The sequence below is a fragment of the Megalopta genalis genome, chromosome 13 (genome assembly GCF_051020955.1).
Source record: "Megalopta genalis isolate 19385.01 chromosome 13, iyMegGena1_principal, whole genome shotgun sequence".
Taxonomy (NCBI): domain Eukaryota; kingdom Metazoa; phylum Arthropoda; class Insecta; order Hymenoptera; family Halictidae; genus Megalopta; species Megalopta genalis.
Window position 1 is genome coordinate 2,244,360 of NC_135025.1, and position 257,798 is coordinate 2,502,157.

The 257,798-nt window shown below is 34.9% G+C and overlaps 14 protein-coding genes, 3 long non-coding RNA genes and 2 other non-coding genes across 40 annotated transcripts; 9 read left to right on the forward strand and 10 right to left on the reverse strand.

The window, feature by feature from the left end:
• The first annotated feature begins 3,597 nt into the window (after window positions 1-3,597).
• On the forward strand, window positions 3,598-15,809 carry LOC117228538 (uncharacterized). Its single transcript, XM_033484336.2, has 2 exons — window positions 3,598-5,211; window positions 14,736-15,809. Exons 1-2 carry the CDS (start codon window positions 4,014-4,016, stop codon window positions 14,990-14,992), a joined length of 1,455 nt encoding a protein of 484 aa, XP_033340227.1. The 5' UTR covers window positions 3,598-4,013; the 3' UTR covers window positions 14,993-15,809.
• Window positions 15,810-15,916: 107 nt separating this feature from the next.
• On the reverse strand, window positions 15,917-21,087 carry LOC117228540 (uncharacterized). Of its 9 annotated transcripts, none has more exons than XR_013034711.1 (7): window positions 20,557-21,087; window positions 20,062-20,393; window positions 19,844-19,997; window positions 19,561-19,788; window positions 19,382-19,445; window positions 17,960-19,310; window positions 16,971-17,875 (listed from the first exon to the last, which is right to left on the reverse strand). It is a non-coding gene; the product is annotated as an uncharacterized LOC117228540 (long non-coding RNA). The 9 variants fall into 9 exon arrangements; XR_013034713.1 differs by having other exon boundaries at window positions 19,561-19,799; XR_013034715.1 differs by having other exon boundaries at window positions 17,960-18,542; window positions 19,183-19,310; window positions 19,561-19,997.
• Window positions 20,582-26,378, forward strand: LOC117228537 (importin-4). Its single transcript, XM_033484334.2, has 15 exons — window positions 20,582-20,750; window positions 21,094-21,180; window positions 21,247-21,354; window positions 21,421-21,573; window positions 21,646-21,831; window positions 21,904-22,198; window positions 22,289-22,443; window positions 22,517-23,114; window positions 23,187-23,422; window positions 23,492-23,694; window positions 24,152-24,492; window positions 24,558-24,733; window positions 24,802-25,004; window positions 25,105-25,415; window positions 25,494-26,378. Exons 1-15 carry the CDS (start codon window positions 20,697-20,699, stop codon window positions 25,616-25,618), a joined length of 3,231 nt encoding a protein of 1,076 aa, XP_033340225.2. The 5' UTR covers window positions 20,582-20,696; the 3' UTR covers window positions 25,619-26,378.
• Window positions 26,379-26,532: 154 nt separating this feature from the next.
• Window positions 26,533-27,196, reverse strand: LOC143260494 (uncharacterized). The gene is made up of 2 exons (XR_013034718.1): window positions 26,731-27,196; window positions 26,533-26,660 (listed from the first exon to the last, which is right to left on the reverse strand). It is a non-coding gene; the product is annotated as an uncharacterized LOC143260494 (long non-coding RNA).
• Window positions 27,197-27,570: 374 nt separating this feature from the next.
• ACXD (Adenylyl cyclase X D) lies at window positions 27,571-66,993 on the forward strand. 4 transcript variants are annotated; one of them, XM_076526073.1, is made up of 23 exons: window positions 27,571-27,707; window positions 28,430-28,905; window positions 33,491-33,859; window positions 33,971-34,136; window positions 52,274-52,408; window positions 55,228-55,445; window positions 57,562-57,718; window positions 59,106-59,255; window positions 59,337-59,458; window positions 60,197-60,444; window positions 61,156-61,508; window positions 61,686-61,972; window positions 62,174-62,350; window positions 62,440-62,620; window positions 62,689-62,772; window positions 62,972-63,070; window positions 63,192-63,335; window positions 63,472-63,567; window positions 63,640-63,763; window positions 63,851-64,060; window positions 64,213-64,393; window positions 64,466-64,601; window positions 64,722-66,993. In XM_076526073.1, the coding sequence occupies exons 4-23, from the start codon at window positions 34,026-34,028 to the stop codon at window positions 64,884-64,886; spliced, it is 3,378 nt and encodes a 1,125-aa protein (XP_076382188.1). In that variant the 5' UTR covers window positions 27,571-27,707; window positions 28,430-28,905; window positions 33,491-33,859; window positions 33,971-34,025; the 3' UTR covers window positions 64,887-66,993. The 4 variants fall into 4 exon arrangements, with proteins under 4 accessions (XP_076382188.1, XP_076382186.1, XP_076382187.1 ...); XM_076526071.1 differs by having other exon boundaries at window positions 33,491-34,136; XM_076526072.1 differs by lacking the exon at window positions 27,571-27,707 and adding an exon at window positions 28,000-28,137 and having other exon boundaries at window positions 33,491-34,136.
• Window positions 66,994-67,182: 189 nt separating this feature from the next.
• On the forward strand, window positions 67,183-69,914 carry Syx7 (syntaxin 7). 2 transcript variants are annotated; one of them, XM_033484337.2, is made up of 7 exons: window positions 67,183-67,457; window positions 67,522-67,649; window positions 67,896-68,055; window positions 68,127-68,196; window positions 68,404-68,578; window positions 68,657-68,869; window positions 68,948-69,914. In XM_033484337.2, exons 3-7 carry the CDS (start codon window positions 67,947-67,949, stop codon window positions 69,203-69,205), a joined length of 825 nt encoding a protein of 274 aa, XP_033340228.1. In that variant the 5' UTR covers window positions 67,183-67,457; window positions 67,522-67,649; window positions 67,896-67,946; the 3' UTR covers window positions 69,206-69,914. The 2 variants fall into 2 exon arrangements, with proteins under 2 accessions (XP_033340228.1, XP_076382189.1); XM_076526074.1 differs by lacking the exons at window positions 67,183-67,457; window positions 67,522-67,649 and adding an exon at window positions 67,729-67,746.
• Window positions 69,915-70,396: 482 nt separating this feature from the next.
• On the forward strand, window positions 70,397-71,922 carry LOC117228532 (uncharacterized protein CG1161). Its single transcript, XM_033484327.2, has 5 exons — window positions 70,397-70,645; window positions 70,716-70,834; window positions 70,946-71,060; window positions 71,118-71,258; window positions 71,476-71,922. The coding sequence occupies exons 1-5, from the start codon at window positions 70,586-70,588 to the stop codon at window positions 71,623-71,625; spliced, it is 585 nt and encodes a 194-aa protein (XP_033340218.1). The 5' UTR covers window positions 70,397-70,585; the 3' UTR covers window positions 71,626-71,922.
• Window positions 71,923-72,014: 92 nt separating this feature from the next.
• On the reverse strand, window positions 72,015-73,484 carry LOC117228530 (ADP,ATP carrier protein). Its single transcript, XM_033484324.2, has 4 exons — window positions 73,177-73,484; window positions 72,799-73,057; window positions 72,510-72,741; window positions 72,015-72,449 (listed from the first exon to the last, which is right to left on the reverse strand). Exons 1-4 carry the CDS (start codon window positions 73,328-73,330, stop codon window positions 72,150-72,152), a joined length of 945 nt encoding a protein of 314 aa, XP_033340215.1. The 5' UTR covers window positions 73,331-73,484; the 3' UTR covers window positions 72,015-72,149.
• A 145-nt stretch (window positions 73,485-73,629) lies between these two features.
• On the reverse strand, window positions 73,630-77,602 carry LOC117228529 (flotillin-1). 2 transcript variants are annotated; one of them, XM_033484321.2, is made up of 10 exons: window positions 77,424-77,602; window positions 77,022-77,097; window positions 76,834-76,924; window positions 76,579-76,722; window positions 76,368-76,487; window positions 75,548-75,763; window positions 75,288-75,475; window positions 74,949-75,159; window positions 74,703-74,867; window positions 73,630-74,626 (listed from the first exon to the last, which is right to left on the reverse strand). In XM_033484321.2, exons 1-10 carry the CDS (start codon window positions 77,473-77,475, stop codon window positions 74,609-74,611), a joined length of 1,281 nt encoding a protein of 426 aa, XP_033340212.1. In that variant the 5' UTR covers window positions 77,476-77,602; the 3' UTR covers window positions 73,630-74,608. The 2 variants fall into 2 exon arrangements, with proteins under 2 accessions (XP_033340212.1, XP_076382046.1); XM_076525931.1 differs by lacking the exon at window positions 77,424-77,602 and adding an exon at window positions 77,168-77,361.
• Window positions 77,603-77,934: 332 nt separating this feature from the next.
• LOC117228531 (splicing factor C9orf78) lies at window positions 77,935-79,864 on the reverse strand. Of its 2 annotated transcripts, XM_033484325.2 has the most exons (7): window positions 79,706-79,864; window positions 79,496-79,617; window positions 79,021-79,129; window positions 78,799-78,944; window positions 78,507-78,725; window positions 78,293-78,426; window positions 77,935-78,219 (listed from the first exon to the last, which is right to left on the reverse strand). In XM_033484325.2, the coding sequence occupies exons 2-7, from the start codon at window positions 79,615-79,617 to the stop codon at window positions 78,053-78,055; spliced, it is 897 nt and encodes a 298-aa protein (XP_033340216.2). In that variant the 5' UTR covers window positions 79,706-79,864; the 3' UTR covers window positions 77,935-78,052. The 2 variants fall into 2 exon arrangements, with proteins under 2 accessions (XP_033340216.2, XP_033340217.2); XM_033484326.2 differs by lacking the exon at window positions 79,706-79,864 and having other exon boundaries at window positions 79,496-79,685.
• A 416-nt stretch (window positions 79,865-80,280) lies between these two features.
• LOC117228526 (nucleolar protein 56) lies at window positions 80,281-82,833 on the forward strand. Its single transcript, XM_033484318.2, has 3 exons — window positions 80,281-80,426; window positions 80,913-81,484; window positions 81,583-82,833. The coding sequence occupies exons 1-3, from the start codon at window positions 80,424-80,426 to the stop codon at window positions 82,499-82,501; spliced, it is 1,494 nt and encodes a 497-aa protein (XP_033340209.2). The 5' UTR covers window positions 80,281-80,423; the 3' UTR covers window positions 82,502-82,833.
• A 793-nt stretch (window positions 82,834-83,626) lies between these two features.
• LSm1 (U6 snRNA-associated Sm-like protein LSm1) lies at window positions 83,627-85,028 on the reverse strand. Its single transcript, XM_033484330.2, has 3 exons — window positions 84,738-85,028; window positions 84,243-84,427; window positions 83,627-84,161 (listed from the first exon to the last, which is right to left on the reverse strand). The coding sequence occupies exons 1-3, from the start codon at window positions 84,781-84,783 to the stop codon at window positions 83,988-83,990; spliced, it is 405 nt and encodes a 134-aa protein (XP_033340221.1). The 5' UTR covers window positions 84,784-85,028; the 3' UTR covers window positions 83,627-83,987.
• Window positions 85,029-85,160: 132 nt separating this feature from the next.
• LOC117228534 (protein CutA homolog) lies at window positions 85,161-87,978 on the forward strand. 3 transcript variants are annotated; one of them, XR_013034685.1, is made up of 8 exons: window positions 85,161-85,343; window positions 85,413-85,472; window positions 85,578-85,623; window positions 85,698-85,747; window positions 85,812-85,854; window positions 85,937-86,083; window positions 87,021-87,186; window positions 87,636-87,978. XR_013034685.1 is itself a non-coding variant. In XM_076525932.1 (6 exons), exons 1-6 carry the CDS (start codon window positions 85,267-85,269, stop codon window positions 86,006-86,008), a joined length of 348 nt encoding a protein of 115 aa, XP_076382047.1. In that variant the 5' UTR covers window positions 85,161-85,266; the 3' UTR covers window positions 86,009-86,197. The 3 variants fall into 3 exon arrangements, 1 of the variants encoding a protein (XP_076382047.1); XR_013034684.1 differs by having other exon boundaries at window positions 87,021-87,978; XM_076525932.1 differs by lacking the exons at window positions 87,021-87,186; window positions 87,636-87,978 and having other exon boundaries at window positions 85,937-86,197.
• Window positions 86,073-89,698, reverse strand: LOC117228524 (exonuclease 1). The gene is given in 8 exon segments (XM_033484315.2): window positions 86,073-86,641; window positions 86,644-87,245; window positions 87,321-87,534; window positions 87,622-87,909; window positions 87,973-88,188; window positions 88,321-88,582; window positions 88,865-88,984; window positions 89,056-89,698. Coding segments are annotated over 8 exon segments (2,151 nt in total). The 5' UTR covers window positions 89,217-89,698; the 3' UTR covers window positions 86,073-86,353.
• A 504-nt stretch (window positions 89,699-90,202) lies between these two features.
• Window positions 90,203-99,854, forward strand: Bsg25D (blastoderm-specific gene 25D). 3 transcript variants are annotated; one of them, XR_013034683.1, is made up of 14 exons: window positions 90,203-90,415; window positions 91,363-91,784; window positions 91,886-92,016; window positions 92,213-92,412; window positions 92,498-92,734; window positions 92,815-93,235; window positions 93,307-93,467; window positions 93,551-93,609; window positions 93,693-93,757; window positions 93,853-94,749; window positions 95,293-95,992; window positions 96,275-96,375; window positions 96,548-96,897; window positions 97,003-99,854. XR_013034683.1 is itself a non-coding variant. In XM_076525925.1 (13 exons), the coding sequence occupies exons 2-13, from the start codon at window positions 91,409-91,411 to the stop codon at window positions 96,683-96,685; spliced, it is 3,486 nt and encodes a 1,161-aa protein (XP_076382040.1). In that variant the 5' UTR covers window positions 90,203-90,415; window positions 91,363-91,408; the 3' UTR covers window positions 96,686-99,854. The 3 variants fall into 3 exon arrangements, 2 of the variants coding, with proteins under 2 accessions (XP_076382040.1, XP_076382041.1); XM_076525925.1 differs by having other exon boundaries at window positions 96,548-99,854; XM_076525926.1 differs by having other exon boundaries at window positions 91,381-91,784; window positions 96,548-99,854.
• A 1,188-nt stretch (window positions 99,855-101,042) lies between these two features.
• Window positions 101,043-103,425, reverse strand: LOC117228445 (uncharacterized). Its single transcript, XR_004492303.2, has 3 exons — window positions 103,157-103,425; window positions 101,297-101,391; window positions 101,043-101,206 (listed from the first exon to the last, which is right to left on the reverse strand). It is a non-coding gene; the product is annotated as an uncharacterized LOC117228445 (long non-coding RNA).
• On the forward strand, window positions 102,574-241,322 carry LOC143260463 (uncharacterized). 4 transcript variants are annotated; one of them, XM_076525928.1, is made up of 5 exons: window positions 102,574-103,014; window positions 174,628-174,792; window positions 187,654-187,729; window positions 235,800-236,110; window positions 240,912-241,322. In XM_076525928.1, exons 1-5 carry the CDS (start codon window positions 102,922-102,924, stop codon window positions 241,305-241,307), a joined length of 1,041 nt encoding a protein of 346 aa, XP_076382043.1. In that variant the 5' UTR covers window positions 102,574-102,921; the 3' UTR covers window positions 241,308-241,322. The 4 variants fall into 4 exon arrangements, with proteins under 4 accessions (XP_076382043.1, XP_076382042.1, XP_076382044.1 ...); XM_076525927.1 differs by lacking the exon at window positions 102,574-103,014 and adding an exon at window positions 104,629-106,321; XM_076525929.1 differs by lacking the exon at window positions 102,574-103,014 and adding an exon at window positions 129,042-129,271.
• On the reverse strand, window positions 120,236-120,308 carry TRNAF-GAA (transfer RNA phenylalanine (anticodon GAA)). Its single transcript has one exon. It is a non-coding gene; the product is annotated as a tRNA-Phe (tRNA).
• TRNAF-GAA (transfer RNA phenylalanine (anticodon GAA)) lies at window positions 123,621-123,693 on the reverse strand. Its single transcript has one exon. It is a non-coding gene; the product is annotated as a tRNA-Phe (tRNA).
• Window positions 241,323-257,798: the final 16,476 nt, after the last annotated feature.

Consider the following 257,798-nt stretch of genomic DNA (forward strand, 5'->3'; position numbering starts at 1 on the left):
TGTCTGTTCATAATTCAAGATTGTGTAACACAATGATGCTGCGACATATCAAACTTCAAAATGTTCTATTATTTCTCAGTATACAGTAAAGACACCCCTATCTGAACATTAATTTTTCCAATATTCTGATATGCAAGCTTTCTATTATCTAATCACTATTATTTTAATACGTTATCGCCTAGTAAAGAACTTGAATGAAATTTTTCAATAATACAATGCTTTGGTATCAGAGGATATTACAAACAAATAAATACCTTTAGATAAGTGAAGCTCTACTGTATTTTGAACCAGAATATCAAAATCACCATTGTTTTATTTAGTTTCCGGTGATTAGTTTCAGGATCGATAAATATAAAATTAATACAAATTTAACTTATTAAGAAAATTTAGAAACCATGCTGCAATAAACATCGACAATTGTGTAGTGATAATAACAGTTCACTAAAATTAAATGAAAAACGATCTCTATGCAACCATAACTGGGAGTAATTGCCCGCAATACAGATAATATTCAGAGTAAAATAAATTTTGCAACGTTTACGGTGAAAAGTTGATCACCAGATTCGCGGAAAATTAAATTGTTAATGGGGACTTATGATAATTTCTTCGACGAAGCCTCCGGGGCAGAATCGTCGAGTCCTGGATCGAATCTTTCGGCGATCATAATACATATAGTCTCGGGTCCTACGATAAGCTTTGGTCCCCATTCTTCCAGGCCTGGTAAATCGACACTCTGTCACGTGCTTAGGCGAGTAAACACTTCGCTCCGATCGACTTGTGATCAACGGACCAATTGACGACTGACTTGTTACGAGCTAGCCCCGATGACGGCGGCCACTGCGATAAAGGAACCGAGAAAATTCGTGGAAAAAGATAACGTCATCTTTGACAATTACCTATATAGCATTCAAGGTAAAATGTTCGTAATAATTTGTCCATACGTAAGTATACGTGGAACCGAATTCTCCCTAATTGACGTTGAGATTGTGCACAAAAATAGATAAAATCGTATCTCTTCTTCCCAAATTGTCTACTTTTGTGTACAATCCTAGCATCGATTAGGGAGAATTTATTGTAATTCCGAAGTTGTGTATCGTAGAACCCGATAAATTAATTTACGAAGTGATTCTAAATTCATGAATTGCAGGATCTTCGATTAATCAATTAATTTACGGCATAATCCCTAATTTGTGTATAACCGAATAAATTAATTTATAAAGTATAATGCCAAATTTGATGGATTACAGGACCTAGCCAATTAAGTTATGAAATAAGCTCTAATTTGTGTACAGTGAAACCCAATCCAGAAATTGACAGAGTAATTTTGAATTTGTAGATCGCAAAACCCAATCAATTAATTTATGGAGTAATTCCGAATTTGCATATATTATAGAACAAAATCCACTGCCATTCTACGGCACACAAATTAAAAATTACCATATATATAATTGTGCCGGTATAATATAATAAATAATAATAATATAATATAATTTGTGTGCCGCAGAATCGAATAAATTAATTTATACAGTAATCCCAGTAATTTGTGCATCGCCCAATTATTTGCCAATTCTAAATTGTCACAATATGTTGCTTCCAAGATAGCTGAACGCCCAGTTAAAATTGTGTACAGTAAACAGCCGAATGAAAAATATAAGAAACAAATACTCATCGATGTTACCACGACCGCATGGTGTCGTAGGGTCGAATGTAAAAAAAATACCGTACGCGTAAAATCTTGTTCGTAAAAATAAATGCGCACGAAGAGATTGAAACATTCGAGGAATGCATGATTCATGGAAGTATACTTGATACGAGTGATATTCGGCAAGAGGGGCCGGCACCGTGACTAAAATTTCCCGCAAATTGGGACTAATTTCGGGATAATCGATGACGCTGCAGAAAATCGGGGAGAAGAACGGAAAGGAGGGCGGTTCTATGCACGGGCGGAGCATAAGCTCGAGCGTCTCGTTGGCCGACAGGTGGACCAATCGGTTCGTGGGGGCTTTTTCATAGCGATCGCAGCACAGTAAAGTACACCGAAATTGTGAAATTGATTAGCGATGCACGAGAGTAATCGATTCCGAAGATGTTGCATTCTCGCCGAGCGAATGCGTTCTACAATAAAATCGAGTGGTCTGTGCAGCGGATTTGTTTAAACTGCAACATAGAATGCAGTGTTCTAACTTGTAAATTTGATGGGCAAGGAGGATATTACAATACTCTTCACAGCTGCGGAATAGCCGAGAATTGAGCAGTAAATCTAAAAAGCCGGGTATTCATCTGGTTGCTTTCACAGGTTTATTATAACGCCATTTAAATGTTTTCTTCGGTCTGATTCAACGCTGTCGAAGATATTTTCATCCCAGAATTTCATTGAACCCAAAAATTTCGAGTGCTTTGCAGATGAGAAAAAAGTAAGATCAACCGCATCTTCTTATGCCAAGCTTGAAATATTAATTAATAATAAAAGGACAATGCACCGACTGTCATTATTGGTATGTTTATTTCAAATTGAAAGGAACAATGTTTAGATGGAACAGATAAATTTATTGTTTGGAAACTTCGATGCTGAAGCAACGCTGATACTTCTTATCAATCAATTTAAAAGGCAATTTTTAATTATGTACTTATGGTAAATAAAATGAATATTCCAACGCTGTAATTCCAACTTCATTTTCATTCGTTTGTGCGATTAATCATGCCAAACTCGACGCATAAACCATGAGAAAACAGATTGCAATTGCAGTATCTAGAAATTCGAAATAATCAAGACCATCTGACTGCAGAGCCCACGCTACTAAATAATATAAAATCAACAAGAACAAATAAAATTCTTGGGGCAAAGTGAACTCCAAATTGCTTCAAAGTTCAATTCTGCCTTCTTCGGTGAAATGATTCAAACATTTCTGATCATGCAAACAAAAAAATGAAGTTACAGTTCAATAAAATCATTTTTAAACTAAATGAAAACAAAGCAATGGGAGTTTCACATTTGAAACTCTATAAAGCATACAAAATATGCTAGCTTTGCTTGGAAGCTAAAGAGCACGCGACGTTCGAGATATCTTTAAATATCTTGAAGAGCCTCAAGTTAGTGGCAGCTAAGACATTTTAAATAAGAACAGCGGAATCATCCTTAACGACAAAGCTCGTTACAGAACAACGGGAAATCAAGACTATTATAACGGAAGCTGAAGACACGCCGCCGTAATAAACCAATTCCATCGTCTCGTACATCTCAATCAATTCGGAGCACTCCCAACAATTCGGCGATCACCGTTCGAAAAACAATCCCGAAGATTCCGTAACAATGGGAACGAGAGGAGTTATGCAATCTTTATCATCATCGTTCATCTCGCGTTCTCATTCCGCCGCTGAGCCGGGCGTGACGGTGCCACTGGGGTGGGGTGGGGGGCGGGGGACGACTGCCATTGGCGTTGCCGTAGAATCGGATACTGGTTCACGGCGCGCCGTCCAATCGGGTAACTCGTTACAGCCTACCGGCGTCAGGCCCCGCCCACCTTGTACGAGGCTGCGTGGTGACGGCGGGACGCGCGTCATCGCGACGCGCCAAGCTTCCACCGGTCTCGGAACGGATCCGTGGGTCCAGTCATCCGAAAACACTTAGCGGCGCATCACAGCGCGCCGTCCAGGGCCGAGTGGCAAGTCTAAATAATTGACCCCACCGTGCGGCCCCGTGCAAACAATTTACGCCCGGGCACGCGTAAATAACGACCACCCCCGTCGCATTGTAATCGCAGCGGAAACGCGTGGCCGGCACCACGAGTACTCGGTAAACACACGCGCGGCCGGTGCGCGCGATCGTCTCTTCGTTTCGGAGTGGATATCAGTGAGAAGGAGGCCCTCGCAAACCCGGTGTGAACCCGATTTGCATAGAAGTTTCCGCTATACGGTATCGCTGGGAAAATTGGTGAAGTGGATACGCATTTTGCCCCGAAGGATCCGCGATCCTAGAATGTTCGTGGAGGCGTGACCAGGAGAGAAGACTCCATATGGACCAGACCGTGATCGTCCCGTCGACACCGCGCGGCGCACCGGAGAACGCGAGGATCATCATGAAGAACGAGTCGGACGCGGCGTTGCACCTGCAGGAGCAGTCCGCGGTGGCCCATTCGACCTCGTCCTCGGTGGTACCGAGGAGCAGCTTGTCGATCGGTGGCGGTCTGAGCCAGGACCAGAGCCTGGTGGACTCTCTGATCTGCAATCCGTCGAGCACGGAGCTGCCGAGGAAGCCGGGCGCGCGTCGCCAGGAGAAGCCGCCTTATTCCTACATCGCGCTGATCGTGATGGCGATCCAGTCGAGTCCTGGCAAGAGGCTGACCCTGTCGGAGATCTACTCGTTCCTTCAGCAACGGTTTCCCTTCTTCCGCGGCGCTTACCAGGGCTGGAAGAACTCGGTGCGCCACAATCTCAGCCTGAACGAATGCTTCATCAAGCTGCCGAAGGGCCTGGGCAGACCCGGCAAAGGACACTATTGGACGATCGACCCGTCGACGGAGTACATGTTCGAGGAAGGCGGATTCCGGAGGCGGCCGCGAGGCTTCCGTCGCAAGTGCCAGGCCTTGAAGCCTCAGTACCCGCAGTACTTCTCCGGGAGCGGTCCCGTCAGCGTCCAGGCACCTGGCTACGAGAACCTGGCGTCTGCCGGCATGGACTACGCGAACGGCTACCAGAACCAGTACCAGAACTATCAGGAGTACGCGATGTACGCTCCGGGCGCCGCGGTCTCCGCGGACTGGGCCTACCCGGAGGCCACCTACAAAACGCCGCCCATCGCTGAGGTGACCTACAAGACCACCGAGGTCACCTACAAGACCGGCGAACCGTCGGTTTACAGGAACGGGGAGCTCGTCGCCTTCAAGAGCGAGCCCGGTTACCCTAGGAGCCAGGACCAGCTGGCGTACAGGGCCGCCGAAGGATTCTCGGTGAAGGATCACCAGCAGCATCACTCGGAGTCGGTTTACAAGGACAACGAGGCCATGATGGCCTACAAGTGCCAGTCGAATCCCGTGACCACGTCTCAGACACCTGGACAGGACTATTACGTAGGTTACGGGCTCGGGGTCAATAATGTTGGCGGAAACGTGAACGCTGCTGCCATTCAGGGGATCCCGGAAACCGGGAACAGCAGCCCCGCGGGCAATGTCAGCTCATCGCATAGCGGTTGTCAAACACCTGTGACGGACAATGGTGAGTACCAGTCTCTTTCGATTGTGTCTCGATGTCGCGATGCAATCAACGGTTGCAGATCGGTGACGTTGCCGCCGTGGTTCGAGCAGTTTATTTACAATTTATTTACAATTAATTTACAACAACGCTGTTTGTTCGTTTACTGGGTTTTGCTTCGTTGTAATCGTGTAATCTCCTCGGGACGGAGTGGTTGGTTCGTTCGAATTGGTCGTTGGACTGTGGAGCTTCGTGTAAAATACGAATTGTCTGACAAGGGATGCTTCCTAACCGGAAAATTCAACAATAAATTCTGGAGTTTTCGGAATATATAGAGCAGGGGTGTCAAACTCGCGGCGCGAGATGAACATTTTAGCGATTTCTCCCGAAATAGGAAAGATAGTATCAGAGAAGAGATGTCAAGTATCAGGACGTAAACAATAATTTAACTTTATATATGTTTATTACAATGTACTAGTCAAAATAAAAATATTTGTTTCTATGAACATTGATTTTTGTTTTGCGGCCCACCTAAAGTTAAGCATTGTTTATTTGGCCCAAGTTAGCTTTTGAGTTTGACACCCCTGATATAGAGCGTAAATTGTTTTTTAGCGTAAATTCCCTTTAACCCTTTGCACTCGAGTGGCGACTCTGAGGCACCACTAAAATTTGTTATATCACCTTTTAAGATGATTTTGATATTAACAAAGTTTAGATATAATAAATTGTTAAGAGTGTCACTGTTGCGCGAGTCCCAAGAATCAATTTCGTATGCATAAAATGCACTTTGTCGTATAAAATAGAAATACTATAAGTTAGAAGAATGATCTTATATTTACAGTTAAAATAGCTTCGAGTGCAAAGGGTGGAAATTAACCCCCGAATATGTATTCGGCTGCTTTTTATTCCATTGGTGTAACGTATAAACTGTTCTAAACACAGGTTACTTCTTTTGTCCGAATCTATCATGTGGTATGCGAGAAATGTCGATTATTTGTTTATAACTTTCTCCAATTGTTTATTCACAAATCGTATACCACATGACGAATTTGGACGAAAGAAGTAACTTTCGTTTGGAGACGTTTTTTTTCTATCTTGTACAGTTTGCGAATTATAGCAATGAAATAAAAAATACCCAAATATTTGAAGGTTAAATTTCACCGCTTAACCCCTTAACTTGTACGCTCGAGTTAATTCGAGCGCGCTAAACAGGCCAAACTGTGCACACTCGAGATAATTCGTGCGGCGTGGTATTTTATGCTGCTATAATTTTTCACACTCGAATATAATCGAGAATTGAAAATAACAATGTGAAAGAGCAAAGAAAAAAAAATCGTTTTATTGATATTTATCATTTACATGGGATTGTAAGCTGTAACACTTATTTATTCAAGAATAATATACAGCCTTTTTCCATGGAGCAAAAGCGCAGTATATCAAAATTCTCCACCAAAAATTGACTTTTTTTGGCCGGTTATTTTCAAAAAAACTGTGCGTTAAAGGGTTAAAGCGAATTTAGACAAGAAAGAAAATTTATATAGTACATATATCTACATATCCTCAAAGTTTTAGATCTTTTTGAATTTCTGGATTGGCGAGATCATCCCTTGTAAGTTGATTAGAAGAAACTTAACACGTTCGCAGACAGTAAAAATTGTAATGAGCTGCAAAAATTGACAGGTGATTTATACAAAATTTTGTATATTGTTGGAACAAAAGATGCGCAACGCTGTCCACATCGTACCAGTCCCGTTTCGCGTTGTTTTGGTACGGTGTGACTTGCATGGAACGGGAGCGGCACGCATAGTGTGAGCACTCCGATACAAATCAATGAAAGAATATTTTGTTTATGGTCGAAGCAAGCCCGGACCGGGATTCCACGCTAATGTATACATATTTTTCGGTATTGGACCAGCATTGTATGGAATAGGAGCGACACGCATAATGTGAACACTCTAATACAAATCAAATGGAAGAATACCTGCGCGTGCAAGACCGGACCGTGCCTTGCCTGCAAGTGTGTTTTGGCCCTTGGATGAACAAGAGAGGGTCTGCTATGTTGTTAATGCTGTAGATCTTGCCCCAAAAATACTTATCAGGATTATCGAATTGATCGTGTTTCTTATCTTTAACATCTATCAGTGAGACGTGAGTTCCTTGAAGCGAAAAAGTCGAAGGTTTAGGTAGCACATTAGAAAAAAAAGTGCGATCGAATAAATTAGTTGACTCGGGAACTTGCAATTAAACGATTGAAATCTAGTCGAAAATTAATGGAAATGTATTTTATAATTTTGCTGAAATAATAAATAATTCTTGCGGCTTATGAACGCTAGCTTTTTATGGATCGATCGGTGCGAGAATTATTTAGGGCACGAGAGAAGGATTAAACTCCGAGTCGGAGATCTTATTAGCGATGCCAGACTTCCGAAGAGTTCGCAGACGTTGTTCTGTCGACGCGCGATTCACGAGTCCATTCTCGAGATGCCGAAGGCAACAATGACAATTCATGACGGTCGAGGGCCATCTGGAAAACCGGAGACGGTTTACGAGCACCGAGGCGCCGGATACCGAAACTGTCGGCCGTTCGTTCACAGAGTGTCTCGACGCGTTTTACGTTCACGCGACCGTTTCGAAATTTTTCAAACTTCAGCTCTCATTCTCCGATCTCTAATTGGTGCATTTCTTCTTCGTTAGTCGACGTAGACATCCGCGGTTCCATCGACGCTCAATCTCGCCGAACGTGTTTCTCGTGAAGACTGAAATCGACACGGTTTTATTTGACCGAACTTTTTCCTCGAGCAAACCAATATCGACACCGTTTTATTTCTGATTTCATCGCACTTGTTTTTTGAATAGAGACAATATCGACACCGTTCAATTTTTTGCTCTACCGAACTTGCCCATTCGGTACGTTACAGGTTTGTTAATTCGTTCTTAATCGTGTTTCGCGTAGGTAAATATGGTAGTAGTAACCCTTCCGCCATATCGAGAAAGTACTCGTCGCGCGACAGACACGAAATCACTATGGTCGACAGCACCTATTAGTCGGGGTGACATTCCTGTCGCACCCCACGCGAGAAGTCGTAATTCGTAACTGGTAACCGAACACGTGTAACTCGGCGCGACACGAAACGCCAAGGCGTTCCCCGTAAGATTAATTTAGCGTGGCGACCCCCGTTTCCACGGGGCGACGATTAAACGCTCGTTAACTGTCTCCTTTCGAACATTGTAGCACCACATCATTCCCTTGATCATTTCTCTAAATCCGACGACAAGCTCGATCCTTTCTTCTATGTGTTCCACCGCGCTATTTTTTGCATCTGTTCATAGTTGTATTTCTGTAACAATGTATAACATTTTTTAACCTAGTAAAGCACCGACTTTGCTGGAAGTAATTTTATATTTTAAGAAAGTGTATCTGGTACATAATTTCAAAGTTTGATTTCTTTGAATCTTGAATCGTGACTGTAAAATATTCTTTGATCTAGTGAAATTCTGATTTTGTTGAAATTAAATTTGTATTTTAAGAAAGTCCATTCGGTAAATAATTTCACACGAAGCGTATCTTCTTCGAATCTTATATCACGACTGTGCAATATTCTCGAACCTGGTCAAATTCTGATTTTGTTGAAATTAAATGTACAGTTTAAGAATATTATAATATATTTGATAGAAAATTTCATGATGTACGAATTCCTTTGAATCTTGAATCGTGACTGTAAAACATTCTTTAATCTAGTCAAATTCTGATTTTGTTGAAATTAAATTTGTATTTTAAGAAAGTCCATTTGGTAAATAATTTCACACGAAGCGTATCTTCTTCGAATCTTATATCACGACTGTGCAATATTCTCGAACCTGGTCAAATTCTGATTTTGTTGAAATTAAATGTACAGTTTAAGAATATTATAATATATTTGATAGAAAATTTCATGATGTACAAATTCCTTTGAATCTTGAATCATGACTGTAAAACAAACATTCTTTAACCCAGTCGAATCCAGATTTTGTTGAAAGTGATTTTATCTTATAAAAAAGTATATTTGTTACAAAATTTCAAAGTGTACATTCTTTGAATCTTGACAAGCGTGTGTATAAAAATGAGAAGCACAAACGTTTGCGGACTATTAACCCTTTGCACTCGAAGCTACTTTAACTGTAAATATAAAATCATTTTTCTCACTTATAGTATTTTTTATTTTATACGATAAAATGCATTTTATGCATATGAAATTGATTTTTGCGACTCGCACAACAGTTACATTCTTCACAATCTTTTAAATCTAAACTTTGTTAATATGAAAATTATCTTAAAACGCGATATATATATATATATATATCCCATCGAAGATCGATGGGACCAATTGTTCCTGTTTTTTTTTTCGTGTACGATAGTTAGTATTCCACGTGTGCTTTCGATTACTATTATCCCTAACATATATATATATATATATAACAAATGTTAGCGGTGCCTCTGAGTCGCCACTCGAGTGCAAAGGGTTAATAGTAATCGAAAGCACACGTGGAATACTAATCATCGTACACGAAAAAAAAAACAGGAACAATTGGTCCCATCGATCTTCGATTAGTAGACCGGTAAATGAAGGATCCGGAGCGAAAGCATCAACATCCACAGATCATAACGTGGCGTCATTTATGAATGAACCGGCTCCGTGAATGCAACAACGTAGTACGATCGCCGGGGGCGATAAACAAATGATCGGGAGGAACGAAAATACACGTTTTTTTTTGTATCGGTTACCGGTAGTCGCGTGCTAGTAAGCGAGGTCTCGAATCGCTTATCGCATAAACATTTACAAGTGGCGTAAACAAGTTGGTTCTTTAATCTAAGTACATCGACCGTGCCACCTCAAACATTAGCCGGTTCGTTTATTAAATCTCTCCGCGGACCCAGCCTCGAACCATGGATCTGAGGATCCGGAGAATCTTCGCGGTAACGTAGATCACCCTCCAAATGGTTTATCAGAGCAAATAGAAATTTGTGAAATGTAGATTTTCAAGCCATTGCGGTCTACTTGGATAAAATACGAGTTTAATATTTGAACTCTTGTCGTACTTTGATAAGTTTGACTCGTGATGGGATTTCTAACAATAACCTATTCGACGTAAACGTTATAATAAATATAATATATATATAATAAACGTTATTCTCCGCTTTTTTTTAATTCGGAATAAAACTCCGATCTCTTGTTGCCGATACTCAAGCATTCAAGTAAATATACAGGCACGCAATAAATACAAATTTTGTTTTTCTTTTAAGATATTATAATAATATTATTTTATAATGATATTATTATTATATTATTATATTATATTATAATGATATTATTATTATAATATATAATATATATAATAATAATCATTATAATTGCGAAGATAATGGCAATGCGGTTAACAATTACAACCGTTCCGCAGTTAATATTTATCCAACGGACTCAGTTATTGATCTTAGTCACTGTTGCTCAGTTTAAACAATTATTACTATCGTCTATGTATTTATTTACGTCCAGATTGCGGATCTTTATGCAAAATAAAAATTATCTTTATTAATTAACAACAAACACGAATTACACAGAATTGTTTGTATTCCTTTAATATTTTCAGTGAGTTAAATAGTGAGTTGAATATAATACATACATGCCCTTAAATTTTTTTCATATTTTTGTTATCTTAAATTTCACCTTCCCAATTTTATCGTAAATGCATACGTATCGCTCAACTTTAGAATGAAGAAGACTCTTCTAATGAAATTGATTGAAACTTCTGTTTCACTATTCTCAGTTTTGCTAAGAAAATCGAGAGTTAATAGACCTTTTATCATCGACACTGCTTTCGTACGTCCGCTATAAGATAAAACCACCGTGCACGAATATATACTTATACTACGAAATGCTACAATATAGATTAATGATAGTTGATATAAAGAAAATTATTTTTCAAACCGATTATTTTTCAAACCGCAAAGTCTTCTAGATAACTCTGATAATAACCAGTATCATCACAATTGTAATTTCTAAAAAGCAATTCTAATTGCCACTTTAAAAAGAATCATTACGCAATTTTCCCGATTCACGACAAAGATGTTTGCTAGGCGATCATAGCACCTAACGAAAATGATTTAGACCAGATCGAAGGACAAGTGTGCAACGACTGTTTGAAACCGGCGTCGTGTGTGGCCTGAATGGCAGTGCCGTCAGTCAAAATCTTTCCCCGGCGTGGCGTCTGTGCACCCTCTGCCAACGGATCCAGAGGTTTCCCGACCGTCTCGAGCGATGAGCTCGTGCAAATTTTTTCTCTTCCTCTCTCTCCCTCTCTCTCTCTCTCTCGCACTCTCTCTCCCTCTCTCTCTCTCCCTCTCGCTCTCTCTCTCTCTCTGTCTCTCTCCCTCTCGCTCCCTCTCTCTCGCTCTCTCTCTCTCTCGCTCTCTCCCTCTGTCTCTCGCTCTCTCTCTCTCTCTCTCTCTCTCTCTCCCTTTCTCTCTCCCTTTCTCTCTCCCTTTCTCTCTCTCACACACACACACGCGCGCGCGCGCTCTCTTTCTCCTCTCTCTCGCTCTCCCTCCCCTCAATTCTTCGCTTTTGTTTCTTTTTATTTCGATCCGGCATTGAGAAACCGTCGACGGCGAAAGAGTGAAGAGCGCGGCAACCAGAACGAATATCGTACCCGCCAACAACGGCGTATAGTCGTTCGAGTAGAGCGATCGCTCCAGAAATACATCCCGAGACCTGTATAGAAAAAGAGAAAGAGGAAAATCCGGGGGCCTACCGAGGAGGCGCCTGCAGATTGATCTCGTTTACACTTCACTACTGACTGAACCGGTGAAGAGAGCCGGAAAAAGGGGGTGCGCGAGTGCGCGACCAGGACGGAAAGGGGAGGGTGCGCGGGTGACGGCGTTTATCCCCCCTGTCGAACACACAGTGTATCGAGGCGGAGTTGCTATAGTTTGTACTTCAAACGAGAGCTGCTTCAATGAGAACTTCGTTGATCCCGATAACGGATCGATCCTGAAGCGTTATCGCTGATATTCTAAACCAGGGGTGACAAACTCAAAAGTCAACTCGGGCCAAATAAACAATGCTTAACTTTAGGTGGGCCGCAAATAAAAATCAATGTTCATAGAAACAAATATTTTGAGTTTGACTAGTACATTGTAATAAACATATATAAAGTTAAATTATTGTTTACGTCCTGATGCATAAACTCCGCTGTCCGGTTATGGCACTGCTTCCAATTTACTTACACGTTCTACAACATATTTACAGAAATTAGAATGAGCTCTACCCTTCTGCCAAAAATAATGCTTCTTTAAATAACTGTAATAAGTTGGAATTAATACATCAACATTCTTAGTTTCTTTTAATCTGTTTACTATTTTATGTTTCCATTTTTCCAATAAATGCATAAAATTCGTTGTCCAGTTATGGCACTGCTTCCAATTTACTTATGTGTTCTACAACATATTTATAGAAATTAGAATGAGCTTTACCCTTCTGCCAAAAATAGAGTGAAACTGTATCGAACATTCCTAAATCGTGCATTTCGATCGTTCAGCCTGCGCAGGTCATTTATGATAATTTCACTTTGAGCACGTCTCATGCGAATCGGTACCAAGAACACACGATTCCACAAACTTTGCAATCTATTCACAGTGAGTTCTGGAAAACTCGACGAGCCAGAGAAACGGCAAGCTACGCCAGCTTTTATATTATCTATTGGATTGGCAACTAAGTAATTGCCGATTTGTTCAATGAAATAAAAAATTTTTTTTACTTGGAACGAAGTTCAATCTGTAATGTATTTTCCATTTTGTTCGATGACCTTTTGCCATCTCTCCGACAACTTGAAAATTCCACGCTCGTAGAAAGTCTGATCCTTTTCGGCCGAAAACTGAGTTAAGTGAGATTTTACAGCGTCGTCGTCGTTAAAAGTTTTACCACGAAGGGAGTTGTCCAGGGATCGAAATAAGCGGTAATCCGATGGCGCGAGATCAGAGCTATATGGTGGGTGTAACATCGATTCCCAACCAATATCCATCAATTTTTGCCGAGTGGAGAAAGACGTGTGCGGCCTAGCATTGTCCTGCTGGAAAATGACACCTTCACGATCGACCAATTCCGGTCGCTTTTCCTTGACCGCTGCATTCAATTTGTCCAGTTGCTAACATTCACGGATAATAAAATATAACATAATAATAATAATAATAATTTTACAATATAACATTTACGGATATCATAAAAATGGGAGTGAGAGACGTCTATAACTGAAATCGGCAATTACTTAGCTGCCAACCCAATATTAGCAGAAGTCTTTACGAATCACATTGTGTATTAATACCGAAACGTACAATAGCTCTCTGTGTATCTCGAGTTTTGATTTTCCGTTTCGTTCAATCGAAGCGAGGCAGACAGAGTAGCTATTTAACGTCACCGGAAATATTTATGCTCTACGTGGATCGGAAAGCTCCGACGAGTTCTTCCGATCGTTATAGATTCGCGTGGAACAATGTTCGAACGTCGCTAGGAAACCGAACGGTAGCTGGACAAGAAGCTGCAGAAAAACAAATTGGAATAAGCAGAGGCAGACAGAAATGAGAGAGAGAGAGAGAAAGACGGGGAGACGGCGTCGAGACACGAGTGAAGTGGTCACTTGAGGAAGAACCGCTCGAGAGAGCTGCCGGAGTTTCAGATTTATCGTACCTATACAAGGACCGATTTCGTATCGTCAGATATCATCTACTCCTCTTTGCTTTTTTTCTCGTTTCCCTGGGATCGCATCCGTGCGTGTGGTCCAAGTGAAATTACTGAAAAATTTATCAGTTCAAGGACGACCTACTTGAGCCAGCTACTTCTGGGCTCGACTCGAATCCCCTCGATATTCGCGTTGCGTTTCGGCATCTACGGAGATGCACTCGTGATGGAAACTGAAATAGTTGATCGTTTGACTGCTGATCTTTATGCGAAGTAAAAATGTTGTGTTATTATATGTTTAGTTGCGTTATTGAATGATTTTAATAAATTGCAAATAATATGATCAAGTCGTTGCATTTATCCAGTAGAGAAATAGAATAAAATAAAAATAGAATAAAAATAGAATAAAAATAGAATAGAAAAATAGAATAAAAATAGAGAATAAAACTGTAGCACAGTAAATTCTCCCTAACTTTCCTTCAGCTTGTAAACAAAAATGGACAATTTGGGAAGATGAGATACGATTATTCGAGCCTTGCACCTCGTTTTTACAACTATTGGCAATCGGCAGCTATAAAAATGAGCCTCATCTTCCCAAATCGTCCGTTTCCGTTTACAAACTGAAGGAAAATCGGAGAGAACTTACTGTATCTCTCCTTAAAAAAAAAAGACTAGGAGGAAACAGTCCTCCGTTTAACTTGAAATTCAGATATTTGTCCCTCGGGACTCGAAATGAACATCAATAGCCCCTAAATGAACAATCCTTACCAGATAACAAAGAACAGAATCGTCGAATCTATCCGAAAGAAGTTAACCGAAGGGTGTTTCGTTCTGTTCCAGGGCTGAAAATGCAATGTTCAAATTCAAACTCGACCAGCTCCGGAGGCGGACTGATCGACCGGAAGCCATCCTACTTCAGCCATCCCGCGGGCTCGGTGTCCCTGAGCTCGTTAGGCTCCCTGGGATCGCTGAACCTCAGCAACATCGGCGGTCTGAGCATATCGAACATACCTGGCGCGGTCACCTCGAACATTCACCACGGCACGACGACACCTTCGTCCGCGATGTACTACGATCAAATCAAGTACAGCATGTGAACATTTGTGGAGCAGTGCTATCGAACGCAACGTACTAAAATGCTAGTGTCGCACCTTCGATGAACGGTGCGAAAGCAGATTCGTCGGCTACGAACTCGTATAAAACGTACAAGTGTTCTCGAGGAACAGCGGCGACGAAAAAATAACGTGTTTTTTTTCGCGAGATAAATCACGGTTTCTCGCTGCATGGCTAGCTAAATGAACCGATCTCTATTATACGAAAAGAAAGCGTGTATTATGTTTTAAGTTGTATAAAAGCGAACAGAGATGAGACGATATCTTTTATTTATATTTATAGCGAACTATGAATGTTGTTAACTTAAGATGCCGCGGATTAGATATTGTAGAATTAAAAAGTTCTTTGGTAATGAAACAACTAATGGCCCCTGGTTGCTTTAATAGCGTTCACATTATTCAACCTTTACTTAATCTCTACAGCGATCATTCGACTGCGGATCTTTATGCAAATTCTCATTAAAGTCTAAATAGAGGACTTTCTTACGTCCGATTAGAAGATTCCTTGTGGCTAATATCGAATAGTAATATAACTAATTGTCATTAGCGTGCATGTTCCATACGCATGTACCGTGAATGCGCAAAATGTCCGTGGTCTATTGATCATTCGCGAAGATCTTATTGCTTTCAAAGCTTCATAGATCTTTAGAGGAATAGCTCGATTTGAAATGCACAGAAAATTGGAAAATAACAACGTTTAGCCACTGTTGGTTGCTCTAAAGTGATGTTGCTAAAGTATTTTGTTCTGTTGTTTTCCTTCTACTTCGCACATCGGAATAAATTCAATTTTCTCTTTTTTAAATTGTGAATTTATTGTTCATTTATATCTAAAGATTTAATTATCCCATTTACCATAGAAGGTTAACCCACGAACGGCGGACTTTGTTGATAAAATATGATTCAGTATACTTACACGATCATTTATCTTTTTATTTATCAATTTTTCTCAACACATTTTTTACGGTATTTCTTCTAGATACGTTAGTTTTTCTATAGAATTTGTCGAAACTGAAGTTAGTTGTTAGAAAGTTCACATTCAAGTATCAATTTTTCTAGTATGGTTCCGAACGGAACCCGAGTCCACCGTTCGAATGTGAAAAAACCTCGAGGCAGAGTGCATGACAAAAAGCCAGGTTCCAACAATTTTTTCAATGATGTCACCGCTTTAGAGCTCCGAGAATATCGAACATGGACACCGTCGGCCCTTTCAGACTTGTTTCTCGTGTGAAAAAAAAAAGGAAATTAAAGAGTCCGAGGCTCCAGGATACTAGCAGTTCTAGATCCTCCGACAGGAGGTTGTAGAGAAGATAATACGGTCGTCAACGATGTTAGTGGGGCACAGGTTCCCTATTGAAACAGCTTGTTGCCGGGTGCCTGTCGTAAAAATCTACACGAAGGCTCCTCTAGGTCGGAACACTCTTATTTGAGTAATACATATGGAGTGCCTTCGGACCTTCTACCGATTCACGTGTTCAAATAATGTCCGCTCCCTTTCACAAAAACGTTCCTATGTGAATCACGTGTCGCACCTTCTCGCAGAAACGCCAACCTAATGATTAATCCTATCATGTCTTGAAACAATCGGCGACACTTCATTCGGATCGCATTATCGCGGTTTGTAGCTGGAAAAGCTTCGAAGAGTCATCGGATCACTGCAAAATAAGATACGAAATTACAGGATTCAACGAAAGTACAAATTGACAGAGTTATGTTAAAAAGAATTGCATAATGAAATAAAAATAATCTTGAAGGAAGTAATAACCTTACGTTATCAGGGCTCGTGTAAGGTTGATACGAATTGATTGTTACAGCTACTGAAAAGTTCCCTAACAGGCGTTAGAATGCATTTTTATATATAATATATACATGTAATATAATATATATAAATATATTTATTTAAATATATATAATTATATAAAATATATATATATATATATATATATATATATATATATATATATATATATATAATATAATAATAATGATAATAATTAAGTATGATCATATTTTTATCAACAGTGCACGTTGCACATACGGCGCTTGCACTGTTAAACTGATCGCAAACTACGTTGCGCTACTCTCGAATAAGCGAACCTTTGTTCAACTTTATCGGGATTGCGGTATCTACCGATAATTCCTTTGAATCGATTCACGGAACCAAAAGAGGCAGGATTGCTTATGTAATAAATTAGGGCATGGTACGTGAGGTGGCAGATCGCATGCGGTGTCGACTTACACGAAGCAGATTCATCATCGACATTAATTTCGCGTTCGGATTAAGCGCACCGAGCACACGGCGAAACACATGACCTTATCCCACCCATTGCTATTCACCTCGATTTTAACTTTGACTTCATAAAACTCAAAGTTATCGAATAATAAATGGATAATTTGTTTATATTCGGATAATCTATCAATCTTGCTATGAACTTCCTTGACTTTGTAATTACCATCCCGTAAAGTTGAATTTGCAATGTTCCAATTTATACAATTTTTAGTTTAAAGTTGTCCACAATTGTTGAATGAGAAAATTACTGTACGATAACGCGCAGTAACGTAATTAGAAAAAAAGATGTTATTAGCACATCTAATCTAACTAAAAATTATAATATGTATCCGACCCGTGAACCGATTTTTGGCGAGTTTTATCGGGACCACGTGATCAAGATACTAAATTTGTACGAAAACAGCCACTTCTGACGGGAGTTGTCTGGAGTGCACGTAAGCCAGACGACGAATATGCACGAGGTGCAAGAGGAGTCACTCAATGACGTCGATGACAGGCTATCTGCTGTGCTTCGTCGAGCCTGTTTCTGCGATACTTTTTCAAGCTAGACCATCAGCTTGGCATCGGTCGGGCGATATGTACTACCATATAATTTTATCATTACGCAACGAACTAGCAAAATATTATTCGACAATATAAATATAAAGCTTAATTGATTCGCTTACAGCAGCTGCTGATTCGTTCCTCCACTCGAGGTACATGCGCGTTCAGAAAATCGCAACCATTGTCCTCGTTGTGTCCGTTAACTTGTTATACAGTTGACACCGCGACATCTGATTCGCTGTACGTCTTGAAATCCAAACAACGTTGAAGTTCTACTTCAAGTTACACCGCTAAGTCCTGAAAAGCTACCGATTATTACGCTGTAATATAAGGTGGTTTCTAAACGACAAGTACATAGTTAAATATCGTTAAAATGTAAAAATTACTTTCAGTCTATAATTATTCACATCACTTAATTAGACTTACTACATTACTGGAAGTATATAATTACAGCTTACTAACGCAAGTGCCGGAGTCTACAACAATTATCCCTAATTTCTACATAATATGTGCATTGATTATTATTATTATTACTTCTACACCCTAATTAGACTGATGAGAGTACTAATCTAGTCGAAATGTAAATGATATTATTTTTTTTAAATAAACCAAATGACGAGAACAATTTTTGGGAAAGTTGTAATTGGTTGGAATAACAAATAAAATTTGTAGATTTGGTTTCTCCACTTTTTCGTCTGACTGAGCCTATAACATAAAAAGGTATATATACTCATTTCTGCTCCTCTCTGTACGAGCGATATTTACGATTAAAACATTTAGAAAATTATTTAAACAAAAATTGATGCTTTCTTACTAACGTGAATTTTTTGAGCGGGCATCCAAAGAATTTGGAAGACTGTATTATTCCAAGACATTTTCGTATTAAAGCGTCCGCGAGAAAAGAGGAAACGACAGGGGGGAAGAAGAGAGAACACGTTCCAAAAGAAGGGTGAACAAGATATAGAGAAAGAGAGATACGGGAGGAAGGGGTTCGCTCTAAAATAATAAACTGCTCGACGCGTTGCCGGGACTAGACGTAGTCGGAACAAACGGTTCGCGCGATTTACACTGCGCAGACACGAAGATAAAAAGTCCGGTCTTAAATTACCGTTATGAAAAAGGAAGCGCGGTTGTTTAAAACAAATGAACTTTCATTACCTGTCTAATTACGATCTAGTTATGCATCGTTATACGATGCAGCGTTCGTTATCGACCGAACATACATACACATAATTCAATAGGATCGTTCAGATGGGAATAGGATAACGCGATACCGATTTTCGGCATTATCGTGTTGCCGATCGCGAATCGGATACGTGTAACCTGATTTTTCTTTGTTAAGTACCACTTCTATAATATTCATCACTCCAACGCTAAACAACGGTTCTTGGGAATTATAGTATTGCGATACTGATTTTCGGTATCCTTGGTTGGTCGATCGTCGGCGACTTGTTTCGTATTGCGACGATGCGGCTGAGGAAACATAGAAATAAATGAGAATTTCATACGAGAAGTGCCCAACGATAATAATTTATTATATATACCTTATTATGTATTTTTTCCATTTTAATCTGGGTTTTTATTCCGAAGATATTATTTTAAAATTTTCTATATAAAATGAATACGATGAATATTAATATCATTAATATATTTTGCAACAATTTTTACTGTTTAATATTTAACTCGTTTAATTAATAAAAACAAATATATATTTAATATTTACATGTACATGAATGGCGTCACATTAAATCATTCTTCGCACTCATTGGATTCCGCTCGATGCGAATATTGATCGATACATCCTAATTATGTATTCATTTGTCACATTCATACACCGTCCAATCACGTTCATCTTATTACTATGTATGTACTGCATTTATATGTCTACACACTCATCCTACTTGATGTGTATCGGACGCTGCATCGCATATCGTGACGCACGCATCCTCGTCTGAAACAGCTCTAACGCTCATTCATCGATATAAATCAAATAAAATGGAACTTACATAGTATAACGTGTAATCAAATAACTTTGTATCCATTGCTCTACTTGATCAAATGCTGGATTGTCGAAGCAGTCGTTCAATATGACAAATATCTTGTATATTTATGTATATACCAGCGTTACTCGACGTATAATGGTACAGTGTGGTCATGGCCCTGTATTTTTAATTATAAAACTATTTAAATATAAAATTAATTACATTAAACAAATGTTTCTTACCAATTTAGTCCGATTACACGCTTTTCAAATTTACTTTGCATGGGACTGCTCGTTCTGCACAAGCACAGTATTAGCAACGTCCGAAAACTTTTACGGGGTTATTTTGAATTGTTATGACTTCTTTTCTATAATTAACGACTTGTTGGTTAATCCAATATTACAGAACATGATTGACAAACGGTTATTATAATAGTTGTAGAACGTTGATTCAGATAATAATGTATGAAGCAAACGTAATTAAATAAAATGCGATTTACTCGACCGGTAAAAAGTTGTGCTTCAAATGCCATCTACGTTACTCATAGTACAGTTACATCAAAAATTTTCTCGGTCTGAAACAATTACATTATATTATATGTTGCATACATACATCTTTGGAGAAGGATATGATTAAGGAATATTATATAGTAAATAACTTAAATTGCTGAACTACATTTTTTATATATAACCATTCATAACCATTTCTTAGAAAAAGTAATAAAAAACTGTTTATACCTCGTCGTTTGCTGCGCACGCGCGTTCACGCGTCATACGTACACCAACAGGTCTGATGTCTGATTGTGTCTGATCCTGATTGATCCTGATCAGTGCTGCGGCTACTTTGTGCAAAAATCTTAATACATATTAAATCAATAATGGAGGCAATACTATCAAAGTTGCTTGTAGCTGATAATGCGACGATACAACAGGTATACGTGAAGAAATGACAATTAGTAATAGAAGCAAATTTTTCGATGTTCGAAACACGTGTTCGCCCCAGCTGATAACCTATTTTAAATATATGGATCATTATTTTACTATATCTTCATTACAGATCGTATCAGCTGATGCAATAATTTTCTTCTGTATCAGATTTATAAAATATACAAAATATTTTATTTTTTGCGACCATAACCTCACTCTAGACTAATATATTAGTATGCATGTCACGTAGTCTCTTGATTTAATAAGGACAAGCATCCGTTTCAGTAATTAATATATAGTTCTTCAAGACCTGATGTATAATCAAAGATTTTCATCATTTTTTTTTAGGGTACTGCAGAACTTAGAGAAGCTTTCAAGAAACCAGAGAGTACACCAGCATTGTGTCAGTTGATCGTATCATCACCAAGTGCTGAGGTTCATATCTTTATTATATATTATTTCTGTTATAAACCTTTTGTAATGAGAAACTTGTATACTCAGATACGACAATGTGCAGCTGTATTGCTTAGGAAACGTTATGGCAAAAAAGAACATTGGTTAAAATTACCTCAACCAATACGCAGGGATTTTAAAACAGTGATTTTACAGGTAAGGAGCTATTACTGTAAAACGAACCATTATTTTAATAATAAAATATCTTGTACTATGTTGTAGGCATTAGTTAATGAACCAGAGAAGTTTGTTAAAAATGCTATTGCACAGTTAATAGGTGTGATTGTAAAACACGAATTACCTAAAAATGATTGGCCAGAGGTTTTACAGTTCACTCAACAATTAATTACTAGTGACAATTTAGCTGATAAAGAGGTATACAAACAATGAGGTGTACTTAAAACTATATACCACATTTTATTTCTGTACGATAAAAATTTTTTATAGTTAGGAACCTATACTTTGTCAATTATGACAGAGGTTGCACCTGAGGCGTATCAAACACATGCTGGATCAATTGCAGCTCTTCTGGGCCAAACATTGAACAGTTTACAAGATTTAGGAAACCCAGTTGCATATTATGTATTACGAATAATGCAAAACCTTGTTCCTTTAGTTGAAAATAATCGTATTGTGAGTCTCGTGCAGTTTAAAATTTAGCAAAATGAAAATTTAGTTGCTCTAACAAGGTATTATATGTAACAGATGGTGAATGCTTATCAACAAATGATGCCCCAAGTAATGGCCACAATTCAAGCTCTTACCTCTACACACGAAGACAAAGCTATTGAATGTTTTGAATTAATAGATGAACTATGTGAAAATGCAAATTCTGTAATAGCACCTCATATTAAACTCCTTGTCAGTATGTGCCTTGCTATTGCTGGTAACAAGTCATTAGATAATGCCCTTAGAGTTAAAGCAGTTATTGCTATTGGCTGGCTAGCAAGGACAAAGAAAAAAGCCATAATAAAACATAAACTTGTGGAGCCTATTGTAGGTGAGCTACTTTAACGAATATCATGCTTTTCTTGTTTTTATATGCAAGACAACGTTTAGCTATGACTGTTGTATTTTTCTTCAATTTTAGATATGTTGTTCAATCTTATGTCGACACGGTCGGAAGACGATGAGGATGAGGTTTACTTTACTGATAACGAAGACAATACACCAGTAACTTGTGCTACTCAAGTTTTGGATTTACTTGCGCTTCATTTACCGCCGGAAAAATTAATTCCTCAATTGGTACATCTTATAGTACTTGTACTAATCTTTCCAATACAGGATTACTCCATCATTCTATTCTTTATTTTTATAGCTACGATACATTGAACCTAGTCTACAGGGAACTGATGTATATGCGAAGAAAGCATCATATTTAGCAATGGCTTTATTAGCAGAGGGATGTTCAGAATACATCCGCTCTAAATACCTTGAATCTTTCCTGCGTTGCACTTGTCAAGGAATTACCGATTCTGTTCCCGTTGTCCGTAATGCTGCTCTCTTTGCTCTTGGTCAGTTTTCTGAACATTTGCAGCCAGACATTTCTAAGTATTCCTCAGAGCTATTGCCTGTATTATTTGAATATCTCGGACAAATATGTGCTCATATTAAACAAGAGAAGAAAGCGCCACCATCTGTCGACCGCATGTTTTATGCGTTGGATATGTTTTGTGAAAATTTGAACGAAAGAATTTTACCGTATTTATCAACACTGATGGATAGACTTTTAGAAATTCTGAGCACCGATACTCCGGTTCACGTTAGAGAACTTTCACTGAGCGCTATCGGTTCAGCAGCCCTAGCCAGTAAAGAGCACATGTTGCCATACTTTGAAAGGGTCGTTTCCATTTTGAATAGTTATCTTTCAGAAAAACAAACAGAGGAAACCATGTGTCTTCAAATACCAGCAGTTGGTTCGTATGGTTAAAGGTACTCAAATTTTACGCAGTGTTTAATATTGTTAAGACTCATTAACCACTTTGCAGATACCCTCGGAGTTCTTGCGAGAACAATCGGTGACGAGAATTTTGCACCTCTGGCTGGTAGATCTCTCAATTTTGGAATTAGCCTTCTAAAAGAAACGCAAGATCCAGATTTAAGAAAATCCATCTACGGTTTATTTGCGTCGATTAGTACTGTAATGAAGAAAGAAATGGCATCCGCGTTGCCGGAAATTATTGAAAATATGATATTAAGTATACAGAGTTCGGAAGGCATAGTGGTATGTACATTTTTGAAAAAGGATACGAATGATGATAATCAGTTCATGGGAATATTGTTCTATTTTTAGCCTCACTATAAAGACGACGAGAGTTCAGCTCTTCCGGTTTACGAGGATCTTATTGAAAGTGAAAACGAAAGTGAGGAAGATATTGAACACACCGATAATGAAGACGATAACGATGATGTAGCAGGTTACAGTGTTGAAAATGCATACATCGATGAGAAGGAGGAAGCGATTTTAGCTTTGAAAGAAATTGCTGAAAATACGGCGTAAGACATTAGTTTAATTACTCTTTATTCTACTGGGTGAACAAAATAATTTGGTCATTTTGAATATTTTGCTTATTTTTGATAAAATGAAAAAGTGTCAAATGGAAACTTTATTTTTATTATATAATCGATGTTTTTTTTTAAATGGGTCTATATATTTTTATCATTATGACGTAATACCTATGTAATAAGTTATAATACTGTATCTTCGACGTAACCTTGAATACAGGAAATTTAGACATCGATGATCTTAAAATCGCTTAAAATCGCTTAAAATCGCTTAAAATTTTAAGTGAAAACTTTTTGTTCATCATAAGATTTGTCCGTTCAAAACAAAAAATGTCTCTTTAATAGTCTTTTTCACATTACAAAAACAAGTAAAATATTTGAAGTGATCAAGTTATTCTATTCATTCTGTATATGTTATATAATTTTATATTTGTCATTAATATTCTAGAGAAGCTTTCCTGCCATATCTCGAGACGTCTTTCGAGGAAACGTTCAAATTAATTAATTACCCTCAAGAAGATATTCGTAAAGCTGCCATTGACGGTCTATTACAATTTTGTATTAACTTCTCGAAAATTAATACCAACGAAGGAAAGGAAGCATTATTAAAAGCTCTCTCTGTGTATATACCAAAATTGTCAGAATTAATACGACTAGATGATGAACGAAGTGTTGCGATTAGTGGTTTGGATGCTTGCACCGAACTATTAAAGGAAATAAAAGCAGATGTGTTTGCTGGACCGGGACACAAAGAAGCTATAATGAATTGTATTCTGGATGTTATGCTAGGTAAATCTATCATCTGCTCAAAGATTCAGTGATTGTTTACATATCTAAAAGTTGTATTGTTACAGGCAAAACACAGTGTCAGGATCAAGAGGACGTAGACGAAGATGAGACCGAAGCTGAACAAGATAAATTATTAGTTGAATGTGCGGGCGATGTATTGGTCAATTTAGGAAAAATAACCTCTCCGGAAGAGTTCTCGCTTTTCTTCCAAAGAGTGCAGCCAAAACTTTTAGAGAGACTGGTATGGTCCACTTCCGCTGAGTGAAAACAGCTTAATGTTGCATCTTAGTCGATCAATTAATTTTTCAGAAAAAGAATAAATCAGAAGCGCAGAGATCTTTCGCGGTGGGAACCATTGCCGAATGTTTCGTAGGATTGAAACACACTGCTCCAGTAAATCAACTACTTCCTATACTATTAAGACTCGCCGACGATCCCAGCGACGAAGTTCGTAACAACGCGATTTATGGAATCGGCGAACTCGCGTTCCAAGCTAAAGATGCTGTTTTTCCGTATCCTTTTAACGTTCTGTCCCGAAAATTGTCTCAATTCAGTAAATCGATCTATCAAACAATTCAGTTATTATAATATTTCTTAGCAACAGCTTCATAGACATTATACCGATATTTTGTCAGTCCTCTCCAATGCGCTTGGCAAAGAAACTCACGCTGGTGCTCGTGATAATATTGTCGGCGCGATCGCGCGACTTATCATTACCAATTATTGGAATCTGCCTTTAGACCAAGTATTCCCAGTTTTTGTGAAGCAACTGCCGTTAAAGGAGGATTTCGAGGAGAACAAGGTAGTCTTTGGGAGCATATTGACGTTGTATCAAGCCGGCCATTCCATTTTGAAACCGCACATGCAAATGTTACTAAAGGTGGCGGTAAATGTATTATACGAGGAAAGCGCCACCGATGACGGTACGTTCCATTATACTTTCTATCGTATCGCTAGATGATAATTATCATCCCCTAATGCCATTACGTTTTTCTATACAGAGGCGAAGAATTTAGTCCTAGAATTCATCAAATCAGCCCAACGAGACTTTCCGAATGAATGGAGTTCCATGTACGCCGAGCTCCCGATAGAAATCACGACAAAAGTTCAACAAACATTTTCCTAGGCTTTGTCGCGGCTTAAAATAACGATCGTTAATTGTTCCGAATTAGATGAGACATCCAGACTGATACGTGAAAATATTTCTTGTTGCGAAGATGTATCTCACTTTGTCTATTAAGTTATACGCAACGTACTGGGCTTTCCACGTCAGTTGAGCTAGATCGCAATCTCTTATATGTATATACATATATATTCTCTATTTAATATTGATCACGAATTCATAACATCAAATCTTCAATAAGTGCAATTAGTTAAATAAACAATGAAATGGAACGTAATACTTTGAATCTTTTAGTCGTAAACCGTAGGTAATAAGGTTTCTCGCTACAGAAGTATGCATTTCTTATATGTGTATAGAGATATATACATGTATATACACTGATTAAGCTGTTGATACATATTGAATTCTAGTCTACGATTGGTTTTTTCTTTTCCATTTTCTTTCCCCCATTTCCATTTTTGGAAGAACGCTTGAATACTCATTGTGTAATTAAATTGTTTGAACCAACGTAATTGGTTACGTTAAATTATTCCTAATAAATCACGTAGAACGATAATTTCTGTCATACTAATGATTGCACACGCCTTCACAATAAGGCTCGAAATATATCGTTATTTAAATGGCAGACAACCCAGTGGCCTGTCCCGTGTTTGTTTGTAATTAAAGCCGCTCGGCGTATTATGGAGCTTCTTACGTATGCATTGAACATAAAATGTACTATTTGAAGAAATAAAAGTGTTGCACTATTATCCCTTTTATAAAACTGCTCGTGTATCTTTCTTATCTTCAAAATTGCATCACTAAAAATATCTACGCAAACAAAGTTGCACATAACTTTATCACGACAGAAGTGGATTAGGGTATCATCAAATAACGGTTATCGTCGTTCTGATTCGTCAGCGAAAAATACGAAAATATATTTGTTGTTGTTTAATTAATCTTTCATATGTACTTTAGGAGAACAATAACGTAATCGTGTATAATGATTTCTTTTTCCCGTCCGTTGACAAACACCGAGCCTTGTGCGACACTATCGATATATTATCTGGAAATGTAAGATAACTCATCGATCTCCATCGTGTTTTTGGAGATCCGTTGAATACCGATCGCCTTACCTAAACGTGTCCAATCTCGACGATGATCGACCATTACGCACGTCGGTATCGCAGGTTCATACAAAAATTAAAGAAATCATTTATACAAACAACGGTTCCTACTTATGCGTACTCTTTTCTGTAAAAAAAAACGGAAGCCTACTATAAACAGTGCTCAAATGTTTCAATTTAACCGTGGAAAAAAAAACGGAAAAATCATTTATACAAACAACGGTTCCTACTGGTGCGTACTCTTTTCTGTTAAAAAAACGGAAGCCTACTATAAACAGTGCTCAAATGTTTCAATATAACCGTGGAAAAAGTGACTAAAGATCCAGTAATCGATCCGTGTCGTTATATCAATTGTTTTCGACTGAACGAATCGAGCAGTAAAAATCGACACCGACGCGAGTGCAACAGTTTAGGAATCCATCGGATCCTTAATGCACACATGGTGCACCAAGGTGTTCAAAGATGACGTCACTCCGTGATCGGTCGCAGAAAACCCAGCACATGTCAGTGGTTACAAGTCCAAGGAACAAGGGTCCGACTGTGACATTCATGCCCGGTAACATGAGTTTGATCACGTGGACGGGATTTACGGACGTCGCGCGTTTACGCAGTTATTACATACGCAAAAAACACGGCGTTACGAAGTAAGTTTCAGAAGCGTGCGTGGACAGCGACGGAAGAAGGTTCGACGTGACGAACCGACGCGACTGAAACCGATGAAAAAACGAAAGGACGCCTCTATGCATTCGTGTTGGGGTTCAAATCAACTGACGATGTGTGCATGCCGCCGCGAAGCGTGCAACGCGTTCGGAGAAAGTGTTTCGTGCACGTATACCGCCGCGGTGGCTTCCACGTCCAGCAGATGATCCCGGCCGTTTTCGTGAACCGACGGCTAATGCATACCTGTGTCGATCGACGACCTTCCGATAACGAGACGACGGAAGTCATAAAGCGTCGCCGAGGTTCTTTTCGTGTCATTGAGCCGGGTGAGTTAGTCATCGACGATCCCGACACGTGTGTGTTTACCCACAGCTACACACCGCGTCCACGTACACGGTGTATCGAAATTCCATTACGTTGCTTTTTTCCGACCAGGCTGTATGCCATTTAAGAGCAACAGTATTCGCGATCGTTACCTCGACCGATCGACTTCGCCGCGACCATCATTTTCACGGCTGGAAACAGCAACGAGTTACACAATTGCGAATACTACTTACCGGTACAGCGGTGACGGACGCAGACGAGAATTATCGGGATCGATTGTTTCGATTTCAACGTTTGAGAATTTGAATCGTGCGGGAGCACAGAACCCTGAATCGATAGCCGCATCGATAGATCATTCGATCGAAACTACGTCAAAGAGCAGAGAGAGAGAGACACGAGCAATGAACTAAAGCATTCAAACCATGATATTCGGTATTTCAAAATGTTTGAATTTCCTTTGAACACGTGGCATTCTCATAGTTAATTTTTATAAGTTTACTTAGGAACAATTTTTTAAAAGTAGCAGTTCAGTCTCGGAACTTCCAGAGATTGTACGTTCTGCAACTTTAGAAAGATTTTTAAAGGAAGACCGTAGAGACGTTTGAATTTCGTAATTAGTAATTAATAATTTTAATAATTTATAATTTAGATAATAATAATAAAATAAATAATAATTCAAATAATTTAATAATTAATAATTTCGTAATCGTGCGGTGTTCCGTAGGAATCGATTAACGTTATCGGCCCGTCGAAGTGTATACACCATAGGCACGGGGGAACGTGCCTGGGACGATCGAACAGGTCTCGAAGGACCGGGCAGCGCCCAAATTTTCGGACACCCTGTACGTACAACGCATACCGTGTGCCTGATGCTGGCGCGCGTCCTTGGGATCTCCACCATGACTCGAATCGAAAAGGAGCCGTAGGTGTACGACCCATGTCCGTGGCTCGATTGTGTTACCTGTTGAGCTTACCATGCTTCATGGAGATATCGCTAGTGGAAAGTTTCGTCAGACGAAAGTGGTTTATTGCGCGCGACCATTCACCGCGGTTAAATCGCGCGATCCACCGTCCAATTGTCCGAGCAACGTGGCCGAATAGTGGAAACAGTATACATGCATACCATACCGTGCGCGCTATAGTGGACAGTTTTGGCGGAAAATACAAACCGGACGGATGGTGTCGTCTTTAACGTTTCTGGTGAGTGTTGTTTACCGCATTAAATAAATATATAATATTTTTCAACGTAGCGACAGCTAGTAACGGTTAAACAGGTTGGAAAAGTACACCGGTGTCCGAAAAGATAGTTTAAAATCGACACTTTTCTGTATGCGCGTCGAGTATGCTTTATACACCAGATAATGCTTACAATTATCACGTTCGATTAACCGATTTCTTTGAAGATTCTCTTCACAGTTTACAACAGATATTCGTTAATCGATACAATGATCGAACAAGCCGAGAAAAAGTGTTTTCAGCATTAATGTCAGTGGAGTGTATTAATATACGCTAAATGTGATTTTTTGGGTGCTTCTCTTGTCACAGCAGTAGGCTCCGTTGAAACTTTTGGCGCCGTAATTTTTTTAATAAATATAAAATATAATATATATAAATAATATAATATAATATAATAATATAATATAATAAATAATTAAATATATTATTCCATATTGATTAAACCTTTTTATTCTGCGGTTCGGTCGCAACTATGAATACGACATTAATATATAATAATTATATATATATATAATAATATAATATAATATAATATATAATATATATATAATATAATAAATTTTTCAAGCGAACGTTCGCGAGTCAGATTTTTCACATTAAATATCCAGTTTCTCGTTTATAATCACTTTCTCAATCGAAGATAGTAATGCGAAATTAATGGTTCGCTCGCGTGGTCGGTTTAAATATAATTTGCAAGTCTCGCGTTATTATTGTTCCGTTATTACACCGTCTTGAGAATCGTTTTACAAATGCAACACTTCCGCCGGGTTTTCGCGTTTCGTCATTAAATTAACGATCGGTTCTCGGCTGACCCAGTCACGTTATTAAAAGTACGCAGAGGGATATTTTGCACGTAAATTACTCGCGCTACAGAACCGATTGGGCGCTCGAACCCATCGCTCGATCATTTCATTGTTAATCCAAGGAGGCGATTATCAGGGAACGTACGGTGCTTCTGTCAAAATTTTCATCGAGGTAGACGTAATTAGCGGATCACGTTTCTATATATAATTATAAGTATTATATATTACTATATATAATAGTATTATAGTATTATAGTATATATATTATTATAGTATTATAGTATATATATTATTAGTATTATTATAGTATTATATATTACTATATATAATAATATAATATACAATTTAAAGCAATTTTATTTTATTTACCGGTCAATTAATCGACTCTTACGCAAGGACGTCGCGAAATCATGCCAGCGCCCCTATGCTAAATCATTGTCATGTCGCTGCGAAATAGTGGGGGATGTGGTGGTGACCTTAAACCGATGAGATATCTTCCGTTCGAGTTCAACTCGTGAACTCCCATTTTTATTCTTTCCACACTTCTTCCCATTTTCAAACTCTTATGACATTTGCATGTCTGCAGAATTTGTATCGCGTACAAATAACAGCCTATATCAAAGTATTAAAGTATCATGCAAATATCTACAGGATGTAGATAAAAAATATGGAAAAATAAATTTTAAGATACACAATGAAAAATAAGAGAGCATACCGAGTCGTCGGTTTATACTCGTTAAAATGGTGCGGAAGGGTGAGCGTTGTAAGCGTTCGCGACACAGCTCGCATATGAAGCTGCAAATGCAATGTAATATATGATTAAGATTCGACGATTAAGAGACCGATCGACGACATCATAGTGGGAGGCCACTGCATTTTTATGTCACAGGCAAATCATTATTTCTGTCACGAGCATGGATAGATAGCCTGTATCATCGCGGTCGATTCGGTACGCGCCGCGTCGATCGATTAGTATTTTCATCTCGAATTAATTCGGGTTTATATGAGTGTTTACCGAGCAATCTCACTTCGATAGACAAGAGACAATTCGTGGATCTGCAATGATTGACACGGTTACCCGTAAAACATCACTTTCACGCTTCTTGGGAATACTAATATTATTAATAATAATAAATAATATAATAATATTAATATTATATTAATATAATAATAAATAATAATAATAATAAAATATAATATTATTAATAATAATTAATATAATAATATTATAACGTAACACCTAGTACGAAACCAATTCATTTTCTACTGAACACCGCTAGTGACAACAAACATTCTATTACAATAATGAAACACATTCTTAAATTCTCTCTATTAACCCCTTAAAAGGAAATGAGTCCCGCCCGCAAACATTTTCTGTGCCAAACTCGAATCTGACATATAAATTTCTTTTAATTGTTAAAAAGGATTATTATGTTATTTACACATTCTCCTGCTTCTTTATTGTTTAAGATTGTGTCGTTATAGTCACAACGAATTATTAGAAAATAAACAGTATTAAAAAGGAATTGAAATGGTTCGTAAACCTTGTTCACAATAATTTCAATTATGTTCAGAATTTCTTTCTTCATTTCACTGTAACTCGAATAGGACATTTTTCTATTATTATTTCCTAATTCTGTTATTTAAAAATAGTAATATTTTTAGCGATAACTCTTTGCACAGAGTTGCACTAAATTAAATTGTTACTGACAAATTCCATTCCAATTGCATTAACATTGCACAATAACAACGAAACAGCTGTAAAATACAATCAGTGCAGTTGTGTAAGTTCTAACGAAGAAGAAGAGGATCCTTTCGATCGGCATTTAAGTTCGAGAGCTATCGCCAAGAACTTAGGGTCACTGACCAAATCTCGGTCACGTGCGCCGTCACCGCAGAATTTGTCACGAAAATATCGTGTCTCACGTGGAGAGAAGCGTGTCGAGATTCCTATCAGCCGCTCGCCCCCTGTGTGACAAGACTTGAGTCACACAGTCAGCCGATCGAGATCTCAATGCCAAGAAACGAACAGTGAACGATCCGTGGATCAAGATCGAGCCACCAAGGATGAATCAGAATTCGGTACGGGCATTCTCGATGGAGCTTGACTCGCCCGACTCGTTTCAGGATAGAAAGAAATCATCGTCCGAGACCGGCGAACAGGTTTTCGGACGGTGATGCATCGCGAATCCGGCAGAGAAAGTCATCCGCCATAATGAGGGGGGTTCCGTTAAACCAGCTGTGGTCTACGTTTCCTCGAGCAATTTGTCGTCGTATGCACCATGCTTTTTTACCCGTTTAGTCACGATACCGCGAATCGATACGAAGAATTATAGGGAATTAGGAATTATAGAATTATAATATATTTATATATATATTGGGTTGTCCCCGGAAAGTTCGTGCCGATTATTCGGTAGGTAGCATGAGAGACCTAACTAAATATATCACAACTATTGAAAACAAATGACATGTGTACGTATTCTAAAAGAGATAACTTCAGCCATATTTGGAAAAAAGCTTGGTTACGATTCGTTAATTTTTATCAGTTTTGTACGCCTTAGAATATGGTGGCAAATAAAGTGCATTACAGGCATTTAATGCTTTTCTTTTTCCGAAAGGGCAAAAATGCCACACAAGCGGCAAATAAGATACGCGCTGTTTATGGCGAGGATGCTGTAGCCGAAAGAACTGTGCGGAAGTGGTTTGCTCGGTTTAAAGCTGGAAATTTCGACCTTGAAGATCAAGAACGCCCCAGGTAGGCCGTCCACCACAGACGAAGATATGATTAGAACAGAAATCGAGGATAACCCACGCTCAATATTACGTCAATTAGCAGGAATGCTAAATAAATCAAAATCAACCATCCACGATCATACTGTGAAGCTTGACTCCAATATATAAATAAATGAGCTGCGTTTTAATTTTCCTAAAAAATCGGCACGAACTTTCCGGACACAATCCAATAATATAGAATTATAGAATTATCTCCGCAATATAAGAAGCCAATATTAATATAATATATATAATATATAATATAATTATATTAATATATTATATATTAATATATATTGTATAATATAATTATTATAATTATATATATAATATAGAATTATAGAATTATCTCCGCAATATAAGAAGCGAATTTCGCTTCACTGTCTTACTTCTGGCCTCTCTATCCGTCGGAATATCGCCTCAACTCAAGGACTATTGCACTTCGATACACTGTATCGTTACACTTGTTCTTGGCTCTCTTTATCTCCAGTTTTCAGAATTATGCACGCTGAGTCAGCCGATCTTATCAACTTCCGTTACATCAATATTATTATCTTTAAAACGAAATGGTTTCGACACGAAAATACATGTCCTCCGCTTGGACCAGCAGCGTTTAGGTTCCAGCTACCGCGGAGTCTCGCGTCGGATGGATGATTTAGCAACATCGGTGGAAAAGAAACGTTTCCGCTGTCAATTTACTACTGGCCGCGAATTAAGAAATAGAATAGATGATCGCTGGTTCAAGTTCGGCAGCTCGTCCATTCAATTCCGAGGAGATTGCCGACCTTCCAGATTAGCGCACTCAACGTGCCCGCCGATTAGGTCTCTCCAATTACATTACCGGATCCCCGAACTAATCATACTAACTAATCCTTATCTCTTTATCTGTTGCCGCAGCCACAGTTTCGCGAACGTGCCCACCCCACAACGTGATCCCAGCGGGAAAACTAAGAGCACCTCGCTTATGCTTGCAGTGGTGATCTTCGAGCTTCGGCAGGCTGACCGGTCGTCGTCGTCGGTGCGAAGAGGAGATCCCGTTGGATCACGGATGGATCCTAGATCACTGCGGAGAACCTGAAGCGCAACAGGCGGTGGTTATCGCGATCTGGACGCCGGCCGCCGACGGTGAAAGCCCCGGAAAAGCGGCGCAATTTTCGCGGCCCCGAAGCTTGCTTAGGGTTTCGAGTGCAGCGCGGACGGCCGAAGGAAAAGGGGGACAGCGTGATCTAGAGTGGCCCATTTCCCTTATCACGATAAAGCGGTAGTGTGCCGCTACAGAGGCCGCACTGACGGAGCACGAAGCGTACGCGGCCGGCCGCTTCAGGGTGGTGACTCATTTCCACGTACGATCAGTCTACCCGTGGATCGTAGCAGCGATGTATCGAACGCCGTTTTCGTTTTCGTTTTCGTTCTCGTCCTTCGCCTCCTCCTCGTCCTGCACCCGGCTGATCCAGTGAGTCTTGTCGCCGCCGTTTCCGGATCCCATCCCCGTCGCCGCCTCGAGGAAACATGGACGTCGAGCTGGTCACCCGCGCGTCCTTGAACTCTCTGCAGGTCGTGGACGACGGACGAATCGTCTCGCCGAACAGCTTCGACGAGTGGACCTGGACCAGCTTAAGAGTGAGTCAACACGTCTGTCTTATTTTCTATTCGTTCGACCTGTTTTTAGTGGCTTTAGGGGGTGAGCCGAGTTTCTCCACGGTTGGAGCAGCCTTGTTGAGTAGAATTTAGAGGGTATTTCAAGTGTCTTCTCTTTTTTTAGATTTTGCTAGTTTTGAGAAGTTTTTGGAGGATTTGACCGTGTTGGTCGATGATCCAGGGAGTAGAGCTAAAGATGGAAGAGTTCCAATGGATGGATTTGGTCTCGGTCGAGAGTGAAATCTTATTTTCTGCTGATTTCTGATTCTGATTGGTGTGAGAGACACCGCATGGTGTTATGCGTTTTTGAAGAAAATTAATAGATCCAACGCGAAACAATAAACAAACATTCGAGGAATTTAAGATAATTAAAGAGAGAAAGAGAGAGAAATGTTCACGCAGCTTCTGTGTTTGCAAATAATCTAGATAATTCTTATTCTGCACAATAATCCACGGTCTATTGGTTATTAAATATGTTATATGAGCCGTTTATTTTGAAAGTGGCATAAGTCACTTTGTTTTTAAGTCGATATATTTAAGGGTTTGCGTTTGAACACGTTTCAAAATATGGATGCTAACTTTCGAGAAGATTTATTTAGTATAAATAATTTCCTATAATAATAATAATATAATATTATATGATAATATATATAATATAATAATAATAATATAATATAATAAACAATATATTTAAAAAATCACCACTTTTCATTACGGTAAAGTGACTTATGCCACTTTCAAAATAAACGGCTCATACGGTTAGTGGAACTGGAACTATATCGGATTAATCGATCTGGTCTAGCTTACGAGGAAATCTTATCTTTTCCTTGTGATCTGTTGGCTTTCTATTTTGGCTGGTCTTGGAGGATTCGACTAACTTAGTCTCTGATTGAGCAGCCTCGATGGATACACCTATATTACATTAATTAGATCAAGTTCAAGGATGAATCCTGTCTTCGCCTTATTTTCTGTTAGTTTTCAGTAGTTTCAATGGATTTGACTCTGCTGGTCGTTCACTGAGTATCTGCGACAGTATCTATTTGTCTATGAAAGTGTAAACTTGCATACATTTCCGCAGCCTGCTGATAATGTATCAGTACACACGGACCGTTTGGTCCCTCGGCATGTAGTTCGCGGACAAGACATAACGGACTCGTCAACATTCCGTCAGTAATTTCAAAAAATTCGTTCTCTTTTCCTCTGTGCCTGCGGCTGTTTAATATCCTCTGAAAATCTGCTTAAAATCTTTTGGGAGACGAAAGCTGTAAATCGTTTTCCTGTCGTAGACGTCAGGAAGCCTATTAAGAGACTTCCGGCAGTTAAAGTGTAACAATGAAATGTCCCCAAAATGGCGTGTTGCCTAATTAGGACTGCCCCCGTCAATCGCACCAGTCCTCTGACTGTGTACACAGGCTGGCCAAATCTTGTTCAGGGATTAGAGTTGCAATCCCATAACGAAACGTGATTAAATGGTCTGTTTGCAGGCTCAAGATATTGCTATTTAAAGCTTTAAGTAGATATTAATTCTGGCTTATAGAGCGCCGTTTCGAAGAGAGCACACTTTTTTTACGACCCTTCCGTTTCAAAGCCTGATAAATCTATCGCTTACATTTCAAGGTCGACTTGAACTGAAATTTTTCAGAGATTCGTGAAATTTTCTCGCTAGATCCTTTTTCGAAGTTAGCAATCATCAAGGACGACGCACAATAATGCTTCCTAAAAGATAGGGCTTATAATTACAAAATTTTATTTTAGCGTTATTTGACCCCACTATGTTGATCAACCTGTATACAAGGTGGACTCGAAACGCGGCTATTCGCCTGCACAAATAATCGCTCACGCGGTTCAAGGGTAGAGTTGCTACACTTTTTCACGAACTTTTTTTTCCAAAGATCGGGCCCCAAACCGCCCACATTGTAACACCTGTACGGTAATTGATACAGCAATTAATCGTTACGTCACTCGAGCACGATCTCGACGTTCGGAGAAACGTACCGAGAGACTTGCGACTTCTAGTTCTGTACAGGTGTTTACTTCTAAACTAGTAACAGTAATTTCTCCCTAATTCGCGCTTAGATCGCGCAGAAAAATGGACGATTTGGGAAGAGGAGATACGATTGTTCGAGCCTTGCGAACACCAATACCGATTGTCAACAACTATAAAAAACAGGATGCTAGGCTTGAATAATCGTATGTCCTCTTCCAAAACCTGGAACGGTGGTCTTCGACGAATAGGAAGAATATTTTTCAGCGGTAGCACCGGTAGAACTGGAAATGGAGCTCTCGACGCCGCGGCAATTTCGTTTTAATCGCGACGGCGCACGATTAACATCGGCTAAAGTGGTTTATGGACCGACTTAAGGCTGTGAGCAACTTGTTTATGATCCGCGATGGAATTCACCGGCGGTTTAAATTATTAACTGGTCGCGAGACCGTTTTGGTGGCCGCTGGTTACCTGACGTGTTAGTTGAATCAAATAAACATTAGATCCCTAAACGGCAATGTTTACGACCCGGCAAATGCGATTATTGGACTGCGGATGTTTGCGCGCAACTCACGTTCCTACGAATCATGGCGACAAACATGGATATTGAATCGATGTTTACGCTTCTCGGCGAGCGGTCTAGTTTTCAGTTTAAATAAAAATGAAAGGTAATCGCGTTTGCTTACCCCAGATGGACCAAAGGGGCGGCTCCACGAGGTCGATAGAGCAGCGGTGCTAGTTACTGTGGGATGACCAATTGTTCCTTTCGTTTGATCTCGAGCATAATTGACTTTATATTTGTCGAATATGACGTATTACATTTTTGTATTGAAAAAAATAAACGAAATCGAAAAATACAAGATTTAATATGTCTCATTCGATAACATGCCATTTGCAATAAATGAAAGTAATTGGACAATTTTGAAAGAAGAGATACGATTATTCAAGCCTTGCATCCTGTTTTTTATAGTTGTTGACAATCATCAATAAAGATGAGCCGCAAGGCTCGAATAATCGTATCTCCTCTTTCCAAATTGTCCATTTTTGTGCGCAATCTAAGCGCGAATTAGGGAGAAATTACTGTATTTCCCTAGTTTAGGGTACAGTAAATTCTCCCTAACTAATGCTCAGATTGTACACAAAAATGGACAATTTGGGAAAAGGAGATACGATCATTCGAACCTTGCGGCTCGTCTTTATAGTTACCGATCGTCAACAACTATAAAAGCGAACCGAATAATCGTACCTCCTCATCCCAAATTGTCCATTTTCGTTTCCAAGTTGTGGGTCAATTGCGGAGAATTTACTGTACCTATAAAAAGATTATTCCTAACAAAATTTTTAAAAAATCCTATCGTCAACACAGTTTCGCGCAACTTGAAAATAGAATGAATTCTTCGATTGTTAGGACTATGACATGGTAATCTATGCAGCGAACGTTGAAATGAAAGCAAAAGGCTGTAAAGACAAGACCACTGATGCCATCGAAGTTATGGCTATCATTGGCCAACATAAAAATTGAACAACGCTTCAGCAACTGCACCAGTGTCAAATGTTTTTATTTCATTGATTTCCGGATGATAACACTTCAACTCGAAAATGTTGGAAACATCGATCTGGCGCATGTGCAATTGATAGTGGCGCAGCGTTTGTCGTTCTTGTTTTCTAGCATTTCCTATTTTTAAAATCGCACGAAGACAATCTTATTAGCATTACTTGCAATTTCGAAATCAATGACACCGCAATTTAGTAATCCACCGTCTCCTATCGATATCATTCTCATCGATAGATTGCGGATCTGTATGCATCTCTAATGTAAACTTACGTAATACTCGTTGAAGACCAGTTTATTTGTTAGCAAACTCATTCGTCGAAATGAACGATTCCTTTCGTTGTTATAAAGTGCACGGTGAATTGAAATGTCTGTTGCTATAATTTCCGATGCACTCGAAAAATAAAGCCTATAAAAACTTCGTTCTTTACAAAGATCCGCGGTTTACTGAAACGACCTGCTGCTTTCGTTTAGAGGTGTTTCACACGGTCTGAGAAAACATCGCGGCCAGAATGGTAATTGAATTACAAGTCTAATATTAGCGTGGTCAGGTGAAACGCTGTTTCAAATAGTTAATGGTAAATAGCCTATTTCACATTTGAAACTGTGCTAAGAATGTTTACCATCGGATAAAGCGTTTCGTCTTCTGCGCTTTATTCGTTTGATCGATCGTTCTTGACGTTCCCTTCCTTTTCATCCATTTTTCGCAAAGGGAACTCGCGAAGATGATGAGGGCTATAATGGCCGATGAACATTTCCGTAGATAGTAGTTAATCGTCGATATCTTCGGGATCGCGTCGATTACGCTGAACGCAAACCTGGGCAAAAGTTGGATGAGTTATATCGCATTTTTCGTGCCGGTCGGCTGGATTACAAGGAAAAGTCGATATTTTTACGGTACGCTTTGCCTCAACAAGCCTTTTTGTAACATCGCAGCTTGTATCAATAAAGTAACTCGATAACTGCAATACAACAGGAAAAATGTGTTGTCCAATCTCGAACGTATCGGCCTTCAGCGATATCCGTTCGGCTGGAAGCGCATTGATAGCGAATCGCTCGGATCTTGAAACGCGTGTAGAGCAAATCTTCGAAACTCTGAATGAAAGTCGTGTTAACACTGTGACGGCCGCGTCGGAAACCTCGAAAATGTCGTACAATTAGAATATTTTAGCTAATGAAATTATAATTGCAAAGCGAAGGTATTTGATATACTTACGTAAAATAATCAAAAATTAAAAAACATACGTCTTAGGAATCTCAATAAAATTGAGAAATTATAATGTCTTAGTGTACAAATAGTATACTCATAGTAGCATATATAGTATATAATATTATATTATTATATTATATATATATATATATATATATAATATTATATTATTATATTATTATATTATATATATATATATATATATATATATATAATATTATATTATTATATTATTATATTATATATATATATATATATATATATATAATATTATATTATTATATTATTATATTATATATAATATATTATATTATAATAGTATAAATAGCATACATTTTTTAAATAATATGATTATAATACATTTTTCTTTTTTAAATTGCGCTTAATCGATTTTTATAATTCAGACTTTCGCGGTCGCCGAAGCATTAATAGTTCCTCAGAATTTTGGGAACGAAGCGGAAGGGATTATTTCAGGAAAAAGTATCGAAACGTGAATTAGAGCACATTTTTATTCTTTATTTAGAGGGAACGAAAATAACAAATTAGCGAAAGAATAATAATTATGCATTGGCGAATGCGTATAACAAGTTGGAACCAATGGAGATTTTGTTTCAATTCGCTCGAGCAATTCGAAACAAAATGGTGATCATCGATCGTAAAACTTTCTGAAGATAACAACGAGTTATTCACGCATCTGTGGTTATTTTATTTCGCTTTGAACTTTTATTTCAGAGTATAAGAAAATAGAATTTCGCTAGTAAAACGATTCTAAAGCGAGTCTAAATATTTAACCCTTTGCACTCGACGCTATTTCAACTGTAAATCTGAAATAATTTTTCTAGACTTATAGTATTTTTATTTTACACGACAAAGTGCATTTTATGCATATGAAATTGTGAACTTGTGACTCGCGCAACGGTTACACAGCTCTTAACGATCTTTTTCAATATAAACTTTGCTAATGTAAAAATTATAATATTTTAGAACGTGACATCATAAATTTTAATGGTGCCTCAGAGTCACCACTCGAGTGCAAAGGGTTGAACTGTGGTGTACTCGCAATAAGTAGAAGCGGCAGACAATGATCAGACACGGCTATGCAAATTCAACGACTTCCAGTTTGATATTGCGTCTCCCGCCTTGCTTGGTTTTCATCGGACAATCGTCTTGTTTACCGCCACCGTTTCAACGCGACCCGGTGTAATATGATCGATTCGCTCGAGTTTTTAATGGAAGCGGGAATCTACCAGTTTATCTCTTCGTTTACAGATTGAGCAAAGTCAATTTGTCTGGCGGTAGGAAATGAACTGTCACCGGTTAATTATCGCGAAGCAGCGGATAAACGATTATTTTTTCTAAGCGATGTTATCGCCGCCGTCGAGCTTTGTAACATTTTACAGCGTTACCGATAAAACGCTTTATCGATAGTTCTAATCGCGCGGCGCGGGAATGCTAAATATTTTCAGATACCGGCCTATAGAGTGATACAATAATATCGATCAGGAAGATATTCGATATTCGATTGAATCCAGCTGGCAATAAAATTGTCGCGGATTAAGAAATATTTTTCATCGATGCACGCAAACGTTATTATTCTGTACATTACAACAACAACAAAATGCAAACGTATGTATGTATTCATTTTCATGCTAACATTCTTTTAATGTGGAGAACTCTGAAACCGATCAGCGTAGATCACTGAGATAATCTAAAACTGAATTGGAAAAAGATACCAGTACATACCGAGTATTATTAGGTATTATTATTAGGTTATATTATTAGGTATATTATTAGGTAATATATTATTAGGTAATCCCCTAAGTCCACCAACTAGATATTCTAATAAAAAAGCATTTCTCGATCTGTAACAGTAAAATTGGACCGATGTGTAGACTGCAGATTTTATGAATTTATGGGAAAGAAGTATAGGTGATAAGTAAAGTATGTTAATTACAGCTTATTAAAACTGTTTAACACTTAGCCAACCAAATAGGGAGATCTCCTAATTTTAAATTCAGTCGATTGATGACCGATTGGGTAAATCTTCCATGTCTAATTAAAAATGACTGCTTAATTTTATTAAGATTTGCAAGAAGTACGAATGTTGAAGAAGTAATCGATGCCATATAAGTTTACTTCGTAAGTTTTGTTTAATTGAATGAAATACTTTAATTTTATGAATGCAACAAGATTGCACGTGGCTCCTGTGTCTTTCAATTGATACTGACAATTTTTAATTTGTATAAATTTCCGCGGTCTACTACTAATGGGCCTACAACGAATGGCAAATTCCACTACGAAATTATCTTTCGACAATATCGCACACAAAATCTATAAAAAATTACAAGTGGACTGCGAATTTGATGCGCAGACTGATAGCACAGACAACCATAATCTTTCATTTTACACAAGATTTGAAAAGCCGAGTCTTGGCCAGCTTTTTTGGATCTACCAACTCAAATTCTACACAAAAATGGACAATTTGGGAAAAGGAGATACGATTATTCGAGCCTTGCGGCTCGTTTTTATAGTTACCGATTGTCAACAACTATAAAAACGAACCGAATAATCGTACCTCCTCTTCCCAAATTGTCCATTTTCGTTTCCAAGTTGTGGGTCAATTGCGGAGAATTTACTGTACCTATAAGAAGATTATTCCTAACAAAATTTTTAAAAAATCCTATCGTCAACACAGTTTCGCGCAACTTGAAATTAGAATGAATTCTTCAATTGTTAGGACTATGACATGGTAATCTATGCAGCGTACCTTGAAATGAAAGCAAAAGGCTGTAAAGACAAGACCACTGATGCCATCGAAGTTATGGCTATCATTGGCCAACATAAAAATTGAATAACGCTTCAGCGACTGCACCAGAGTTAAATGTTTTTATTTCATTGATTTCCGGATGATAACACTTCTGCTCGAAAATGTTGGGAACATCGATCAGGTGCATGTGCAATCGATAGCGGCAGGCGTTTGTCGTTCTTGTTTTCCAGCATTTCCTAGTTTTATCTCCCACGAAGACAATCTTATTATTATTACTTGCAATTTCGAAAATATTACTCGCAATTCCGATTGTCAACGACTATAAAAACGAGCCGCAAGGCTCGAATAATCGTGTCCCCTCTTCCCAAATTGTCCATTTTTGTGCAGAATCCGCGAACGTCGATTAGGGAGAATTTACTGTACCCGACTCTTTCTCGCCTTGTTATCGAAAAGAGCTGACGCGCGCGTGCGACCGGCTGTCGAAGCATTATGATAATTCCGAACAGGTGAGACAGGGAGAAGAGGGAGGAGGTGGGTCGGAAAGAGGGTGGAGGAGGTGGGAAGAGGTCGAACCCACGGGTTCGGGATTGAAGATCAATATTCGCCGGACCGAAAGGTTTGCCGCGAGCTCCGGCGGATGCACGAAAACGCACGCGCGAGAGGAGAGGAAAGGAGAGGAGAGAGGAGAGAGAGAGAGAAGGTCTCTCTGTGTGTGTGTGTCCCCCGTTCCGACGAAACTTTCGACTCCGGGTGCTGGCACCGACCGCTTTTCTGCCGTGGAAAGGAGACGCGGGTGCCGGCTGGAGGCGCCGCTTGCGCCCCGCGACGCACACGTATACACGCACACGTGTGCCCACACGCATAGTCCGCCGGTTTTTATCGTGCTTTACCAGCTGCATAATTCACGCGGCCCGCCGAGCACACACGCCGATTTTCCGTCAGACCGCCGGTGACCGCCGGGGATACGGACACGTTGGTCGGTGCGCGCGGATCCGCACGCGGTTTCGCGACAATCGCGGCAATCGCCGCAGGATTTCGGTGACACTGTCAGTTTTTTTTGTGTGAACCATGTGCCTGTGCCCGATGTGATCGTCAGCGAGCTGGAGCAAGCACACCTGCCCCTAGAGAACTCTTGGGCGTGGATTCCGTCTCTGAATTTGCTGGATCGCCACCGAGGTAGGGCCTCCCCAGAGTTTTCGCTTGTATTCCCCTTCTTGTGACGAACGAGACGTGACCGATTGTGAGAAATACACGGTTTTCAATTGTCTAGACTCTTCGAAGATGTCAATTCTTGGAATTGTGGCAACGAGAAGTACAATGTCTATGCTGGTTGATCGTCTTGATCTCTTCGCGAGTTGCAACATATGGCCGATTGTGATGGACACATGTTTCGCAATTATTATTAGGACTCTTTGAAACCCATAATTCTTTGAAAGAGAATAATATATAACTCTCTTTTTTTCTTTTTTTTTTATGTAACTCTTTTTCAAAGAGTCTTAAGAATAAGTACTGGAATCCCTGGGGTCTCTCACTGTCTTGACAGCTTTGCGAGTCGTTGGTTGTGGTGGACGCATGATTTTCAATTATTAGGACTCTTTGAAACCCACGATTCTTCGAATTGTAAGAATAAGTACTGGAATCCCTATGGTCTCTTACTGTCTTGACAGCTTTGCGAGTCGTTGGTTGCGATGGACGCATGATTTTCAATTATTGCGACTCGTTGGAACCGTCAATTCTTAGAATTGTGAGAATTAGAGAGACAATTAGAGTGAGAATTAGGACCTATAGGGTTTTTAACTGTCTTGAGCATTTTTGTGACAAGCGAGATATGGCTGGTTGTGATAGACGCGTCTCGATTTCTAAGATACTTTTTCGAACCCTTAATTCTTAAGTCTTAAAACTGGGAAAACAGAAAGCGAATTGTCTGCGACGTTTAACTGTCTCGACCTTTTCGAGAATCACAAGAGGCGACTGGATGTGATAGACACATGGTGTTCAATTATTAGGACTCTCTCAAACCCTCAATTTTCAGAATTGAAAGAAGAAGAGGTAAGATCTCTACTGTCTTGGCATCTTCGTGATCCCCGAGATATGGCTGGTTGTAATTGGCTGATGGTTTCTGATTCCTAGCATTTTTGGTTGCTTGCCCGAATTTGCTGAATCGTGAAAACAGGAGACCTCTAAAATGTTTTGCCGTCTTAACGTTTATATGTAGAAGTTTTAAAGCGTGGAATAAGAACTAAAGTTCATTCTTTTCTTGACGGTTCTAATAAATTGTAATTTATGCAACCGATATTTTAAAACGTTTTTAATCTTTTATGACACTTTAATATGCAACTAACTGTTTGTCCATAAATGCATAAAATCCGCGGTCTATTTATATGGATCGCGAAACGTGACTGTAGGCTTATTGTGTTAAGGACTCGGTTATCGAACGATTCTTGCAAGGTGATCGGTTGCCTAAAAATGTGAAACAGTATATAAATAGTATATAATTGTGAAATAGAATGTACTGCCTCTGAGCAGTCTTGATGTTCGACCTATTTGCGAGTCGCGTAACGTGATCGCAGGCTTGCACTTGTGAAGTGGTGTACTTCACTTTCTGAATAATTCTGACACGTGGACCGATGCTCTCAATAGCGAACATAAAACATAGGATACGTTTGTAATATCCGTTGTGATCGTGGTCTTGTGATTTCGAGTAAATCTTGGATGCAGAACGAATCGTCGGATTCGCTGAATCGTGGAAAGAGAAGAAGGTCTCTGACTCCTCAACTGTTACTTCTCTGTGAATTGGAAGCAGATTAGAACAATAAGCTATTGTGATCTATGCTTTCTGTGATCGGCGAGTGATCCTTCGATATGCACTGTACAGTTCGATTTGTTGGAAATAGAGATAACGGTTTAATTGTTATCTCATATTTTGAATTCTTTTTATCTAACAGCTGTTACGATCATAGTTTCGCGATTTCTATTGACATTACTAAATCCACGGTTTAAAGTATAATGATTTATTGACATTACTAAACACATGGTTTAAGGTATAACTGTTTATTGACATTACTAAATACGCGGTTTAAAGTATAACAGTTTTCAAGTGGTGATCACTAGATTAAAGCTAAAAGTTCGATTTTTACGGGGTGTTCGCGTTTTGATGCATTTCTAGAAATTAACCGTGGCGATCCCGAGATTAACATAATTCTATTTATAAAGCATCGGATGCGTCCGATTGTGATCGTACGCTTATGTCGCCGTAAGTTGCTTTTGAAGGTAGCTGGAAATGAAACACGAGTACAAACAGAGAAAGCAGAGAAATGCATTGTTTTCTCTGTCGATGCAGTCGTCTTTGTGTGCCATTCGTAGACATCGATTGTGACTTACGCGAGCTCATAAACATGTGCAAAGAACGTAACAGCACATACGTTTCTATTGGCTCGCAATGTTTGCGAAGAAGAATCAGGACAATATTTTTTCGACGCTGTCGGACGCATGGCTCCACTCGTTATCTTTCGTTTTCGTGAACCTTTCTACGATAACGATTTTGGGCGACGAGTGTCAAACAAATCGATGGGTCAGTACTTGCAACTGATCTGCGTCTTCCCACGGAGAATGTTAGCGACACGTGTCGTGCTCTTCACTATTATTCTCTGTTCGGTAGAAACGTTTCGCATCGATGATTTCATCATTTTCTGCGGTTTCGTCGAGACCAACGATCTGTACGGTAATATTCTCCCTAATTCGCGACGAGATTGCGCACAAAAATGGACAATTTGGGAAGAGGGGACACGATTATTCGAGCCTTGCGGCTTGTTTTTATATATATTATTATATAATATATAATATAATAATATAATATAATATATATAATAATATAATATGATATATATAATAATATAAATATAATATATATAATAATATAAATATAATATATTCTATATATTTAATATTTATTATCGGAATTGCAATTAATAATAATAAGATTGTCTTCGTGGGCGATAAAAATAGGAAATGCTATAAAACAAGAATGACAAACGCTGCCGCTATCAATTGCACATGCACCTGATCGATGTTCCCAACATTTTCGAGCAGAAGTGTTATCATCCGGAAATCAATGAAATAAAAACATTTAACTCTGGAGCAGTCGCTGAAGCGTTATTCAATTTTTATGTTGGCCAATGATAGCCATAACTTCGATGGCATCAGTGGTCTTGTCTTTACAGCCTTTTGCTTTCATTTCAAGGTTCGCTGCATAGATTACTATGTCATAGTCCTAACAATCGAAGAATTCATTCTGATTTCAAGTTGCGCGAAACTGTGTTGACAATAGGATTTTTTAAAAATTTTGTTAGGAATAATCTTCTTATAGGTACAGTAAATTCTCCGCAATTGACCCACAACTTGGAAACGAAAATGGACAATTTGGGAAGAGGAGGTACGATTATTCGGTTCGTTTTTATAGCTGTTGACAATCGGTAACTATAAAAACGAGCCACGAGGCTCGAATAATCGTGTCTCCTACTCCCGAATTGTCCATTTTTGTGCGGAATCTGAGCGCGAATTGGGGAGAAATTACTGGTATTACCTAACTGTGTAGCCTCGTTGTTCTGTTAATACCAGCTAATGCCGGTGAATAATGTTGAATGGAAGAGCGCACTGTCGGTGTGCAATAGCCGCAACACGGTATTTTTAGCGCAAACCGTTTCGCAGAAGTCAGGGATTCGGGCTGAACCAAAAACCCGAAGATCTCTCGGTTAACATTGTTCTAATAGAAACACTACGCCTCGTCGAACGTTCGTGCACTTCTCTTGCGCAACATATTTACGAAACGGAAGGCACGAGGTGTGAATCCACAGTGTGCCGTACAACAATGTTCGGCATGCTCGGCATGCTCTTCAAATAAACGATCAGCTCGATTTTTAAACGATCAACTGTCGATTCAGTGGAATGGTTCGCACGCGAAATTCGATTTTTCTGCATTTTAACGTCGATAATCAGCGAGTCAGCCGACCAACGATATTCCGTTATCACTTACGGAATCGCATTCGATTCTGTATCGCAGATCGCGTGGGAAACATCGAAGGTTTTCCTCTGCTTTGATTTGGTCTGGGTTAGATTAATTGGCGTTACACGGTATGCTGATGAACCGGAATTTTACCGTAACTTCCACAACCAGGAATCCTATTATCGTTCCGCGTTACCTTGGAAATCGGATGCACAGCGAGCTCAATTCTTTCATTTTTTGCACCGTTTTCCATTGTCTTCGTGAAAATGGCCCTGATATTCGCAGATAATCGACGATCGTAGATCATGCTTTTATGCGACGTAACATCCTGCACCGCGCCGTGCCTGATAAAGAAACACTAAAATACGTAAAAATGCGATAACAAATAAACCGGCGGAACACATAACGCGTACACGTTATCATTCTCGTCGATTCGAGGAATTTAGATTTTAACGAGCGTAATGAAACGGTTTCAAATTCAATTAGCCTGATGCTCTATGCTTTTCTGTAGATTCCTGCACGCGATAAATGCATAAAGTTCCGTAATTTGCTTGTAAGTGAGCCGTTATGCCCGTCACGATATAGGATAGAATGCGACTGCAGACAGAATTTTAGAAAACGATCAGGAAAGTTGGCAAATGAAATAACGATCGTTGGTAGAGATCAATTAAACAGAGATATACACGGAGAGGGGAACGCGGACTACGAAATCTGTATTATCTGTGCTTGCAGAGTAATTAAATGTGTAAATCACACGCTAAAGGAAGCTAATAATAGCAATAGAAAACGGAGCAGAGCGTTTCCTGCAAGTGGAAGTGGCCAACAGTGGGCAGACACGTGTGTCTAATAAACACGTTACCGGAACTGTGAAGACCGTGTTTATAGTGAAAGTATATTGCACGGTTAATCTGCCGTGCGAGTTCGACGATTAAGTGTTTTGCACGTAGATCTCGGCACGTTTCCCGATCGAAAATTACTTGCTCGCAAGAAGCAAAAGCATCGTTGAACTGTTTACAGCGCCGAAATTTAAACATCCATAAAATCAGCTATTTCCTACCTTCATCTAAGCAGAAACTTCCGCGACGAGTGCATAAACGGCGGAACAACGATTGAACAACAACCAGAACGACGATCTGAAAAATGGGAGAACTTTTTTGAGATCGATAATAATTTGAAAGGTTGGCCGTTTGATGATTGATGCTCGTCGTAAAATGTCACGGGCCGGCTTAAATGGCGCGGGGAAACGGAAGTTACTTATGATTCAAGCCCAATAATTTACGACTTACGCCCGCGAAATAACGTGTATCAGCTACGAATGTGGCCCGACCGCGGCCGCCGTAATAATGGCGCATGCGGAAAGTAGGCGATTCCTGACGGGAAAATAAATCAAAACTGCAGCGAGCACGAGGCTCGGGAAACGTGTCTGTGTACGCTTGCTCGTTGTTTCCACCGATTCTAATCACGAATGCATGCAGCCGCATTTTCGAAATGTACTCTCCCGTGAACCGGCTACCGCCGATGGAACGCGTTTCGACGCTTTCGGTTCGCTTCGCTCGCCAGGAAATGTATTTAATTTATAATATTTAATATATGATATAATAAATAGTATATTTAATATAATATTATCACCCATAATACTGAAAATTTAAGCCTTTAATTATTCTAATTTCGAAATCTAACTTTAAATTCACCTTTAATAAAACATTTATTAACTACCAAATTAAAAGAATATATTAAATTTAAAATTATTTATAAAATTTAAATTTAATATATTAACACCCATGATGCTGACAATTTAAGCTTTTAATTATTCTAATTTCAAAATCTAATTTTAAAGTCACCTTTAATAAAACATTTATTAACTTGATATTTATTACTTAACTTGTAATTTATTAACTTGAAATATCGTCGACGCCTTTACAGGTCCTTCAATTTGTACTTTCTACTAGAAGTCTATTAGCAAGGATCATCGATTACTGCGTGATCGTCGTCCATTTTTACGGCTTACAACGACAGGCATTCCAACGAGACAAAAATTGTACGAGCAACCTGTTAATAACATTCGAATAAAATTGTGACACCGCAGACGTGTAATGAAGTGACACACGTACAATGCCAATCAGTCACTTTTTTCTTCTGACATTGATAGCTGCGGTACTTATCGGCGAGCCGGAGATAGTCATTTTGAACGACGTGTGTAATAATTCCAGTTATCTGTAGTAATAAATAAATACAAGAATTTTCATCGGTAATACGTCCGATAAATTTGAATTGTTTCAATAACATACGATACTAAGTCCTACGAAGTTAGTAGTACAGTAATTTCTCCCGGAAATGCCAAATTTCGGGTTGCTGTGAATTTTCCGCTGCTAGTACTACGTCTATGTAATTTATTGCTGCGTCGATGCTAAGGGTCAACGAGAGTCGGTCAAGCGTGTGATGCGGCACGCGACGCGAATTCCCGGAAGACAATACAAAATGCTCTGTTTGGGTGTGAGTCAGACAAGAAAAATCGTGGAGCTACAAGGTACGTGGTAGGTACTGTCACGTGGCCTCCGAATTGCCTTCGAATCGCCTTCGAATCGCGTCACGTGGCCTCCGAATTGCCTTCGAGTCGCCTTCGAATCGCGTCACGTGGCCTCCGAATTGCCTTCGAGTCGCCTTCGAATCGCGTCACGTGGCCTCCGAATTGCCTTCGAGTCGCCTTCGAATCGTGTCACGTGCCCTTCAAATTGCCTTCGAATCGCCTTCGAATCGCGTCACGTGGCCTCCGAATTGCCTTCGAGTCGCCTTCGAATCGTGTCACGTGCCCTTCAAATTGCCTTCGAATCGCCTTCGAATCGCGTCACGTGGCCTCCGAATTGCCTTCGAGTCGCCTTCGAATCGTGTCACGTGCCCTCCAAATTGCCTTCGAATCGTATCACGTGGCCTCCGAATTGCCTTCGAATCGTGGCAAAAAATCAGAAATAAAAAAGTTAAGTCATCGTTTTTATTCTGGTATGAGTTTCTATAGAAACAAGCCGCGAGGTCCGAAGAGAATCGCGACTAGTATTCTGAGATCTGCCGATTTCAATTCCGACCTCCGAACATTTTTGGGGAAATGACTATCTCTTGACGGACATATTTGACGGACTTATTTGCAAGGGAATCCATACATATTAGGTCTACCGGAAAGTTCTGTCCGTTTTTGAATTGAAATATAACACAATTTTCATACATTTAATAATATTTATCGTAGAATATACTTTCCATCGTTACTTATGACATCTTGCCAGCGCGATGGCAACTTGTAAATGCCATTTTTAAAAAATGATTTATTTTTAGAGGCGAACAACTCGACTAGTGCTCGGTTGACGTCAGCTTCAGTTTTGAATTTCTTTTTCCTGTAAAAAGTTTTGCAAAGAGAGAAACAAGCGATAATCGGAGGGTGCTAGGTCCGGGGAGTATGGTGGATGCGACAATTTCCCAGCCTGGCTCTGCGATTTTCCGACGAGTCGCCAAAGCAGCATGTGGTCCGGCATTATCATCGGTAGCCATGTTTCCACGATCGCGTCTCGCTTAATAATGACACGAGACATCTTTGTTTCAGTTTATTTAGGAGAGTGCATGCGTGTAAATGCAACGATAAAGAGAGATGGTCATATATGTCTCGAATCAACATGTGCATATGGATTGAAACTTGAAGTGACACTATCGGACAGAACCTTTCCGGTAGACCTAATACATAACATTGGAAGAACGACGACAGATAATACAGAACGGGGAAAGTGTGTGCTTTAAGCCGAGTATTCTAACGTTCCGTGGAATGTCGTACGCTCGGTCAGTGGAAAATCTATCTCTACCGCAGTATTTTCGAAAGCGACCGAGCGCGGGTCGGTTGTGAGAAAAGAATGCCGGGCATTCGCGTGGAATCTCATTGAAGAATCTCTCGCGGTATCAACAATCCGGCGTGTTTAAAATCGCTCGGCCGGTATATTTTTTCTGTACGCCCGTGTGTGTGTGTAGCTTCATTCCAGCCGGAACGATCGACGATGATGGAGCGAGCACTCGCGCCCACTTGATGATTCAGTTTTCAAATGGAACGCTATTTCAGTTGGCCCGCGCCTCAAAGACCTTCCTTCCATCCCGAATTCGATTCCCCACGGAGCGCCGCCATGCCATTGTCCGTTATTCGCGGACGTTGTTACGAACATCTATTATTAGGCCACCTTTGACGAGGAGCTTCGATTCCGTTCGGAAGCTAACGAGAGGCGCCCGGCACACCTGGCCGTGTCACCCGTTCAATTTAAACGATCCTCGGGGTGAAAGTCGCACACTCGTGTATTGCTAAATGTTGTTCGATCGCGTTACCTTCTGGCCGATGCGTCGATTGCCGAAGTGCTAATAACCGGGATAGGCGGAAAATCGTGCGAGCGTGGATCGCTCGTGAGTAATGTTTGGTCTGTGAGTCCTCCGGCACTTGCGAAACCCAATGTGACATAAATGACACTGCCGATACGTTCGAGCCTTGATACACTGACCATCGGCACGAGATAAAGAGTTTATTTAAAGGAAATGTTGTTTGCCGGAATTGTACGCAACAGAATAAGTTAGGCGCCGAACAGGGAACAGCACAGAAAATATTTGCTAATACTGTTGCAACTGACCTAGCAACACTTTCGGGTGGCGGAGACATTTTCTGTTGGGTGACCAATTGCTGTGCCTTCGGTAATTCACATTTGAACGGTTTGTTTTTAAAGCGGCATAAGTCACTTTTTTTTTTATAAAATGAAAGATACCGTTCAATTGTAATTAGTGTTACCATTAACTCGATCTTTTGGAAAAAGTGACTTAGGCCACTTTCAAAATAAACGGCTCGTTTATCGAATAAGACATATTAAATTTTCTTTATTAAAAAATAAAGAAAACACGAGACTAGAAATATTTCTCTTCTCTAAAATAAACACAATGGGAGAATAGAAGTTTAATTTGCATTATAATATACAAATGTTATTGCATTATAATATTACAAATCGAAGGCACCCCACAGTAACAGACTCCGCTGCCCTATAGTTCCCAATCTATTAATTGCTGCGTCGATTCTCACGCGATTCGCAAAAGGAGTTTTCCATTTCTGCGAATATGATACGGGTAGAAAATGATCGTATTGCTTTCCGAGTACCATATCGATCGCGAAACTCGAAATGGTAACAGAGCTGGACAGTATTTCATGCGGGTATCAGTGAATCGTTTCACGCGCAATGCTTGCCACGCCATGTTCGCAGCATTTATAAGAGACGCTCGAGTAAAATCGGTATCGAATCGTAATCATGGCCATGTGTTGCAATTAATTTTGGGAATAACGATTCGATTGTCACGCGGATCGATATTCTCGCGTAAGTAGAAACTATCGATCTAATTTGTCCACTTTCTACGAAGTATTTTATTCCACGAGTACTCCAAGATTTGATATATCTAGGAACGTTATCGTACAATGAAAGCTAAAAGAATGAAAATTCACAACTGTCGATTCTACGACGATCTATCGGTATTAACTTAGCGAGAAAGTTCAAACAGCGGTGTCACACCGCGAATACATAATCTCATATGAGCTTTCACTTTCAGGAACAGTTCAAATACAAGGGCTTAGAGAAGCTGTTCACGGTTTACCAAAGGAGACTTCAGTATGGTTATCTGTCGCTCTTCGTTCTGCTACAATTGGTGCTCGGTACAACGTATTGTTTGATCCTGGTTACAATGGTGAGTGAAATCAGATTCGATAGAAACACGCGGCGAAGCTCGAAACGATATGTTCGAAATGAACGAAATGTTTATTTACGTTAATAATTACGAGATACGATATTTCTTGGCGATAAAGCAAATCGAAGAGAAACGCAATAGCATATTTCTAAATATTCGAATGCATTGAAAATGCGTGGGGTGACCAATTACTGTGCCTTTGGCCTTCTTTTGTTTTACATATTTTCGAATAATCTACGATTTCTTTCACAGCCACGACGACCAGCACTTCTTCATTTCCCTGATAAAATGAACGATACCTTTATTTATTGCACGTTTTCATTTACTTTCACTCCTAGATTTTGGTAACAGACAGTGCTTCCCGAGCTCCTTCGAATAATGAACGATATCGGATCTGAATAAATGTACAAATCAAAATTTTATTTCCGATAACGATTAATTTTCCTTCGAATAAAATTAAAAAATTAATTATAAAGCAAATCGAAGCAAATCTAAATATTCGAATGCGTTGAAAATGCCGACGTTGTTAGACAGACACGCAAATAAATGTATGAATCATGCCGAACGACGTCTGGTCGTTAACATTAAACAAATTCGTTTCGCACCGTGAAACAATAACACGGCGTGCACGTGGTACACGAATTAAATGTCGGGCGCACGCGCATAAATTATATTGGACGATCGAAAATTTAAATACGCCTCGGGAGCAATCTTGTCAATTTGAAATTTAAATAACCTCCGCGCGATCCTCGGAGACTAATGAGGCAGGCGAATAAATTTTCGCTTCGAAACATTGACACACAGCCGAGACTAGATATATTACTCCTGGGATTCTAAACACGCTTGAAGTTCAATGAATACTCGACGGTTTGTTTTAACGATTTGCTGCCAATTGGGCGGTTAGTACGGTCAACAAATTCATCGAGTCGACGGATAAAAAGATAACGACCACTTCGACCGTGTGTGTAGCGCTAAAATAGACCAAAAGAACGTTATATTCGGATGCGAGTATAAATGTCTTATGCTCGATGAAAAAAAAAAGAATGTTCCTTTTCTCCGTTCTCGTACTTTAATACGTTACGAACGAGTCGATCAGCGCGCTTCTCGGCTCTATCCACCCCTCGAATCGATAACCTATTACTAAGGAGTGCCGGTAATTTCGCTGGCATCATCAGACCTCCCCGGTGAACCAAAAATGACCACCATTCCCGGCCATTTTGCACGGGCAGAAATAGATCGGAACCGCTCGAACCGTAATCCAACTCGTTTCAATTTCTTATTGGCTCGTTTCTCGTGCTTAATTCGTGCATTCCACAAATATCGTCCCCGATCATAATATGGTCAAACATATATCGATGTTCATGGTTCGATCGTCAACCATTGTGTTCCTCGATTATTTATCACATCTTGTACGATTTATAGATAGTTTCTTCTGCTACGTATGGAATAACCAGATTACACTAATTTCTCCTTAATTCGCGCTCAGATTGCGCACAAAAATGGACAATTGCGGCACGTTTTTATAGTTATTGATTGTTAACAAATATAAAAACGAGACGCAGAGCTCGAATAATCGTATCTCCTCTGTGTATCCGATTATTAAAATATTGCGAACGAAATTACTTATATAATATATATATTATATTATATTATATTATATTATATTATATTATATTATATTATATTATATTATATTATATTATATTATATTATATTATATTATATTATATTATATTATATTATATTATATTATATTATATTATATTATATATATTATATTATATTATATATATATTTCCGATGAACAAGAATCAGGTGACCGATTCAGTTCTTAATGTAGGTTGTGAGCACATCGGTCCGTTCTTGATGTGTTAATTATCTACATGGTCGCACGCATGTAACCGCAGCACCTTCGATGCATTAAACACAAACGTAGAATTGTCTGTTTCTCAATTTTTACACTAAACCTACCAAGCACCAAAGATGCTAATTTAATATGATATATATATATATATATATATAATAATTTAGAGTTTTCGCTATTTTTATTATAGCGTATGCTTGAGTTAAGGTATGCGTTCAATCGTTGCCTGTAAAAGAGTCTTTGCAACTGTGACAGCTTTTGAATACAAGATGTGATGAACTGGTCATTTTGATCGACACGATAGATTTAGCGTAAAGACTCTGTGGCCAACCCAATAGATTTTTCGAAAATATCACAGGGTAATGGAGCCGAATACTATAGGGTGACCAATTGCTATGCTTTTGGCCTTTCGTTTGTTTCGTTCATTTTGCAATAAACAAAATAAAAGAATACAAAAGTTCAGATAAATATAAATTTCATTATGCCCAAAAACATAGCAAAGTCACTCTCTGTGGCCAACCCAATAGCCGAATACTATAGAGTGACCAATTACTATGGCCTTTCTTTTGTTTCGTTCATTTTACAATAAACAAAATCAAAGAACACAAAAATTCAGATAAATATAAATTTCATTATGCCCAAAAACATAGCAAAGTCACACTCTGTGGCCAACCCAATAGCCGGATACTATAGGGTGACCAATTGCTATGCTTTTGGCCTTTCTTTTGTTTCGTTTATTCTGGAATAAACAAAATAAAAGAATACAAAAATTTAACATGTCTTCTTGAATAAATATAAATTTCATTATGCCCAAAAAGCATAGCAAAGTCACAACAATTGGTCACCCGACACAGTGAACCGTCTTCGCTGCTTCAGCTTCGGGACATTTTACAGAAAAGGGCCCGATTTCATCATCGCCAAAACGCGGCCGTTGAACGAATGATTCTTCCTGCAGGTCAGCGTCGAGAACTGCGTGCCAGACGTGGTCGTCTGCATCGTTGGCAGCGCGTTGCTATGCCCGGTGATAGCCCTGTCCTTCCGGTCGAAGATCATCGCTAAGAACAGCTACATGCCGGTGATGTTGTCCTGTCTGATCGTGATACTGCTGGTGGTCGGCGACCTAGCCGTGCCCATTTACTACACCCTCACCTACACGGAGGACAAACCGATAAGGTACCATGATCGAGCAACTCCGACTCTTCGCAATCGCCCGAAGGGGGGCCCCCCATTTAATTAGCAGCCGCGACCTTGCACGGTCCACCATTTTCCTCCGTTCTTTTTCCCACCGCGGTTCCACCGCTCGCTTCCTCGAAACCTCGGTTACGAAAGATCGGCGAACCACTTATCGATATTAATCTCCGTCGCCGGGTTTTGCAACGTTCCCGCGAACCGCGAACACTTCCTAGAACACGCATCTCGTTTCAATTAACGGCGGGCCGGGTGTGCATGCCGTGAACGCGATCCCGATCGCCGCTCTGATAACAACGCGTTGGATAATAATAATCGTTATCTTCGCAACGCGGCGCGTTATTCACGAATGTAAATGAACATTTCCTGTACGGCGAGACCGCGCGCCGCGGTCTGAATTAGCACGGAAACGGGGACGAAATTAATATTTTGGATAGCGCGCGGTTGAAGGTCGATCTGTGGTAGATCGTGGTCTTCTTTCTTTTTTTTTGTTTTTTTTTTTTGAAAATAATGATCATTGCGACAAGGAATTGAACGAGAATGTTCTCGAGAATGTTTAGATGAATGTTTAATTAATGTCTAGAGAAGATTAATGTCTAGATTAATGTCTAGAGAATGTTTAATTCTCTCTAATTTATTAATTTGATTATTATAATTCTCGATAGTTCTTCTTTCAACCCCTTTGCTCTACGATTTCGTTCACAGCGTTCGTTGATCAGCGCTTCTTCGTTTCCCTGATGAGACGAGATTACTTTTGCTCGTTGCACGTTCTCATTTTCTTTCAGTCTTAAGTTTTGGTAACAGATTGCACTTTCCGAGGTCCTTCGAATAATGAACGATATTGGATCTGAATAAATGTACAAATCAAAATTTTATTCCCGATAACGAATAATCTTTCTTCGAATAAAATTATATTCGAGCTATGTTTCGAATGTATCCTACGAGTAAATTAAATAGTAAATAAAAAAAAGTAAAAAAAATAAGTAAATAAAATATGGCCAACTCCGTGTGATCGATTCGCACAAAATCGTATCTGAAAATCTAACCTATTTGTTATTCTGTTCGGTGGCTTTCAGTGAGTTTTATTTGCCGTAAATATTGTACAATAATTGTACAACAATATTATATGTATATAATATGTATAATATGCAGGGTGTCCCAAAAATGTCTCGCAATCCGAGAATGAGAGGTTCTTGAGGTAATTTGAAGTAAGTTTGTCCTTGGCGAAAATGCGATCCACGGCTTTGTTTACGAGTTATCAACGAAAAAGAGTGACCAATGAGAGGTGAGATATGCTGGAGCAAGGCGGCCGAGCCAACGAGCGGAACTGGGCTTCGCGCGCTTATTGGCTCGGCCGACAAACACTAGGCGAGCTCGCCTCTCATTGGTCAGTGTTTTTCTTTAATAATTCGTAAACGAAGCCACGCGTTGCATTTTCGCTAAGGAAAAGGTTACTTCAAATGATCCCAGGAACTTCTCGTTTTCGGCTTGCGAGACATTTTTGGGACAGCCTGTATATAATAATATATTATTAAATAAATTATTATATTATTTATTATATTATATATATATTATATATTATATTATATTTATTATTATTATTATTATATTATGTTATATATTATATTATTATATTATCATAAAATAAATAATATATTATATATATAATATATGTATATAACATAATGATACAAATAATAATAAATAATACCATAAAATAATATTGTATAAACATTGTATAATACAAGAAAATCGAATCTTTTGCAAACGAGAGAAAAGAGATAAAGCAAGAGATCCATCCGGTTCGGATAAATCCCCGGTAAACCTCGCTTTAGGAAGGTAATTCGTTAGCCGTGAATCGCAATTTCGTGAAAAATTATGAAACCACCATACCGTATGTTAATATTACGCGTTAATCCACGGTTTGTTGGCGAACGATCGAGATCGCGAGAATTGCGCAACCGGTGGTATCCGCCGATCGGTCCGCAGATTTTTCTTCCGGGTAGTATTAATCGCGAGCCGTGAACTTCTAATCGTGCGGTGGTCGTCGAAACAATCGTTGCAAGTTTTTAAATGCGTTCCTCTTTTTTTTCTCCCCCAGACCAGCGTACGCGACGCAGGCATTGCTCGCCTGTTACGTCTTTCTGCCGCTCACGGAGAATCTGCACGCTTTCATACTCGGGATCACGGCCACCATATGCTACCTGGCCGCGCTCTCGTTAATCACTTACAGCAACACGTCCGATTACGTTACCAAGGTAAACACCGACACCTTACGCATTTCCTTCACGTGAGTCGCTTGACCGAATAAACATGGATACAGCGGGCGTTAATGCGCCGTTTAAGATAATTAGAGGATCAGCCAGGTTTATCTTCGGTGTTAGGCACTCACGTGGGCCGCCGATTATTATCGCACACCGGCGGAGGTACAGGGCTGTTCCAAACCCGCGACCAGCTAGCACGCTATTTTAACGCTTTTCTAATTGGAAATCTGTTAGCACCGATCTTCTGGAACAACGCGGTGCGACGAAGTATACGGCGACAAATCAATTAGTCGATAGACACGATTTATAATACTTTGCAATTCGTTCGATATTGTTCGTCGTTCGACAGAGAATTTGATAGACTTGTTCTACGATTCCATTCGCTTGGCAGTTCGATTAATTTTAATTTATTTCGAACCCGATAAAGTGTATCAGTTTCAGTTTTAACTTTAACCCCTTGCCGTACTTTGACGAGCCCCACACGTCATGACAATTTCTAGTAATAATTTATTGAGTACAGATGTTATCCTGTCCTTTAAAATTACAATAAAATTCGAATCTCTTGGCATCGATATTTAGGCATTCAGGTTAATTTAGGCACAAATTGATTTTCTTTCTCTTATAAGAAATTATTGCGATTGAAAAATTTCTAATCGCAGTAACTACGGAAAAAGAAATGGTATGTCAAGGGGTTAATCTCGCCGACAAACTAGACAGAGATTTACAATCGATGTTCAGAAAATGTGAGAATCGTATTTATGAAACGTTTAAAAGAACGATATAGAACGTTTGAAACGGTCTAGGCCAACTTTGAGAGTATGTTGTACCGATCACAACGATGAAAGATCTGATAAGCGTAGCACTCGCAAATGTTTTGTCGCCGACTGCAGGAAGTTTGCATGTTGACACTCCATTGAATCACTTCCTGGAAGGCTGTGCCTATTAATTACGGGACCAGTTACAAAACACTGTTTCAAAACCATATTTACACTAAAATAAGATTACGACACACCCGATCGTACGATATCTTATTATTAAGTTACATCCCCTAATTGTAGCGCATGTATCGGGTTGGCAACTAAGTAATTGCCGATTTGTTCGATGAAATAACAAATTTGTGTGATGCGAATAATTACAGATTCAACGTAACTTTAACACCTTTAAACGAAAACTTAACGATATATCAGATTTGTATATTTCTATATTAGAAGTAATAGAAAATAGAAATATACAAATATATGTTATTTTGTTAAGCTTTCGTTTAGATATCGGTAACAATGTAAAAGTTACTTTGAGTTTATAATTATGCACCACACTGTATTTGCCAACCCAATATTTAGCCCAACTCTCGACTGCAGTCTTTCGATCTCTGATTTTCCAGATCATCACAGACACGATCTATTTCATTTGCGTGAACGGCCTAGGATTGTACTTCAGGTTCATGAACGAGGTCGTCATCAGGCGGTCCTTTCTCGATCGCCGGAAGTGCGTTGAGTCGACGCTCAGATTGAACTATGAGAAAGATCAGGAAGTATGTTTGAACTTTTAGATTATTCTTTTCTATCGACAATAAGATGTTAAACGGTATTTTACATCGTGTCTACATTTTTAGGAACAACTCACGCGAAGCATATTGCCGCAACATATAGCCGCTAAAATTAAGAAAGAATTCAGGGACGTGTTCAAGTTCATCGAGGATCACAAGCAGCCTCCACCTAAAGGGCGACCTCACAGGTATACTATTCCTCTCAGAACGTATTCGATCGTACGTATTCGATATACAGAGTGTCTCAAAATTATGGTACTTTCGGGAAATTAGAGATTACTGAGGTCATTCGAAGCAATTTTTTCCTTTACACAAATTCTCTCCGAGGCGTCGTTAACGAATTATCAACGAAAAACATTTGACCAATGAGAGGCGAGCTCGGCTGACGCGCGGCGGCCAAGCCAGTTCCGCTTATTGGCTCGGCCGCCTAGCGCCGAGCGCACTCGCCCCTCATTGGTCAGTGTTTTTCGTTGATAATTCGTTAACGATGCATCGGAGAAAATTTGTGTAAAGAAAAAAATTGCTTGAAATCACCTCAGACACCCCTCATTTCCCGGATTATAACCATTCATATATTTCGTATACGAAATACTTTCATTGGCGACAAATTCTCATTTTTATAATACAGGATGTTTCGTAAATCATGGTACAACCAACAAAGGCTCCATTCACGAGAACTCGCCAGATTACTTGTAAGAAGTAGGAACGGAGAATCATGAACAGACACGAGTCAGTAATGTTCAACAAGATTTGATCAAAAGAGCAGCTTTCCAAACATAAGGATGTTTATATCTTTCTTTTCAATTAATTCTTACATTTATAATTACGTTCTGGTCAGTTGTATCACGATGTACGAAACACTTTGTACACTTCGCTTTTTCTCCGAAGAGGCTTATCGTTGGAATTAAAGAGCGCTTCGTTTTCAGTGATCTGTGCGTCGAAACGCACAACAATGTGAGCATTTTATACGCCGATGTGGTGAACTTCTCTGGACTGACTGTCACCCTGCCGGTTCGCAAGCTAGTGGAAACGCTGAACGATCTATTCGGCAGCTTCGACGAAGCTTCCGAAAGACACAACGTTCTGCGAATCAAATTCCTGGGTGACTGCTATTATTGCGTGAGTGGGGTGCCTACACCGAACTCGCAGCATGCCAAGAGCTGCGTGGACCTGGGTACGTTGGACATCCTCAGATTTTGCAACAGCCTAAAATTTTGGGATGTTCGGTTAAATTCGTTACGATCATTTTGATATCTGGTTGACCACTTGCTGTACCATTTTCTTCATAATTCACAATGATTATAATATTTTTTATTGTTACAATCTCTTAGAAGAGAAAGAAAAATTATGTTATTATTATTTATGTATATATTATTATTATATTATTATATATAATAATATATTATAATATACTATATTATTATTAATTATGTTATTAAAATTATGTATATATTATTATATTATGTTTAACCCTTTAGGATTTTAGGAAGTACTAAGAACTTTTTTTCTCCTCGAAGGACTAGATTACTAGATAATGGAAAAAATGAACAACGCATCCTGATCTTTTCAATTATAAATATAATTGTACATATATTTATAATCAAATTATATGATTATAAATTCTGAGAAAAGATGTACAGTAAATGCTCCCTAATTGACGCTCCGATTGTGCGCAAAAATGGACAATTTTTATTGTCCAATTTATTGTATATATACATCTATCCTGAAAGGATTAAACATAGATAACAATAGAACAAAATTGTATTCTCTATATCACGAGTCAAGCTCGTCAAAGTACAACAAGGAGTTAACGAAGTTTTGCTAAGATAATAGAGCATGCGGGTAGGCATTCTATGACTAGAATAATAAAACGAACTCGTTACAGGACTGGACATGATAAAAATCATAAGAGAGGTGAGAGCAAGGGTGCGCCGAGAAAGCGGCGTGGACGTGAACATGCGGATAGGCGTTCATTCGGGGAACATAATATCTGGGATCCTGGGTGCCAACAAGTGGCAGTACGATGTCTGGTCACGCGATGTGGTTATAGCCAATAAAATGGAGCAAACCGGGAAGCCCGGCAAGGTGCACGTGACGCAACAGACGCTGGATCTGGTGGACGCGACCGAGTACGACTGCGTACCGGTCGAGTCCTTGAACGACGAGATTCTGAAAAAATACGAGATTCGCAGCTACCTGATCACGCCGTCGCTTCCCGACGAGCCGTTGCCTAAGCAGGTGCGTATTTCCCGGTGGCGTAGGAAGCCTGCGGCGATCAGTCGATCGAAGGACAATCGAATCCACCTTGTCGGACAAAGTTCGAGCAACTCCTACGCCACTGATCAACCTCTGTCGACCGTTCGAACGAACTTCCGTTGAGCGTTCCGCATCGTTGACAGACGAACCTTGTTGCAGAACAGCGAGAACACCTTGGGAGTCATGACCCCGGACTCCCCTCCGCCGATGGCCAACAAGCATTACGTGCGGTTCTACAATGTTCGATCGAGCAGCGTCACTGCCGCAACCAAAAACAGCAGACGGCTGACGGCTACTATGGCGAATCACGTCGACGTACTGGCCAGCACTTATAGGCGACGCACCCATTTCATGGACTCGTGCCTGAAAGACTATCACCTGATGCTGAAAGCCGCGGACGCCGAGATGGAGACCGCTATCAAGCAAATGCCTCTCACCAAGTGGGAGTGAGTAATTAATTGACCCCAACTGCGATACCGTTGCGGATCGACGCGTTGTTGATACTATGCCAACCGTCGTGACTTTGCTTATTTAATGTTTCATCGGTAACTTCATCAGTTTTCAAGTAGTGGGGATAGAGAGACATATATAAGTCTATAACGAGTGATGTCAATGAACCTCTAACTTTGTTGATACCTTTGTTTCAGACAATGGTGCAAATGGGAACATATAAACCCGTTACTGCTAACGTTCCGTCAGTGGAGCTGGGAGATACCGTTCCTAAAGGAACCGGATCCCCTTTTCAAGTTTTACGTCAGCTGCACCACCTTCGTATTGATCTTTATGGGACTCATTTATTTGGTACCTACGCTTTCTTTTTCCGAGTATGTTCCCTTCGTAAGGCCGTTTGGTCAGTAACCTACTACGGATCACGAGCAGCACAAAGTCCTAGCAATGATCGATTTACTTTTAGGTGGCACGTAAGCACGGCGATCAGCTATGCAGTAGCGATGTTGTTTCTGATCGTTCTGACGCCTATCGTCTGGATGCATTTCGCGTGGAACCGGTACCAGGACCCGCACGACGAGCACGAAAGTCACGTTCCCCATCCACGCAATAAGATCTTGTGCTTCTTGTATCAGACCAGCGTGAAGGTGATCATTCTATCTTTTACTTCGTTTACTTTTGTGTATTTTAGATTAATTTTAGTATTATGCTTTAGGTTGTCTGGAGCGCGTATCTCAGGATGATACTTTACTTGGTCATAACGATTATGTTAGCTGCGTGTGCCATGTTCGATATGATTGTAAGTGAAATTAATATAATAATAATATATAATAATAATATAATTATTATATATATAATTATATAATAGTATAATTATTATGTATATAATTATATAATAGTATAATTATTATGTATATAATTATTATATATATATAATTATATAATAATATATAATAATAATATAATATAATAATTTGTACATTTGTGCGTATTTTTAGTTCGAATGTAAGGACGAGGACGATCTTGCTAGTAATAATATAACATCGAGCATATCGGAGCCGGGTGCTGCTAAACTCAAATGTACAGCTACACCCTGGGTAAGATTATTTAGTAGGTACTAACTAGACGCTGTAAAACCTGTCCCTAATTGAACGTTTCGCATCCTGTAGGACAAACTTCTTCGCGTTCATTGAACGATTGATATTTTTTTCTTTTCAGCAAATGACACAAACCTGTTCCCTGGCGATTCTAACGAGCTTTTTGTTTCTGAGAGTCCATTATCTCTTAAAGCTAGCGATAGGTATCGCCGTAGTGGGATTTTACTCTGGAAACGTTTGGATGCACCGTTCGAATTTGTTTCAGGTAATGATAATTAATTACAATTTATTTATATTATTTATATTATTTATAAACAAATTTATATTATATTATTTATATTATTTTTTATATTTATAATTACGCGCGCTTTCTTCTTATTCGCCATTTTTGTTCTCCACAGTCGGGTGAAAGATTAAATCCTTACTTGGAACCAAGATTGGCGCACATTTTGAGTGTAGTTTTCCTCACGTTCTCGTTGCATCTCATCGATCGTCAGGTGAGCTATATCGAATCCGATGTTTTCCGACCAATATCAGTCGCGTATTAATTTTCACGGTGATCTGTTTAGGCAGAGTACTTGAGCAGATTGGATTACATTTGGAAACGACAGTTGACGAAGGAACAGGACGAAGCGTTCCACACTAGAAACGCGAACAAACTGCTACTCCGTAATATCTTGCCAGAACACGTTGGTACGTTTACACTTCGACCAGACATTAATTCTCAGAAATATATAATTTAATTAACATTTGTTTTTTATTCGACTTCCTTCTTCGTAGCGGAGTTCTATTTAAACATGAACAGAACCGAAGAAAACGAACCGTACCACGAAGCGCATAATAACGTAGCGGTCATGTTCGCTTCGATCACGGACGTAAGCATCGATGAGAGCAACATTCTGGCGGACCTTAACGCAATAATTTGCGAATTTGATAAATTACTATTCCAATCTGCATTCGTTTGTCAAATCGAAAAGATCAAGATTGCTGGTAAGATGTGTATGAATCAAAAATCATAAGAGCGTTCATAATGATTTATCAGCTTAAACAGTTATTTAAGCATCGATGGAAATCCTGCGAACATTTTCGTAGTCAAATATAATTTGAGGTAATATGTGTTACGTACACTGTTATTTTGACAGGTACTACCTATATGGCAGCTTGCGGATTACAAGCCTCTCGACGTGATTCGATGCACAGCACGGAAAGCGAAGACGTGTTTTATGACAATGTAGTGAAAGTGATGGCTCAGTTCGCAGCTGAAATGATAGCAGTCCTTGACAAGCTGAATGCTAGACTGTTTTATATGTCTAAACCTTACAGGTACCACAACTACATTCACGCGTACCTTATTTATGGAAATGAAGTTTACAATGATAAAATGTTTTTCTACAGGTTAAGAATTGGAATATCTCATGGAGAAGTGACAGCAGGCGTAGTGGGTGCTCAAAAGCCGTTGTATGATATTTGGGGTGATCCTGTGAATATGGCGTCAAGGATGGACACAACAGGTCTTCCGGGACAGATACAAGTTCGTCTTACTTAGAACTATTTATCACAATAGCTGCCCTTGATAAAAAAATTTGCAGCATATACTCTTTTTCTAAACCCCCATTCAATTATTAATCATAAAACAAAAATGTCTTCATAGATAACGGCGGACACCGCTGCGGTCCTCGAGCAACAGGGTGTCAAGTGTCATCTTCGAGGAGCAACGTACGTGAAACCAAAAGGCTTCGTAACAACATACTTCGTAGGCCTCGACGGCCACCGGAATCTCCTGCGAACTGATTCTATCGAAGAAACCAGCCTGTGATTCGATCACTGAATTGACATTTAGATAAAGTCCACCTGTCTTGGTCGTTGTAACCATGGTGGTCCGACGAATCATGTGAGAAGTGGGATATTTTGTGTTTAGGCGAACACAGAGGGATAGTAGATAAACCAAAGAAAAATCCGAGAGACCAAAGAGCGTGGCGAGAAATACAGTTGTCGACTGTAATTCTGTGTTGAATATACCTCAAAGCTTACTCAAGTGATCATCGAGAGTTTGTAATTCAGATGCGTACATCTGAGCTCTGTCAACCAGCAAAACTTTAATAGCGTCTTTTTACACGGAGATCGAAAATGATTTTATCCAACGGTATGTTTTTACGAGGAACGCTGAGCATCAAAGCGGGGAATCTTCCAACAGTGTTTTCCAACGTGCAAAGATATCATTTTCCATGGAAGTGTACTCCTGAGTAAAAAGCCGATATTATAATCACTGGATATCACATACACTATTTAAAACACCAGGATGGATGTAATGTACATAAACGAACGAGCGTTTTGTAGACGATGACACTTGGAAAACGCTGCACTCCAAACGATGCACAATCCAGTTGAAAGTACGATGTAACAATCGGTGATAAAAACATCTGTGTGGGCGGCAGACATTTTCGATGTAAAGATAGGAGAAAAAAATTAGTCGATGTCTAGATATAAAAAATGTAAAAATACTCTGAAAATACAGTCGTCGAGTACTTGGAACTGAATTTACAGTATTTTTAAAATATGGCCAATACATGAAGTATTTGAATGTTTCAAAAGAAACATACCGAATATACGTACTTACATCTTTTTTTTACTATTTGTAGTATTGAGAATTTTGCTTCAATTTGAAGCAGTCATATTTTCGAGCATTCCGTGACAATTTGGAATACATTTTTGAGCATATCATTTCGATAGAAATTACTTAATTCGAATTTTAATACTCTTAATATGCGAGTTTAAAATTATACACTCCGATTCAATTAATCGATAAACGTAAACTAAAAATGCGATCGGCTAATTCCTTTTCTCCTTTTCTCTTTTCTTGCTTTCATTCTCTTCCCCCACCCCCTCACACAAACACACACACACACACACCTCATTCACTCTCCCTATCTCTCTTTCTCTCTCTTCCACTCTGTCCCTCACTTTATCTTTTTCTCTTTTTCGCTCGCATGTGTAATTTTCTGTAGACGAGAATTCGATGCATAGTGATTCAAGAGATAATCAAAACGAATATGATACTTTATTTATATCGGTGCATGCGAACGATAACGACGTTTTTTAACTGTATGTTAAATGTATGTATGTATGTATGTACAATGTACCGTATTCGGTAATGAAATAGTAATTAGTTCGAAATATTTATTAACGTAAACTCCCGCGGGATCATGACAGTAGCTGAATGTTTTAAAAATCCATCCGTAAGGCATTTCCATGATATATGCGAAAGCTTTACTATTAAAGGTGCTGGTAGACCTCAAGCGTAGCCTTGAGAAGCCTGAATGACTCTAAGCTTTCTTTCATTCACGTCGAAGAAAAAGATGCATACGAATACGTTTCATTCAAATTGTGATTATGTTCTTTTTCAAATTCAACATTCAACGATCATAAACCCGCGAATTTCAATTTCAATTTTTTCAAATCGCTCTTTCCGCGCGATAGTCGACGTATGTAGAAATACAATACACATTCGATATCGCTATGTATTTTCGTTTCGCACAATTCTCAAGAATAACACAACAATTTTTTATACAGTAATTAATCATTTTCTTAAACAATTCTCCTTCGTATAGCGTAATTTAGATATGCGTTTTCGTAAACAAAGTTTACCATCCCGCTCATAAATAAAAATTTAATTTTTATTTTTCTATCGATTACGTTATTTAGCGCGAGGAACGCGCATTTTTCCGTGTAAATATTTTTGTACATATATTTTTTAACTATTAGACATAACGACCAATGTGATTTCTCCGACGATTTGAATAAAGTATTTATTACTACGTGCATATAGGATATAAATATCATTTGTAAACAGACATGGGCGAGCCTTGTAAAACAGTTTTCGTCGAAATAATTCTTCGATCGAATAAAAAATCTTATGACATTGATCCTGCTTTTTCATTAATTCCTTTCAACTGATAATACGTTTCTAATAGTTAAACGGATACGTTTCAAAAATGCGTACTTTCAACGTCGCGTGAAATCTGATGGGATGAAGATTACATTATACAAGTATGCCGCAACGTAGCAACACGAGCAATTAGAGATATTTTTAGCGGAACAGTGTAAGGAATTAAAAGGCACAGGCGAAGAAAAATTTCCCAGCATGGGGCGATATTCAATAATCGCGTGCATGCGTGCAGTACAAGTTCACAGTTTCTCCATACGAATTGAAATTTGTTTCCTGATTCTTCTGCAAATGGCAGCGAAGACAGTTTCACATGCGTAGTGGCCCCATTTTTTCCGCCGGAGCACAGTTTATAATCCCGATGTCACCACTCGCGTAGAATTACGTGCAGGCCGTGACGATTGTGACGAACTGTGACGGCTATATTCATTCAAGACCTATCTTGTAACACGTTATCGATTTACGCGAAGTTTTAGTGCTTCGCATAGTGAACTTGGTACATTTTTAGGCGCAACATCGAGGTCGATGCATAACAGCCTTTTCAAACAAAAGTTGATATTCAACCACAATAATCGTATGAGTCATCGCGTGGAACAATCGTCCCATTGCTCATTCCATTGACAGCGTGACATACAGGTACAGAAACAGATAATAATTCTTTCATTTTTGACTTGTCATCGAATACTACGTTACCGTGAATTTTCGTTGTATATTAATTTCACTTGTAAATACGGTGAGGAAAATTGCTAATTACAATTACACCTGTCAGCTGCTCTCTACACCTGAGTTTTGAAAGTCGTGAAAGTGATTTTTATTGCAACTGATCGCTCCAATGTGTTAACAAACAAACAAGTAACCTATATAATGCTTTGTTTCATATAGCGAAGGATAATTCAATAGTTACAACTGAGCTTTAATAAATAATCAGACAATATGGATATTGGATTTTCATCGTACCACAATGGTGGTCCTGCTAGAGAACAAGACTTTGGCAGATTGTCTCAAACGATTGGTACATCAATTCTGAAGATATCTCAAAATGGTATATATTTAAATTCATCGTTCTCCCTTTTAATGCGTATACACGGTATTCATTTGGATTCTGTTCGACAGTATCTTCTATGCAAAAGATGGTCAATCAACTGGGAGGTTCGACGGACTCCCAAGAACTTCGAAATCAGCTGTAAGTATCAAATTATCTGTAATAAACACATAAAAAGCCTTACTTATGAATAAGAGTGGTATGAAGTTTGATATGTACTTATAAAAATATAAGTCAATGTTGAATGTTTATACTTTCAAGATGCCTATTCTATGATAAATACACATTATCAAGGATATATTTTTTAAATACTAAAACATAAGCATTATACATAACGATCTGTTTTAGGCATCAAATACAACATTACACGCAGCAGCTGGCAAAAGATACCAGCGTACATCTTAGGGATTTAGCTATGTTAGCTAATAACTCGGGATCAACTAGTCCTGGTGAACAAAGGCAACGTAAAATGCAGAGAGAACGTTTGCAAGAAGAATTTACAAGTGCATTAAATTCCTTCCAAGTAGGCATATGTTTCTACTATTGGTAAGATAATACGATGTACGTTGGACTAGATAAATTTACCTATATATCATTTTAGGCTGTGCAAAAGCTTGCAGCTTCTAAGGAAAAGGAAATGGTTAGGAGGGCCAAAGCAAGTGCTGGTCTTCCACCGTTTGGAGAGAAAAAGCAGGAGACATTGATAGAATTACAGGACAGTAGAACCCAAAAACAAATGCAACAGCAACAGATGAAAGAAGAACAAAATTTGCGAATGTTAGAGGAACAAGAAGCGAGCATACGACAATTGGAGGTACATAGTGTTATATTAAAATTCGGTACATTTTTTCAAATTTTAATAACGTATTAATTATGCGAATTATTTTTGTAGAATAATATCAGTGATATTAATAAAATCTTCAAAGATCTTGGTACATTGGTCTACGATCAAGGAGAAGTGATCGATTCCATAGAAGCTTCGGTTGAAAGGACGGTTGTATCTGTCACTGAAGGTACGTCGCATGTAAGGCAAGCAAGCATTTACCAGAATAAATTGCGCAAGAAAAAATGTATACTCGTTGTTATTGGAGTGGTTATACTCTCCATATTAATCGGAATCATAGCTTGGCAAAGCTCTCCTTCTTCTTAAACTCGTGGAGGTAGTTGATGTTACTGGCGTAGCTGTATCGTAATTTACAAAGTACCATGCATTCGTGTACTTTTCAAACGTGGCCCTTGATTTATTTACGATTGCTTTAAAACTATCCGGGACAAAGCATAGTACTATCAAAGAGAATGAACGCAAAGAACCTTGCATCGTTCTGTATCTTACTGATAACATTCTTGTAATTGTGATAATAAATGGTGCAAGATCTATTTTGCAAGTAACATGTACAATGGCAAGTCTGAGACTGCCCTGTCCATTTGTACGTTTCATTACTCATTGCATAATACTAGCTCATAAATATAAGTTTAAAAGTATATATACATACACACATAGATCAATGGTATAGCTGTAATTAATATTCCATATTATTTTAAGAGTTTACTCAGAAAGTAAGGAGATTCATTTTAAGTATTGCCTGCGTGCACTTCGAAATGAGAGATTTATGTGATATGTATGAGTCAGTATGATGTGAGCGTGTTGATATAACCATTATATAGTATGTAAGAGCGTTCCGAACGTCCTAAAGTGTTACTAAGTATATTGAGATGAACAATTAATAAGTGTATACCGTACAGCAGAGAATACGAATGAAGTAAGTTTATTTATTATATTTAAGAATGTTGATTTATTTTAATCAAAATGTAATAAACTATATAATACAAAGTTCGATATACGAAATTTGGAAAGGAAATGACTATTGTATGATTTATATTCAATCTCAACATTTATTAAACTATCTAAACAAAAATACGTTTTTAATTTTTACTCTACAGCGTTATCTGTGTTTTTTTCCAGAACATCAACGCAGTACGTTCTCCGGAACAATTCTGTGCCCTTAGTTAATTTTCTTTCACCTTCATTATGTCATAGTCACAGTTTATTAACGATTTTCATTGTGCATATCAGAGAGATTTATTTTGAATTGGTTTGAACTAAGTCTGTAGTTTCTAGTATGTTTGTCTCTAGTAAAACGAAATAATCGTGCAAGTTTGGGAGTGCATCATTGCGATACTGAAAAAAGATATCCATATATCTTCTCTGATATCCATAAAATAAAACTACATAAACACATGATTAAACAGTTACGCGCGTTGTTTCATATCGCGATACACTGCGACCTATCGAAATTATCGTGAGATGTACCACCGCCATCTGTGAGAAATACCAGTAATTAACCCTAGTGTAGTTACCCGTTTGTATCGTTTGACAGTTTAGAAATGCGTTAAGTAAAAGTGGAAGTTCTGTAACTCTGTTTTTGTTCCCATATACGTGTTGGATAATTGTAAAAATTTAAATAAAAAGAGAAGACATAAACACACAATAGAGAGAGAACACGTGTTGGATGAGACGTCTAACGACATAATGTTGAAGCGCATATTTCTTGTAATACTGATCACACTGACATGTTTATCACAATCCGAGGTTAGAACACCATTGTACGAGCGAACGAAATTTAATTATAACAACATATAATCTGCACGAACAATTTCAGGCACAATATGACGACAAACGATGTAAATGCATTTGTCCTAGTTTAGCATCTATGGGAAATACCACACAATTATCATTAGAACGACAACCATACATTATAAATGTTCCACCTTCTCAATGGTAATTAAAATTCCATTCATTTCATTAGAGACCATAATGATACATCTGTTCCACATATTGAACAAATATGATGTAGTACACTTGCATTTGCATTTTAATCCACTATTCCAGTAACTGTGAAGGCGTTGTATTAGTAAAAGTAGGAGACCAATTAAAAGGCAAAGAGGAAATATATTGCTCGAGATGTGACTGCAAATATGAGAATAGGAATACCACTATTATTAAAGTAAGTTCTTCATCCTTCTTAATAAATAGAATTTTTAAATAATTGTTTCGCTTTCAGATCGTTGTAATACTTGTTATTTGGGTTATATCGCTTTTAGTCATCTATATGTTATTCTTAATTTGTTTGGACCCATTACTAAACAAAAGAATTCATAAAACGTCTGCAAATATTGGGTATCATGAACACAACAATGAAGAGGTGAGTTGGAATGATTTTTACATATGATAAAACTCTATTTTTAATGAGTTGATTTAATTAGCTGACCAAGTATTCATTAAAACTGCTTGGGTTATTTTAATGTTGTTGTAATGGATTGTTTTAATGTGCAAAAATTTTAGTTCAGCATTCTATGACAACAAAATTACCACAGAGGCTCGAATCTTTTTAATGTGATAATTATTTTAATTCTAAACAGGATGATACATCAATAACTCCTGGCACATCTCACCCTATGGGTGAGAGAGGTAATGTTTTAAATCGTGTTGGACATCAACAAGATAAGTGGAAACGCCAAGTACGTGAACAAAGACGTAACATTTATGATCGACATACTATGCTTAATTAAGCTGTACAGTTCTGAATCTATGAAGGATTACATATAATATATCAAAATATAGAAGTTGTGACGTTTATTTGAAGGCATTTACAATTCTGTATAGAATAATTTTTATTCAATCTATAATATTTAAATGTATAAATTTAATAATAACCACAAACATATGAATCAATTTATTGATAAATGCCAGCAAATCAAGTCATCGTCAGTGTTAATATTGCATTGAGTATGTAGATATATAGTACTTCTAAGATTCATTTTGTCTAGTGTACAAATCAATAAAGTATTAAAAATGTATTATTCGTATTGGTAAGTGTATATACATTTTTTTATGAAATACTTAACAATAAAATGGAATATTTATTAAGATACTTAATTTAATAGTATAAAAGCATAAATATTTTTAATATATGTAATTATATTTCTTACAATTTCTAACATAATATATTAATTACCAATCAAAATTTTATTTATATGAGAATTTAATGCATCTATAAACTATTTTAATATTACAAGTAACCAATGTAAAAGAATCATTTAGATGCAGGTACTTTTTCACTCCCAGTTGAACCTTTCTCTTTCATTGCTTTTTCAATTGCATCTTGAATTGCGTCATAGAATGTTAAAACTAATGCTCCACCGGTACCTCGAAGTATATTTGAAACTGAGCCTTTAAAAAATGCTCCGATACCTTCAGCTTTAGCTGTTTTTATCCAACAATCCAATGTGTTTTTATACATCATCTCTGCTTTACTACGACCTGATTGCATCATCATACGTCTTCTAACTGTATCAAAAGGATATGACAAAATTCCAGCTACTGTCGTTACCACCTACAAACATTCCATACATATAAATTCCATTTCTCACATATTATTTAAAGTACAATTTACCTGTGCAATTAAAAAGTTAATATACAATGGACTGTTCTTTGGATCGGGTAGCAGGTTTTTCGAAGTGTCATAGAGACCGAAGTATGCTGCCCTGTAAATAATGATTCCTTGAACGCTGACGCTGAAGCCGCGATATAGACCAATAAAGCCATCGGACTTGAAAACCTTAACTAAACAGTCACCCAAACCTTGAAATTCTCTTTTATCTGCCTTACCAATATCTGCAGCCAATCTGTTCAAATAAATTCATAATTGTATTGCTTAAAGTTAAAAATTGTATACATACTACCTTGTACGTGCAAAATCAAGTGGATAAACAAATAATAGGGATGTGGCTCCAGCAGCTCCACCAGATGCCAAATTTCCAGCGAACTGCTTCCAAAATGCATCTTTCGGCACGCCTTCCAAAAATATAGCTTTAAATTTGTCTTTAAATGCAAAATTCAACGCTTGAGTTGGAAAATATCGTATTACATTAGCTAGATTGCCTCTCCAATAACTGAGGAAACCAGTTTCTTTGGGTATGCGGATAAATGCATCGATCATACCTAATAACATAAAATAACTAACACTTTACCAAATCAAAAAAAAAATAATAATCAAGTTTTAAAGATTGCTTTTTAGCGCATAGTACACAGATTATATTAAGTTATAGTTGATGACATACCTTTGTATCTCTCTTCCGGAAGTATTTGTTTCGAAGTAGCTTGTACTTGAAGCAATAATTTCACCCTTTCTATGGGTGCGACTACCGTTTTTGAAACAGCTGCGGACACACCGCCGGCCAAAAAATCTATTAAAAACGCTTTATACGGTTCCATATTTTGCGCTATGCAATAAGCTTTTGGAGTACGTTATTTTTAGGATCAATTTGTAATACACAAACGTAAAACCGTTTCGAATTCGAAATCATGTCTTTTTGTAAACATATTGCTATTTATTTGTCCATATAAGCACAGTTCGAACACGTTTAATGGAATTTGTAAGAATTACAAATAGCTTACGTTTGACACGTGTAAATTACGATGACGATATAGATTATAATTTCTATTGTTTCTGTTTTTATCGTATATATATACATATAATGACGGGGTAGGCAAATTAGTACGCAAGGAACATATTGATTTTAACATTTAATCATTTTACATAAAATCGAATTTTTCTTTCATTCATCAAAGCTCTCAAACATAATTCAAGAACTTATGATTATCAATTTTTGTATAAAGATTTAGATCACAGTAAATTCTAGCTAAAATCGACGCAAAATATATTAGTGCATCTTTGAGTGATGGAAGTATGTTAATTAAAGATTTATGTAAAGATATTTAAATTCCAGGGACTAGACATAGTTACTTAAACATCAAACCACATTCAATAAACGAGTGTCGGATTTCACTTCCTTTTCTAAAGCGGTCATACCCATTAATTATATCAATATAATCGGAAGGTACGCATAGCATAGTTGAAGGAATGTTTCTGCTCTCAGAAAGTGTGTCACAGTTTCTATGAATATGGACAAAACTGGACCATTTTTTTGGTCAATAAAAGATTCAAAAAGATATATTTTTCATACTTTTTTTATCTATTCTCTCCTAAGTGTATAAAATACTGATTTAAAAAAATCTAATAATCCAAAATAAAATCTTTATACGAGTATAACACATATCGAGACATAAAGATAATATTCTAACACAAGTAATATATAATTTAGACTTAAAAAAAAATATACAATCACTGCCTCTGAAACTCGGGTATGTACATATATAATTTACCTATTGCGTTGGAATAAAATATGAACCTTGTGCGAAATGTATTCGAAATCTGTAATCTATTTTCGAAGCTGTATACCAATTCGAATTTACCGACAGTTATAATATTTATTCAAAATTGGCACAAGTCGAAATTGTTATGTTACGTTTAAGTAAATGGCAGTGAAAGTACTGAATTCGTTATTCAACGAAATGTTATTAAGTTGAAACTAATGAATCTAATATGTAACAGCATTTTCAAAATAAATGTATGTATCAAAGACTCATTAAATATTTCGTACAAGTACGGATGTGGTCAGGAAGTATTCAAAAGTTTTTTATAGACCGTGCTTATGCAGCATGAATAGACTGAAATTAAAATAAAAAAATTATAAGTACGTTCCTTTCTGTCAATATAGTATATACATGTCAATTTAAAACATACCTTTGCGATATCCACGCCTGTTAAACTTTTAACTATATCTGGCACACGCGTCACAATGTTAAAAACTTCTTCTGTCAGTTTTTCAGCTCCAACGGTTCCATTGCCACTAGAAACCATTGTTATTTTCTTTGCTTGTGATAAAGGTGCCGCAACTTCAGCAGCAACCTGTAAAACGAACGTGAATCGTATAATGTACATTAAACAATTTTATTTTTATATTACATTAAAATTAAATATTATAATTACCTTTGGCAGAGTGTCAAGCATCATATCTATCATAGCGGCGCTCTTGTATTCATTCCAAGCTGCAGCCTTCTTTGTCATTTGTTCCGCTTCAGCCTTAGCCTTTGCATCGATGGCAAAAGCTTCTGCATCACCTCGAATTTTTATGGCTTCTGCTTCTGCCTCAGCTTCCATAACTAATCGTAGTTTATTAGCTTCGGCCAGTTTTTCCAATCTGTAAATGTACACTCGTTAATAGTTGTTTAAAAACCCTCGTTTGTATAGATTTTAATATCATTTAATTTTGTAGAATTTCTAATTCAAAGATTGATATCTCTAACAACCGTTAGGAATTTAAAGTACCTGTATTTTTCTGCATCAGCTGGACGTCGTACAGTAGCATCTAATTCTCTTTCGCGTCTTAACATTTCTTGCTCTTGTACAGCAATTTCTTGTGCACGTTCTATAACCTGCACTTGCATCTGTTCCTCCATGATCCTTTGCTTCGTTTTCGCTGCTTGCAACTCGAACGCCATTTCTGCTTCCGCTTTCTAAAATGAGTTTATAATATTTAGTGAAAAATTTAATATATCTGTTTTAAGACAGAATGATCTAAAACACACTTTCGTTTGAACTTCGACATCGTAAGCGGCTTTTTTCAATTCAAAATCTCGTTGCGCTTTTGCGATCTCGGTGTCGTTAAGGAAACGTGCGGCCATCCGTTGCTCTTCGGCAATGGCTTCACGAATTTGAGCGTCCCTGCGAGCTTCTGCTTCTCCGATTCTCGCGTCTCGTTTGACCTCGGCAGTTCGCGCCATTCCAAGAGCTTTTAGATATCCCTATGAACAATTGCGAATCATTAAATACTATACAACAAATATCATTTATGCTATTTTACCATTAAGAATTTTTGAATGATAACACTGATGTCAGCATTTAATTTGAATACAGCCTGAATTAAACACAAAGGCTGCGTACAGTGAAAGATGCCACATACATATAAATGACACACGTTGCAAATGTGTATAGTAAATTTGTGCTACCATTAAAGCAAGCACTTGAAATATCATCCTCTAAGTCCCTTATCATTTAAGTATTAACAATATTTGCTAACAGTGTCCAAACAGCAGTGCATTGGCATTACATGTAGTGATAAAACATAATTTGAACGCACCTTTGCCCCCTGCAAGTAGCAAAACAAAAATGTATTCAATATTTACTACATATAAAATTAGACTACATTAACTGATATTAATAGAGGTATCATGTAAGTTTACAATCAGTTAAAGGGGGACTTTCAATAGTATGCAAATTATTGATATTGAATATAGTTTAGAAAAATTTTATTCCAGGATATGATTTTTTTTATATTTTGTTCAAAATTCTTCCTTCATTTCTTCAACATAAAATATTAATTCTTTAAGGAGAATATGGGGAACTTACTTCTTCGTCTCGAATATCTTTTAATGTGTAGGACACAACTGTAATGCCCATATTGACTAGATCGCTGCTGGCTACTTCAAAAACTTCCTTGCTGAATTTTTTACGGTCTTTGTATATTTCCTACGATAGGAGTCAAGTAGAGATGAAACGGTCAGTACATGCTCTCTTATAATAAACCAACGAATATATAATAATATTATTTCCACTGTACCTCTACAGTCATGCTTCCCATAATTGCTCGTTGATGTCCTTCTAATGTAACAAGTGCGATATTATGAATTTCTTCTTCAGATTTTCCTAAAAATTGCTCACAGGCAGTAGAAAGCATTTCTTCATTTTGTCCTTGTATCTTGACCTTCCAACATATTAACAAACATTATTATCGCATTTGAATAATATTTTAATCCAATCAAGTTTTCTTTAATTTAACTTAATAATTTAACTGTACGATGTTTTAACATTTTACCTGTGCTATTCCCGTCACAGATATCGGTACTCCTTGACATGTATATACCGTTGGACTTTCTACTTGTAATGTCATGGTATTCAATGAAATTCTATAAGAAAAACATAATTACATTAATTCATTTTATCAAAATTATTACACATCTTCATAAAAAAAAATTCTGTTCTAAATTAATATAGTAAACTAACTTTTGCACTTGTTGGACAATAGGCCAAACGAACACCCGGCCTCCAGGTACCAATAGAGGTTTGCTGTAGCAGCATCCTTAAAGAAACGAGTCAAAAATTAAAGTTGGAAATGGTGGATAAGTTCAATGCAATAATAATGAATTTACGGTGCATTTTTGCGTCGGCATTTTGTATTTACGTTTGAAAGATAGATTTAATGATACCAACAAAAAATAAAAATACAATTTGTTGATGAGAATATGAAACTGGTAAAACGTAAGTGATGATATAAGCAATTAACTCCTTCTATTCGCGGTCTAAATAGTACAAATCAATTGATACGGCACTCCTTGTACGTCGTCTTGTTTAATGCGTGTATGCCTAGCGTTCAGTTCATTAGAAAAATCATGCATATGTAATTACCTGAAACTACAAGGGCCTCGTTTGGGCCGCAAGTAACGAATCCGCAACTCATGGTCACAGAGGTGTAAAGGAAACTTATCTACAATTTAAAGGAATTGAATTTCTGCGTAATTCCCTACACTCAATTGACGTCGCTGTGTCACTACGATGTCGTCATTCTACGAGATAGTATCCGAGCTTATGCCGAGTTTACAACATCCTGCAATGAATCGTGTTACCGTGAAATCATCCCCACCCACTCTCTCGCCAATTTTGTTCGCACTGCGCACAGCCGCGCTAACTAAATTGAGGATTCTCCCTCTTACATCATAACATTCTGTGGAAAAAACAATACATTATCTATATCTCATCTGTATTAAAAAGGATAATATTTGGAGGCATTTCGAATAAAATTTAATATCCTAATTATTCTGCATACTTCGCTAAAATAAAATATGACAAAGCTTCGATAAAATATGACAAAGAATGAAATTTAAATCATTTTCTAAAACCAATAAAGATTGTACTACAGTTAATGTTTACACATATAATCTTATTAAATTATTTAATGACTATATTAATTATCTATAGTAATTTTAAAAATACAATATACTTATTAGATATTTTACAATTTTATTTTACAAATCACTTTAAAATCTTCTAAATTGTTTCTTAAACCTTTCATAATGATAATCATCAGTCGCCTTCTCTCCGTTATCTTTTCGTTTTCCCTTGGTATCGTCTCTAGGTGCTGTCACTTTCTTTTTATCGTCAGGATCTTGTTTTGATTTTTGAAAATCTGGATCTTCTATATTAACTGAAAAAGTATAAAGTGTATTATAATTTTCTTACACTTTAACGAGCTTTCAAAACAGAAGTAAATAGCATACATCTATTATGTTGTACAAAATTTACAGCCATATTTGTTGGCACAAATTGTGAAGGACCATCTTTTTTTCTATGCCTATCCCAAAGTAACTTCAATTTAGCTTCTTCTGTAGCTTCAATATTGCGTATTTTTGCTCTAAATAATGTAAACAATTTTTACGTAAATATTTACATAAATATTATGATTAGATTAAGAGAATATTTAAATAATCATACTCGATTCCAAGATCTACTTCTGGAATACCAGACAACATTTGATTTGAAAGCATTTCTTCACTCCTATGTGCTGAACTTTGTCTTAAATGTTCAGGTACAGCTTGCAGTGCTGCTTCTTCTGGAGAACAATAAGATCCTTTTTCATTATTCGTTCCATTTTCTGCCTTGCCCTCATTTTTGCTCTTCCTCTTTGTCAATTCTTCCTCTATATATTTAACCCTGTGAATATATAAAAGCATGTTAATATCTTTTAAGCTTATTTAAAATGGATATAAAATATTTCTGAGTATACATCTCTTCATCTTCATCCCGTTTATTGGTCTCCGCATTAAACTGTGTGCCAATTCCTGTTTCATACGCATCGTTCTGTTTTAATTTTGTATTCTTCAATACAGCCATGTTGATCATACCTCCAGATTTGATGTTAAAGGGATCTGACTAAATTCTTTCTTATTAATAATATATTTAAAATTGGTTGAATTTATATAAATATTGATTTTGTTCTAAAACTCACAGTAATTACATCAGGTGTTACATTTTCTCCGAGAGCTAGACCAACAACGTTTACGCCTTTCGGACGTTCCCGAAGCTTCTGTATAATCTTCAAGTCTTCAACTTTTTCTCTAAATAAATATCACAATAAGAGTAATCTGTAATTTTCTCCTGGGAATTTGAAAATCGCCATTTCTGACATACAATGTACAAGACAAGTGACAATACACTTAAACTTGCATGTAGATTTGTAAACAAAATTATCAACGTTTGATTTTGACTAGTAGTATGAACTTTCCATTTTTATTATGGAAATATTTCCTTCAATATTACTGTATCCTCAAATGTAATCTAATTATTAGACATATTTCATTATCTGATACTGCCTCAGTTTCAGGCCTGTCGAATATGTACACAATCCGGATTGTACTGTATCTTATTATCTGTCACGAAATAGCATAACTTTATTTTTCGTATAGTCACAATTTCCCACTTACCTAACAGAAATTTCTTCATTTTCATTATCATCTTCATCTGAAGAAACTTGTCTCTTTCTTAATGCTCTTTTTGATTTCTTCTTAAATTCAATTTTGCTTGTACTTTCTTCTGTACTAGTCATCTGTGTTGAAACGAATAATTTTTTAAATATAATTACTCCTTCATGTGAAAAAACATTTATTATGTATATAAATATAGATGTTAAATACTTTTTATTTTGTAGATATACAATGAATTATTTTATTAACGTCAACAATTTGTACACAAACAAAATTATAGGTTAAGACACTGTCGAGAACTTAGGACACAGAGCAACTCAGAGCGTATTGGAGCACACACAGTCATGCCTCACCATAGTAAGCAATTTTGCCTCACTATAGTACATACTAGGATGGCTGAATGAACAAGATTTTGTAGATTCATAAATTGGAAAGTATTACTAAAATGTAGTTTACGGGTTTTCGAAAATTTTAATAATTGTAGAAATTGTCGCCGTTTCAAAACCATCGCAAATACGCTCGAGTAAAAAGTACAAGTCGAATATCGCGCCAAGTGAGACAAGCTACGTTGGAGTGACTTGTTTCGCTTGTGATTGTTTGATGTCACGGTTAAACTATTTACCATTTCGGCTCTGAAAAATTAGAAAATATTCTTCAAACGTTCTAAAGTAAAGATGAACAGCGTTTTTCTTAAAAATATTAATATTATAATATTCTATCTAGATCTAAGTCCATGATTTATATGCATATGTTGGTGTTGGTGCTCAGAAATTCAAATCGCAGAGGAAACATTAAAGACTCCATCTTTATTTTCCCGCTATGCTATTTCCGGAACACATGATCGTTTCCTAAACACAGTTGTGTAGAGCGTTTTCGCAGTGATGTACCAATTGTTTGAAAATTGAATGGAATATAAAATAAACAAAACATGGTAAAGTAGCACAACAATTAGATCGATATTAATTTTAAATTTAACTTTTCTTCGATATACTGGATATACATAATATGTTTGGCATTAATCTAATGTAACAATTGTTCAATTTTATAAATAATATATTATAATTAGACAAAAACATTATTCATCGATGTTGATATAAATAACTTTATATTTTTGTATCATCGAATCGATAAATGTTTAGTAAATACAAAAATATAAAAAAATGTTTACCAAACTATTTATAAAGACACATGTCAAGACGTTCGAAATACTCAATGAATGATGTTTTTATTCATCAACTCTAACCATTGAGAATTATATTAATGAATCGATTTATACCTGACGTATGTATGTAGTAAAATATAATAATTCAATAAAATAGTAAAAATTTTATTAAATAATATATAAAACAACTGAATACATACACAATGAATTTTCATCTTAACAGTAATCTATATAATTGTTATTTAAATCTTTCAGTCGAAACTATTCGTTCTGTTCGAGCATGCTGCCGGCTATGCTGTCTTTTCCATCAAAGAATTTGAGGAGGTAGGAATGTTACTTCCACAGGTTGAAAAATCTGTCACAGAATTATCACGTTTTAATACAGTCGTGAGACTTGTCGGTTTCTCACCCTTCAAAACTGCTCTAGCAGCTTTAGAAAATGTAAATAGTATTTCTGAAGGAGTTGTTCCCGAAGAATTACTGTTATTTTTGGATTCAACTATACCAAAATCGGGAAAGAAGGACAAGGTTATTCTTGGTGTCTTGGATCCAAAACTTGGAGCTAGCATTAGCGAAGCTTTAAGTATAAAATGCGATCATACTGGTGTCATTCCAGAAATCATTAGAGGTATTAGATTTCACTTCCATAACCTAGTAAAAGGTTTCACTTCAAAAAGTTCCGGCATCGCACAACTTGGTCTTGGACATAGTTATTCTAGAGCTAAAGTCAAGTTCAATGTTCATCGTGTGGATAATATGATTATACAAAGTATAGCTTTGTTAGATCAGTTAGATAAAGATGTAAATACATTCAGTATGCGTATAAGGTAAGAAACCACAATGTATAATAGAAATAATTCTTCGACATATGTAGTCACAGAGCCCCTAACCGATTATTGATATTTATTATAATGTTCCATTACAGGGAATGGTATAGTTACCATTTTCCAGAACTTGTAAAAATAGTTCCTGAAAATTATATGTACGCCAAAGTTACACAGTTAATAAAGAACAGGAAAGAACTCACAGAAGAGAAATTAGAAGCACTGGAAGAAATTGTTATGGATAGTGCTAAAGCTCAAGCAATCATTGATGCTTCAAAATCATCTATGGGAATGGATATTAGCCCCATTGACCTTCTTAATATTGAAATGTTCGCAGGACGTGTAATTGCTTTAGCAGATTACAGAAAGCAATTATCAGAATATTTAAGATCTAAAATGGCTGGAGTAGCACCAAACTTGGCTACATTGATAGGTGATCAAGTAGGAGCTAGGTTAATAGCACATGCTGGATCTCTTACAAATTTGGCAAAATATCCTGCTTCCACTGTACAAATATTGGGTGCTGAAAAAGCTTTGTTTAGAGCATTGAAAACAAGAGGTAACACTCCAAAATATGGATTGCTATTCCATTCAACCTTTATTGGTCGTGCAGGTACAAAGAATAAGGGTAGAATTTCAAGGTATCTTGCAAATAAATGCTCTATAGCGTCAAGAATTGATTGTTTCACCGATATACCAACTAATGTATTTGGTGAAAAATTACGACAACAAGTAGAAGATAGATTAAAATTCTATGAGACTGGTGAAATACCTAAGAAGAATATAGATGTAATGAAAGAAGCGTTAGAAGAAGCTGCGCAAATACTAGCAAGCATGGAGACGGAAACGCCCAAAAAGAAAAAGAAGAAAGACAAGAAAAGGAAAAGTGAAGTTCTAGAAAATGGAACGCAAAATGGAACAGAGAACGGCGCAGAAAATGGACTGGTTGAAAATGGCATGCAAGAACCATTAAGAAAGAAGAAGAAGAGAAAGTCAAAAAGTTTAGGTGAACCTGAATAAAAGATTATACATACATGTATATCAGAGTCTTTCTCCAAATTACATTAATATACTGATTGCAATTAATTTAAGGATTTCGTAAACGATGACAATTGAACATGCGTTGAAATATTGTACATACTATATTCTAATTCCAATTATAACTAAAATCTTTATAGAACTACTGTTTACTTTTCTAATAATTGAAAAAACTACTTGTAAAAGAATCATATAATTTACAAATTTATTTTTCATGTACTTCGTATGCAATTGACTCTCTTGGAAGTTCATTTAAAAAATTTGTATTCTTTTATAAAAGAACTGTAAAATATAATCTTCTATGACGTAAGAAATTATGGTGTACATGTGTATTTATTACGAATTATTCCCTAATTGTATTTTGGTTCATTTCCCGAGAATTTCAATGTTTACAAAATTTGAAATAAATGTTGCAGGAAATCGCAGGAAACATTAAATCGATTCATCAATAGAGTTGATGAATAAAAACATCATTCATTGAGTATTTCAAACGTCTTTACACGTGTCTACTTAATCACCTATCAATGTAGCAAAGTTTGGTGCTACTCCAGCCTCGTCTCATAATCAAAGACAAAGAGAGATGAGTAGATTCAAAATATAACAATTCATTAAAAAACTTATTGTATTTCAAAATAAATTTCATAATTTATTTAATGCACGTGGTCTCAAGTGCTAGCGTATGCATACATATAATCAGACTTGGCGACGTACGACGGTTGGAGACCACGTTGGGTCTTTCGACTATCGGGCGTCTCAGGTTGCTGATTGAGACAATGTATGTTTGAATAAGGCAAGTGGCCCGACGCTGCCTTGCCAAAAAATTGGGACTTCATTCCCGAAGGATCTGGCCACTGAGTGCGGAAGGCGATGCCTTTTGGTAAGAGGACTGTGACTGACCGCTTAGCACTTTTATCCCAGAACCTTCGTTCGACAAAGATCACGCACAACTATCTATGAATACCTATAGCTTTTCTAACATACAATCATATACTAACTGAAGCAGAAAAGTTATCAAGGCATAACTGTACAAAAATATTTAAATGTTATAAATTTATAAGTATTATTAACATATTTACTGCTTAATACAAATGACAGAAAGATCGTGTATCAACTACAATAGATTTCTATTTAAATATAATATTTGTATATAGCAGAAAAGTTACAAGATCGTTAAAAGTATAATACAATTACACTGCAAGTATTTTTTTTTCACACTAGGTACAAGGTTATAATAAAACTAAAACTGTATAAATTCTCATTACTGACATTAACAGCAGTTGTTTTAATGCTATATGCACCATTATATATTTTACTATAATAGTTTTATAACGAAACTAAACGATGTCACTTCATAAGTTGCAATAATCACCTACTTTTAAACAGAAAGCGACGTATAACACATCTCATAGCTTTCGGAACTATGCGAACAAGTAGATGAAGTAGTTGTGATCAAAGACGCAGATGTGGGTCAGAACATGTCATCATGACCCATATCTGGGATATATGATAAACCTCGCTCTTTTAAAGCTTTGTTTACTAGCCGCTTTTGATCTTGTTTCAGTTCTTGTTCGCGTCTTTGTGCATCTAAAATATCATCTACAGATACTTCGGTTAAAGGTAAATCCTTTTCTTTTTCCCTATCCTAAAATACAATAGATTGAATCATTGAAACATGTTAACATATATTTTTTAAAAGGTAAAAGAATACAATTAAAAGCATTACTATTTCTCCCAGTAGTACTACATTTTCTCCTCTTACGATAAAAATTCCTCTTGGAATGTCCCCATACTCCTTACCAACATGAATTCTTTCAATTGTGCGATGAAGTACTATATTGGCAAACTGATCGACGCTTCTAAGATATCCAATTAAAGTTCTGCCATCTCGTAGTAAAACCATCAGTTTTTCTAAAACATGATAACGTATACATGTCATTTACTATATTTAAATAAATAAATTCTATTAAATCTTACATATTTATCTAAAATACAACTAAACTGAAAATACATAAAGTTCATGCCTCCATCTATTTTATTAGAAATAAAACTGTTCTCTATATAACATTCTTATTATTTATTGTTTATTTATTGTTTTAGTTTTATTGTTTATTATCTTACTTATCTTTACTTGATTACGCTAGTAAAGAATTTATATTATAAAAACATAATAACAAACCGGTATAACCTAAACAATGATACGCTCAAAATGGATACGTACTGTCTAATTCTTCTAGGAGAGATGCAGTTCCTGGTAAAATATTCATTTTGCAGGTTTTTTACTTTTTTATAGGAATAGTATTGAAATCAAAAGAAGGAAAAATTTTTACATGAACTTAACCTGCAGTGCAGTTTACATTTCCAATCATCTCGTTTATTCGTCAATTACTTATGCCACTTTAATTTATTAAGTCCCTTAGTAGTTCATTAGTGTGAAAATAATAATCTATAAAATTAAAATAATAAAGCTGTAAATTTTATTATTCTAACATTTTTTTTGCAATGATTTATAGACATTGATGAACTGTTACTAAAATTTTATTGGTATGCATACTCTAAGGTATAACTCACCTTAGAGAGCAAAGCGGAGGAAGCAGATAGAGAAATCTGATTGGTTGATGTCGACTGTACTTGCACAGCGTAAGTGCATGTAGTACCATCCCCTCTCATAAAGTGAATCTCATCCCCCTTGTCAAAAGTCAGAGTATGTATGTTTTGCAAAAAGTATTGGTACGCAAATTTATAGAAATATGAGTAGTTTTGCAGGTATTAATTCTGTGGTTTATGTTACCGTTCCAACGCAAGAAGTTGCGAAGAAATTGTCACAGTAAGCTGAAGTAGAAGAAGTTGTCATAGAATTTTTCTATATATTGATTAATTTTTTATCATCTTATAGTGGTTTGGTGCAAAATAAACTTGCTGCATGTGTTAACATTATACCGGGAATCATATCCGTGTAAGTATTATACAAGTATACAGTCATATACTTGTAAGGTAATAAATGTATATCAATTGCGATAATTTCGATTTGTATAATATATTAATTATCAAATGTTTTTAGATATGAATGGAAGAATGAAATAAATGAGGATAATGAATTACTAATGGTATGAATGTGAAAAATCGTGAATGTTGTGGTAAAAAAAATGCAAACATACTTGTATTATTATTTTTATTGCAGATGATAAAAACAAGAACTGATACTGTGGATGCTTTGACCAAATACATTAAGTACGTTCAAACTTTTCTATATTAGAGTTAAATTAATGTCATAATCTCAAACATTTTTCTACAGGGCTAATCATCCATATGAAGTATGCGAAGTAATTTCTTTACCAGTAAGTAATATTTCAATATAATATGCCTTTTACAATTCATAATTTTTATAAGAATTGTATAACTTCATTAAATATTTTGTAGATACAAAATGGAAACAAAGATTACCTTCAATGGGTCAGTAATATCAATAATAAGAAAAATTCTACTGACTAATTGATAATGGCTAAAAAATTATAATAAAAAAAATATAAAAAAATATAATAAAGAAGAAAAAACGTTATTCTGTTCGTAAGTATATGTATTTATAATAGCATGTGTATATGCTGTACAAAAAGTTGTAATACTTAGAACAATACTGCTTTACATCTTATGTATAATAAAATAAAATTCTCTTGAATTGTATTTGTACTTATATTTCTATCTTATACTATTTTTATAAATAATCTCACATTTGTTATATTAATAAACGTATCACATTTTGTTCTTTAAATAATAATTTCCACGTAATTTTACATGGTTTTAAAAAGTTTAATTTTTTAATACTTAAATAAATTGTGCTTAATAAATTTTTTGAACTTTGAATACTGAACTTAATTGTTGACTTATATATTTGATATAAGATGAATAAATGAATATTATTAGAAAAGATACTATATAACTTGATGTAGTGATAGCACTTTCTCCAAAATTTGAAGAACTACTGTTAGAAAGTTTTATTTTGTTATTTGTATTAGACCATTTGAATAAACTACTTCTTAAAGTATTTATATTTTCTTGCGAAATTAAGTAGTCAGAGTCTACAAGAGATTCTGATGACATAAACGGTTTAGTTATACCAACTGATTGATTGCTGTTTTTACTTAAAACAAATTCTCATTCGTTTGAATACCTAAATATGATTTCTCAACATTATAGTTGGAGAAACTATTTGAGTGATTAATAATATTGGACTGATTCAATGTAAATGACGCATTATATACGTCGCCTACATCCATGGAACTTGATTCTATATCAATTTTGTTAGTTACCATGGGAAGTTAAACATTAGTCACATGAATTTTTTCAGTCGTCGTATTTCTTTCTCCTTGTTAAATTTCATTTAAACTTACACATGAATATAATGTATCATCTTCTATTATAGTATTACTATCACTCTTGACACTTGTGTTAACAAAAAATTTACTTTTTGTAATAACGTTTTCATTTATAATTGTTCTTCTAACAGGCATCATATTTCTTCTCTTCATACGACTCCTACTTGAAAACAAAAGACTCGGAGAAGTTTTATTAGTGGACGTCTGCGCGAAAAAAGGATTAGTTCGTCTAATTAAAATAGGAGATGTTTCTTCTTCACTGAGAGAGGATAAGTTTACTTCTAAATTATTTCCGATGTTAGCATCCTGCGATTCATACTTATTTAAGATCTCATTTTGATTCAATTCTGTACACTCTGTAAAATTTGTATGTAACTATATTTTGTCAAATATCGTATCAATATTTATTTCTAAAAAGTAAACTGTGTTACCGGAATGATCTTTCTGCCGTACTAAAAGAGATTTTCTCAGATGATTTGTTTGGAGAATCATCTGCTTATTGACAGTTTTCTGTTGAGGCATTAGATCTTTATTGCGAGGAGACTTTTTGATTAAATTATCTTTTAATTGGTACTGTTCTGACCAAATACTAGCATGATCATGTTGAATTGATTTTTGATTCCATGCATTAGATTCATTTTGATTCTGAAAAATACCAATCCAAGCAATATTTGGTATTAGAATTAAATCTAGATAAACGTACAATGTATTTCTATAAAAAGTGATAATTACCTCCACCTTATCAGGATCAAAATTGTGAAGCACTTCTAAAGAAAATGGATCACAGTTTCCTAAAGCAAGTTGTAATGCATCGTCTGGATTTGTTTCTACGCCAGCATAATATAATTGCTCCTCTGTTGTGTCAGGTGAAGGTGGATTCAAGCGAACTTGTTTTCTTTGCAAAGGACAAAATACTAATTGATGTTTAAAAGTAATATCCGCCAATATAAATGCATCTCTATATTCTTTAGTTACAACTAGTGATTTCATCTTCAAGTAAGATCCCAAGTGAGTTAAAGCCTATAAAAATAATTGTAATTGATTTATATATATAACATTATGGAGATCAATAAAGCAACATACTCTGTATATATCACAGTCTGTATTTAGCATAATAAACCTTTTTGCTTTATTCAATCCGATACCGGGGAGGGAAGACAAATAATCACAGCCTGACAAAATGCACATATAACGAAAACTGTTCAAACTAAAATGTTCTGCTCGCACACCCATGGAAAGATGCAAACGTTCTTGCTCTACCAAAAGACCGTCACCATTTATATCCATTTTAAAAAACACCTAATAATATAAAGAAACATAAGTAAAAATAAAATTTGCATCATATGTTAATAATTTATACGCAATAAATCTACAAATTGAAATAATGAGTAAAATATGAAGATATTTAAATTATAATAAAATTATATGAACCTTCTTGCAACCAAACAATATTAAGTCACTATCTTCTGTAATAACAACGTCAGCAATTCCACTAATGTTTAAATATGCCAATTGTGCATCTGCTTCATACGGTGCAACAATGCAATCAACATTTATTTTTTGGCATTGTTTAATTAATTCTAAAGCCATTTCATGTGTAATATCTATAGATCTTCTTAATAAATTTCTTCCTTCAGCATCGTGTCCCATTTTTATTAACTCAATAGCTTTTCTACGATTCTTTTGTCTGGCTCTAAATGAAAAGTATAATATAAAATTACCTATTGTCTTGATTTAATAGATAATTTCATGTACTTGGGCTATTGGATCCATTGGGCTCAATGTAATTGGGAGATTAGATATTGCAAATAATTTAAAATAAGTATCGCAAACGTATAATATTATGATATCTGTAGAATTGAATTCATATTATTAATCATTAATTCACAAATTACTTTCTTAAATTCTACTTAAAAATGAAGATACAAAATTGTCCATTTAATAAATACTGGAAAATTAAATTTCTCATACATACTCTCGTCGTTTATTTTCAGTTTGCGCTTTTGCAGGTAAATGTCGTCCGTCGAACACAAGAATTGGTTTAATTTTATGACTAAGTAACATGTATATCAATTTCATACAATAATGAACATATCTAAAAACAAATGACTATTATTCAATACACTGTTTTAATAAATGATAGTCAAACAATAACAGCATTCTTACGCGTCTGTCGGTTGTCCCATAAACAATTTGTCAGCACACGAAAAAACACCTTTATGCAACCAACAATAAGAGTCAATAGCAACAATACCACCAGCGAACTGATCAATATCTGTTCTTTTTGAAGATTTTTCTAAGAAAGGAAGTAATCCGGTAATACCCATATTTAACTTTTAGCAAAAACACCAAACAATCATTGAAATAGTTGAGTTATTGCATTAGACGTGTTCGCATCTTTCGCATTGCCGCCAAATTACATGTATTCAATGACTATGTATATATACATTACTAGTATGCTTAATGTGTGTAACAACACTCATATATGTATACATAGAGCGGACCACATCTTTTTTTCTTTACATACATATTGTGTTACACACGGATTTAAAATAATGTAAATATGTATACATGTATACGAGTATTATGTATACATATGTATACATCTGTATGTATTTTAATTAAATTTTAAGACTTAAAATTACGTTTATATTAGTGCTGCGACAAACGGTAAGACCAAATAAATCCAAAATGATATAATATAATAATAAAATGTATATTTTTATAAGATAGTTTTGTAAGAATAGGATAATGTAAACATTGTAAAATTTAGAATGTAAACCAAAGTTTACATGCATACAAAACGAATAGATATGTACATTTGTATATCGTATATTTTAACAATACATGTATATCCAATTAAAGTAAATTTGCAAGCGTTTCAAAAAAAAGCAGCGCTTAAAAACATAACTAGTTCAACGTAAAACTAACACTATGTTAGGCACAGCGCGGCATTGCGTCAAAATTCGTAGGCCGTACTCTCTCTTTCTCTCTCTCTCTCTCTCTCTCTCTTTCTCTCTGATGAATCATATATTTTATTAATGACTAATTAATAAAGCGTCAACCAACATTTTCACTAAGAAGAAGGTTACTTATAACAATTCAGGAATCACCCTTTCCAAGGGCTTACGACATTTTTGGGACATTATAGTGTACATGTACATACACATACATACACTATACATTATACATTGTATGGATATTGTGTATTAAATCTTTGCAATGCTTTGAATAAAGACCCTTTCGAAGTGCTTTGCACGCCATCTACCGTTATCTATTATGATTTAATACATTTAAATGATGTTTATTTTTTTTATACATCGTATGACACGAGTAAACGTTTGGAACTTTCTGTGAAACGGTTAAGTTGAATCATAATAATCAGTATTTCAATGATACAAACGTGGAAACTATTGTAAGGTGTATTGTAATCTTCGTTTACATGCGGTACAGTCATTGTGATGTGTATATACCATGTAGACGTATATGTACGTTATTCGCGTGAAACGAACTTTATAATTTAAAGGTAGGTTATATTCATTTTAAACGCAAATAGTACATTTTTTTATTTAGGAAAAACTTCTAGCAATGAATTCTATTAGGAAAAACTCATTTTTATTATTTGTGTCAATCTGGCTAGGTGAAACAATGCTTGCGACCAAAATTATTCTAATATAAATAAAAGCTGTTTTACAACATATATAGTTTATTACGCAATCTAAAAATAATGAGTATTTAATATTTAACGTAGTAATTTATTCCTTTTCACAATTATTGACATGAACACATTTATATGTTGTTAACCTCGCTCTACTTTGTTGTCGCATATAATTCTTAGGTTAATATGCAATATCGTTGAATAAAATATATTTGAATATTTTGAATATTATAAATGTTGTATTACAGTTGAAAAATTTACATAACGCTTGTTTCATTTGATGTAATAATTATAACTATTATAAAATGGGTACCAAATTTTATTTGCATAAATTATCCATATTATCTATTGCTAATTACTATTGTATCATACTTCAATAAATGTAGAAATAATTATAAACTTATCAAATACTTCACAGGAACTACATACTAACATGTAAGCATAAATATGAAAATATTTAAGAAAATAATTAATATTGGTATAATAGTTTTAATATATGTTTAACATATATAAAAGTAAAAGGAAGGAATTTTATAAATTTTTGGAAATATATTTTACAATTACAGTTGTGTTTTCATATATTTTTATTAAATAAGATGTATTATTACATACAAATAAAATTATATATTCGAAACCTTTTGTGTCTAATTTCTTGGATTAGTATAAAGATATATAATATGTAGTAACAAAGTCTTCTATATAGTTATATTTATACTTACCATAAAATTAGATGGTTATTTTTAACCTTAAAAATATTGTGTATGTTAAATTGTGATCTTAGTAGATAAAATAAAATAATATTATTGTGTTTCTAGATCTGTTATATTTTATAGCATCTAAAAAAAATAATGAAAGGATGCCATGGATGAACATAATAATGACCCTTATGAACAGCAACTTTACGCTGTGTTTCAAAGTTGCTTAACGAAAGGAGAATCTGAACTACAAGAGGGTAATTGGCTTACTTTATGCCATAAATTACATCTTACAGAACAGAGTGAAGAGTTGAAGTCTTATATTCAGCATCATACGCAAGAAAAACATTCGATAACGTTCCAAGAATTTCGAACAGCTCTATTAACTTTATTAGACAAAACACAGGCATTAGTGGTCCATACGGAGAAAGATTCTGTGGCAGAGTCACAAAGCAACCTAAATTCACCCATTTTAGATAGTAAAATATGTAGTTCATTATCACCCACTAATTCCAGATCTACTGTAGATATCCTAAAAACAGGTAATTAAACATTATAAAAATAAATACGTATTTCTAATTAAAACTGACAAGAAGAAAACATTTATAAAATTCATAAAGTAATATAAAATATTATTTTACAGGTGCAACATTTGATGAAAATAGATTAAAAAGTCTATGGGAGAAAATAGACAACTGCTTAAAGGAAAATGTAGATTGTGCAACAATGTATTTTATATCTGATTGTTTAGGGATCCCAGCTCTTCCAAAACAAGTAATTAAAAACACATAATTCATTTCTTGAAATCAAGTAAATTTTCACTGATTTTATATAAGTTAATAATAGAAATGTATTGTACAAGTTAATAATTAGTACATTTCTATTTTTTTAATTGTTCTCTTTTATTTAGAATAGCTTTGGAAAGCATACTTACAAGCATTTGAAATTAATACAATGATTTCTTATACAGATTATACAATGCATCTTCGAAAAACTTGACCAAAATTGTGATGGATTAATCAGTTTGGATGAATTCTTCATCATATTTCAAAACAGGACGACTATGGAAGAACAATTAATACTAGATAAAAATAATGCATCTATAAAGGAATCAATTAAATCAGATTTTAGAAAACGTAATTTTGACTTACATACTCCTCGCAGAGCTAGGTATAACAATATGAAAACTATACAAGTATTTTGTACTTAATATCTTTGATTATATCACATTTCATTTTTGTTCATGGAACAACAGTTTTACAAGAAATAATACGTACCTGGACACATGGAAACTTTCTGGTCTTACAAACACGTCTTTGTTAACGGATAGAAATATTAAAACTTCAGAAACTTGTCTATCCGATTTAACAACTACCTTGTGTGAAGAATTGAAAAATTTTAATGAATCATTGGATCATTCTTCAATTCGGTCACATATTACGTTGTTGCGGGATGTCTTGATACTGTATCAAGAAGAATTGCACAGTTTGAAGTATACAACAGATTTATTAACTGAATCTTTGTAATGAGGAAAAATGTAAATAATTAATAACAAAAATTTTTAACTTTTAGCCTGTTGATAGAGAGTAAAAACAGTGAAAAGGAAAAATTACGTGCAGACATCATAGAAGCTAATGAACGTGCGAACACTCTTGCTCAAGAAATTGATGAACAACATACACAACAAGAAGTAGTTTTACAAAACCTTCGAAAACAGCTTGACCAACGTCATACTGAAGTCGTACAAGATCTTTCCAGTCAACTTAATTCTGAACGAGAAATAAATGCGCGTGCTCTCAAGGCAAAAGATGATCAACTACAAATATTGCAGAAAGAAAATCATGAAATTCGAAATAAATTTGTAAATACTTTGCAAGAAAATCAGATTTTAGAAGCAGAGAATGAGAATCTTCGTAATAGAATTGAAAAATTAAAGCAATCAAATAACGAGTTACAAAGTTTAACAAAAGAATTGTCATTAGAATATGATGAGGTATTTTATAAAGCTTTTTTAGTATTAATACATAAATCGTTCATTTTTGTAACTATCTATTTTCTATTTAGTCTCAAGATATAGAAGTTAAACATCAAGAAGAAGTTATATTTTTAGTCGATCGTATTAAACATTTACAATCGGAAGTTGTTACTTTACGAGATCAAAATGACGAACTCACTATAGAATTGGAGACATTAAAATTACATCAGATTTATGTTAAAGATACACGGTAATGTATAAAACATTTAAATATTTTATGAATAACATTCTTACTTTAAGCGACGACTTTAACTCTGTATTGTGTTATTACAGACAAAATAATTTAGAAGGTGATTGTACAACTACAAATATACATTTAGATGAGACTGAAGGTAATAGACTAAATTGTCTGTTTAAATTATTCCAATTTACGTTTTTGATTTATGTAATAACAATGTTTCGAAATTGTTATTAGGTAAAGAAGCATTTACATTAGATGTTGAAGATGATTTAGATGTACTTTCTAAACATTCTACATCCGTAAGTGATAATTAGTAAATGTTTCGTTTCTTTATCTTTAGAGTAACAGATGCAATCTTAATATATCTATGTATATATTTTTTCATTACTTATAGACACCTTGTAACCTTAACGAAAGGGACAATACAAGAAACTGTAAAAAGACAGATTTAAAAAGTTTTAAGAATTTGGTTATAAAACAATTGAAGAGTATATTAGCGAATAGTAACGCATGCACCTTAGAGGACTGTATGTTTAGAAGTGAAATCTCAAAGATGGTTGTGAAACTGCAGTCAAATTCGAATATACAAATACTGAATGAAACAGATACTGTAAAAAGTATTGCTTCTGAAATGAAAACTGAATGTGAAGAACGAACAAGTGAATCTTTACGAGATTTTGTTGTTCCGAAACATAAAAATACTCTTTCTGTGAAGCGACTTACAGTAACAAACAATAATGATAATAATTTCAATATCGATGATAATTTTAACAATCAAGACACTAAAAATATATCACAAAATAAAGTTCCAAGTCTCAGAGATTATCCTCCTCGTAAGGAAGAACACACGGCCGTTGATCATTCGAAATCAAATAAGGAAAAAGATTTTTCACCTCATCATTTGAAAATAAGTAACGATGTGAACGTGAAATCTAATCCAAATTTAGTAAAACACGAGTCAATTGAAGACGTTAATTGCCTAAAAATAAGAATGCAAGATCTTGAAGCAACGTATGCTGCAGAGAAAAAACAGTTAACTGATCAGTGCGCAGAATTGGAAAGAAGTCTTGAGTTATTAAAAATTGAATATGAAGAATGCGAAGAATATTGGACTGCTAAATTGGAAGAAGAAAGACAACTTTTTGAACAAGAGCAAAAAGTTAGCGACGAAAAATTTACAGAACTTATAGCAAAAATAGAAGAATATGAGGAATTAATTTGTCCCACGGATAAAGTAAAAAATAATGGTCGCTTGTCTCCGATTGAAGAAAAATTTAATTTAGAACAACAAGTAAGATATTTATTTTACCGTTTTTAATTGTGCTTACAAATAATCTCATTTCACTATATAGTATTATAAAATATTATTCATTTTTTAAAAAATGTTTTGTATTAATTCTTTTTATTTAGGGTATTCCCAATATTGCGAAAAAAATTGCTTTTGAGAAATCAATTTTCTTTATTTTAATGTGATCCTCATTTTATATAGTACTTCAAAATTAAGTATTTAAAAATTGTCATGCGCTATAATGAGTTGAACGCCATGTATATGTATAATAACATATTTTCAATATTTTAATTTAGTATAGGGTGTCCCACTATTATTATAACAGCCGAAAATGGGGGGGTAGCAGAGGTCATTTTCTTTGCGAAAATGCAAACCGCGGCTCCGTTTACGAGTTATTAACGAAAAAGCACTGATCAATGAGAGGCGAGGACACGAATGCTTTGCACCTCTGCTACCCCCCCTCCCCCCATTTTCGACTGTTAAAATAATTGTGGAACACTCACAGTTCACAAATTACGGAAATATTAATTGGTTTATTCGTTACAGTATTTAGATCTTGTAGAAGAATTTGAGAAATGGAAAGCTCAAACAGAGGAAGAAAAGTCCCAGAGAGATAAAGAAATCGATGAATTGCGTGAACTGAAGTCTTTAGCACGATCAACAATGATCGATATCTCTGTCCAAGTGTCAGATGACCTTGTACCGTTTTCTCCATTAATGCAATCAAATTATGTTCCTAATAATTCGTTCAATATTCAACCGTCCACTGAATTTACATCTAAGTTTACTCAATGCAGTGATAATATTAGTAAATTGCCAGAGGAGTTTAAATTCAATCGAATTTTAGATTCTTCAGCCTTAGCTTGTAACTTTAGTCCTCGAATGAAGAAGGAACACATTGACCTTAGTGATTGTAACTCACATCAAATACATACAGAATATTCCGTGACAGGTTTGAATAGTGCATGTAAAATTGAAAAACCTAGATTGCAATATGGAAAGTTGTCGAAAGAAGATTGTATGTGTAATGTAGAATATGACATCATGTCAGATCCAATTAAATCACAAACTTTCAAAGCAGCGAACAGCCAATGTATAAAGCCTGATGCACAATCACAAGTATGTTGTGTAAATATAAATGTACTGCAGAGCTTAACTATGAAACTTCAAGCACAAGAGCACAAAAAGCTTCAGTGGCAAGAGTGTTTCAAACAACAAAAATACCAAATTGAACGTGTATTACAACGTAAGAGAGAAGTTTTTCATAATATTATATAAAAATAACTTGCATATATATATTTACAAAAATTCTTGTTATAATGCTTGAGCAACAAATTCTAATCATTCAATTTGATTAAAAACTGGAACCATAACTGTTATAATCAATATGAAAAAGTCATTGTATAACAATCATTATTTTAATTAAAATGTTTTTATTATAAATAATAGTTATATGTAAGCAAAAAACTAGAATTTTTAATAATGTCAATAATATTTTAAAAATTAATATTTAGCAATATTATTTCAGATATAATATCACAGCATCAATTAGAAGTTATGCAATTGCAATATCTGCTTCGTAGTACCCAAGAACGATTGCAAGTAGAATCACAAACAAATGCAGAACAGGTATGTATGTTTTCTAACTATCACATTATATTTTTACCATATAATATATTTTGTTAAGAAACGAATATATAATTTCTGAATTCATATTATAAAAATGTATTAAGTGCATTAAGATTTTTTAAACACTATATTGATGTTAATATTTTTGATAATTCTGAATACCTTTTTATAGGCTGAACGATTGATACGTACTGATATATTAGTGAAGGATTTGTACGTAGAAAATGCATATTTATCAGCGAATCTGAAACGATTGCAACAGCACAATAACATGTTAAAAGGACTGAATGGTGAATCTACTTCAATATGATACTGCAAACAATCATTTGTAATACCATAACACCAACTTAAATATTATGGAGTCTGCCTACTTTAATATTATGAAATTATGCCTAAAAATTTCTGGAATTGTTCCCTATATAAAGAACGATGCTCTACTAATATTAACAGAATATTAATAACAACGTTCACAACGTATTAATATCAAAGTGTGATTCAGGGACAGATGTAATTTAGATCTATGTATGTTATTCGTCTCAATGAGCATTTTTCCTTTTTGAATATAATAATGTCTTTTAGAATGTTCATTAGTAGTCAGTAAGATTGTTAATTTCAGTTTTTTTTCAGAGCTGATTATGAATACGAATTTAATCTCCATGTATATATACATATAAATCAATGTCGAATAGACTATACTAACGATTTGCTATATTATACAAAGACTATTTATTTATATTGATTTAATATTGGATGCAATTTGTTGTAATGTTATGTATTATGTGATCAATATAGTACAGACTTTTATACAAGTATCGATCTTTATAGATTATAAATATTACAGTAATGAAAAATTGATTTTGCTGATAATACAAGAAACATGATTGATCATTATTAAATATATTATTTCGTCGTTTTATGCATGGATCAGTCACGAAAGCATAAAGATCTGTAATTTAGTGATTACCGACGGATGTTATATTGTAGTTTTGAGTATGGAATTTGAGATTAACTTTTGCACTTAATGTTTACAATATTTATTTATAGCTTTAGATTATTTTCCTTTTTCAAATGAAAAACAATTTTAAAAGTCTAGTATTCATTAGCGAGTTGTTTCATAGCGTTGATGGTTATTAATAGAAATTTATAACCAGTTTTATAATTTGTAAGTTACAACTGCAAATATACTGCGTTTGAGGATCCCAACGAATTTATATTGTCACGTGTGTAATTAAGAAAAGACCAAACAGCTTTCAACCCAATTGCTAATGGTGCAAAACTGTGCATGTTAGCTAGTATAAAAAAATGTATGATTATCATTCTTCAGCTGCAGTTATTTAAGTTATTGTGTACAGTAGAGGACTTTGCAACTTTTCATATAGATTTCTTAGCGTAAATGCCAAAGATGGAAAAAATGTATGAACTATATACACCGATAGTAATGTTTGTTATTTGTTATGCATAAGTGATTGTTTTTTACTTACATCGTTTACTTTACTAATTACTATCGTATTGTTCAAAAATTATATTATATCGAAGTTCTATGTAGCAACAGTAAAAATAATACACTTATGCGGAACAAATTAAGTTTATAGTAGATATAGAAATTGACGAGTCGTCATGTTAGTAGTACAAATTGCTTCCGATTTTTCACTGTCTCCCGAATCTAACAACAACGCTACAGACAAATAATCATAATACCATAAATATAGTTATCGTAATGTAAAATGAAAACGAATTATCACGACAAGAGTGTATAATATTGTTCTAAAATGGTTCAAGATGTTTTTCGAAATTAGCATTTTGTTATAAATTTAATGTCTGCGATTACGTCTAGAGGAAAGAGAAATAATACGTTCGCTACTGTTTAAAAGCTATCTGGAAAAAAATTTATTCCCGTTTATTGCTCCTCCAACATGGCTTTGCGTTGGTAATAAAATAATACAAAAATTAAATACAGCGGAAACTATTAATTATAGAATAATTATGGAATTATTTAACATACCTTTCGTATGTTTTTGATCATAAATTTATAAATAAGAATTTTCTAAATTTCACGCGTCGAAAAGAGAACGTAAAATATATTATACATAGCTTCATTTTTGAAAACTATTTTCACTTTTTGAAGAAGAATAGCAACTGCTGAAAAGGATATATCTGTGTGTTATGTACGCATATAGGATTGGTTGTAAATAAGGACATAAATGAGATCAGGAAGATTTTGTGGGTCAGAACAACAAGTCAGAAATTAAGAACACCGAAATTGCGTTGAAAAATCCGTTAGGTGTACTTGACTAATGATTTCCATTACAGATTCTATTACAGAGACTGCTACTGTGATATGATACTTATCATGAGATATATTGGCGAAAAGTACACCGATATTATTTTTGCATTGGAGGTACATGATGTTTAAATCAAAAACGACGATTTTTCATTTTTGCTTTCAATTTCCCTGACCTCATTTATATCATGATTTACGATTTTATAGTTCATCTTCTATGTATCATTTATCATAATTGGAGGGGACATCTGAATAACGCTGCTTGTGAATGATAGTTACCAGTATGTTGTACAATGTTGTAAGTGAACTATGGATTTTTGTGTAAATTTTCAAAGATAAGAGAAGTACTTCATACAAAAATAAGGACGTTTGCCGAATACGAAATTATAATTATTTCTCATGAAGAAATGAAGAAATATTTCTTTTCCACAATGAGAAAGAGAGAGAGTATACAACACGTAGATATATAAATGTCAATCGAAATTGTAGAAAAAATTTATTTCTGAAAAAAGCAAGATTTTTATTTAATGAATATACATGTTATACATTCAAGAATTCAGAGAGTACGACTTTCTGGATCTAAAAGATCAATGATACTACTTAAGAATTTTATTAATTTTGTAATATCTAGTGGATGTACTTGTAAATTGTTTAATATTGACTATTCAATCGGATGCGCGTGAATGGTTGTATAATACAAAGTAATAATTAACTTCTTTAAGTAACTTTCTGGAAGTAACAGTATGTATGTACATACATGTACACTTATTCACTTTATATATTATGTAAGTGTTTTACTTCGGATGTTTCTGATTTCTAATGTATTACTGGCTATATAGGATATTTTGTACATGATATTTATATAAATATTTGTATACTTCCATGTTGCAGCGAAATATGTTTCTCCATATTTGCCTTAATATTTATTAAGATTATACACTGAACATTCTTCTATGCATTGTCACTAATGAAGTATATTGCCTTCAAACACACTACAGTTATTCAATACAAAGTTCGTAAATGGTAATAATTACAGTAATACAGTACTAAGTGATTCACATACTTCGAGCGGTAATTATTAAAAAATTTAAGAATTATAATATAGTTCTATATACATATAATGGTAATGTTATAATAAAACTGTACAGAATGTATTAATAAGAAAAGGGTATGAAAAAAAGAATAATTTAAAATGAAATACTTATTTTCATTTTCAACAATTACATATATTTTTAATTTCAGAGTAATAAACGATAATAGTTATTAAACGATGCTTTATGATCGATACATTTTAGGGGCGTGTGCGGGTACATGTATTTTTGGTAAGTAATCGAATCGGTAAGATAAGTCAGACCTTGTGACACGAAATTCTGGGTTGTCAACTAAGTAATTGCCGATTTCAGTTATAGATGTCTCTCACTCCCATTTTTATGATATCCGTAAATGTTATATTATAAAATTATTATTATTATTATTATGTTATCTTTTATTATCTGTGAATGTTAGCAACTGGACAAATTGAATGCAGCGGTCAGGGAAAAGCGACCAGAATTGGTCAATCGTAATGGTGTCATTTTCCAGCAGGACAATGCTAGGCCGCACGCGTCTTTGTCCACTCGGCAAAAATTGATGGATATTGGTTGGGAATCGATGTTACACCCGCCTATATAGCCCTGATCTCGCGCCATCGGATCACCACTTATTTCGATCCCTGGACAACTCCCATCGTGGTAAAACTTTTAACGATGATGACGTTGTAAAATCTCACTTAACTCAGTTTTTGACCGAAAAGGATCAGACTTTCTACGAGCGTGGAATTTTCAAGTTGTCGGAGAGATGGCAAAAGGTCATCGAACAAAATGGAAAATACATTACAGATTGAACTTCGTTCCAAGTAAAAAGAATTTTTTATTTCATTGAACAAAGCGGCAATTACTTAGTTGCCAACCCAATATTATAAATTGGGTTGGCAGAGTTAAACAGAATTATCAGAAAAAAGTCCTTGTTTCCTCAATTGGGAGGAGTGAAAGAAATAACGATCTTTTTGGCAACCCAGGTATGAATCCAGCGAGGATATCTATGAATGAACCTGACATATTGTAACTGAAGGCTTTCATGTCCGGTGCTGAAATTTCTTTTATTCTCAAGTCTCGATAAGAGTCATATATCAAAGCGATATACAATGTACGATCCACCGAACTGCTTCACATTTTCAACGATATACATTGTGTATACTTGTGCTTGATAAATATGCAAATATTTAATTTAATCTCAACGCGGGCGACAAACAGATTAATCAAGATAAATGAAAGTCGCCTCCCGTTTACGCCGTCACAAACGGCGACGAATGGAAGAATTTGGCGGGAAAATAAATAACAGCACCATCTTGCCACTATGCGATAACTTAAACATGTTATTGTCGTTGGGTTTTTTTACACGGTATCGATGCAGAAGATTCTTATGCTCAGTCCTGTGCTTGTGGTTGACTTTTCGGTTGATTAAGTTTTGTAGAAAGTTTGTAGGTTACACATTATGCTTGTGGGGTGCCTCCTGAGGACAAAAAGATGGAACGTCAATTGGAGTACATAAAGTACAAAACACTCAAACTCTTAGCCAAAATTTATATGTATATGTATATACCGATTTCGGTTAATAATAAGAGCTTGGACCAGAGTTTCATTATTTCTCCAAGAAAGGCGTCACTGTCGTCCGCATAATGCACAATGTAGAGTCATCTGAAAACATTGTGACAAAATTAGGCAAGCAAATGGTAAACCAAGGGTACAAAACTGTTCAGAAGAATCTGCTGCATCCATGTTGTGCAAAAAAATCAAACTACAGCAACACAAAATATCCATATATAATACTGTTTTCGTATGCTTGCTCGACTGGAAAAATCGGTGTCTAAAAAAGGAAAACAGGTCAAAAATTTGCACGTGTTAACATCTAGCGGAGGATACTGAAAATAAATTTGCCAACAGTTTGAGCGTGTTGCCACTATGTGGAACTGCGCTCTACGGACATTTAAACGAATTAAATATGTTTCGCCGGGATTTGCGTTGCGCCTTATAACAGAAACGGCCAAAATCATTTTTGAGGGCTTAAATTAAAGCGAAACGATCATTCTTTAAGATGAGACCATTTTGGTTTAAAATAAAATTGAAAATCAAATAAAAAAACTGATCAACCATAATCGCAAGCTAAGAAACTAGTGATTCGATTTTCAGAAGTTTCTTCAAATTGATTTTAAAACGAATTGCAGTGGGAATATTCGAACTTTCAAGGCTTAAATTGACACTGAGGATTGTATTTTATGATTAGGTCACTTAGGTTTAAAAGAAAATTCGTAATTATGACAAAGAACTGATAAATTGTGATCACAAGCTTAGAGAGAAATGACTCCATTTTGAGGGGTTCCTTCAAATCGATTTTAAAATATATTCCGGTTGGAATTTTTGAACTTTCGATGTCTTGTTAAATGAAGAACAAAGGTTGAGAATATTTTATGCTAGCGCAACTACTATTTCATTACTGGAAATGGAAAAATTATTATTTTTATCATATTCTCCGTTTCAGCCTTACAACCATAAAATTTGAATTTGACTTACAATTGTAGACTTATAATACATATTTTAAAAATGATTTATTTATGGATAACAATTTATCACATAGTAATTTTAGCGACTGACCACATTATTCTTATCTATTTGAAAAATTGTTCGGTTCGGAAAGCAATTTTACAGCAAGAACGACTTCGCTTTTGAAACGTATATTTTTGAAATTAACGGTAAAATCGAATACGCAGGCGTGTCAGTGATCGGAAACGGAAACATCGATGTGAACGTCGACGTGAACACGTGTTGAGCGAGTCGCGCCACGTTCAAATAGCGCGGCAATCGCGCTCGCAGTGACGTAGCGCAAGAAAAATTCTAATTATCTGATATTGGAACGTCAGACGGTGGCTTTCGCGCTGATTCTAATAACCGCATTATCGCAGGACAGAAAATTCTGTTGCGGATACACTTGTCAAAGTGTTGTTATTGAAATGTGGTATATAGTCACTGAAAAGATAAATCGCAATGTATCTCCACAAAGTGATTCAACAAAGTGAGAGTGTTTCTTTGAGTTCAGTGACGTAATGTATTTCACTTCCATACTTTCAGTCATCAGAACATAATAGTATACAGTCACTTTTCACCGCTAACCAACCGAATCCTTTTGTTTGTCCGATGTACGTTTCGGGATTCGACCATTAAAAGTATAATATGATCGAAACGGAAGATCTGCCGAGAATGACATCATTGTCACCTTACAACGATGCTGGAACGCATTTAAAGTCAACGAAACTGATACACGAGGTAAGCAGATAAAAAGCTCATATACGAAAACTTATAATGTCTATTTATCTCAACGGACACGCGCAGCCGAGTGTACATGTCCGTGCTGCATTTGTAGCGTATTGTTTGATTACCCACGTGCATGTGGTAGTAACCGACAAACCTGGCAACTGCGCAAAGCTCGACAACGTGACTGCGACCGGAATTTTCTTATTGTAATTTTGATTGCGTGCTTCATCGGTACTTTTAAAAATACACCTTATCAACCGACCACTATACGTACGCGTCACGATAAATTGACGCTTCGACGAATTTTTTCCTTCACTTTCACTTCCGCGATATTGTTATCAACAGAGAGAAGGACGATTCTGTCTCTCCTAAAGTCTTGCGCTACTATACCCGTAAACATCGTCGCGCTTCACCTATGAACTTAATTTACATGCCATCATATGTGTATTATGCTATTACGCGCGTATACAGGGTGTCCCATTTTAATCGCTACATGCGATTATCTTCGGTACTATTCGTTATTTGAAGAAATGTTTTATATGAAACTTTTTCCATTTTGAGGGAGACGTAATCCAGTGCCGCTATTTTGTTTGTCACTGTACGCATCTTTATTTTTTTTAGTGGAAAAGAGTTTATTAATCTATTTATGTCGAAAAACTATTACTTTGGAAGATATTTTAATTTCAATATTGTCAATCTTTTTATGGGAAGGAAAAGGTTTTTAGCCGTCTGTCAACAAGTATTAAGATACGAGGAATACCTATAATATTTTTATGTACAAAATATAAATTCAATGTTTACTGCTCGACTATTTTCTTACTTAACTTAAATCTTGCAACAACTTGCAATTATATCATTATGCTAATTATTATATATTTATAATTATTATATATAATCATTATGCTGATTATTATATCTATATCCAAAATACAAAAATGCCACATGTCATAGAATATTACGCAGTGTATACTTATGAACTAATAATAGAATATAGCAATATTTATATTTAATATAGCAATATTAAAAGTCATAGTTTTTCTACATAAATAGATTAATAAATTTTTATTCAGAAAAGATTACCTTCGTGTATTCTTCAAGCGTGCACTTACAAACAAAATAGCGGCACTGTGAATTACGCCCCCCCCCCCCTCGAAATAAAAAAAGTTTCGAACAAAACATTTGTTTAAACAACGACTAATTCTGGAGATAATCGCATGTAGTGAAATCACAGGTTCAGCGCCTCAACAAAAATATTACAATGTATAAATTTCTATACCACATCTTCAACAAGTATGTAAATAAATCAATAAAAGAAACAATTAAAGTTTCTCCCACTACATACACTACCTATCCAGCTATAACAAAATCACAATTAAAAGATTGAAAGTACATTTAAAAACAAATTCAAGCGCGGGTTATAATAAAGAAAATAATAAACGAAAAACTACCGTTACGTAATAAATCGTTTTTCAATTAAAATCCGAGCGAAGATGCAAACGAATGTATCGTTACATAAACGCGTTACACGATCTATTTCAATGCAGCATTATCATTCCTTCAAATCGAATCGAATGGGAATATATGTACGTATATGACTCTAAGCGAAGTATAGCCGGTGTACTATTTGTGTTATCGACGATCAAATATAATAAGAGATAAAAAGGCTTATTCGAATTTCATTATGAAGGTAGAGCAGTATGTTTGAACACTTTCCGTGCCGTTGTTGAATGGCTCAATTGACGACAATATTGCAACCATTAACGTACGTCCAGTGTCGCTCTATCGATACTTTGAAACGGACACTATAAGAAGCTGAAACTCGCGTAGACGATAATACTAAATGTCGAGCGTTAAATAAGAGCGAAGCCGATGAGTTTAAAGCTGATCGAATCGCTTGTCAACAGAAGCAAAAAGGGAGAAACGTACGCTTGCGGCGGCCCTGAGAAACGACATTGTCGGAGTGAGTGCTGAGTCACATATCGCCAGCGATCTCTCTCTCAGCAAGGTGTACTAGTTTGTTCTCCGTGAAATGCACTCTATTGTATTAATTTAACGTTATCATCGTCAGGATTATAACGTCGCCGGAGCAAGATGATTTAACGAAAAAGGTTACTGGCGCTTGCCGCGGGCCTCGAATAGCTATCAGGAAGAAATTGAAAATAGTTCGAGACCCGGTATCACATCAATGGATCTGTCAATTTCAACCAGTTGATCGAATTGTAACGTTCCATAATAACTGGCCTGGCGTGACAACAGGAGAAAAGTGTCGCCACTGATCTAACGGATTACTATCTGGGATTGTCAAATAAAATTTGAGGCGCGCGTGGGTCGTACGCGGGGTGCACCGAAGTTTGACGTGGCTAGTGTGTGTTTTGAGGTTATTTTTATATCCGAGTAACTGACCTATACTTGTTTAAAGAGAACCTCCGAATCTTTATTTTCATTCGGACTGTCTATCGAATAAGTTGCTCCAGCAGCGGCTCCAAGAACTGTGTTTCGTAACTTCATTGAAAATCCATGTTCGTCTCATTAAACGTGAGAAACAAGAAATCGGAAGTGCGAAACTCGGAGGAAAATATATGAACTGAAGAATCGTTTTGGATTCTGTGTGCAAAGTGAAAAATAATATAACATAATCTAGTGTGATTTAAATGATTAAGGCACGCGTAGCTGTACAAATGCTATTCAGTGCTTAATATTAATCGAGCTAAAGCTTCGATATGAACTGCCGTTTTATCATGACATCTGACAAAGTTTTTATACGTAATATCCCTGCCAGGCCTCTGTGACAATACATTAATTTATTATTGGCCGTGAATATATTTAACAGCTATAGGTGATCCAACCGAAAGACGACAAAATGTTATGCTTAAAGAAATTGTACAGCGAAGAACTGTTTCAGCTCGCGCTGTTACTGTCTTTGCTACGAGTAGATCCGGAAGCCTACTTCGGTTTGGATGTACAAACCATCGGCGTAGGCTCTTTGGATTTAAACAATGGCTCCGGATGGCACACCGACGCGCACACAATTGTCCATCGACCTATGTTCGTTCATCCAAAAAATCTAGACTCGGTGTTGCTCAACTATGAAAGAGATTTATTCGAAGATTTGAATTCGCTAGGAAGATACAATAGAATGAATTCTGGATTAAACGACATCCATGCGTATTTGTTGAATGTCGAAGAAACAAGAAGAGATACTGCTGTAGCAGGACCCAGTATTTTGACAGATTCGAATAGAAATGTGACATCACCAGATCCGCCAACCTCTTTGCAAAATCCCGATGAACCAGCTGCTACAGCCGAACTTACCCAAGAGGTACTTCTTTTTATTCATAACATAAATTAAATTTTTGCTTCGTTTCAAATTGTGCATTTACGCTAAAACATAAATCGATTGGTATAAAGTTTACTTCAAATTTATATTGACTTCTTCTTGCCTTATGATTTCTCTTGTTCCATGCTCATCGGAGCTACTTTATCATTGATAATTTACTATAAGAAAAGAAATTTCACTGTGATTTCTAGAAATTGTATGATATTTGGATATGTTAAATTTTGTTTGAAACTTTCATAACTTTAATCTGATATAATATTATAAGGCTAGTAATGTTTAAAAATGATATACATTATTACATTGACAGAAGATCGATTCTAGACAAATATTTAGTATTCTTCACAGAATTTACAAAAGGATCTTAACGCAAATCTTAATTAAATATTATCTAATGTTTCATTTATAACTGATATATGACATACGTACTCATTTGTTTTCATGTTCTACACGAATAGTAGTAACAGCTGAAATCTAAGATTAATCTTCTTTTATAATACCTAGTTTCAAAGAAAATTTTTAATTATACACTAATGTTGACTATATTCGTAAACATTGCACTTAACTATGTTTTTTTCTATTTTCGATTAATTTAAACATCGATGTTACGCGCGATAACTATTTGTTGATCCTTTAATGCTACAATTGAAAAGTTCTAATGAAATTTATTAATCAATCGTCAACCGAGAATATGAAATTATATTTAGTTCCAGTTTCTTTAAATTAGACTTTTATAAACATCAGCATCGCACGTGCAACAAATGATTAAAAAAATGACGCGTATATCATGATGCAACTATTTGCTCGATTCGGTACAGTTTTTGTAACATAGACATTATTTTGCACTGTGCGAGTGACTATTTTTACCTGTTCAAAGTTGGCGCAACGCAAACACCTTCGAAAGACGCGTTTAAAACAAATAGGTGTGGAAAGAGAAAAAAAAGAAGCGCTTCTCCTTTGACTGAACGTCATCGAGTCATGTGTAAATGACCTTATTGTCAAAAATACGTTATTGCCACGAATCCTTGCGGCGACCTACGCAGAAAAAAAGATTCTCGTTATTTTTAATCGAACCGACGAAATTCTTCGGCGTGCTCATTTCTGCGGGCAAACGTGGATTCGTTTTCGCCAGTCTTTTGTCTTCCTTTGTTACGTGCGATGCTGTGTTATACCCATATTTACGTATATTATATATATAATATCTATATATACATAGAAAAGAATCTATTAAAATTTACACGTGATGCGGTTACGTGTTAAGGGAAATTCGAAATGAAAACGAGGCAGTGATCATTCTTCTCTACTTACAAAGAAAAACGTATCGATTTTTATTATTTTTCGATAACAACGATAAACATCTGATAATGAATAATATCGGTTGATTAATGTAAATGGTATTTCTTCGATAACGAATTCTTCAATGCAAAATGTATCACGGCTCGAGTATGTTCTCTATTTGCAAATTTCGCGAGAAATTATTGCACGGGTTTTTTTTTAGAAAAATTCAAATACACGATGGAAACGTTGCTGTATTAAATACACTCATTTTCAGCGTGGATATTACCGAGATACGAAGATCGCGTATTTATATTTTTACAGAAAACGTCAATTTTTGTTAAGATAATGAGTCGCGGGACGAGTTCAGTGCCAGACGATTCCAGATACGGAACGAAAATTTTTAATAGCCAGTGCACACGATCTTTGTGCTTTTTTGTTCGTGATAATTTCATTGTTGAAGAATCGATTTTGGTTTTAGAAGTGTCCTTTTTGCGAGATAAACGTCGAGTAAAACGTTGCAGAGATTTTCATTCAAGCAATGTGAAAATAAAACGTTTAATAAATTGCAGCAAGTTAAAGTAGCACGGAAGTTGAAGTGTAAAACTATAAATAAAATAAAAAAAAAGGAATATCTACTATCAGTTAATTTTGTGCTGTACTTAACAAAATTTGAATACAAAATTAATATTGTGAAGTGAAGAATTTAAAACCGCTGAATTGTCACGTGATGAATTTTCTTGCGGTGCTCTTAACAATATTGCAAATATTTATTTTCGTTCGTAATATAAGATAAAATGTTTCGCAGTGGAAGTTTATACTATTATCTATACTATCTAAGTTTATGCTATTTATATTATTATATTCACGATATTATAATTACATAATTTTTACAGGATTCCTAGCTCACTGAAATGTTTATCCACACAGTTACAAAAATATGAAATTACTTTTGAGACTTTTGATGATTATCCACGTCATGCATATGGGTGACGCAATATTTGTTAATTTCGTGTCAAATCTAGTTAGGATCTGTAAATGAACGGCGTTCTAATCGGAATTCGCAAAATGCAATTGGTTTGAGAGAGCAATCGTTAGACAAATTAAAATGTGTCAATTTTTCATTTCATAAAAATTCATAAGAACTTTCATAGTTGTCGGCTAACGTTCAGTAACAAGCAACAACGACCAAATGTTGAACAAATTATGTATGAATGAACAAATTATTGCATGTACGAACAAATTATCTTCAAAAATGAAAATAATCTGTTGGAATCGATTGATCCAATAATAGAAATTACAAGATCTGTATGGATCGAACGGTCGCAATATGTAATTGCTGAACCACGTCGGTGTTGCTAAAATTGAAAGTCATGGAATATGTTTATAAATGTGAGGTATTAGATTTGTTTCTTCTGGCACTTCATACAATCGAAGTGTTGCTGTAATTCATGCAATCATTGAATTATTTATTATTTATACGTAGCTATCGTGAATTCCGGTATTTCTTTTCTGTATCGTTCAAATTATTCAACTTTTTTAACACATCATCTACCGACGATGATTTAATAATTTCAAGAAGTCCATAATTTACAGTTGAAAACTTCTTGATAAATTGTTTACTCGCTCTATTTACATCGCGTTCCAACAAGTCGTCCTCAGTCACACTATCTAATAATCTCGTTATTATTCGAGATTATTAATTATCTCGTTATTAATTATCATGTACGAGATTGTTCAAATTCTTCTCTTAGTATAGCAGGGTAATCGAAAATATTGTTAGTAGGATTTCGACGGATAAAATGTGAATTTATATGCAACAATCTAAAGAGCTTTCGATAGAACACGAATCGTTAATTTATTCATATTTAGCTTCAACAAAAAGTAGCGAATTTTGTGTTGTCTTTTTTCCGTCGAAATGATGATCTCGGGAGTGATAATCTTAATTTTCAGATTAGGAACACATACTGCATTATAGGGAAATTCGAAGTTCCTATTAATATTAATATTAATATACATAAAATTTATTATAATAATAAAATAAAATTCGATAGATATCGAATCGATAGAGAGCGTTCTTTGTTAATTGTTTTGCCTCGGATCTGCTGATTCGATGTGAATTGCTGCGCACAAGTGTTGCAAAACTTTCGAGCAATATTATTTAAGTTGAAAATGATGTAAGTTGAAAATTCTTTATTTTCTTTTTTTTTACGAGAAGCTTATCTGTTGATGTTGATGACCTTGCAGAACGAAGTTCATTTTCATTAAACGTCTTGTACCACGCGCAAACTCTTGTACAGGACGAACGTTGCTCGTGTGTGTGTGGGTGGTCTCACGAGTCGCAGGGAAAAAATTATTGTATGTTATCAGATATCGCGCTCTATTCTTATTTACTATTAGTATGTTCACAATTGAACAATTCAATAGCAGAGCAATTTAATATAATCAGCGGCAGCGTTGAGCCACCACAGTTGACGTAACGCGACTTGTGAAACTATTACCTTGTTCATTTGAAAATGAAACATGGCTTTGCCGTTTCGGTCAACGCCATTCGTAGATCAGAGGATTGTTTTATTCTACGGTACGATTAGATTTCTTTTGGAGATCTTGGATGCTTTAAATAAATTGCGAGATATTCAGAGAAATTGATTGGAGTTTCGGTGGCCTTTTCACTTTAACTTTCTTTTAACTAGTCAATTAATTAACTAGTAATTATTAACTAGTAGTAATTATTAATTAATTAACTAGTAAAATTAATTAGTAATTATTACCGTTAGAGCACAAGACAATATGCAAAGCTAGGATGAGCTTGTTCTTGAAAATTGGTTTTTCTTCATGCATTTTTGTACATATGTATATATGTATATGTTATTATTATTATTATTATTATTATTATTATTATTATTATTATTATTATTATTATTATTATTATTATTATTATTATTATTGTTATTATTATTAATGTGCATATGTATACTGAGAAATGTAGTGAAACCAAGACACGACATTGCAATTTGTTTTTCTAATTATTGCGGACTACAGAAGGAAAAAAATATCTATTGTCACTATTAGTGTATCTATGCCTTAAAAATGGATCACATTTAGTTTGTCCAAAATTACTAATTTATCTCCATAAAAAATGAAAAAACAAATCTAATTGTTCGCATAAAGGAAATGTACACACAGCTGAGGACAAGTGTGGAGATAGTGAAAAAATCACGCGTTAGAAGATAAGAAATCACACACACACACTCGTAAATCGATGAACCTAATTTATCTTAGGAGAATGTAATCAAAATTCTTGTTGCTTCTTCGATTAAGTGAAATAAATGATCACTAATGTCATAGCCAATCTTTTTTAATGTTATCATATTCAAAGCTTTCGGAATATTATACAGGCTTAATAGCTTGCGTTATTTATCTGCAAAGTTCATTTGTGTTGAGTGTTGACAAATTTGAAAAATAGGCTTTCTAAAATATGAGGAAGAGCATAAAATTATTCTCCTTCGCGAAAACTTCTTCGTTGCTTCTACTTCGTTCATTGCAACGCGATGTAACAATCTAATATTTTTTGCTTTAATAGGATACGAGTTTGATTTTAATTAATTCTTTTGCATGAAAATTTGTATTGTTTTTACAGGTACTTTCCTGTAGTATGTTCGAAGTTCTAAATTTAAAGTTTAATTTTAAAAGGCCAGCAATAAGTAATAATATTTTAGTTAGTTAAACTACAGGAAGATATCAAGCAAGGCTGAAATGTTTATATAATATTCCAGCATTTGTGTTATATTTTTAGACGTTTACATATTATTTTTAGATGCAACCACTCGTTCTCTATGCAAGTGACATTCTTCTTTCGGTTTCATATCGATATATATCCAAAATATATATATATATATATATATATTATATTATAATAAATTATTAATATATCCAAAACATATAATATATATATATATATATATATATATATATATATATATATTATATTATAATAAATTATTAATATATTATAATATATTATATTATAAGTAAATATGACATTTATAGGGGTTACGAATGGTACGAATGGTACAAATTAATTAATGTAAATCTCCAGTGGATGAGACAATCCATTATATCTTCCGTTTTAAATGTGTGGTGCAGTAGCTCCGGATTTTTACATAGTTTTTCGTTTTTATCAATCCCAGATAAGGATCACTGTATGTGTACAGTAAGTATGTATACATATAAGTATGTATATGCATACTTTCTTACTGACAGCCTTGAATATCCAGGTCACCCATATCGGTTCATCTAGGTTAACTAATTGCAAGTCTTATTTTTTAGAACGTCTCTGTTTACGTACATACCGCACGTCCATAGAATACTTTGAAATGTATTTCAGTAGCAGACTCGATCATTCATCGGGCAAATAATTAAAGAACTTATTCGCAAGAAATTATTCGATAATATACACAAACGATGCATCCATCGATCAGTAATACTTCTTGATCAGAGAGTATTATGTTCCCGTTTCATTGGCTATTACGCAAATTCTTATTTTCACACATCATTCTACGATAATTAGAACGAAAGAAAACTGTTCTTCGTCCACTAAAAGATTAGTCATTGTAAACGGAAGATAAAAACGCTTTTTAATGTATTCGGATTCTTGCATATTCAAAAACTGGGACTTGGGACTGGCTACAAGCAGTAATAGAGCAACGTGGCGGAAATACGCTACTGAAATTTACAATTTATTATATTAATAATAATAATATATTAATTATTATATATATTAATGGATTATGTCTTATTATATATATTAATTAATTAATATATTAATATTAATAATAATGATAGTAATAATAATATATTATATTAACGGCATTTTACAAAGCCCGTGCGCATTTTGGTTAGCTTGACAATTTTCAATATCACCAACATGACCTGACATTTAAAAGATTACAGTGGCGAGTGTGCATCAAACTTATAATCCAGAACATTATCTTAAAGTGAAGGTATCAAGTTCTAATTTAAAAAAAAAAAGAATCCATCATCCTACGATGATTTTTCGCTTAGTTATCGTTAGCCAAATATAGAGCAAAATGGAAAATATAGAGTAGAAAATATATGAAGCAAAATAGATGACGCTGCAATTTTTTAAATATTTTATATTATTATTTTATTATTATTATATTATTATTTTATTTTATTATTATTTTTTGGAACAGATACTTTGCTTGGTACATCAGTTTAATGGGATTATGCTATAGATTTACCGTCTTTGTTATAATCTTCACCAATTTAATGTTAAGACTTGACCCAGTTGTCTGAGGCATCATGTATAATGTATAGTCTGTAGAACAAAGTATGGTGTCTTCCATGACCATAGAATGCAAACCACGGGCACTGTTGGAAGTTGCAAGGCTATTTTCAATAATAATTCAAGGTCACACATGATTGATCCTCTTTAGATTCCTCGAATTTGTCTCATTCCTTTCTCCAAAACTGTTAGACGGGCGCAAATTACGATTGTTTTGTTTCTTTAATGTCTGCCTTATAGAATTAATAATATTTTGATTTTTCCTAATTAAACAATTTGCTAGAGTTTAAGGGTTGTTCGCGCATTGTTTGAATTATTTCTTGTTTGTCTTATTTTTTTTGTTGAATACCCTATATTTTTATATGATTATTATTATTATTATTATTATTATTATTACTTCACTTTTTCCATTTATTTTATTTGAACACTCTGTACATAGATGAAGATAACTCTGTTCGATGTACTAGTAACTCTCATATGTAAGATATTATCAATATTATGTAATATTATTTTTATCGCACTATATTGCAAACATATGATATTATAAATAATGCAGTATTATTTTTATCGTACATTATTGTAAAAATATGGTATTTAAATTATGTAGTATTATTTTTATAATACTGCATTATTGTTTCTATAGTATTATGAACATAATACGGTATTATAACGATTCATTGTTGTTAGCATGTGCGCATCGGAAGCCTATAATGTGAAGCTAACTGTGAAAAGCATAATCAGCAGTTTTCACCCGAAAAGGTATCGCTTTCAGTCGCTATGTCTCAATAGTGTGTGCTGACATAATTGCCCACGAAAGCGTTTATATACCAGGAAGAATTCCTTTCTTTATTTTTACGTGATATTCTTAGCGTTCGGATGTAAAATAATTACAGGTAATTCACATAATAATAATAATTAAAGAATTTTAATTAGGTATATTTCAATCATTTCGATGAGATTTCTGTTCTAATTAAAGGACTCGAGTGTAGAATATTTTTCATTTCAATTTCTATACATTACTCCATAAAAATTGATGTTTGCATCCGCAGTCTAATTGTAAGTACAGTAATTTGTCTTTAGCTGGCGCTCAGATTGTGCACAAAAATGGACAATTTGGGAAGAGAAGATACGATTATATTCGAGTGTTGCGCCTCGTTTTTGTAGTTGTCGACAATCGGTAACTATAAAAACGAGCTATAAAAATAAACGAGCTAACTATAAAAACAAGGCTCGAATAATCGTATCTTCTCTTCCCAAATTGTCCATTTTTTTGCTCAATCTTAGCGCTAATCAGGGAGAAATTATTGTACATATTGCTGATTATAATCTTACTTCGAATGAAAATTATTTGTAACAATTGCTTACGCTATTCAACAATTTTTACTTTCTTCTCGAATGTGTAAGATTTAATAAGAGTTACAACAGTTAGGCAACAGCTTCATTTTTCACATATGTCCTTTCGCTGTACATCGTGTTTCATTGAGACTATACTTCCGTATGATTTTCCAGCTTGTAAAAAGTAATTAATTTCAAGTAATAAATACAGAGTTGCAACAAATAATATTGCGCGTTTAATAATCTCTTTTACAATCTCTTTAATGAACAAAAATGAGTCAGCTTCAATCTCTAAATTGTGCTTATTGTGGAACAACAAGAATATGTAACGTAAAAGCTTATTAGCAGAAATTTTTAGTAAAATAAAGTAAATTAATTCATAATTTTTAGTAAAATAATTTTAATTAATTTTTAGTAAAACAGTAAATACACGTGCGATCTCTTTATTATCTTCTTCAGTTTTGGAAAGCAAACAATTCTTTATGTGTAATTTCAATGGTATCGCGTGGTCACTATCCCACAAGGGTTGCTTTCTTAAATATTGCTTTTTTCCGTAGTTTTCAAGATTACTCATACTTTTTTTTAAAGTAACTAGATATATTCTTGTGTCGCACTACTTAGCTCATAAAAAAAAATACATTCAAATATGTGCTGTGATATAACCTTGAATTGACCTCGAACTCCGAGAACGAAGGTCAAACTTGATATTTCGTTTATAAGGCGAATGCAGATTTGGCGAGAAATGTGATCGATACGCGAGAAATATTCGAGGTTCGACCTCCAGATCAATTTGGATCTGAAGATCGTTCGAGGATCATATTACAGAACCTATTTGAATGTATCTTTTTGCGTTGGACTATCGCAGAAGAGTCGGGCCATGTCAAAAACGTGATCCCGTTCGCTGAAATATATTAACCCCTTGACGTACTTTGACGAGTCCGACTCGTCATGAAAATTTCTAATAATAACTTATTGAATATATATGTTATTCTGGCCATTAAAATTTGAATAAAATTCTAATCTCTTATCATCAATATTTAAGCATTCAAGTAAATTTAGGCACACACACACACACAATAAGCATCAATTTTCTTTCCCTTCTATGAAATTATGGTAATCGAAAAATTTCTAATCGCAGTAACTGCGAAGAAATTGGTATGTCAAGGGATTAAAAGTCAATACGAAAACGCGGCGCGCGAGTTGTATTTTTGTCGTAAACTATATTTCGTTCGCGAGGCTTCTGCATGTGCTGCGAGCCTCTTTTTTTTTATCACAAGGCGCTGCATCACCAAAGTTTCCTCTGAATTCCCGTACAACGGCCTCGATAACAAAAATAATTGTATGGAAATACACGGATAAGTGCGTTCCCCGGCGCGACTTTGCGAGAAAAAGAAGGCGGGACCAGCCAGACGTGGCCTCAATTCGCGGAAAATTAATGGGTGAGTTTCGTCAACAAACGTTTCATGTTTTTCGACTGGCGCGGAACAGCGAAGTTTTTTGCGCGGAAAATTCGTCGGGAATTTTTGAGATGCGCCATCTTCTCACGATGTTCGGTACGGTGTCGTCTTGCTAATACGCGTTCATTTTTCAACGAAATGGAAATTGGTAACGAATGCTTTTTAAAGAAATCTGTGTCAGATCGATGCTCATAAAATTTCAAATTATATTATAATAATTATTATTATATTATAATTATATTATAATAATATTATAATAATATTATAATAATAATAATTATATTATTATTATATTATTATTATATTATAATAATTATATTATATTTATATATTATATATTTCAAATTATATCATTAAAGAGATATTCTCTATACTTTTTCACATCTACCGTGACTAAGTAAATGTTCATGAAAGATATTGTAATGATTATTTATACTCTGATGAATGAATACGTAAGTATTTCTTTCTGTTAGTTTATAGTTTATAGCATTGTGTACTCTATTTAAAATAATTAGAGAAACAGATTTTAGATTAAGGCCTCTTCAAATTCTTCTACGGAGATTTTTCAATACATTTTAGGGATATTACATTGTAATATTTATACATATTTATATGCATATAATATTTATACAATATTATACATACGATGTGTGGCATATATTATATTTGACACAGTTAGAAAAACATATTTCGGATTGACGCTCGTGAATAAAATATTTACATTATATTAAATTATTTATGACAAATATTATACCGGTTGCATACATTGCATACATTTGACGTAGCTACAATCGCGCATTTTATATTGGTAGATATATGTATTTCATATTAACCAGTGTATATAGAAGAAGAGTATTATACTTGTTATAATATTATTATTAACTTCCAATTGGAGTTGAATTATTTATCATAAATATGTATATACTGTAACGTGTTCTGAATGATGAACGATTTTTTGTAATCATTGCTAAACGATAATCAAATTACAAAAGTAACAATTACCGTGTTCAGAATAATTGCAATTGAAAATATATAAATTGCATCAATACCGAATGCAGAAGTACGATTACAATTGCGATGTTACTAAGTGCGATTAGGTTGTTTACAAGCGAATCTAATGGCGTTGGTAAGAAAGCGACGATAAATAACATATGCGCATCACAGTCTAGCTTTCCGCCAATATTCCAACTTTCTTTGGCACACGTTTCTCGAGATGATCTACGCATTGTACCTTATTTATGCGGAGTTTGGCATGTAAACAAAGTTATTCAGCGTAATTTATTTTAAGTATTCTGCTTATTGTTAATCATACCGGTGCAGAACTGCAATTACTCTTTTCGCTGATTTGGTAATCTGGCTGATGGTAATCTGATGGTGCCGTATCGGGCGAAAAAGCTGTCAGTCTCCATTCCATCACCATAGACAGCGCAAAAACCGTTTGGACAGTTTTAGTCACGAGTTTCCCAAGTTTCGGTGTAAATAGCGTGCATTGCCGAATATGCGGTTCATTTGGGTGTCACTGTATACAGGGTGATTCACCTAAGGCTAGCCAACGAAATATTTTCTTTAATTGCGACGCGATATAACAGATGTTCTGTGTAATTGAAATGGTATCAATAAAGGAATACGCCGCAAAGAAATTTGTCCACGAGACTCATTGTTTTCGAGGCTTTCAAGGCCGTCCATTTATTTTTGCATGCCATTGCAAATACCTGATTTATTTTGTGTATGCAATAGGGAATTGAATTGTCGGGACCATTTATATAAGTTAGCTAGTTTCTATCAAAATAGTTAATTTTTAAAACTGAATCTTCCGTGCTGGTTAAAATATGCAGTTTTATCTTTTTTATGTTAAATTGACTGAAATTACAAAGCTCTCACAGGAAACGATCGAATGTGATAGTAATAATAATAGCAAAATCTTTATTTTTAGTTATTGCATGTGTAACTGATTTTTTCCCTTATTATTAAAGTTGATCTTTTTTTCTTCAGTTTCTACCATTTTTCAAAGTAATCTCTCCTACCCCTATTTATGAATTTTCTTAACCATCTTATTACCTGCCCCATCTCAGTAAAGAATCGAATAATCTTCCCAATTCCATAAAATATACATTATAATAAAAATAACGAAAAATCTCAATGAGTTTAATCTTGTCATAAATTTATAAAACACAACACATGTCAGCTACTTTTAGAGCTGGTGTTAGGTTTAAAGTTAAAGGAAAATCTAGTTACACTGTGTTCTTATTATTTTTTTATGAAATATTGCTTACACACACAGAGAAAATGTATCTTTTGTCCTGTGTTTCAAATAATTTGATCATCCATTGTTAACGCATATGTATATCTTTTTCCTTGCATATTGTAGATGACATTAAAATACAGCCGATAAAGTTAATCATATGACTGTGAAGTGATCTTTGACGTCCAACGTTGAAGTTAAATATGCAATCTATTTAGAACTGATTATATTATTATATTATCACAATTAAAGAAAATATCTGTGCAATTATTTTTAGGCGCATCACACACACCCTGTATACTTCTGATCTATAAGGTTATCTCGTCATCTCCATAAACTTATATTTTAGTGTATAATTATTACTCTTAAATCAATTATCCGTTGCAGTAATGGTTACAATAAAATATACTCCCTAAATCTTCTCAATGGACATTTACCATTTTTTCTAGTTTATTATTATATATATTATTATTATTATATATATTTATTTATCTAGTCTATTCTTTTTTAATTTTATTCATACTATTTTTTGGATTGCAATATGATTTTAACAAATTATTACAAATGAATACCGATCGATATCGGTTAATCCAGAGTCAAGCTACAAGCTTTTGGTCGATAGCGTCAAAAATCGTGACAAAACTGCGATTTTCGCGATGTTTAATTTGTTGTAACTCGTGCATATAAGTTACCGAGAATCTACGAAAGGTATTTTTCAAGTTTCCGCTGTAGGCTCAGATAAAAGAGTTGAAAAACGAGAGCTTTTTATTTTCTTTGTCATTCCAAGCGACAGTAAAATTGAAAAAGGAAAGAAACATTTCGGCTATTGTCTAATAACTAAACTAGTTTCTTTATCATAAAAAATTCAAGTAATTTAGTCCAGTTTTGAAAAAGTTATTGCGCTTTAAACGGTGTACGAACACTTTTGTGGACCACTGTATGTGGTTACGTTTAAATGCAATCATGATTCCGAGCTGTTACGTATCAGTACAAAGGTTGCACGTATGAGTATATTCCATCCTTCCATGGAAAATGATTTCATTGCCGCAGCTGCATTAGATTGATAATAATAAGTTTCTATCGCTTCATAGTTTCTGCGTTAGTCACTTTCAAAGACGATTGAGACGAATACATGCATTAGAATATGATTGAAAGAGAACATTTTAAATTTCGTACGAACTTTTCAAAATGTTTATACATGTTACGATAAATAATTCTCGGTACCCTGTTTGAGTTTTTCTTAAGTAATTGAAACTGGGGAAAATACTTCAGAAAACATTTTTGAAAAAGAAATTATCAAAAATTTTACTTCGTTAAAAATACCGTGCAAGTGAAGCAGTTTAAATGTGAGCGATATTTTGAAATTAAAAACTATTGAAAAGTATCTTAAAAACAATATCCGAAGCCGAAGGGCATATGTTGTTTCATCATGTCGAGGTAGCTCGTTGAAAAATATAAAATTTAATTAAAAATATTATTACCTTTTTTCACAATATTTCCTGTTCATTAAATAATATGTTAATCTTGAAAAAAAGATATGACAGAGAGTTCCTTAAGAAAAAGAAGTGAAAAAATACGAAATTTTTGACATTTGCATGATAATGATAATTATATAACAAACATATACATTTGCAGAAATTTGTTCTAAGTTCAAAGTGAAATTATGCTCAGAATTTTCCAATCACTCTGCACATCAATGTTTCTTGTTCTTAAACTAATTATTCGACTGTTGAGTTTATTTATTTATGGCAACACTCCGTATATGGAATGCAAAACAGTAAAAATATTTGAAGGATTTATAAATACTATTGTATTATTTATGATATGTTAAAACGAGCGGGAAAGTTATAGATGTGTATGTAGCTTCTTGCAATTAATGCAGACAATTTCTATTATGCATAAAAATTCGCGATCTTGTAATTATATAAAAGTACACTTATATAATTTAATTAGAAGAAACTATCTAGTAACGTTTTTTAGTAACGTTTTTAAGTCATTCTCTTTTTCTTATAAAACATGATTGTTTACTAAAGATACTTATATATCACCTTTTAAACAATGGAAATTTAACTAATATTTCAAGTTGTTTCACTGGAAAATTACCCTTTGACCAAAGTTCAAAGCAGTCTTAAGTTGTTACTTAACTTACGTGAACAGAAAAATAATGGAAAAGCTTCGATTAAAATTCGAAATTAATAGGAAATAGATTCTAACGAAGGTTAACATCGAGGAGATGGCGGTATTGCCAAGAAAAAATGTGAAAAACAAAAAGAAATCAGCACTGCCGAAACCCGGGATTGAACCGGGGACATTTAGATCTTCAGTCTAACGCTCTCCCAACTGAGCTATTTCGGCTGATATCCACTGAGAGTTCAGTATGCTTTTTGAAATGTCCGCCATCGCGCGCGTTATTTATTTGCAAAACCTACGCTTGTAACTTAAGATAATCTTGACACGAATAGTTGTTATTATCTTTTTAAATGGAAATTTGTAGCGAGATGTTGCAAAAACTGTACTCACAGCCGAAGTACGCGTGTTTCTTTCTCCATGTTGAAGTATCTTATTGGAAAACGTAAAATTTAATTAAGAATTAAATTTTATTTTATATTATATATATTTATAATATTATTATTATATATTATTTATATATTATTATATAATTATTATATATTATTTATATATTATTATATAATTATTATATATTATTATATATTATTATATATTATTATATAATTATTATATATTATTTATATATTATTATATAATTATTATATATTATTATTATATTATATATTTATAACATTATTAAATCACTAGATTGTGGATTTTATGCATTTATGGAAAAATTGAGTAGTCGCAATTTAAAGCAGTAGAAAGACTAGAGGACTTTCAATCTATTAAAATGATTAAAGAAAAGGTGATCTTGATATACATATAGTTCCTATTTCTTCCAAACGATGCAGATAATTCCTATTTTGCATATCAATCTACAGTCTAGTAAACAAATCCTTTTAGCAACTTGAAATATTTAGGTCGCTTGGCCCAATTATAATAAAGCTATTATTCTGTTTTAAAAGATGTACGAATATTTTGTACACCGACTGTACATACAATTTAGCATGATCTACCAGATGTCTTTGTTACGAGTCACACTTTACATTATACGACAAGTGATTCAATTATACGTATACATACTTTACGCAATGGCAGTTGAGAGTAAAAAGAGGTCCAGCGACCATGGATGCTTTGATATTTTTTCCATTGATTATTCATAGAAGCATGCTTTCATTGACTGGCATATACCGTCTGCGAGATTCATCGTCGTTAGAGACAAAGACAAGTTACGTTATCGTTTATGTTTGCAATGAAAATTTCCTGGATCGATACATTTGGATCTCTTTGTGTTACGACTGTTTTCTCCACGTTTCTTTTACATTCTGTTTCACATTATCCTTTAACATCTCACAATTTTGTTTCACATTTTCATTTAACATTTTACTTTGTAAATTATATCTTTTCCAAAGCTTTTTATGAGCCATAAATGTACGAATACTGTGTCACATCGCTGATAACTAAAAATATAACAGGATTTACGAATCTTTCGTCTGTTATTGTTTTAACTGTGCCGCGAGTCATTCACGCAAATTTCTGATTCGTCGAATTTCGTCGATTCAGAATTTTAATTAGGTATGACCAATTTCAATAATTTCAATGAAATTTCTGTTTTAGTTCAAGGACTCGAGTGTAGAATATTTTTTCATTTCAATTTCTATACATTACTCCATAAAAATTGATGTTTGCATCCACAGTCTACTTGTAAGTACAGTAATCTCACCCTAACTCGCGCTCAGATTCTGCACAAAAGATGGACAATTTGGGAAGAGAAGATACGATTATTCGAGTGTTGCGCCTCGTTTTTGTAGTCGCCGACAATCGGTAACTATAAAAACGAGCTATAAAAATAAACGAGCTAACTATAAAAACAAGGCTCGAATAATCGTATCTTCTCTTCCCAAATTGTCCACTTTTTTGCTCAATCTTAGCGCTAATCAGGGAGAAATTATTGTACATATTGCTGATCATAATCTTACTTCGAATGAAAATTATTTGTAACAATTGCTTACGCTATTCAACAATTTTTACTTTCTTCTCGAATGTAGAAGATGAAGATGAAGATTTAATAAGAGTTACAACAGTTAGGCAACAGCTTCATTGTTCACATATGTCCTTTCGCTGTACATCGTGTTTCATTGAGACTATACTTCCGTATGATTTTCCAGCTTGTAAAAAGTAATTAATTTCAAGTAATCAATACAGAGTTCTTGCAACAAATAATGTTGCGCGTTTCTTTTACTGCGTTCTCCACGTTACTTTTACATTCTGTTTCACATTATCCTTTAACATTTCACAATTTTGTTTCACATTTTCATTGAACATTTTACTTTGTAAATTATATCTCTTCCAAAGCTTTTTATGAGCCATAAATGTACGAATACTGTGTTACATCGCTGATAACTAAAAATATAACAGGGATTACGAATCTTTCGTCTGTTATTGTTTCAACTGTGCCGCGAGTCATTGTACATATTTGGTGTAAATCATACGATGTATACTTACGAGTATTATTTGATCACAATCGGAGAGACCGTGACTCCGTGTGACGCGTTTTTCGAGTACATTAAATCAAAATTATCCGTATCGGTGTGAAGTGTATGCCTTGATAACGCACACGAGTATATGGCCATAATTGTAGAAACGTAAAAATATTCGAGAACATAACGTTGCGTACACACAGGGATAACTAAAATTGGGAGGTCCGTTGTGCAATGCCGTTTTGCTTGCTTTCTGGTTATATAAGAAAGAAAAAGCACGAGAATGAGATCATTTGACCCGCAAGCTTCCGCTTCCTGTTTCTTCGATGCATTAGCGAACAACGTATTTTATTCCTTAATTTCGTGAATAACATTAGAGGAGCATGGAAACTTGCGATGTCGCTCGATTTGAATAACGCATAAAATACGCATTCATGCATATGCATTCTCGACAAAAATTATTTTCTCTGTTTGTTTCTCTCTCTTGAACTTCTCAATCGCTTTTGGAAATGTGTAAACGTGATTTCTAAAATTACCGAGCTTTACATGCGGCTAATGTATGTAATTTCAATGTCAATAATGAAATTGAATATACTATTAATTCTTTTTCAATTTCTATTATCATATGAGCCGTTTATTTCGAAAGTGGCATAAGTCGCTTTACCGTAACGAAAAGTGGTGATTTTTTCATGTTTATACGAAATTATTTATACTGAGAAAAATATCGGTATCCTGAGATAACGAATACAAGTCAATCTTCTCGAAAGTTAGCATCCATATTTTTAAATATATCGACTTATATATCGACTCGTATATACTCGTCGAACAAAGAAGTTTGTCGTTCTTCATAGAAACATTTCTACAATTTTGATGATTGTAATAGAGAAAATCTCTCTTCAAGAAAGTTCGAAGCCGAGAGCGTCTTAAGTTGTTCAACTTTACGTGAACAGAAAAATAATGGAAAAGCTTCGATTAAAATTCGAAATTCATAGGAAATAGATTCTAAAGAAGGTTAACATCGAGGAGATGGCGGTATTGCGAAGAAAAAATGTGAAAAACAAAAAGAAATCAGCACTGCCGAAACCCGGGATTGAACCGGGGACATTTAGATCTTCAGTCTAACGCTCTCCCAACTGAGCTATTTCGGCTGATATCCACTGAGAGCTCAGTATGCTTTTTGAAATGTCCGCCATCGCGTGCGTTATTTATTTGCAAAACCTACGCTTGTAACTTAAGATAATCTTGACACGAATAGTTGTTACTATCTTTTTAAATGGAAAATTGTAGCGAGATGTTGCAAAAACTGTATTCACAGCCGAAGTACGCGTGTTTCTTTCACCATGTTGAAGTATCTTATTGGAAAACGTAAAATTTAATTAAGAATTAAATTTTATTTTATATTATATATTTATAATATTATTATTGTATATTATTTATATATTATTATATATTATTATATATTATTTATATATTATTATATAATTATTATATATTATTTATATATTATTATTATATTATATATTTATAATATTATTAAATCACTAGACTGCGGATTTTATGCATTTATGGAAAAATTGAGTAGTCGCAATTTAAAGCAGTAGAAAGACTAGAGGGCTTTCAATCTATTAAAATGATTAAAGAAAAGGTGATCTTGATATACATTTGTATAGTTTCTATTTCTTCCAAACGATGCAGATAATTTCTGCACATTTTTATTCCGCATGAGAAACCGCAGTTTACTTATGCATGACAGTCTACGTTATATGTAGTCCTTGAAAATCCAATAAAAGTAGATTGCGCCATTAGAACGTTTAGTTTGAAACACGTCGTTTCGAGGAAATCACGTTAATTCATTAATATTATTATATTAATAATATATATATAATAAAATAAAATAAAATAAAATAAAAAAAAAATATATATTTAACAGGTCAATAGTTAAAGAAAAATGATAAAGTGTTAAACATTTCTTACAAATATAGGACTTCCATTTTACTGAAACATTTTACTATCTAGATGCTCTGTTATCCTTGTAATTACGTTGGCAAATTTATACTATCTAAGGGGTAGGAGATACAGAATCATAAATATTTAAACAAACCGCCAGTATTCGCGATCTATATTTAAATAAATGGGATACATTATCAGAAATGTGATTGACTTGCTTTTTCGAATACTTCTGAGTCCTCAATCACAATAAATAGTTTGCGAGCATAATAAACATTGAGCTTGTATCTCATGCACGAAAAAAGTTCAAGAATATAATGTAAAAATGTGCTGATCTTGATCGGACAATATGATAGGACATTACTAAAAAGAAGCAATTGTTTAAAAAAAAATATTTTATTGAACGCTATATTAACACTATGCCGTCCGGTGGCACCACGCCGGTGCCATGCAAAAACTATCTGTCGTGTGCCGGTGGTACCACTTTGGTGGCATTTTAACCCTTTGCACTCGAGTGGTGACTCCGAGGCACCACGAAAATTGTTACACCACGTTCCAAGATAATTTTTATAATAACAAAGCTTACGTGTAAGGAATTGTTAAAAGTCTAACTGTTGTACGAGTCACAAGACTCAAGTTCATGTGCATAGAATGCACTTTGTCATTAAAATGGAAATACCGTAAGTCGGGAAGGTCAATTTAAATTTACAGTTAATATGGCTTCGAGTGCAAAGGGTTAAAAAGACTGAAATAACATTTGAACTATATTTCTTGGGTGTTAAAAGGCAGCGAACTAACTATAGCATCGTGCTTGTTTAACTAAGTATTCAGTACGAAAATTCTTGGACGACATATCTTAATTTTAGGAATTTATATTACCGCCATCTTCGACATTTCTGTTTTAAATCTAAAATTTCCAAGCTATTATGCCGGCGTCAAACGAAAGAATCATATCTAAGATCTGCGGACGGCATAGCGTTAATATTTACTGAGGTCACCTTTTTTGTGTTGTACAACATCTAATAAACGCTTCTTAGGAATTGACTCAACAGGTTAACAATAATATAATTAATATATAATAATATATTATAATATAATATATATATACAATATAATATAATATATATATAATATAATATATATATATATAATATAATATAATATAATATAATATAATATAATATATTATATATATATATATATATATATATAATTAATATAATTAATAAATTGTTGGTGATCGATGAATTTTTTCTCCAGCTCTGTTCTACGGCCGTTCGAAACTCCAAAAGAAAATGAACGAGTTCCTGCGCGAATACAATGAAAACGAGACTCTTATCGCAATGATAATGATATAGGTGTATCTCGTACGTGTTTTTGTCCAGCAGCGTATGATTTTTTAAATGAAGAGCAGTTGAACAGTGGACGAAACAAACACGAGTTCCGAGTCCGGAGAGGTCGTTGACCCAGATATTTTAGCTGTTCCTAGAAAGTGGTGATCGTTTAGGGGGGGTTGGATGTTCTCACGGACAGTGCGTTTTGTAACCGTAGTGGACGAATAAGGTCACGTCGCGGGGTCAAGGTCTTTCTACGAAGCACAGCAAGAAATCAGCTGATGACAAGTGACGTGTGCCTGGCGTTGCGCGAATCTTCCGTAAAAGTAAATAGGCCGATGCTATTTTTTTCTTTCGAAAATGTATAGCTGACTCAAGGCTCGCGATGAAGCTTTCCTGTAAGTTATGCGTATTTCTAATAAGGCAGGGAGCCAGTCACCGGCCGCGTTTCGAATAAGTGACAGTAAAGTATAACGCACACAATTCTCTCGCGGTTATGCAATCGATGCGTCTACATGCAATGTTAATTCGCTTTGTCAAACGTTTCGACCCTCGCATATTCTGATGAACCTTAGAATAGTCTGATTATCAACCTTTTTTTTTCTTTGTTTTATGACAGAAGCGAGTTAGTAGTATAAGAAAAAGCAAATGCGAGGGATTTTGACAGTGCTGTTGGATTATTTTTAACTTGTTAAGTTAATCATAACAATATTTAATCTTCATAAGTTAACCTATTTATTTTATTATTATTATTTATTCATTTTATATTATTTTATTATTTAATATAACCTATTTAACTTATTAAACGTGTAACAAGGAAACTGAATTTTTATTTAACTGCTGTTTGTTAAGAACGAGGTAGAAAAATGTTTATTTTCTAAGATCTAACATATAATTTGTTGCTTTATTACTTATAATTACTGCTTATAATTTTTACTTACTTCACTACTTTAATACTTACTTTAATAATTGCTACTATAATATTACTTATAATTACATAAATAATTAGTAATGCAATTTTAATGAATTCACTTTCTAATGATACTACGTACTTGTATATATATATATATATATATATACAAGTAATTCAAATGCTGACAGTAAGTCCTGCACGTAAAAAGCAACATTTACAGTGCAATCGTAATGAATTCGATATTATTTTATTCGAGAATATTATCGTTCTCTTAATAAAGAAATAACATGATGTAATATCAATCAATAAAAGTGATCTCTAATGAGAAGCAACAAAAAGAAATTTAAAAAAAAGCAATAGTGTGTAAAGGAAAAAATTTTGTTCGTTTTGCAAATAATCCCATGGATTTTCAACTTGCAAAGTAACAATTTGCGAATATCAACTTATTTCTAAACGAGATAAAAACGGGACATCTATTCAACGAATCTGATTTTCAAGTACGTCGGATTACCGATTTGTTTGATATGACAGTCGATTCGGAAAACAACATATTACAATCTGCAAAGTTGCTAATTTTACGAACTTCGAATATACATGTCGAATATATATGTGAAACTTCTGATTGCGAACATACGACATCAGCCGATAAACATGTTTTAAACGTTACAAATAAAATGTTTTACATTGTTACATTTCTTTCGATTGGGTTTAAGGTCAAGAGGCGGAAATGAGCGGAAATGAAATCTATTAAGAGAGCTGCAACTTTTCCATCAAAAGAAAAATTACGAAAGATCAAGGCATATAACCAATGTACATATGTATAATTCGATGTATTTTACTTACTTTCTATATAATTTCGTCGCATTCTTCAACTGTTTTGAGGTATGAAAAGAGAGTTTCTATTCTTAAAAAATATATCTCAATTTTCGTTAAAAACGTATCATTATCAGCTTATTTTGCACCGATATTTCGACCGACGCGAGTCGAATGTTAAGAAAATATTTTATCTTGTAATCTTGTTTATCATAACGTAATAATATTAATATTATCAATTTTATAATCTACCAAGAGTGATACTTTTTGTTAGTACCTTGTGTAGCAGCCGCATTAGTAAACACATATAGAGAGCACATCAGCGAACTAATTACTTCCCATTATGTATTCCGAAACAAATACATACCTTGAAAGAACAACATCACGCTGTCTATGTAACGGTACAAACAGTTGTCTCTGGAAACCATTTTCTGCAGAAAGCGTCCTGCTTAATAACATGGTCGGTTTTTGTAAATATCTCGGATGAACAATTTTTTTAAAAACTAGAAAACTTCAAACTTCAAACTTCAAACTTAAAACTTTAAACTTTTTAAACTTTAAACTTAAAAAACTATAAACTTTAAACTATAAACTTAAAATTAAACTATAAAAACTATAAATAATAAACTATATAGTTTATTATATATAGTAAATATAGTATATATAGTAATAATATAAATATAGTATAGTAGTATACTATACTATACTATAGTAATATAGTATACTATATACTACTATACTATATTACTATTATTACTATATTTATAGTATAATACTTACTAATAATATAATAGTATAATATAGTATAATACTTAATAATTACTATATTAATAGTAATATAGTATACTATATACTACTATACTATATTACTATTATTACTATATTTATAGTATAATATAGTATAGTAGTATATAGTATATACTACTACTACTATATACTACTATACTATATTACTATTATTACTATATATACTATATTTACTATATACTATAAACTTTAAACTATAAATTTTTAATTATAAACATTAAACTATAAAATTACGAATAAAAGTGTGAAACAAAGTGTGAAACAGAACCACGAAAAAACTATAACAAGATCTTTCGTGCAATATCTTTTCGGCAAGTCGCTTTTCCAAAATGGAGATTACAGCAGAAAAATTTGAAATTAATAAAAACTTTGAAAAGAAACTGAATTGAACGAAAGTTCAGCGTGTTCGAAACTCTGTCATATACATACATCGATTATAGGAATTAATAAAAATCGGTCGCACGTACTTGCCCGATGGCCAGCGACGCGGCCAGCGTCGATCAAGCCCGAGCCGATCATTTATTTTCCTTCGATAAAGGTGAAACATAAAAATACTTTATCGGACGTAATGTTTCTTTGGTCACGTCATGGAAATGGTGATCCATAAATTTTCATAAATCAGCATGGTTAATGTATGTAAACGGTAACCCGGCCGACCTAACGTGGTTTGAGGAACAAAGGCACATACACCTTTTCTCGTATCTGCTCGCCGCGACGCGACGTATTCCCAGTTTAGCGTCTTCTCTCGTCACTCTCGTTGTCCACGAATTTAGGTTAGTTCGTGCTCGCGATATTTTTTTCCTCGTGTAATTTTTACCAGAGTTAGAGTCGCCTTCCGGTCACCTGAAATCAAAGATGGCGCGAAAGAAGAGGAAGCAGCCCCGAATGATCGCCGTTTTCGTACCGGACGACGTACGTCTCTACGCTTCGCTTTCGTTCGCTATACTATCGGTGACACCGCGAAAAAGTGTGCTCAGACCGTTCCTCTGTGCCGTCAAAGATAAAACAGTGTGTCGTGTACACGGTCTTTTTTTCTTTTTTTTTAAACAAAAGCGTCAGAAGTTGGCGCATTAAATGCGTGCGCACACGCGTTTCGTTGGAATTCACACGTCGAGATGGACTTGACGTGCATGATTATTTTGACGTTAATAGAATTGATGCAAAACTGTACGCACGGATTATTAAATATACGAGATATTGTATTAGTATTATTGAATACAACAGATTATTGAAGCTTCTCTGTGGAACCGGTTTCAATTTTTATAGTTTCAATTTGTTTTTGTCGCGTGTTATGTATAGCAATTGATGCTATGGATGTGTACTTATTTTTTGTTGACACTGGAAACATTGAGTATTCAACATTGAATTTCTTGTTTTCGAAGAATTGTCGATGTTTAAGCTGTTGTAATATTATTTGAACGCTTGAAGCCTCTACCGTTGATATTAGCGATTTTTGTGGAAAGTGACAAACAAATTGAGATTTTTGACAATTCTTTTTCAGAGTGAATCTGTCGTATATTTAAAAATTTGTTGTATCTCCTTTAAAACGATCCCTTAAAACTTGATATACGATTTGTTTTCTACTCGATTTGCCAAAATTTGAACGGAAGGTGCAGTGTTAATTTTACAATAATATAAGCGCTCATTTTCATTGTATGAAACAGTACAGAAATTTAATTTTTAAGGAAAAATGCAATTTAAAACTCTATGGCAGTTTCAGTGATGAGACAATTGTTGCAATGTTTTTAGAGTGGATGAGATTTCTAGCATTTTTTCATATCCTATTCATTGTATTGTACTAAAATATCTTAGAAAAAAAACGAACGATGAATTCTGAAAGTGTGGACCCTTAAAATGAGTCCAGGTTTATTAATGTATAATACGATTCTCTTGTATGGAAATATATCAGTTTAAATATTGGAAATTCTGTGTTTGAGTACTTTTTAGAGTCACTGTGTACATAGTTGACATTTTGTCACAGTGACAAAATTGGATTCAACTTTTGTTTCTGTAATAAGTAATTTTTTTATTAGAGTATGAAAGTTTATATGGTTTTACATTTTTACGTGGAAGAATATAGAGGATAAAAAGAAAAGTACAATTTCATCTCTATTCGCCTCATTGTCAGAAAATCCAAAGCAAGATCAAATTACATACAATTTTATTGAACTTTTTTTTCTCTTAGAATCCTTATACAGAAAATAGTATAGAGATGAATATTGCTTCGTATATTCTACATTCTTTAAATATATTGTAATACTAAATTGACAGATTTTCATAATTTATAATACCTGATTTTTTTCTGTTTTAGGTACGTGTGACCAATTCTACATCATTCAACTTTAATACTCCAAATTAACCACTGCTCCACTTGTGAATATTTAAAAACTGCATACACTCATAACTAATTCCGTGTTATTTATATTCTTTCTTTTTATTAGGAGAGTATTTTCTTAATCCTTAAAAATTCTTTTAATTTCTCCGAATTAGTTTACACTTTTTATTACATACAGTAATTTTTTTGAATGCGCATACGGAAGTATAAAGGTAGCATATATAGGGTGTTTACTTTATCCCGCACATCGAAATATCATCCTTACTTTTGCTAATATAAAAATATGTGTCAGGGTTGTGTATTGTAGGTTATTGCTATCGTTTTCACATTGACCCCTATTTTTTTATGACGCGGCACCGTGGTGCACATCAAGGCGAATTCAACGAAATCTGACGCTATGACCTTTAAATGACCTTGAATGGAAAATTACACAATCAAGAAATTCAGAAATTTTGGTTTTTCATAAGTAATAAATTTATTAAATATTTGAAAAAAAATAACTTCGAGAAAAATGAAACATGAATCACAATATTCTTAGCTTCGAACTAAACGTAGTTGTACTCGTACATTTTTTTATATCAGGAAAAATAACGAAGATATTTCAATGTGCAAGATAAAATAAACACCCTATGTAATAATCATATGCTAAGAATATAAAAACATTTTTTTGTCTGTACAATTTCATGTACATTTACACATGTTTGGAAATCTTTAATCAACAGGAATATACATATATACTAGGTGATTCTTGTGTAATAAAATCTTTCTCCAAAAGTGAAAGAAATACAAAAAAAAGTGATCTCAAGGGTCATTTAATATTTGAATGCTCATATCGTCCTAAAATTAAATTTGTTTCCGATACAAATATTTAACTTTTCGCTAATTTCGCAATTCACGTTTTGAAATGGATTTTTATATAACTCTTCTTCATATAAAATAATGTAATTGCAGATTACAATTTTGCAGAAACGATATGACTTTCGATTATGTCATCCAAATCATGTCAATCAAACTCATGTTGAAATTACATGGATCCAAAAACAATTCGCTACACGATTTAGAAAGCAATATTGTTATTAAAGCAGCCGTCTGAAACAAAGTTGTTGCGCCAAGATTATTAATTCTTTATTTTTCAATGATCTGTACGCATTAGAACTGGTAATTCCCGTCAAAAAATAATCCACGTTCTTCACTAATTTTTGGACTGTGGATTTTTATGCAAAATCCAAATTTTATTTGTGAATTGCAATAAACAATAACCAAGTGTAGAAATTTCTTCTTTTTTTTAACAATTTTAGTAAGTCCAAAATAATATCGAAATATTCTTCAATTCTCTTAATCTGTCTACCGTCCTTTTTTACCTACACATTTTTACCATAAATGCATAAAATCCGCGGCATATCGATTACGAATTACTTTTAAAAATAAGGCCCCTTGATGCACGAACAATAATAACGGCTGGCAATAATATCCCACTCTAATAATTCCAGTCTTATTGCATGCGGATAATAGGAGGGAGATGGACAATTATTATGACCGTCAAGAGGTACATACATTCTACTACAAAATTATAAATCGTCTACAATTCTAGCGAATGCCATTATACAAAGCTCTGGAACTGTAATAGTTCCTATGCTAATAATATTATGCTAATATATTATAATATTAATATAATAATATGCTAATATAATAATATTATAATATAATATTATGCTAATATATTATAATATTAATATAATAATAAATATATGCTAATATAATAATATTATAATATAATATTATGCTAATATATTATAATATTAATATAATAATATGCTAATATAATAATATTATAATATAATATTATGCTAATAATATCATTTTTACATATTGTACAATTCTTTCGTTCAGAAGCAAAGTTAGATAACCGTGTAGAATTATCTAAGTAGAATTGAAGTTCTTCAGTGGGACGCATGCACTTTGTTATTAATCGGTATCCCGGTATCTTAACGTAAAGAAAAAAATTACTTAGAATTGCAGATGCCCGGTGAACAGCAGTGTGATAAACTTTTAAGATGGTTTTCATTTAGCTGGAGAAACCGGAAAGCGGTAATAAACAATTCCAGTGATTTCGATTACAAAAGGTAGTTTCACGTTATTTATTCTTTTGTTCGGCGAAAATGATCCTTTTCGATACGGAATATATATAATAAAACGTATCGTGCAAAAAGTTAGGTTTGTACGGGAATAAAACTGACTAAACGTTCAAAAGAACAAATAATGCAATGGAAAAACGAGATAGAAAAATATATAACACTTTCGTTGGAAGAATTGTTCAATTTAAACGGTGCTTGTGGCTTTCGTCGCAACTTTTGTTTCGCGTTAAACATTGTCGGTCTTATAATTTTGTCACAGAGTGTATTTAATCGGTGTAATTAATTAATTTACGCTAAACTTCTACCACTTTGAACGCGAACAGAATAGAAAAATCGAACGTTTAATTAATCGTGCAGACCTTATGGTTTCCATTATTAAACAATAATATTATAATAATATTAAATAATAATTTTATAATAATAATATAATAATAATAATAATTTAATAATATTTAAATATTGTCAGATAATACACCATTATTAAAGAAAATAATGAAACCTACCAAGTACAAAATATCAACAGCAAAGAAACGTTTGTTTTGTAATTTTGTCGCAGAGCGTATCTCAGGTCTTTTTCCAGAAAAACGCACTGTACTTCTTTTTTAGCCCAATTTTTTCATTTATGATAAGCTTCTGCCAATCTATACGAGCAGCAATAACAGAAACATTATTAGTCGTTCGAATTAGTCGGACGAATTAGTCGTTCAAAGATTAGTAAAACGTACAGAATTTCAGGAAAGTGAAATTGTGAAAGTGTGATGTAAAAGTGTAAATGTATAATACCACGAAGGCCACGGTCTGTAGATACAACGCCGATTTTCACTTAGAAAAACACTGACTCAATTTCTATTTATGTTTTCTATTAATAACATAAATGTAACACGCGTGAAATAGGATTAGTTGCATCAATCATCATATTTGCAATCGAATAAGCGAGTAAAGGCTGTAGCAGCGAAGGTTCTTCGTGTGAATTTTCACTTTGAAAGTTCACATTTATAAGTATAAATTCATCGAATAATTTCGAAACGATGAACATTCACAGCGACTTTATGATATTTTTAGAACAGCGCATAAAAACTGTTAAAAGAATCATAGCAAATGACCATCTGGGCGCTTCGTTGCCAACGTGTAGGGGTTAAGTATAGCTGGTTATGTAACGGATACATGGCATAGGATCCATCGATTTTTGATGATTTTTATTTTTACATGTTATTATTACTCCCCGCGAGGAGCGCGAATGATGAAAGATGCTCCACCTTGTTGCAATTACGTTCGTCTGTCAATGACTACGCTCGCGTCATCCAAAGAGCTCGAGATAAGCAATTGAAAGTGTTCGGCTTTCTTGGAAATGATAATGGCAGGAATAAGCTTGGTTTATATTTAACGTATCGACGGTCATCAGCTGTAAATTGTTCATTATGTCCAATTTGGATTTGTCGAGCAGTGGAAGACTATAGTTTCAGTATTTGGCGCGAGAACACTGTTACATGAAACATCGCTGCAAGCAAAGCTTGTTTCGTTCAACAGATTTTCTGCGAAAACTGATTCGTAGACTGTGGATTTTGATGAAAAAACAACAACAAACAAATCTAAGTTAATCGTCAGAAACAGAAATGAAAGAAAAAAGGTATATTTCTTTTAATAATTTTCATAAGTCGAAAGCGGTGTATCAAGATTCATGAAGTTTTATAAAATTTTCACAGTTTTTGTTAGAAACGCATTTTGCAATGTTTACAGATCCGTCTTGCGATAACGTTATCGCTAGACCGCGGATTTTATGTATTCTCCATGTGAAATATCAAACAATGAAGACACATTACAACATTCCTACATTCTCCTTAATTTGCTGAAATTATTAACAGGAGGAATATACATTTTTATCTGACATCTGTTTTTTTTGCAGTTGAATCCGAAAGCTTCTATTTTGCGTAAAAATCTGCGGTCTAATTATCGGTACGAATAATCTGGTTGCTGCATTGTTCAATAATATTAATGAGAAATTTATGTGAAATTTCATGTATCTGAAATTATTTGGAGAATTTCAATGAGTTAAGTTGGTTTTAGTTGACTTTAATGCATGATTTAATTGGTATTAGAAGATACAGTGAATTCTCCCTAATTTTCCTTCAGCTTGCGAACAAAACTGAACAATTTATAATACTATACTACTAACTATATAAATATAAATATAATATAAATAAATATAATAAATATAATATATAATATTACTAACTATAAAAATAAGCCGCTCGAATAATCATATCTCCTCTCTCCCCAAATTGTCCACTTTTGTTTACTGAGTTGAGGGATAATCGGGGAGAATTTACTGTACTATTAGGCTGTAAGGTAGGGAACGCAATAATTAATTCATCTACAACACAGCTATGCATATTGTAAACTTCGATTTTGCTCGAGGGAAACATCTCTTTCATGATCGATTTTTTAAGTCACTTTCAATCTTGATGAATATAGATTGATCTATTGATGAGAATATAATATCTGATATCTTAGTATCTAATATCTAATATCTAATATCTAATATCTAATATCTTAATATAATATATAATATATAATATCTAATATCTTAATATAATATCTAATATCTAATATCTTAATATAATATCTAATATCTAATATCTTAATATAATATATAATATCTAATATCTTAATATAATATATAATATCTAATATCTTAATATAATATATAATATCTCGTATTTTTCGTGTTTGAGATGAAGATTGAAAGCAGTCGAACGATTTGCCACGTGAAACATACAACCATACGGTTTGACAATACAACGAATCATGTAATCATGATAATTACAACTTGACGATACCTGATTACAGGATGATTCACACTTTGCATGATTCTTGGAGAAACGTGTGTTAGAACAATTCCTTTTTTTTCTGCATAGTATGCGACGACTTTTCTTAGACGAAACATCGAACAATTCTGTGCAGCAACTTTAGAAAGTTTTGAAAACAAGGGACATAAGTATTCGCATAAATTAATTTATACTATTAATTACGGTACCTATATCTTGATCGATAAAAAATTAATCGTAGTTATAGGACATGTTTGTGATATAAAATTTGTTTAGACGTACATCAAAATACGCTTACACATTATTTGCCAAACTGGATGGATAGTAGCGGATGGGTCGCGAGTCTTGTGTACCTTAAATATCTGGCTAATCACTGATAAGAGAGAAGTATGTTTGAGGAAAACATGATTAGATCCAGAAAGGCAAATACTATGATAAATAAATGTATTTTTCGCGCGGTCGAAGTTACTCGAGATATCAAGGTCGTCAATGTTTCTTTTTTTTTACTTTAATGAAAGCGTTTTATTTTTTATTACTGTTATGCGGCAGTCAAGGTCAAGAACTCATGACCTTAATGTGACCTTGAACAACAAAATTAGTAGCTCATCACATGTTCACGCGCAGTTCCAGCATCTAATGCGCGAAGGACATGACATGAAACACAGTTTTACCAAAAGAATACAAGCGACTTTGAAGACGCTAAACAAGCGAACTTGAGACAATATTTAGCTTATTGCAATATTTGTCCCTCCAGATTCGATCATGTTTTTCATTGATATTTTTCTCTTAATCAACACACCGCGGATCTTTATGCAAATTTGGAGTTTCTTTATATTTCATTTTACGAAGAATAAAATAGATTTTATTTCGTTGACTGTGAAAGATTTCTTATGATGAAAATAAAATTGAAGTATTGTCAATTTCAATCGATACACGTGATTTCTTTGTATTGTGAAAATTCGGACTAATGATCACTAAATAATAAAAATAAGCAGGAAGCACAAGTTGAAAAGCAAATAATAGGGAAAAACACAGTCGTTTGAGTGAATGTAATTAAAAGCTTTGCTTCATTTCGAACTGATTTGAAATCGTTACACATTTAATACAGATTTAAATCATTTAAATCATTTAAATCATTTAAATCATTTAAATCATTTAAATCATTATTTAAATCATAACTTATTTGTTACCATTATTTTTCAACATGTCTTCTTTTCAAGGGATTTTTAATGAACTTTATGATCACACTTTTTATTACGTGGATAAATTGCCTAATTCTTCCAAGTAATCATTATTAGCTTCATCATTTCTATATTACTGTGAAGTTTTGGTTTTATCGATCTTCTAGCGAATGCACTTCGATGTAGCATTTTCGTAAAATTAAAATTCATCGCCGTCAAAAAATTTCACCGAAATCTGCTCATAAAGCATAACATGGTTCCTTCGCGAAGCTAGATACAGTAATGTTTCTCTAATTCGCGCTTAGATTGCGCACAAAAGTGGACAATATGGGAAGCGAAAATACAATTTGCACAATTTGGGATTGTTCGAGCCTTGCGTCTCGTTTCTTTATAATTGTTAACAATCGGTAACCATAATCGTGTCTCCCCTTTCCAAATTGTCTATCTTTGGACGCGATCTGAGCGCGAATTAGGGAGAAATTACTGTAGTTCCAAGGTATACAACTTGTGTACGTCCTCTGTTTGAAATTCAATAGAGTGCCAATTTAACCATTGTTTTGGTGTTACAATGTGTATAGTGTCGGCTCGAGAAGTCATTAAAAATGATTGAACGCTAATGGCTTTTCGACACACTCGAATTGTTTGGAGAAAGTATTTCGACAAGATCTCAGCCAAGGTTAGCCAGATTAAAACCAGTCACAACAACCTTTGCAAAAATAACTACATTCTTTGCTTTGTAACGTCCGTTTCTGCGAGTGTAATGTTCTTGTAACCTTCACGGGCTAAACCCACGCAGTTTCAGCAATAAACTCGTGCACCCAGCATATTTTTTATTTATTAGATTCTATTCCATTCTATTCTGATATTTATCGAAGCATATCTGAGAAACCGAAAGAACAAGTTTGAAGTGTAATTGCAATCGTAAAATATTGTTCTCATTAAAATTTATATTATATATATAATAATTATTATAAAAATTATATTAATATATTATATTAATTATTATTAATATAATTATATATTATATTAATAATATTAATAATAATTAATATAATATATATTATATAAATTTTAATGAGAACAATATTTTACGATTGCAATATATATATATATATATATATATATATATATATATATATATATATATAATATATTATATATTATATAAATATAATAATAACATATAATAAATAATATATAGTATAATTATATAAATATAATAATAACATATAATAATAATATATAATATAATTATATAAATATAATAAATATAATGTATATAATATATTATATAAATATATTTATATACTATAAGTCCTCATTAAAATGTTATTTTGCTGATGGAATTTTATTTTGTCGATGCATTTTCCGTTTACCGATAAATTAGTGCATTCGCAGTCTCAAGTAGGATACGTTTCTTGAGTCAGTGACTCATTGGATCAGTTGATACAGTGGATATCGCTTTTGCCGTTTACTGATACATTTCGTTTCAGTACCAATCATTGATAAAATTGCACGCTATTTCTTCGAAGGTATGTCACTCTACAAATAATTTCATTCGACATCGTTTTGAACGATAAATAATCGCACACGATGCAATATAATATATTCAGTGTGCGATTCGTGTGTTCCCTGTCATTCATAAAAATCAAGTTCGAAAGCAATTTTACGTTTTATCATCGAGTTGCGTGGATCGTTGAGAAAATTCGAAAATGGCGTGGAAAAATCATTTTATGTTAATATTTGTTGTTTGCTGCGTAAAACAGCTTAAATCATATGCATGTATTACATAAAGAAAGTTTGCTATGCGTATTTCTGAATCGTAAACGTTTAACTGGTTTGTACAGTCACCGTTCGTATATTAATCATAATTATTTGTTCATTAATCAGACACTTCGCGAGGCGTACAACTGAAAAAATGGTAGATAATAATGATGAGGGGAAAATATTTTTATAGGCACCTAATTTGAAGCAAGCGAGCTGACTAAAATTCTTTGAAAAATAGTTTTTATTTAAACAAGTAGATCTCTCGGCAGATTTTCAATTGTATCTTATCGCGGAGGATAATTGTAAATGTGCTGTCTTTTAAATCGTTTCAACAATTGATCATATTGAACGATTCGATTACATGAAAATATTGTCACAATGTTAATTGTGAAATAAGTAAAATATTGTCACAATGTTAATTGTGAAATAAGTAAAATATTGTCACAATGTTAATTGTGAAATAAGTAAAATATTGTCACAATGTTGATTGTGAAATAAGTAAAATATCGTCACAATTGTGACAATTTTAACACCGTACTATAAATGAAATAAATATGCACATAAATATGCAAATAAATATGCTTAAAATATGCACGCGCAGAAGCAACTGGAGTCATTTTCTAGAAATGATTAATATTTAATGTAATTATGCGGTTGTTCAGTATTGCGATAATTATATTTGACGCATGCATGCGGTCGGGAGAACAAACAAAAGCGCATGCTAATAATTAGAAACGGTTCACCACGATCCTACGAGAGGATTTAAATGTATAGTACTAGAAAATGTTAATTGATTTATTTTTGATTATACACACAGTCTATACCTATCTCCTTAACACGATCAACAGCAACATTTTACTTGAAATATATAATAATAATAATATATATATATATATATATTATTATTATTATAATTGAATTATTATATATTATTATTATTAATATAATTGAAGACTTGCACTTTGAAATAACGCTTTGGTACGATTTAAATTACTATATATATTATATATAATAATATACAATAATAATAAATAAAAAATATATATAGTAATTTAAATCATAATAATATATAATAATATATAATAATAATAAATAAAAAAATATATATAGTAATTTAAATCATACCAAAGCGTTATTTCGAAGTGCAAGCCTTCAATTATCAAATAAGGTAGGTTAAAGCGCATTAACGCATGCCCGCGTAATCGTTGCACAAACAAATCTGTGCGACGTTCTCCCATTCGTCCATCATAATCCGATCGAAAAATGTTTCTCCACTTGTCTATGCAAAATTTCTAACGTTTTTGTAATGTTTACGCGATTTTAGTCGCGGCCAGCAAATTCTTTTATTACATAAGTCGCTCTGTTGTTCGTATCTTCGATAAGCACGTGCTAACATACAGTCACCCCAGAAAGTTCAGCGTGTCTCTCTTCGTGTCTCCGGGGAACCGTCCAAACGGTCATCCAAAACATAGCAAATTTTCATCGCAGTCAGTCAGAGCGAGATCAATAAATCGTCGTACGAATCTGTCGATTCGTTGATTCCTCACGAAGCGATACCAAACCGTCCTTATCCACGAATTCTTTTATCGACCAAAAGGGTTATCTAACTTCTCGAGGCGGCTATATGTGCGTATACGGCAATTACATGGCGCCATATGTTATGCCGAACGAGCGCCTAACGGTCGACGAAACGTCCCGGAACGACATCTGCGAACGAGCAACAATATTAAACAATGATTCTTCTACGCGTGACTTTTTCGGGTGTCAAAGTCTGGCCGCGATAAACGGGCCGGCAAAAGCATGCGACGAACGGACAGAAGAACGTGCTTCTAGCTCGCGGCGAAATTCTCCGGTGCCCGGTGGTGTGGGTAACGCGGCTCCGACACCGTCTCTCCTATTCCATGCTGTGTGTCGTTATCTCTCCACACGCACGGAGCAATCTGTCGTAATCGTTGCCTCTGCTCGCTGTGTGCACGCGTATACGTCGCTAAAGTCATTCTTCTTGATTACATCGTTGGACGGCGACGCGCCACTTGTGATCGCCCAGCGCTGTGAATCCGAACGCGTTTTAAATCGACGATCGATGGTGTGATCATCTTCTCCTCGCGTGTAAAAGAGCTTCCTTCCTCCTCGGCGCAAACATTATATATCCTCGTGTGGTTTGCCGCGCTGACCGACCGGACCGACCGACCGACCCTTCTCTACGTTTCAGTTCTGCGGAGTGTGTGTGCCTCTCTCAGTGAAAACTGTGCGCATCGACGAATTTAAATAACGGTGACGTACCGCGGCGTGGAAACGTAGCGTGCTACTAGTGTGCCTTCCGCGAACGTCGATCGATAGTGATACTGCTGCCAGTGCTGGATTTTCAGTTTCGATCCCCGTCGGAAACAAACATGACTTCGGCCGTGATGTCGAAAGCGGTAAGTCACGGAAACGTTCGCGGGCCTCTGTGAATTTTTGATATATATATTATATCTATTATTATATACTGGGGGGGACCGGTATAATAGGTATAATAGGCATAATAATAGGTAAATAATAAAATAAGTATAATATAAAAAAAATATAATAGGTATAATATATATATTATATTATACCTATATTATTATATACCGGGGGGGGGAGGGGCGGTATAATAGGTATAATAGGTATAATAATAGGTGAATAATAAAATAGGTAAAATAATATATAATAAGTATAATATAATATATATATATATATATATATATATATATATATATATATATATATATATATTATTATACCTGTATTATTATACCTATTATACCGGTCCCCCCCGGTATAACGTGTTTACATACGAAAGCGAGGATATCGAATGATCGCAGAAATCCGCTCTCTGTGCTCGATATTTTAGGTTCGAATGTCTGTCTGTCCGTCTGTCTGTTTCCGGTTTATATTCGAATCACGAATGTTGGACGAAGAAGTATCTCGAGAGGGGTTTTCTACTTTTTCAATGGTCGCGGTTATGCGTCACACGTTTTCCAACACGTGTTCCACGCTCGTTTGTTCGCACAATTTTTAATCGGCGATATTACACGGCATGTCACCGCCGCATCCCGACACGAATTTCGATCATTCGGTTGCGCGGTACCGAAGGGATCTGCGTTATCTGCAGGATATTAGAGGAACGAAGTGTAATACAGCTTGTGTGTATTAACACGGGTGACCGTGAACGTTAGCCTGTAAACTGCGGGTAAATGTAAATTGCTTATTTACAGAGAGTGCTGTTCAAAAATCGTGGTGTGTGCATGCCCTGTTCGAGTAACGTAATAAAGAGAAAGAAATTTGTATTTATATCTGTCGAAAATATCGTTTAGGCATACAGTATAATAATATATACTACAATATAATATATATATAATATAATAATAATAATATAATACTATATATAGTATATAGTATAATAATACAATACTATATATATATAGTATTATACATATAATATATTACAATATAATAATATAATAATTATATCGAAACAATAATTGAGAGCGTTGTTGCAACGAGGAGAACAGCTTTGGTTTCAAGCGATTGGGGTAAACTAGCAGAAAGTAATAAAAAATTGGGTACTATTTTGAACGTGCTAAAAAATGTAGGGTCAACTAATACTGAAGTTAATCAAATTTTGCTATGAATCTTATATGTATATCTCTTGATATTCCAATAATGTATTGTTGAAATGGAGTTGCCTCCTTTTTCTGCAGAAGTAGAAAATAGGATTACTAAGTGCTCATTACAGAGATTTGAAAAGAGATATATTTTATTACAGCCATTACGATAATGTATACTGTATTTAAGAGTAATAATATTTTAATGATGAAATGAAGAATGTATATTACACCAAACATATAAAATACAAAATTAAATAATAAAGTAGTAAAGTAATAAATAGTAAATAGTATAAAGTATATAATATAATATATTAGTAATATTATTATATGAGTATATATAGTATAAAGTATATAATATAATATATTAGAGTAATATTATTATATTATTGTATATAGTATAAAGTAATAAATAGTAAATAGTAAAGTAATAAAGTAGTAAAGTATCGATACGGTACAAATTTTTGAATGTAGACAAATATTTTTTATGTTACTCTTATTAGGAGGATATTGTTTCATGTTGATTAGTGATTTATTATATTATTAATAAAAAGATACACTTGTTGAGAAGAAAAATATTCTTAAGTGTTAGGCTGTTTTGAAATAAATCATAAGAGGATCTTTAATCAAGTATTCTCATATTTTTTATTGACTCGAATACGTTTTCTATTTTATTAACTCACAAATATGATTATTTGGATGGAAATTGTATAAAGTAAATTATTCTTTATAAAGAAATTAAATATTTTGCAACCGCTAAAAATATATGTCTTCGATAAATGAGTAAAAATGAACGAGGATTCGCCCATTTTTTATTTTAGATGCAAAATTATTTACATTCTCCTTGGAATAAAACATAATTGATTGAATTATGAAAATTAAAAATATTATGAAATGGATGAAAATTATAGTTTTTGTTTAGCAAAAAGAAAATTTGAATTTTTAACTGCTTTGAACCATTGCGTGCATAAAATTTATGTAAAAGCAGAAATTAAAGCACTGCTTTAAATGGGAAACATTCCCTATTTAGTCTTGTTATAGCAAAACGATACATTTTAACTGCATTAAGACGGTAGAAAATTCGAACGAATTTCTAATAAATACCCTAATTCTATTTTTCCCTATATCTTCATTTTACCCATGGCAAATTCTAAATCTAATGATGTCGATTAAAAAAAATTGGTTTCGAGATCATAAAAATTACTAAAATAATACGTTACAGCATAAGGTAACAAAATTTCATCATCTTTTCATCACAAAAGTTTCATCAACTTTTTTTTACCAATTAATCGCTTTCCACATTTTCACGTAACGTAGCACACCTATCATTTCACGATCGATTAGAAATTTCACATGGCAGAATATTCGATCGTTCAATATGTACGATTGCATAAGCGATGGCAGCAATCTGCAGGTACTTGTCCATGATTTAATTGCGTTCAACGGCAATGCGATTGTGTCCATAAAAACTGTCACATGTCATATGTTGAACATATGATGGATTTGAACGCATATGGTTTGTACTACGAGCAGCATAATGGATTTCTCTGAGATCTCAGTTTAGAAGCAATAATACTTCACCATTCGATACTAAACTTCACAATTTCTTTTCGACGGTACAATGGTTGATCAGGCTTCTAAAGCCTTTTGTTCTACGAATAAAACGAAGTTCCGATTTTGAATATCCCGAGACACTTGGGATTTACGGCTTTACAGTAGCATAGAGGATATACACGTTTGTAAACGATAGAATCATTCTAGAGAAGAAGCTATTCTCTCTTACTAACACGTAAGAAGTTAGCGTACTTACGTAACAAATTAGCTTTTCTGCGAACTGGTCTGTAGGCTACGTGTGAAATGCGAAAATCATGAACGCAAAATCATCGTTAGACTTCATCATTCCTTACAAAGACCTAGATTAATTTTATGCGAACCTCATAATACGTGCATAGATAAGAATTAGGATGGTGTATTGGAGAGAGAGAGAGAAAGAGAGAGAGAGGGAGAGAGAGAGAGAGAGAGAGAGAGAGAGACTGCAATTCTTGTGATCATTTATAAAACTGTAAAGACGTTGACAAAAGTTGGGAAATACATTTGGCGAGTGTCGACAGTTGCAATTTATTTCTACGTAGTGAAAACCAAAATATCCAAAGAGATCTGAGAAATGACGAATATTATTTCCAAATTTGGAAACTTCACAAGAGATACTAATTAGCAGAAATAATTGTAATAATAATGTATATAATATTATATATTATATTAATATAATATATATATATATATATATATATATATAATGTATATAATATTGTAATAATAATATATAAGGTATAAAATGTATAAATTATGCGTTATGGTTTTTGGAACTATGTAGTAAACAGAGATGCCTACAAAGCCACAAATAATTGTTTGTATAGAGAACTGCGTAAAATAGCAGAAATGTGTATAACGGTATAAATAATTGTTCCTATTGGGAAATGCGTGAAGTAATAATTAGCAGAAATACGTATAAGAATGTAAACAGCAACAAGATATAAATTTATAATTCATATAAATATACTTATAAATAATTGTTTGTACCGGAAAATGCACAAGATAATGATTAACAGAAGTGCACACAAACATATAAATTAAATATTATAAATATATATAATATAATAATATACTATAACATATTATAAATATATATAATATAATAATATATTATAACATATTATAAATATATATAATATAATAAACATATAAGAATATTATAAATTTGTACACAAAAATATATAAAATAATAATTAACAGAAATGCGTGTAACGTATTAAATAAATATATAACAACACGCGTAAAAATTTCTACGTTGATGAATGAACAAGGATTATAGTTTGCGCGCTTTTTTCATGAACACTTAACCTACTATAGGATTGAAGATAGTTATAGATATGAAATAAAATAACAATACTAACCAGAGATGAATATATTGAAATCATAAAAAAAGGTAACGTCGTATAATACAAAACTGTTGTGAAAATCGAGATGGATAGACAAGGATGACGTATACGACGATTTTGGTGGGCGCTTTCACTGCCACAGCATTAAGGTCGAGATTCTCAATCATTTTCGAGTAACGGTCCTAAATAAGACACGTTTATTTACACCTATACATTCCTATTGCCAGGGAATTCCGCCGACAATACCTCGGCGAATAGTTTTTCGGCTGACCGTTCTCCATGTAAAGAGGACGCTCTAACTAGCCACCATTTTCCTGGTCGGTATGGCAGTCAACTGTGATCCACGAAAGCTCATAAAAGGCTCGTTAAAGTCTGAAAATATTTATAATATATATAATAATATATAAATAATATATATAATAATAATATAATAATATGTAATATAATAATATAATAATATAATAATATAATAATAATAATATATATAAAGTCTAAAAATATTTTTTTTTATCTACGTTGTTAAATTCTTATATCTTGTTTATAAGAGGTTAGCTTTATTTATTTATAGTCGTATATAATTTCACACGTTCCAAGATTTATCCTGTAATTAAATTTGTTGCTGCGCAAGCAGCGCACTCGTTCTACCAAAAGGTGGCGATGGAAGCATACGTGGTATTGCAGGTTTCTGCCTCCTATTTGATCCTTTTCTGCCATTTTGTTCCAAGAGAACTCGAACGTAGAAAAACTCTTCTCGATCGACGGTTTAACTTTCGTATGTCTCCTCACAAACAATTGTACCGATTATACTTAGACAGTTTCCATCCATTTTCATAGTCCATTAATTTAATTTGATCGACTATGTTTTATTCACAATCTCGTATTTTAAACAAATAAATCAAATCAGAATATAATTGTCGTTCGTAAGAACAAGTATTTCAGTCAAAAAATAGAAATCTGCTTCGAGCGTAATGTTCAATTAGTACAACAATTAACAATTAAACTTGTTAAACAATTGCTCTAACATCTGCGTTCATGTACAGTCGCTAGATCTGTATCCCGTAGAATATCTATGGGATAAATGAAACTAAAGAGTTCGAAAAAAAAATTAAAAAATCAACAATTTATTTCGTATAAGGAGATGCAATTCGGTGATGAAAACAATACGATAGTTTCTTGTTCGAGATACAGTTATAGTACGATTAAACGTTGATGTTAGGAAAGAATTATTTTATATTATTATTTCATATTATATTAATTATATTATAATTATTATTATTTTATATTATATTAATTATATTATAATAATTATTATTTTATTTTATATTTTATATTATATTATTTTATATTATAATTATTATATATTATATATTATTATAAAATCGCAAGAAATGATTTCTATCAAAGAAATTACAAAGACAGCGTTTCGTTTGAATAATTAACGTTAGCCACCGTAAATGCATGTAAATTAACTGATCTCGGTCAACGGTTGAAATATTTCCGAAGATTCTATACATATAGCGTACTTCGTATTTATACTGTAAATATCGTAAATTGCAACGTAAAGGTTGAAATAAAGAAAACATGGAATGATAAGATTACCGCCATGAAAAACCGAGAAACGATCACGCCGCGCGCGGCAAACGTAAAGCTGACTAAAATCGTGCAAATATCAAGCGTTTTCATAGATTTCACCGTTTTGAAAAATACGACAATGTTTGTGGAAGAAATAATCGCTAACACCGTCGCGACCTCACGCTTCCCGTAAATCGAAACGCGTTTGAAACAGAACTTTGATCCACCACTATCTACGACCATGGAACTAGAATTATGGCGCGTATTACATACGAAGCTGATACGTGCTGTTTAGGTTCCCATCCGCCGCGACCATCTTTTTATTACCCATCAATTGCTCCAAACATATTCTTTAAAGCCATAAACAGACAATGCTCTGTGGTATATAGAATTTGCACTTGATTGGCGACTTTCAGGCGCCACTAACAGTTACTGTAACATAATCCTGAACTATCTTTGCGTCGCTAGATTTGTCTGTATTTAATAAAAACGCTGCAAATTTCGATGTAGAGCAAAATTAGTATTAGTATTAGTGGAAGAAAATTATTTCGCATATAAAGGAATAAGATCGATGTATTTTAGCTTTTTTGATTCGTCGTAACAAGTTTATATTGTTAGAAGTTTTATCAAAAGATTAGGATGAAGATTTTTTTGAAGTGATCTCTTTTTGAAAGGTGCTAGGATATATGGTTACATATTAATATATATTACATATTATATATTACATATTACATATATTATTACTTGTATATATATTAATATGTATATATATATGTAATATATATAATATGTATATATATTACATATATTATTACATATTATATACATATATACATATTACATATATTACATATTGATAAATAGAAATATTCATATATCTACTGCTAATCGAATAAACAAAAACAGTGTCCGTCGCTTGTTGAACTTGAAATATCGCAGTCGATATAAATAGATCGATATAACGAACGCTATGTAAAATACGTAATTTATATCCTAAATTCGTTATAAAAATTCACTTTGTATCGAGAAGCTTATTGCGTGAAGTATTCGCATTTAACTTGTTTTAGATGCAAATCAACGGGTAGAACACATTTCTAATGAAAATATTGAAATTAGACAGGCCTTATCTATACCCTAAGGTCGCTACAATCTTATTTGTATAACCAAATAGCACCACTGAAATAGAAGTCATTGAAAACGTTGATAAAATAAAAATACTGCTCGTAGTTAAATAACAATAGATCGACAGACAATAAATGGCAGTAAATTACACGAAGATTGATTGTTTCGTAGCAATACGAGTGGAATTTTTTTATTATCTTTTTACCATCTATCCAAAAACAACAGTTATACTGTACAATTTTCTACGATAAAAATTATTAATAAAAAGTTCATTGTTCTTGAAATCTAAGATAATCACCATAAAATGTAAAGACAAAAATCGAAGAACGAATGATTTATTAATGATTGAAAATGATTGATTTTTACACTTTTTGGTTACAAATATGGATCATAAGCGACTGAAATTTTGTCTTTTGTTGGTAAATGTTATCGTTGAGAGAAATTCATTTCGATCATTCATGACATTTATCAATGAAAGGAATTTATTTCAATTGCTCATATAACAGTTATCGAGGAGAAATTTATTTCGATCGCTCATAACAGTTATCGATGAGAGATCTTTATTTCGATCGCTATTATATTATATTATATCATATTATATTATATTATATTATATTATATATTATATTATATATTATATTATATTATATTATATTATATTATATTATATTATATTATATTATATTATATTATATTATATTATATTATATTATATTATATTATATTATATTATATTATATTATATTATATTATATTATATTATATTATATATATATATATATTTATTTATATTTATTTATTTCGGTCGTCCCTAACAATTATCGTTAACTATCGATAACTATTATGAGCGATCCAAATAAATTTCTGTTATCGTTAACTGTTACGAGCGATCGAAATAACATTCTTACATCGATTACTGTTACGACCGCTCGAAGTAAATTTCTCTCATTGATAAATGTTATGAATGATCGAAATGTGAATTTCTCTCAACGATAACATTTACCAACAAGAGAGAATAATGTCGGTCACTTGTAATCATTATTTGTAACCAATACGACTTTCATCACACATCGTCGATAAAATAATTGTTGCCCCGTGAGTGTTTTTTTTGCTTTTCGATTGTAATAGCTGTGGTCTCTTTTTCTGTCTAATTTTATTCAGCAAAGCTTTTTCTATAGCATTTAAACTTTCCATCTCATGCGGAAATAACAGAGATACAATAATAATTGTCGTAACAAAAAAGATTGTATACAAGATAACAGTAATAAAAAGAGATCGCGCTATAAAGCTGCTTGTAACTATTATTACACCAGAGTATACACTCACGGATTTTGTTACAAGAATATAACCGATTACGCTTAGCATCGTTTGTAATTTTATTTATCAATTTTCTCTATCTACATTTTTAAGAGACGTTAATTTTTATATAGACCTAGCTATTTAATAAATATTATACCTAACTATTGAATAAATATTATACCTTATTATCTAATAAATATTTCATGCGAGCAAATATATTATTATAAACTGTATTTACAAAATATTAATATATTTCTGTTGAAAATAAATTATTCGATGTATTTAATGGTTTTTGTATCGTTTTGTTCCGAGTTGTACGTTAAAACTTTTAACATATGTATTTGATCGAGATCGCGGCTCGACGGAGTCGGCTTCAGTCTGACAAATTGTGGTAGCTTTGAGATAACAGGCAAGATAAACGCCTCGGCTGTAGTAAAGGTGGTCTCGCATCAGATTGTTGTCAATGTGTCAAGCTTCGTTCACTAGTATAACAGTATCTTAGCGGAGCCCCTGTATCATCAATTTGTTGACGACCACCTGTTTATATTAATCTTGTTTTCTATACCGTATTTCGCCCGATCTATTTAACGACGAATTTGTTATTTGGGCTGCGGCCACGCGGTTACTACTCATATGTTTCTTACTTTCGCATCGATTCCTGGCACTCTACTACTCCGCGTTGCCTCGCACCTCTTATCAGTCTACGTATTTGTATTAAATAATATCAGTGAACGCATTTTGACCTTTATCTGCGGCAAGTCAACAACTTGGGAAACTACGGTGGGGGGACAAATATAACGCGTTTTCCTTTGAAACGGTATAAATAATATAAATATAGTAATATAGTAATAATATAAATAAGTCTTTTAATCGGAGAGTAGAGAATTGTTTATGAAATATAAATTCTTGTATTAAAAGAATCGCGTCAGAGAAAGAAAGCGTCATCCTTTAAAACGGCATAAATAATATAAATATAGTAATATAGTAATAATAATATAAATAAGTCTTTTAATTGGAGAGTAGAATTGTTTATGAGATATAAATTCTTATATTAAAAGAATAATTTAAATTTTAAGTAAAAATGCTAAATATAAATATTAAATGACGCGAGGACCCGATAGAATTTTGTAATTTAATTAAAAATAATATGTATATATATAGAAAATATTGATAAAAATGTTCAAAATTTATTAAATTTAAATATTCTCTAATGAAACATATTAATAAAAAATAATATCTAATTTAATTAAATTAGCGTAATTATATATATATTATATATATAATTATTATATATAATTAATTATTATATATGGATATTGTAATATCTAATTTGATTTAATTAATTTAATTGAAGATGAATTATAATATGTATAGATACATAAATATTTTTTTAAATTAATTTATTTTATTCACGGATATTCAAATTTAAAGAACTTAAAAAATTTCTATCAATAATGCTTGCAATTAAGCAGATACTAGTAGAAAATTATTTTAGAGATAACAGCATAATATCCTTGGAGAAACCTTATTAATAATGATGTTTATGACCTCGATGTTGAATTTAGAATTATCTTAAATGCAGGATTTTATACATTAAGTCTGTTCAACTTTCAATATCTTATATGATTTTTTACACGATTTGAGAAGGTTATACTGTTTTAAAGAGCGTCGACGTATATTTGCCCCGCACTACATAACAAGATTAGATAATATAATTGAAAATAATAATATATATCATATATAATAATAATAAAACAATAATAATAATTGAAAATAACAGTAATCGAGTAGGTTTCCATCGAATGAATGCATCGTAATATGAGCGCGCGCGCGCGCTATTCTTTATTATTCGACACAGAGATAGGTCCAAAATGGTTCATTAAAAATCAAACGACCACACGATTTATACGATTTATGGAACTTTTTAATTTGCTGTGCGCATCAACACAGATACATCCGCCGTAAACTCGTGGGGCGCATTAAACACGATTATTGGCTTCAGAATACGTTGAACCCTCCGGTTTTCTTTTCAAATTAGAGTTTCGTTGCGTTCGATGTGACGATCAGCACGAGCATTGTGACGCGACGATTAATTTTTCTTTAGCGAGTGTGACTAAAGATCTTGAAGTAACTGAAAAATGATGGCTACGAGAGAGGAGGACCACCTTCGGATGGCTGACGGAGAATTTTTGTGAGATTACCATAAACACCTTCGCCACCACCCTCTGCCGTGAACGAAATGGGTAGAATAGTTTGGCGTCCCTTCACGAGGGCCGAGGGAATGTTACGATGGTGACTAATGATACTTTTGAGGGAACATCGCTACACAAGGGACGCGTACACGAGAGAAAGCCGAAAGCGTTTCGCGTTTGGCGTAATTGAGCAACTCCATTTCACATTCGGTATTTCTTCGAAATGAAGTAACCCCTTCGCGAAGTGCACAACACATTTTGCGTTCGGGGAAAGAGAATTTCGTGTAAGAGTAGACTGAATTTTATGCATTTATTGTAGAATCCAGAGGACGAAGCTCGAACAGCGATTCAAAGAACGCAAGAATGTTTAAGAATAATTTACTAAATATGAATGGTATGCATTTCTTCTAAGTCGAAACAACGTTTGATTCTTTTGTTATCGAAGTTCACGAGTGGAAGTAAATGAAAACGTGCAATAGATGAAAATTGTTTTGTTTCATCAGAAAATTTGTTAATAACGAAGAAGTATTAATTAACATGGTTGCGAAAGAGATTATAAGGCCAAGAGGATTAAGGACTTTTTATTCGATTTCTGTCTCTTGCGATTGACGCGGAACATCTTTATATTGCATAAAAATCCACGGTGTAGTGATATAAATTCTTAAAACGTACAATTAATTATTAAAAATAGTATAAACATATAAACAATAAGATAACATAAATTCTTAAAACTATAATTATTTAGTTTAATAATGTAATCGAAAATAAACCTAATATCTTTATAATGTAGGTATTGGACATTGTTTCGTTAAACATTTATTGTACAATGAGACGTTATCATTACAAATGGATCACTGGTGTTACTATTTGTCCATAGAAAATAGCATAATATTAGACACTGTTTTATCTTAACAAAAGTCGAGTTGCGTTTTAAAAAATGTTTATATTTTAGCGAGTGATTGCAAATCATGTATAAACAAAGAGAAACGATATTAGAATATTGTTCAGACCTGGGTAATAATATTTGAGAAAATATTATTGGAAATAGTTAATGAAATATTGATCGTATTGTAAAACATGTATTTTAAACATTTATTATGTCTTCGTAAAATACACACGATGTCTTATATGCTTATTATGTATTTATGAAATCAATTAAGCATTTTAACTAGTATTTCCTTTAATGCAGAAATTATTATTATAGAATTTATTATTATAGAATTATCATTTCAGACAAAGCATATGTAACGCAGTTGACAAAAATGGTACAGTAAATTCTCCTTAATTCACGCTCAGATTGTACAGAAAAAATGGGCAATTTGGCAACAGGAGATACGATTATTTTCATAGTTGATGACAATCGGTAATACCTTGACATCAAATACCTTGATTGGTCTCTGATGTTTTGTTTTCAAAATCCTGGTAACGTAAAAATGTTTCTACAATAATTTTTTCGATAATCTCCTTTGTTCGAGCATTAATTCTAGTAGAATTCGTGCGAAGTACAAATAATTCCAACCGTGTCACTGTTATAAAACAATATACAATAAATTCTCCCTAATATATATAATATAATCTAATTGATTCTATAACCTATATAATATAATATCTAATTGATTCTCAGCTTGGAAACAAAAATAGACAATTTTGCAAGATTTAGCAACTAACGATTTAGTTCGAGCCTTGATCGTACCTCTTCTCCACAAATTGTCCATTTTTCTGTAAAATCCGAGCGTCAACCAGAGAGAGAATTCACTGTATTCGCAAATATTTCTATTTCTTAGTAGAAATATCTGAACCCAACTGGAATAGTTGCACAGTCGCCTAACAGGTCAACCCTATCGTATCATCGCATCCCGACATTGTCGGGTCGCGCGGCAGTGTTATCCGTGTTTCGCGGCGAAATAAAATGGAAAAGTCAAACACGAGACAAATTCTGACTCATTAACGGTAAGGGAGTACCGTGAGCGAGTGTCCAGTAATTATGGTGACGTCGGGAGACAGACAGCGGTATAATAAATCGCGGTCTGTCAGTGCACAATAATGCCGGCGTTATATCGTAGATATTATCGGTATGCCGATGTCTCTTTCCGTCAATCGGCTGTCCATCGGATACCACGAACCTGCCACGACCTGTACGAGAGCCCTCGTGTATGAGAGATTCGCGCGATTCGCCTTAACCTCTCCGCCGTCAGCCATATCCGGCTCGTTAACATTTTTTTAATCGCCACCGTACGCCCCGAAACTCGGCAAACGTCTTCACCGTTGCCATACTTGCGGTCGGGTTCGCGTCGAATGCGTTTACGGTCCTTTAGTGCCGGCGGGCTCAAAGGGATGCCGTCTTCTTCATTTGTCAACCGCCTCCCTTGGCCCCTTCTCGATACGCCTTCTATCTATTCTACGATAAGAAAGACCCATCACTCCGCCGCGAGCATCTTCCGTTCATCTCGCCCTCTATCTTCCCTCTCGTTCGTTTCAATAGCATATTTTCGTAATCGTCGATTTCGAATCTCTGTTTGCAGCCGATCGCTAACACAATATAACTTGAACATGCCGGGAGGAGGGGTCTCCCCCTCGGATTTTAACAGGATTTCTTTTTTAATCGATTTATTCTTACGCACGCATGCATGCAACGGCGGGAATAGAAAAAGATTGTTGGTTGAACAGCGACGATCTTGGAAAATATTGTGTTAGTTCGTGATATTAGTTGGTTGGATATTAGCGTGTACTTAATAAGCGTATTATTATATAGCGTATAGTTAATAAGCGTAATATTAGCGTATACTTAAGGTATAATATATGTATGTGTATCTAAGCGATTCGATATATGCAAACGATCGTCGATATTGCTGTATAATCTCTCTTGAAACTTGGCCATATTGTTAAACAAAATTGATTCTTGCGGGTTGGGTGAATCGTCTTTTAAATAAGTATTCCGTAAGATAGGATGACCTAAACTCATGACGATAATACCCTCTTCACAAGTTCTAGCGATATTTTATATTTTTTTCGAGGCCATTGCGTTACGAGCAATTTCTTCTTTTTTATATTTTATTTTCCTTGATTCAAATCTGATTCAGATCTGATTTTTCCTTGATTCAAATCTGAGGTCGATGGAAAGAATGATCAGATCGAATATGCCGAATAATTGGACTATGCCTGCATGTGAAAAAAAACAAGGAATATAATTTATAAAAACAACCGTGGATATAATACACATCGTAAGAAAATACTATTACAATTAATAATTTTCTTTATCACAACGTAAATAACTATCTTCAATACATCTACTCACCTCCATGACGTCAAATAAATCTTGAAATACTATTTCGTACAAACGAGAATATTTATTTAATTATTAGCGAACAGTTCTCCAAATATTTTCACCCAGATCTGGTTTCCAGCTGAAGGTCTAAAAATATAATTTCCAAGAATTGTAACAATTAGACCGCGGATTTTTGTGCAAAATACAGATCGGCTGTATTAATTACAAGATAAAGAAGTAACGCAGATTTCTGTTTCTTCTTCAAATTATTTTATCGACTTGGAAATAATATTTCTATTATTATATTTTAGACTAAAATTAATATTATTATTAGACTAAAATTAATATTATTATTAGACTAAAATTAATATTATTATTTCTATTTTATAAGTATTTTTAAAGCCTTTAAATGTTTATATACTGTTTTGTATTTTATCTATTTATCTTTCTCTTAAGTACAAAGAAATCGCGGTTTAATAACAATAAAGGAAAAATTTGCATAAAGCGTGCAACGAATGAGACGATCTTCTAGTTCACAATTTAGTGCCTAACTTCTTTTGGCTGCGTTTGGAGCGACTTTTTCGCATTGCGTGTTACTCGGTAGTCATTGCTACACTGCAGATATTTAATGAAAATAAAAGTTGTTTGCAGCGAACCGAAGTCAAATAGAAATTAGTATGATTATATAGATATTAGTATGATATTAAATTCTTCTAAATTATTGCTGTAATCAAGTATTATTTCACACGAACAAAAAGTATTTCATTAACATCTTCAATACTTCTACAAATATTTGTAGCCAAATACATGCTTGCAAGTACACACAATATAGACGGGTACGACCAAGAAAATTTCAAAATAAACGTTTCATCCGCATAGCTAAAAGGACACTAGTCCTACCGAACAAGAGTTTCGCTTGGCCTACAAGCTGCGATTCGGCGAACAGAACATTTCTCGAGCCAAGAACGCTTTCTACAAGCGCAATTGCTCGAAGTAGGCCCTTTTGGACCTAGAATCTTGTGTTACAAAGGAACGTTTAATCTTTCCCCAAGGATCGGCTCTGCCCACGTCCGATTCTTTTTTCGCGTGTCGAACATCCGAGAAATAGATTCGAAATTTAACAGGAGCCGAGCCCATCGCTGCTGGATCAAACGGGGCCCCGTGCTCCCGCCGTGCGAAATGTCTCTGGAAATATTTTGACGTCGACCAAGATCCCCGTGTGATCGATGCCCGTTCCCTAGAGATTACATCGTGAATTGCAGTTTCGTTCGCGGGCGGACGCGCGGACTGCATAGACCACACGGTTACTAAAAGTTTCATTCTCACAGAGGCGCGAATCAAAGCGGTGCCTCTCGCATCTGCTTCTTTTTCCCTGCAGTTCCCGAGACTTCGTTTCGTAACATTACGCGATCCTGGAAACGATAGGCATTAGGTGTGTACAAATTAATTCGCAGCCCTCGCAATTAGCTTATTTGTTTTTCGGTAAAAGTGGTTGTTATTTCTGCACATCGTTGCGGCATACGTTGTTTCATTGTTAAACAAGGTATAATGTAAATATAAATATTATAATAAATGTAATATAAATATAAATATTATATAATAAATATAATATAATAATATAATAGTATAATATTATATATATATAATTATATTTATATTATACCTTGTTTAACAATGAAACAACGTATGCCGCAAGGATGTGTAGAAATAACACAACCGCTTTTACCCAACAAATAAGTTAATTGGGAGGGCTGCGAATTAATTATTATATTAATTATTATATTATTATATTATTATATTATAATATATATTATTATATATATAATTATTATATTATTATACTATAATAATTATAGTATATATATATTATAATAATACATTATAGTACTAATATAATTATTATACTATAATTTCTCATTATTGAAGTGCATTCATTTGGATAAACTGCAGGTTGCATTGTTAATGAACAATGTTTTTGAAAACATATTTAAAGGGAATAAAAAAGAAGTATTTGTTTTTTGAAGTAGATGCAACATGAAAGAGAATTATTTTATGATGCAAATGACAACATTTGTCTTACGAAGTACATACTCACGTTATAAATAATAAATCGCATCATTAAATGCAAAATTATCGATCATCTTAAGGACGATGAGAACATATTCTTTAGTCCAAAGCTGTATGATCTTATTTGTCATTGTTATTTACCTGAAAATAATTACCCAATAACAATAATAATATTCAAAAGACAATGGTCTAGACAATCTAATTTTTTAGGATAAATTTTAGGATAAAATAATTAGGATTTCTTAGGATAAATTTTGATTAAAACGGCGTTGTTCATCGATATTTAAGTTGCAAATATAATCCAGCATATTTAATCGTGAAGAACAAATGAAACGAGGGTTGCAATAAATTTGAAACACGAACCATTAAACCTAGCCATTAACCAGCAGCGCGGAATATTAAAGCCAACCGTTGATCATTCGATACGATCAAACATTAATCATAGAATTTTTCCGAATGCGCCATCTATCTATTAACAGCTTATCTTCGATATTAATTCGACTGCTTTTATTTTTCGATATTTCTTGCCCGGGTACGCTTTCATAATTACCGGCTCCAATTAACGGTTATCGACTTATTTTTCCAAGGGTACGGCCGGTTCGATTAGTCTGACAGTCCAGGACCTTATTTGCACTAATGGCGCTTATAACAGAGGGAAGCCGTCCATCGTGAAATCGTCGAGCGCGAGACCGGTTTTTTTTCCGCGCGTAATTACAAGCTTCGAAGCAATCGCGCGCGGCACCGCGCGGAAAAAATTCGTCGGAATCTATAGATCCTGTCGTTTTAATCACAGGCGACATTTTTGCGCGTTTTCGTACGAACCGGGCGCGTTGCGCGACACTGATTATAAAACGATCGTTTAAGGAATGCTGAAATCACCGGTGCACGCAGGAAAAAACGTGGTTCTGGATAAGAAAACCGATGAACAAAAAAAAAACGAAAAAGAAACAACACGAAACTTCCTGCGTTGATATTGTATGTATGTATGTAAGTAACTGACAAACTTGTTCGTCTAGTTTCTGAACTGTGCACACGAAAGAAAATCGTTTCTCAATAATGTAGCTAACGAGCGGGTAATCAACGAAGAAAGCCAATCTATACTTTGGATCTAAAATAAAATTAACACTATGTACGGTTGACGGTGAAAGGTTCATTATTATCCTTCGTGTAATTGCAGGCGGCCGTCGTGATTATGGATTTCGCGTTACAGTAAATTCTCCTTGATTGGCGCTCAGCTTGGGAAACGATAATGGACAATTTCGGGAAGAGGAGACACGATTATTCGAGCCTCGCGGCTCGTTTTTATAATTGAGCCGTTTATTTTGAAAGTGGCATAAGTCACTTCTTTTTTTTCTTTTACATTTTTCTTTTATATCGTTATATATATTTTTATATATATCGTTATATTATTTATTTATATCGTTATATATATATATTTATTTTTATCGTTATATATATATATATATATATATTTTTCTTTTATATCGTTATATATATTTTTATATATATCGTTATATATATATTTATTTTTATCGTTATATATATATATATATTTTTCTTTTATATCGTTATATATATATATATATATATATATATATTTTTTTCTTTTATATCGTTATATATATTTTTCTTTTATATCGTTCAATTGTAATTAGCGTTACCATTAACTCGATTTTTTGGAAAAAGTGACTTATGCCACTTTCAAAATAAACGGCACGATTGTTTTGGCAATCGGTAACTAAATAAGTAAACTCTCCTCTCCCCAAATTGTCCATTTTTTTTGTACACAATCTGAGCGTCAATTAGAGAGAATTTACTGTACTTCGGAGAACTGCATATCGTCGACATAAATGAGAACAGTATAAATGTTGTTACACGAAGCACACAAAGACTTTTCGCTATAGTTCGGTAACGTTTCCGTATTATTTTTAATTGATTACTAGCAGAATAATGCTTCGTCGAATGTAAATGCTTGCGGTTTATGTAACGTACGTAAAACGGCGATGCTTTTTCTTGTGTATCAACGAAAATATGCTTATTACAGCGGTGTTTAAGATATTAACTGTTCAATTTATGGCACTCGAGGAACTTTTTCAATGTATTCCTTCAGGTACGTTTCACATTGTAATGAATCATTATTTACTATCGTTTCCCGCGCGATAAACGATAGCATTTTTCACTTCGAGAACTTGGATTGTTTTGTATTTATACCACTTGAACGATTTTTCAATCGTTTTATCAGCTTACCGGGAAATCTGAAAATATCTATGGATAATACGCTGCTGTGCTGCGTATGTTTAAACAACTGAAATTTTCTTCGAAGCTTATTCAACAATACTACTATTAGTACTATACTACTATATATTATATTACTATTAGTACTATACTACTATATATTATATTACTATTACTACTATTACTACTATACTGCTACTATACTATACTACTACTATTACTACTACACTACTACTATTACTACTATACTACTACTATTACTACTATACTACTACTATACTACTACTATTACTACTACACTACTACTATTACTACTATACTGCTACTATTACTACTATACTACTACTATTACTACTATACTACTACTATTACTACTATATACTTACTATTTCGTACGACGGAACATTTTCAAAACTATTAACTAACTATTAATAGTTTTGAAAATGTTCTTGTAACGTATTTATTACTTATTCTGTTATATTCTTAATGGACCAAGAGTTTACTTCATCTAATTGCCGAAAATTGAATAACTAGTTGACGATTTAAATTCACCGTGTTAAAATGACCCAGTAGCCGCAGTACGAGGATTAATATGCATATACTATCACGTACATTTACTTCGTACATAATATGTACATATTTAAGTTACAACCCTGAAGAAAGTTACATAAGTATTTGCACAGACTTCAATACAGTAAATTCTCTCCAATTCTCCTTCAGTTTGTAAACAAAAGTGGGACAATTTGGAGAAGAAGAGATATGATTATTCGAGCGTCGCGGTTCCTTCTTATACAGACTGTCCCATAATTATGTTACACACTGGGAAAGGGACGATTTTTGAGGTCATTTGAAGTTGTAAGTCGTTTTTATCGTTGTGGAAAATCGTTTTTCTACTTTGCCGAGCAGTTTCGTCGTAACGTACCGCAGATCTTCGTTCATTTGATGTTTTTACTGACCTGTGGCAGAGATCATTGTTTTCCGCAACTTAATCTCAGGATCCTCGTTTTGTACCTTTGAACTTTGTTGTAAATACTTCCTTTGAATATTACAAAGTTTACTGTTGCCTTTATTTCCGATAAAAATGCTTCTCACGGAAAATACAGGGTGTCCCAAAAATGTCTCGCAATCCGGAAATGAGGGGATCCTGAGGTCATTCGAAGTAACTTTTTCCTTAGCGAAAATGCAATCCGCGACTTTGTTTACGAATTATTAACGAAAAACACTGACCAATGAGAGGCGAGCTAAAAACACTGACCAATGAGAGGCGAGCTCGGCTGGCGCAACTAACGAACGGTCGAAGTACAGTCCGCTGCATAGTATGGGCAATCTGATCGGCAATCACGTTGGGAAAAGTGTATTCAAGTCGAAAGAGACTGTTTTGATTAAAGAGATATTTATTAAGTTCGTTAACACGTTTGCGGACATGATTGCAATAGCATTTATTTTCATTGTGACGTAAAATTACATGAATGCTATAGGATACTGATATTTTCCTCAGTATAAATAATTTCGTATAAACCTGAAAAAAATCACCACTTTTCATCACGGTAAAGTGACTTATGCCACTTTCAAAAAATAAACGACTCGTTTCTTCTGTTCGCGTCGCGTGTACCATTTTCGGTATCGTCGGAGCAACGTGCTCGCGCATTTTCGCCTATACGAATAAAACGCGGCGAATACATAATACGTGGGCTTGGCAGTACGCCTCGGATATCGGCGGTTCAGGGGTTCAGGAGGGAGGGAAAGGAACTCTGGCAGAGAGAAACCAAGAGAGCTACGCCCCTGTTGGGGTGAACGATCGTGACGGCACCGTCGGCGTTCCCTTTGTACACGCACCGCCCCTGACTGCTTGCCTCTGATATATCCCACAACATAAATACGCATCGGCCTACCCTCTCCGGCCCCTCTCGCCCCTCTCGCCACTTTGCTCTCCTCTCTCTCTCTCTCTCTCTCTCTCTCTCTCTGCTCGCTCTTATCCTTTTCCTCCTCGCTCCTGCCCAACCCTCTCCTCTCCTCGTCAACTCTCTCTCTCTCCTCGTCCTCTCTCTCTCTCTCTCTCTCTCTGCTCGCTCTTCTCCTTTTCCTCCTCGCTCCTGCCCAACCCTCTCCTCTCCTCGTCAACTCTCTCTCTCTTTCTCTCTCTTTCTCTCTCTCCTGGCTCTTCTCCTTTTCCTCTTCGCTCCTGCCCAACCCTCTCCTCTCCTCGTCAATTCTCTCTCTCTCTCCTCGTCCTCTCTCTCTCCTCGTCCTCTCTCTCTCTCTCTCTCTCTCCTGGCTCTTCTCCTTTTCCTCCTCGCTCCTGCCCAACCCTCTCTTCGCCTCGTCCTCTCCTCATCCTCTTTTTCTTCTTCTTCGTCTTCTACGCTTCTTTCTCTCCCCACGATTATTTCTCCCCTCCACGGTTCTCCTTTCTCCAGTTCGAGTTGCGTGGTTACATTATACGAATTACATTGATGATACGTCGATGGGACACGAGATAGGGGCTGCTTTGGCTCCAGCCGACATCGACAGTGGCGGAACTATTTTTCACGAGTCCTCGGGCACGATCGATCTTCCTACCAACATCCTTTTCCGTTGATAGGGCGCCTCCTTTTTCGCTGCACGCGAGAACGGACTGTTGACAAAACGCGCGTATCGGCCTGCTGCTCCAACGTCGAACGATTGTTAACGGTCATCGGCGATCTTCTCGATTTTTATGCGTGTTTTCTCCGCACTTCTGCGGGAATCGGCGCCGCGCTCCGAAGCGTTCGTTCGCGACGGAACTGTTAAGTTGCTCGATTTCTAAGATCTTTCGATGATAACGTGATCGTCCACTCGTATTGGAAGAATTCGTGTAACGTCAAAAAATTGTACAGAGTTTTCTGTGTCATAGTTTGCGTATTCGTGTTGGTAGATCGGGAAATAACCGATGGAACAACGATATTATCATTCGATCGTAGACCGATGACGATGATCAGCGATGACGCTGTCTAGTGCGTGTGATTGAACTTATTATTTTAACATACATATATGTATTTATATTTTATGTATTCTCTCGCTGTGTATCAGTCGTACGAATCGTACGAGTTAAACGATTTATACGAGTTATACGAGTTATAAGAGTTATGCGAGAATTTCGTTCGAGTCCCTATTCTCATAACTTTTGTCTCAATCTCCGACTCAATCGTCCGAATTCGATCGCGTTGTGTTTCAAATTTTGTTGTACTTAATTCATTCCAAATTCGATTATACCGTATTCGAAATTTAATTGTGTTCTATTCCAAATTCGATTGTACAGTGTCACACGCTTAATTGCGCTGTGATTTCAAATTAGTTGTAACGATTGCAACGTGTTCCAAAGTAGATTGTACTGTATTTCAAATTTAATTGCACAAATAAAAATGTTCAAATTTGATCATTTCATTTTAATTTCAACTGCGCGAACTATGACGCGTCGATGCAGGCGGCACGAGCGAAACGTTTCAACGCGAATCAAACGAATCGCTCGAAACGTTTTCATTTTTTTCGACGCAAGCGTATTTTTCTACGAATGAATTATGTTCTGTAAAAATCTGAAAAATGCGCGCCGCAGAGTGGTGGTATGTTCTGTTAGTGATCTGTGCTCTGCGGCAAGACAGGCGTCCCCAGGATACGCTTTCCCCCCCCTCTCTCTCCTCGCGTCCCAGATCCTGCAGGATCATTAATCAAATTCCCCTTTTAGCTGCGCCCTCCCCCTTTCTCCCTCCTTTATCCCCTCCGCACACTAAGGTTCAGCCGCCATTATTGTACGGTTGCGTGCACGACGCATTAATTAAAATCAGGAAATTAATGCTTTATGCTTTTGAAGCTACTCTCTCGGCCAAGCACACTCGGCCTTTAGAAAGTTCCATAATTTTTTAATTGAACCCGGAGCAATTTATGTTTCAAATCGGCTAACGGGACGGACGGGGCTTTCAAAGGAACCGTCTCCAAGGTGCGTTCGTTGTCTTTCGCAACGAGCGTATCGAAATACGACAAAAGTGACGTAGTGATTACAAAAATGTGATTTTTGGAGGTGTCACTGGACTATGGATCTTTAATACATTTATGGAATTTTTACGTATTTTAATTACCAGGTGACGTTGCATATAAACTCTTTACGCGGAAACGACGAGTCTCGGTCGCGTACAATTTGTGTGCGTCAAATTTGACTAACGACGACGCACAGTAGGGTATTTCGTCGATTTAGGCGAAATCACAGTGATTTCTCCCTAATTCGTGCTCGGACTGCGCGCAAGTATAGACAATTTGGGAAGAGTTATAAGACTTATAAATTATAAGAAGATAAGACTTATAGCTATAATTATAACTATAAGACTATTATATATTATAACTATATATAATAATTATAATATAAACTATATTATAACTATATATAATAATTATAATATAAATTATATTATAACTATATATAATAAGACTTATAAACCGTTTTTATAGTTACCGATTGGCAACAAGTATGAAAACGCGCCGAATACGACGATACGAACAACCGAATCTCCTCTTCCCAAATTGTCCACTTTTGTGCGCGATCTGAGCGCGAATTCGGGAAAAATTACTGTATATAGAAGATTGTACAGGGCAGAGGAATATTTTACGGGCCGAAAGTCCTTGAGACAAAGTTTCACTGTTTTAACAGTGAAGTTGTTATAGTTGTTTACAAAATCGGTAACTACAAGAACGAGCTGCAAGGTTCGAATAATAAAATCTCCTCTCCTCAACTTGTCTATTTTTGTGCGCAAAATTTGAGCGAGAATTAGGGAGAAATTACTGTATTTCTATTATTCGTTTGATCAAATACACGGTTTTATAAGGATTTATGGCAAAATCTAAACGATTCAATGAAAAATATTTTAGTTCTCTTTTGTGACATAGACACTCTACGCACATAGAGTGGCGCTAAATTAAATTGACTGCACACATACGTTTCTTTGAAAATAAATCGTAAGCCAAGGGGTTAAATAAACATCAATGGCAGAACTAGCTTATTTTTGCCATTAGGCATTTTCTGGTTGGTAAATGGAATTTGTTCCTCGTCCTGATTTTTATGAAATGATGTATGAAAATTTTCACGAAGGTCCGCATATATAGTTATGACAAAAGTTATGAAAAAGATATTATTTACGAGAAAAATAACTGGCTGTAACTTGAGACACGATACATAGTAATAGAAATAAGAAACGTCGACACAATACTTATAGATCATTAACACGTTCCGTGCCGAGCTTTTTTTACTCGAATCTTCACACTTTGATATTTGACTAAAACTTGATGTATTACGTGCAATTATTAATTCTCGTACACATAACAACGTAACAAAAACTTATCAACGCCCATTCTTGCGGTGGAAATTGATTCGTCGGTTCTAAATTTCTTGTAAACAATTTGTTCAGTTCACTAAGTAAACATGCAAGCGTGTACCATCGATGGTACACGTGGCACGGAACGTGTTAAAACTATTGAACAAAGAAAGAATGTTCAAAGTTGCTTCTGTTGCCTGCAACAGAACATAATTGCATCGTATAATTCTCTGCTTCCTGAAAAAAGTCACTTTCAATCGCGTCGATGCTGTCGCGTATCGCGCGTATCGAACAATCGAACATCGGAACTGTTTTAGAAGAATATATTTTCGGCACCTTTCTCCAAAGGAAGGTAAGAAAACGAGCAGTCGTGGTCTCGTGGGACCCATTAGCGGTCAGTGTCCATTTCGGTCCACCGCAGAATGGTCCGAAACCACTTGTAACTTCGCGTATACTAAGTAATTTATGAACACAAGGGGGCAGGATTTGCACGGAGCATCGTTCGCCACGGTACCTTCCTTTTATTTGCTGCAGAGTCATTACTTTACAAGCGGCCCGGAAAGATTTTTCGCGAAAGTTTTTCATTTCGAGCACCCCGTTGCTCGTAGTTTCACCGACGTGAGCTGCAGTTCAAATGGAAACGTCGTCGTTTAATTATCTGAAGCGAACTAGTTACAGTATGCAATCTTGATTATCTGAGCCGAGTGACACAAATGTTTGGATAATGGAACAGTTACTCAGTAACGGTGCTATATACATGTAATTTTTATTGAGATATATTGTGAATATGTTTGCACACGGGTTGCTTTAGATTCGACTGATTAATAGAGAATTCTGACATTAGGAGATCGGATAATCGAAATTTTACTGTATCTATCTAAAAATTGATAATGTGTGTGCTTGAATATTTACGCTAAAACTTGGCGCTTTGAACGGAACTTCGAAAATAGAGATCATGAATAATTGAGCACTAGAAATGAAGAAGAAATGTAATCTGTCGATTTTTATGCATTTGTCTTGTGAAATGAAAGAAAACTTATTTAATTAAGAAGGAATAATAGCATGTTCACATTCTCGTTTAATAATGAGTAATCTTCTAGTTGACGAAGAAAAGTTTTCCTTAACTCCTTGAACTATAGAGTTGCGCATATTTTATTCGAACAACGTGTAACATTTTATTTGACTTTATTCGAAATGTTGATCGAATAAAATTTATATCAAATACGAATGTTATTCGTCTCTTCTATATCGAAAAAAAATTGTTTCTACGGCGAGCAAAACGTAAAAATAAAAATAAACGTAGACACGCAAGAAACAAAAATTTTTCTCTGTCAGGAAAATGATCGAAGAATTGCTGATCAACATCGCTGCGAATGAAATCGTAGCGCGATTTTTGTAAATTAACGTACGAAAATAAGAATTTTCATAGAGAACCGCGATAATCAATTATCATATTCTTGTCTTCTAGTTCCTTAGCATCGATGTAAAAAATATGAAAAATCATGAAATACCAATAGGTCTTTCGAACGTATTGTAAAAGGGTGGTTTAGATTTAATAATATAATAATTCTAAATACATAATTGCTGATCAACATCGCTGCGAATGAAATCGTAGCGCGATTTTTGTAAATTAACGTACGAAAAGAAGAATTTTCATAAAGAACCGCGATAATCAATTATCATATTCTTGTCTTCTAGTTCCTTAGCATCGGTGTAAAAAATATGAAAAATCATGGAATACCAATAGGTCTTTCGAACGTATTGTAAAAGTGTGGTTTAGATTTAATAATATAATAATTCTAAATACATAATTGCTGATCAACATCGCTGCGAATGAAATCGTAGCGCGATTTTTGTAAATTAACGTACGAAAATAAGAATTTTCATAAAAAAAGAACCGCGATAATCAATTATCATATTCTTGTCTTCTAGTTCCTTAGCATCGATGTAAAAAATATGAAAAATCATGAAATACCAATAGGTCTTTCGAACGTATTGTAAAAGGGTGGTTTAGAATTAATAATATAATAATTCTAAATACATAATTGCTGATCAACATCGCTGCGAATGAAATCGTAGCGTGATTTTTGTAAATTAACGTACGAAAATAAGAATTTTCATAAAAAGAACCGCGATAATCAATTATCATATTCTTGTCTTCTAGTTCCTTAGCATCGATGTAAAAAATATGAAAAATCATGAAATACCAATAGGTCTTTCGAACGTATTGTAAAAGTGTGGTTTAGATTTAATAATATAATAATTCTAAATACATAATTGCTGATCAACATCGCTGCGAATGAAATCGTAGCGCGATTTTTGTAAATTAACGTACGAAAATAAGAATTTTCACAAAGAACCGCGATAATCAATTATCATATTCTTGTCTTCTAGTTCCTTAGCATCGGTGTAAAAAATATGAAAAATCATGGAATACCAATAGGTCTTTCGAACGTATTGTAAAAGGGTGGTTTAGAATGTCGGTAGATTATTGTCCGGCGCCGAAAGGGGTGGCGTGAAAATCGAGGATAGTACCTGGTGAAACCTAACGGTAGAACCACCATTAGGCCTATTTATCGTTCGTAGTCAGGTAAATACACCCCCTGACAAGTTCACTAGCCGAGAAGTGCGGTGTTCTGTAAAGGATTCGATGCACAACCGCCGCGCGAAGAATGGCAAAGGTGGCGTTATGCCATAATGAGATTACCCACAAATTTGTATGGGTTGCTTATTACTAGTAGGACACCTCTCCTAGTCACTGGACACTGTCCAGTGCGATTAATCTTTCGATGTTACCCCGTATATTACTGCGATGTGCAGGTGCATTCGTTGTGTCAGCATTTTCTCTAACTGTATGTTCATCTTCGGTAAATTGCGTGGATGCAACGATCTTGCATAAAATTATGCGTTGCATACGCAAGATTTAGAATACATGTATACGATGCATGAATGTAGAAGTAATAAAGCAATGTGGAATACTGTATACAATACTTGTGTCATTTTTATAGTTCAACGTTAGGACAACTGAGCCCTAATCGTGACCAGTGTACAGTAAATTCTCCCTAATTGACCCTCAGTTTGTGCATTTTCTCTAACTGTAAGTCCGTCTTCGGTAAATTGCGTGGATGCAACGATCTTGCATAAAATTATGCGTTGCATACGCAAGATTTAGAATACATGTATACGATGCATGAATGTAGAAGTAATAAAGCAATGTGGAATACTGTATACAATACTTGTGTCATTTTTATAGTTCAACGTTAGGACAACCGAGCCCTAATCGTGACCAGTGTACAGTAAATTCTCCCTAATTGACCCTCAGCTTGTGCACAAAACTGGACAATTTGGGAAAAATGAGATACGATTGTTCGAGCGTTGCGGGTCGTTTTTATAGTCGCCGATTGTCATCAACTATAAAAACGAGCCGCCGCAAAGCTCCAATAATCGTGTCGCAAGGCTCGTTTTTATAGTCGCCGATTATCAATAATTAAGAAAACGAACCGTAAGGCTCGATTAATTGCATCTCCACTTCCCAAATTGTTCACTGTACTGTATATTTTGTTTATAACAATGACACGGTTGGAATTATTTGAACTTCGTACGAATTCTACTATCATTAATGCCCGAATAAAGGAGTTCATCTAAAAACTTATTGTAGAAACATTTTGACGATATCTGGAATATGAAAACAATACATCAGAAACTAGTCGTTTTGATTTGTCAGATAGTTCTACTGTTAAGAACGCATTATTAGCTGATATTTTTAAAATATTATTATTAGAAATTTAAAGAACAATTGACGAAGATGTTACTCTGTACATAGATTCGTTATCAGACACAAAACGTTAAATTAATTATCAAGAGAAAAGGATATCTTTCCTTTGAAAGTAATAATTTTGTATTAAGCTTACTTAGCTAGTAAGGTTTCCTCGAATAAATTTTAACCAATACAAAGAAATTAGAACACTCGATTGACACGCTAAAGAAAGACGAATTTGTTTCGTCTGAAGGAAAATTAAAAATATTTTCATTTCGTACACACACGTTCTCTTCAGGAATACAAAAATAAAAGGCAAACATACATTGTTTATTTCACTATAATGAAAAAACAAAATAGAATGATTTCCTATTACAACCATTCATTTCTCTTACTCTAGTTACGCCACACTGATTATTCTTAACATCTTACCAACCAATAGCTTTAACATTAATTCGCAAATATATCTACTTTCAACACGCGAAGCAACGATTTGCGATTTTAACTCGATTTGCTCGAGTTCAAAATCTGTAACGCGCAAGTACTTTATAACTAACGTGCCCATGCAGACGCAAAGATAAAAAATAGTTATCGAGCCATCGTGCTATGAAAGAAAAGAAAAGAAAAGAAAAATTCGTGATAGCCGAAACAATTACGTCCGTTCAGGATGATCGACTCAATATAACCGTCGTCGTGACTTGTTGAAAGAACTCCGCATTATTTTAAATAGCTATTTAAAATAGCTTGTTTTATGTTATGGCATTTTTTTCAGAACTTCCAATTGTTTACGGCTTATAACAACGTTGACCGATTCATCGGTTAATTAGATTAGTTATCGAGCTCTATAAAATGCAATTCTCGAAGTTCAAAGATACGAGCTCTTGATTTTCTTGTCATTCGAACCAATTGTAATTCTTGCAAACAATTGTTTGCCGATCGTTCGGTAAACCAGATCCTCGAACATTTCAAAAACATTTATATCATTTGATCCGGGGTCATAAAATTGTTCCCACGTTTAAAATGTGTGCTCGAGATTTGCTCGAGTTCAAAATCTGTAACGCGCAAGTACTTTATAACTAACGTGCCCATGCAGACGCAAAGATAAAAAATAGTTATCGAGCCATCGTGCTACAAAAGAAAAGAAAAGAAAAGAAAAATTCGTGATAGCCGAAACAATTACGTCCGTTCAGGATGATCGACTCAATAACCGTCGTCGTGACTTGTTGAAAGAACTCCGCATTATTTCGAAAGTGGATCTTATGTATTTATTGTCATCAACGACAATGTAGGCTAATTACATTATCACGGTGTTATGCGATCGACATTCGGCGCAGCGAGCAAACGAATCGTACAGTCATCGGCTCGTGTCCCGCAGAAGCGAAATCGGTTTCTGTTAGGAAGACAGATCGATTCGATACCAACGAGATAGTCGCACCTGTTATTATTATAACGCCGTGCCGGTGAAACAATCGAACGCGAAAATGTTTTCCGAGATCGCCAATCAAGATTACACCGCGGCGATGTTGGTATTGGCATTGTTGTTCCATTTCGAGCTTTCGAAATTTATACGCGACGCGTCGGGAGAGCCTTCGATCTGAGAGAGCCGAGCGATATTAGATAACGTTCATCCGATCATTACGAGCATGTAATTGCTGATTCCCCGATACATCGATCCCGCTTTTTCCATGCTTTTCTCTCGTTTCGGCGTCGATCTCTTCGATCGATAGGGTATCTCCGTGTACGCGTTCGCTCTCCTCGAGAAGTTTAGTACGCGTGGTACCTTGCTTTCTAATCTAACGGTTCAAACGAATTGTGTTTTATTTTTTTAAAATCATCTTGCATCGTTGCATATGTTCGTTACAAAATAGTAGCTATTTTGAAAACGAAATCTAAGCAGTTTCGCATTTTACAACGCGATCGTTGCCAAGCTCCTCGGGCATAGTAATTGGGCGAGGTATGCGCGAAAATATTCGCACACATTTTAAACGTGGGAACAATTTTATGACCCCGGATCAAATGATATAAATGTTTTTGAAATGTTCGAGGATCTGGTTTACCGAACGATCGGCAAACAATTGTTTGCAAGAATTACAATCGGTTCGAATGACAAGAAAATCAAGAGCTCGTATCTTTGAACTTCGAGAATTGCATTTTATAGAGCTCGATAACTAATCTAATTAACCGATGATTCGGTCAACGTTGTTATAAGCCGTAAACAATTGGAAGTTCTGAAAAAAATGCCATAACATAAAACAAGCTATTTTAAATAGCTATTTAAAATAATGCGGAGTTCTTTCAACAAGTCACGACGACGGTTATTGAGTCGATCATCCTGAACGGACGTAATTGTTTCGGCTATCACGAATTTTTCTTTTCTTTTCTTTTCTTTCGTAGCACGATGGCTCGATAACTATTTTTTATCTTTGCATCTGCATGGGCACGTTAGTTATAAAGTACTTGCGCGTTACAGATTTTTAATTCGAGCAAATCGTTGCTTCGCGTGTTAAAAGTAGATATATTTGCGAATTAATGTTAAAGCTATTGATTGGTAAACATAACAAGCTATTTTATGTAAGCCACTTTTAAGCTCCAATGATCACACGTTTCCGCTCTTCTCGCGTACTCAATTTCCTCGTGAACACATGATAAACGTAGTCTAATAAATATTACTAACGAAAGCGTTAAATTACGCGACGATTTATTCGCGCTCTGGTTTCATCAGAAAAGTTTTATCGAACCGACGAGCCAACGAGCGAGAAGTCAGCGAATAACGCGCGGCAGCTGGAAAGCCGGGGCCGTTCGATTCGATTCTCCGAGTCCGTGTTGCCGGGGCTTTATCTCGGCGTGCGGCTAATCGAATAAAAATTAAAGGCGTCGATATCATTGGAGCGAATGCAACGGTGCCAGGTGAGACACACAATCCGTACAGACCGGGAAGAAGCGTGGAGGCCGAGGCTGATTGCGAGAGAAAGAGCGCGGCGGCACACAGCTGTGGGCGCGGCGGGCGCCCCGCTGTGTCTTTTCAATATGGCCGACCCCGTATGCACACCCACGCTGCGTCTCTCCTTCGTCTGCGTCCTCCATTTCTTTCTCGTTCGTTCGTTCCTTCGTTCGCCGCATCAAATTACACGCTCGGTGAAGTAATTTTCAAAGGCGCGTCCCTGATCGAGCGTGATGCAGAAACATATCTGTTACCCCCGGGTTCCGAAGCGTCGTGTTCAAATTTCCGATCGCCGATAACGATGCGCGGAGATTAATCATTTGCGCGGCAATGGGCCCCCCGCCCCCCCTGCGCGCGTTCGACGGATCCATGGAATATTTCTGCTGCATATTTTTCTATCGCGGCGAATCTTTGGAATCTCGGACGCGATTTGTTGAAACAAAGGGGGTGTTTTCTTTGCTCCGGAGACTACCCCTAATACCGGAAGTTGACTGTAATTCCGATTGATTGAAAGAGCATAGGATTATTTCAAACGTGGAACTGGAATAAGGGCGCGTTTATGTTGGAGCGGCGAATCTTTGGAATCTCGGACGCGATTTGTTGAAACAAAGGGGGTGTTTTCTTTGCTCCGGAAACTACCTAATACAGGAGGTTAACTGTAATTCCGATTGATTGAAAGAGCATAGATTGTTTTAAACGTGGCGCCGAAATAAGGGCGCGTTTATGTTGGAGCGGCGAATCTTTGGAATCTCGGACGCGATTTGTTGAAACAAAGGGGGTGTTTTCTTTTCTGCTCCGGAGACTACCCCTAATACCGGAAGTTGACTGTAGTTCCGATTGATTGAAAGAGCATAGAATTGTTTTAAACGTGGCACCGAAATAAGGGCGCGTTTATGTTGTAGCGGCGAATCTTTGGAATCTCGGACGCGATTTGTTTCCGTCGGGGGTGTTTTCTTTTCTGCTCCGGAGACTACCCCTAATACCGGAAGTTGACTGTAATTCCGATTGATTGAAAGAGCTTAGAATTGTTTTAAACGTGGCACCGAAATAAGGGCGCGTTTATGTTGGAGCGGCGAATCTTTGGAATCTCGGGTGCGATTTGTTTCCGTCGGGGGTTGAAAGAGCATAGAATTGTTTTAAACGTGGCACCAAAATAAGGGCGCGTTTATGTTGGAGCGGCGTGCGAAGATTGATGCAACCGTTGAACTTGAGCTGATAATGATTAGACCGCGGAAGTTTGTGCGCGTGCATGTTTTTATTGGAAATAGTTAAAACCGTTTGCACTCTCGAGTGGTGACTCTGAGGCACCACTAAAATTTGTTGCATCGCGTTTTAAGATAATTTTGATATCGACAAAGTTTAGGTTTAAAAAATTGTTAAGAGTGTGTAATTGTTGCGTGACTTCAAAGAGTCAATTTCATCCGCATAAAATGCATTTTGTCGTATGAAATAGAAACATTGTAAGTTAGAAAAATAATTTTATATTTACAGTTGAAATAGCTTCGAGTGCAAAGGGTTAAAACAATGGAGCCTGTAAAAATACAGTTTTTATTTTACGCTATAATATATTGTAGAGCGGCCGTTCTTTGCGTATAACTAAATTTTGACGGACAAACGTCAGCGATTGAGAACATTAAATTTGAGGAAAATGCTCGTGATTTATTGTCCCGCCAATGTATAATGTATCGGAATAATTCTGTAACATACTAATATATTACGACATTATTAGGCTGTGAATTTTATGGATTTATAATAAAATGAGTAGATCAAATTTCAGAACGGAATTGAATACAGATTTATATGGATACAAATTTATCCGAACAATATTATTCGAATAATTTATTAATATTATTAATAAATTAATATTATTATTCCGAATAAAATTTATTCGTATAGGTATTCATACAGAAAATAGATTCGAATAATAAAAAATAATAGAATAGAATAGAATAGAATAGAAAAATTCGAATAATAGAATATAAAGTATTTTTTCCATAGATCATCGATTTATATATATATAATATTTCTTCCATATTGCTCTTATTTTCTCAAATGTTGCATAGGAAAGTTTATTATATTTGAGTAGATCGATCATTGACGCATAACTAAATAATGTTACGACGGATGCGGAGGAATGCATCGGTAACTTTATAATTACATGATTAATAGTTTTACATTTATAACGAGAAATGAATAAATATTATCATATAATGAACAATTGGAGGAGAATAACAGAATATCAGATTCGCCTAATCTTCCGAAACTTCCAAAGTTGCAAGCGCCCAAGAGCCTCCAGTTGTCGATCTATCCGTACTTAGCGAGAAAAAGAAACGGATCTAGTTGCGCCGAAAATTTAGCATACCGCGATCGTTGCACACACCGGCCGACTGCACCGTAGCCGTTAATAATACCAAAGATTTAAATTAGCGAAGAAAATCTGTAGATTAGTTAACGAGACTGAATACGAACTCGGCGAAATTGACTCAATTAAAAGCTACGGGCCAGCTGCCTCGACGATTCTGCCTCGTCATGTGATTGATCCCTTTTCCCAGGTTCTTTCTTCTCCTTTCGATCTCCTCTATTTCGAGATGCATCGATACTCGGCCATCATTAATCATGCACTTTTGTACACACTCGTCGATGAAACTCCCTTAGAGCGACATCCCGGCCGTGTAACAAAAATGTCTCTCGTGGATCGTGATTCTGACTTTGAACAACGATCCAGACCGAAACTTATTAACTCGCAGCAATAAGAAAACGGTGCCAATGAACAAACAAAAGGATCCGTTGGCTGGTTTGTTTTTTCAAGAAATTTGTCCGTCGAACGAATATTAGACTGCAGATTCTGTGCGCTCGCTGTCGGCATGATCTCGCGCGTCGTTCGGTATTTAACGACTCGATCGTTATCGAGCTGTAACGAGCTTTCGAGACGATTTAGCTCGGAATTGAAGTTCGGAAGTTTTCGGTCTCGTCGGAGCAAAAGAGTTCGCGAAGACAAAAATGTCGATTTTAGCGAATTAACTGGCAAGTTAATTGAGTTAACGTTTAAAAAAGAAAAGGATTATTATTATTAAGGATTATTTAGATTATTAGGGGTTTATTATTATTATTAGGATTATTTAGATTATTATAAAGGACTATTATCAAATGTTATTTTACTCCTTTTATCTGCTTTTCCAAGGTACACGCGTAATAAAGGGGATAATCATTCCTCTTCGAGATTAATATAAATATCCTTATCTACTGATAAGTCGCGAGCCGACTGCGGATTCTTTATGCGAAATGAAAAATTACGTAGACGTTCGTTTCTTTCTTTAGTTATTTCGGCGAGTCGAAAATAATGCAACAGTTTGCTTTTAAATTCTGTATAAACGATTCACTGTTTTCCATTCGATCTACTAATTTTTGTCGTAAATGTATCGAATTATTATTATTATTATTATTATTATTATTATTATTATTATTATTATTATTATTATTATATTATTAATTTACTCATACAAATTAAAAGATTCAGATATGATACGATGATAAAGTTGTAACGAAACGAAATTGATCAAGAGTTAAAAAATGACGTCGAAGTAGTTTCGTAGTTTGTCGAACAGCTCGAATTCTGCTATTGTCGGTATAGTTACCCCGAATAATACCTATTTGGAAAAGAATTCTTAGGAGAGTTCTCTATTTTTCAGGACATGGACCTAATCGAGGTGCTCTGGAAGCAAGATGTGGACCTGGGTTTCACGTTGGTGGAACCAACTGCCACCACGAAAAAAGCGTCCACGTCGGAAAAAGGAACCGAGGATGACATTGAAAAACTGAAAGCGCTGGAGGCGATCAATGCGAACGACGAGAAGGTTTGTAAAATTCGATCTATTATTATTATTATTCTTTTCACGATCCTTTTCTAACACAGCAATCCTCCTCAATCAATAGCCTAATCCTTTGCAGATGAAACCGTTTCAGCGGAGACGCCTCGGGAATATCATTCAATCTAGAATCATTTTTGACTCTACGATTTTTTGGGGGATTCGATCGTTTCTACTGTATACAGATTCTTTGTCTTTTTATCATTTTTTATCATTTTGTATACAGTTACTTTTTGCTCTACGAAATTTCCTTGAGCATTAAACGTGGTCCCATGTTCAATTAATTATTTTTCATTGATGCGATAGAAGTGACAGGCGAAATGATTGCATTTGGAATTTTGCATTTGGATAAAATTTGAAATTTTCTTGTCAACTGCCCCTAATTGTTTCAGAACAATGACCATTGGTTTAATTTGAACTCCGTACAATTTCTGTTCTAACATATTCTTGACCGAAAAAGTTTATTTAAAAATTTCTCATAGAAGAATTTTTACATCATCATTAATAGTAAGACGATAAATTCGAGTTTTCAATTCAATCAGTAGTTCTGGTGTTAATTGACATTAAATTCGAGAAATTAGGAGAATGGAAAATTAGTAGTTCTAGTGTTAATTGACATTAAATTCGAGAAATTAGGAGAATGGTAAAATAGTAGTTCTAGTGTTAATTGACATTAAATTCGAGAAATTAGGAGAATGGAAAATTAGTAGTTCAAATGTTAATTGACATTAAATTTGAGAAATTAGGAGAATGGAAAATTAGTAGTTCAAATGTTAATTGACATTAAATTTGAGAAATTAGGAGAATGGAAAATTAGTAGTTCTGGTGTTAATTGACATTAAATTCAAGAAATTAGGAGAATGGAAAATTAGTAGTTCTAGTGTTAATTGACATTAAATTCGAGAAATTAGGAGAATGGAAAATAGTCAATTATTTTAAAATAAGATGACAGTAATGACTCAAGTAATAAAGAATAGTCAAATGCGACTGTGTGTGTGTGTGTCTTTTTTTTAGTATGAATATAAATTAGGAAATAATGGTAAGAATTCAATATTAATTTATTAATTTCACAATGTTAGAATATCAGAGTCACTTAAAACAATTCGTCCTATACAAAAATACTTTTGAAAAAAGAATAAATGCATTTATGTCTAGACGAATGAAATGTATTAATCATGACGGAACATACTCTGATTAGTAAACATTAGTATCTTGGTTGTGCATTTAATGAAAATATAACAGTCGCTCACAGCATCGTTCCAAAAGTTCGGATATCTGATATATGCATCGATCTTAAATTTACAAACAAGGTAAATCGAACGCATTATTTATATGCAGTCACACAATCGATCCAAGTTTTTAACAATTCATTAAGTGGATACAGATAAAAGCGACGTTGAAATTGTTTTCACTTGTGCCTGTAGCAAGCGGTTCGGAGTGGCGCCGTACAACCGGCATTTGAAAACAAAGAGTTGATTCAAATCGCGAAATGACTTCGGTATCTAAGACGCTTTCTTTCGCGCACAGACCACGATTCATAATTAACGACTTATTGTTTATCGAGGCTCGACTGCTGCTTTCTGCTTTCACGTGCCTCTTGGCAAGTGCCACTTAAAATTCTCTTGTTTTGCGTAGATTTCGTAGATTGATCTGATATATATTCAATGTTGCAGTTTTACAATGGATCAATCTTTTAGCTCGATAGAAATTGCTCCGTTAGAGTTCGATTAGACGTTCTTCGACGATATATGTTTCAATGAATAGTCTGCAGATTTTTATGCAAATTCTCATTCTCGTAGGTCATTTTACAGAAATTAGAATTAAAAAAAGAAAAATAGATTAATAAAATAGAAATGCTCGGAAATCTTCGATTCTTGAATCGAGATTATTATTTTCATGCCTTGCGAAACATAAATTGTACTGATTTTGCGTTTATCGTTTCATAGGTATTGAAATTAATTTGACGAGTCATGAATGTATACCAAATTTTTTGCAGAACAATGCGATTGATAACGAGTTTTTTTTTCTTGTAAATAGCGCGTAAAAAGAAGTAAAAGAGGAAACAACCGTACCTATTTTTTACATCTGGTACAATAACATATTTCTGCAATGTTTTCAGGGGAACGAAGTTACTGATTAAAAGTTCATATTGTTCTTCGATTTTCTAACAAGAAAAAGATTTGTTAATACATAAAGTTAACTTTTAATTACTCAAAGGACTTCGATAATTGAATCGCTCAGTTTAATACCACTGGATGTTACTCAATATAGCGTTAATTCATATTACAGTATTTTCTCCCTAATTTTCCTTCAGCTTGTAAACAAAAGTGGACAATTTGGGAAGAGGAGATGCGATTATTCGAGCCTTGCACCTCGTTTTTATAATTGTTCACAATCGGAAGCCATAAAAATAAGGCGCAAGGCTCGAACAATCGTATCTCCTCTTCCCAAATTATGCATTTCTGCTTATAAGCTGAAGGACAATTAGGTACAATTTACTGTATATGTATATCATTTAACTAATTAGAAGTGCTAAGAGCCTTGCTCCTCGTTCTTATAATTGTTCACAATCGGAAACTATAAAAATAAGGTGCGAGGCTCGAACAATCGTATCTCCTCTTCCCAAATTATGCATTTCTGCTTATAAGCTGAAGGACAATTAGGTACAATTTACTGTATATGTATATCATTTAACTCATTAAAAGTGCTAAATGTCGCAGCATACGTATGTACGCGACATAAAGCGACGATAAAGAATAAATTTCGAGAAAATGAAAGAGAAGTCTTTCCAACAATCATTATTCGAATCGCGAGATCGTGCGTCGGAAACAACGAACAAAGAAAAAAGAAAAATCAGTATTTGATCATATTAATACTCTCGGGTAGACATGACCATGAGAAGCAAGCGATCCGTGTCGATAGATCGATATCGATTTGTGAAGTCGACGGTGAGGCATTAAACAAAGGTGACGCCACTCGCTTGGCTAACAGAAGAATTCGGCACTCGGGGTGGCTATCTCTTTACAATCTCTGGGTCGACTGTTCTGTCTCGTATAAAAGTCGTGCGGATTGTGCCCGTGAAATACGCGCGCTTGATCATCCCATTTATAATATCTGCTCGTCCTTTTTGACAATTTCGAGCTCGGAATTATATTTGTTCATGATTAATTGAATAATAAATCTGGAATTTAGAAGACAATTGAGAGAGAGAGAGAGAGAGAGAGAGAGAGAGAGAGAGAGAGAGAGAGAGAGAATGTGTGGAAGAGAAACAATTATTATTAATCTTTTCACACTTTTTCACATAATTTTCCACACTGCGAACAGTTCTATCAGGATTGTCAACTGAGCAACATCTTTCCGGTTTGAAATTGCAAATAATGTGACGATGCAATAAATGAAAATTAAATTATTATGTGTTATTAAAATATTATAATAATACAGACTTGTGAAAGGAGCTAGCTGATATCCAAATCTAACTATTAAACGAGAAGTGACGTTTCTGAATACAAAAACTACTTCACTCCTTCCTAAGGAAAGATGGAGAATGATTAATATAATAATAATTAAAATACAATTAGATTAATATAATAATAATTAAAGTAGAATTAGATTAATATAATAATAATTAAAAAAGAACTCGAATATAAATGGAATCGAAAGAACTGATCTATAATAATCGAATGTGGCGCAAACGTTTCGCGATGCCTACAACGCAGACATTTATGAAAAATAAAAATCATATGCATCGATCGCAACCAATAGAATTCGAATTAAAAGTTATCTCTTCTCTGAATAATATTAATAAATCTGTAACAATGCAATGGCATCCTTGAATTGTTTCTGATGTTTCTGCTATTTTCTAATTCGTCTACAGATTTTCATCAGACACGCATAAAATCCACGGTTTACCAATAATATTTTAAAAATGTATATAAAAATATATATATCATTCCGTGAATCTTTGCGGAGAAGCCGATATTATGATGTTTTTAACTAATTATACCCCCCGCCTTCCCCGGGGAAGCTGTCAGAATCGAAATTGGCTTATTGAACGTGATCATCTTTGAATTCTTATCAAGTCCTCGCATGCGGCTCCCATCGTGGTAATCGGTCAAACGCAGATCAGTCAAAGGTATAATCCCGCAGAACTCGTGGGAGCCATGTTCGGTGGACACCAAAGAGATTAGGCGACTAGAAGGAACCATCCTACGCGCCCTTGGGATAGGATCTCTCGGCCTGGCGCTTTAAACCCCGAACTATCGGCTCTCGATCTTGTCTTTCTCCTAATTCCTCGTACGCGAGGATACTTAAAAATCTTCGATTGTTATCACATTCTCCGGTGCCCGAGCCCTTTCGCTTTCTTTCTCGAACGCTGTGTTCTACACCTTGTAATCAACAGAATTGTTCGCAGAGAAGAAGAATCCTCTAAACATATTCTCTTCAGGGAACCATTCGAGCCGTTTATTTTGTAAGTGGCATAAGTCACTTTACCGTAATGAAAAGTGGTGATTTTTTAACCCCTCGCCGCAATTTTGACGAGTCTCAGTCGTCACGAAAATTTCAAGCAATAACTTATCGAGTATAAATGTTAGTCTGTCCATTAAAATTGGAATAAAAATTAAGAATCCCTTGTCATCGATATTTAAGCATCTCAATAAATTTCAGCACACGATAAGCATCAATTTTCTTTCCCTTCTAAGAGATTATTGCAGTTGAAAAATTTCTGGTCGCGGTAATTGCGAAGAAACTGGTACGTCAAGAGGTTGTTAATGTTCATACGAAATTATCTATACTGAGAAAAATATCAGTATCCAACAAATACAAGTAAATCTTCTCGAAAGTTAGCATCCATATTTTGAAACGTGTTCAAACGCAAACCCTTAAATATATCGACTTGAAAACAAAGCGAGACTTATGCCACTTTCAAGATAAACGGCTCATGTTTGATCTCGCGAAATTCCGCCCGAAATGAACAAATCGTAAAAACGATCATAGCAAACCCATAATAGCCCGTACACTTGAATCGACTATTAGCGAATGAGATTTTCATTACGACGATGGTTTTAAAAAAATGACCTTTTTTCGGAGCAAACACCCACCGTGCGACGCGGAGAGAAAAAGAATCATTGAACGTCGATTTCCTTCGTGCCGCGGCGCGGCGCGGCGCGGCGCGTTTCGGTCGATGGTCACGGAGAGCATTTAAGGATCCAGGAGATTCGAGGCTACGAGAGCTCATCCATACTATGGTCACCGACAATGACGTTGCACCGCCGTTCTGGGCGGGTAGCCCATCAGACTTCTCGACGTTCTTTCTCTCGTCCCTTTTCCCTCCCTCTCTCTCTCTCTCTTTCCTGGCCGTCTCCTCGTCTCTTCGTTCTTCTCACGACCTTCGGTAGTCGGTGTGTTCCTTCCTTCTTTTTCCGCGTCGCTATCTGGCCGCTTCGTCTCTTGGATTCTTCCTCCACGAAGATCGCATTGTTCCAGCGGGTTCCACCTTTGTGAAGGCGCATCCCGATCGAAGCCGAACACGCCGATCCACGGGCCACGGTCGCGAACAGCCGAGAACAAAGGGAACTCTAGTCACCTGTCCTACGTTACCCTAACTTCTTTCGCCGCGTATTGACAACCATTGTTTCCGGAGCGTAATTTCGAAGATAGTCTCGGCCGCCGTCGGCGGATTACTCCGTGAAAGCCCTGCGGAGACCCTTTCTTTTAGGGAGAAGAAAGCCCAAGTTGATTCATCGCGCACCGTTCACGTCGATTTCCGCGCGCACGCATTGTCGAAAAGCTAGTTTCCGCTCCGTATTAACCCTTAAATGCGTATTGGTGCCAATCGTCTACGTTCCAGTTCCACTTGATTTTATTCGAAAACCTGAGTACGCGCGTTTCCGAACACACGTTGATAACGATAGACGATAGACCGTGTGTGAAATAAAAGGCTTGACGTTACTTTCGGCGAGTAAGTTGTATGTTTTTTGACATTCGAATGCGGTGGGTGATAACTTCCAGGTTGCAAAGGATTTTCACGGACCGAGTGCATCGAATGCAAGGTTGCTTCGTGTCGCAACAAAAATTGCAATCGCTTTGCCGCATTTCGTTTATAAATAATGTGAAAATTGCTATACTAATAGATAATATGAATACGTGACTCTTTGTTTACGTCTACGATAATTTTAGTAATAAACGCGTATCGTTGCCAAAAGTCTACGTACAACTTTTTTTCAAAATAAATACTCGATATTATTACCTAGATTTTTTTATTTATTTTCTACGTAACCTATGACTACATTCCTATAAAAAACGATTTTTTAAGATTCAAAACAAAAAATCATGCATTTAAGGGTTAAGCCTCAAGCCTTCCGCGATCGAGCCGAACTCGGCGTTAACTTTTGCCCTAATAGTCTAATAAATGAACTGTCTAATAAACGAACACTCTTCGATGGATGAACGGTTTTCCTGTTATATAAAGAAAATATAACGTTCATCATAACTTTTACGCGTGCGAAGTATACGTTCTTTCGATCAAATAAAATATCTTATCTTCGGAGATACATGTGCGATCTAACATAATGTGAATATAAATAAAAATATTATTTTCCGTTTAAAATACCATTTCGCCCAGCTCTGCAACATCCACGGGATTCTCGACTTTTTCCATTACGGTCGATTATAACTGAAGCACGCCGGAGCCGTTTTCGGACCGATTTCGCAGCGTGAAAAAAGCTTCGATTTGCCCGATCCAGGATCTCGTTAGTCGTCGAATTCGATTGCGACACTCCCGCAATCGGATCACAAGACGATCGTCGACTTTACGTGACTGGCACGAATTTTGAATTCTTGGTGGGGCGTAAGATTTAAACGATCCAGTTTCCATTACGGTGACTGGCTTTCCCGGCCGAGCGAGAAAACAGACTTCTTCGATCGGTTTAATAGAATGTCGACGGCAGAAAAAGAGAGGGAGGGAGAGAGAGAGAGAGAGAGAGAGAGAAAGAGAACAAAAGAGAGAGAGAAAGAGAACAAAAGAGAGAGAGAGAGCAAAAGAGAGAGAGAGAGAGAGAAAGAGAACAAAAGAGAGAGAGAGAGAGAGAGAGAGAGAGAGAGAAAGAGAACAAAAGAGAGAGAGAAAGAGAACAAAAGAGAGAGAGAGCAAAAGTGAGAGAAAGAGAGAGAGAGAGAGAGAGAGAGAGAGAGAGAGGGAGAAAGAGGGAGAGAGGGAGAAACGGAGACAAGGGTGGAGAAATGGAAAAAGAAATATGGGCATCAAGGAGAGGAGACACGATTGCGTAATCCAGCATGCAGTAGGAGGGAACCATCTAAAGTGTATTCATAAAACCATTAAAAACGGCGGCCGTTCATTTGTTCGACGGGACGCGATCACCGCGCGGAGGGTTCGCCGAAATGATAGATGCGTGCGGCGCATCTTCCAGCAGCTCCAGTACGAGGGGCGCCATCGATGGACCAAATTCGAGGGAAGAGGATTAGGGTGAGGGAGAAGAAACCCGGTTGGCCGCGTGACCGTTCGGGAGAGAGAGAGAGAGAGAGTGAGAGAGAGAGGGAGAGAGAGAGAGCGAGAGAGAGAGAGAGGGAGAGGGAGAGGGAGAGAAGACGAATAAAAAGAGAGGGGATCCCAGAGCCGGAGAGATTGGAGCAGCATGGCAGAGGGATTCCGAGGGACGTATTGATGGTCCTGGAAATTGAAAACGCGCCCAGCGAACCGAAGTGGGCTCAGCCTCCGTCTCTTCCCTGATTATTTCTGTTGGATGAAATTTCTGGGCAAAATGGCGGACGCCTCGTGACATCGCGCTCGGAAATTCCGTAACGGGTCGCTCGGTCTTCGCGATCTTTAGCGGCTTTTTTTGTAGTTCTACTCGCATTTGGGAGGCAATTGTTTCTTTCGATCATTTACTTTTTTGACTTTGATAAAATCTCTTTTTATTTGGTCTGTGGAGTTACGTGTAAGAACACGAATCACTTTTGGCGATTTCATGGTAGTCATAATTATAATGATTCAAATGTTTATATAGACGGCTCAGAAGCCGATTAGTGTTAAAAGTGCGTGAACTTTAAAAGTAAGAGGAATAAGGATCTTGCAAATTAGCTGTGAGAAAATAACGCGAACTAATAATGCCATTAAAGTGCAATTTTTATTATAAGACGACAGACGAACGAACTTAAGCAGAAGAAATATGTCAATGTTTTATTTTATATAGACGGCTCAGAAGCCGATTGGTGTTAAAAGTGCGCGAACTTTGACAGTAAGATATAAAATGAGGATATAAATAAATATAAATATAGATATAATAATATATATCTATATTATAGATTATATATTATAGATATATAGATATCTATATATCTATAATATCTATAATATAGATATCTATATATCTATAATATCTATAATATAGATATCTATATATCTATAATATCTATAATATAGATATCTATATATCTATAATATCTATAATATAGATATCTATATATCTATAATATCTATAATATAGATATCTATATATCTATAATATCTATAATATAGATATCTATATATCTATAATATCTATAATATAGATATCTATATATCTATAATATCTATAATATAGATATCTATATATCTATAATATCTATAATATAGATATCTATATATCTATAATATCTATAATATAGATATCTATATATCTATAATATCTATAATATAGATATCTATATATCTATAATAATATAGATATAAATAAGGGTTTTGCAAATTAGCTGCGAGAAAATAACGCAAACTAATAATGCCACTAATAATGCAAAGTGCAATTTTTATTATGAGACGACAGACAAACGAACCTGAGCAAAAGAAATATGTCGACGTTTTATTTTAGGAAATACAATACCGTCTGAACAATTTTGTTCAAATCATTCCGTGGCCGATACGAGTGTGCTATCTATTATTGTCTATGTAAGAAATCGCGACTGTATTGATGCACCGACCGAAAGATCCTGTGATAGAGATGTGCCTGCACCGCGTAACTGCTTTGCAAAGGAGAGTGATTTACACTGATTTGCTTCCGAACCGTTCATGTATTGATCTATTTCTCATTTCTTTCAGCCTGCCTTCTTCAGATCGATGTTAACTTTCTTGTAGGATGTAATACGAATAAGTAACAGTTCGAACTGTCTACTAGGTTTGTCTATTAGAGTACTTGTAACACTCAATCAAAATTTGACCCATCCATCGAAGGAAATGATCGTTATGCAGATATTAGCGAGCATCTTTAGACCGTGTATTTAACATTTAACTATTTAAGAATTCATTGTAACGGCGGTTTGAACACAATTTTTATTTCATCGGGTTCTGCTTTTAAGCTAGATTCTTCTATTACAGCTCACTTCTTGATCGTAAATTATTGATAAATTCGACCATATTTGGTATATCACTATTGTATTATGTATTATTATAGTTAATTATTATAGGTATTATAGCTAACAAATTCTGATCTTATTGAAGTCAGTAGAACTTATTAAATAACGCGAAGTACATCTAACGAAGAATATCTAATTTCGTTAACTTTCAAGCTATTCAAGCAAATTCATCCACTATTTTTTTATTCACTATTCAAGCAGACTACCACTATTTATTTATTTATTCACTATTCAAGCAAATATACTAAACGTTATGGCGTAATTTTTCGCATAGTTGTAATTCTAATGCAAATACGGTTCCCGATTTTGAAGTACAAAAATTTGCTTTAATCGAACGGACTTACGTTGGAGTACTCGTGCCAAGAATTCCTATAGCGATCGTTCAACGGAGAACAAAAATTCGATGAACTTACAAATTTCGAGTTAAGAGGGTCACAATTGTGAAACCAGGTCAAAAGTGCCAGGGATCGGCGCCACGCGAAATCGAAAAGATGACAGGTTACGAATTATTCGCGGAATCGTGACTGGCAGCAACCTGGTGACTTCAATAGAGTATTCGACAGTCACGGTGGCCCATTGATTTCATACTTATTTGCTGGAATTCGTGATGTATTGTTGGCCGTTGAAGTCGTTCCTTAAAATACACGTGCTTACCGAATATCTAGAAAATTTTAATACGATACAAAAAAGTCTCGAGAAAAATGTAGGTATCTATATTTTGAAAAAAAGACTACCTACCATGAAAAATGTTGATCTTCCACTCTCTGTTTCATTAACCTTCCGACGATGACTGGATCTATTTCGATTGAACATCGAAATTGTCATTCGACTGCGCAAGTTCGAACGATTCAATTAAGCGATGCTGTTACCATTGCAAACAACGGACAGATTAATATATTTGCAAGAAGTGTTTATTGGAAATTTCAAATATAAAACAGTAAAGATATTTGAAGAATTTAAAAAGGCTATTGGCATTACTTCTAACTCGATAAAATAATGAAAGAAAGGAAATCTCCGTTTGGTCCAATATTTTATTCGTGGTATCGAATTCTTAAACAATGGTTTCACACAAGAAGAAGTCTCTTTAAACATACATTTAAAAACTTGACGAACTTTCCTATTTATTCCAAAGGAGAAGATACGTTGTCCAAGGGTTGAATAAATTCGGACTTTAACGATATTTTGCAACTAAATGCCTCGATGATTTCTTGACTAATGGATGTATAAGAGATCCCTTTATAAATATACCTACAAAAATGAACGAATAAAATAACGAATTTTCCTAATATCTGCAGAAAAAGTCCGCTAGCTGGGGGCTGAATAAATTACGACGTCGACGTAGCTTCGCAAAGAAATGCTCAATGAATTCTTGACTAATGGGTCTATAAGAAGCCCCTTCAGGAACGTATCTACAAAACTTGATGAACGAATGATCATATAGTAACTGTTCATATAATAACATAATAATAATAGTAATAATAATAGTAGTAATAATAATATAATAATAATAGTAGTAGTAATAATAGTAATAGTAATAATAATAATAGTAGTAATAATAGTAATAGTAATAATAATAATAGTAGTAATAATAGTAATAATAATAATATAATAATAATAGTAGTAGTAATAATAATAACAGTAATAATAGTAATAGTAAAAATAATAATAAATAATAGTAAAATAGTAATAAAAATAATAATAATAAAATAGTAATAGTAATGATAATAATAGTAGTAATAATAGTAATAGTAATAATAATAATAGTAGTAGTAATAATAATAACAGTAATAATAGTAATAGTAAAAATAATAATAAATAATAGTAAAATAGTAATAAAAATAATAATAATAAAATAGTAATAGTAATGATAATAATAGTAGTAATAATAGTAATAGTAATAATAATAATAGTAGTAATAATAGTAATAATAATAATATAATAATAATAGTAGTAGTTATAATAATAACAGTAATAATAGTAATAGTAAAAATAATAATAAATAATAGTAAAATAGTAATAAAAATAATAATAATAAAATAGTAATAGTAATGATAATAATAGTAGTAATAATAATAATAATAGTTATATATAACATAACATTTACGGATATCATAAAAATGGGAGCGAGAGACGTCTATAACTGAAATCGGCAATTACTTAATTACCAACCCAATAAATTCCAACATCGATGCAGTTTTCAAAGTGTTGGCTCCACGGTGAACCTGTTTAGACACGAGAGAGAGAGACATTGGTGCGAATTGTTTTCGGCTTGCTACCGGGCCGCTCTTAATTTCGGTTCGTAGAAGTTGGTTGATCGAAGCGCTCCGGGATTGATCGAACTTTGTATTCATAACCCCGGGTCTTCGGATAACGCACCACTCAACAACGATACATCACGCAGAATGAAAAAGAGACTGAAGCAACGGCGGAAGGGTATGAAAAGCGGCAGGTAGAATGGGTAGAAGAGAGAGAAGCTAGCGGTGGTTGGATAGCCACTATCAGAGAGTCCCTATGATTAATGATCGACTACAATGCTGTTTTCATTAAACTCATTTCACTGCAGCTCGTATATAACACTGACATGGCCGACCTATGGCCTCGAGCGTATCAGCGCCCTTTGCTCCTTTCTCACGTGGCCGTTAGGATCCCTTGATTATGACGTTTCTATGATCGCCAACCTTGACGGGGTCCCTCGAATCCCGTCCAATTAAATTCGATCATTCCCGCGCGAACCACGCGATCATGTTGAATTACGCGCACGCGAGAAAGCGCGTTGGATTTCGAGTCAAAAGCGATCGCCAAATTTCGGGACGGCTTCGTTTCTTCTTCAACAAGCTTTCGAATGCAACGTGTTCATTGTCGATTGTTTTCTGTAGAGCTTATTCAATCTCGTTGATATTTTTCCGGCGAATTTCGAACCCAGCGTTCGTTGCGCTACAAAATGGCCGACACACTTGTTCGTTAAACGTTATAAAATTAACCGTCTGCAGTCAGGAAATTTTCTCAAATCAGATATCCATAATTTGATTCATTCGTGTTTGTATTTATTCGTAAAGTGAATTCTAAATAATTATTACAGTAAAGTGGTATTTGGCGTAAAATTGCATGGATGAAACTCGTATAAAACAACACAGTTTTTAGTTTTGAAAGTGTCGCTTTCTGAATTTTTATAATATACATGTAATAAACTTTTCCTGCAACTAAAGTTATAAACTAGATTTATGAAATTTATTTCTCCATCAAAACTGGATTTTTCATTTTTATATCATTTCTGAAAAAAAGTATTCTGCATTTTTATATTCAAAGTATAAATAGTGGAATATCAGGACGAGGAAATTGTTTTTTGGCTCTACGAGATGCAAGGAGGTTTGAAGAGTAATTGCTGTGATTAGAACGGATTTGTTATGCATTTGTGGTGTGTATGCAATTAATCTTCGCTTCCAGAAAGATACGAAGGAGTTCGATTCACAAGAAAATGATCCGTGGGCAGGTCTTCCTTACACCGTCGATCTTGAAACAGGTATGTATAAGTATCGTTTTAATTATCTTCGAACTACTAGGTGACAAAATTTAACCGAGTTAAATTGTCAAGAAATTATTTTTGAAAACAGAACGGAGCATAGTAATATTGAGAACTCGTAGCTTTATGTGTGTTAACAACACCAAGTTAATTGGTGATAAAGATTGGAGGAAAACGCGTTGAATAATAGACATTTTTCGCGGCAATTACTTCTTTTCAAAAATCTTGTACGATTTACAATATTTACATAGTATCATTCATGTGAATTTGTGGTTTAAATTCTTCGTTTAAATGTTTCTTTATAAAACGTGCTAAATTCGAACTTTGTTAGACGTTTTCATGCAGAACTCAATCCTTGCACAAAAAAAAAAACAATTGCTGTAGCTTCGATAAGATAAAAAGATATGTGAAAAGGAATTTTGAGAGAACTTTCTGTCTTTCTGTTCTTTAGAAGTTTATATGAACTATTAATACACAAATAACTGTAGTTTTTCAGACGATCTTTTAATTAATGTTCCCTCATGTTACATCTAATATTAGGATAAAGCAAATAAATATATCAAAATGACACGAAATTATGGCAGTTTCGTGCAGGATTGATGAAATTTTGAAACTATTCTCTGTGAATTCATGACGGTGGTGACGATGAAAAATCTTCCAAAGCGATCGTATAAAACAGAAATTAATAATAATAATTTTGTTAAGTGAAACAGTAATGTTGTGTTCGCTGCTTAAATCATTAGCATTTAAAATAATTATGGACTGCAAGATTTCGTCATTTTTGACACTGGATTTATAGAGCAATAAAAGCAGCTGTTTTATATTACTCTTTATAAAAGTAACAATAAGATATTTATCCTGATTTTTAACTAGTGTTATTGCAATGTTTGCCGCAAGTAACGCATACATTGAATAAATAGCTCATAAATGTATCTTTACAATCCGAACGATTGTAAATTAACCAATTAATGACCCGTCATTTTGACGGATTTGGTAAACTTAGGTAATACATTAAAATATTTGGTAAACTTGATGAAAATTCGTTCGATGGTACAAACAGTTTCCAAACGTTAAAACAGATTTATGCACCGCGTTCTGCAGTTTCTCTATAAATGCCGTGATTTTTATGGAGTCAATCGAGTGTGATAGTCGCAGTTCACGCAGATTTTTTCGCCGCTTCGACACGGTAATAAAATCGAACAATATCTAAGCAGCAAACAGCTCCTTGTGTTCGAGGCGTATCGAATTAACATTGCAATTTGTAAGAGCCAATTTGAACGTTCACCGCGAGAAAGAGAGAGACTCAACCGCACCTGGCCGCACCTTTCGCGGGTCTAATTATCATAAACGCGCACGGTTAAATGCGCCTGTTGACCACTTTCCCGGACAATGTATTTTCGCGTCAATTAAACGTCGACAGCTACCCGGCAGCAACGGGGAAATGCGCGGAAATTAGAAATCGACTTGCAATTTCGATCAAACCGATCAACCGATCAGCCATTCAGTTGTTCGACATTGACGTGTAGACTGTCGAATATCAACTTAAAAAAATCCTACAGAAATTATTAATGTTCGCTTAGAATAGCTATTTTGTATTCGACTGATAACAATTCTAAAGGAACGTTTAATTTGTAACAGATATCTTAAGGTAAAAATATAAAAGTTCATGCTAATTTTCTATTTACGTAGCATTGTTTAAAGAACTGGACACGGAATAAATATAGATAGTAAACATATTGTGATTTTTAGGTGGATACTTATATTATTAAGTGAGAAATATCGGTGAGAATGCAAACATTATTAGAGGTTTATAGTTATTCGTTATATGATGGCCTCTTTTAACTGAGATTAACCTTGTATATTTAAAAAAAGAACCTTATCTAAATATCGTATATGTATATTTCTATTTTCTATTATTTCTAATACGGAAATGCATAAACATGATATTTTGATAAGAGTTTTCGCTTAGATATCAGTAACAATGTAAAAGTTAGTTTGAATCTATAATTATTAGACCGCGGATATTTATGCAACATAAACGTAGTCTGAGATAACGATGGGAAACGTGAGCTGGATGAAAATGTCTTTTCTGTTTGAATAATTTCAATATAAGTTGCGTATAATAGAAAAATATTGTCAAAAAAATTCTTCTAATATTTTTACAATTTTATTTTATTACATAGTCATTTTTGCCCTAATAAATAAATGCTCATAAATAATTAGACGACTCCCTATGTTATAATATTTCTTTACATTTGTTTCTGTACAAATGTTAAATATAAATTAATGGTACACTTCAAAAATAAGCAGATCTTCTTAGTAGAAATATTAAAGGCTAATAAATAATTAGACGACTCCCTATGTTGTAATATTTCTTTACATTTCTTTCTGTACAAATGTTAAATATAAATTAATCGTACACTTCAAAAATAAGCAGATCTTCCTAGTAAAAATATTAAAGGCTAATAAATAATTAGACGACTCCCTATGTTATAATATTTCCTTACATTTCTTTCTATACAAATGTTAAATATAAATTAATCGTACGCTTCAAAAATAAGCAGATCTTCTTAGTAAAAATATTAAAGGCTAATAAATAATTAGACAACTCCCTATGTTATAATATTTCTTTCCATTTGTTTCTATACAAATGTTAAATATAAATTAATCGTACACTTCAAAAATAAGCAAATCTTAGTAAAAATATTAAAGGCTAACAAATAATTAAACGACTCCCTATTGTTATAATATTTCTTTCTGTATGATATATCCTACGTGCCGATTGTTCTCTCGTAAAACGAAACGTTTGGAAAACAACGATCGGTTCCGTTCTACCAACAATCCAATTACCAAAACGAAGCTCGATATATCAATAAAAATGTAAATTAACGTCTAAATCACTGGGCATGCCCAATCACCGGGACATTATTTACCATACACCAGAACCAATCGAACAAATTTCCACAGCCCTTTCAAGCCCTATTCTAAAGGCAAGATCTTCGCACCGCGTCTTCATAGCCATAGACTCTGAAATTCGCCCGTGAAATCCGTCCGATGAAATTTCGCGTGCAGGTACCATAGAGAACGAAACCGAACCGAACAGACCAGACTCTCCTTGGCCGCAGACCCAGCGGGTTTTACCTGGCTGCCAAGGTGCATTCTGTCCGAGAGCACGCGATCACGAATTTTCAGAGCCAGATTGCCAGTTCCATAAGACTCGGGGAGTGGCCTCAGAAACGCCCTCGCTACCTTCATCCCTCCCTTAGCACCCGAGAGCCCACCATCCCGGCCCGGCCAGCCAGCCCTTCGGGTTCGGTTCCCCTTCTTCTCTGCATTTAATTACTTTGCGTCGCGACGGCGACGGGCAGAGAGTGCGCCTAGCCCGCTCCGCCACCGCTCCGTTCTGCTCTGCTCCGCGCCGCGCCGCGCCGCGATCCACTCTACGTCGTGTTTCGTATCGACGCTTGACGAAGGTTCGCTCGTTAAAACCTTTTTAAAATGTCGGCGTATCCGCGAAGCTGTTCCTTTTTTATTGGCCAGGAAAAGCAAAAAATCTTGTCTTCGCTGATTCTCTTAAAAGCAGCCGCGCGATACCCGACGATCGAGCCGATAGATTGTTTTCGATCGGCCCAGAAATCGATACGGCCCAGAAATCGCGCGGACACACGCTTTTGTATATCACGATTTTTCGAAATAATCTCGAGCTTTTTCTCCGTTCACCCCGCCGCGGAAACGTTCGGACGGCACGGAGCGCGTCGATTCTCTCTCGTTTCAACCCCTAACTTCGTTCGTTCATTTTCTCGAGCGTCCAAGAACTTAGCTTTTCCATCGTAAAATTATATTTGTCGAATTGCAGGCTTCACGAGGAGACAACGATTTTCTCGGCTTTGGTGTAATAAACGGTTTTGTTATCGGTAGTCGGCGGATCCTTATGCAAGATATAAATTGTCGGGGTTATTTGTAACAAATTTACAATACTAAAATAATTGATTGTAACGAGTTGAAAATAATTTATAATGATATTTTGTAATTCTTTTAACGTTTTTACTGTTATGTGTTTTATCTGTTCGTTTTTATCGTAAATGTATAAAATGCTGGGTATATTTGGTAATATTATAATATATATTTGGTATATTTGGTATATATATTTGGTATATTTGGTATAGTTGGTAATATTTATTTGACATCATATTTTAAAGGAAATTTTTAAAAGCAGCGTGTAGGTGTTATTCTACTTTTTTCTATATTTTATTCTGTAACTAGCGATTTTGCAAATAACTGGTACAATGATATCTTTATAAATGTTGCATGGTCGTTAAGAGAAAGTAGTGTTCAATAGATAATTGAACAATTGTAGATTGTTTCTTTTATTCGCGTAAAAAGATACTTGAAAGTATTTTTTAAAAAATGATTTAATATTTTGAAGGATATGTATAAATTAATATTTAATACAGTTGTCACGCGTATAATGGCTAGATTATGGTATTTTCGTGCTAAATAAAAATGTTCTTCGTAAATCGCAAGTAGAAATTGTTTTATATATATATATATATATATATATATATATACATATATATATTTATATTTTACATTTACTTTTTATTTATATATATTATATTTATTTATATATATATATTGTTTCATATATCTCTAATATTTTCACGGTACTGAAATTGTTAAGAAAAGGAAACAATTTCTACTTGCGATTCACGAAGAACATTTTTATTTAGCAGGAAAATACCATAGTCTAGCCATTATACATGTGACAACCGTATAAATATTAATAAATATAAATATATATATATATATTCTTAAATTCCCTTGATTTGTTTATTGTTTGAGCTTTCACTCGTTCATATTTGTCACAAATGAATAAAACGCGCACTGTAGCATTTCGATGTTCTTTTTATACAATGAACAATAATCCTTCGATTAACGAAGATTTTCGCGAATTCTATTTATCGCAAGATCACCTATGAAACCGAACGGCGAAACTGAATGCCGGCCAGAATATTTTTTGTTCGCTGCTGAAAAGGAATTTGTTCAGAACTGTGCTAACAGTAACGGTTTCGGTCACGGTTCCCTGACGAAATATTATTGATCGCGGCGAAATAATTTTCCATGCGTGAAACGCGCGTCCCTGGGCACAATAAAATCGTACGTTGCGGTTTTATTTCTATTACCAGGTTGATTGACTTTTTAATTAGCCACTCCTGCCGACGACGTGGCCGGTTACACGTCGCGGTGTACATAAGCGTACAATCGCTACTGACAAAGCATTGTCCCATGAAAATGCATGCTTTCTATGTGCTCGAAAGAATATAAATGCCGCACGACGTGCGTGACGTTACATCGAGGTGGCAGGAGTACCTGAAGAAACGGATACCGAATTTAAACAACAGAACGAACACTTTTTATTCGTTTCGCGATTTCTGGCCTCTTTTGTTTCGCGAGTAAAATTTGTTGTCTAACGGTTCCGAAGCTCGTAACGAACTGTACAACCAACCGTTTGTTCGTCCGAAGTGTCTGTTTTTCTATCGTTTTGTTGTTTCATTTCGTCGCGTTGAAACCTGCACAGTGCAGCAAGAATTAATCCGCAAAATACCAGAAACATTAATAAGTTATTATTATTAATAAAATATTTTAATAGTAATATTAGAATAGTAATATTAGATAATTCTAATAGTAATATTAGAATATTACTATTAACAAAATATTAGAATTAATATTATTATTTATTTGTGCGAAAAAAGTACAACGCACTAAGTTATCTCAACAACTATGAAAACGAGCCGCAAGGACTCAAATGTTCGTTTAGAAACTGCGAGGCAATTGGAGAGAATTTACTGTACATCTACAGGGTGTCCCATAAATGTCTCGCAATCCGGAAATGGCGGGTTCCTCGGATCATTCGAAGCAACTTCTTCCTTTACAAAAATGTTCTCCGAGGCACCGTTAACGAGTTATTAACGAGAAACAGCGACCAATAAGAATCGAGTACGGCTGACGCGAGGCGGCCCAGCCAACCAGCGCGCGAAGCCCAGTTCCGCTCGTTGGCTCGGTCGCCTCGCGCCAGCCGAGCTCGCCTCTCATTGGTCACCGTTTTTCGTTGATAACTCGTTAACGGTGCCTCGGAGAAAATTTTTGCAAAGGAAAAAGTTGCTTCGAATGACCCGAGGAACCCGCCATTTTCGGATTGCGAGACATTTTTGAGACACCCTGTATATCTACCTATCTATCTTTATTTCAACCACTGTACATATGCGATAGTAAACATTCTGTTCCTACAAGATGATTATCGGGCAGCGACGAAGATTCTGATCAGCGTTGTTGCGAAACGATATTAAATGACAATCGTTAAGACAGTATCTATCGTCTATCAGCCGCTTTGCGTGAAATTCGTTCGTCGCTTACGCGTTCGTGGAATGTTGGATAACGATCGTTAAGAACTTATTATAATTTATAATAGGGCAATCTGTTCTGCCGCATCGGACAGTCGCTTTTATATATATTATACTAAATTAATTCGATTCCACAATAATAAGTTCGTTTTACAAAGGCGGCGCGCGGCCATGCTAACAGGAGTGTACCAGAGCTCATTACGTGGCTATCTCGTTGTCGATCGATCGAGTCTACTCGGCGTACGGCATTGTGTGATTAATGAGTCGCTCGGCAAAAGAAAGCACAAATTCCTTGAGCGTCGCTATTCTTTTGAGCTTAATAAGAGAGCACGGGGAATTACGTTAAAATGGTCCGCAGCCACCGGCCGAGATCTTCGAAATTCTTTCGGTAAAATACGAAATTTAATTAATAAATTTCGAGCGGAATGTAAAAATCTCGAATTATCGAAGTACGAGAAGTGTATTATTGCTCGAGATGTTTCGAAAGAAAATTGCAAAATGGCGTTGTTCGGTTTTTATAGAGGTCAGGACAGAATTTTTGTAATAATTAATGCACCGTGGATGTGTTCGTCGCGGATGTTAACGAATGAAGTCTGATAAAGTGGAAATTTTAAATTTTGAACATAAGTTAATAAATAAATTAAATTGTAGTCTTTGTCGAGAATAGCACGGATAAGAAGAATAAACAATTAGATGTTTATGATGCTCCTGATGCTCCTGCGGAAATTTGGGATTCGCGTGCAGTATTATTATACAGTGTGTTCGAAAAATCCTCACATAAATCTGAGTCGAAAATATACATCGAAATATTTTTAATATTCTATTATATATTATTTTCGAGAAAATCGAGTTTAAAAATTCGTTAGATGTTCAATCACACTGTTACACTCATTTGTAAACAATATCGCTTACAATACGATATAATTTTCATGCAATTAGCAAGTGCGAGTAATTATAGGAAAAGTAAGTAAGCAGTAATCTGTAAATTTCAATGACAGAGATTCATTTTAGTAATTTACAAATGTTGAAAATATCGTCCTCGATGCCCCGAACAAATAAATATCGTTTATAATATAATTTGGTAATTTGATATAAATTCTATTAATAAATTATTAATATATTATATATTACAATAAATTAATTAATATTATTATAAATTATATTAATTTAATATAATTTGATAATTTGAAAATTCGACTTTCTCGAAAACGAAGCCCCGCATAAAAGAATTTCATTCTACATATATTTTCGAATCTGTTTTGCACCCTCTCGCCGGTTGTACCACGATTATACGGACACCCTGTACGTAATGATTTCGGTCGAAGCAACGATGCGCAATTAGCGTTGCGATCTGATTACTGTACGAAGCTATGTACGAGGTAAAAAAGCTAAAGAACCGTGGTATTTACGTATGCGTTCGGCAGGAATGTTCAACGGGGCCCGTTCGCCGCGTGCGAATTGCAAAACGAAATTGTTGTTGCCGACTACAAAGTTGCATTTGAAAGGACGATTTGCAATTATATGTAAATTTATTCCCGACACGTGATTCTAATACTACTACAAATCGTTTCCTGCTGTTACATGGACATGGTTCGGGCGAATCGCGATCTTCACGCACGAGACCTGGGTGCTTTCGTGAAAAGGAACGAGAGGAGCGGAGGGGGGGGGGGAGAGGCAGAGGAGAGTAAAAAGGCACCGTATATTACCGTCGACATACAAGGCGCTTGTACCAATTTGAACGAAGCATGATGGATTACACGGTGGATCTTATAAAAAGTTTACATCCACGGAATAAATTATCATAGCATTGTCTCGCCGCGAATGCCTTGGGCGCGCCGCGCGCTGGACGATTCTTCGTGAAAAATGCCACGCGAAATAGAAAAAAAATAAAGCGTGCTGCTTTATTAATTGCGAGTTTTTGTCGTGGACAAAATATTATCGGCGACAAAATATTAACAAATTTTTGATTATTAATGTTCTTTGCTAGCACAATACCGCACGCTTCGTATCGAAAATATACGTATAATATGATATAATGTATATTATATATAATATTGCAATATTATATAGTATATTGTAATAGTATATAATATATATTATATATAATATTGCAATATTATATAGTATATTGTAATATTATATATAATATTGTAATAGTATATAATATATATTATATATAATATTGCAATATTATATAGTATATTGTAATATTATATATAATATTGTAATAGTATATAATATATATTATATATAATATTGCAATATTATATAGTATATTGTAATATTATATGTAATATTGTAATAGTATATAATATATATTATATATAATATTGCAATATTATATAGTATATTGTAATATTATATATAATATTGTAATAGTATATAATATATATTATATATAATATTGTATAATTTGTAATTAATTATATATAATATTGAAAAAATATGGCTTGCAAGAATTATAATAATTAGGCTACGGACTTTTATGCGAATTGAAACTGTTTTGCACAGAGAACTTTTTTGTACAGATTCAAAATAGCGCAACGATACTATTCAACTATTTCATTATATACTATATTATTATATATACTATTATATATTTATTATTATACTATTCAACTGTTATTATGCACTGTAATGTACTATAATTATTAAAGAGAGACTCGAAGGTATACCTGGCACCTATCTATTGTAATTCATATAGAAAATTTCGCACCTGCGCACCTTAACCTATACAGAACAATTTTGGATGAGCTAGTGCGAACTCGCTTGATCGTGAAATAGCTATACCTAATTTGTAAAGTGTTACAGTGAGAATGATCTTGATCCTAGGAATTGTAGCTGTGTGTGTATATTTAAAAGAAATAGGTTATGTCACCTTGACACGCAATAATCGGGATGTCCGCAGTATTTGACTCGCAGTAATATAATTACATTACGCTTTTTATTGAAATTTGTGCTTTCCGAGATCCAATACCTTGCGAAAAGTAAATATTCGAATTAAATAGTAATAGGTATAGTTCTAGTTGTCAATTCATCGACGTGAAAGGTCTCGTTTCCTCTGTAAAAGTTCGCCCTCGTTGAGAAACCGCAGTAATACCTACACTTACCCTAGTACCTTCCATTATGCACCCTAGTGGGTTCTCCCGTTTCTATATAAATTAACAATTAGTTTAATTAATTTTTCGCACGCATAAACTTCATTCTAAGGCGTAAGTGAAAATGTTCGAAAATGTGATTTACACAATTACCGTTCATACATCGAACTTGGTCCTATCCCTGTCTCTATCGGGCACGCGGGTCTCAGCTGGTCCGAGTTTCGTAGTCCTTTCCCAGTCAGTTATCGAATTGCGCATCCAGTTCGGTCCAGAGATCCAATATTTTGAGAAAAATCAATATTCATGTTAAAGAATAATAGGTATAGTTCAAGTTGTCAATTCATTGACGTAAAAGGTCTGTTTTCTCTGTAAAAGTTCGCCCTCGTTGGGAAACCGCAGTGATACCTACACCTTCCATTATGCACCCTAGTGGGTTCTCCCGTTTCTATATAAATTAACAATTAGTTTAATTAATTTTTCGCACGCATAGACTTCATTCTAAGGCGTAAGTGAAAATGTTCGAAAATGTGATTTACACAATTACCGTTCATACATCGAACTTGGTCCTATCCCTGTCTCTATCGGACACGCGGGTCTCAGCTGGTCCGAGTTTCGTAGTCCTCTTCTAATCAATTATCGAATTGCGCATCCGGTTCGGTTCCTTTTTCGGTTCGTATTCCGGCGAACGCGGATCGAGAGGGCATAAACGGAGCAAGGAAGTAACCGGCGCACTCAATTGGCGGGTACATGGTAACGTTGAATCGGAGGGAGTAACGGAATCGGGCATGGTGGGAGAGAGGATGATACGAAACGCATGCGTGAGCGTGTAAAACGGAACATCTGCCACGTGCGCGGGCGGCGCATAGTGTGTCTCCGCGTGCGTGGATCACAGAAATCGTAAGGGGGAAGATCGTGAAAGTATGGCCGCATCCGCCATGCGTGCGCGCCGGGACACCCGAGCCACGCACGCGTACATTTCCGATGCTTTTCACCCTACTTTCGTATCAAAGTAAACGATGACTTACCTGTTTCGAACTGCTCCCAGAAGTGGGTCACTTCCGTATCCTCGAATAAATGTATAAACAAGATTATTATATAAGTGCATCGAGATCGCATGATTTTTAAGCAGTCACCGCCGAGCGTGTCGTGGCTGATACCATCGGGACGGGGGATGATCTCGCATCGAGCAATAAGCCATAAGGACATAAAGAACAAAATGTGCTCGTGTTTAAGCTTCTCTCCTCCGAAATCCGACTGGAAAATCTCGTTTTATATACAAGGTGTCTCCCAAAAGTGTCTCGCGATCCGAGAACGGGAGGTTCCTGAGGTAATTTGAAGCAAGTTTGTCCTTGGCGAAAATGCGATCCACGGCTTCGTTTACGAGTTATTAACGAAAAACGGTGACCAATGAGAGGCGAGATATGCTCTGGCGCAAGGCGGCCGAGTCAACGAGCGGAACCGGGCTTCGTGCGCTCATTGGCTCGGCCGCCAAGCGCTGGGCGAGCGCTCGCCTCTCATTGGTCACTGTTTTTCGTTGATAATTCGTAAACGAGGCCACGGGTGGCATTTTCGCTGAGGAAAAAGTTACTTCAAATGATCCCAGGAACTTCTCGTTTTCGGTATGCGAGACATTTTTAACAATCTTTTATATCGAAGCTTTGATAATGTAACAATTATTTTGCCACGTGGTGCAACAATTTTAGTGGTGCGTCAGAGTCACCACTCGAGTGCAAAGGGTTAAATTTATCCTATTTTGCGTGAAATCATTGTATTCGGTTGTAACTTTGCTGCATATTTGGTAATAATATATTGATAATATATATATAATATAATATATAATAGTAATATATATATATAATACAATATAATATAATATATAATAGTAATATATATAATATATATATATATAATAATAATAATATATATAAAATATAATATATATATCTAATACAAATTTAAATTAATGTATCCTGTAACGAACGAGGTTCTAGAAGGAATCAGTTCGTTGCAGGATATTTCACTGTACCTGGAAAAAACGAGACTTCGTATGAAAAATGTCGACACCCTGTGCAATATCTACGGTTCACACACAATACTTAGAACAATACCGTAAAACGAGGTGAAGACAAGTTCATAAATACTTCATAAATATAGTAATCGCGAAGGTGGAACGTCGAAGCTGTTCCTTATCTTAACGTGATAACCGAGGTAGGCTTTTTCTCGCTGCAAAAAAAAAAAAGAAAAAACGTGCTGTCGGGAACCATCCAGAGCATCCGAATGCAATTTATTCCCAGTGTTGTATTAATTTCCGCTTCGATTCGTTACGTGCGCTCGCGAGAAGGGAAGGGAAAAAAATGATATCCAACTGGCTGGATGCATAGCAACAACCGTGACTAATTTCGCCTGAAGTGGCTGTGTAGAATCAAGAGAACGGACCCTTCCGAAAGACTTCCTTCCCCGGGAGTTGCGCGAAATCTACAAAACAATCGAGTTTCTTCCCACGAATGGAGGTAACAAGAAAAGGTTACTTCATATATTCGCATTCGACGAATCTAATTTTCCGAAAAGTTTCTCGATAAAACGTTGACCCATCAACAACATTAGCGTCTATAAAACTCGTACGAAATTAGAACGTGGGGGATAGAAAACGTGGATAGAAAATTACAGGATTTGTTACATGTTCATGACTAGATGTAAATAAATACTATGTAAATTCACGTTTTTCTGAACTTTTCTTCATGAAACTCTCTGGAGACGTTTCTTTGTACAGTAATTATGAAATTCCTTGCGACGAACGTAAAATAGCAACATAATTAATTTTTCCGTTGATATCGACGTTTAATTGCACTTTGAAAACTTGCATATACCATAGATGCATAAAAAGATTTTGCAACCTTTTTGCATGTTGTAGTTTACCCTGACAAAATTTTGCTTTACCCAAAGATTGCGGTGTAAATTAATTTTTCCAAGCGTGATAAAAAGTTGTACAGAGTAATTTCTCCCTAATTCGCGTTCAGACTGCGCACAAAAATGGACAATTTGGGAATAGGAAGCACGATTATTCCGATTGTTAGTCCGATAGTTAACCGATTGTCAACAATTATAAAAAAAACGAGATGTAAGGCTCGAGTAATCGTATCTCCACTTCCCACATTGTCCATTTTTATGCGCAATCTCAGCGCGAATTAGAGAGAAATTACTGTACGTGTACAATGATCGATGTGGAAGTTAACCCTTTGACTGGTCACTCGACAGCCTTCGAAAATTCCACAAGATTAAAATATTTTACTTAATGAAATAGAAATTGAACGTTTGAGGAATGATATTCCTCTTTATATTGATATATAAAGATTGTAGATTTAGATATAGATTTATATTATAGATATTTATTATTATAATATTATTATTATTATTATTATTATTATTATTATATATTATATATTTATTATTTAGGTTATAGATATATAAAGATATAGATTTCCTTTATATAGATATATAGATATTATATAGAGATATATTTCCTTTATATAGATATATAGATATTATATAGAGATATATTATATATATAATATGTATATATATATACTTATTATATACTTATTATATATATACTATATACTATATATTATAGATATTATATATAGATATATAGATATTTTATAGATATTTTTAGTAACAGTTGCTATACACTTCGTTGCTTCACAACATAGTTCTTGCTTCGCGCTATTATAAATCCAGTTATATCACTAAAAGCATCGAGAACTGCTGCGGTAGTCAGCTTATTATGCAATAATATGATGTCAAGAATTGAGAACAGAGATTCTTATCTACTTCTTTACACTCAAAATTACTATGCAATATGAAACGATTTTTACTATTAAACTTTACTATTAAACTATTAAACTCTTCCCCCAAATCGTTCATTTTTGTTTACAAGCTGAAGGAAAATTCGGAAGAAATTACTGCACTCTTATTGGCTTATTATTTATTTATTTATTTATCTTATTGTCATATCTTATTGTCAATAATTATAGAGACGAGGTGCGAGATTTTCTTTTTTTGTTTAACCTTGAACCAAATCAGCTTGTAACAAATCTATCGCCATATACCCCTCAATCTTAAATCAAAATCAAGAAGAGAAATTCGTGCAGTGCAGTTTTCATTTTGTCCAAAAAGATCCGCAGTCGAATAATAACGAACAAAAAAATAAGAATTCCAGAAGCACGCGAATTGTTCCGGGTCGCACAAAATGTCCGCCGGTCCAGCGTTAAAATGGCGTCCGGCGGAAGCTAGAGTGAAAGCAGTGGTCCCTTTTGTGCGCCGGAATTCATTGGAAACGAAACAATTCTTTCTGGACGTCGATTCGAGTCGTTGCTAAGTCCCGAGAGGGAATCAATATTTGGAATCGTACATGTTCCGCCATGTTAGTCTGGCTATTTCAGTCGGGGAAGCCCATGGGAGACGCGCTTGGGGGCAGCTGGCCGGCGAGGCGTGCATGGGGGTTATAGGGATACTCGGAGCCATGACTTGCCATATCCACCCCTGTAATACGAGCATGCATCATTACTCATATCGTGGCTCGTTGCGCGCCACGGAATCGAGACGAATTCGGTGGGGTACTTCCAGGAAGCTTAGGGATGAAAATATACGGCAACAATAGAAACAACATTACGTATAGGTTTGCAGCGTCGCGGCCGTATCCCGGAACAATTTTGTTCTCCTTCGTGGTCCCTGCGATACAGTTGCTCTTGAAATTTGTTCATGCAATTTGTTCGGCAAATTAAAACTTCGGATTAAAAATATGCGGCAACAACGGAAACAACGTTACGTATGAGTCTGCAGCGTTGCCATTTCTGCCGGAATAATTTTGTTTATATTTTTCCCTCGTTTTGTTATCTCTGTGCGATACATTTGTTTCTGGAATTTCGGGAGGAAGATCAGAGATACAGATATGCAACAATAGAAACAGAATTATGTGTAGGTTTGCAATTTGTTCGTGGAGTTTGAGTATGTTCGGCAAATTATTCTAGAGAAGCTTAGGTTGGAGCTCGAAACTTCAGATTAAAAATATACGGCAACAAGGGAAACAACGTTACGTATGGGTCTGCAGCGTTGCCATTTCTGCCGGAATAATTTTGTTTATATTTCTCCCTCGTTTTGTTATCTCTGCGATACATTTGTTTTTGGAATTTCGGGAGGAAGATCAGAGATACAGATATGCAACAATGGAAACAGAATTATGTATAGGTTTGCAATTTGTTCGTGGAGTTTGAGTATGTTCGGCAAATTATTCTAGAGAAGCTTAGGTTGGAAGCTCGAAACTTCAGATTAAAAATATACGGCAACAAGGGAAACAACGTTACGTATGAGTCTGCAGCGTTGCCATTTCTGCCGGAATAATTTTGTTTATATTTCTCCCTCGTTTTGTTGTCTCTGCGATACATTTGCGATACAATTTCAGGAAGAAGATCAGAGATAAAGATATGCTATTACTATTTATAAATTTGTTTGTACTATTTATAAATTTTCATATATTGAGATATCGTTTGAAAACTGAAAGCTTTGGATAGTTCTATCTAGGATGAAACGATAAAGGGAAGATTCGTGGATATAACGATGTATACAAATATTAAATTATGCTGTTTTGAATTATTAACAAGTAAAATTCTGTTTTGAATTAGTAACAAGTCAAAGTCGAATGCGATAAATACTTTTACGGTTTTGTGAATTATTCTGTGCTTATCGCGACTTTGCTATCAAGCAGACACTGAATAGCTGAAAATGCCGATAGTTAAAGAGAGGAGGATAAAAAAGAGAAAACATATTTATGTCTGTTCTTATAGCTGCTCTCGAGGTGATCGGTGACGCATGTCGCGACATTTTAATTACAACGCATACTTTTTCTTATCATTTTTCAGAGATTTAATAAACGTTCGCGGGACTCGGTAAAATCGCCATACATTGGCACGAAAATAGGTAGTTAATTATATGTTGTCCACTTTGGAAAATAATCTATCGTTCACAGCTTAAACTATAACATTAACCGATGTTCTTGCCAGTTGTTTTCCGTACGGGTATAGTTGACTCCGTACATGGTTAATATCTCGGCTAATGAAACGCGAGCGCCAATTGTATTTCATAACCGTTTAATTACGTTCTACAAAAAAAGCATCTAGCTTTACGTATTCCATCGCAGCTCTCCCTTTTGACGTCAATCGAATGGAAATTCAAGAAATATTAGTGTTTTATGAATCCTGCCATCAATTGGTATCTGCATTTAAGAAAATGCAAATCGTGTATAAATTAGTTGGGTAATGGAAAATATAAATCATCGATTCATCGATGAAAATCAGTATTTATTGAGAGCTTTAGTTCTTATTAATTTTCTAATCAAGTTAAACTTTCGTAAAATCGATAATTCAGTAATTCGGTCTTACAATTGTTGTCCTGTTATATATTCTACGTAATATTGGCGCAATTGAAGTCTTAATCTTAATTATATTATATTATTTATTTTATATATTATTATATATATAATATAATATAATATAATATAATGTAATATAATATAATATAATATAATATAATATAATATAAAATATATGATATAGTATAATATAATATTATAATATATTATTATATATTTATTATATATATAAATTAAGGATTATTATATCCTTCATTTACCCGATTTGATATATTCATGCATGGCCACAATTACAAATGGCGATTTTCTTACAGTTTCAAAGCAAATAATGGCATAAATGAACGACACATTTTCATTATATCAACGCTACCCTCGATTTCTCGGTTTTTCAATCGCTACGAATGCATTCTGTAATCGTGGCAGGCTGGTTTTTTACTTGTTTGGAAAACGTATGCACGTGCCATACGCTGTAGAAAATGATACTTTCATGGAGTGACTTGCGGTAGCCTTACTGTTACCTTGATGCATCCTTCCATTGGTCACAGCCTATTTTTGTCCGAATCGTCTAGTCAGAGCAGCGCTGCTTGCTCCAAATTTCATACACAGAATCCGGATGTGAAAAGTCCAATAAATTGAAAAAAATTCCAAGGAATTCAACGTTAAAATGATGAAATATATACTATTACTATTACTATTACTATTAGTATTACTATTACTATTACTATAATTATTACTATTATTATTACTATTACTATTACTATTACTATTACTATTAGTATTACTATTACTATTACTATAATTATTACTATTATTATTACTATTACTATTACTATTACTATTACTATTACTATTACTATTACTATTACTATTACTTACTATTTTACTACTAATATTACTACTAATATTACTTACTATTTTACTACTAATACTACTACTAATATTACTATTACTATTACTTACTATTTTACTACTAATATTACTACTAATATTACTATTACTATTACTTACTATTTTACTACTAATATTACTACTAATATTACTATTACTATTACTTACTATTTTACTACTAATATTACTACTAATATTACTATTACTATTACTTACTATTTTACTACTAATATTACTACTAATATTACTATTACTATTACTTACTATTTTACTACTAATATTACTACTAATATTACTATTACTATTACTATACTATATTATTTTTATAATTTTATAATACATTCGTACTACGTGAATACCATTCAGATCATTGTATGTATTACTTGACATTATATTCATATTGTGAATCATACAAACATAATAGTGGATCAAATTTTTCATAAATACCACAAATTGAACAATGTGGCTCTCATCATCACATTCAGACTAAACATTGAAGTGGTTAATAACCATGTTATTCCATTTGTTATATATACCATTCCGTTCAGTTGATTAAATGGTATATGAACTATCAATACAGTAACAAATTAAAAATTGCAAAAAAGTCTAGATGATGTATCTACTGAAGCAGAAACCGAAAAAATTAGCTCCTTGTATCCTCTAGCTTCAATCGTCTTATTTGTTATCAAGAAAATTATGTTCACGCAACATGTTGAACGTGACTGATATTTTATAACAAAATTTCGTAACATTCCACGAACGACGTGTAATTAGGAAGAATGGAAATGGGGAAATGATAATGAAGCAAAATTGTACGGCGCAAGGCACCGCAGCGCGTTTCTGAATGAGAACATTGTTGATTTAGGATAGATATGTATCAGACCAGGTTGGATGAGGTCGACCTGTCACTTCAAGCACCATCGACCCTTTCTAGATACTCTCTTGAGTCGACCTTCAACCTGTCATTATTGCATCAAGTAATCTTCTTTTTTCCTCCTTCCCGGCCAACTTTCGTGAGAAATCCTTTTCAGAAGCGAACCGGAGGCTTAGTCGTTTCGTGAAATTGTTGTTGCCTTCGCCAGAAGCGAAACCGAATGGAAGCTGAGCGCTTGAGAACGTAATTCGGTTCGACGAAGGAATCCGTTCCTGGAAATATTTGGCCGCGGACTTGTATTTTTCGTGTTCGAGAAACAGAGAAAAACGAATCGATGCATATAACAACGCTACAAAAATTCTCCTGGTAACGTACCAGTAGGATAGAACATTGATTTCCGTTGGAATTTTACGTGTTTCGATAAATAGTTTAGTGTTCTGCGGGTAACTTATTTTTATAGATTTAAGTACGTGTAAGTACGGGGACAGGCGTAGATAGTACGGTTTGATCACTTGATTTCTGAATAATCTGCATAAATTATGGCCAAAAATTGTCGCGTGTCTATCGATTTTTCAAAAGCAATGCAAGCCAGTTACGCATCTTTGAACACACCGCGGCGTTAACTTATATTTTTGAGAACTATCGCACAGAAAATATGCTGAAAAGTAACGCTTCCGAGCGTAATTGTTGTAAAAAGTGTTCGAAGAAGGTGTGATTTGCTTTTTTGCGGAATACGTTCCGAAGGACAACGTCCGTCCATCGCGCCGCTTAAACTGGATTTTATTAAATTCTCAAGAGCTAGGTTAGTAGTGCGCGTTGCAAGTTGTCATGATACACGAATTCCATCGACAGACACAGTGGCACAATGACCCACTCCATGACGAAACAAATTCTGATCGCCTTCTACACAGATCAGAAAACCTTCATACGTTCGATGATGCGGTCTCGAGATTACGCTGTTCCCCAGAAGTTTCTCTCATTAACAACGGACGATGAAAATTCTATTGCAGAATTCTCGTTCGAGGAGCGATTCTTTCTCCATCGATCGTTACAAATGAGCCGTTTACTTTGAAAGTGGCATAAGTCACTTTGTTTTGAAGTCGATATATTTAAGGGTTTGCGTTTGAACACGTTTCAAAATATGGATGCTAACTTTCGAGAAGATTTACTTGTATCTGTTATCTCGGGATACTGATATTTTTCACGGTATAAATAATTTCGTGTAAACATGAAAAAAATCACCACTTTTCATCACGGTAAAGTGACTTATGCCACTTTCAAAATAAACGGCTCAAATATCGATTATTTTTCTTTTTATTTAACAGCTTGTAGTTTTGTGTACAATGTTGCATCGGCGTGTTTCGAAATTCTCACTGTTTTATCAATATACTATTGGAAGATCGCTGTCGACCAATAGCGATGGATAGCTGCGGTAGAAGGGCAGTTGGCAGGAGGGGGAAACGTAAACACAGAGATGCCTTCTTGTCGCGCCAGGACTATAGAAAATTCAAGCTTTAAGATTAGTCCAGGTTCACTATCGTGCGACCCGCAATTACGAAATTATATACGAAATATAATATAATATAATAATATAATATAATATGATATAATATAATATAATATAATATAATATAATATAATATAATATAATATAATATAATATAATATAATATAATATAATATAATATAATAATATAATATAATATAATATAATATAATATAATATAATATAATATAATATAATATAATATAATATAATATAATAATATAATAATATAATATAATATAATATAATATAATATAATATAATAATATAATATAATATAATATAGTATAATATAATATAATATAATAATATAATATAATATAATATAATATAATATAATAATATAATATATACGAAATTATAATATTAGACCGTTTGTGAAAAATCGGAAATACAATGTACAAACACTTCTTACGCTGACTGTACAAACTGTTTCTTGTTTACATTCTGACTATTTCATAATACGGGGTTGCCGGCGGAGTTACAAGTGCCGTAATTATTTTCGCCTGTCAGTTTCGCCAATAATACAGCAGAGGAATCCCGACGTCAAAGACAACGTACAGGAAGTTCTAAAACCGTATTATTCGTAACTTCTCGATTAACAACCAAACAGAGGCGGCGTGCTGTTTTCGGAGGAAACGTTAATGTTGAGAACGCGGATTTGATGCATTCGTAGCACAAATGAACGTGAACACGAGCCACAGAGCCAGCGAATTCAAAAATATGGTTGCATTACTCTCACCGCAAAGGCCGTCATTAGAAGAAGCACATTTTTATCTGGTTTCTGTTTTATATAATCGACGAGGAACATGCTCGTTTTGCATAAAGAAATATGCGCCGCGTGGAACAAGCAGGAAAAGTAAGGGAACCTTGAAAGGAAAATCTTTTTTTCTACTCCGGCTATGAATAATGTATTATTCATTAAGCTGATAATCGTCAAATAAATAGCGCGGCGTGTCGACGCAGTTGTAACAGCAAGATTTTTATTTCAAAGTAATCCCCCCCCCCCCTTCGTAATATTCTGCCCCTGTGGGTCGAGACCATATTTCATGCTCCCGTGTTCACTGACTTCAAAAATAATTAATGTTTCCAGAACACGTATCCATCCTGTAATTGCACTTTAAGGAATTCGAGGTGTATCTGATACCCACGTGTAAATACGGTGGCCTGCAAGTGTTCGTACACCTTCTAAAATGTATTATAATAACTTTTTTTCAAGAGTTATATATATATTATTATGTTATATTTCTCCTATGATTTAAGTTAAAATGTTTGTGAAACGTATTCATAAATTTCGCAAGTTTTGGAATAATTCTAGAACAATTTGCCGAGAGAAACTGCACCCAGTGTGATCGCTAAAAACGCATACAAAATTGATCTTAAAAGTAGATCTAACTTTGAGATATTTTAGATATTTTTAGATATTTTTACATATTTTTAGATATTGAGTGGTTAATATGTATTTTTCACTTAATAATATTATAGTATAATATTATATTAATGTTATATTAATATTATAATATACTCGGAACCAACTATAATATTAATATAATATTATACTATATTATAATATTAATATTATATTAATACTATAATATTATAATATAATATTATACTATATTATAATATTAATATAATATAATGCTATATTATAATATAATATTATACTATATTATAATATTAATATTATATTAATACTATAATATTATATATAATATTAAAGTATTATAATATTATACTATAAATATAATATTATACTATATTATAATATTAATATTATATTAATACTATAATATTATAATATAATATTATACTATATTATAATATTAATATTATATTAATACTTTAATATTATATATAATATTATAGTATTAATATAATATTAATATTATAATATAGTATAATATTATATTATAATATAGCATTATATTATATTAATATTATATATAATATTAATATTATAATATAGTATAATATTATATTAATATTACATATAATATTATAGTTGGTTCCGAGTCGAATTCAAATACCGCGACCTTAAACCGTGCAATAACGCTAAAATAATTTTGGTCACGACGAACAGGTTTCCAGCACACTGCGCATTGTCGAGATTTTATCAAGTATTCAATTTGTGTTACTCGAGGCTAGCTTTTTACGAGCCACTTCATTTTCGTGCATGAAAACGTAGAGTGCCTTTGTTTTCTCTTTCAATCTCCGTGAAACTGCTTGTTGATGCTGTTTTCGTAGAGAGGTATTAAACACTGTTTCTAACGCAGTGCAGCCCAGAAATTATGTAAAAACAGAATAAGACATGTCGGCGCAGTTTATACTCGGCAGCACAAAACGACAAAACTCAACAACCTTGTAAACTACATCTTGCTGTGTGACGTTGTGGATCGTTTCATGTATCATTCTAGATCGTATCCGGCCCGCGAAGAGAGATCACGTCACACGTAAGCTCGGCACCGTACATTTTATAGGCCATCCAATAAGCTACATTGTTTACTGTACATTTCCAGTTATAATTAGACTCCAGATTTTCATACAAACTCGCCGTACTGCATGGTCGAGAAAGGGGAAAAGATTTTTATTCGCTAGATTTTCTTGGGTTGTGCGCTTTGCAACTAATTATCTGCGGTCTAATTGAAAGAAACACCCAACACTATATTTATAATCTACATTCTCCAATACGAAGAGTCCATCACGTGAGAATTTGTTGAACCTCTTCGAATTTGTTTAACGAATATACTTTACGAAGCCTTAGTAAAATGATTTTACTAATTACTAAATTTTATACTTTTCATCAACCCGCGTATCAATCGATTGCTTATGTCGCAAATATACTGAATTCATCGTTCGAATATACAAGCAATGAACTTCGGAAAAAATACCCAATTTTGTAAAAACCGAATTTCAACACATTTCTTATTAATTATATTCTGCTACGCGTAGAATTGTTAACACGTTCAACGATACATTTAGAAGTCAAGACATTACAGTATGAAACTATTTTTAACTATTTTTAATATTCAATATATTTATTATATTGAATATTATATATAATATATAATTATTATATTGGATATTATATATAACATATAACTATTATATTGAATATTATATATAATATATAATTATTATATTAAATATTATGTATAATATATTACTATTATAATTATTATATTAAATATTATGTATAATATATTACTATTATAATTATTATATATAATATATTACTATTATAATTATTATATATTATATTATAATTATTTATTTCAATATATTTAAATATTTTTAACTAGAATCTGGTTAACCAAAGATCCAGTTTATTTGTTCCACGAGAGAACGTCAATTTCTCCTAAGTCCACAAGATGATTCTAAACTCGTGCACGACCACATAAGACTTTTCGAGGGCCAGATTTCGTCAAAAATCTGTCTTCAAGCATGACTGGACCACCGTTGCTCCGGGTAGCCGAATACGGTGCCGGCGAAAACTGCAAGCTAAACACAAAGAGCAAACGTCATAGTATGAAGTAGTAATGATGTTCATTGACCGAGCTTGACACCCGGAATGACTCGTACGTGCCAGGTGTTGTTCAGGTTTTTGACCTCGGTTTTTTTTAACAGTCTAGCATGATGCTACTGAAACATGTTCTCGCTGCCAACATGTATAGTAAATCAATTTTCAGCATATTCATCATTTTTGTTACAAGTTTTTATGAACACATAAACTTAGCCACATGAAATATACGTGGAATACGGTCGATAAATTACGATATAAATATGAATTACTAATTCCAAGCAATTCGGTAAATGAACTCACGGTTTACAAATATAATCTGTTGCGATTCATTCGAAAGGCGACCTTTAATCCTTGGTAAAGTATAAAGTATCAATTTGTCCGAGTTTCGAAGAAGTTCGACCAGCAAAACTCAATTACAAACATGCACAGATGAAATTATGGAGAATTTATCGCTTCTTTATTAGACGTATTTTTATGTATTGAAGATCTCACCTTCGCTATTTTCTCAAGCTTCGAATTGCCTAGTTCCTCAATGAATGATCACGTTTAAGGAATATTGGGGCTACTTTTCATTTTATGTATATATAAATACATGTAAATTCTCTTGTCTTACTCAATTCGTTCCTTTGAATCATAGGAAAAAATGGTAATTGCCATTTTGTTTCACAATAGGTAATCATTATAACATTTCTGGTACAGTAGTTGATAATGATCGATCAGTAATAATGATACTATAATTGGCTCAATTAATAATTAGAACGGGGCTGTCACGGTTAAACTACTTACTATTAGTAAGTAGGCCCACTAAAGTGGCGGGTTCTTCAGGTCATTCGAACCAACTTTTTCCTTTACAAAAATGTTCTCCGAGGCGCCGTTAACGAGTTATCAACGAAAAACAGTGACCAATGAGAGGCGAGCTCGGCTGGCCCGTGGCGACCGAGCCAACGAGCGGAACTGGGCTTCGCGCGCTGGTTGGCTGGGCCGCCTTGCGTCGGCCGTACTCGATTCTTATTGGTCACTGTTCGTTCGTTGATAACTCGTTAACGGTGCCTCGGAGAACATTTTTGTAAAGGAAGAAGTTGCTTCGAATGATCCGAGGAACCCGCTCTTTCAAGATTGCGAGATATTTTTAAGACACCCTGAATAATATTTCCCTCTTCCTTTGACCCCACAGATAATAATACATTGAGTACGACAAAGTTATTAGAGTGAAGTCAGATTAATCGTTCTACCTGCGTTCTTAGTCGCCTGTCCGTTGACGACAAAGAAAAATAGACACGTACTTACAACAAGAAAACCATAAACACCAGTTTGTAGTATTACGCAAGTGCAAACGGAATAAAAAGTCGGCAAAAACCGATTATAAGCGTTAGGTTATGCAAGCGTATGGTGCAAAAAAGAATGGGATAGTACATACATACGCTTCGTACGATGCTACGGGAAGATGTTCGTTGAGCGCAAACCAGAGAGTTGAATTTATATCTTTCGACTTTACCAGAAATAATGTAGCTTCTGTGCCGCGTATGCACATGCCGGTCGGTACGTGTGCGATTACAAGGCATTAACAATTGCAAATGATTTCTGAATCGAGTTAACATGTCGTTTATCATATCGCTGCTGAATATATACGACAGTGTCTTCTTTGGAAAAACTCGTTTTATATGAGATAATAACTAGACTGCGAATCTTTATGCAAGATAAGAATCGGCTGCGTCTATTGTGCAAACAACAGCGGTCACTTTTCAATTTCTCTTTCTTTCTTTGACCCTTGAAACGCCGAACGCACGGGGGTTATTTCGATCCGCGAGCGATTAGACAGAACAGTTTCCAACAGAAATTTGATTACGAGTAGCAGCAGAAGTTCTTTTTAATATTTTCAGTATTTAAAATTTCACCTATAGCCAATTTTATTACAAATGCATAAAATTAATTACAAATGCATAAATTATGAATCGAAATGGCCCTGCCATCGAAAATAGTTAATATTAAATATTTAATATATTATATAATATATATTATTAATATTATATTAATAATATAATAATATAATGATATAATAATGATATAATAATATAATAATATATATAATTAATATTATTATATAATATATATAATATTTAATATTTTCTATTAAATAATAATAATAATAATAATAATAATAATAATAATAATAATAATTTATTTCTATATAAATAATAATGCATCACAAAAATTTCGGTTTATTCCTCTTTAATCTTATAATGGTCGCAAAGCAGACAGGTTCGAAATGCTTCGCGTAGATCAATAATATCATAAGCATTAACATAGTACGATCGAACCGAGAAAACATAGACAAGTTAGGTTTCAGATTATGTAACGCTAGAACGCATGATGTAATTCTTATTTATCGGTATTTATTATCAAAACTGCTGCAAGTACGAACATTTGTGTACAGACCGTTACGTTGTTTGCGAGAGATACTTTCCATTTCCATGTTTTCAGTATACTTACCGTTCACGTGGTAAATACCGATGGCTAGTACTGATCGGTCATTATTAGCTGGCTGTGTATCACATAAATAAACATATTAATAGCACCGTTTTACGTAACGAACTTGTACAAGTGGGAGACGTTCCGAAATTCGTTCTATATGCAGGAATAGATAGAAAATAATTATGTGATGAAATAATTAAATAATTACGCGAATATAATGAAAACGACTGAATTCATTTAACAATTAAATGTAATGTAATAATAATTAAATTACATTATTTCTTAACATTATTAACTCTTTCAAAATGTTGATTAAAACAAAAAAGTATAATGGAAGAAATGTGTATTTCATATTATTTTTTTCATATTAGTGTACGAATGCTTTCAGATTATATTATTTGCACTTACGTTATAATGATGTTGTAAATCGTATAAAAATCAAAGTAGATCAAATTTTTCATAAACACCACTAAGTAAGCAATATGGATCTTGCTTGCATCCCATAAAGAAGTAAACAATTGAAAAATTATACACTGAAACCTCTGCAAATTGAACCAGTTACGACGATTTTCTTTAGACTTATAAGAATAATTTCTGTCACTTTATTAGAAACTATTCGCACTCTGGAAATTGCATTTTATCGTTCCGATTTTCATCGAAACTCTGCTAGGTTACAATAAAGAAACGTACAGCTCGGATAAGATTATTCAAATCATATTGTAATAACAATGGCGAACATTTCGATGACTAAGCTCTTGGATGACGCGGCAGTCAAAACGTTCACAGTGCAATCATGATACACGTTTATAACAGTGCAATAATGATATACATCGTTAATAATAGAAAAATAATAGACTTTTTTTTAATAATACAAATATAGCATAAATTTTGTTAATAATACAATTACGGTACATTTTCTTTAGAAAAACTGCGCCGAATCGATTTTTATCATTTTAAATCAATCTAAAATCAGAAAATAAGTATACCGCGTATATTAACCCTTTGCACTCGAAGCTATCTTAACTGTAAATATGAAATCATTTTTCTAACTCATAGTATTTCTATTTTATACGACAAAATGCATTTTATATGTGTATGAAATCGACTTTTGGGATTACAACCGTTACTCTCTCTCAACAATTTCTTAGTAATGCAGAAATAAAATATTAACCCTTTGCACACGAAGCTGTTTCAACTGAAAATATAAAATCATTTTCTAACTCATAATATTTCTACTTTATATGACAAAATGCACAACCGTTACTCTCTCAACAATTTCTTAGTAATGCAGAAATATAAAATATTAACCCTTTGCACTCGAAGCTGTTTTAACTGAAAATATAGAATCATTTTTCTAACTTATAATATTTCTACTTTATATGACAAAATGCACAACCGTTACTCTCTCAACAATTTCTTAGTAATGCAGAAATAAAATATTAACCCTTTGCACACGAAGCTGTTTCAACTGAAAATATAAAATCATTTTTCTAACTTATAATATTTCTACTTTATATGACAAAATGCACAACCGTTACTCTCTCAACAATTTCTTAGTAATGCAGAAATATAAAATATTAACCCTTTGCACTCGAAGCTGTTTCAACTGAATATATAAAATCATTTTCTAACTTATAATATTTCTACTTAGAAAATTTTTGTCATATAAACTTATAATATTTCTACTTTATACGACAAAATGCATTTTATGCATATGAAATTGACTCTTGGGGCTCGCACAACAGTTACACTCTTAGCAATTCTGTTAAATCTAAACTTGTTTTAATAATAAAAATCATCTTGAAAACGAGATATAACAAATTTTAGCGGTGCCTCCGAGTCACCACTCGAGTGCAAACGGTTAATTCCACGAAAACAGATCAACACAGGAAACATGAAACAATGGGAATCCGAAGAGATTCTCCTCAGGATGCCGACAGGAGCTGTTGTAAACTTGTAATTGGGCACATTTGTGCCGCGTAAGGGTTAAACACGCTAATCTACGCGTGTTTCGTTTTCTTTCTCTTTTTTTTTGTTTTCGTGCGAAAGAGATTAGAGAATTCTATTAACAGCGACGAGGAAATATAGATTTGTATCGCGGGCCGACGGTCGTTTGGTCTCTTTGGCCGGCCGCGGTGGAATAAAAGTCGCATTATTCTTTTCGCGAGCGAACGAAGAAAAGTCAAAGACCCGCCGATCGTATCTGTCAGATGGTATTGCGGGACAGGCCGCCGCGACGTCGGAAAAGTACAAGTTCATGCAGCCACTATTATTTATCGCATAGAGAGGGTATATCCTAGACTTCGTACTTCCACGAAGGTTCCAGTAGATCGAGCACGCATTGTTACGTTATACTTTTGTCGGCGATCGTATTTCGCTTCTACATAGTAGGTAGCCCGACAGGGAATACAGTGATTTGCACTTATTGATTAATAAATCAATGCCCCTGGGGATTCTACTTACCATTCAGAGTCGACGGTTTTTCAGAGTCCCGGCCTCCTTCTTTCGGCCGAAGTAGTTTGTAACAGGCTGCGCACACCGAATCGGGAACATCTTCATACCATCCGTCGTCGATTCCAGGAAATTCGACTTTTTTTCTCTCTCTCTCTCTCGGTGCATAGAACTTGTTACGTTGATGCGTTCAACGATCCCGCGAGCACCGTTTCGGATAATAACGTGCTGCGCGAGGAATATGAAATTGAAAGAACATATTGACAGGTAATCTTAAGAAGTAGCAATGGATATAAGAATATAAAAATATAACAGATTAATATGTAATATATAATATAAGAGATAATCTTGACAGATTAATATATTATATATAATATAACAGATTTTTATATATTAATCTGTTATAATCTTTGTTATTATCTAATCTTGACAGATTAATATATAATATAACAGATAATCTTGACAGATTAATATATAATATATATAATATAACAGATAATCTTTTGACAGATTAAAATATATAATATATAATATAACAGATAATCTTGACAGATTAATATATAATATATATAATATAACAGATAATCTTGACAGATTAAAATATATAATATATAATATAACAGATAATCTTTTTTGACAGATTAATATATAATATATAATATAACAGATAATCTTTTGACAGATTAATATATAATATATATAATATAACAGATAATCTTGATAGATTAAAATTTATAATATATAATATAACAGATAATCTTGATAGATTAATATATAATATATAATATAACAGATAATCTTTTTTGACAGATTAATATATAATATATAACATAACAGATAATCTTGACGAAGATAAAATACAAGAAAGACAACACGTTCGTTGAGAAGTCTTATTATTACAAAAAAGAATAAAAGTAGATTAATTTCCAAAATACAAGATATCACGTGTACGAGTAGAAATTAACTAAAATTTTCCTTTTATTTTAATCGCAAGAAATCTTGTGCTCAACGAAAGGAAATGTTCCTTTTATTTTTAGGTTCTCCCTTTTAGGTCCCTTATTATAAAAGTAGACTAATTTCCAAAATGCAAGATATATCACGTGCACGAATAGAAATTAACTAAAATTTTCCTTTTATTTTAATCGCAAGAAATCTTTTTGGTCAACGAAAGGAAATTTTCCTTTTATTGTTAGAGGTCCTCGTAAGATTAAGTACGAGAATATAAATTTGCAAACAGATCTATCTAAGGTTCGGCGATCATATTACGGGTTTATTCAAATTACTTTATTAATAGAATTAATCTGATACACCATGGACAACCTGAACAAAGTTCGAATGAGAGTGACGATACACGGATAAAAGGTATCGATAGAGCAGGCATTTGACAGGATTTAGATACCATCGTAACAGCATCGGTTTACAACCTTTATCGTCTGTTCGATGTAACCTACTGGTTAGCACGAAGAACCGCTAGTCACTCTTAGGATCAACAAAATATGTTTATAAGTGTGACGGTGGTCCCTCGATGCGAATTCAGATTTTCAGATTGTCCTACGCTGGCCAGAACAAGGTGGAAAAATTAGTTTATCGATGAAAACGTTCCTGTTGGTAAAAATAATACATAGTTAGTTACAATACATATTGTTATAACATAATATTAATAATACATAGTTAGTTATAATAGTTATAGTTATAATATAATATAATATAATATAATATAATAGTAGTTATAATATAATATAATATAATATAATATAATATAATATAATAGTAGTTATAATATAATATAATATAATATAATATAATAGTAGTTATAATATAATAGTTAGTTAGGTACACAGTTAGTTCCTTATTTTATTCAGTCTCATAGCCAGAAATTGAACGTTGCTTTACGTTGTCATGTTTTTACAAAACTACCTTAACACCACGCGTCTTCCCACTCTCGAGAAATAATGTATAGTATTTCCTAAATTTTTTTTCTAAATGTTCGTTATAGAGGCTCGGTTAAAAAAGTTAAAAAAAAACAAGAGATTTTTATTTCTTTGTCGTTCCAACTAATAGCAGAATTTAAAAAAAAGAGCATTTCAGTCATCGTCTAGCAGACTGTTCCCTCTGTAATCTAAAAAAAAATTCAAGTCATTTAGTTCAGTTTTAACATAGTTATTGCGTTTCGTGTGCCACTGTTATTATTAACCGGTAATTCTTATGGTCTCTTAATTGCAACAAAACGTTTAATCTCGATAATGCTTTCATAATTGTTCCCACGAGGACTTACGATTAGACCACGGTTTTCTCTGCGTTCGTGACAAAAATGAACGAAAAAAAAGAGTCGAAAGCATTAAAGCATTAAAAGCATTGAAGAATTCAAAAAGTCTACAGCATTGTGTTTAAACAGTTACATTATTTTCATAATACGATTAAAGGAGTTGGAAAGAAACTGTTAATGAAAACCGCGCTCTACTTGCAACACGAGAACTTATCCCCAAGAGCGGCACATACAACAAATTCCGAAATATGAGCCGTTTATTTTGAAAGTGGCATAAGTCACTTTGTTTTTAAGTCAATATATTTAAGGGTTCGCGTTTGAACACGTTTCAAAATATGGATGCTAACTTTCGAGAAGATTTACTTGTATTTGTTATCTCAGGATACTGATATTTTTCTCAGTATAAATAATTTCGTATAAACATGAAAAAAATCACCACTTTTCATCACGGTAAAGTGACTTATGCCACTCTTTCAAAATAAACGACTCAAATATCAATTATTTTTCTTTTTATTTAACAGCTTGTAGTTCTGTGTACAATGTTGCATCGGCGTGATTCGAAATTCTCGCTATTTTATCAATGGACTGCGAATCTTTATCTGTATAAAACAAAAATTGTCCGCATCAATTTTTTAAAAGCAGTAGCCAGTCAATTACTTTGCGCTCTAACTGCATCGTACTATTTTTCTCAGTGTAAATAATTTCGTATGAACATGAAAAAAATCACCACTTTTCATCACGGTAAAGTGACTTATGCCACTTTCAAAATAAACGGCTCAAATATCGATTATTTTTCTTTTTATTTAACAGCTTGTAGTTCTGTGTACAATGTTGCATCGGCGTGATTCGAAATTCTCGCTATTTTATCAATGGACTGCGAATCTTTATCTGTATAAAACAAAAATTGTCCGCATCAATTTTTTAAAAGCAGTAGCCAGTCGATTACATTGCGCTTCAACTGCATCGTACTTCAATCGCACGGTCTATACATGAGATTTGATTCAGTAGTTCGGTCTTGATCACCGAAGTAACAAATTGAAACTTCGAAGCTTTTTTTCTTTTCTTAGAAAGAAATTTCCACAGCTGGCGGTGAAGATATCTTCACCTTCTCTTTATGTAATCTGTAAAAATAAATTACCATATACGCGGTTTTTTTTAAATGAAAAGTGCCATTATAATCATTGATCGAGACATTCAACGAGCCTTCAAATTTCGATGAAATGTTGCAGCGAATAACAATAAATATTACGTCGAACTTATGTCGAACAAATACTTCAAGCGATAAAGATAATGATTTTGATGCAATCTAATATCTCTATTGTAATTTTGAAATTACAATAGCGATAGTGACTCCGAATAAAATTTACTTTTGTTTTCCGATATGTCATAATTATTTGTTTGTTAAGGTGATATTAATAAATCGGGTTGTATAAATCGATCACGGACTTGAAGATGGAAACTTCCTCGGTACAATGACTTCTCAAAACTTGGTCTACGACCTTTTTTAGTCGCTGCATGAAACAGAAACAAGGAACAAGTTCCTTTTATTCGAAACTCAATAGATTACTTAGCATTAACCCTAGAAAGATAACCATATGACAACGTACGTAAAAGATAACCATATGCTTCAGAGGCGTATGCTTTTCTAAGGCGTCAATTTTATACTAACAATGGATATTTATTTAAGTTAATCTAGTCATTTTAAAGGTTTGGCATTATTGTAAAAATAAAATGCATTTATATTATATTTTTTTATATTTTAAGTAATTTTAAACTTAAATCACTAGACCTCTATGAAAAATTAACAAAAATCAACAGTCTTCGCAGGCGCCTCTGCGACGTAGGTTATCTTTCTCGGGTTAAACTATTCATCGAAACACGCAAAATCCCAACGGAAATCAATGTTCTATCCTCCTGGTACGTTACCAGGAAAATTTTCGTAGCGATATTATATGCACCGATTCGTTTTTCTCTGTTTCTCGAACACGAAAAATACAAGTCTGCGACCAAATATTTCCAGGAACGGATTCCTTCGTCGAACCGAATTACGTTTTTCAAGCACTCAGCTTCCATTCGGTTCCGCTTCTGGCGAAGGCAACAACAATTTCACGAGACGACTAAGCTTTCCTGTTCTCGTTTCTAATTCTCTCTAACTCTTCTCTTCTAATTCTCGGTATAAATAATAAAAAAATCACCTTTTTTTTCCTCACGGTAAAGTGACTTACGCCACTTTCGAAATAAACGGCTCCCAATATCCTACGAAAACTCTTCGCAACTTCTTCGAATCCCGAATTTAAACAGCTCCCGTCGCCCCGCGTCGCGCCTCTCCCGCGCGCGCCTCGTCGTCCGGGATCGTTCCTGTATAACACGTATCAAAGTCGGGGGAATGGCCTTGATTGGTCGGTTGATTTCGATTCGGCTGTAGTAGAACTCAACCCCGGCTAAGCTCGTATACGTCGGCCGATCAAGGCACGGTACATGCTCCCAGCTCACAGTGGGGAGCCGGGAGAATGGCATTATGTGCCGCCTGTGGAAAGAGAGAAAGAGAGAAAGCGCGTGTTGGGGGGAGGTGTAAGAAGAAGGGGGAGAGCGGGGGACAGAGAAAGAGAGAGAGAAAAAGGAGAGAAAGAGGGGGAGAGGGAGAGAGAGCCGCCCGTTCCCTCCCTTCTCTCGCACAGCCTTCTATCGCGCATTGTCTGGGGCAGCCATATTGGAATAACAACCAACCCCGTCGCGATTGGTCGGTTTTTCTTTTTGTTTTTTTTTAACGGGAGAGCCCGTCGCTCTCTCGGGCGCAAAACTTGTCGTGGACGTGGTTAAGCAATGCCTTGCTACGCGATAGACTATCAGTCGACTTCATGCTGTGCCCGCATCAAAATCATCTGGCACTGACCGCTGTTATGATTTCCCTCGAGGTCGGACCGTAAAGTCAGCCTTAGAACATGACCGTGTTACCATGAGAGAAGAAACGCCGTTCGAGTCGTTCTACTCCGGTTCCGCCTCGTCCCCGGGACACTCTTGCATGTCGACGGTGTTTCCGGCAGCCGCCGAATAGCCGCCGGTGATCCAACGATTCGCTAGCAACCCCCTTCGGATCGGCCGTTCGAAATCGCCGCTTTGGACAATTCGAACGAACCCTCGTTCCTTTTATTCGTAGACGTATTACTCTGGTGCATCGTGTGGTGCAACGTGGAAACTCTTCTCGGTCCGATAGAGATCCTGCGAGGTCGCGATAGAGATCCTGCCCGCACTCCGTTTGCTTCGAGTGTTGTGTACAAGTGCAACCCCAACTTTTGCCAGTTGTGCGCCGGTTCTTTTTGGTGACTCGCACTCGCGAAAACTCGCGACGCGCTTCTGTGTGATCGTTTGTTCGTTCGCCGCCATTTGTGGATTACACGTGCCACGGATTGCGACCACTGAGGTATGCCCGACGGAATGATCTCTCTTCGCTCTAGCTATAGTAATCGCGATTCGACGCGTTGCCGATCGTGCGACGAACCGGCTGACCGGTTCGCCGTTCGCGCCGCGATTTCTTTCGCGGTCATGTTTCCTTGGAATTTCCTTGATCGTAGCATTTATTTTAAGGTATTGGAAGAGCTGATCTACCTTCTCTCTCTCTCTCTCTCTCTCTCTTTCTCGCGGAAAGGGTCGCGCTATGCACTTGAGAAAATGTTTTCTTAGTAGTTCCAGTAAATGAGCCGTTTATTTTGAAAGTGGCGTAAGTCACTTTACCGTAGTGAAAAGTGGTGATTTTTGTCATGTTTATACGAAATTATTTTAACAAGTACAAGTAAATCTTCTCGAATGTTAGCATCCATATTTTGAAACGCGATAAAACGCAAACTCTGAGATATATCGACTTCAAAACAAAGTGACTTATATGCCACTTCCAAAATAAACGGCTCAAATAACGGTTCTGTTTCGTAATTTATATTCTCGTTAGGAATTTTCTGATTAACAAATTTTACGAGAAATTTGTATCATTTCTTTTCATAACTATGTCGAAACAAGTTCGGTATCCTTCGCTCAGGTACACGCGACTTTGCTCGGTTGCCACTAAGAGGGTTGAGGGAGGGTGATTTTGTATCCGTGTTAGAAAAAGTCAACATTAGCTTTTCCAGCGAGATATATTTATTTATACGATACTGTCGAATAATACATTCGGGTACTTATATATATATATAGTAATGCAAAAATATAAACTATTAACCCTTTGCACTCGAAGCTGTTTTAACTGAAAATATAGAATCATTTTTCTAACTTATAATATTTCTACTTTATATGACAAAATGCACAACCGTTACTCTCTCAACAATTTCTTAGTAATGCAGAAATATAAAATATTAACCCTTTGCACTCGAAGCTGTTTTAACTGAAAATATAGAATCATTTTTCTAACTTATAATATTTCTACTTTATATGTTTTAACTGAAAATATAGAATCATTTTTCTAACTTATAATATTTCCACTTTATATGACAAAATGCACAACCGTTACTCTCTCAACAATTTCTTAGTAATGCAAAAATATAAAATATTAACCCTTTGCACTCGAAGCTGTTTTAACTGAAAATATAGAATCATTTTTCTAACTTATAATATTTCTACTTTATATGACAAAATGCACAACCGTTACTCTCTCAACAATTTCTTAGTAATGCAGAAATATAAAATATTAACCCTTTGCACTCGAAGCTGTTTCAACTGAAAATATAGAATCATTTTTCTAACTTATAATATTTCTACTTTGTATGACAAAATGCATTTTATGCACATGAGATTGACTCTCTGGGACTCGCACAACAGTTATAGTTTCTTAGCAATTTTGTTAAATCTAAACTCTGTTAATATTAAAGTTACCTTAAAAGGTGATACAACAAATATTAGCGGTGCCTCAGAGTCGCCACTCGAGTGCAAAGGGTTGAAAGATTGTAAACGAACATTATTATCATTGTTGAAAGGACATCATTTTTTTGTATCCTTTCTCAAGCATGCTAGGATTATTAAAGAGTTAACGTTTTTTTGTAAATGCATGCATTCGTTTACTTTCATTCGCAGAGTTCGGTAACGCAAGATCTAAAATTTTTTCTTTTCATTTGAAATAATATTAATAATATTCATTCTTAGATGGTGTATGAGAACCTCGTCGTAAGTCTAAACTCATTGTTATAGTGCAAGTGGGTTAATTCTCCATGTCCGTGTATAAATTAAGGAAAAAGAGTTTTGACACTCGGACGGTGGTTCTTTTTTTACGAAAACACATAAGCAGAATCATTTGACATTGTAGTTATCAATATTACAGTTGTATTATATAGTTGTATCGTAGTTATTAACACTATGCCGTCCGGTGACACCACGCCGGTGCCATGCAAAAACTATCTGTCGTATGCCGGTGGTACCACTTTGGTGGCATTTTAACCCTTTGCACTCGAGTGGTGACTCCGAGGCACCACGAAAATTGTTACACCACGTTCCAAGATCATTTCTATAATAACAAAGCTTACGTGTAAGGAATTGTTAAAAGTCTAACTGTTGTACGAGTCACAAGACTCAATTTCATGCGCATAAAATGCACTTTGTCATTAAAATGGAAATACCGTAAGTCGGGAAGGTCGATTTAAATTTACAGTTAATATGGCTTCGAGTGCAAAGGGTTGAAAAACTGAAATAACATTTGAACTATATTTCTTGGCTGTTAAAAGGCAGCGAACCAACTATAGCATCGTGCTTGTTTAACTAAGAATTAAGTACGAAAATTCTTGGACGACATATCTTAATTTCAGGAATTTATATTACCGCCATCTTCGAAATTTTTGTTTAAAATCTAACATTTCCAAGCTATTATGCCGACGTCACACAAAAGAATCGTATCTAAGATCTGCGGACGGCATAGTGTTAATTACATATCTTTTAGGACACTGCTTCTAGACAAGTTTTTCTACAGACCTTAATGGAACGTATCAAAAATTGAAACTAATTGTCGGAAAGCAATTGTCGAGTTAACAATATTCGTACTCTGGGTCCAAACGAACCCAACCGCCGCTATCCGAGTGTCGAACTGTACCGTACTGTTTTTTATTAAATTCGAAATAATATTGAATATTTCTACGCATGCGCAAGAGCTTCTATCATGAAGGAAGCGAATCACGTCAGTTTTCTCTTCTTTTCGCGAGTAAAACAAATTTAAACATTATTTTACAGTTCTGGACACGTATAGATGAAAATTATAGCGCGTTAATTAATCATCTCCTTGCTTCGTGTCTCTGCCCGGACTTGTTGTAACTTGATGTATGGTTCGATGATCGTGTCATTGATTAACTAGAATTCACCCGAATAAAGAAACAGGTATTTCTGTTTGTTAAATTCAAGTTGAAGTCTTAATCGTGAGCCTAACACAATTTTGTAAGGCAACGATTTAAGACACGCTAGCTCTTATGGTAGCTCTATTATTACTCGTTAGATAATTTTGTTTTATGCTTTCTGAATTAGGACAACTTTTGCATCAGAGAATTTCGTGTACTTCGTGGTTGGAAGTTGTTTTTGGCAATTACCGAATCGGTCCGACGGTAGTGGATAAGTTATGGCACGAAATATTGGATGCTGAAACATCAATTTTAGCAGAAGGTTGAAGAGCACTAACTGAATATAATCGATAAAACTTATTTTCTATTAGTCTTTTCATTTTTATTTATTACTAGAACCATTGCGCCTGGTTTTCGATCTTTTCAATGTTCTGAGTCATTTTCATCGTATCAGAGGTTTAGGTGAAGAAATATTTCAAAAAATAACGTATACAGTACATACAAACAAATGAAATTCGTTTATATTTCGACACGAAGATTCGATAAGAACGCCATATCGATAATTTTGCTAGTTGCAAATGGAACAATTTTACGAAGTAAAAAAATAACGATAAACGAATGGTTGTAGCTGCAGAAATGTATGTAAATTAAGAATCGAACTTAAAAAAGATGAGATTAAAGGAAATACATAATCGTAAAAACATTTAAAGAATATCAACAGACGGCTGCGTCATTTGCGACTCGTTAAAATGATTAAGAAACAAAGTAAATATCTAACCAGCTCCTTTATCTTGCAATTAGTCCAAGTAATTTTTGTTCTTTTTTAGAAAAACCCGCAGTCTAATTATCATATCGCCAACAAAATTACCAATAAAACACAAACCTGTTTATTCAGTTCGCAAGAACTGTTTAAGACGTACAAATGAAATCTTACAAAAAGAAAAATTGCTTTCGTTAATCTTGGACGCAATTTTCCAGTGTTTTCTCATGCATCAAATAAAATCACCGAAACCAGCATTTCCACATCCTCGAACAAAATGGACTCGCGCTAATCACGTTCGCACAAATCGGTACGAGATACGCATCCAAACATCAATTTACCTTGAAACATCCGTCAGCTGCAATTGTTCTTGCACAATTCCATCTTTCCATCAACATTAACCAGTTAGCTGTTGCAATCTCTTCGAAAATTATATGTGCGACTATTGTAATATACAGAGTGTCCCAAAAATGTCTCGTAATCGGGAAACGGTGGGTTCCTAAGGTTATTTGACATAATTTATTCCGCAGCGAAAATGCAATCCGCGGCTTTGTTTACGAGTTATCAATGAAAATCGGTGACCAATAAGAGACGAGCTCGATTTATGCGAAACGGCGGAGCCAATGGGCGGAACTGGGCTTCGTGCGCTCATTGGCTGGGCTGTCTCGCACCTTATTGGTCACTGATTTTCATCGATAACTCGCAAACAAAGCCACGAAATTGCATTTTCGCTGACGAAAAAATTATTTCAAATGTCCCCGGGAACTCCCCATTTCCGCGTTGCGAGACATTTTTGGGACACCCTGTAGAATTAAGTTGCAATTAAATGACTGTTCTATTTTTCATTTCATTACTAACATTTCCTTATCCGTTTAACTTAACCAGTTAGCCGTTTTCGACGAGTATCTCACGAACATATATTGGGTTGGCAACTAAGTAATTGGCGATTTCAATTATAGACGTCTCTCACTCCCATTTTTATGATATCCGTAAATGTTATATCATAAAATTATTATTATTATTATTATTATTATTATTATTATTATTATTATTATGTTACCAAGTGTACGAGTACAGTAATTTCTCCCTAATTTGCGCTCAGATTTCGCATAAAAATGGACAATTTTGGGAAGAGGAGATACAATTATTGGGTTGGCAACTAAGTAATTGCCGATTTCAGTTATAGGCGTCTCTCGCTCCCATTTTTATGGTATCCGTAAATGTTGTATTATAAAATTATTATTATTATTATTACGTTATTTTTTATTATCCGTGAACGTTAGCAACTGGACAAATTGAATGCAGCGGTCAAGGAAAAGCGACCAGAATCGGTCGATCGTAAAGGTGTCATTTTCCAGCAGAACAATGCTAGGCCGCACGCGTCTTTGTCCACTCGGCAAAAATTGATGGATATCGGTTGGGAATCGATGTTACACCCACCATATAGTCCTGATCTCGCGCCATCGGATCACCACTTATTTCGATCCCTGGTCAACTCCCTTCGTGGTAAAACTTTTAACGACGACGACGCTGTAAAATCTCACTTAACTCAGTTTTTGGCCGAAAAGGATCAGACTTTCTACGAGCGTGGAATTTTCAAGTTGTTGGAGAGACGGCAAAAGGTCATCGAACAAAATGGAAAATACATTACAGATTAAACTTCGTTCCAAGTGAAAAAAAAGATTCTTTATTTCATCGAACAAATCGGCAATTACTTAGTTGCCAACCCAATACTCGACGAAGAAATGGCATCGTTTTGTGTTACGACGAACATACTTGTCACGAGGGAACAGCAATATTCTATGCTACGACGAACATACTCGTGAAAAACAGCTAACTGATTAAAAACTTCGAGCCAGCAGTGTGCACGTAGAGAACCTCTTCTTTTCTCCTGCCAAATGACTGCCAATCACAAGTGGGTGCAACGAACGCAGTCGCGGAAAGTAGCGCAGCAGAGCACAAACGCAAGGGCGAGGCTCCATAAATTGATGAGCGACCCTTTAGCCCGTGAAATGGTTCGCCGAGATCGGTTTGTCGAGCATCTCGGCCAATAAATTCTGCGAAACGAGGTCCGGCGAGGAGGAGTTCGGTCACCACCGGTCACCGGTCAACAATGAGCGTAGGAGCGAAGAATCAATGGCCGTAATCATGGCTGAAACTGTGGCCGCGCCAGGTGACGCAGAACCACATAAATAAATCGGCGCTGGGTCTGGCAGCGGAGGCAATCGTGGAAATGAGATGTCAAACGACATTATGGAGCGTGTCGGTGCAGGGCCGACCGTTGGTAGCCGACTGTCAAGGACCGCAAATAAGATTTGCCTCGACATATTTATCATCCGGTGGATAGGACAATCGTGCTGGCGCATTCGTGACGGAGGATTCTCCTCGTTTCGTGTCGTTCTCGTGCGCGCACACGCGGGGCCCGGGGCCCGCTCTGCTCTCCGCGTTGGAAGCGGGATCGCATTTAGAGTATTAGAGAGCCACCAGAGCACCCCCAGCACCTTTTCCCGGCACGATTCCGTTCGGAGGGTCACCGGGTCCGAAAATTTTGTCGAGTAACGCAGGAATTATTATTATTATCCGGGGAAGGGCCGCGGCGGGTTCGGGCGGCCCTCCGAAGAAAAGAAAATGGTCGTTAGGCGCGCGCGAAATGTGAGAAATGATCTGTCGACGTTCCCGTGTTCCGTGAAAAAGCCAGCAGCCCGCGAGTTCAAAGGAGCCGTGGAATCAAAAAAGATCGGGAACCGTGCTGCCATTAGATGCACCGTGATCGAGCGAATTCCCTTGCGGAAGAGATTCATCCCCCGGAGACGTTTGCTTCTCGCTTAGCGTCTCGAAAGTATGCAACTGTTCGGACTCGTTGCACGCCGCGCGGTGGAACGAAACGCCTATTTCCTCGAACACCGACGGCTCCAAAATTTATCGTCGACATTTCTTCGCTGGAACTTCGTTGAATCTTTAACGAGCGATCGTGGCACGGGGAAATCTCGAAGAAATGGCATTTACATTCGCGTTAGGTTCGATTCGAACGCGCGTTAATCCGATCGTCACGATAATTCGAATCCTTTTGTCTTCCTGTTGCTCCACTTGAAATGATTATTGCCCACATCCAATTCGTTTATAAGTTGTCAACGTTTTACGCGTTATTAACAACGATCGTCTACGAGAAACGTTCTGATTTCATTCCAGTTTCATCGTTTAACGACCGTATCAGATAAATATCCATTGCGTTCGGCCCTATCGTAGCTGCTAATTGCCGCGATCAATCAAATAATGCGAATGTAAAGTTCGTTGCTTCGTGTTTTTCTTATGCTGCCATCGTTTATTAAAGATTCGATGAAACTGTAATTGAAAATTTCGACCGATTTGGCCGACGATGTCGAAGAATGCGGGCGTTCCGCCCGAAACCATGGACATCGTCGGTCGACGAAATTTTGTTCACACTTCGAAATTGTATACGCCGGATTTTATTTACACGTGAGCGGCGCATAATTTTTCGTCGAAACTGATTTCCAATACGCGGCCGTCTGAAAGTTGCACCAAGAGGAAATCGTTCGTTTCAACACTGTGAACCTTTTCAACACCGATATCTTTCCGATTGCTTCCTGGTTTCTAATGCTAATGCACAGCGAGTAATCTTAATCGACAGGTCTTAAATTAATAATATATTCCGATTCTGCCTTTAGTCGATGAAACAGTTGTTTATCAAGCTGGATCATCTGGCCGTGTGCTTTTTTATTAGATACACCTTAGAGATTACCAAACAGATTTCCGTCGGATTTACTTTTGCGCTCTTCTGAGTTATCGAACTTCTGAGTAATCGTATTATGTCATACGCTTAACTAAATACCAGCATAGTTATCTCGATAGATTTATCTTAGAATCGACGATATTCATTTTCTCCGTTTCATACGGATTTTTGTGCGAAGCGTTCGATCACATGCGAAAAGTTCGTTGCTTGAAAACACGGTAATTTCTCCCTAATTCGCGCTCGGATTGCGTACAAAAACGGACAATTTTTGGAATAGGAGATACGATTATTCGATCCTCGCGTCTCTATTTTTATAGGTGTTAACAATCGGTAACTGTGAAAACGAGCCGCAAGACTCGAACAATCGTATCTCCTCCTCCCAAATTGTCCATCTTTGTAGGCAATCCGAGCGCGAATTAGGGAGAAATTGCTGTGCGTGTTCCAAACAGAAGTTGTATGGTATCAAGGAAGATATGCGGTATAATGATTAGTTTCTCGTTATTTTGCTTTTTCATCAAGATATGGTGAACGTCTTGAATCTTTTTACCATAACATGTTACATATTATGGTAAATATTTACATATATATTATAATTTATTTTTTATTATAATGTATATAATTATATACGTATATAATATATAATATATGTATATATTATTAGTAAAAAACCAATAATTACCAAGTTATTAGCATTGTCCACGATCTCGGGCAAATTCGCCGCTGCGCGTCGGGAGCAGAAACCTAACTCTCTCGACCGTCGATCGTCGGATTAGATCTAGAGTAGGTACTCCGGCAACTTCTGTTTCTGCTCCTGGAATTCGCCTCGAGTTTAACCCTTAAATGCATGATTTTTTATTTTGAATTTTAAAAAATCGTGAAAAATAAATAAAAAAATCTAGGTAATAATATTGAGTATCTATTTTGAAAAAAAGTTGTACGCAGACTTTTGGCAACGATACGCGTTTATTGCTAAAATTATCGTAGACGTAAACAAATGGTCACGTATTTATATTATCTATTAGTACAGGAATTTTCACATTATTTATAAATGAAATGCGGCAAAGCGATTGCGATTTTTGTTGCGACACGAAGCAACCTTGCATTCGATGCGCTCGGTCCGTGAAAATCCTTTGCAACCTGGAAGTTATCACCCACCGCATTCGAATGTCAAAAAACATATAACTTACTCGCCAAAAGTAATGTCGAGTCTTTTATTTCACACACGGTCTATCGTCTATTGTTATCAACGTGTGTTCGGAAGCGCGCATACTCAGGTTTTTGAATAAAATTCAGTGGAACTGGAATGTAGACAATTGGCAACAATATGCATTTAAGGGTTAACCCGTCGCAGCACTCTGATCCTTTCGCAGCTGCGTCGAAGTTACTTCGCCGAGAACAATTCGACGCAAAAAGTGGGATTTCTATACTCGCTGTAGGAAGTTTAACACTAAACCTAACGAGCTCAATAAAGCAACTAACTTGCTTTACGACGACGGAGAGACTGTATTTTAAACCTTTCGCCATTTTTCTTGTAACCCGTGCTTGAATCAGGAAATTTATTCAATAGTTTTCTATGAAAAACCGAGAGTGATTGGCAAATAGATAAAACGAAATAAGAATTGTTTGTACCAGTTGATGCAGTTGACAGCAGCTATACAGGACATTCATATCTAATTTATAGGACATTCATATCTAATTTATAGGACATTTATATCTGATAATTTCTAATAGCTCCGATAAATTGAAGATAATGAAACAATGTTCTCAAAATTCCCTAAATGTTTTTACTGTGGTAGTACGCACGATATACGAGTAGAATGCTGTAAAAAAACTGGAATACGCGATGATAATTTTTCCCGTGCAATTATTCTTAAGTATTTGTGCAAATATGGATAATATATTATTATGGATTAATTGAAGATATCGACATTTGATTTAACGAGAATAATTGCGACGAAGTTTCGACGGTCTGCAGAAGAGAAACATAAATTCAGATTTATTGAAGTCTGTTTGAATCTTATATATATTATATTATATTATATATATATTATATTATTAATATTGAATCTTATATATATGATTTCATAACGCAAGAATGTAAAATATATAATGACAATAAATTGTATCACTTTTCGATCACACTGGGAACCATCGAAAACGATTTCATATTATATTCTTCAAATAAATATTATGCAAGAAAAATGATTGTTGACATACAAGACAAATAGCTATCGCAAAATTCGTTATAAAAAGTCAGTAACGACAGCCTTGTAGTTTCAAGTGGAAAAATTGGATTTCTTAATTTTAATTGTTATTGGAGAAAATATATTGAGAAAAATGTTCGATCAAAGCACTGCTTATAAATAACAGAATTAACCATAATTCGGTTAGCATGTTTGTATTCGACGAATTACTAAAATCCTTAATGCCTCCACTCTAATTGTTAATTCTAAGACTTGAATGAGAAATAGTTAATCAAGACCAGTCATTTTGATTGGTTTGGTAGTTCTAGCTAGTTAATATTATATTTTCAAAATATAACGCTTTATCAGGCTCGTTAACTAAAACACAATAATTGAGAGCGTTAACAGTGTCAAATGTAAATGTAAATTAAAAATACCCGAAACGAGAGCAAATTTTGTACCATTTGCAGTCGTCAAGAGATCGTCTTAATTATACTTGCACGTTACGTTTCCGTTCTTTCTTTTTTTGGCTCCGGTCCTTTTTACCGGAGATTGTACGCTTCGACTCTGCAGATTAAACTGGCTCTCGAAAAGGCAGTTGAAAATTTCTTGCGCCTTTTTCAAAATTGAAGCTCCTTGCCTTCTACGGCATGGGAATGCTGGGAGTTCCCAAATTAAAGGCGGCCATTATCGTGCGGTCGGCCCCGCATTTGGACCAGACAATGGCCGCCACTACTAGTTAATGTAATAGCCATTCCAAAGGTGCGATCTTCCTTTCTCAAGGTACCGCACTGACGACCAGCAAAAGAACCAAAAACCTCTTCCTCCTTTTGTCGACCCGTCTGTCGTTCAGTTTGACCGACCTGTCCGCATCCGAACGGCCTTCTAAGAGTTATTATTTTATGAGATTGTTATCTCTAATAACATCGTACTGCAAAGGAAAAAAGGAAAACGACGATCCCGACCGTCGAAATTTCTGGGACCGTCTCGAGTTACTTTTTTATCCTCCTCCTGCTCCGAGATCAATCTAATTGAGAGGATATTCACGGAAATTTGTTTAGGAAAATCTTTCCGATTTTTATCAAGTTAAGAAATCAGTATCGACGCGTTCATTTGTTAATTGTAGTTTCGAACGTTTCTACTACGATATTTTTCGATGCACGGTAAAATTTTCACGAGTTCTTCAAAATCAAACGTTCGCGTCGACTCAACTTGCACGTTAGACCAGTTCGAATCAGATAACTTTTATTTGTAACGAACTTACTCCGTTGCAATGAACGAACATTTTAATAGTTATAAATAGATCGTGCATCTTTATACGAGACAAAGATATTCTGCGTCGATTATGAAATATAGAAATCAAGTAGATAATTCTTCCTTTCTTTAATAATTTCGATAGATTCGAAATAATATATTGACATTAGTAAATTCTTTTCATTTTATTATCACATTCGCCTATTCAACTGTGCATAAAATCGACTGTTTAATGACGAATGCCACTCGGACTGTTATTCGTTTGCAAAATTTGCCGAAGTCGACAATGTTTTACTTTATAAATTATAAGAATCACGATTTTGCGGATTCAGTTAGCAGTTATTTCCGAGAAGATAATGTTTATTGTAGAGGAAAATGGAAATTAACTTCTGCATGTAATTCTATGTAATATCGACACTGCTACACTGCTACAAACCTTTCCGTATTAGATGAAGATCGTAGTTTTACAAATTCTCAATCGAGATAAGGGAAGGAAACACGACATTGTCATTCGTACAAACATAGCGAACGAATAAGAGCCTAATGTTATCCATTATTATTATTAATACCGTGTCGTTTTCAACGCAACAGAGGGAATGCAGCGACTGCTTAAAAACCTAACGGACGATACACTAAATTACAGAATCTTCGACTGCTCTGTGAAAATGCCAATACGCTAAACTCGATGAAATTTCAATGTTGCAAAGACGCTCCGCAATTGTTCGCTCTCAAAAATTATTTTATGATACAATCGTTTATTTTCAAAACTGTTCGAAGGTGCAAAATCTACCGCAATCGAAACGCGCGCACAATTTTGGCCGTCCAAAAAATATTTCGTTGCACGATTATCCGTTTATTTCGAGGATTTAAATTGCGGACGATATAAAGAGTAAAAACGATAAAAGCAAACTCGAGATTCCTGCTTCGCTACGGTACAAAATCCACCAGAATTGAAAGAGGTTCGCAATATTCGCAATCCGCGAAATATTTGGCCGCGCGATTATTCGACCGTTTCGAAAATTTATATTGGCAAAGGGTGAAAAGGGTGAACAATAAAAGCGAACTCGAGATTCCTTCCTGCTTCGCTACGGTACAAAATCGATTACAATTGAAACGCTATTTAGTTACACAATTAGTCGTCGGTTCCGAAAATTTAAACTGCAGGGGATAGAACAAAGAAAGTGTGAACAATAAAAGCGAACTCCGGAAACTCTTGTTTCGCTACGGTACAAAATCGACAACGATTAACTTTAGCTACACGATTGCCCATTTATTTGGAAAATTTAAATTTGCACGAGATAGAAAGAACGAAGAACAGCATAAAAGCAGGGCCTCTGGAAGAGCGCGTTGCGTGTTTGGAGAGCGACGGAGAGGCGAACGATCCGGCCAGGTCGTGTTCGGAGCGTGCGTGAGGGATGAAGTAGGGTAGAAACGGGGACGCGCGATTGGCCGTAGGGCGGGAACATTGTGGGGGTTGTTCAGACCAGCAGGTGGATCTTCAACAACACCCCTTTGTCCCTCAATTAGTTACGTTTTTTTTCCTTTCCTGTCCCTCCTCCAAAATTTTACCTGTCCGTCGGCTGCAGTCAGTTCTCAAGTGCCGCGCCTCGAGATGAACAGCTTTAGCCGAGTCACAGTGAATCCGGTTTAGTCGAATCATCCTCGAATGATTTTTATCCTCGAATTTTCTGCCCGTGTTCGAGGGTATTCGCCGCCGCGTAACAGATTCATCTCGGAAGTTTCGCATTTTCGAAGACTCCGACGCGAATTCGACGCCGATCGATTTTGTGTAACCGGGGGGATGAGCCGCGTCCAGGTGACCCGCGGCCGCGATTTGTGACTTCGTGTTATATTCGCTGTTTGTGAGAATCGTCTGCAACCGTTTTGTGCAACGATGCAACGATTACAAACGCGTACGGCACCGTCGGGATCGTAGAACTCGTGCTGTGTGCGAGAACGGAATTTTATCAGCCGACTTCGAATGCAACGTAGTTGAGATTGAAGAGGAGCCGTCGAAATTGTCGAAGAACGATTCGTTAGAAATCGTACGTTTTTTCTTTTGGTGTCGTTTTAGACGTTCGCATCCTTTCAACTCTTCGCAGTGTAAATTTTCGAAACAGTGGAATAATTGCGCGGTCAAATATTTCGCGGATTCCGAATATTGCGAACTTCTTTTAATTCTGGTGGATTTTGTACCGTAGCGAAGCCGGAAGGAATCTCGAGTTCGCTTTTATTGTTCACCCTTTTCACCCTTCGCAGTATAAATTTTCGAAACGGTCGAATAGTTGCGTGGCCAAATATTTCGCGGATTGCGAATATTGCGAACCTCTTTTAATTCTGGTGGATTTTGTACCGTAGCGAAGCAGGAATTCCGAGTTTGCTTTTATCGTTTTTACTCTTTCTATCGTCCGCAATTTAAATCTTCGAAATAAACGGATAATCGTGCAACGAAATATTTTTTGGGCGGCCAAAATTGTGCGCGCGTTTCGATTGCGGTAGATTTTGCACCTTCGAACAGTTTTGAAAATAAACGATTGTATCATAAAATAATTTTTGAGAGCGAACAATTGCGGAGCGTCTTTTCAACATTGAAATTTCATCGAGTTTAGCGTATTGGCATTTTCACAGAGCAGTCGAAGATTCTGTAATTTAGTGTATCGTCCGTTAGGTTTTTAAGCAGTCGCTGCATTCCCTCTGTTGCGTTGAAAACGACACGGTATTAATAATAATAATGGATAACATTCGGCTCTTATTCGTTCGCTATGTTTGTACGAATGACAATGTCGTGTTTCCTTCCCTTATCTCGATTGAGAATTTGTAAAACTACGATCTTCATCTAATACGGAAAGGTTTGTAGCAGTGTAGCAGTGTCGATATTACATAGAATTACATGCAGAAGTTAATTTCCATTTTCCTCTACAATAAACATTATCCTCTCGGAAATAACTGCTAACTGAATTCGCAAAATCGTGATTCTTATAATTTATAAAGTAAAACATTGTCGATTTCGGCAAATTTTGCAAACGAATAACAGTCCGAGTGGCATTCGTCATTAAACAGTCGATTTTATGCACAGTTGAATAGGCGAATGTGATAATAAAATGAAAAGAATTTGCTAATGTCAATATATTATTTCGAATCTATCGAAATTATTAAAGAAAGGAAAAATTATCTACTTGATTTCTATATTTCATAATCGACGCAGAATATCTTTGTCTCGTATAAAGATGCACGATCTATTTATAACTATTAAAATGTTCGTTCATTGCAACGGAGTAAGTTCGTTACAAATAAAAGTTATCTGATTCGGACTGGTCTAACGTGCAAGTTGAGTCGACGCGAACGTTTGATTTTGAAGAACTCGTGAAAATTTTACCGTGCATCGAAAAATATCGTGGTAGAAACGACGTTTAGACGTTGCTCCGCGAGTTCCAACGTTACTCTGTGTGTTCCCGTTCTTTTTTTGTCCGCAAAGACAACGCGATACACGTCTCGAAATAATTTCCGACGATAGAAAATTCCGGAATGTAATAGCCGACAATCGGGAAACCGTAGTCCATCGCGTGTTGTCGTACTGTCTCAGAAACAATTAAATGGGTTTAAATGATCCTCGTGAACCGTACTTGTGCACGCGAACCTGTTTACGCTCGCTTACGTGTCATCAACCAATAATTTATTCGCGCGCAACCCCTCCGCGAGTTACACAACGAAAGCCGTCCGTCCGACCAAAGATAAAGAACAAAAAAAAAGAAGAAAAAAAGGAAGAAGCGTTCGGAATCTTCGAAAACTCGGTCGACGGTTTCGCGCCGATTTCTTTTTTGCAAATCGTACGTACCGCTCAATTCAAGCACGTGTGTGCTTGCGTGTGTTACAGGTGAATATATTCTCAGCTCCGGCAATCAAGGCGGCAGCGGAAGCAACGAGGCCGACGAGGACGATCAGCTGCTCGGAGACACGTCGCTGGATTTAGATAATCATCCTCTAGCCGGGTTAACAGATGATTCTTTGGGATTAACCGACACCTTAGAGCTCGAGAATGATTTCCCTTCGGATCTACTCGGAGGTGGCCTCTTAGGCAGTGCCGGCGTTGAAGGTCTCCTCAACAACGACACCCTCGAGTTCTCCGACGGGTTCAATCTCGAAGAAGCGCTCCAGCTTGTTGACCTCGATGAGGTTCAAACAGAGGTTCGTTACACTCATTGCACCTACACGATATGGTAAAACGTCGACACGTTGTTCGTCGAAAGACACCATGGAATCACATTCGTGCATATGAAATGTTGGATTTTGAAACGAACAACGAACATTTTCTTGTCTTTCTTCGAAAGATGTTCATTTCGGCGAAATATGATCCATTCGCTTCGACACACTTCTCTCGACGAGCTTTTAATGTACAAATAATCATTTTCAAGCAATTTTCAAGAAATAGAGGCCGTAGGGATCTTAACCCTTTGCACCTCGGACGTCGCCGATACGGCGACACGATGTATTCATGTTGAAGTGGCATCGCTTTTTAATTATTAACAAAATTAAATATTATATAAATAATTATATAAATAATATTAGCATAAATAAAAACACAAAATATTTTATTTATCGGTTCCTGTACAATTTTCGAGCAACGTAATGATTTGCCTTTCAATTCGACTCTGTACAACGAAATCTCATTATTTACAGAAACAATATAAGTTAAACCTTGCGAAATTTCAGACTTTAATTCGTTTAATTTTTGAACCGTATTTTTTTGCGATCTCTGCGATGTCGCAACACGAATACATTATATTATAAATATAAATAATTATAAATATAAATGACAACAATTAAAGAATTTTGAAGAAATTATTTTTGGCGATGGTAAGACTGTAAAAGTGATTGTCATAAACAACAACATAACACAAACAGGAACATGGATATTTACGTATAATAAAAGCCCGGCATTTCATGTGCGCCGACCTAATAATTTAGTGAACGAAGCCGAAAATGGGAAGCTAATATTTCACTGAGTGATCAGTTGATTGCGAATTTTATACATTTATGAGAAAAATTAATATATAGAACATAACTTACCGTGTATCTTCATTCTAGATCAGCCGAAATATCTGCAATGAATTATTTACAGAAAAAAGAGAATCTTGTAACTCTCATATACATATTTTTGGGCGCCAAATATAAAGAAATCGATAGGACAGAAAGATAAACTAACTAATTCTGAAAATTTCTTTTGTGAAAATTCTAGAATCAAAAATCTGGATCAGCCGAAATATCTGCAATGAATTATTCACAGAAAAAAGAGAATCTTGTAACTCTCATATATATTTTTGGGCGCCAAATATAAAGAAATCGATAGGACAGAAAGATAAACGAACTAATTCTGAAAATTTCTTTTGTGAAAATTCTAGAATCAAAAATCTGGATCAGCCGAAATATCTGCAACGAATTATTTACATAAAAAAGAATCTTGTAACTCTCATATATATTTTTGGGCGCCAAATATAAAGAAATCAATATAGGACAGAAAGATAAACTAACTAATTCTGAAAATATCTTTTATGAAAATTCTAGAATCAAAAATCTGGATCAGCCGAAATATCTGCAATGAATTATTTACATAAAAAAGAATCTTGTAACTCTCATATATATTTTTGGGCGCCAAATATAAAGAAATCGATAGAACAGAAAGATAAACTAACTAATTCTGAAAATTTCTTTTGTGAAAATTCTAGAATCAAAAATCTGGATCAGCCGAAATATCTGCAATGAATTATTTACATAAAAAAAACTAACTAATTCTGAAAATATCTTTTATGAAAATTCTAGAATCAAAAATCTAGATCAGCCGAAATATCTGCAATGAATTATTTACATAAAAAAGAATCTTGTAATTCTCATATATATTTTTTGGGCGCCAAATATAAAGAAATCAATATAGGACAGAAAGATAAACTAACTAATTCTGAAAATTTCTTTCATGAAAATTCGATAGTACAACCCGTGGCAAAAAATTCTCGATTATATGCACTTACGCGAAATTTACAAAGGATATTCGAGTTTCAGAATCATAAAATGTTCATTTACACACAGGTAAGACAAATGTAGAACGTAGGTGGGATCTAAATAACGTAGATGAATACGAAAGAACGCAATTTTTCATTTATTATCAAAAAAAAAAAAGAAAAAACCATAGAGAAAGCAAAATATGTGGTAAAAAGTTCCCGATCAGTTACAAGCGTTGGAAAAAAGTTTCCGATCGTAGTTCGAACAACTAGCTCTACGAATGTCTCAAAGCGAAGGAAGCAAGCGTTGAACACAACTCGCGCGCCTGTGAGAAAATGTATAAACAAACGCTTTTACCGCCGAGGCGTCTGGAATACAAAACATTTCTGTCAGCGGATAAGTAAAACGGACGTACGCAATATATGCCGTCGTGTAAGTTGTATTCAAACGATTTAAAGTTAAGAGCAATTGAACTTCCCAAGCGAGGTAATAATCGAAGAGAAGTCGCAGAAATTATAGGATGTAGTCGGAGCACGATAAGTGATATGAAAAAGTATAATGAAACAGGGCCAGTGTATCTGACCGTAAGAAAAGTGGTCGTCCTCGTGCAACAAGTAGAAAAGACGATAGGAAATTACGTGTAATTGTTAAAAATATGTGGCGAGAGCAACATGCAAAACAAATAAATGAACGGTGGACCTCGGGAGTCTGGACCGTACTGTTAAAAATCGATTAAACGAAATGGGCTTCTTGTTTCGAAAGGCAAAAACCGAAACCTTTGCTCACAAAGGAACGCAGGACGAAAGGCTTAAAGTGGTATAAGGAACACGCAAATTGGACCGGTGCAAAGTATTAGGTCTACCGAAAAGTTCTGTCCGTTTTCGAATTGAAATATAACACAATTTTCATATATTTAATAATATTTATTGTAGAATATACTTTCATATATATATATTAGAATATACTTTGAATATTAGAATATAGAATTTGAATATTAGAATATAGAATTTGAATATATTAGAATATACTTTGAATATTAGAATATAGAATTTGAATATATTAGAATATACTTTGAATATTAGAATATAGAATTTGAATATTAGAATATAGAATTTGAATATTAGAATATACTTTTAATATTAAAATATAGGATTTGAATATTAGAATATAGAATTTGAATATTAGAATATAGAATTTGAATATTAGAATATAGAATTTGAATATTAGAATATACTTTGAATATTAGAATATAGAATTTGAATATATTAGAATATACTTTGAATATTAAAATATAGGATTTGAATATTAGAATATAGAATTTGAATATTAGAATATACCTTGAAGATTAGAATATAGAATTTGAATATTAGAATATACTTTGAATATTAGAATATACTTTGAAGATTAGAATATAGAATTTGAATATTAGAATATACTTTGAATATTAGAATATAGAATTTGAATATTAGAATATACTTTGATATTAGAATATATTATATATATATATATATAGAATATACTTTGCCATTTAAAAAAAAATGATTTATTTTTAGAGGCGATGAACTCAACTAGTGCTTGGTTGACGTCAGCTTCAGTTTTGAATTTTTTTCTCCTGTAAAAAGTTTTGCAAAGAGAGAAACAAGTGATAATCGGAGGGTGCTAGGTCTGGGGAGTATGGTGGATGCGACAGAATTTCGTGTTTGTCTCTTGGAGCAGGGGATGACGAGGGAAAATTTTTGTTTGGCGGATATCTAACGAAAAATTTAACAAAAATCGCATGAATTATAAATAAAAATATCCGCAATCTTATATGATATGGAGTTGTACGACGGAAATATATTATGTTATACTAATGTGTTTTAGAAGATTTTTTAATTCCAAGCATAAAGCAGTGGCTCGGAAGTTCTTCAGTTTCTTTCATTTTCCAAGATGGCAACACTAGCATAAAAGACTATTTAGAGCAAAATCATGTTACATCGTTGAAGTGGCCTGCGAACAGTCCCCATTTGAACTCAATCGGGAACATGTGGGCAAAATTAATAAAAATTTATTCACGAGAAAAAACCAAAAATTAAAGAGGAACTTCGACTTATGACAAAATTGTCGTGGAAAGAAATTTCACCTAAGGATTGTGAAAACTTAGCAAGGTCAATCCTCCAACGATATTAAAAGTGTCATACGAGGACGTGGTAATGTAACAAAATATTAATAACTTAATGATCGGAAACTTTTTTCCACATAACATTTTTTCCTCTGTAGTTTCTTTTTTTGATAATAAATGAAAAATTTTATTAGATCCCTTATTTTTACTTATTTATTTTACTCATTTATATTATTTAGATCCCACCTACGTTTCCCCATTCGTCTTACCTGCACATAAGAACGTTCTATAACTCCAAAAATATCTCAATTTTGAGATATTCAAACATATTATATTATATATAATATGATATGACGATGAATGATATATTCAAACATATCTCAATTTTGAGATTTAGATTCCACTAAATAAATTACTTTAACTTCGTAAAACGTTCAAATTTGTAAGTTAAAGCGTTAAATATGATTTTTCAAATCCCTTACAACTGACGTCACAATACGAAAAATCTACTGTCTGATCGAAACCGCGTGTACGCCAAAAAGTAATGTCAAGCTTATGTCAAGATAATGTCATTTGTTATGTACACATCCAGTTCGCTAAGTTCATATCCAGATCGTAATTAATTATAATTAATGTAGCGAGTCGTCTGGTCCAGTATTGAAAAGAACGTCGCGATTTGAAAGGTGTTCGAACAATTTTTGCCGAGGGTTGTTATTAAAAAAAATTGATCGGGTCTGTGCCAGGTTCGCGGCAGATGAAATCCAGATTGAGACCGGTGTGTCTGTTCGCGATAGAGAGAACGGGAAGCGAATCTTGTCGCGAGGACTTGTCGTTGACAAGGCTGTGACATTGTCGTCGTCGGTGGTAATAAAAAAGAGGATGCTTACGTAGGAAACGAAGCCGGAAGTGAAGAAGAAGAAAGAGGACACCGCCGAAGAGTCCGAGACCGCGAAGGGTGAAACGGCTGTTACAACCTCGAGCAACGTCGAGGTCGCAAAGTCATCCAGGTGCGAGGATCCTGAGACTGGCGACATGATTCACACACCACAATTTCATCATCCTCATCATCCGCACCATCGTTCCTTCCAGGTACGTACGCGTCTGATGTATAGTACTCGTTTGATTGTCTCCGGGATGATCAGCCCCCGGCAGCTTTTCTGGAATGTTTATTATTCCACGCCGCGCGGAAACCGTCTCGCTACCGCCGTGGAGAACCTCTTAATTGAATATTTCAATATGTCGGTTAACACGTTCCGTGCCACGTGTACCATAAATGGTACACGTTAAACTTGACCATCAGGCCACGTGTACCATAAATGGTACACGCGGACATATTTATTTAAAGCGCTGAAGACATAGATTTTGTGAGAAATTTGATTGTATAAAATATATTTCCACCAAAAGGATGAGAGGCATTGTAAAAAATGCTGTATAGAACAAAGCACATAAATTTGTTTAATCGTTATATACACGATAACTATTAATTACAATGTTTGACTTCTTTCAAGCAAGAGCTGCATAAAAACGGTTGATTCGGGCAATCACTACTTATCTACTGATGATATAATGAAATATTTTGTGATAATGTATCAATCTTTAGGCAAAACATCAAATGGCCTGAACGACAAGTTAGGCAAAAATGGCTTGACACGGAACGTGTTAATGAGAGAAGATACGCTATAGGCTAACTAATCAGCGCTGGTAATCATGACTTGATTTCCCCGACAGTCGGATTATTTAAATGATCGACACAGACACGTGCAAGGTGATCGCACAAAAAACGTATTTCCATAAGTATACGTACGGCAGCAAATTCGAATTAAAAAGAGACGGACAGCGTGCGGTACAGATTTTCCGTGCAGGATTTAGAAGCGATAAATACGAGAACAAAGGAAAAGATTCGTTTTTCGTGGACACCGTGTGCGCTCGCTTGCATGATCAGACCTGGCCAAATCGTTTTATTTCAAATGAAAAGAAGAAATACAGTGAATTCTCCCTAATTGACGCTCAGACTGTGCAGAAGAGGAGATACTTATATATTTATAATTGTAATTATATAATATTTGTATATTATATATATAATATAAATTAATATAATAAATATGTATATATATTTTTATATATATATTTATATAAGTATCTCCTCTTCTGCACAGTCTGAGCGTCAATTAGGGAGATATATATATATAATATACAAATATTATATAAATATATATATATACAATATAAAACATATATCAATATTTATATAATAGAATATATAAATATTTATGTAATATAATATATGGTTAATTACATTTCCCTTAGTAAATAATTGAAAGCCACAAAAAATAAATCGCAACAAACTATTCCACAAAATCGATGGGATTTTTGTTAATAAAATTGAAAATTCAAGATTGAACTTGTTTTTAAACCAGATACATAATTATGTTATTTACAGACCTGTCAAGATTGTCGTTGCAGTTTAATGCAAAGATGAGATTTTAAAAATATGTACGATTTTATGTACATGTTTTAGAAAACTTATTTATGAGATCCTTCACTAATACAAGCTATTTTCACATGTTTAATGTATTCTAAGGATAGCATTTATCTTTAAATTATCTTTAAATAATACTGCAGCATAATCTCGATTACCGAGCTAACAGAATGGCATCAATGTTCAGATAATGGAACAATTACTTAATTATAGTACTTTATATTTTATATAATATAATATAATATATATATTATATAATATAATATATTATATTATACTATAATATATAAATATTATATTATATTATACTATAATATATAAATATTATATTATATCATAATATAATATGATATAATATAATATAATATATAATATAATTATGATATAATCGATGTAGACAATTTTTATTTTCATAATTTTTATTAATTTTAATTTAAAAAAAATAAAATTTTTTAATTGAAAAAAATCCGACGTTTCACATGCGTCAACCTGAAACATAATTCTGATATTGGAGTAAAGGATCTACCTTTTGTAAAAGAATCTGCTGAAAAATCAGCACACTGCGTGACCAACGAAATGTGTAAAAATGTAAATGTGTAAAAATTGGTCGGTTGTTCGTCAAGGAAAGGCAACAACTCTAGAGCAAGCTAATTAAACGGCGAGGCGGTTTCGGATTACGAAACAAATGGCAGGGTTAAAGACCAGTAGTTTCGAAAAAGGTCGAGTGCCCGTGAATTCCGGCGTCTGTCACATTTCTTTGTGCCCAGTGACACACATAATCGAGATAGCATCGCTTAATGCGATCGACGTCTGTCCTCTGTATGCCCGGCCCGCGAAATCGCGCATCCAGAAGTCTGCGGCGAGCGTCGCGCAACGCTCTGGTAAACAATAATTTGTGGGCAAAAAAAATTTAACTTTTCTGTTTTCATGTTTCAACGAAATTCGTTTCTCTAGCGCGGAATAAGTGTAGGTATAAGCTGCGGTTTCTCAATGAGAGCGAATTTCGACAGAGAAAATAAGACCTTTTTCATAAAGTCAGAGTAACTTATATAATAAATTGGAAAAGAAAAACTAAGAAATTCCCAGAGTACCGTTAACCCTCTCACATTTTGAATAACTTAACCCTTAAATGCATGATTTTTTGTTTTTAATTTTAAAAAATCGTTTTCTATAGGAATATAGTCAAAGGTTACGTAAAGAATAAATAAAAAAATCTAGGTAATAATATCGAGTATTTATTTTGAAAAAAAGTTGTACGTAGACTTTTGGCAACGATACGCGTTTATTGCTAAAATTATCGTAGACGTAAATGAATGGTCACGTATTTATATTATCTATTAGTACAGGAATTTTCACATTATTTATAAATGAAATGCGGCAAAGCGATTGCGATTTTTGTTGCGACACGAAGCAACCTTGCATTCGATGCGTTCGGTCCGTGAAAATCCTTTGCAACCTGGAAGTTATCACCCACCGCATTCAAATGTCAAAAAACATATAACTTACTCGCCAAAAGTAATGTCGAGTCTTTTATTTCACACATGCTCTATCATCTATTGTTATCAACGCGTGTTCGGAAGCGCGCATACTCAGGTTTTCGAATAAAATTCAGTGGAACTGGAATGTAGACGATTGGCAACAATATGCATTTAAGGGTTAACCCGTCGCAGCACTCTGATCCTTTCGCAGCTGCGTCGAAGTTACTTCGCCGAGAACAATTCGACGCAAAAAGTGGGATTTCTATACTCGCTGTAGGAAGTTTAACACTAAACCTAACGAGCTCGATAAAGCAACTAACTTGCTTTACGACGACGGAGAGACTGTATTTTAAACCTTTCACCATTTTTCTTGTAACCCGTGCTTGGATCAGGAAATTTATTCAATAGTTTTCTATGAAAAACCGAGAGTGATTGGCAAATAGATAAAACAAAATAAGAATTGTTTGTACCAGTTGATGCAGTTGACAGCAGCTATACAGGACATTCATATCTAATTTATAGGACATTTATATCTAATTTATAGGACATTTATATCTGATAATTTCTAATAGCTCCGATAAATTGAAGATAATGAAACAATGTTCTCAAAATTCCCTAAATGTTTTTACTGTGGTAGTACGCACGATATACGAGTAGAATGCTGTAAAAAAACTGGAATACGCGATGATAATTTTTCCCGTGCAATTATTGTTAAGTATTTGTGCAAATATGGATAATATATTATTATGGATTAATTGAAGATATCGACATTTGATTTAACGAGAATAATTGCGACGAAGTTTCGACGGTCTGCAGAAGAGAAACATAAATTCAGATTTATTGAAGTCTGTTTGAATCTTATATATATTATATTATATTATATATATATATATATTATATTATTAATATTGAATCTTATATATATGATTTCATAACGCAAGAATGTAAAATATATAATGACAATAAATTGTATCACTTTTCGATCACACTGGGAACCATCGAAAACGATTTCATATTATATTCTTCAAATAAATATTATGCAAGAAAAATGATTGTTGACATACAAGACAAAATAAGAATTGTGGAACTGGAACGTAGACAATTGGCAACAATATGCATTTAAGGGTTAAACGCTTGTGGAAGAACGCTGAATAATTTCAGCAGGGCGAAAAATCAGTGTTCCCAGAAAGAGCGGTTGCGACGCGGCGTCGCCGTGACGAAGGCTGTGTAAAATAAACAGGTCGCGGGGCCTCGTAGCGAATTTCGCGGTCCCCTGCAAGCACCGCGCCGCCGTCAGGCTCGTCTAGGGAATCGTCGGGCAATTGCGATCCCCGGCGGCGACTTGCCGCGGCGGAGTCACGTCGTTAGACGAGAGAGGACGACGATCGTGACAATGACCTACCGAGATAGTCCTCGACGACGACACGACCGGCGAAGACGTGACGTAACGCGTACGTGCAGAGGGCTTGCATGCACGTGGAGAGAAGTACACCTGAAATGTGTTCGGCCAATGGGAGAACCCGCGGACCCCTTCCATGATCCTTGCCCAGGCCACGATCACGATCACGATCGTGTTGTATTCCTGGCAACGCGGTTACCGCTGACACTCGCGGACGACACGCGGTTCGAGATAAACGTCAACCTCGCCGAACATCGTTACCATTGTTCTCCGGTCCTTCTCCCCCCGAAAACTCCTCGGTTCACCGGCGACCCTGGTGGTATCATCGTAGTGGTTCGAGGCCGGTGCAGTGCGAGAAATTCTGACAGAAAGACCAACACGTGTCCTAGAACGTCGGAAACCGTTCAGAGCCTCTCGGTCTGTTACGCGTCGTCGACTAAAAAATTACGATTCGTTCGACGATCCAGGTTTTCTCTAATTCGTTTCGCGTAGTGCAAACGCCTCTTATTGTTCCCTGCGTGCCAGTTCGATCGGAAAGTGTGTCTCGTTCCTGTGAAGCGTTCCTGTGCGCGCACGTGGCTCGGTCCCGCGAGAAGTTTGATGCCGCGTGTGAAAACACCGGGTCCCAGAGGGTGCTGAACCCGCGACACGAACTGTCGCTGTTCGCGATGCGGGAACTCTGAAGGGGAAGAGATCGTCTGCCGAGATGGCTATCTAAGCTGCCGACCGCTCTTTCTCTGGCCAGTTTTGATCGGCCGCCTGTTTGCGCGCCTAGAGCGAACGGGCCGTAGAAACGGACATTTAGCACCGAGCACCGGGATCTCTCGATTTCGGGGCCCCGTTCGTTCGTTCGTCTTTCCGGGACCGGTGCCGAAAACGATTCCCTCTCGATGGCGTTCGGCGCGTCTTTGTTGGAACACGAATGAACGGTTTTTTGCGACAGCACGAGAGACACACATGAATGACGCGCAGCAGTTCGCCGTTAAATGCCACACGCAGAGCATCGAGCAACAGTGCCAAGCCAATTCAGAATGTTGGAATCTGGTTGTCGACGAAGGTCTTTTTCAGGTACACACCGCTGCGCCGCCGCCGATCTATCGCGCGTTATCATATACGCGAAGGCGAATAATTATATAATGATGCAACGTGCGCAGCAGGGAAACGTGCGCGAGGGGATTAAGCGTTCGGAGATTGAAATGCGGTAGAACGATCTGCGACGGTTAAATTACACGTTCACATGGCGGTAATGAACGTGTTCTTGTCTTTTTCTTCTTTTTTTTTGGTTTCGACGACGTTGCGTATTCGAATGTTGCACGATTTTTCTCTAAGCGACGAGATAACACGTCGGGTCGGATAGAGATTTTCGTATATTCTATTGGGTTGGCAACTGAGTAATCGCCGATTTGTTCGATGAAATAAAGAATCTTTTTTTTCACTTGGAACGAAGTTTAATCTGTAATGTATTTTCCATTTTGTTCGACGACCTTTCGCCGTCTCTCCGACAACTTGAAAATTCCACGCTCGTAGAAACTCTGATCCTTTTCGGCCAAAAACTGAGTTAAGTGAGATTTTACAGCGTCGTCGTCGTTAAAAGTTTTACCACGAAGGGAGTTGTCCAGGGATCGAAATAAGTGGTGATCCGATGGCGCGAGATCAGGGCTATATGGTGGGTGTAACATCGATTCCCAAGCAATATCCATCAATTTTTGCCGAGTGGACAAAGACGCGTGCGGCCTAGCATTGTCCTGCTGGAAAATGACACCTTTACGATCGACCGATTCTGGTCGCTTTTGCTTGACCGCTGCATTCAATTTGTCCAGTTGCTAACGTTCGCGGATAATAGAAGATAACATAATAATAATAATAATAATTTTATAATATAACATTTACGGATACCATAAAAATGGGAGCGAGAGACGTCTATAACTGAAATCGGCAATTACTTAGTTGCCAACCCAATAATTGTATCTCCTCTTCCCAAAATTGTCCATTTTTATGCGAAATCTGAGCGCAAATTAGGGAGAAATTACTGTACTCGTACACTTGGTAACATAATAATAATAATAATAATAATAATAATAATAATAATTTTATGATATAACATTTACGGATACCATAAAAATGGGAGTGAGAGACGTCTATAATTGAAATCGCCAATTACTTAGTTGCCAACCCAATATATGTTCGTGAGAATACTCGTCGAAAACAGCTAACTGGTTAAGTTAAACGGATAAGGAAATGTTAGTAATGAAATGAAAAATAGAACAGTCATTTAATTGCAACTTAATTCTACAGGGTGTCCCAAAAATGTCTCGCAACGCGGAAATGGGGAGTTCCCGGGGACATTTGAAATAATTTTTTCTTTTTAGTTGCCAACCCAATATATTCTTTCGAAGATTATTGAGATTCTATAGACGCGTTTTTGCAAGAAACGATGAAACAATCGTATTCACGGAAGCGCATAATAATATGACATCGTCGCAGAGAATAATATTATATAATATATAATATATTGAACTTCGACCGCGCGACTTTCCGAGTTCTTGACGCGCGCAGCCTCTTGCCCGATTTCCCTGCTCCGGCGACGTTGAATCGTTTAAACAAACGTGCTTCGCTTGTTTGTCTCGATCGATGGCATTTCTTCTTACAGCCGGCCAATATTATTCCGATTTATGGGCGGTTTTTGCTGTCCTTAGCTTCGCGTTCGTTTCTGCGATTTTATGGAGATTTTTTCATTTTCCGATGATCGAAGGTCTTTTTTCGGAGAAACAAAGCGGAAATATATTTTGTGATTACAATAGTATTAGGTCCACCGGAAAGTTCTGTCCGATAATGTCGTTGCAAATTTCGATAGCTATGCATATGTTTCATTCGAGACGTATATTTTTGAAAAATGTTGCTCACAAATTGCCATCGCGCTGGCAAAAGAGGTCATAAGTAACGACGGAAATGATATTGTACAATATAAATATTACTAAATTTATGAAAAATCTATTATTTCCTTTCATTTCTTAAACGGACAGAACTTTCCGATAGACCTAATATTAACACTATGCCATCCGCAGATCTTAGATATGATTCTTTCGTTCGACGCCGGCGTAATAGCTTGGAAATGTTAGATTTTAAACAAAAATTTCGAAGATGGCGGCAAATATAAATTCCTAAAATTAAGATATGTCGTCCAAGAATTTTCGTACTTAATTCTTAGTTAAACAAGCACGATGCTATAGTTGGTTCGCTGCCTTTTAACAGCCAAGAAATATAGTTCAAATGTTATTTCAGTTTTTCAACCCTTTGCACTCGAAGCCATATTAACTGTAAATTTAAATCGACCTTCCCGACTTACGGTATTCCCATTTTAATGACAAAGTGCATTTGATGCGCATGAAATTGAGTCTTGTGACTCGTACAACAGTTAGACTTTTAACAATTCCTTACACGTGAGCTTCGTTATTATAGAAATTATCTTGGAACGTGGTGTAACAATTTTCGTGGTGCCTCGGAGTCACCACTCGAGTGCAAAGGGTTAAAATGCCACCAAAATGGTACCACCGGCATACGACAGATAGTTTTTGCATGGCACCGGACGGCATAGCGTTAATTACCGAAACGAAACGACACCGAAGAGCAACATTTTCTCTACGGAACGAAACTCTTAAACTGATTCGATTTCATTCGCAATGCTCGCAAGCCGGAGTACGATGTACTAACAAAAACGAAAAAACAATACAGCTTATTTCTCTCATATTAGAACAGTTTGTCTCTTTGTAGTCGGATATTAACACGTATAACCCGTCAACAACGCGTATTGTCTTCGTGGTCGCGTACATGATGTCATGCCACGTGAACGACACAAGAGTTCTACTTTCGCGAACAATTTAATCTTTTACAATTTAAATTTGAACATGTGGTAATACACCAACAGATATATTATAACGCGATAGAGACGGTTTTATCAATTGTTCAAAGTGGAATACAACCGTATATCTTATTCGTATATTCTTATTGTGCTCGTAGCATTATTCGTGCGGCCTTCATTATACGTACACGTAAATTACTTCAGCGTTTTAATCTCGTTCGATTTAACTTTTTTCTCTATTCTATCGATGTTAATTATGTGACCTGCTGGGACATGCAAAGAAGTCATTACGAATTCCATTTCATCTAAATGATGACGGTAATAGGAAACAGCGTAACAGCGATAGGCAAATAATTTTTCTTTAAATAAATTTGAATATATCGTACACACACACGTTGAATATATATCATAATAACAGCAATAGCAAGCTAAGTAATAATAATAAGCTACAGAAAAGGTTCGTTCTTACGATCGAACCACAGATCTTTATACGCAATAACAATTTTCTGCCTCGATTGCAACAAATAACAGTCACAAATATTATATTATTTTAATATTATATTATATACAATATTATATATTTATTATTATATTGTATATAATATTATATGTTTAATATTATATTATTATAATATTATATATTTAATATTATATTATTATAATATTATTCACAATATTTTTAACAAAACAATCTGACAGCTTTGTCAGTTACTATTTCGTATTCCATCTACTCATTTTACTAAAAAATAAATGCATAAAATCCACGTTTATAATTATAATTTTATAATATATAAAATCCTATATAATTACAGTGGTGTGCGCAATTATAGACACAAAGTAGTTCTCATATATTTACCGATGTTCAAACGAGAACCAAAAAAGACTATTTATTTGTATATTTCTATTTTCTTCTATTTGTAACATAGAGAAATATTCGAATCCGGTGGTTTCGTTAAATTTTCGTTTAAATACTGCCGAGAACGTAAAAATCACTTTATTTACTACTTAAAATTACTATTAATCTATTTATTTACTACTATTATTATTAATTACTATTAATATTATATAAATATATATATATATATATATATATATATATATATGTATATATTATATTATATTATATATATATTATATATATAATATTATATTATATATATAAAATTTTACGGTCTCGACGATGCCTTATTTATCGGAGAAGAAAAATCACAATCGAGTCCTCTCCGCGGTAAAAATCCGTCGCGTTCCGTCTGAACAAATTACCGACGGGCCGTCAAACGATTATCGCGCGTTTCGTTCTAAAAAGATACAAGTCTCGGAACGGTTAACTATAAGACGCGAAAGGAAGTGGTAGATTATAGTCCCGATGATATCTTTCAGACACAAATGTTTCGCAGACAACGATGGAACAAGCGCGCGCGTTCTCGGACAACGGTGCTGGTAGAGTTTGTTGCACGCTCATCAATAGTCGTCGCCCGTCAGCTCGCTGCAATTGGAAAGCTGAAAAAAAAAGATAAAAAAAAAAAGAGAACTCACATAAGTGGATTCTGTGGAACATAATCGCGCGGACACAACCGGTAGCATCATCGCGATAGTTCGTTCTCTCTTATACGCGATCGAAACAATCCTCTTTTGTACCGAAGCGTACTAATCGTGTCGACGAGGAATGGGTGCCGCGCGACAATTCGAAACATGTTTGGGGATCACTGTGTTACCGGGACGAAAAAATTGCAAGAATTTACCACCTGCCGAGCCTCGAGTCTTCTCTTATGCCGGGCAGTAGGAGCAAACTTGTCCCGACGTTTGTCGAAATGATTAACGCGGTTGTTGTTGCAATTAGAAATCATTTCTCCGCGAAGGAAAAACGCCGTTCGGCTTCCGGCGTCTTTCAAAGTTCAACTTTCCAGGTCGTACACGTAATTTCGTATAACAGGATGTTACAATGAAGATATTGTATCGTTGAATATAACTTCGCTTCTTCGGAATTTTGCACGCCGGATTACAGTCATTTCTCCCGAATTCGCGCTCGGATTGCGCGCAAAGATGGACAATTTGGGGAGAGGAGAATACGATTGTTCGAGCCTTGCGTCGCCCGTTTTTATAGTTGTTGACAATCGTAACTATAAAAACGCAAGTCTCGAATAATCGTATCTCCTCTTATATTATTACCTTATATTATAATTATAATATATATATTATTATCTTATATTATAATTTTATAATATATATATATATATATATATATATATATATATATATATATATATATATATTATTATCTTATATTATAATTTTATAATATATATATATATATTATTATCTTATATTATAATTATCTCTTATATTATTATCTTATATTATAATTATCTCTTATATTATTATATTATATTATAATTATAATATATATATTATTATCTCTTATATTATAATTATAATATACATATTATTATCTTATATTATTATCCATTTTTGCGCGAAATCTGAGCGCGAATTAGGGAGAAATTATTGCGTCTCGAGTCATTGTGACTTTTGATGTGTTTAAAATTTTAGAAAATGTTTCCAGAGATTCTATAGATAAGTGGATATAGTACGTCATGAAGATGCAAAAAATTTGTTTTATAAAATTTTCCGTGCAGTTTCACGTGTAAAAATAATTTATATCGGCTACAATGGCTCGTTCGACTCCGAACAAATGGCATATTGATATTTCATTTACATCTTCAACGGTTTACGAGATATTCCCAATTCAACTCTCTGCGCATTTTCGAATTCCATTTTGCAAACTCTTCGGACATTATAGTGACACGCGGATATGCTGCAATATTGTGTAGGCACAACAGATTCGTTGACATAAATACACGTGAAAGCTGTGAACCGAGCGAATTCAAATTTCTCCTCGCGTGGTCAGGAAAGTTATCGAATCGCTTATTGAGAAAAAAAGAAACGTCCGATCAATTGCTATGATTGAGTGCCGTTTAATAATACCGGCGTGTAAATTTTGCCAGAGGAAATGTTTCCGAAGTGAGAATAGGACCGTCTTGTAGTTACACCTCTATACCGATTCAAAATTTAATCGTCCCATTATTGTGCTTAGGTGCTTTCTTGGGAGAGCGAAAGCAATCGCGAAAAATTATTAATACTAAGAACGAATTTTGATTAGAACCTTCGAGTCTGAAATCTGTGATCCTCCTGAGATGTATCTAGTCTCTGAAGTGGCATATAAATAATTCGATTATCCAACTATCTATTAATTTACACAGTTAACTAGTGAAAGATCAATGCGCATTTTTATTTCTATAATAATAATAATAATAATAATAATAATAATAATAATAATAAGACGATATTTGATCTATACCTCAGAAAAATATTTTTCATATTTTATATATATTTTTTTATTATTTATATATATATATATTTATATTTATATATTTACATAGTTAACTAATGAAAGATCAATGCGCATTTCTATTTCTATAATAATAATAATAATAATAATAATAATAAGGCGACGATATTTGATCTATAAATATCGTCGCCTTATTATTATTATTATTATTATTAATATTATTATAGAAATAAAAATGCGCATTGATCTTTCATTAGTTAACTATGTAAATTAATAGATAGTTGGATAATCGAATTATTATATATATTATAAATATATTAATATTATAGTAATATTATCATTATAATATTATATTATAATATTATTATAAATACATATATATATATATATATATATATATATATATATATATATGTATTCATGTGCTTACTACTACTCTCTTAAAGACCTCGTAAAATCCTCGTTTATGATAGTAGTGCGAATATTCATAGGTTTACTATTCAACTAAGGCTATTCAAGACTATTTAATTAAGGCTAGTTGCATGCAACAGTGTCTTGTCAACAATGTGGCAAATAGCATCCGTAAAATCCTTATTCATGATAGTCGCAAGACGGCCTCGCAACCAGGAACGTATCGCGGTCCTTGTTCTCTAATGACAGTTTCCTAATGAATCTTCTTTTTAATGGGAATTCTGATTTCATACGTGGACTTTTCAGAAGTCTCTTCTCTTTGAAAACGAGTCACGCAGTGCAAACGCATCATCCTTTATCGCAGGATATTTCGGTCGATAAATCACTATAGTCAATTTCTTCACGAACAAACGCTCTTATATCGACCACGGAACGATTAAATAGAGTAAACAAATTTATAAAAGGAAAGTGAAAATAAACAAAGATCTATTATTACATATACAATAATTAAGTATTAATATTACATTTTTTTGTATTTAATTATACGAAAAATTTTATGCTTCGTATTATTTAGTGGTATCTTGAAAACTGATAATGATAATCTCTCTCTCTCTCTCTCTCTCTCTCTCTCTCTCTGCACGAAACAATAATCAATTTAGAGGACAAATTTCGTTGTATAATGTTCAACAAAGACACACTGGAAATGGAAATCTACATGTTCTTCGATGCTTCTGCATAAAAAATTGTCTCTCGATTTTGCAATTTTACAACGTGGCTATAAAATATCTTGGACGATACGCCAGTACAAATAAAACGTTCTACTTACTTCCCGGGACGCCATCCTTTCACAGAATTGTACACACACACGTATTAACATTTGCACTTTGTTCTTCAATAACGTGCTTCAATAACGTGAACTATACGCGAAGAATAACAGGCGAGTTTGAACGCTGAACATTTCGTGGGTATGTACAAACTGTAAAAAAACCCTCTGCTTCTCGGTCCTCCCATGGGCAAATCGTCGAAGCTTTAATATACTGGCTTAATACTTCGAATATAACACTCGTCAGTGCGTCGCCAGACTGCGGACTTTATGAATCGATGGCAAAAATGATGTAAAAGACACAATGTAAACCTGTTTCTAACACATGAGAACGAAACGACAAGATCATTCGAAGAATTTCACAGTAAACTCTACTAATTAACTACTCTTGAGGTAATTATTTGATACATAAAACATCACTCTGCTCTTATCTCGGTCACTGAAAAACTTATTCATAGAGTTTCGATAAATAAAGCGTTAAGTGAGCCGAACTTTGTTAAGATCTACAAAATATCACAAGTCGATTCATTGTTATTATAAATCTATTAAGGAAGCCAAACTGTGTGTTAGGATCTGTAACATCTAACAAGCAAATATATTTTTATCGTGATTTATTGAGTTGTTTAATAATAATATATATGTTATATATATATTATAATATTATATTATTATATTGTAATGTTATATTATTATCATTATTATATTATAATATTATATTATTATCATTATTATATTATAATATTATATTATTATCATTATTATATTATAATATTATATTACTATCATTATTATATTATAATATTATATTATTATCATTATTATATTATAATATTATACTATTATCATTATTATATTATATAATACATTATTATCTAATATATTAGCAATTTTGTTCAATCTAAACTTTGTTAATATTAAAGTTATCTGAAAAGGTGATATAACAAATATTAGTGGTGTCTTATGCCACTTTCAAAATAAACGGCTCATATATTTATTTATACGATACCGTTGAATAATACATTCGGCTACTTAGTAATGCAGAAATATAAAATATTATTATGTTGAATAAAATATTATTATGTTAGTGAAAACATAAAATATTATGTTCTAACTGAAAATATAAAATCATTTTTCTAACTTACAATATTCCTACTTTAATATGACAAAATGCATTTTATGCATATGAAATTGACTCTTGGGACTCGCGCAACGGTTACAGTTTCTTGACAATTTTGTTAAATCTAAACTTCGTTAATATTAAAGTTATCTTAAAAGATGATATAACAAATATTAGTGGTGCCTTATCGTTTTCGGTAATATTCAACACCCAAAACAATTGCTTCGTTAATGCTTCGATAATAACTGATTAATGTATCTGCTAGTTCGCGGATTAATTCTTGCTGCACCATGCAGGTCTAAACGCGACGAAATGAAACAACAAAACGATAGAAAAACAGACACTTCGGACGAACAAACGGCTCGATCAATTAATTCGATCTCAGTCTCCGTTTCCGGGCGCGAGATCTTTTTTTCCTCGCTAGACCAAATTTCCGCCGAAACGCCGAAAACGATTGTTGTTGCATAAAGCGGCCCTGCTCGCGACCTTGTCTCCTATGCATGCATGTGTGTGTAGAACGTATGTAAAGCTGTAATTACGAAGGCTGCGAACATGTAATACCCGGTGTGTGCTGGACGTCCGCGGCGTCTCTCAATACGTAATGAGCACACGAAATTAATACATATACGCCGGTCTAAGAGAAGGATGTATACAGCGCTTATATTGTGCCGAGGAATTATATAAGAAAACACGGTGTCGCCGTTCCTGAACCGTATCATTTTTGGAACTCTTCTCTCACGCGACCGTCGTATTAACACTGACCTCGGTCACCTGTAATTGCTATGCATTACCGTATGCTAAGATATAGACGCGGTGTGCACGTAACGCAAGCCTATTACTCGCGCTGCTGCTATGCAACGCTATATGTGTGCGGTTCTTACGTATCGTCGGATTTTTATTGGCCGCGATTCCGCCGGGATTACGAACCTTGGAAACGCGTCGCGGCACCTTTGATCCCGAGCAGAGAATCCGTGGTTGCGCCTCGCCATTTGTTGACGATCGATCCTCTTCTCTGATCGTTGCAGAAGAGGCGTCGGTTTCCTCGTTGAACAACCTGTCCGTCTCGCCGACGGTTTTCTCGGTCGCGTTGTCGCGTTGCCGCTGTCTGCACCGCCAAGGATATATATGTAATTTAACGTCAAATGTCGACGATCACACACTGTTGTCACATCGGAGCCCGTGGAGACTGTATTAGCATGTAAGATAAATAAGTTCGGTTATGAATATCTTCTGATTCTCTCGAGGAATTTGTTGACGATGCCGCGAGCGCCGCGCGTAGCGGCGATTAATCGCGAGCCAGTTGCATTCTGATTAATGGAAAATATCATACTTTTAGAGTCGATCGGAAAATCTAACGATTCGATTTCTTTTCGATTCGTTTTCATGTTCTAGATACTGGGAAATGTTTTATTTGTCATTTTCTTCTTCTATTTGAAGGGTTCAGGTCGTATCCTCGTCTGGAAAAATGCATATAATAATAATATATAATATATAAATAATATATAATTAATATATATAATATATATTATATATTATTATTATATTATATAATATATATAATATATAATGTAATATAATAATAAATAATAATATTATATTATATATATATTATAATATAATATATTATAACATTATTATTATATTATTATAATATAATTATAATATATTATTATATTATATTATATATATAATAATATATAATAATATAATATATAAATATATATATAATAATATATATAAAATTATCAAATACCCCTAGGTGTAATGACATTTTTATCTTTCTTTCACAATTAACAAGCTTTTCGGATGACGAAGAGAATTTTTCTTTAATTCGAATTCTTACAACATGACGTATAAAAATGAGAATTTGCATAAAGATACGTGGTTTGGTCATTAGCGATACATTCTGCTAGCGTATTTTAATTAAAAATATTTGTAAAGGTTTTTCTTTTCTTTTTTCTTTTCTTTTCAATGAAACTGTAAGAACATTTCCAAGAGTCTTGGTATTACGGCGGGATTTATTTAGCAATTCGGACAGTTCACTCTGATTTCTCAATATGTTGATGTTGCAATTGCTTGATCTTACTGTATCTGTATAAAATGTGAAACCGGAACACTAGGCAGTAAGTGTGGGAATTACTGCGGACGTCCCAAATATTGCGGTACAACATTTTATTGTGTGCAATCTTCTGAAAATGAATCTCATAATTTGTTATGTGTTCAATATTGATCATTTATGGCGCGCAAGTAACAACAATCGCAGTCTTAATTCAGTTATTGATTTTTGATACTTGGAAGCTTGTGAAAACATTAAGTCTTATACGAAATACTCGTAATGGCAGCTGTGATTCGAAAAAAAACGCTGATTCGAAAGGCATTTGTATTTTAGTAATTAATAATAAATATATATATAATAATAAACTATTAATTATATATATAGTATTATATAATTATATAATATTTATTATATAATAGTAATTAATAATAAATATATATAATAATAAACTGTAACAATAATAAACTATTCATTTTGGCATTGTTTTTATATAAAGTAATCATTACTTGGATAAAAATTTATTTATTACTGTTCTCAAATATTTTTTATTTACCAACACAGTATTTGGCACATAATTTTTAACTACGTGTGCACATTACTGCCGTGTTTTTACTGAACTGCCTATACCTAATTTGTATGTATGTATTTGTATGTAAAGTGTTACAGTGAGAATATCTCCTAGGAAGGAATTATAGCTATGTGTGTACATTTAAAAAAATAATCTGTTATGTCAACCTAGATACGCAGTAATTGGAACGTTCGCAGTATTTGGCTCGCAGTAATAGATACGTGAACACAGTAATATAT

Coding starts and splice junctions, on each gene's coding strand:
- LSm1 (XM_033484330.2), bottom strand. CDS start 84,783: ATGAATATTTTACCAGGAACTGCATCTCTCCTAGAAGAATTAGACA. Junction 84,428..84,737: donor TCTCCTAGAAGAATTAGACA/GTACGTATCCAT, acceptor ATCATGTTTTAG/AAAAACTGATGGTTTTACTA. Junction 84,162..84,242: donor TAGTACTACTGGGAGAAATA/GTAATGCTTTTA, acceptor ATTGTATTTTAG/GATAGGGAAAAAGAAAAGGA.
- Syx7 (XM_033484337.2), top strand. CDS start 67,947: ATGGATATTGGATTTTCATCGTACCACAATGGTGGTCCTGCTAGAGAA. Junction 68,056..68,126: donor TCTGAAGATATCTCAAAATG/GTATATATTTAA, acceptor TCTGTTCGACAG/TATCTTCTATGCAAAAGATG. Junction 68,579..68,656: donor GTGCATTAAATTCCTTCCAA/GTAGGCATATGT, acceptor ATATCATTTTAG/GCTGTGCAAAAGCTTGCAGC.
- ACXD (XM_076526071.1), top strand. CDS start 34,026: ATGGACGTCGAGCTGGTCACCCGCGCGTCCTTGAACTCTCTGCAGGTC. Junction 61,973..62,173: donor ATGCCTCTCACCAAGTGGGA/GTGAGTAATTAA, acceptor CCTTTGTTTCAG/ACAATGGTGCAAATGGGAAC. Junction 63,764..63,850: donor TATCTTGCCAGAACACGTTG/GTACGTTTACAC, acceptor CCTTCTTCGTAG/CGGAGTTCTATTTAAACATG.
- LOC143260463 (XM_076525927.1), top strand. CDS start 105,863: ATGTTATGCTTAAAGAAATTGTACAGCGAAGAACTGTTTCAGCTCGCG. Junction 106,322..174,627: donor CAGCCGAACTTACCCAAGAG/GTACTTCTTTTT, acceptor TCTATTTTTCAG/GACATGGACCTAATCGAGGT. Junction 174,793..187,653: donor TCAATGCGAACGACGAGAAG/GTTTGTAAAATT, acceptor CTTCGCTTCCAG/AAAGATACGAAGGAGTTCGA.
- Bsg25D (XM_076525925.1), top strand. CDS start 91,409: ATGGATGAACATAATAATGACCCTTATGAACAGCAACTTTACGCTGTG. Junction 91,785..91,885: donor TGTAGATATCCTAAAAACAG/GTAATTAAACAT, acceptor ATTATTTTACAG/GTGCAACATTTGATGAAAAT. Junction 96,376..96,547: donor CACAAACAAATGCAGAACAG/GTATGTATGTTT, acceptor ACCTTTTTATAG/GCTGAACGATTGATACGTAC.
- LOC117228530 (XM_033484324.2), bottom strand. CDS start 73,330: ATGGAACCGTATAAAGCGTTTTTAATAGATTTTTTGGCCGGCGGTGTG. Junction 72,742..72,798: donor CTTGATTTTGCACGTACAAG/GTAGTATGTATA, acceptor TTATTTGAACAG/ATTGGCTGCAGATATTGGTA. Junction 72,450..72,509: donor TTAACTTTTTAATTGCACAG/GTAAATTGTACT, acceptor GAATGTTTGTAG/GTGGTAACGACAGTAGCTGG.
- LOC117228537 (XM_033484334.2), top strand. CDS start 20,697: ATGGAGGCAATACTATCAAAGTTGCTTGTAGCTGATAATGCGACGATA. Junction 21,574..21,645: donor ACAATTTAGCTGATAAAGAG/GTATACAAACAA, acceptor AATTTTTTATAG/TTAGGAACCTATACTTTGTC. Junction 21,832..21,903: donor TAGTTGAAAATAATCGTATT/GTGAGTCTCGTG, acceptor TATATGTAACAG/ATGGTGAATGCTTATCAACA.
- LOC117228526 (XM_033484318.2), top strand. Junction 81,485..81,582: donor ACATTCAGTATGCGTATAAG/GTAAGAAACCAC, acceptor GTTCCATTACAG/GGAATGGTATAGTTACCATT.
- LOC117228531 (XM_033484325.2), bottom strand. CDS start 79,617: ATGACTAGTACAGAAGAAAGTACAAGCAAAATTGAATTTAAGAAGAAA. Junction 78,726..78,798: donor CGGGATGAAGATGAAGAGAT/GTATACTCAGAA, acceptor ATATATTCACAG/GGTTAAATATATAGAGGAAG. Junction 78,220..78,292: donor TTTTGTACAACATAATAGAT/GTATGCTATTTA, acceptor ATACTTTTTCAG/TTAATATAGAAGATCCAGAT.
- LOC117228529 (XM_033484321.2), bottom strand. CDS start 77,475: ATGAGTTGCGGATTCGTTACTTGCGGCCCAAACGAGGCCCTTGTAGTT. Junction 77,098..77,423: donor CGAGGCCCTTGTAGTTTCAG/GTAATTACATAT, acceptor CGTTTCTTTAAG/GATGCTGCTACAGCAAACCT. Junction 75,764..76,367: donor AAGATATTCGAGACGAAGAA/GTAAGTTCCCCA, acceptor AATTGTTCATAG/GGATATCTAAAAGCTCTTGG.
- LOC117228534 (XM_076525932.1), top strand. CDS start 85,267: ATGAGTAGTTTTGCAGGTATTAATTCTGTGGTTTATGTTACCGTTCCA. Junction 85,344..85,412: donor GTTGCGAAGAAATTGTCACA/GTAAGCTGAAGT, acceptor ATCATCTTATAG/TGGTTTGGTGCAAAATAAAC. Junction 85,473..85,577: donor ATACCGGGAATCATATCCGT/GTAAGTATTATA, acceptor AAATGTTTTTAG/ATATGAATGGAAGAATGAAA.
- LOC117228538 (XM_033484336.2), top strand. CDS start 4,014: ATGGACCAGACCGTGATCGTCCCGTCGACACCGCGCGGCGCACCGGAG. Junction 5,212..14,735: donor AACACCTGTGACGGACAATG/GTGAGTACCAGT, acceptor GTTCTGTTCCAG/GGCTGAAAATGCAATGTTCA.
- LOC117228532 (XM_033484327.2), top strand. CDS start 70,586: ATGTTGAAGCGCATATTTCTTGTAATACTGATCACACTGACATGTTTA. Junction 70,646..70,715: donor CATGTTTATCACAATCCGAG/GTTAGAACACCA, acceptor GAACAATTTCAG/GCACAATATGACGACAAACG. Junction 71,061..71,117: donor GGAATACCACTATTATTAAA/GTAAGTTCTTCA, acceptor TTTCGCTTTCAG/ATCGTTGTAATACTTGTTAT.